Source organism: Lycorma delicatula, chromosome 2 (assembly GCF_047948215.1).
Source record: "Lycorma delicatula isolate Av1 chromosome 2, ASM4794821v1, whole genome shotgun sequence".
In the NCBI taxonomy this organism is placed as follows: Eukaryota; Metazoa; Arthropoda; class Insecta; order Hemiptera; family Fulgoridae; genus Lycorma; species Lycorma delicatula.
Genome location: NC_134456.1, coordinates 24,309,347 through 24,541,502, shown reverse-complemented (window position 1 = coordinate 24,541,502; position 232,156 = coordinate 24,309,347). Strand labels below are relative to the sequence as shown.

The 232,156-nt window shown below is 31.0% G+C and overlaps 6 protein-coding genes and 1 long non-coding RNA gene across 15 annotated transcripts; 4 read left to right on the top strand and 3 right to left on the bottom strand.

Annotated features, from left to right (window-relative positions):
- The first annotated feature begins 19,049 nt into the window (after nucleotides 1-19,049).
- LOC142320568 (cytochrome P450 9e2-like) lies at nucleotides 19,050-54,807 on the top strand. The gene is made up of 8 exons (XM_075358499.1): nucleotides 19,050-19,266; nucleotides 24,213-24,404; nucleotides 27,743-27,875; nucleotides 33,570-33,763; nucleotides 39,643-39,773; nucleotides 40,403-40,609; nucleotides 51,665-51,910; nucleotides 54,573-54,807. The coding sequence occupies exons 1-8, from the start codon at nucleotides 19,217-19,219 to the stop codon at nucleotides 54,746-54,748; spliced, it is 1,329 nt and encodes a 442-aa protein (XP_075214614.1). The 5' UTR covers nucleotides 19,050-19,216; the 3' UTR covers nucleotides 54,749-54,807.
- LOC142320569 (uncharacterized) lies at nucleotides 46,377-65,221 on the bottom strand. The gene is made up of 3 exons (XR_012755435.1): nucleotides 65,086-65,221; nucleotides 61,211-61,317; nucleotides 46,377-46,690 (listed from the first exon to the last, which is right to left on the bottom strand). It is a non-coding gene; the product is annotated as an uncharacterized LOC142320569 (long non-coding RNA).
- On the top strand, nucleotides 64,495-100,633 carry LOC142320567 (cytochrome P450 6k1-like). Of its 2 annotated transcripts, XM_075358497.1 has the most exons (10): nucleotides 64,496-64,804; nucleotides 72,558-72,756; nucleotides 78,290-78,512; nucleotides 81,741-81,932; nucleotides 86,888-87,020; nucleotides 91,148-91,341; nucleotides 95,107-95,237; nucleotides 95,857-96,063; nucleotides 99,264-99,509; nucleotides 99,830-100,633. In XM_075358497.1, exons 3-10 carry the CDS (start codon nucleotides 78,295-78,297, stop codon nucleotides 100,003-100,005), a joined length of 1,497 nt encoding a protein of 498 aa, XP_075214612.1. In that variant the 5' UTR covers nucleotides 64,496-64,804; nucleotides 72,558-72,756; nucleotides 78,290-78,294; the 3' UTR covers nucleotides 100,006-100,633. The 2 variants fall into 2 exon arrangements, with proteins under 2 accessions (XP_075214613.1, XP_075214612.1); XM_075358498.1 differs by lacking the exon at nucleotides 72,558-72,756 and having other exon boundaries at nucleotides 64,495-64,804.
- Nucleotides 100,634-107,055: 6,422 nt separating this feature from the next.
- LOC142319850 (cytochrome P450 9e2-like) lies at nucleotides 107,056-147,131 on the top strand. Its single transcript, XM_075357523.1, has 10 exons — nucleotides 107,056-107,187; nucleotides 112,069-112,291; nucleotides 115,104-115,295; nucleotides 126,244-126,376; nucleotides 130,876-131,069; nucleotides 137,544-137,548; nucleotides 138,819-138,935; nucleotides 141,070-141,276; nucleotides 144,897-145,142; nucleotides 146,951-147,131. The coding sequence occupies exons 2-10, from the start codon at nucleotides 112,074-112,076 to the stop codon at nucleotides 147,118-147,120; spliced, it is 1,482 nt and encodes a 493-aa protein (XP_075213638.1). The 5' UTR covers nucleotides 107,056-107,187; nucleotides 112,069-112,073; the 3' UTR covers nucleotides 147,121-147,131.
- A 3,706-nt stretch (nucleotides 147,132-150,837) lies between these two features.
- Nucleotides 150,838-187,956, top strand: LOC142320565 (cytochrome P450 9e2-like). 5 transcript variants are annotated; one of them, XM_075358494.1, is made up of 9 exons: nucleotides 150,838-151,035; nucleotides 154,488-154,617; nucleotides 159,440-159,631; nucleotides 171,154-171,286; nucleotides 172,981-173,174; nucleotides 176,930-177,060; nucleotides 183,059-183,265; nucleotides 185,497-185,742; nucleotides 187,480-187,956. In XM_075358494.1, the coding sequence occupies exons 2-9, from the start codon at nucleotides 154,568-154,570 to the stop codon at nucleotides 187,647-187,649; spliced, it is 1,323 nt and encodes a 440-aa protein (XP_075214609.1). In that variant the 5' UTR covers nucleotides 150,838-151,035; nucleotides 154,488-154,567; the 3' UTR covers nucleotides 187,650-187,956. The 5 variants fall into 5 exon arrangements, with proteins under 5 accessions (XP_075214609.1, XP_075214606.1, XP_075214608.1 ...); XM_075358491.1 differs by having other exon boundaries at nucleotides 154,395-154,617; XM_075358493.1 differs by lacking the exon at nucleotides 150,838-151,035 and adding an exon at nucleotides 151,053-151,147 and having other exon boundaries at nucleotides 154,395-154,617.
- On the bottom strand, nucleotides 174,710-193,068 carry LOC142320566 (uncharacterized). Of its 3 annotated transcripts, XR_012755434.1 has the most exons (3): nucleotides 191,422-193,068; nucleotides 188,230-188,359; nucleotides 174,710-175,301 (listed from the first exon to the last, which is right to left on the bottom strand). XR_012755434.1 is itself a non-coding variant. In XM_075358495.1 (2 exons), exons 1-2 carry the CDS (start codon nucleotides 191,625-191,627, stop codon nucleotides 175,181-175,183), a joined length of 327 nt encoding a protein of 108 aa, XP_075214610.1. In that variant the 5' UTR covers nucleotides 191,628-193,068; the 3' UTR covers nucleotides 174,710-175,180. The 3 variants fall into 3 exon arrangements, 2 of the variants coding, with proteins under 2 accessions (XP_075214610.1, XP_075214611.1); XM_075358495.1 differs by lacking the exon at nucleotides 188,230-188,359; XM_075358496.1 differs by lacking the exon at nucleotides 174,710-175,301 and having other exon boundaries at nucleotides 188,061-188,359.
- Nucleotides 193,069-196,717: 3,649 nt separating this feature from the next.
- Nucleotides 196,718-230,938, bottom strand: D2hgdh (D-2-hydroxyglutaric acid dehydrogenase). Of its 2 annotated transcripts, XM_075358487.1 has the most exons (8): nucleotides 230,708-230,935; nucleotides 229,766-230,037; nucleotides 228,036-228,233; nucleotides 219,160-219,353; nucleotides 218,144-218,312; nucleotides 210,665-210,951; nucleotides 202,786-202,954; nucleotides 196,718-197,272 (listed from the first exon to the last, which is right to left on the bottom strand). In XM_075358487.1, exons 2-8 carry the CDS (start codon nucleotides 230,031-230,033, stop codon nucleotides 197,013-197,015), a joined length of 1,545 nt encoding a protein of 514 aa, XP_075214602.1. In that variant the 5' UTR covers nucleotides 230,034-230,037; nucleotides 230,708-230,935; the 3' UTR covers nucleotides 196,718-197,012. The 2 variants fall into 2 exon arrangements, with proteins under 2 accessions (XP_075214602.1, XP_075214603.1); XM_075358488.1 differs by lacking the exon at nucleotides 228,036-228,233 and having other exon boundaries at nucleotides 230,708-230,938.
- Nucleotides 230,939-232,156: the final 1,218 nt, after the last annotated feature.

Below are 232,156 nucleotides of genomic sequence, written 5' to 3'. Positions count from 1 at the left end.
CTCGATACCTGGTGTGTTAAACCCAGCAGCTACACCAGCTGCCAACCGAACAAGCGTAATTTGTTCTATGTAAGTTGCAGTAACGACTCGTAAAATTAGTAGACGGGCTGCTCCAAAAAATGTTTTTCTTGGCTTTTTCAAGGCCATGGCTAAAGTTTTCTGTAAAATAAAAGAACCGAAAAAAAAATTAATCAAATAGAATAGCCGGAAGCAGGATAATAATCTATTTCTACACTTTATTACATTCAAGACTATAGCACACGGTTTTTAAGCTCAATACACGCGGAGTAAAAAACCTACCTTCCACCAGCACGCCAGGGTCGGCATTGCGGGAGCGACAGTGCTCTCTCTCCCTCTCAGACTCGCGTGCCTTCCTGTGTACGCATTCGCACAACAGCCAAACACCACGCCGCTGGAACTGTGAAGCGCACAGTTCCATACAAAGATTTTTGTACCTTTTTTTATAAACTGGGGGATGGCTACTGACATTAAGCTTGAATATGTATTGTACAAGTATAAAGAAATAATTAAAGAAAAAAAGGACTCATTATATTAAATTTTACCGATAATATCAAGTGGAAGTAGGGGGTGCTGCAGTTCCACAGTGCCTTTACGCGAGCCGCCACTGATAAGTTGTGAAATTACATTAGTTACTGCCGACCGTCGCCGCTAGTATTGCCACACCCGCGCGAATAAAATAAATGCGCTTTAGTTAGAATCACTGAATTAAATAAACTAAAAAATATTATATTTAAATAAAATAATAAATATTTTGTTGTGTGTGTATGTATGTGTAAGTCGTGCATCAGAAACAACCCACACTTCCCGGAACGCGGCTATATCCGCATGACGGTAAAGTCCTACAATGTTGTCAGTTTTTTATTTTATTTATTTATTTTTTTCAGATGAAAAGAAATTTATAATTTGATATAAAAATAATTTTAAAGATTAATTTTTTCCCCTATTTTCATTTTACATGAAAAAATATAAAAATTGCTCTCGGATAAAAAATCAACAAACATTTTTTCACCTACTTAATTAACGATGAAAAATAAAATTAATTAATACATACAAAATTTTCAAAACTGAAAATATTTAATATTCAGACCTATTTCATGCAAACATTTTTGAAAACTGTAAATGTATGTAAGAGGGAGAAGCAAAATAAGGTTATTCAACGGGAAATCGCTTTTAAAGGTTTAGTATTCTCTAAAATATCAGGTTCTGAATATTTATTACTAAATTTCAGGTATTATAAATTAATATTTTCTTTTATAGGAAAAGGGAAATTATTCATTTAAGGTAATCTACAATTAAGATAATAGAAAACGATTTATTCACAAGCACTTGTGGGTGAAAAGAGATTTTTTTTAAATGCGATACTATCAGTAGTTCTGCCCCACTCAAGCTGGAAATGAAAAATCTCATGAGGCAATTTTTTTAAACCATTCAAAAGTTTTTTTTAAATTTCTAATTACAGGATGTTATAACACAGGAAACAGATAGATAAAAAAGTAAATGACATTGACGTGGAATAAAAATATTTTAATAATAATTATTTTAAAATAAAATAAAACAAAAACAATGCTGTCAATAAAAAATTATTTCCTTTAACACAATTTAAAAAATGCATTACAGCATGAAAAAATATTTTCGCAAATAACGTTTAAATAATAATTTCTAACAATATGAAAAAATAAAATAATACACTTAATCTAAATTTTCTCGTTTACTTTAAAAATAATGTAAAAAATGCATTACAATTTAAAAAAAAAAATTATTTCCCAAAAATAGCTTTTTATTAAACAATTTAAAAGAAAAAAAAAACAGAAAATAATTTACAATCAATCAAAAGCCATTTTCCTTTTCTAAAAAAATATACAACGATAATCCCATACGACTTTTTTAAAATTAGTCATAGAATTATCACCATAGAATATAACAGAAAAACCAGTAAAAGCTAGGTTAGACACTATTCAGTGTGTAATCTACATTAATAAAAATGAAATAATAACTTAAAACGTACTAACCAGTACGTTACTGGTACTCTTTCATTATAGTTTGTGTACAGTAAATTGTAAATAAATTCTAATAAATGTCATTAGTGATAAAAATTAGTTTTGTTATCTAATATATTAAATGAAAAATTCTTTATTTTTTTCAATTTTAATAATTGTTGACATCCTATGTTATCGATTGACGGAGAATACATAAAATTAATAAAATGTAATTTTCTTTTTGCCGTGGTAGTCCATGAGCAGCAAACAATTAATTGCATGCGGTTACCTAAAGTTGTTAAAGTTTTAATTCTACTAAATAAACTTTAGCCCACATAAAAATGATGTTTTGTCAAGTAGATGCTTCTAATAATAAAGTCGGGGACGTTGCAGAGCTTCTGCCTAAATAAAATCAGCCTACGTATTTTTCTTACAAAATATACCACGATCAATATGTTAGAAAAGAAAAAAATGGCACTACAACATAAATAATTTTGTTTAACAACAGATGCACAATATTGTAGTGCTATATCTCAGTTGTTATAAAAGAAAGGATAAAATAATTTTAATTTAAAACTCATGATACTGCAAAATATTTAGTCTGTAGAAACCCAGGTCAAACAGTAATAAGTAATGTCCAAATGAAAATATAACTAGAGAACATTGAGAGATTCAACTCTATTGATTCTCTTAAAATATTAACTAATATGCATCCATGTACAATTTCCATTACTATATCGGATTTATATTCATCACATTTACAAAATACCAGGAACTGTTAAATTTACACTCTGTGTATAATAAAGTGGTAGCTACCATTTTTGCGAAGGGGTATACGCTGTTCGATTATAGAAGATGAAAGAGACGATTTGAGTAGACAGTTGATAGTCGCTTACCCGAGATGGTATTTGGAGAATAAGCTGGTAGTTGCGACGATAATAAGGAACAAGCTAGACAGGACTCCGAACATGATAAAAAAAGTACGAGACAAGTAATATGAAGTGAGTGATGTCGCCCCAGTCGGCCGATATTACATAAACTTGATAGTCAAACAGCCAAAAAATAATTTACTGCATTCACCAATAAAGTACGAATTAAATGACAATGGATGGAAGGGCGAAACTGGCTTTCAATCGTTGTCGACGTCGTTCATTATCAAAGCCGTGAAGAGATGCAGAAGAAAGATCCAAATGCCAGATAGTTGTATAGGAGCCATTATGTGCCGATCGGCGTGAACGTTTTGAACTATTCGAAATCCTTAAAATGAGTATAATTTAAAAAAAGGAGTGTAAGTAAGTCCGTATAGATGTTTCAATAACTGTGGAGGGACTAAATAACTGTATACAAATTATAGCAATAATTAAAAAAATCTCCGACTGAAGTTAACTCAAATTAAGATGTATTTCGAGCCTTAAAGTACATTAATTTATTAAACTTGCGTCATTCCATAATTCAGAAATCACAATTATGAGAATACTAGCTCCCCGTCGCAGCTTCGCCCGCGCTATACGGTTATTTGTGTTTCCCGTAGCGGTCAATCTTTTTATTTTATATTTATTAGTCAAGTAACCTAAGGTAGGTACAGCCAATCAGACACACAGTGACGGTGACTGTGGTTGAGACACAACGCCGTATCCTTCGCACCCCTTAAAAAAATTGGAATTTAAAAAAAACCAAAAAGTGGGTTTTAAATATTTGTCTGAAGCGTATTTACAAGCCCAAACCTACTGAATATCTCGTTTACTATAGTCGGGATTGGGAAAATTTACAATAATTTTTTTAAATGTTTTTTACCTTTCTTCATCCTCTTTAAGGTCGAATTTCAAAAATCTAGAAATTGGTTTATTGACAAGAAGATTATACTCACCTAAAAACAGGTTGACTTCTTCATTTTTTACAGAAATTAAAAAAATTACAGGGTTTCAAAAATAATTAAAAATCAATTTTAATCCTTGAAACTCGGAATGAAACACAAAAAATTTAGAAACTGGTTTAATCAATCAGTTCAACCCAGCTCACACAGTGATACACATTCATAGTTCACAATATTCATTAAAGTTTGTACTTTAACCGGCAAACCTCCACTACTACATACTTTTTTTCGAGATAAAATATATCCAAAAACCTTCTCAGGTATGCCAAGAAACATGTATAAAAATCTATTAGAGAAAGATCGAGTCGTTTTTTTTGTTTATCCCAAAAAAACCCTCTTCCTCTTTACATAATAGTTTAGATAAATATAAAATTATTTTATTCTTATATACAATGCATATGAATAACAAAATTATAAGAATTAACAATAGCAGAGAATATCATTTAGTTTCTTTTTTTTTTTTTTTTTGTTTTGTTTTATAATGCATGAAATCCATAAAAATACAATCAAATTTAGAAAATATAAAATTAATTGAAAACCCGTTAAAAATAGTAAACACACTTAAATAGTAATTAATAGTAAATTCGTTTAAGTTTAGTTAGTATTACCTACATATATTCTGCAACTGCTATCAAATAAAAATAAGTCAACTCGGGAAGTTTTATGAAATAAGGTTTTACTGAAATTAACCGTAATTTATTAGTCAAATAAAAATATCTATTATTAATCAACAACTTTTGAAGTTTTTTAACTTCTGATAAAATTTATCTTTACCAGTTTTAAGAGGCTGGCGCATAACACACAAGATTTAGATAACCCCCAATAATATTTTCCAAAGTTTGTTAGATTTATAATTTCAGTTAAATATTTCTTATATCCATAGTAAACGGTATCCGAATTAAGCCAATCTAGGTTTTCTCATATTTTCGGAAAATTGCATTTTATAAGAACACTAAGTGCATTTTCAATAAAAAAATTCTATAAAAAATGTTTAATAGACAAGGAATTTATCTGTCGTTTAAGTACACGAACACATAATTTATTCATATTTTTTAAGTCCAGGATAAGATTTGTTTTCAAAATTAAAACATCACTTTTCTGATACAGAAATTCATTTACTAACTGCTTTTCACAGACTGTACACTTGATTATTATTATTATTATGGTAACTTGAATTCCAAGCTAGAGAAATACCAGTAAATGAAATCATTTATTATCCCAAAAGAACTGAAACCTCAAATCTGAATAATTTTTGTAACGTTTAGATTACTGCTACGGCATTCACACCTCATAAATACGAATAAGATTATGTTTCTGAGCAATAGTCAAATAAAAATAATATAGTGGGCTTAAATATCATAAGAAGTTAGAATAGGCCAAACCTACCAATACATTTCATTCGATTTTTTCAGGTAAAAAACCATAAGAAATCACTAATTCTGCCCCTTAATTAAAATTTCAGTACGACCTCATTTCACCGAGATGGCTGAAATTCGAGTGAAATTTTTCATTACAGTCCAGGCGGATCTGTTTTGGGTTGGACTTTCTCTATATAAACGCTAATTTTTGTTTTAATGACTCCAGAATATTATCAGAAATGATTATTTCGTTATGCGCCAGTTGAAAAAGGTGTGCTTAGAATTTTATTAAACAAATGTAAAAAAATTTACTAAAGTATCCATTTTTTTCTCCTATTTCCCTAGATAACACAACAACTGTTCATTTTAGAGAAAATATATAGAGAGAAAAAAGTTTCGTTATTTAATTTTACACACAATATCAGCGGTTGCAAATCGAAAAATACGTTATTAATCCAAAAATAGCAATAACTGTCAAAAAATGTTAAAGAACTAGATTTTTGGGGAATTATTTTCGAGTATTTATAGTATACGAAGGACTTTCAGATTTTTAATATAATAAAGCAGCAAGCCAAATTATAAAAAAATCGGTTGATAGTTTTTGCACAACAGTTTTGCAAGCACATTAAAAAAACGCAACTTTTTCCAAATTGTGTAGAGCCTGAAATAAAATCTCTAGATACTTGAAACTTTAATCACATATTAAAGTGAATTCAAACTTTCAAATGCAATTTGAAAAATTGAAATCGGTTGATTAGTTAATCGGTTAATTTAAATCGGTCCTAGGAAATTTTCAAACATATTTGCAATTTTGTTCAAAATTGCAAAAATTAAGCGTACCTTTTTCAACTGGCGCAATCATTTCTGATGATATTTCGGAGGTATTAAAGTAAAAATTAGCGATCATATAGAAAAATTCCAAACATGTCCATTTTAAAAGAGATAACTGCCTGTTCTATAAGTCGTAACTCGCCAACGAGCCGGCCTCCGTGGCGCGAGTGGTAGCGTTTCGAACTTTCACCCGGAGGTCCTGAGTTCGAATCCCGGTCAGTCGTGGAATTTTTTCACACCCGCTACAAAGTACTCATCTCATCCTCTGCGATAATTGCTTAACTGCAGACCTGGAGGTTAAAAAAAATATTCGCAAACGAAGATATTTTAGACATATGAGGCATTCCGAAGCCAATGTGATTTCAATTTTTTTTTTTAATTTGGCATTTTCTAATGTTTAGGATATAAAAATATAAACTGTTTTCAGAGGTTAAAATGATTAAATCCTTAGTTACAAATATTGGTAACTAGGGGACATACTTAGTCTGCCAGCTGAGCATTTCAGAAAATGTTTCAGTAGCCAAGTTGATTAACTCCATTGCTGAATAAATGATGTTTTGTTCTTTAAATATTTTGTTTGTGAAGTATAAGTCTGTTTTGAGTATTTGTGTTTTGTGTGTTTGATTGTTATAAACTAATATAATAATCTACAATATACTATATTTCTGCTTAATTATTTTCTGTAAAAAAGGCAGAATGTCGAATCCTAATAGTGACAGTAAATGTAGTTCAGTTTCTGTTAATAATGACACCGATTTACTCTATGTGTTGTCATCAGACACAGACTGTTATCCAGAAACAACCGATAATTTGCAAAAAAATGTAAATATGACAGACCAACTTTGTATAACAAACCAACCAACTATTAACAGTGCAGACGTACAACATGCCGTCCCAAATTAGACTGGAAGCTCCTCATCACCAACGCTACCAGAGAGCGAAACTAAGAGGTCGTAAACACACTATAAATCCTGAAAAGTGATTCAGATCTCAACAATTCAAAAAAAATTCTATCAGGTCAAGAATATAAAACCAGATCGGGCACGTTTGTCAGTGCTAAGAATTTTTATGACAATTTGTCATAAAAAAGCAGTCGTGAACAGAAAATGGAGAATTGGTAATCTGATTAAAAATGAAATGGATCTGGCTGGAAAAAATAACCCATTGATGACAAAAAGGTTGCAACCAAAAAATTTCTATAAAAGACAGGAAGGCTGCATACACATCATTTGTTAATCTTAAAGATCAGTCATATCAAAGGTTATTCCTTCGTGGATGTATAAAATTAAGTAGGATAAAAAGGCGTCGCCCAACTGATGCATCAAAAGCTCCTAGAAGTCACAGTTTGTTTTTCATACAAGTGCCTAATCAGGATGTTTAGGTGTGTAAAATATATTTCCGAAAAACGTTTCAAGTATCTTATGGTCGAATCTACAACTGTTGTGTAGAAAACGACGTTAGTCTTGTGATTGATGGCACAAATCAGTTTACTCCCTGCAATAAAGAAAATATAAGTAATGTTATAAATCTTATAAAATCATTTCCGGCTTATACGAGTCATTACACACGACTTAATAACCCCGATAAGAAATATTTAAATTCCGATTTGACAATAAAGAAAACATATGAAATGTACGTAATAAGGTGCAATGAAAAAATATGGTGCAGTGAAAATAATGATGCTGATAAAGTAAAATGTATTACCGTGTTTTTTCAACAAAATTTAATTTACATTTTAAACCACCGCGCAAAGATACGTGCCAACTTTGTGATAGTTTACAAACTAGACTTTTGCAAGCAGATTTAAATGAAAAGGAAATTATTAGACGCGATAAAGAACTGCACCTGATAGGAGCTAAGAAATATCGAGGATCTATGGCTGAAGATAAAAAAATTTTCTCCGATGATTATTATGTTTACTTTTTACTTACAAAAAGCGTTATCATTCCCAAAATTATCTACTTCTACTGCATGAGAATTTGATATGTGTATAATTTTGGCTGCCATGCATTTAAAAATGATGAAGCTTTTATGTTTGACCTGAAACTGAAGGCTCAAAAGGATCGCAAGAAATTTAAGCTTGTTTAAAGCGACACATAATTCTTCATTTAGAATATGCGAAACATATTGTTACTTATGCAGACTACTTCACAGGACAAAATTGCAATATCAAGACCGTACTAAACATGATGAAGTCGATACAAAGTGATGAAATTAAGGCTGAAATTATGGATTTAAAACTTTTGGTGCCTGGACACAATTACCTTTCCAACTACTACGACTTAAAAAAACTACCAACATTTTTGAACCTTCAAATTGGTACAACATAATTTTAGACTGCAAAAGAAATAAAAAATTTTGTGTCACCCAAATGAACCATAAAGATTTTCTTTCAACTAAAACATTGGAAGAAGAACATTGAACAGAAAATGGAAAATCGGTAAACTGATTAAAAATGAAATGGATCAGGCTGGGAAAAATGACCCATTGAAGATAAAATTTAAAACTACAATGTCTGAAGATATACCATTCCAGATCATTAATATAGAAAAAAAAGCAAGTTGGATGTCTGGTAAAGCTGGAAAACATTCCTCAAGACTTACTATATCCTAAAAGAATACCTATAACCAAAGTTGAAAAACGGGACATGATGGATTTACTTAAACACATTCCTCCTCTAAACCATACATATTTCAAGGAGCTGACAATAATTGAAAGAGGTGAAATTCAAAATAACTGTGATCTGATGATAATAGCTTCAGTTACACCGATTCTTAGAATATACCTTAAAACATTATTTTAATATTACTTTAAAAAAAAAAACATTCTTTACATACTATTTTGTTATTAATAATAATGCTAACAACATAATAAAGCTAAAATTGTTTAACTTGATCAATAATTTTTTTTTTTAATATATATTTTTATTAATAAAAATATGTTAATATAATTGATTTTTTAATGATTTTTACTTTCTTGTACAAAATAAAGGAAGTATTGTGATCGCGAAAAATTTCGGTTTTTAGATTTCAACGGAAATATTCATTTTGTACATCCCTGAATCCATTTTGACTAGTTCCGGCGTGACGTCTGTACGTACGTATGTATCTCGCATAACTCAAAAACGATTAGCCGTATGATGTTCAAATTTTGGATTTAGGACTGTTATAACATCTAGTTGTGCACCTTCCTTTTTGATTGCAATCGACTGAACCAAAAGTGTCCAAAAAAGCCCAAAATCCAAAACATTTGAATTTTGGACTTTTACTTAACTGCAGTAATAAGCCCTCATTGAGAGCTTTTCAACGATATATCATAAGTGATACTTATTTTCATTGGTCCTAGAATTATAGCCAAATGAAAGTTTAATTAATGAAATATTTGGATCTCAGAAGGGGAAGGCACATCTGTTCGAATCGGATTTTATCTCCTTTTTTTAACTTTTTTTAAAAATTTAAATATATTTATTAATAATTATTAACCTGTGATTGTAAAGAAAATTTTACAATAAATAATAATAATTTTAAAAAATATTAAAAAATATCAGAGGTTATTAATGAAATAAAATGTTATGTGCTTTTTATTTTTAAAAAATGTGTATAAGTAATTTAATAGGCGTACAAGGAAGTTATGCGGTGCCCACATCAGATATTTTATTATTGTTTTTCAGTTGATAGTTTGATTAAATCCACAAAATGTCGCTTTTTATTTTTTTTGTTTTAGTTACCACTACTACTTAGGTATTGTCACCATAAAGTAAATTCAGCAGTTTTTAACCATAGTATACATTTAAAAAAAAATTTTAAGATTATATGAATTTTCTGTGAGAATCCAAATTTAACCCTTAATTCCTAAGTTTTAATGAGATTATAGTTAATCATGTTGGCTTCTTAATGCCGCATATATTTATACGTGCTATGTTTATTCCAAATTTGCGCGGCAGTCTTACGAGAGATGATTCATAGCAAAAAATAAGAAAAAAGGTGATATAAATATACGTCAGAAAGCTGTTCGTTGCGAGTTTCGGTCGCGAAACTTTTAGCCCTGCTTTCTTATCTTTCTGTGAAATTAAACCGTACCAAAATTCTTGGGGTACAAATCAAGGGTTAAACTTGGTGCTTCCTTTTGGTTTTTGATCTAAGAAATAGAATAAAAGTGGTCTAAACCTCTATCTCACTTTATTTAATTAAAGAATTTAAGAAAAACAGGGTAAAACACGAACACGTTTTGACGGAAAATACACTTTTTTAGGTTTGAAATAAAATACTTAGTTAATTTATCAATAAACAAATAAAGGTCTAACTAACTTTGTGTAGAGAATTTAATTCTGAGAAAAGTGATATAAATAACTTATATTAAAATTAAACACAAATTTGAGAAGTTCAACTTTAATGAGAGACAAAACGCACAAACTGGATCGGAAAAGTGATTAACAGATGCGATTAATAAGTATATAATACCCATTTAACAAAGTTATTTTAAACACCAAACAAAAAATACCACCCCAATCTTTTATCTTTTACCCCAGATTTCTCGAAAACTACTAAAAAAGCAATTCTGGGACCTACCTTTTTTCTTTTTTAAGTTTTTCTGGTTAGATTTTATATAAAACCTCTAAATTTACCCTATAATTTAGATCACAAGAATTATAGTCTGGCTTAATTTTACCAAACGCGCAGAAATCAGAGCGAAATATTTCGCCAGCCGACACTTGCTAACGAAGCGTTTCCGAACCTCTGTTTATATGGACTTTCTTCTTTATTTTCACCAGTAGAACACTTCCTAAAAGTTTATTGCATTCTTCGTGAATCATTCCGTTTATACAGTTGTTTCCTTGTAAAAGTAACAGCTCATGCAATTACATGTACAAAATCTCTGGTGACTTGATTGGGAGCCAATATTCTGAAAGACATTCCATTTAACCTAACCAAAACATGATGATAAGCACAATTATTTTCTGCATATATAAAATTACATTCTGCAATCACAAGTCAACTCCATTAAGAAAAACACTTCATTTTTTATGTAATCAGAATCACAAAAAGACACCATCTTTCAGTTGTATATTGTGTATATGAATTATCATATATTATTTGTACCTAGTTATTCACAGTATCCAGATTGTATACGTGTTTATTTTTTTAGAAAAAAGGTACTTTTGGGACAGCACATATATGTGACAATCATGGTAAACAAAAAAATATAAATACTCATTTCTGCGCCTTACATCAACCAGTTCAGGCTTAGTTATACAGTTTTTCAGTCAAAGATCAACATTTTCACAAAAGTATTACAGATTATATAACGATTCATTGCAACAGAAAAAAGTATTTTAACAGCTGCCAGAGGGGTAGGTGTTACATGCATCAAAAATTCTGTATCAGTGGATGTGTTTGAATAAAGTTGTGTTAATAATCAATGTAATTATACATCTTTTTATTAAAAAAAAGGGCCATAATTTGTTAATTATTATCAAACAGTTAAACAACTTCATAAAGTATTAATAATGCTTTAATAATTGTTGATCTATTGTTTACTAGTCCATTTATAAAAGTGGATATTTTTAATTGTATGTTTACTATTCAATGTATGTGCCAGACGGGCTTGCATTCTCTCACTGTCAATTTTACATGCGTTCACAAATCTGACAGTGCCCTTCAATAGAAGGACATATTTTAATTTTTATTTTTATTTAAAATAATGGTTCACCAGCTCTAGTTAAATTTAGTAACTTTTCAAAAGTAGACAGATATTTTAGAGAATTTATCTGAAATTCCAAATAGTGTATGTGTTTTATAATATGATCACAGATAGTTTATACAAATAAAATTCTTCTTTTCCTTTCACAAGTAAATTAAAATTTATTTATCATTGCAGTTTACTTTTATATAATGAATTCTTACTCAATTACTGCAGATCAGTATTAAATTTTAGATCTCAGATAAGTTTCGTTACTCAACATTAAAATATATACCAGCATTTTTACTTCAAAAAATTATATAATGATAAACAGAATAGTTTATCAATGGAAATTAAATTAATTATGATATCAATTTTCTGAAAATGTGTGTGTGTGTGTGTGTGTGTGTATTTGTATTTGTAACTGAATGTTAATAATACTCTATTGCTATCAACAAGAACATAGAGTGAAAAACTGCTGTGATCATAAAAGAAAAGTTGAATTCCAATTATGAGTTCAGCATTTTCACTAAAATTAAATTTTATTCAGAAGAGAGAATTAAGAAATTTTAATTTACAATTTGTTATTTTTGGAATACAGTATTTTGTTGTGTACCATGTATCAAGAATTTAATTTTGGATCTTAGACTAATCAAATGTATTAAAAAAAAGGAATATTTTATTAATTTTATCTCTCTCATTGAAATAAATATTTAGAATAATGTTATTAAAAATAAAAGTTAAGCACATGCACACCCATTTATTGAGCCTGCATTATCAAATTTATGGCTAAATTTTAAGTTAAATTTTATATATCAGGAGAATAGTAACTTTTTTTATCATTATTATTTATTTTTATCTTAATCTTAGATGTGTGTAAAATGATAGAGGGTGACTCTCAGTACTTTGAATCGTATCACCAATATTTTACATAAATAGTAGGTAATATTTATTAATGAGTGATAACAATTCCGTGAAACATTAAAGATAAATTTTAACTATCAGAAATGTTGTACAACATGATTTTTTACTCTAATTATACCAGTAAGAGCAAACATATAAATAAAACAAGGGTGAGGTCTTGAAAATCAGTTTCGTAGATTAGATAACTCAGCCGAACATTTATTCAAACAATAATATTTTTTATGATTACATGTATACATATTGCTTTCTGAAGAAAATTTGTTTTTTATCATTTTTTATTAATAAATATTCAATTAAATAAATTTTTTTTTTTTCGATTATTTAATTTGTGACACATGTGTTATACAAAACACACTACACAGAATATATAACACACGTATATCAGTGAACAGAATTAAATTCGAAGATAACAAAATATATTGGTTTAACGATGTTATAAAATGTTATTGGTTCATAACGATGTTATGAAAAACAACATCAGTTATTATTACAAACATAAAAAATAGATAAATTTATTACAGTAGATAATGCCACATTATTGTATAAATTTGATAGATTTCAGATTTTTATTTTTTTAAAGCAAATGATGTAGTGAAAAAACTGAAAATACTCTCAAGTTAGAATAATGTGAAGCATTCTAAACATTTTATTGATATTAAAGATAATTATACATAATTTCAAAAATCTTTCTATAACAATGCGTTCTAAATCCATTTCATGAAATCAGATTACTGTTAAACATGGTGAGAAGATTTTATCTGATAGAATCCATTGTGCATACTGCTGTTATTAAGAGCTTGTTAATTTTATTTTAATGAAAGATTACTTTAACAGATATAGATTTTTTTTACCATAATGCATTTTTATCACAGGGTTATATGAATTAAAAAAGTATTTTAACATGGAAGAAGTGGATTCTGTTTTAACTTGATCTAATAAAATAATAGATAAAAACAGCTATAATGACTAGGATGTACTGTACAGTTCATTAGCTGATTGTCTACTCTACAATTGAAATGTAGAAGCTAACATATTTATTTATAAAGGTGTTAAATAAACTAACATTTGCTTACTTAGCAAATGATAAACTGATTTTATCATTTCTGTCTATTGTTACTTTTTAGAATGACATATTAACAAATTGTTGTTAATTTAGCATGTTGCAGACAAACAAGCTTCAAAGGCAGCTAACTATTTTTAAAATCAATACTTTTTTCATATTCTTTATATTTACGTTTTAAAAATGAACCTTTAGGTCAATCTATATTTTTCAGCAATATTAACTTTAATTACAATGATTCATTATTTAATTTAAACATCTGTAAATACTGATTGTATTGTCAACGAACAACATAAGTAGGTACAATTAGGCTTTTATGCTTCCAAAAGTATTACAAGGACAACAGTTATATTGTCAGTACACAAACATTACAAAAATTGTCATTTAACCAATCAGAGGTTCAGAAGTAAAATAATTGAATCATTCAATGATTTTTTGAAATTTGATTATTCAGATTTGATGTTAATACAGTGTTTAATTATCACAGTTAACAACTGCAATAAAATATTACTAAAATTACAATTATAAAATGTTAATTAATCAAGGGTGGTCGCTAGTGCTCCCTCTGGCAAGTATGACATAGGACAGAGAGGTGGTTTGCCTCTATAATCTTTAAATTAGGGTTTTTCGACATATTCCGTACCTTCGAATTTATTTTATTAAAAAAATAAGAATGATTTTGATATATGAATTGTGTTTAAGAATCCTGAATGAAAATGTAATCTTATGCGCAAGAGAAGTAGTCCAACCGAGATCAGCTGATCAGTCAGGAACAACAACAAATTTTCATCAAATTTTAGCATGCATATCTAAATTTCAATGAAACTGATGTAGTAGTTTGGAGATTTATGAGTCTCAAAATTTTAAATATGTACATAAAATACATCCTGAATTTATTTTCAAAATAAGTAATCATTTTATTTTTTTACAAAAAAGATTATTTGTATCGTCGGTTAAATGTTCATTCAATAATTTGCCTGCTACATAGAGTTTCTTTTTTATTTCAATATAAAATATTTTTATTAAATCTACATGAAACTTTATGTACAATTCCAACTTCAACTCGATGCAAAAAATGAAATCAAAACATATCCCGAAAAGTATTTTTCATGATTTATGAAAAATAACACCTTCTCAAAGTAAAACTCATCTTTGAATTTATTTTCAAAATTAGTGATCATTCTGGTTTTTACAAAAAAGATTATTTAGAAACATTTTTGGACTTATGGTCTGCACTACATTAACTCTATGGACAAGACCATCTTCAACTCTATACAAAAAAAGAAATCAAAACACATTCTGTCAAGCTAAAACTTTCATTCGATCATTTTTCTATTACATGAAGTTCTTTTATATTTCAATATAAACATTTTTTTTCTACATACAACTTTACACCGTGTATGCCTAAATATATTTATGCTGATCTAATATTTTTTCCAAACCTATTATATACTAGATCTCAACGAAGAGATTTGATGAACAAAATTTACCACAATTTTAAATATTATTCTTAATTGTGTTTCGTATCTTACTGAATTCATCCTGTAGAATTAGAATTTTTTTTTCGGCAGACCGGTTAAGTATGATCAAAGTCCCGTGTGTTTTCGATTGAAAATAAATTGAGTAACGATGTGGGTTACTTGGTCGATTCTTTCAATATGGATCCCAGTTTAATTCGAGACATATTTTTATCCTACAACGAATTATACAGAATGAATTCAGTAAGATATGAAACACAATTTTTAATTTTTTTACAAATTTTCTAAAATGTGATACTATTGTTATACACTGTTGTGTTGTGTGATGATACTGTTGTTGGTCATAGAAATATGTATCAGGCAAAATACATGCATCATTAATAAAGATAAAATATAGACATATACATACTCGTACATATTTATTAAATTACAGAATAAAGTATTACATTGCCGTCATAATCTTTGCAGTTGACAAATAACAAATAGCGGCGATAATTAATCAGATTAATTAGATTTAATTAATCAAATAGAGATTTTTTTACGGAATATGTTTGTGAATATGTTGGTTGGAATATATTTGTTTGATTTCACTTTTGTTAAATAGTAATGCTGTAACTATTACTTCACGTAAGTTAGTAAAAAATGAATGTACAATCGTAGTGTCCATAAATATCGATAATGTAAACAAGGTTATATGTTACACTTGAATTAATTTTTCAAAAATTCATATGAAGTCGATTTCCTGCTTCTTGTTAGACCTATTAGAAAACAAATAATAAACCTTTCATCTATCAAACGTACTGCCTACGAGTTTACAAAGCTGCCGTACAGTCTTCCGTTCTGTCTTTTGTTTTGTCCAGAAGCCGTCCACGCATCTTCTTCCATTACATATTCTCTAATAAACCCGGCTCTCCTAAAACAATTTTTGATGGCTTTTTAACCTTAGATCTTCTTACACATCATTCCATGTCAATACTAATATTTGCTAAGTATCAAGATTGACAATTGTCTCAAGTCTGACAAAATTCTACAAAGAATTTCTAGCGGTAATATTTCTCAAGAATTATAACTATTCCTTGGTTGCAAAGCTGTAAAACGTCCATTGTATAAATAAATTGTAATACACTAATGATCAATATAGCAATTGTGGTAAAAAGCGACGTGTGAAATAGAATAAAATTCATTAGCTCTACTCAAAAACCTTTTGAAACTTTTGAAAACCTTTTGAAAAACACAACTAAGAAAATTTTACGATACGAGATAAAACAAAGAATTAAGGTTAAAAAAACACAGCAGGGTAAGGAAAAAGTAAATTAGACAAATCAAGAAGTAATTTCGTAGTGTAACTTGAATAAATAGGATTTTGTTTCATTTTCATAAGATTATTGTGCTTTTGACAAATCACTGAATAAAATGTAAAAAGACGCATACACTAAAGCATGAGAAGTGATACGCATGTGTGAATGAACTAATAGCGTACTATTTAAGGTCAAGCGGCAATACAAGTACTTTTAACTTGCATCTGATAGTGCTGTACTGTTCAGTAAGCAATAACATTTTTTATGCCCTTTTTATAATCTTTGTATTTTTATTTTTGTATGAATTTTTATATTTAAATATTTTTTTTTTTTATTTAATTATTTATTTAAATTTAAATAAATAATTTTTATTTAATTATTTACTCAGTATGCAATTTAAAAAAAATGTTTAATAATAGTGGAAAAAATATTTTAAATAGTTAACGAAATATTTCTAGGCTATTGTACATCCGGTTGAAGCTTGACTAAATCAATACAATATCCGCTATTAAAGTAAATGGAAATTACTACTGTATGTATTACTTTATTATTACTATTAATATATATTTATATATATAAAATATACATATAAAATAAATTTTATATAGGTATATATATATATATATATATATATATATATATATATATATATATATATATATATATATATATATATTTAATTAATAAGTAATTTTATAATGCTCCCTTTTGAGTTCTTTTTCGGAATCCGACATCCACTTTTTTTCAATTTTTTTTGTTTTAGTAGATGATCTATAATCTTTTAAGAAGCAATAAACAAAAATTAAGTCAGAGAAATAACTCAAAATAACTGGTGAAGAGTTAAGGCATTCGTTTTTATTTCTTCCGACTATGTCGGACTGTGTATGTTATGTCACTGAATAGAATGACTCCATACACTTTTGCTTCAATTGTTAGAGATTGCAAGAAAGAAAAATATTGTACACTTTAAGATATTGTAAATTTCACAGCCAAAATTTTATGTACAACTTATTGTTTATAATTTTTATTGTTAACGTTAATTAGACGAGATTAGCGAGCGTCGATTATGTTTAGTTAGAGTATGTTGATTCCGTGTACTGACGAATCATACGTATATCAACATACATTACATTTTGTATAAATATAAGTTTTGTTTTTTTCAACAAAAACATTTTCTGTGTATTTATCATTTTACCTCTATTCTCCAAGATATTCTTAATTAAGCATTCAAAAACAAGGTATTTTACAAGTACTAAGCCAAAAAAAAAATTAATTGGCTGACGGATTCCAAAAAAAGTACCTCCTTTTATTTCAAAAACAAAATATTTTAAATTGAAACATATGTGATCCTAAAGAAAAGATACGTTTTTGAAAATAAATTAAAAGTAATTTTCTGAATTTAATTACTGAGCAATTATTTCCAAAATCGGACTAAGAATTGGAGGAGATATTCAAAACTGTAACACTGCAAATTTAGCATTTAGTCATTTGAAGTTACACATATATGTTATACTTTAAGTAAAGCTTGGAGAACCCGAATAAATTGTAAGATTTGGTGAAAAAAACTGCACTGATAGGGATGACAAATAAACATCAGATAACATGAAATAATATCTATAATAATTCTTATTATGTGTTACACTTGAATTAATTTTTCAAAAATTCATATGAAGTCGATTTTCTGCTTCTTGTTAGACCTATTAGAAAACAATTAATAAACCTTTCATCTCTCAAACGTACTGCCTACGAGTTTACAAATCTGCAGATTTAAATAATCTGTCATTTTACTTTGAATTCGTTTTTTTTAACAACCAGTAATATCAAAAAATTTGTTAATTCTTTTGCTATTTTCTAAATGTTTGTCTATTAACAAGAATTTCTTAAATAACAGTTTTCAAAAAACATAACTACAAATAATTTAAGAAAAAATTTAACTCAAGACATCTTGGAAGTTAAATGACAAAAAAATATTGCGTACATCAAAAGATGACCGGGAGTTTTAGGATGTTTGTCACCAATAACTGACTGATAGAGGGGGAAATCTGTGAGGAATGAAGAAGATTAATGGTCAACAGCAAAACTGAATGTATTTTGAAAAATAGATGGTACATATGATTTAGGGAAAGTTTAACACTCATGCAAAATCAGTAGTAAATGGTACATACTGAATGCTACTAATATAATTTATTTTCTGGAATTTGTTCATGCCAATTTTTTTCATAATATATTATTTTATAATAAAACTTTTGCAAGCGTCATGTTGTTTGCTTTACCAATTTTTTTACTCGACAAATTTTTTGATAGCTAGATGATATATAACAAAAAATTCCCAAAGAGATTCTACTTTTAGTGGTGAGAAACATTTAGAAATTTTGGTTGTTTTCAGGTAGCACTTGAAACTTTAAGCTTCAGACTGATATTGAACTTTATAACTGTACAAACAAAAATAAAATCTTGCGGTTGCATCTTGTTTTAATCAGTCAAAAAAGTTTAAATTGTGACCAACTTTTTCAATTCTAACTGAAATTTTTTTTATATTTTGTAGGTATTATGACTGGATTTTGGGAGTTGAAAATTTATGACTTGTATTTTCTTGGCCTACCAGCAATTCTTTTCATTCTTATTTACATATATTTAGACAGAACATACAGTTACTGGACAAGAAGAGGAGTCCCACAAGTAAATCCTACATCATACATTTATGGAAATGTCAAAGACATGTTTTATGGGAAAGAATTTGGTGGATTTGGCTACCAACAAATTTACAAGTAAGTATTTATAATAAACTGAAGAAAAGAATTTTTAAATACTTTTAATAATATTTTTATTCTCAGTTCTCTTAAATACTTTATTTCTTTTTTAATTTGTGTGCTACTTTGAAATAAAATGCTGTTGTTTCATGAATATTAGTAATTTTCAAAAGAAGAACGTTTCAAAAAATAATATCTCAATCACCAGTTCTAAAGAAAATTCAAGTACTTTTTAAATAAAAAGTACTTTATAAGCTTTATATTTACTTTGTAAGCTTTTTATTTAAAAAGCTTTTAAAATAGTCTTCTTCATCAGTATAAAATGTACTACACCAGCCATTACATATAGTTTATTAAAATTAATGACCTAAGATTATTCATCACTTTCTGAAACATGTGACTAGCTTATCATTATTACTGTCATATAACTTAATCAATAAGGATTTGTAAAATCAGTTTTGATAATAATTCCGAAGTACTGATTTCAGAAACTGCCATGTCAATTTTTAAACCAAATCTTACGATGCATCTCCATCCTGTCTTGGTGTTTTTTGAGTATACTAGCTGTTTCAGAAGTCTTGAATCTTGCATCCTCATGATATGTACAAAGAATCCTAGTCTCCTCTTATGCACGGTATCATTGATGGGTTCTAACTTTTTGAACATGACTTTGTTGAGCAATCCACCACTACCCATCTTTCTGGTATTTTTATTGATACAGGTTCTTCCAATTCTTCTATCGACTTTTTGGAGTCTGTCTCTCTCTGATTGTTTTGATCAGTTGGAAGAAGAGTGTTTCTGCTGTATAAATGGCTTTTGGTTTTATAACTGTTGAAGTGTCTTACTTCTTTATTTATTGTAAGTGTACCAGGTTAATTTTTGAGCTTTAGCTAGTTTCTTATAATTTGGATGGAGGTTTTTCATTTAGGTTGTTTGTTATTATTTCTCCGACGTATTTATATTAGGTTACTATTTTGAATTTATTTCTGTTTAGTTTACTTCTTTTAATCGTGTTGGTTTTTGGAGCATAATTTCTGTTTTTTAAATGATATTTTGAAGCTAATTTTATTTGCAATTTTTTGAAGTTCTAATATCTGTGATTTAGCTTCATCAATGTTGTTTTCTAGCAGTGCCAAGTTGTCGGCGAAACCAAGACAGTCTGTTTTGATTTTTCAGCCTATTTTTACTTTTGGGGGTATTTTTTGAGCCATTCCCTCATTTCCATTTCTAGAGTGCAGTTGAATAATAGCAGTGAGAGCCCATTACTTTGGTTCAGTCCTATTTTGATCTCAAATAGTTGTGAGAGCTCACCTCTGAATTTACCTTCGACTTAGTGTTTGTGAGAGTCATGTTTATTAATTTGGTATATAGTCCGAGTGTCTTATAATTTTTAGTAAGTATTCTCTGTGGATGCAGTCACAAGCTTTCTTGAAGTCAACAAATGTTATCACCATGTACGTGTTTTTTTCCTGTTGTAATCCATTATTAGTTTGAGATTCATGATTTGGTCTGGACAGCTCCTCCAGGGTCTGAAACCTCCCTGGTATTTTCCTAGTTCTTTCTCAAGTTGTAAACCAATCCTGTTGAGGAAATTTAATAGTTTTCTTTTTAATAAACACAGCAACAACTCATCAATTTATTAATATAGGTTAGTCAAGTTCAATGTGTGCGTGCATCTTCTGAAGCTTGGCAAATGTCTAGACAATAATCTAATTCTTGTCAGGTATTAGGAACATCTGCAGCATTATTAGACCAACAGCTTCAACAATTCTCTGTTCATCCAAATCTCAAACCTTTCTTTGGTACATGCAACTTTTAATAAATCCCCAAGCAAAAAAGGCCAAATGAATATCTGAAGATCTAGGTGATCCTGCAGTTGGACCTCCTCGCCCTATCCAACATCCAGGGAAAGCTGTTATTTAAGAACATAGTAACATCTCAATGAAAGTATGGTGGAGCACCATTTTTTTGGAAACTGAAGCCTGCAGGAATATGAGGAACAGCAAAGTTCTCTAGCATGTTGGGGTATGTGTGTTCTGTCACTGCACTCCATAAAAAAAATGAACTGATGATGCCATTTTTGTTCAGTTCTAACCAGACATTGACTTTCAGTGTGTCCTTTCATTTTTTTTTTTTTTTACTTCATAGGAATTTATTAGCTGTGTACAGTTTCTATCTTCTCTGAAACCAGCTTCTTCCTCTCTCAGAATCATTTCTACTATATTTTTAAGTCTTTGTGTTATAATTCTTGAGAATATTTTGTATCCAGATGGTAACAGGTTTATTCCTCTATAGATTTTACATTCACTTCTTTCTCCTTTTTTAAAGATGACTAGAGTGATAGTCACTCTTCATTCATCTGGGATAACCTTCCTTTCCCAGCATATATTTATTAAATCCATTTGCATATAATAAATATATATCTCTGCTTCATGTCACTAGAGGCATATTTTAGTAACTCTAACGTAATTCCATCATGTCCACCAGCCTTTACTGTTTTTGCTATCCTTTAAAGCCTTCTGCAATTCATATCCAGCCTGTCCACTTCTCTGCATACTACATTATCTCTCTTCTCTTCATTCTGTTCATTGATCATCCACAGTTGTTGAAAATATTCTAAGAATTTTCCTAGTTCTACAGCTTCTATTTTCATAAAATCCCTCTCCTTGCTATTTAAGCATTTCATTACTTTATATGCTATATTTTGTCGCCCTTGAATGGCATTTTTCAGTCTTGTTATAAAAGAGTCCCATTTCTTATTTTGTTGTTCCTGGCAAATCTTCTTAGTGATGTTTCTTTGTCTGTTATATTCTTCTCTGTTTTCTTCATCTTTTGTCATGAGCCACCTCATATATGTTTATTTTTTCTTCTTAATGGCTTCTTGCATTTCTTCATTCCAAAAATTAATCTTTTTCTTTGCTGATCACTTCTGACATCCAAGGGCTTCATATGCTTCTCTATTTAATATTCCCTTTATGTTATTCCATTCTTCGTTAATATCATAACTTAATATAATTCTATTGTTATGAATGCATGATCTATTATTTTAGAGCAGTTTTACTGACTTTTCTTCAAGGAGGTGGATCTTGTATTGTAAGTCTATATTCTTCTTCTGTTGAATCTTAACCCAGTGCGCTTTGATATTAATTTCTGCTTTTAAAAGGTAGTGATCTGTGTAAAATACTTCAGCTCCATTAAGAACTCTAATAACTCTTAACAGTTCTACCTTCTGATTTGCAATTAAGTAGTCTATTACAGATTCTTGACCTCTAGCTTCCCATGTTATTTTATGGATTCTCTTGTGCTTAAAGTATAAATTCATTATTCTCATATTATTAAACTCTGCAAAGTCCCTTTTCCACTATGATTCACACTTCCCTCACCATTCGAACCAACTACCCCTTCCAATGGTATATTTCCTACATGAGCATTGAGAACTCCTATTGTTACACAGACCTTTTTATTACAATGATCCAATGTGTCCAGCAGCTTTTCATAAAATATATCTGCTTCATCTGTCTTCCCTTGTTCCAGAGCATATGCACATACAAAGGATATATATCCTCTCTGCATTCTGCATCTTAGTAATATAATCCTGTCATTTATTCATTTATTTGAATGCATTTGTTTTTCGACTTCTTATTAATCATTATTGCCACTCCTGATTTAGCCCTTACATTTTATAGAACTCCACTATAAATTAATGTATAATTATCATAGTCATTACTACCTACCTACCTTCTACCTCTCTTTCTACCTACTACCTCTTTTTTCTTTCCATTTTTAATACTCTATCTATTCTGTTTTCTGGTAGAGCTATATCCAATAAATCAATTGTCTTGGGAGAGTAAATTGTAAATCAATAGTCTTGGGAAAGGCAGTTTTTACCACGGTGGGTATTTTATCTCCCCAGTTCCCTCCAACTTTACTCTTTCAAAGCCGGCAAGAGTTCCCGATTCTCACAGGACGCATCCAATAGGGGTAACTGCCAACTCCCTACATGGGAGAAAATAGAATTGATATAGAATTTAAATAGAAAAAAAAGAAAAAGAAATTATATAGAAAATAGAATTTTCTATTTGCATATAGAATTGATAGAATAATTCCATGTGATGTGATCAATTGTACATAGAATATAAATTAATTCTTTCTCAATTAATTTATTCATATCTTTACTCTTTCTCACTTTTTGATGCAGGACTTGTCTTACAGATTATGGTCTAATGGCTTCCTGCTTGACCAAATTAAGTAAGGTACTGCTTGAGTGTATTAAGTTTACTATTATTAATAATATTAAGTTAATAAATTATTATTTTTATAAAAAAGAAATTTACAAAACAGTACTTAAAGAAATCAATTAATTTTCCAGTACTTAGTATAGAGACATAGATTATATTTTCATCACTGATAATTATTTTTAATTCTATACTTTTAGTTTTTTTAATTGTTTTCCTTTATCTATATATGTCCATGAATTCTGTTGGGGTAGAAATCTGCATAAAAGTGCTAAACATAGAGGAAAATAAAAAATAAATTTAAAATCAGTTCATCTATCTTGTATAATAAATAATAATTAGTATATAGTAAAAAATATGTTTATTTATAAGTAATTATATTCTTCTGCTAGGAAGTAATTTGCTAGACTATTTACATTCAAATATGTATAGAAAAAATGCTTTCAAAATGTACACTCACAGGTTAAATGTTGCAGAAAAAATGAAATACATGTCACACCTTAGATCAATATTTATAAAAAGTTGTCATAACTTTCAGACATCATCTATAAGCATAAATGACTAATACGTAAAACTTATCCACATATGTTAATTACATGACATTTTAACTTCCAATAATAATTAAATAGTGTAGTAACGATGCATGCACTTAAGTAGCAATCCACCATAATTTTTTTTTTTTTTAACAAAGATCATTAATTATGTTACATTTATTGCATTAATTTTTAGTGAGTTGAGAGGTCATCCAGTTGGTGGATTTTATGAATTTATAAATCCAGTACTTATGATACGCGATCCTGACCTAATACAAACTGTCCTGGTTGAAAAGTTTAAGTATTTTCATGACAATAAATTTTGTTATGAGTTAGATAAACTTGATGATAGTGTAGCAGCTCATCCGTTTTTCACATCAGGATCCAGGTAAGTTTTAAATTATATAAAAATATTAAAGTATAAATTTTATTAATTCAGCTTCCTATAACAAAGCAATAATATTCATTTGGAAAAGGGCAAAATGATAAACTGCTCCTCTTATAAAATTACAATCATCAATTAAATTAAGAACATTGCAGGGAACACACCTAAGAATATCAAGGATGTCACATATTGATAGGTTTTTGCCAGAAGCAAACTAAAGATTAGATCAGGCTGTCCTTACATTTATTAAATCCTGATTTCTTTCACTTAAATTCCCTGAAATTTACCTGTGAGTAGATACTGTAAATGTGAACAAGTGTGGATGAAGAATAAAGATCCCTTTTAACCTTGCCTCTATTAATTACTAAATATTTTAGGTAAAAAACATACATTAAATAAAATTAATATGTATGTATATTATGTATCATAACAGTGATGGATGTAGGTGAACTAATTTGAAATGAAAGTCATTACTAAAACTGGTATGACCATTTTCAAGGTGACAAGCATGCTATACTAAGGAATGTAATGAGGGAAGAGGTTTCTCACTAAGCCAAACATAGTCCTTCTGGCATATTGATGTCATGACACTATGGCTATGTAGTATTATGTATTGACATCAGAAAAATATTTTTGAAGTCACATTAAAATAAAAATTCCGTTTTTAGATACATGCAATTATTTTGTTTCTAGAAGATCTTTTAATGATTGTGGTATGGCCCCCCCTCATCTGCTGTGTTACACAAACACTGAATTTACTGATACCTTAATTAAGTACCTAGAAACCTCTTTAAAATAGATTATTGATGAGGTTTTTTCTTCCTTTTTTTAAATATTTTTATTTGTTTTAGCTTCAGATATTAGATTCATAAATTTTCACTGTCCAAAACTGTTGAAATTGTGCTTTATATGTATTATGAATAAAATTTATATATTGTGGTTAATGTCTTTGCATATACATCTATCTCTAAAAGATAACTGTCACCAGTTGATGCTGTTTCAGAATCAACTGTTTGTCCTTTGTATATGTTTGTAAGCCTGTGCGAAGTCTTCACATTTTATGGTACTTGCTTTCTTTGGTATTGGAACCATTACACATCTCTCACAATCTTCAGGAATTTTTCCTGTTTCATATGCCTCAATCAAATTATAAAGGGCTAATCTTATTAAAACTAAAGCCATCGTTCTTTGTGTGAATAGGTAGCAGACATTAACTCATATTTTATTTGATTGATTTTTTTCAATGTTGTCAGTTGAATAAGTGCACACATCAGACAATGGAAATGCTGAAAAGCATAACATGTCTGAAAAGTTGCATGTATATGAAGTTTTTTCACACAGTCAAATCATTCCAATTACCAGGTGTTTGTTGAGTGGAGTAATAAGAGGGATTTCTGTAAAACCTCTAACCATAGAGGTAATCATAAGAGGTAAAGACCTCTTCTTTCTGTAAAGTAATCATCCAATATTTAAGCAATATTGTTGTAGTTTTTCAAAAGTGTGTTAGGAAAAACAAAAAGAGATCAGGTAAGTACTTCTCTAATAGGAGAAGACCTAGGATTCAAAGCACTACTTAAGAGAACTGAATAGGACAGATTTATGGAGATTTGACACTTACCTAGAGTGTTAGTTTAAAGAGTAATAAAAGAATTTTTTAATTTAAATGTAATAGAAAGAAGATTGAGAGGAAGACTAGAAAAAAGACGGTTAGATTTTTTAAAGACCTGAAAAACAGAACGGGGGTGGAAATTATTTCTGATTAGTAGGTATTTGAGTGAAAACAGAGTTAAGGAGAACTCCATGATTTACAGACATTCTAAGAATGACGATGAAAAAAACAAATTAAAAAGGATGAATAATAGAAGAGAGATGTTAAAGTAGTGATAACATGAGGAACTTAAGAACATACATTTAGAAATTTTGTTATATTTGTAAAAAAAAAAAATTCATATAAATTTGTATGGAATGCAGTACTGTATACCTACAAAAATAGACTAAAGGAAATTCTGAAAATCAAAAAATAGAACTTTGGAATTTAGTTTTACAAAACAATGATGAAAACTGAAAGAGCTGAAAAAGGTAAAATGTTTTCAAAATTTCTTATAGGAAAAGATTTTTTTCTGAGTAAACACTATCATTAATATTTCTGAATGGAGTATGACAATCTAAATTACAACATTAAAAAAATGAAGAAATTATGGAAATCTGTTCATGTAAAAAGTGGAAATGAATTTTTTAATTTTATATTCAAAACTTCAGAATAAAACAACTAAAATAGGTCTCAAAATTGAAGCTGTGCCAATAATTTTCCCAAGATTCACCAACTTCGAAGTGACCCAATACAACACAGCTGTAAAGGGGTAAAAATCAATCAAACTATCATGAACCTTCAATCAAAATAAGTGAACCGTCAAACCCAAATCAGTGTGGCACAGAAATTAATTTTTCATTAAACAAATTTTTATTGGTGAAATTACAGTAAAAAAAATTATAGATTTCTTTCAGTTAAAATAATATATTAACTATATTTGTTTTAAAAAACTATTCTTTTTTTTTAGTTTCTGTTTTCTTCAATATGTTGAAAGTATATTTTAAACCTTTATCTTTATGATTTTATATGAGTTAAAACAAAATCAACTAATAAATTTATAGTGAAAAATAAATGTGTCTAAACAAATATTCATCATGTGCAAAATCAGCTGATTTTCAAAGTTGAGTTCTAAGGTTCAAATCCTTGTAAAGGTAGTTGCTTTTATGTAGATTTGAATGTTAACTGTGGATAGAGGTGTTCTTTGGTGGTTGGGTTTCAATTAATCACACATCTCAAGAGTGGTCGACCTGAGTCTGTTCAAGACTACATGTTTACTGGTAGATTTACACTTACACTGCACAACATCTGCAGCTACATCAGGCAAAGGTGATAACAGTAGTAATCCAGTAGTGGTGATAACAGTTGCTAATCTGTACACACGCACATACACAGAGAGAGAAAGAGAGAGAGAGAGAGAGATAGAGAGAGAAAGACCTGGCAGTAGCTTGAAAACTGGTTGGAGAAAACAAGCAAACAGGTATAACAAGTGTTTCCTAGTTGAGTTTTTAATCCCATCCTTTTAGCATAATTTATCCATTTCTCAAAATTGGAATTGTTTTCATAGTAACTATCATTTCACAGAAGTTTGTCCATAAATTATTTTGACAGAGGGAAGGGCATGAGGATAGGGACAATTAAATAAAAAATGATGTGTTAGGAAGAAATAAAAATGTATGGAATCTATAAAATAATATTAATAAAATGTAAGAAATAAGATAATAACAATTTACTACTGTATAATGTATTTCAGATGGAAGGAAGTAAGATCAATTACTAATGCAGGATTCACACCAAACAAATTAAGAAATTTGGAAGATATTGTTCAGTCAGTATACAAAGATGTATCCAAATATTTAGAAAAAAAAAATATGGAAAATATAGAGGTAAAAATTAATATTACCTCACATAACATTATTGTAACAATTCTTTAAATTCATCAAATAGATATTGATGAAATTTAAAAAAATTCACATTTTTTTTTATTTTTGAAGTACACAAAAACTATCCTTTAATGGTTAAATTTCTTTAATTTTTTTCAAAATATTTTCAGTTGCTCTTGCAGTGCCATTTCTAATGATTTGTGCTGCTGGCTGATGTTTCTGATTATCACAAGCATGTGATGGTTGTCTATTTTAGTTTTTTATAGTAGATTCTTATGTATTTTTTAGCGCTGAATCTTTTCGGAGTACATTTTTTGTTCCAGGTTCTAATGAAGCTCTTTTTGGCCAGTCTTTCTTATCTAATGATTTTCTCTGCCTCATTCACACAAAAATCAATGAATCTTTGTGTATCCTCCTTGCTGCCCTAAGACAATCAATATTATTTTGAGATCATCGCATGTAATCCACTTATGACTGTCGAATTTAATTTTATTGAGAACTAATTCCAAATTATAGTAACCCTCTTTTAAATGGTTCTACTTGTTATGAGCCAATTTCGTGAATGTCTCGTAATTCGAGGCAAAATAACACAACATAACACCAAACATGTTGATCGCAACAATGAAATTTAGTCTTAGTTCCCATAGTGAACTCAGCATACGCTTTAAATAAACCCCTGACTTAGGTTAATGACGGACTCCGGTTTGGTCTACCAGGGAGAGGAGAACTGATCGCCTACTCCCACTCAGCTCCATCGCAGAGTCCCGCGTGACATTCACCACAATAAACCGTAGTCGAGATGCCGCTACACCTCACGGCTGCATGGCATCCCATGCCCATCGGCAGTACAGTCACCGTTCGGCCGACAGCTTAACAATTTAACAATTGACATCTCTTATCTGACTAACCATGGTTCGCTGCCAAAGCGCCTACCTTCGGCCAATCAACTGTCCAGGCAGACCGTAGCCACCCAGGTGCCTACTCTACTACCTACTAGATCCCTTCAGCCGTCCTGCGCAGAACGAGGAAGCGAAGGAAGCCAGCAACGATTACCCAGTCTCTGCGAGTCCTCGAGTTGACCCGCAGATCTAAGAAGGAGTTAACTCTCTCAAGTTCCCTTACAACTCTGGTACGCTCAGCTTCGTACCGGGAACAGACATATAGGACATGGTCCACAGTGTCATCGACCCGACAGTTCAGACACAAGCCGGAGTCAACCAACCTAAACCTAGCCAAACTATCTCTAAAGGCACCAGGTCCCGAAAGAAATTTAATAATGTGCCGATTGGGGGAAACCCAGCTAATCGCTCGCAACTCTCTAACATTGGGAAAAATACCATGCGTATATCGACCAGCAGAAGAATCGTTCCACCTAGCTTGCCAAGAATCAAAACCTTGGTCTTCAATATCACGCATACGCCCTGATGTAAAAAGGCCTCCCTTTTTAGAAATATACCGCTGGCTACGTTCCGTAGCCGAAATGTCCAGGGATTTTATGCCAGCGATCACAGTTACTGCCTCTCGCGAGACAGTCCAGTAGCCGCTGACAACAGCTAACAGTAGAAGATGCTGGGCTCGCAAAAGAATGTCCCTATAACATTGGAATTGTAAACGATGAGCCCCGACTGGCGCAGCGTACAACATTATGGCCTCACAGACACCTTTGTAAAGAATGCGCATGGTAAGATAGTTGAACCCCCAATCGGGATGAATGACTCTACGGACACCGAAAAAAACATCGATGGCCTTCTTCGCTACAAACTGAAGGTGCTCCTTGAAGAGAAGTATCTCATCAAGGATAACACCCAGATATTTCTGAACGATGACATACCTAATCGGAAGGCCGTCTATCACAACCCGTGGATGACGGGTTGCAGCCAGACCACATTTCAAGGACATCATAGTGGTTTTCTTCGCACTGAAAACCATCTTATGCTGAAGATTCCACAACCTTAGCACCTTACATGCCTCCGTCGCTCTGACCTCGAACTCGGCACGCGAATTGCCCTAGACCAGCAACACCCCATCATCGGCATAAGCCACGATGCGACAGCCACTGGGCATCGGCAATCGCATGAGAAAATCGAACTCAACGAGACCCAGACGAGTGGACCTAGAACACTGCCCTGTGGATAACCTTTAGACAGGGTCTTTCCTACTTCCGAACTGCCGTCACAAAGGACAACAGTTCTGTTGCTGAATTAACTCGAGAGAGTTCTAATCTCATTTATTGTGCAACCACGCTGCTGCAATTGAAACAAGGCAGAGGGCCACCACAAGTTGTTGAAAGCCCTGGATATATCAAAAAAGAGAGTACATACTTGCACTCACTGGCAGAAGCCAAATCCATAACCCTAAGAAGCGCGTCCTCTGTGCCATTGACAGGGCGGAAACCAAACTGGTCGTCCATCACCATGTGATTAGAAGTTAGCCTGCTGTTAATGCAGAGGTATAAAACCTTCCTAAAAACCTTACCAACTTACTACAGACAAGAGCATCAGAGGACAATAAGAGGAACTGACAGGGATCCTTGTCACCATCCTTGAAGAGCAATTTCAAAACACCACGTTTCCAACATGCTGGGAAGTGCCCAGCGAACAGCAACCTATTGAAAACCCTAGTCAATGGACCAAGAATTACAGGCAGGGTGCAAACAAGGAGTTCCACTGTGATACCATCATATCCTGGGGCTTTTTCCTAGCCAGGCTACAAATTACTTGGCAGACTTCCACCTCAGTAATTTCTGAAGACACAGTCTCAGAGCAAAAACTCTTTTAAAAGGACATCACGATTCCCCCCCCCCCCCCCCTTAGGACACTTCCCTAATGAACCAGATTGTTTAGTTCAGACTGTGACTAAAGCTCTGGTGCACAGCTATCATCAGGTCCGTACTCCTCAATGTTATCTTCATTTAAAATACTTGTAGAACTGTCTATTTCAGGTAAATTTTCTGGTAAAATTGACACTGATACGTCTGAACCATGAGGAATCAGGTATAAAGCATATGGCAAATTTGGATAGATGATTATTTTTTTATTCTTCTAACTGAGACCATGAACACCAGTCAAACAAGAGTAACAATCATTAGTGTGATTTCATGGCTCTCACCACACCATTGGAACTCCAAATCTGAAAGGTTCTTGTTCACCCTTTAACCATCGTCTAAATATTCTTCAACACATGTGAAGCAAGCATAGTGGGGTTGCCCCAACAAAACTTGTTATATTTCTTTTTTGCTTTTCAACCATTAACTCACAACAAATGTAACAAAAAGAATCTCCAGAAGTTTTGCAACTTCTTAAAGCCATTTTAAAAATGAAAAGTTTGCTTTATGGCCTGAAAATATATTTTCCATTGACAAAAACGCATTTGATTACGGAAAACGGGAAAAACTCTATTTATGCACCCTGATGGTTGAAACAGCACTGATAATAATTGCACAGTGCATGAGTAGAGCAGATAGTTGCCAATAAACATGTTACATCTCTTTAAGTCTTGTCACAACCTGTCGGCCAAGCTGTCAACTCCGTGTATTCACTGAGCAATGGAGAACCAACTCTCCCAGCGTCTCGGCATCTTCAACCCAAACCCCCCCCTGCCATCATCTTCAGACCACTCAACTGTTTAGCTGTAAAAATGCATAGAAAAAGCCAAAAAACTGAATATATTATATTATTTTTTTATAAAATAGATGTTTTATGTCTATTTTATAGTATCACATTTTTGCAAATTTTCAACTTTTTACAAATTTTGAAATGTGCAATTTGTGAAAAATCCTGACATGATGGAAAAATATAAAGGTTATTTTCAGATTCAGAGCTAAAAAATACATTGAAATCAAATATCAAAAGTTAAAAAACAATCCACAGCTCAATTTTTTTTTAGGCTTGTGTTATGAGTAGTGGTTTCTGTTGTTAATGGTCAATTGTGTCTGTTCATTTGGTATAATATTGTTGTGTCTTCATTTCAATGTTTGAGCATGGTAATATCTGATTCGATTTTGTGTATGTATATTAGATTTTTATATCTAGATTTTTATCAGTGTAAATGGATATTTGATTTATGTTTTAGAGATGTTGACATATGTTTATGTTGCTATAGAGCAATTTTAAGTTTTCATTATATTTTTTTTTGAAGTTGCATCCCAGTCATTCTGGGCAGTTTAGAACACTATGTACTTGAAGCAGTCCGGTTACATTTTTGTGGGATATTTGATTTGGTGTTGTGTTCTGTGCACAATTATTTCTTTTATTTGTTTCCTAAAGGACGCATTGTATTCAAATTATTAAATTATTAAGCTATTTTCTTTGAGGTTTTGTTTACGTAAATTGATATAGTCTAGTTTTTGTTTTATTAAAAAAACAGACAACAGCTTTTATTACATCTGATTTATTGCAGACTTATCCTTCTGAATCAATACTCAGGTTTTACTAGCATATACAATGAAGAAGGTATAGCCAGTGTTTTAACTTCAATTCTTCTCTGTGCCACTTTAATTAGCCTGTGCCACATATTTTATTATATTCAGTTCTTTAATGTTACTGTCACCTGAAAAAATTACATTTTTTAAAATGTAACATGGATATGAGAACTGCATGTTTATGCAGTGGGAAATGGTTGATAATTAATGTTTGTTATGATGGGTTTTGAATATATCTTCAAACAAACATTTGACATCTACTACTTCATATTTATTTTTAGATACTTTGAAGTCAAGATAGTCATGTGTTTTTTTAACTGAATTCTGAAATGAAATTTAAAAATATTAATATTTTTTTTTATTTTACTAAGTATCTGCGTAGTATATATAAAATAAATCATCTAATACAGTTTTTGGCCATTTTTTAAAATTAAATCAATGAATTATTATCAATAACTATTTGGTGATTATTATTGTAATGATGAGTTTTAGCCTGTCTAGAGGATTACTTTGGCTAAATACATCTCAAAATATCATTGTTTATAAAAATAACCAGTTATATTTCAATATAAATGGAAAATTTTGTCTGTTTGTATCATCACCATGCAAAAACCAACTGACTGATCCTTTCAAATTTGTAGAATACCTTCTTGTTATCCAAACGAAAGTTTTAAACTATAGATTGAGGCCCTAGCCCCATTGAGGGTGATGTTGTAAATTACAGATATGCATTAAAGAAAAAAAAATGAATCTATTTAATCCATTATTATATTTCTGTTACAATGACAACTGAGATAGGTTGTGGAGTTTTCCTCATCAAGTGTCTGTGTACTTTAGTTGCCAAAGTTACTACTATTATGTCTTTTACAATTTAGTTTCTTTTTCAGTTTTCTATAAAGCTTGAAATCCTTAATTGTTATTTATCAGTATTATTCTCACAATCATGAGGGTAATAAACAATATGACAGTTCAGGGGATGAGCCCCCAGCCAGATGAGAATGGCAAGCAAAGTAAGCTCTGTGGCGCTGTGACCTCTGGAGTCCCCAGGGTTGGCCACAGAACTCGCCTGGGTCAAGCTAACCTCAGGGATCCAGGGAATGGAGCACATGAGCTAGATGATCGGGTGAGCGAAGCAAGCCCCAAACCAGCTAGTATTATTATATTTTATAAAATCTATCTGTATTCTTTTCTATTTATGAATATAAATGAAATAGTTAAATATAGATATGAATCGTTTCTTGCCTATTTAAATAATTTTTATTAAATTATCTGTTTAGGTTCATGAATTATCAGGTAAGTTCATGTGTGAAGTAGTAGCAAACTGGGGTTGGGGCATCCGTGCAAATGCTTTTTCTGAAAACTCTGAAATTAAAAATATTTTTGATAAACTGAATTTTTTATCTTCTGCTTCAAAGCGTTTATATAATCTTAGGATTCTTTGGCCAAGATTAGGTAACTTATTAAACAGAAGGTAAGCTGGAATTTTATTACTTTTTGACAATTTTTATTTTACCAAATAGTTGACTTAAATTAATGATTTAAAAAAAAAATTAATAAGATTATTTACCATAAATATTACCTAACTAATATTACCTAAGTTATGCAATTCATTTTTGAAAAAATTTTCTAGCTAATTTAATAATTTGAAGCTATATTTTTATTTATTTATTTTGCTTGATGATGATATCCAACAGGACATGCTTGATGAAGCTTGTCGGTAGGATATAGAAATCAAATTTTGTAGTGTATAAAAAATGCCATACTTGACCGAGATTTGAACCTGGGACCACCGGATAAAAGGACAAGGTGCTACCTACCACATTACCATGGAGATAAGCATTTACTTTTTATTTTTTTCATTTCATCTATTTGTAACTCTATGCTTATCTATAATAAAATAATCCCTTTTTATTGAAAAACAATAACCAAAATTATGAATTCTTTTTAAAACATATGAATGTTACAAAATATCAACCAAAAATGTTCAGTTAGCCAGCTCCAGCTATTTCTTCATCAGTATATTAAAAAACCATGTATCATAATAAATTTTAATGTTATTTATTAGAAAATTTTTTTTTATTAAATATAAAATTACTTGTTTTGATTTTATTTAAATCTTTTAATTTTATTTTATGAAGCCAAGATGCTCAACAAAATAAAATAACCAAAATATTTAATACTAGTATTTTAACATCACAATTTTGAAAAGTAAGTTCCACATTTTGAAAATGTGGAAGCTCATGCATCAAAGGGCTTCACTAAAATTGATTTTAAATAAATTTAAATTAATTTTTTTTATGTGTTCCGGCTTTAAAATCAAACTGGAACATACGGGTACCAGTACAGAAATTTGTAGCGTAACGAAACGTTCTATATCGTCCTACCTTAATAACTCCGTGACTATTAGTCTCAGAGACGTAAATGCGGCTTCATTTTATAACTTATATGGTCAGCTCACCGATAAGACTTTTGAGTTTGCGTCACTGGAGAGCAGGTAGGCTGGGAGGGGGCACCAGCCAGATCGGCCAAAACTGGCGCTCTCGCTCATTTCTATTCAGTGTAGCTCATGACTTAGAAGTGATAGCGCAGTGATTCCTGTGTTTGTGTTTAGAGTTTGTCGAGATAGATCGATTTAAGTAATAATATGTGTATTTTGGACAATATTTATGTGCAAAAAATTATGGTAAAAATGTAAAAAAGTGTAAAAATTTAATATGCCAGCCTTAGCCTGCGAAAAAGCCAGCCGGAAATATAAATTACTTATACCATTGGAAAAGGGTGGTTAATTTTTTTTTCCCAATAAATACTAAAGACTAAGGCCATCAAAAAATTAAGATTTTTACATTTTAAATTGAATGAGTAATATTCAAGATAGATTTTTTTTTGTAAATTAAACATTTTTTTGTTACCACAGACCATTGGAGTGGGGTGGGCAAAAAAAATTATACTAGTTTGAAGCCCTATTAATGTAGAATATAATAGATACAAAAAAACTCCTACTAACTCCCTTTTCTGATGAAATATATAGCTTAAAAATAAAAATATATGGTCATTTTTTGGGAAGGGAATGAATATTAAATAAAGCCTTTTACCATCTTGATAAAAAAAAGTTATAACTTTTGTAAAAAATATTTTTTGCTAATTGCCCCAATAAAAATTAGAAATTTTATTTCGGCCAAAAGACCCCCATCCCTTTTTCCAGTTTTTGTAACAGTTTAATATATTCTTTCCCTCCAAAGGTTTGAAGGGAATTGATCAACAGGATCCAGAGTCATAAGACCAATTGTAGACCAACATACTTGTAATACATATGCACAAACATCCACATGATAAAATAAAATTTCTGGATTTGGGAGTATTGAATAAATTTTTTATTACACAGATAATTTACAATTTATTTAAATCTATTTTTTTTTGTTAATTTTCTTTAATGTCTCCTTAAGGCACAATACTTAAAAAAGACCAATTTCTTTAGATTTTTTTCTTAACAATCTGTAAACTTCCCTGTTACAGCTATAGCTACTACAGCAGCATATAAGGCTACTGTCGCGAAAGTAAAAATTTTACATATGCAAGGTAATTTTTATGAAGGTGAGGATTACAAGGCTATTTTTAAGTATGTAATTAAGTTAAAGATACTACTAAATTGTTTGTCTAACAATAATATTTTTTTTCATTTCAAGAGTTTTCTACTTGTGTGGTATTTAATGTGTCATAATTATCCAAAGTTTTCTTTGAATTTTACAAAAGTACAATATATAACCTGAAAATAAATTATTATATACTTACTCTTTGATAGTTTCCTACATTTATTGTGACAGAATGGTTCAAATTTATTTGAACTATTTTGTTAATATTTTCACAATTATCTATTCTAAATGATATGTGTTTGTTAAAGTTGCATCCCTACACATGTATATATTAAGTCATAATTGTTGAAAAGTCATTTCCAAACAAATTCAGCTGTTTTAAAAAAAAACAAATACCCCATGCCAGGCTTAATAGGGAGGCTTCCAAATCAGCTGATTTGGAAGTCGAGAGTTACAGCGTTCAAGTCCTAGTAAAGCCAGATATTTTTACATGGATTTGAATACTAGAGCGTGGATACCGGTGTTCTTTGGTGGTTGGGTTTCAATTAACCACACATCTCAGGAATGGTCGAACTGAGAATGTACAAGACTAACACTTCATTTACACTCATACATCATATCTCACTCATATCTCATCTTACACTCATATCCTCACTCATGCTCTGAAGAATTATCTAAACGGTAGTTACCGGAGCTAAACAGGAAAAAGAAAGAAAGAAAGGCTTAATAGAGAAAGTGCAGAGAAAAATTGTTTCCTGTTGCCATTACCAATAAACCAATGCATTATTGAACATCAGAATGCCTAGCACACCAAAATTCAGATGTACAAAAAATTCAATCTGTAAAAAACTGTATAAAGCTGTATGGCTGTGTAGCAAATGTCTTTACTCTCAAAGAAACCATCTCTGACTGGTTCCTCTTGAACCTCAGTTGCTATGTATATTAGAAAACCATTAGAAAGATTAGGGAGGGAAAATAAAACAGTAAAAAAGTGATATGAATGGATAAAAAAGAGATATTCTTACAAGCATGTAAGTATTTTAAGTTATAATGTCAACAGGTTGCTCTCTAGGAAGGACTCTTAAAAACATCAATTTGCAGGCTATAACATCATTTGCTATGAATAGCAAACTATGTTCAAGCCACAATACCAGCTGTTTTGAAGTCAGTGCAATTAGTAAAAAACTTGCTGGTCAGGACTCGCATCGCTCGTGCGACCGTCTTGGCAGGGAGCTCTGCTCCGTGGACCCTCGACGCGTTTGTATCCTCACGTTTATAAGAATATTAAATATTTTACAGAAATATTTTAAGAAAAGAAATATTAGTGTGTAGAGAATATTTTTCTGAACATTTTGGTTTTTATATTTAAAGTAGGCTTAAGGAGTGAGTAGATACAGAATTTAATAATTTTTAATAGAAATATAACGTTTACGCTAGCTATATTAATAACAGGGAGTTGGCTTGGGGACACCAACTTCTTTGTTTAGTCTTATGTGTTTGTATGAAGTTGAGTTAGTTGCCTGCCCAGCTACTGTTATTGGCGCAAAGCGGACCACGTATGCGCCGCCCAGATGCGCACCAATGATTCTCTCCCACTAAATAAAGAATCCTTTTTTTGCTTCTAAATATTAACTAATAATCCTTTTCTTTTATTAATGAAATAAAATAAATAAAATTAGTAAATAATAAAAAGCAAATAAAAATACAAATATAAAATATAAATAAAAACCTACGCTTAAAATAAATTAAATAATCTGTAAATTAATTGACAATAGACTGCTTCTAGCGGGAGAGAGTCGCCGACCGCAGCCACCCGGCACACCAACAAGGGTCCGCTCTGCGCCAATAGCAGCTAAAATAAAAATGTGAGCACATACGACAAACATGCACAAACTAACAAACCCATGCACTATCCTTTTTTTTTTGAGAAAGAAGACTAGACAAAAAAAGACGGTCCTATTGCCCGTCGCGACAACATTTCATGGTTTTGTTTCATTATACATGATTTTGTTAAATGTTTTTGTCTTTTTGTCAACTGTAACTAAGTAATGTTCACGGATTTAGCGTACTAACGACAACAAAACGTTCACAACGAAAAGCTTCATTTTTAGCTGTTTCTTGAGTTGTGATTTTTTAACACAGCTCTAACCCCATTGTCTTCCTTTTTTATCCCCAAACAAATATAATTTTAAATAAATCATTCGCTTAAAGAAGTATAAATCGTTCGAACGAATGAATCGTTCGAGAAGTATAGATGGTTCGAACGAATGACTCGTTCGTGCGCTACGCGCAGCTGCTCGACGCACACGTGATTCGCTCTGCGCCAGTAGCCGCTAAAATGAAACTGTGAGCACATACATCAAACAAATAAACCCACGCACCATACTTTTTTATGTTTTAATAAAAACTTTCTTGTTCTCAAATATATATTTGCTCATTTTGTACTTTGAAAACTCTCAAATTATTGGAGCAGTGATTTTTTTTCATCAAAGTAATAAAATTAATAAGCATAACTTTTCCTATTTTTAAGTAAGCCCAACGGAGGAAAAGCCCCCCCCTCACATCTTTAACAGTCTAAAATGTGTGCCTAAAGATCATAATTATTTTCCTACGTTAAAATTAAAAAAAGAAGAAATTTGTAAGGTGAATTTTATTTGGATTAGTCATACTGGCTATAACCATATAGTATGTATATATATATATATATATATATACATATATACATTATATACCACTGTATCAAATAAATAACTTTAAAAACAAATATTTAAATCCATCAGAATCAGTTCAAATAAAAAGTAACATCACTCACTCACTTTTCTCTGTAGCGCTTTCAGAGTATTATTTCATCATCAGTAGACAAATTTTATAAATTATACACAATTATAAATTAAAATATATAGCTAAAATTTTAGAAAAATCATTAGTATTATATTCTAGTGTCATGGATAAAACTTCTTATACCAACAATGGTTACAGATAGGTGAGTTACCTTCATTTGAATTACATCTGGTGAACTTAAATACATGTTTATAAAATATAATATATATACAGCTTTCTATGTTTTATTAGTCTGTTTATCGTAGTAGACTAATAATCAGATAGACAGTAACATTTTTATTTAAAATTTTAAAAACTGTTTGAATTATTTCTTTAAAATTTATCATTATTTTAATTGTGAAAAACATATGCACTGAAAATATGTTATGATGATATATATTTTTTTTATTTTTTAATTACAACACAAAATGTCTTACCTAAAACTCTTGCTAGACAGTCACAAAACACCAGGAAAATCTTACATTACAAAATAAATTTGTTTTTAATCACTTTAATCATACGGAAAAGTTGATTTTTAATTAACCTTTTAAATATATATACAAATACGTGAAAAAAGTAAATGAATTTATTCATACCTAATGAAATATATGCAGTACTTAAATGATAAAAATAGTTTAACATTCAGGAACTTGTAAATTGTCTTTCTTTCTTTCATTTCCTGTTTAGCCTCCGGAACCCCCGTAAGGTATTACTTCAGAGGATGAATGAGGATGATATGTATGAATGTAAATGAAGTGTAGTCTTGCACAGTCTCAGGTCAACCAAATCTGTGATGTATGGTTAATTGAAACCCAACTACCAATGAACACCAGTACCCACAATCTAGTATTCAAATTTGTAAAAAGTAACTGAAATTGTGAAATTGTTACTCATTTTTAATTTAAAATTTTAACTAATTTTAAATTGTTTGGTTTTATAGGTTAATCTCAAAAGATTTAATCAATTGCTTGGAACATGTAACAGAACAAGCCATGAAGAATTCTGACAAAAATTCATTTCTTCACACTATGATGAGTAAAAGTGAAAAATACAAAGGTGGTGCTGGAAAAGGTAATTTAAATAACAAAATAATAATAGCATCTAAACAAACTTAGGTTGAATTTGTGTATCCACTAATACTACATTATGTAGAATATATCTTTCAAATTAATATTAAAAAAAATAATGTTTGGTAAGATTGTATATTATTACACGTAGAAATATAAACTGAACATTTAAATAAAAGAGCTCATTCAAAAGATGTTTAATATTACAGTGTAACTCTTAATCAGTAAGATAAAATAAGTTTTAAAAGCTTTTACAATCGCCTGATCGGTGACAAAAAAACCTGAAAAATTATTTTAAGTAAAACCTCAACTCTTAACTTTTAATCTCCTAATTTTTAAACTTTATTTTTGAATATTTATAGTTTTTGATGTAAAAATAAAATTATTATAACTGACACAACTAAAGAAAAATGCAACCACAACAAATATTTTCCTCTTTTAGAAAAAAATTCCAGATTTAAGTTCCAGTTAATAGCAGCACACCTGTTTGTAGCTTCTTAAATTTTGTAGTAATAAAATCACTGGATTGGAAAATCTGATGAATAAATTCAAATCTTTAATCTAGAATTTATTAAATTAGCTACCATTTAAATATCAATATTGTAAAGACAGTAAAACTAATTTGATTTTCAGATTTCAAAGTAAGTGAGATCACAGGATATATGGCAACTTATTATATTGATGGATATGAAGCAACAGCTATGCTATTAGACTTTGTTTTATATCAGTTGGCACTATTCTCAGATGTACAACATAAACTTAGAGATGAAATACTGAACACAAAAGATACCACAGTTGATACAGTCAGTAAGATGGAGTACATGGACATGGTTATATCAGGTGATTTCATGAGCTAAGTTTACATCCTGTTAAGACTACATTTCCTTAAAAACCATACATAATATTCACTCATTTTGTAGATCTCATAAAGTAACAGAAGATATAATTTTACATACAATCTATTAATTCTTATATGTTATCATTCTTATTTTTATTTTTAACCATTACAGTTTAATTCAGACACTGATAAGCAGTTGATGGATACGATCATGTGTTTTGTTTGCTCGTTCTAGTGCATGCCTTCACTTTTATGTTCTGTTAGTACTGTGTGTCCCTAACTACAAATAGCTACATTACAAAAAAATTACTATTATTTATTTTGTAATTATCATTGATATCTTTACCAGCTAAATATATCGTGTGTTACATGTAAAGTGGTATTTCTCAACAAAAATGAAGCGATTAAGTGTAGTGAATGCAAGAATTCCTTCTATGCTTCATGTACCAGGCTTGAAACTACAGAAAAATTCAATAGGAAAAATATCAAAACTAAATCAGTGTGTACATGTGATAGGTGTGTTATTTTACCTGAAGGTCAATTCAGTAATCTGCATTCAGGTTTTAATAAAAGTTTGATTTCACTTTCCAATTTGCTTGAAGAACTTACTTCTTTATTTAATAGAAAACTCAAAGATTTCTCTGCCCAAATTGAAGTAATAAACAAAACCACTGAAGAAACAAAACTGCAAGTAATAAATTATCCATTGAAAATAATAAAGTTGCTAAAAAATGAAATGAGTTGAAAGAAAAGAATATAAAATTAACCCAAGACTTGTCACTATTTCAACATGAATTACATTGCCTACAGCAACAAACGAGAATAAATAACATCAAAATATCCTGCATTCCATAAACTAAGGGCAAGGACTTACACAACATTTTGGGATATGTTGCTCATGCCATTCAAATAGAGTTGAAACATGAAGAATTGTCTGCTATACACAGAAGCCAAATCCTAAGAATTCGAGTTCTGTTATCATCAACTTTGTCTCTAGAAGAGTTAAAATACATATGGACCTTGGCTGCAAAGAAGAAAACTGATTAAAAACAACAGAAATCAGCCCAGAACTGAAGGATAATGTTTATATTAACGAACATCTATCTCCTTATTACAAAAGTGTTTTAGGAGCAGTGAGGGATGTCAAGGTGTAGAATAAACTGGCAATTGTATGGGTGCAAGACAAAAATATCTTAATTAGAAATCAGCTCAGAACTGAAGGATTATATTTATATTAATCAATATCTATCTCCTTATTATAAAACTGTTTTAGGAACAGTGAGGGATCTCAAGGTGTAGAATAAACTGGCATTTGTATGGTGGTGAGAAGAGAAGATCTTAATTAGGCAGTCAGTATCAGCTCCTGTGAGAAGAATAGTTAAAAAAAAAATATCTGCAGGTTTTTGTTGGTTAATGTAAGCATTGGATTGTATGTACAGTATTTTTAGTGTTATTAGTCATAATTGTTTGGACTGGGTGTTTTCCGTAATAACTTCATGTACTCCTTATCTAAACCCCTAGGTTAGCTAATGCCTTATCACAATTATTTAAAATTATAAAGTGTAACTTGTAGTGACAGTAGTGATGGTGTAACAGTTTTAATATTTGTTATTATTAATATAATATTTTCAATTTTACTATTATAACAATAGGTGCTTCATGAATATGATGCAGGCATCTGTGCAAGTTATTACTTGATTTCATATATTAGATTATTTTATTTTGCTTTCTTTCTTTTTTCTTTTATTGTTATGATTCTTATAAACAATTTTGATAATGAAATTGCCTATGAAATTTATGATACGAGGGTTATTTTTTTCAAGGTCCGATCGGTCGCGAAATAAAAACCCGCGCAAAAATCGGATGAACCTTTGCGCATATGTGTTGCGCAGCGTCTCAAGTATGGCCTTCAATCACGCCGCGTCACTTCTTTAGTTCTGAACACGCAGCTAGCATGTAAACATGTCTACAACAATAGCATCTCCCGCCAAGTGTGAAGTGCGTGCGGTAATTCGATTTCTTCAGGCTGAGGGGTGTAATGCAGCTGAAATTCATCGACGAATAAGTAATGTCTGAAGAAACAAAAGAACAATCCAAACAGTGGATGCATTCTCATTCTCCCAGTTAACCAAAGAAGTTCAAGCGAACCTTCTCGAACAGAAAGTGTATGGCTACCGTGTTCTGGGACCGGAATGGAGTTCTCTTGGTGGAATTCATAGAACGTGGCACGATCATCACTGCAGCCTCATACTGCGTGACTCTTCAATGTCTACGAAGGGCAATTCGGAATAAGCGGAGAGGAATGTTGTCATCAGGCATTGTCTTTCTCCACGACAATGCTCGGCCGCACTGAAGCTGTAACAAAGAAGCTCCTACAGCGTTTTCGTTGGGAAGTGTTTGATCACCCACCATACAGCCCGGACTTCCTTAACAGTTCTATAAGAAATCGTGATAAACTGTACAAAACTCTCCTCAAACAACCTTTCAATACCCATTTAAAATTTAAATATAAAACATACAGAAATCTTTTAGACGAACGAATTGAAAAATGTAAACACGACTATTATATAAAATTACAATTATTATAATTATTAGTAAAATTTTACAACCTAGACGAAACTGTATAACGAAGTGGGACTATACAAACAAACTATCAAAAATTAAAAAAATAACGGGTGGAGCTGTGTCGGGACGCACGGCTGTTGGTTTAACGTGAAACGTTAGAGACCTTGAATAAAGTTCCTCCAAGCTATAGACCGACTAACTTATCTGTTGAGTTAAATGGGAGACCCACCATCAAATTTTTTTGAACATAACTGAAAGTCTCCGATGGAAAATTTTAGTTCCTTCATTTGGCCAACTCTAGTGATAAATTGGTGGTTCTGTATATCAGCAAATCACTTTTAGTGTATTGGACTGAAATAAAAACGAGACATTGACTGGGTAATAAATTTAATTTTAACATAAAATAGACACTAAACAGTACGTGATATTTATTTCGACTAATATTCGGCGACAGTTTTGTTCAGCATAGGTCTGTGTTATGAGAAGCAAGAGACATAAGACAGAATAAGCAGCAGTAGAGGTGCTCGCGTCGGCGTCGTTCACTGAGTGCGCCGTGCCAGTTTTGCGACGCTCCCGAAACAGTCTCGCTTGCTCGGCACCGGATATTAGAGTACCTGTGTGCGGACCATAACTACCCCTTTCCAATGATATGCGTAATTTATATTTCCCGCTACCTTTTGCGCGGGCTGAGGGTGACATATTGAATTTTTATATTTTTTTAGATGTTTATTTTAATTTTTTACATCGTTTTTTTCTGTTTCCAACAATTGAAAACGAAATTATCAATATAATTACTCTTCTCAAAAATAATTCAGCTCCTGATATTGATGGTTTTAAAAACACAGTTAAAAAAAATCTCTCCATATACAGCTAAGCTACTAAAGAATTATTAAATAAATGTTTTGCCGTAGGATGTTTTCCAAATAAATTTAAAATTACTAATATTATCCCAGTCTTCAAGTCAATAGATCGTTTTATTCCCACAAATTACCTTCCAATAAACTTATTAAACGGTTTATCTAAAGTTATAGAAAAAATTGTAAAATCACAAATGACAAAATATTTAAGTAAACTTAACATAATTCATGCAAATCAATGTGGATTTCAACCAAAGAAAAGCATCCACGATGCGATAAATTACTTTATTGACTCCATATTAAATAACTTTAAGCGTAATAAAAAAACTATAATAGTTTTTTTAGATCTGATGAAAGCCTTTGGCACTGTGTCGCAATCAAAACTGCTTCAAAAATTACTATGGGATATGTGACTTACCTCATAAATTATTCAAGTTACCTAAAAAACAGATTGCAAATACTTACAATCAACAAAAATAATAAAGCACTTGACTGAATATGGTCTACCACAGGGATCAATCTTATCCCCTATATTTTTCTTATTGTCATAAATAACTAACTAAAACTAAAAATCTGTAATATAAATATCTTTTGCTGATGACACTCAGTGACATTGATTTTCACAAGCTCCTCATGTGATGAGGTAATAAGATCAGCTGAAGAAAATCTTACGGGTGTCAAAGCTTGTTTTGACGAAATCTATCTACTAACCTTAAATATTAAAAAAGCGTGTTTATGACGTTTTCTACAAATCACGGTAGTCAGCCTCCTAACGTAAATAATTTAACCATGCATTCAACAAACTGTAAAAGACTAAATTTTAATGCGTGTTTGTACCACAAACTAAAAAGAGTAAATAAAATAAAATATCTTGATATGTGGATAGACTCTCACCTTAAATGAAACGCTCACATTAACAATATGTGCAAAAGAATTAAACACTAAATCCTTAAATTTCACCAAATTAGTAAAATTAAAAATAACAGTATCGCTAGACTTGTATATTTTGCATATGCCCAATCATATTGCAGTATGGAATATGTTCATTAGGTGGGAAAAGAAATGTGTCTTTAATAAAGCATTTGTGCTTCAGAAACACTTAATAAAAGAAGCCTTAAATAGGCCCAGACTTTACCCTACAGCTGACCTACTCCAGCAATGAAATGTGTTAACAATGAAACAGCTCTTCATCAAAATCATTGTTTTATATACTAACAGAAATATAAACCTCTTTAATACCAGTGATTCATCATATAATCTGAGGCCACCTAGTATCATCTTTATAATACTCTGAAATGACTATTAGAATGCAGAAGATACTTCATGTACATTTGTGCTAAACTAATAAATCTTATTCCTGCTAAATTTATGAATAGCAGAGTGAAAAAAAACTCCTTAAAGAAATAGATGAGTGGATAATAATAAATAATTCCTATGAATCACTATTCTAAACATGTTTCTGCCACCCTATCTAAATGAAACATAATTAGTTAATTTTCTAATCCAATCTTAATAATATTTTGTTTTTTATATAATATCCTATAATGAAGCTAATCCGAACTAAAGAAGGCAGACTTATTACGAGTAAATTTATAATTATAATTACAGTCATAATATTAATACTAAGATTATTTAGCATTATTTTGTATTATTTTACATTATTACAAAACAGTGTTAACAATATTCATTTTCTTCAATTTATACAGTATTCTAAGCATAAAAGTGCACAGCAATATAAAAATTATTTAAATCATCTTCATATTCTTATATTTTCTTGACATTACTAAATTTACAATGTTGAATTTTAATGCAAGGGTGCAGGTGTTCATTTGTTATATTAGTATTACATTCAATTTTTTTGTAATTTTTCAAAGATAAGTTTAAATTTTACTGATTTTCATCTTTAACAATTAAGTTTTTGAACTTTATTTATTTATGTAGGAAATTTTAGTTACTAATTACTATTTATTTTAAAAAATAGTTTTAATTTTTATATTCACTTTTTAGAAATATTTTATAAAGTAGTTCATACCTGCGCACAGGTTATTTTTTCAGGTATAATGTTTCCTAATTATACATTGTAATCCTTTCTTGAGTCATATTTTATACAAGGGAAATAAAGGTTTATTCATTCACTCATTCAATTATTTTACAAACTAATATGCCTCATTAAAATCTTTACAAAATTAAGAATAAATCTTTTTTTCATAAAATTTGATAATGAACCCAACACTTCAAGTGTTCTATTCATTGTCAAAATTTATGAAAAAATGTTATTCTTAATTCTGTAAAAATTTTAATGGAATTAACTAATATCATTTAGTTAGTTATGTTGCTCTATATTTTATTTAACTATTTGTACATGAATTAAGTTTCATTTTCTTTCAGCAAATTGTTTTAAATTATAAATAAATTGATTCATTGTGTCACTGTTATGGAAATGTTATTAATATTTCATTGCAGTCTACAATTAATAAACAAAATGAATTTAGTCATAAAAATGACGAGTCAAATATTTAAATAACAAAATATTTTCCTGTTTTTATGGAAGAATTAGTTTCGGAATTTTACTACATCTTCAGTTCCTTCTTTTAGGTAGATTTGATAAGTCCATGGAATGAAAACATCTCGGCTTTCACCTGAAGGTCCCGGGTTTGAATCCTAAAGATGAAAGGCAAGAGTACAATTATTGATTAGTTCTTAGAATGAATACTTTGAAGTATAATTGATTAATAATATATTTGTTAGATAACAATATCATTAATAAAATGAATTATATAGACATAAATAACTTGCTGAACATATTGAAACTGCTGCCCTGTTTATATTACGTAATATAAATCATCAACTTTCCAAATATTTGTGAAGACACTTACCTGTTGATAGCACTTTCACTGTTTAAAACCAGCAGTTTTCTCTGACCACAGTCAAATTATCAACAGACATTTGATGATAATTGATTATAGTTTTAATAATTTATTGTTGTTTTTCCCCAAATGAAAAACTTTTTTTAGTCCTTTGATCACCTTTGCCTTGATTTCTAATACAAAATACACTAAAGTCAGTTTAATAATTAAACTGACAATCAAGAATGCAAAGAGGAGGAAATGGCAAGAACTATTCAGATTTAGACGAAGAACCTTGGAACCAGGCATATCGACTGGTCATGAAACTTTTGGTAGATGTTTACCAATTTTGAAGGAAGAACATGCTAGAATAGAGCAGGAAAGGCGGTTCCCATGCAACGAACGAGAGTTGTAAGGTCCCACCAACTTCGAGCAACGATGGTACATGTTGCCTGAGTTGACTTTAACCATGGTCGACTGCACAACACCTGCAGTCCTGGCCCTGACGGAATACCAGCTGCAATACTTAATGGTCTCCTACTAAACCTGCGTGAGATATGGTTGACGTTGCCAATCAAGGGCTACAAGAAGGAATTTTTCCGGCTTGCTGGAAAGATGCCAGACTGGTTTTCCTTCCGAAGCCGATTGTTGGTGGCCGAATTAATATCTACCGGTCACCATACCTTCTAAACAACATGGGTAAGTCCAATGAGCGCATGCTGGCCATGCGGCTTTTGATGAAATTAACGCTGGCTCCGGACTACATAGGAACCAGTTCGGTTTTTGGAAGAGGCGGTCGACCATTCAAACCCTCCTAAAGGTCACATCTTGGGCGAACGGCATGAGGAGGGGCACTTGGAGAATGAGACGACTGCCAATGCTAATTTAAGTAGATGTCTGCAGTGCTTTTGGCTCCATCCCATGCGACGCCATTCCTGACGCTCTGCGACGGAAAGGAGTCAGTTCCAATTTCCTATTTATTACAACAGATTTGGGATTATTTTCTAGAGAGATGGGTCTCTGTTGATACACAGCAAGGAAACCTATGCTTTCGGATGTCAGGGGATACCGCAGGACTCTGTACTTGCCCCCTCCTCTGGGACGTAGTGTTCGATGGAATTCTCAGTCTTCACCTTCCGAAGCAGTCGGAGGTGATTGCTTATGCTGATGACTTGGCTATCCTCGTTGGTGGTAAGACCGAGTAGGACCTCCAGGACCGGGACAAGAAGGCCCTTACTAGTATAGAGAGATGGTTGACAGTTCACGGACTATGTTTACCACCATAAAAGGGTGAATACATCGTTCTAGCCGGTTGGAGGAAGGTGGGCCAGATAGACCTACGTATCGGAGAATATCTGATCCCGTCCAAAGCCACTGTCTGATATCTCGGGGTGAACGACTATTGATCGGTCGTGTAGATTCAGAGACCACAAACAGCATCACGGTCTGCGAGCGGGCAGAGAACACACTTGCTACCCTAAAACGACTCCTCTCGAGCCAGATGACATCTCGAACGTCGAAACGGAGGGTCATCATGTCTACCATTACATCCATCATTTTGTATGCTGCTCCGGTTTGGGGCTCAACATTACAGAATAAGACTTAGGTAGACTTCCGAGACTGCGCAGACGATCGCTGCTGGGAATCATTGCAGCATATAGGACCACATCATATGATGTTACCTGCGTGATATCTGTTGTTCCATCAATTGATCTACTGGTTAAGGAGAGGACGGACAGGTATGCTGGAATATCGGCTGACTTGGTTCAGCCGATATAAATATATGATCTATAATGTCTGGCAACATAGGTGGCTGGCTGGGGAGACGGTACCCTGGATGAGGATCCTTACACCGGACCTGCGACTGTGGTGTTTAAGAAAGTTTGGTGATCTCGACTACCACATTACACAAATGTTCACAGTCCATGGAAACCTATCTAAACCATATTGGGAGGCATGACAATCCGAACTGTACATTCTGTACAGAACACGACACTGTTAAACAGACCTTGTTTCAATGCCCTGACTGGGAGGAACATAGGGTTCGTGCAGGGATTCCCAGCTTGACGCCTGCATCCTTACTGATTCACATAATTGCTTCTACCGCTCGTTGGGATGCGTTCATTATTTTTTCACGGATGGTGCGTTGAGCTAAGGATGATGAGAAGCAGAGAAGGGGCTTCTAGCGAGGGGGGGGGCATTGGACAGTCTCAAATGTGAGGACTGGTACGCCTTGGTACAGCTCCGATGATCAGTTGGGGACTCTGTACATGACGTATACCGCTATGACAGTTTCCTGTTGTGATGAAGATCTTCAGAACCCATCAACCACTAGATGAAGTTATGGCCAGAGTCCCGGTGGGGAATCCTCTTGGGGACCCTGTCATTTGAGGCATAAGACACAGACAAGACCAAGACCTGGCCTTTGGTGTGGGAATAGAAGTTGCAGAGGCTTTTTTTTTAGAGATGGAGGAACCCCATTTACGGGCGCATAAGCAGTGTCGGGCTTGGTTACAGGTTCCGCAGAATGTTATTAAGTGCATATGTATACCTGCGCACTACCGACCAAACCTCCACCCCTGGCAACCCTCCCTTCCTAGAACAGCTAGTAGGGCGGGGAGATTAACGCCTCCACACACAAAATTGGTTACTACAAGGAAACATCAAAGCCACATCATCACGCGCATCACAAAAATAGCACATCACAAAAGAATATCAAACACAGTTCCAACCAACCATAAACACTCCCATGGCACATGAGACCTCTGCAAATACACACACCACCTGCCCACACACATGGGTACAGACCCTGCTAACTCACAGACTCAGACATCGCAAGAACTCAAGTGGAGAGAAACACCAAGCATGAAGGGCACTCTCAAAAGAATGTCCATCCACCACACATGCACTCCCATGCACACACCTAGCAAAATATGCACTCAACTAAACTCATACTTACCCATAACAGCCATCAGTCGTTATTTCAGTGATAAGGGCAACATGCTCAGGCACCAGGAACGGAGTGTGTATGGCCTCAACACACCAAGGAGACCCCCGCACACTCGCAGTTGCCCTCCAAGCACTCAACCGCAGACCTGTCCAGTTCAGCACCCCCGACATCTTCTTCTCTGCCTGAAATCCTCCCATAGACAGAGGTTGTCTGTTACCTTCCTAGCATATCTATCTACTGCAGTCCCACCCTTCCTCTCCCATCATTAATATTCGCTGAGTGTGTTCCAGCTGGAACATATTTCCATAGCCCAGGGTATCTAATAACTCCTCTTCCCTGAAAGAGGGTTAGAGGCTAGCACAATAAAAAAGACCCAACCTGCCTTGCTGGACGTACAGCTGGTGGGCGGGAAGGCCCGTTAAGTTAAAGGACACTCCCCTGGGCTGAGTTATACTTAGCTGTGGGTCCGGCTCAGGGGAGGGGAAAAAAGAAAACAAAAAAATTTTAAATTAAAACAGCTACAATATAGTATTGAAAATTCAAAAAAATTATCTTCAAATTTTGATTTCAAACCATGAAATTCACAATTCTTGTCATTAAATATTATACAGAAGTTGCTTTTACTTTTTTATTCAAAATTCTACAAAATACTTTATGGTTTGGCACTACTTGTGCTAAAAACAGCTGTTTTTAATTTTTACAAATTCATAACAATTTTCTAGTACGTTACATTTATAATAATAAAAATTGTTTTTTTTTTTTTACTTTTAATGGAGTGAGAATTCTCAGAATTAAATTCTGTACAAGTTCTGATAATAAAATTTACATATTTATTAATCATTTAACAAAGTTACTGTATTTCAAACCTAAAGAAACATGTTTTTCATCACCCCATTTATTTGTTTTACATTGGATATCATAATAATTACAAGAGATATAGTTCTGAGACCTGTTTTATTTGATTTCTCAGGTAAAAGAAAAGAAATCATTAAGTTTTCCTGTTATATAACACCTTAAAAAATTCAGCATTACTTCATTTAACTGGGGGAACTGAAATCCAGGCAATATTTTTTGCTACCCGTAACTAACTCAATAACAGGGTGTTTTCAGGCATATGTTTGTATTGAACTTTTTTACTAATATCAAGCTCTAGAACCAGCTCCCATATTATTTCCCTTTTCTCCTGAATCTCCCGGTATATATTAATTTATTTATATTTATATTATTATATGTTATTTTGATTATTAAATAAATGTCATTAGTAAATATTGAAGAATTAGCAATTAAAAACTGACCAATTTAATGAAAAATTATCGTAATAGAATAATAATAATTACATTAAATCATTATGAAACGCTACAAATTAATGTTTATAAAAATAAAAATACAAGTACATGTAAATCAAAAACTTTGCTGTATTATTGCAAACAAACTCACCCAAAAACAAAAAATAGCTTAAAACAATTAAAAAAAACTCCAAGTTTGATTCTGAAGTTAAACTTAAGAGTCTAAATTGTAACTAATTTTTTTTTTTGTGAACAACTTTTGAATTTATTTAAATAGATGGTTAAGAAAGCTTTTTGCACCATGAAGATAATAATTATTCAGGATAACAGTTCCATTTATATGTTGTACATTGTTTTATCAAATATGGCTATTTATATTTTTAATTTACCCCTTCTAAATCGACAATGTTGGACTTATTAAGGTCTCCAAAACAAAGTGAATGTAGTAAATCCCTAAAATTCATTAAACATATGCCTTTTAAACAACTTACATAAATATATTACCAGTTTTTGTCAGATATTAATAATATTTGAAAAATAAATGTGATTACAGAAGTAGGAAGATATATTTCAACTATATCTTTCCTGGGAAGAGTTTGTACAGAGAAAATAACTCTAGGATCAACAGATATTGAACGAGGAACTGCAATTATAATTCCAGCATACGCAATTCATCATGATCCTGAATACTACCCAGATCCAGACAATTTTAATCCAGAAAACTTTTCTGAGGAAAACAAAGAGAAAAGGCATAAATTTACATTTATGCCATTTGGTCAAGGGAATCGAAGTTGCTTAGGTAAGAATTTATATTAGGTTAATATATTTATTTATTAACTCCATCAACTACACACTTCCTTTTTCCTGTTTAGCCTCCGGGAATTACCAACAGGTATTACTTCAGAGGATGAATGTGGATGATATGTTTGAGTGTAAGTGAAGTAATTATTTCAATTTACACTGCAGACTGTGTTGGCATTTCATTTTCTTTCACATTACATGAGGCATTTTTCAAATACAACTATAAAATTGGATGGGGGTTAGGAATTAACTGCATTTGAACAGGGCCTTAAAGAAAATAAACAGGCTTGAATGCTTACCCCCCACCACTCAATGATATGATAGTAATGGTAATCTTTCAGCTGACAATCATTCAGTTATATAAGAAATTAACTGAGTTCATTCATATTTCTGTTGAGACCATTGTCTGATTAATGTGTTTGATTAATAGATAACTAGACAGCAATATTTTTTTCAATTCTTATCATATTTTAATAAATCAAAGCATTTTAGTTGTACAGTTTAACAAGATTAGAAGCTACAATACAACCACATATTTTAGTACTTTAAAGTTGTTTTTCCAATTCTAAACAAAATTAAAATTAATGCATCAACGAAAACATTGGTAATTTTCAAAGAAACCTGTATGATAAAAATAAATACAGATGATTCGGTTGTAAAGATTAATGGTATGATTTTAATGTATAAAAAGGAAGGCCAAAACCAAGATATGATACTCCAATGTATTTCAGAACCAGCAATGTAGTCAGATTTGAATCGATGTGCCTTCCCCTTGTAACATCAAAATATTTCATTAATTAAAATATTATTTGGCTATAACTCTGAAACCAATGAAAATAAGTAACATTTATGAAATATCGTTGAAAAGCTCTCAATGAGGGCTTATTATGCAGTTAAGAAAAAGTCCAACATCCACATTTTTTGGATTTTGGGCTTTTTTGGACACTTTTGGTCCAGTCGATTGCAACAAAAGGGGAAGTGCATGACTAGATGTTACAACAGTCCTAAATCCAAAATTTCAACACTCTATGGCTAATCATTTTTGAGTTATGTGAGGATACATATATACGTACAAACATCATGCAAAAACTAGTCAAAATGGATTCAGGGATGGTCAGAAACTTTCGGGATACTTCCATTGAAATCTGGAACCCGAGATTTTTCACAATCACAATACTTCCTTTATTTTGTACAAGGAAGTAAAAATAGTGGAGGCTACATAAATATGGTGCACAAAAATCTACATAAACCATTAAATAATGTTTGGAAGATACACAAGAATTAGCAAAAATATAATTTTTTAGAAGTACAGATAAACCTAATTCTGAGTGAATCGTCCATTACTCTCTCCATACAAAATTTGGGCTTGTAAATTGTTCTCCACAATTCTGCAAGTCTTGAGACTACATGATGTACTAACATTGTAAAGTCTTCTTCACTATCAGCAAGTAATAGCTTTAAGGTGGCCTGCCTACCTGCTGGCATAATAAGATTCAGTAAGAGACAATGTGCCCATCTCAAAAAGGAGAAACAAAGGCTGGAGACCAACAGGTTATAAATGTGATATTAAAAAAGTATGTTACAAAGTAATAACTCTTTATTAAGTGCATGCAAATAAATAATTCTAAACCACTTCACAATACAACTGTTGCTTAATGCTTACATAATTCAACTTCTTTTTCTCTTCTCTAACAAATATTTAATAAATTAAGTTAAATTTCTTATGAAGCTGTTAATATTGTGAATAGACTAATCCAAATTGAATTATAAAAATCACATAAGAAATAACATTTTTAAATAAGTAATTACTTAAGCAAATAAGAAAACATCAATCACTTCCATGATGTCACTGTTTAAGCATTTAGATCCATGTAACTCTAATACTCCTAAAAATAAACACACTTCAATCCTAAACTTTCATTTAAGAAAAGAAACCATTACTGAAAATATAACAGAATTAAAAGTGAACAGTAAATAGTAGCATAAAATTATTGTGACATAATCAACTAGCAGCCTTTTTTAATTAGATTTCATGAGAAAGTACCTATTGTAATGGGTACCATGATTCAACTTCCGGAAAATTTTGACTTATCTTCGCATTTCATATTCCCCAGACCCCAAAACCACCATCAGCTCAAAAGTTTATTTATACATTTATAAATAAATATATACATATTTCACTTTCTTCTGGACAAGTGTCCAGAGTGTCATAAGTTTGCGCCAATCACTTTCAAATTTATACATAAAATATATCCCAAAATCTCGGTCGAGTTCTTTAACGGCAAAAATCGGCCCATGGGGGTGGAAATGGGGTGACTTTTTCGAAAAAACAAAATATCGCTATAACTTTCTTATTAAGTAAAATATCGAATTCGTTTAAAGTTCTTACTATTCTCTGGATAAGGGCCTAAAACTTATGTAAGTAAAGTTTTTTGATATCGACAACTTTTGGCCCAGGGGGTGGAAAAAGGGTGTTTCGAAGACAAAAAAATCATATATTTGGATAAGGGTATTTACATATTTATGATAAAAGATAGCACAGATAAATTTATTCATGAATAATAGTAACTGTTTCTATTTGTAAATAGTGATAGAAATATATAACTGCTACCAAGGTAAACCAGCTAACAATGAATACCTATACATTTTTTCCGTTACAGGTATGAGACATGTATTGACAACAATAAAGCTTTTTTTGTGCTACCTGCTCAAAGAATATGAAATATTACCAGCGAAAGGTAAAGCAGCAGAGCCACTAAAGCCAAAGAAGGAAATTTTAGGCATATTCTACCCAGCATCTACACCAGTTGTTTATTTTAAGAAGCTGAATAATTAGATATTCTTCACTTGCACTAGGTAACAAATGTACTTGTTCATTTTGTTTATAATTGCAATATGAAACAAAAAACAAAACAAAAAAATCTTTTAAAAATTTTAATGTTTAAAAAATATAAGTTTTAAATTTGACATAAAAGCATTTGTAATTTATTTGTAATCTTATAATTTGTATACACTTTGGAAAATTTTCTGTGGAAGTAAGATAATACCTTTCTGTTGAAGAAACCCAACAAAAATATATTTTTAGAAATCACAAAATATGTAGCTCAGTATAGACAATTTTATTTACAAAATTTTCTATTAGTAGATGTACAGCTTACATCTAAATTAATAAACCATAAATGTATTACTGCTAGATTTAATTTACCACTGTAATGAATACAACACTTTGTATGAGTTGGTACTTTGGTATTAATATTATATTCTTTGCACTTTATGTGAAATCTCATACTAAATTTCAAGTTTTATTCCAAGATGTGAATCACGTTAACGAAATTTCATGTTTCTGAGATATGTATAATCATTGCAGGGAGCCAAGAAACCAATAAGAACTTTTTCTCAAGTCTCCAAGAATGGGTATTTTATTTTAAGGGTTAAAATAAGGCTGAAGTTAAAATTTGAACAAGGTCTTCATTTAGAATAGCCAGCTTTTGGTGGAAGTAACAATATGAATATGATGAGTCTACTATTAAAAATTATGTGACAATCTTTAAACACTGTATTCAAAAGGAATAGTATACATATATATATTTAGTACATACATTTACTAACAAATGTTCCAAACAAATTTTTGTGGACTCGCTTTTCTTTGGTTTATCTTCCTCTCATTTTATAGAAATGAAGCAAAGATAAGCAAATGATATGTATCTAAAAGCCAAGTAACTGAAACTGTATGAAATTATATGAAAATCTTATAATTTATTTTAATTAAATTATTTTAACTATGATCATATACTTAGCAGAGAAATTATTAAATTTGACTGACCTGGGATCTCAATAAACAGCATTAATTTCTTTGCAGTAACAAATATTAGAGGATAACAAATTTTGCTCTTGCTGACATTTTAAGGTAAAAATTATTAAAAAAAAAATAAATTAAAAACATTCATTGAGGCATCATTAAGATAATGAAGTAGAATTGTTTTGTGTGCTTCAGTAACTAAGTAAATATGCTAGCAGATTGTAGGTTGAATAGAAGGTACAAACAGGATCTGAATGAACAGTATTTCCTGCATATCGGGCATGTAGAACTAACTTCTAAAGAACTAAAGCTTCTTATTCAGTTAGTCCTATATTTGCTACAGAGGTCCGGAAGGTTAAAAAAAAATTATAATTATGAATTGATCAAAATGAAGAAAGTATTTAACTGGAAGACCTGCCACCCTATCTTTTTATAGATAAGTCATTACTGTTGTTGAAGTACAAGGTGAACAGAAATTATTCAGCACATTTAGGGGTTAATAAAAAATGAACAAACCAATGTGGCGCACATAGTTTATTTCAAAAATTATTGTAGTTGCTCTTCATTGATGACCTTGAATGAACACCCCCCGACGCGATGTGACGACAGGAGGATCGTCAATTGCGCAATGGCTACCGTGCAGGAGAAAGCAATGTACGTACTATAGTTTTATGAAAGCGATGTTTTATTACTGTTCACAGACGTTTCGCTTAGAGCATTGATTCCCAAACTGAGCGCCGCGGCCTCTTCACAAGATCGCCGCGAAATATTGTAAAAGCTTCACAACTAATTGAACCAAGATATTTATAATTATTAATTTAATGTTAATAAAGTAAAAAATTAATGAAGATACACGAGCTTTATTTATTTTTATCTCTTACTTACGAATAGGTAGGACGCTATGGAAAAATGTTAATTGAAAAAGGGCACCGCGACTCAGAAAAGTTAGGGAACCACTGGCTTAGAGTACGGATACGGCTGTGAGCCTCCTAATAAAGACTGTTAAACTTGATATTGGCAGTTTAATAATACAGAAAGTGTAGAACATATAAAAGGTACTGGCAGACCTCTCGTCTCCGAGGACGATTTGCATCGAGTAAGAGAAACTTTTCTGAGAAGCCCGGCTAAATCGAATCGACATGCGAGTTTAGAACTCGGAATACCGCAATCGACAATAGTGAACGTTCTACCCACGTCCCTAAAACTTCAGGCAGACAAAATTCATCGGTGCATACAACTGAAGTTGACGACGATAAACCACGCCGTTACAATTTTTCCGTGGACATTCTTGATAAAGTGAACGAAGATCTTCCATATTTCCGGTCACGTTAACCGTCTTAATTTTTGGATTTGGAGTAGTGAGAACAATCATGCCGTTCGACAAACACAATGTGATAGCCCGAAAATTAACGTTTGGTATGCGTTGACTACTTATGAAGTGATCGGACCGTTCTTCTTCGTCGAGCCAACAATTACTAGCACTAGTTATCTAGACATGTTATAGGAGATTGCAGTACCAACTGAACATCGGAAACCTAATGATTATTCCACCAAGATGGTGAACCACCACAATGGGACATGTTAAGGACTACCTACATTCACAATTTTCTCAACGTTGGATTGCCCGTGATGAACCAATCCCTGGTCACCTCAACCCCCTGACGGTACGCCACTCGATTTCATTCTTTGGGGATTTGTCAATGACAGAGTCAGCGCAACAAAGGTTGTCAACATTAATGAACTTAAAGAAAGAAATGAAGGTGTAATTAATAGAATACCTCCAGATATTTGTCGTAATGCCTGGCGTGAAATTGAAATCGTTTAGGCATTTTACGCGCAACAAAAGGTGCTTTTGTGGAACTTGTTTGAAGTTAATAATTGTTATAAACAAAATTGTTTGAAATTCCCCCTTTTCGACAATAAAACATGCATGTAAGTTCATTACTTTGTAATTTTTTTATTAAATATAAAATGCTCTGAATAATTTATGATCACTCTATTTATTTAATCGGGTAGTCACCCTTAATACGTTAACTGCCATTCATGAATTGTTATTCCTTATATTTTTGTTGCATGGCATACCATGTAACAAAAATATAAGCAATAAATGCAAAAATTTTTTAAATAAACAATTGTGCATTTTTTATATAAAAAAAATTTTTCTAATTTATTAGGAAATAATACAACTTGGAATTTAAAGAACTGTTTATTAATTAACTTCAAAGATTATAGTTTGATTTTCAAAATTATGTTAATACAATATATCAAATGAAATGTAGTGACACAAAGAAAAATTTACTTAAATAACTTTAGAAAAATCTACTTGTAGTGACAGTAAAATTTACTATTGTTTACTTGTGAATGTTCTTAAAACAGTCTTTGCAAAGATACGGCTACTGAAGGCATTTTTCACAGAAGGTTGTGACTTTTTCAAGTTTTTGGCTGACTTACGACCTTCTGTACTTACAGCTCTTTGATAACAAACTTTGCAGTCTTTCCTGCTCACCTTTTATTTTTTCCTTCGCCAACAAAGTTTGGTGATTCAGCAAGATCAAGGTAGTGGTGGCCAGTTTCTCACATGGGATCCATAACTTCTCTTGTAAGGCTAGCAGTAAATACACTATTTTTTCCCTGAATGTGATAATAGAATAAACATTTTTTCTTCTAGTATGAGCAGTAGCTCCTTCAGCTTCCTTATATGCCACCCAAGCATTCACTATTACTGTTCCAAGGAGCAGTTCCTCAGCTGCCTTGTGGTACCAGCACATTGATTTCCTGACTGCAGTACTGTAGGAAGATTTTCTCAGATAAATAAATTCCCAATTTGGCTTTTTTATATTCATTCACTACTAAAGGTTTTAGTGTAGGATCACCCTGTCTTTTTTTTCCCCAGTGTCCACAAAATCTACAGGATTTTTAGTAGACATGAGCTTTACTTCTCTTATCAAACCATTTTGTGTACACTATCCCATTAGGGTATTCAAACAGTTCATTTCTCCTGCTTTTACAGACTGACCTGAAGGAATGGTCTTTTTATGAAGCAGCCACATATGGTTGCTAGTTACTCTACCAAGATATGTATTTTGAGCCAAAAGCATGTTACCTAGAGCTAAAAATGTGTAAAAATTGTCAATATGCAGAACATGGCTGTGTCTAAATAGTTAACCATTAGATTCATTACAATTGACATCAGTAACATCCAACCTTCATCAGTGCCTGTTCCCTTCCCCATGTACTCTTTTACTTTCAAAGTATAACCTGTGGTATCACAGATCTTGAAGATCTTTTACATATTTTCTGTGGGAGGTATTGCTTGAAGATTAGACTACCTCTGAAGGGAATCATGCTCTTGTCTACAACCAGATACTCACCAGGAGTTTTCTTCATTTTAAAACATTGGTTGAGATGGGAAATAAGTGGCAAAATCTTAGCCAAACTGCATTCGTGATCAATATTTTCATTGTTATTTAAGTGCCAGAACTGTAATAGCAACTGAATCTACTCCTGCTCATTACTCAGGGCACCACCAAATTTCTGTATAAGATGTTTTTTGACCAATAATCATTCAGCCTGGGCATTGGGACTAAGCCCATATACAAAATAAAACCTACAAAGTTTTTCATGTCTTCAGCATTTGTTACCCACCATTTTCAAAGTCTGCTACTGCAGTTTAATCTGATTTTTGCCACTACTTGGGCTGCATTTCTGTTTGTTTCATCAGCCATTAGTTGAAGTCAATATCAAGGTAGGCATAAAAATAATCAACTGGTTTTGCAATCCTTGGTAAATTAAAATTAAATGATGAGTTACCATTAAATCCAAAATTCTTTTGGTTGTCCTTAAAAATTTGTCCATTTTCATTCTTGCCTTCTTGGATTTATTCAACTTCTTGTATCTTTCACTTAAATTAATATCTACAACATTACTTTCTACATCATCCATATGCACATTATAATTCAAATCTTCATTCACAATTCTATTTTCAGCCACACACTCATAATTCATAACTTCTCACTCGCATTCATAATTTCATACATATCTTCTTCATTCACCTCCATATTATCAGCAAACATACCTTCACCATCACTGGCTGACATTGATTCATCACTAGGAGCAAAATCAAGATTGTCAGTATCATCAGCATCGCTGTCAATGTTGCTGTACCACCCATCACCACTCACACTCGCATTCCATCGGTCAGATTCACTAGAAATGGGTAATTCTAAAAACCTTTGTATTTCACTATCATCTAGGTTGTCATCATTCATTGTTAAACAAGCACAAAACCCAGTAAGGAAAATTAGAAACAAAATAGAGACGGTGTGACCAAGTGTAACACTGGCCGCTGTACAGAATGCTTGGCGATAGCTGTGGTGGGAAACAGTTGTAATAATGACTGCATCATGCAACCAGCGCATGACATGGAGTAACCACCCCTACTCCAAAAGAGTAGGAGGAGGGGAAGTAAATGTGGGAAACAGGTGAAACAATGAAGTATAGATGTCAATCGATCGGATCAGTGGTAAATCTTAAAATCAAATGTGTATTAAAAAATATTTTTGGCAACTTGATTGGTCAAAAATTACTCCCACTAATTAAATTTTGAATTTTTTCAAAATTATTTATTTTTGTAAATTTTTGAATTTTTTTTTTTTGTAAATCATCTAACTAACCATTACAAACTCACCTAACACAAAATCACACCAAAACAATCCTGGAAAAAAGTTGACAATATAGAGTGTATTGCAAAATCAGGCATAGTAATTAACGTGTTAATCTGTGGAATGCCGGTTGTAATACACCTAATAAAAAATTTTGACTTTAAAGTTTTTTTGAAACTTTGATTTTAAGTTGTAAATAATTGGAGAGAAAATTTAATAGAATGTTAATCAACTGAGAAAAAGTCTCTGTCAGTAAAAGAGTGTTAATTAGAGTAGACTTAAGAGTTATTTGGGAAAGGGTCCCTGACAATGAATCTAACCATAAACTGAATTTATAAACAGTACTCAATCTAATAATGTATTTTTAAATAACGTAATATGTACTGCAGTAACAAAATCAAAGGAAATAAACATACAAAAGCGTAAAGCAGTATTAACATGCTGTTTAAATTTTTAAATATGCACTATTTTTAAGTACATCTTTTATCATAGCAACACTCTTTAAAAGAGATCTCTATCTCAAAATTTAAATTTTCTTTGAAGAATTACGTAATCCTAGGCAAGAAGAGCAACATTATGAATGAAAATCTCAGTATCTAAAACCAAAAGGTTTGAATGAAATGAATCAAGTCATCATTATGAAAGTGCTAAGTAATAAGTAAAACTTTAAAATTGATTAATATATGAGTATACATATTCTATTTAATTCCTCATTGCCTTATAAGAATTTTTTTTGTTTAAGAAAGATTAATGAAATACTAATGCATTCAGATAATTATTATTAGCTTTTTCAGTACTGAATATAAATTTGCATGTCAATCTTAATTGCTAGTCATACCTGAAAATTTAATTGATGAACAACAAATGGGTTTCTGTAAACTCATTTATCTACGGACACAATGCTGATAAAATACTTGGTAAGTATCATGTGAAGAATGAATTTTTCTGAAAAAAATTAAATAAAATTAAAAAAATTATATAATCTAAGAAACAAGGTGATAAGAAAGGATTGTAGTATAATGTGTAATTTCATTCTCATATCTTCCATGATCACACCAAATTTTAGTCTGTATTTTGCATTTCTTTCTTTAATCTTTCCTTCAGTCATAATTTTCACCATTCTTGCACATCATAAGACGAAAGAATTCCAGACATATAGAAAGACATATAGAGAATTCTAAAAGTTAACAGAACTCCTTTTACCTAATCTTGATTCAACATTTCTGTTACCTTTGATTTATTCATTTAATTCTCAACATCTTTTATTTCTTTACTGAACAAGGTTGTGTACATAATATAACACACATAAGGAAACAATTAATTTTGTTGCTTTGTACTTCAGTTTTTCTTATTACTGTAAAGCATCTAAAATATGCTTTACACCATTTTCAATTTACTTTAATCATTTTTTCACTGACATAGTTGTTTTTGTCACTTTGACAACACCTAATGTTATTGTTAACAGTTTTTTAAGATATAAAAAAAAATTCATTATTCATTGACATAGGTTTACTGCTACAAAAATAGAAGAAAAACGTAGTATTGTCTACACATTCAGACAATCAAGGGAGGCACCTGACCTGTATATTGATGAAAAATAAAATAAAAATATAAGATAAAAATAAAAAGGTGCATGATATAGTCATGTCCAGTGCTCTGTAAGAGATTTTTATTCACTCAATGTCATACCTGAAGGATATTGAAAACAAAGATTAATAATAGCAGATAGTAATAATAATTTATATTTTTAAATTACTAGATGTGATATTGATGTCTCTGAAAATCTACTAAAAGCTACTACGAAAAAAATGTAATCAATCGTCTGACATCTTGCAGATAAAATTTTCTAAATTCAGGTATTTTTTTTTTTTTGTCTTCAGTCATTTGACTGGTTTGATGCAGCTCTCCAACATTCCCTATCTAGTGCTAGTCGTTTCATTTCAGTATACCCTCTACATCCTACATCCCTAACAATTTGTTTTACATATTCCAAACGTGGCCTGCCTACACAATTTTTTCCTTCTACCTGTTCTTCCAATATTAAAGCGACTATTCCAGGATGCCTTAGTATGTGGCCTATAAGTCTGTCTCTTCTTTTAACTATATTTTTCCAAATGCTTCTTTCTTCATCTATTTGCCGCAATACCTCTTCATTTGTCACTTTATCCACCCATCTGATTTTTAGCATTCTCCTATAGCACCACATTTCAAAAGCTTCTAATCTTTTCTTCTCAGATACTCAGATTGTCCAAGTTTCACTTCCATATAAAGCGACACTCCAAACATACACTTTCAAAAATCTTTTCCTGACATTTAAATTAATTTTTGATGTAAACAAATTATATTTTTTTACTGAAGGCTCGTTTAGCTTGTGCTATTCGGCATTTTATATCGCTCCTGCTTCGTCCATCTTTAGTAATTCTACTTCCCAAATAACAAAATTCTTCTACCTCCATAATCTTTTCTCTTCCTATTTTCACATTCAGTGGTCCATCTTTGTTATTTCTACTACATTTCATTACTTTTGTTTTGTTCTTGTTTATTTTCATGCGATAGTTCTTGCGTAGGACTTCATCTATGCCGTTCATTGTTTCTTCTAAATCCTTTTTACTCTCGGCTAGGATTACTATATCATCAGCAAATCGTAGCATCTTTATCTTTTCACCTTGTACTGTTACTCCGAATCTAAATTGTTCTTTAATATCATTAACTGCTAGTTCCATGTAAAGATTAAAAAGTAACGGAGATATGGAACATCCTTGTCAGACTCCCTTTCTTATTACGGCTTCAGGTATTTAATATGTTATAAATAACAAGTCACAAATTAATGAACTTTGTCAGTAATTGTTAATGCAACTATCCTTATCTTTGGTGTCTTTCTTGGCAATATCTTGTTTGCTGATTTCGTGAGCTTTTATTTCGCATGTCGAATGATTGTGAAATCATTTTGATGTTATTCATACAATGAGCCATGCATTTTTGGAGTGATAATAATTAAAAGGGAATTTTATCATCACATTTTTTTAGTATAAAGTAATATGGTAAGTAGTTTTTATCACTAATTTATCTCATAAGTTTGATACTTTTCACCATGACAATTCGTAGAGTAGAATTTTAGACAAATTAGATTAATGTTTGCGGTCTTGAAGGTGTCAGAAAAAAGACCCTCAAATCTCATTGGACTTGTGGCGTACAACCAACTCTTGCCAATATCCTGTGAACACTGTATTTGTGAAAACCATGAATTGAACAAATTACTTTATAGCTTTCAATTGTCTTTATTACACCAATAATGTTAAGTGCAATAATGTGAATATTTTATTTCTTATAGGGCAATCGCGAAAGTTTTTGTAGTAAAGAACTGAAAATTTATTTTAAAAATAAAAAGCAAAAAATTCCTGATATTTAATTCTATTAGAAATACTTGATAACAATAATAAAAATGTTTTTAACCATCATATTTTTATGAGCTACAGAAACTAATCAAAACCCTTATTTTTTATGATGTTGATTAAGTATTGTACGTAAATAATTACGGGCATCAACCCATACACCAAGACAAAACATAAATATATTTGACTAATATATATACGACTCTATATATATATATATATATATATATATATATATATATATATATGTAGTCGTTTGTGTGTAAAAGGAACAGCTCATTCAATTACTAGCATGACAATCACCTGGTGACTCATTTGGTAGCCAATACTCTGAAATAGTTGTCATTTTTTTAACCTTCCTAAACCTGTAAAAATCAATCCTTACCTCCTTTAGGAAAGGTATTGTTTTTTATGTAATCACACACTAAAAAGGCGACGTTTAGTTATAAATGAATATAATATATTTGTACCTCTATGTATTATACAGTTTTTTTATTTTTTAAGAAAAAATCAAGTTCTCTAACAGCACACATATTGACAAACACGGCTACTGCAAAAAAATAACTAAATTATATATTTGTGCGCCGTAAGTCAACCAGTCCAGGCACAGGTATACATTTTTTTGGCCAAAATACAATTTTTGTCACAAAAGTATTTTAAATTATATGATCTACACAATGCAAAACAAAAAAGTATTTTAACAATGGCGGGAGGGATAGGTTAGTGTATTAATGACTGCGGAGCAGTGGACGACGTATTTCAAGGAAGTTCTATTAGTAAATAAATTAACTTATAATACAATTCGTTTTTAAAAAACTGTTCTATATTTACCAACTTCTTAAATTAAAATTTAACAGTTGACTGCATAACAAAGTATTAATAATGTTTGAATCATTTTTGTTTTATATAAGTAGTCCGTTTATTGAAACGGATGTTTTTAGTTAGACGATTTACTATTCAATAAACGTGCCAGACGCGTTGCGTTCTTTCATTGTCAATCCCATTTGTACTCACAAATCTGACAGCTGCCTTCAAAAGAAGTACGTATTAATTTGAATATTTATTAAAATTGGTTAGGTGGTTCACCAGGTCACAGTTAAATTTAGTAGCCCAACACATTAAAAACAGACGTTGATAAGTATTTTAGCGAATTTATCAAAATTTTCATTTTTGCATGTGTTGTCATGATTGTTAAGAACATAAATTAATCGTAATATCATCGTAGATAGTTTATACAAATAATTTTTTTTTTATTTTCCTTACATATGTAAATTAAAATGTATTTATCATTTCAGTTTATTTTTATGTAATGAATACTTACTCAATTACTGCGATCAGTATTTAATTTTAGAACTCAAATGAGTTTTGTTACACAACATTAGAATATATACTAGCACTTATACTTCAAAAAATTATAAAACCAATACACAGAATAATTGATCAATGTAGTGAAATTAATTATTACATCAACCTTTCAATAATGTGTTTGTGTGTGTGTGTGTGTGTGTGTGTGTGTGTGTGTGTGTGTGTGTGTATGTGTGTGTTTGAATTTGTATTGCAACGTAAATAATATTATAATCCTCTCCATATTAACATTAAAAAGTGTGAAATACTGCTGTAAATGTAATGGATTAATTTCAATCATGGCTTTGGCATTTTTCACTAAAATTAGAGAGAGTTTTAATCAGAAGAGAGAATTAAGACATTTTGATTTACAGTTTGTTATTTTTTGAGTACAATATTTTGTTGTGTCTTGTGTCAAGAATTTAATTTTGGATCTTAGATTATTAATCATATTTATTTTGTAAGAATATTATATTTTATTTGTTTTATCTCTCATTAAATTAATGTTTAGAATATAAGTTGTGTTATTAAAAATTTATTATTGAGTTGGTATTAAAATTTATGGATTTATTTTACGTCAAATTTTACACATTGAGAGAAAGGTAATTTATTTTTGTCATTGTTATTTATTTTTTATCATAATTTTAGAAATACATAAAATGACGGAGGGATCTCAAAATTTTAATCCAAATCACCAAAATTTTACATGAATAGGGAGTATTATTAGCAGGTAATTAACAGGTGTTTTTTTATTAATAGATCGTGTTATTTATCAATAAACAATAACAATTCCGTGAAATATAAAATGAATTATTAAAGATAAATTTTAACAAGCAGCAATCATGTATGGCATGACCTTTAATAATAATAACTGTACCAATAAAACAATGGCGAGTCCTTCAAAATTAATTTCAGAGAATAGATAACTCAGTTGAACTTTTATTCTAGCAATAATATTTTTGATGATTAAATGTATTCATATAGCCATTCTGGAAAAAAAAATTCATACAAATTTTTACTAATAAATATTTAATTAAATAAATATATATTTATTGTAATTATTTATATTAATTAGGTAAATTTATTTTTTTTTAAAAATCATATCATTTTATTTATATTAATTTTGTTTATATTAAATTGATAGATTTCACTTTTGTATTATCAAAATTTTAACATGTTTTTAGGAGGTGAGGAGATTTTATCTTCCAGAATCCTTGGTGCATATCCTGCTATTATTACAGTTAGCAATGTTACCATGTTTTTTGATTTGAGATGAATCCTGGTTCAGGTATTAATTTGTTGACCACGACGCTTTTTCCACAGGGTTATATGAATTACAAAATACAAAAGAAAAAAATACGTATTTAAACATGGAGAGATTGGATGCTGTTTTAACTTGATCTAATAAAATAATACATTAAAAACAGCTATAAAGAACCAGAAATTCTAACTAGCACCTATTGACAGTATATTAGCCGGTTGTAAACTCTACAACTGAACTGTAGAGGCTAATATATTTATTTACAATGGTATTAAATAAATTAATATTTGCTAATTGCCTCTAAACTGACAATCAGTTCTGTCTTTCTTTTTCCTGTTTAGCCAAGGCAAGATAAACCAAATGAGATGCAAATTAATAAACTCCAAACAAAGGCGGCTTATTATTCTTAAAATCAATACTTTTTTCATATTCTTTGTTTTCTTTTGAATAATGAATCTTTAAGACAATCTACACATTTCAGTAATAGTAAATTTAATTATAATGATTCATTATTTTATTTAAAAGTATGTAAATACCGAGTTGTATTATCAGTAAACAACTTATATATGTGCGATTCGGTTTTTATTGTTCCAAAAGTTTTACAAGGACAACAGGTATATTGTCAGTTTTCAAGCGTAACAAAAACGTGTCATTTACGCAATCACAGATTCAGAAGTAAAATTATTAAATCATTCTCAAATGATATTTTAACAGTGATTAATTATCAATAAAACACAATTAAAAATTATAATTACAATAAAATTTTACTGAAATTACAATTTTAAATCGTTAATTAATCATTTAATCATATTTAAAACATCTGCAGTTATAATATGGAATGAAATATCAAATTGAAATAAATCGTTTTAACTAAATTAAATTTAAACTAAATATACCCAAAATTTTAATTGGAAAATAGTCACTTCATAAATTTAAAAGAAAAATATTTTATTTTTAATTTGTTTCATTTGGGAAGACATGTTTTTAGAATTTTGTAGAAATGTTTTTTTTAATTATTAAAGGTGAACAATTAAAAATAGTGATTCTTTGGATAATCTTAAATAGCGACGAAAAATAATAAATTTTAACGTAAATACGCACTTATAAATTTATACTTGTACACCAACCGAAGATTACATTTCTCTTAATTATGCGTCATCGCCGATTTTTTTTTTTTTTTTTAATTAGCCTACGAAACTTTAAATATGTACTAGTGTTGTTTTATATTATACAAATATGAAACACGTACCATAAATTGACAAAATTCAGAAATATATGTACTCATACGTAACTAAAATAGTATTATTATTTATTTTAATCGTACATAACTAAATTATTAACTTACAAAATACAGTAATTATTACGTTGCTGTAGTAATTTTAGCACCTGACAATAAAACTGACACAACGCAACGGTAATTACGTAAAAGAAAAAAAGTAAATTCTTAAAGAGTATGTTGGAGTCCCTTTTTAAATAATTGTATTTAAGCTAGGAAGGATAACAAAGTTCAGTTTCGTCAATTTTGCTAGGCGGATGATTTTCAGAAGAAATCATAGGTCATTATTATTTATCCAGTTGTCAGCTTCTGTACATCACTTTTTTTTTATGTGATAGAAAACAATTTTTTCTAATTTCTAGAACCGAAGAACCCAATCATCAGTAACAAAAACAAATATTTCTCAAGCAAATTCTTTTGTTTTTCCCACAATATTAAAACGAGCATCTTCATCACGAACAAGTTATCGTTTTCTTTTGCAGTTTTTAAATAAAATCTCTGTTTTTGTTTGTTCTTCTAACTTTATATAATAAAGCTAGGAACTTGGACGCAGTATTATTTTGCCTTATTTTTGGCAACTTATTAAATCGTTCTAAAGTATCCCCAGTTTCTTCAGTTTGAATTATATCGTTTCTTTCGAGATTTCCATATTTTTCATTACAGTTCTGAGTATATCATTACAATATTAAAAAAATTATATTGTAATAAACTATTAATGATCAACATATTATCTATGTTAAAAGGTAAGTCAGTGCGTAACAAAATAAAATTCAATCTGTTTATACAAGATCCATTTATAACGCTCACAAAAAACATAATTTAAAAAAAAACAATTACGGAACGAAATACGGCACACAATGTAGGTTAAAACCCCAATAGAGTAAAGAAATATTAAATTTATTTTCGCCAATTAAAAATTCAAATTTCGTGGTGCAAACTGAATAAATATGATGTTTGTTTAATTTCATTGAATCCATGTGTAGTTTTGAAAAATCAAAGATGTACGTAATACAAAAAAAAGGATGTTCCAAACAAACGCCTACCTAGGCAAGAGAATTGTTATACTCTGTTCAATCTTTGAAGGAGATATCGCATAAAGACACTGCAGCCGACAGAACGCTGTAGGAACAGTATGCCTAAAAATTATTTCATATTAAACTTACAATTTTTTTGTAATTCTTCACAAAGTATTATACTCACTTTACACTTAATTTATGAATTAATTTAATTTTAATTATTATAACACTAATTACTTTTATAATTAATCTAATGATGTATTTAATTATAATTATTTATTTAATTTATACTTAATTTTAACTACACTTTTTAATTCCTCACAAAATTTTTAATATAATAAACCAACAAAAACAATAACTACCATATAATTAAAAATAATTTAATAGGTAAAATATATAACTTGAACCTATAACCTTACCACTTCGAAACGTTAAGAAAATGTCTTACCTTATTCTCTGACAGCGACCGACAAACACTGGATTCCCTCCGTTATATCCGATTCTTCATCACTTTCGTAAGTTGGCGTTGACGACGAATCATCTCTAACAATAATTATTAGTTCATCAACCACAACATCGAGAAAATTATCTAAATCCCACATTTTCTTTTCTTCTTCTGTAACACGCTTCACGCAATGTTTTCACTTATTAGTTAGTATCTCATCATGCCTTTTCAAGCAGGATTTTAACGTCTTTCATTTCATATGTATTATTATTTCGGGCTACTTAGCCTTTTATTTGGTTCTACAATAACTCAATTGAATTAAGGTTACAGTGAAAAAGGGGAAGCCTGAATACCGTACGACTTTCGTTTCAGCCAAATCTTTGATTAAAAATTTATTAAATATGTTACGATTATGTTTTACATGTTCAAGGAGTTTTGCTTTTAAACTGATTTCTCCAAGTAGACATCTTTTGATTGCAGCCATAAAACAATTTCTTGTTTCCCCCATAAACTATTTGAAACGTTTTCCAGTTTTAAACTATGGTACGGGAAGCATTGTCCATTACAACAATACTATTTTCGGGTAATAACGATAATACATTTTCAAATGACTTCCTAAAGATATCTCCATTCATATCATCATGGTAGTCTCCAGATTTTTTGGATTAAAAAACGAGTAACCCCCCTCTAAAAATCCATTCTCATTGCCAATATGTACCACAATTAATCGCTTCCCTTTATTTTTTGGAGGTTGCAAGCGCCTGCTTAATCCTAACTGAAATGCTGTTTTTACCGATGTAATTATCGTATCACACCAAATTCTTGAAGTGGTGAGGCCTTCATTTACCTACGTCTAATCCAAATAAAATATATTTCTACCCGTTTTTCTATAATTTGCTATTTTTTTTTTAAATAATTATGCCAAATTACGATCTCTTCTCGATCAACAATTACACTTGTTTTTATTTCATTTAATAAATTTAAAATCCAAAGACAACAGCAATTTGTATAAACTAATGCGTCCAATTTTTGGTAAACTCTTGTCACAGTTTATCACACAGCCAGCAATTATTTTAAGGTTGGTATTTAATTTTAAAAAAATAAATTATGTGCAATCAATCTGACATTTTTGTCAAATTCATCCCTCTACCTAGCACAGGTTTTCCACGTTTTCTATTTTTAGCAGGAGTTTTTACCTTTCTTTCCTATTTATTTCAGTCCGTAATCTATTAATACTACTAACCGACACACCAGTTAATTCAGAAGTAAGTTTCACTACCTCCTTTTTAACCAACGTATTTTTTCTCCAGCAGTTAATTGAATACGTTTAAAACTATATATTTTATTTTTTTTACCACTTCGCAAATATTCGCTTTTCTGTGTTTATTAAAAGATGTTCCTCAATTATCAGCCATATCGGTAAACTATTCGAATTCACATATATACAGACTAATCACACTATCAAATCTCACAGTCAGATCAGTAATAACCGCACAGTAAATGAATCGCACAATAAGCCAAAAATACACACGCAGTCACGCGTACCAAAAAAATTACTGAAACACAGAACTACAATTAAAATAAAATTAAAAATATCCAGTATGGAATAAGAGAATTTATACTGTTATTTGAAGTCAGTGATAAACAACGATATTTTGCTTATAAACATCCGGTAGTTTTACAACAGCTCGGCGCGTAGAATAGTGGGCTATATATATACGTACTACCACACTCAAACTTTGTTTATTTCATATCTCCCCTCTAAGAATGAACACATAATACGCACTGAACTGTTGTAATGGAAAATGCTCCCCCGTACCATAGTGTAAAACTGGAAAATATTCCAAACAGTTTATGGAGGAAAAAAGAAATTACTTGATGGCTGCAATCAAAAGATGACTTGGAGAAAACAGTTTAAAAGCAAAACTCCTGAAACATGTAAAACACAATCGTGATATATTTAATAAATTTTTAATCGATGATTTGGCAGAAACGAAACATTATACGGTGTTAAGTCTTCCCCCTTATCACTGTAACCTTAATCCAACTGAGTTATTGTAGAACCAAGTAAAAATGTTGCCCGAAATAATAATGCATAAACGGTGGAGACATTCATAATGACAGGACGTTAAGTTGACATAATTTTAAACTGTGACGACCACTGTTACATTATATTACATTACATTACATAAAAAAATTTGCATAACAAAGGAGTTTTAGTTTTAATAAGATTATAACACAAAAAAAATTATTCCTGATAATGGAATTTTATTCTGAAACGCTTGAACGCATATATAAAAGAATTGTTGGTAAGTGGGTTTTATAATTATTAATTATAAAATTAAAGAGGTTAAAATCCTGCTTGAAAAAGGCGTGAACGAGTTATTAACTAATAAGTGGAAACAGTGCGTGAAGCATGTTACAGAAGAAGAAAAGAAATTGTGGGATTTGTGCAATTTTCTTAACGTTTCGAAGTGGTAAGGTTATATAGGATCAAGTTATATATTTTACCTATTAAATTATTTTTAATATGGTAGTTATTGTTTGGGATATTATTGTTTTGTAGGTTTTATTATATTAAAAATTCTGTGAAGAATTAAAAAGTTATAAGTTAAATTAAAATTAAGTATAATATAAATATAAATGAAATAAATAATAATTAAATACATAATTAGATAAATTATAATAATTATATTAAATAAATTAATTAAATTAAATGTAAACTGAGTATAAGATTTTGTGAGAATTACAAAAAATTGTAAGTTTAGTGTGAAATATTTTTTAGGCATACTGTTCCACATCGCTCTGTCATCTGTGGTGTGTTTATACGATATCTCCTTCTTAGAATGAACAGAGAGTACATAGTGTGCTGTATATACACGCACTACCACATTCGCAAGTTTGTTTTTTTTCTTATCTCCTTCTATGAATGAACAGATAACACGTATGTAATTAGTCTAACAGCCTATTCCTGCTAACCCACCGGGTTGGTCTAGTGGTTAACGCGTCTTCCCAAATCAGCTGATTTGGGAGTCGAGAGTTACAGCGTTCAAGTACTAGTAAAGCCAGTTATTTTTAAACGGATTTGAATACTAGATCGTGGATACCGGTATTCTTTGGTGGGTTGGGTTTCAATTAACCACACATCTCAGGAATGGTCGAACTGAGAATGTACAAGACTACACTTCATTTACACTCATACATATCATCCTCATTCATCCTCTGAAGAATTATCTAAACGGTAGTTACCGGAGGCTAAACAGGAAAAAAAAAGCCTATTCCTGCTGAAAGTCAAGCGGTAATACTTTAACTTGCATCCACTGATCTCTATATAAGTGATCTTGATATATATATATAGAGATCAGTGTTGCAATCTGATAGCTGTACTGTAAATATAACAGTATCTTTTTATCTTTTAATAGTGTTTTTGTTTTATTTGTTTGTTCTGCAGTTTTTGTTTAAGTGTTTAAATATTTAACCAGCATACAGTCAAAAGAAATCAGTTTTTAGCAGAATCAAAGATATCTTTCAAATAGTTGCCGGAATATTTTGGCTATTCTACATCCGATCGGGCTTTGGTAAATCGATACATTATCTTACATTACATTAAACAACGACCACTGAGTTATTTTATTACTACTATTAATACGGTATATATACTTTCTTCTTTTAATTTATAAATAATTTTATACTAGCTTTTATTTCAAAAACGTAACAATTTAATTTGCAAATATATTATTTGTGTAGAATAAATTATGTTTTGGAAAATAAATGAAATACATTGTATTTTCTGAATTAAATTACTGTGAAATTATTTCCAAAACTGAACTGAGAGCTGAAGGAGACATTCAAAATAATAAATTATAAATTAGCATTTAATCATTTCAAGTCACTGATAAATTTGGATACTTTAAGTAAATCTTTAAGAAGCAGAATTATGTGTAAGATTTTTTTTGAGTTCTCCTTTACTTATCCTTCCCTGGAGCCGGACCCGCAATTAAGCATTTACACAGCTCCAGAGGGTGCCATCGCTTCAAACTATCTCGGTAAGAATTAGGGTTTCCCCCACGTAACCGGGACCCGGTCTATTAATTAGAGGGTTCCTCATCAGAGGCATGGTGTGCCATGCCTCTAATGAGGAACCCCAAAACGGATCCCCCACCCGGGACTACGGTCTTACTTTACCCCCCCAGTTGTAAAGTCCCAAGGAGTCCCCGCCCAATCCTTATTACACAATACGATAATTACACAAGAAACTTTCAATATCAGAGCTCATTTCATCAATACATCTTTGTACAGTGTTCATACTCAAATTCTTCTGAGTATGTCAAATGGAGATTTGTGCAGAACAGTTTTTAAAACCTCTTCAACAGCGGGTAAAATTAACTGTTCTCCAATGGTGTGCGGTTTTCCAGATTTCGCTATAAGTAATGAAATATTGTACGATGCCCGCAGCCATCATCGTTACTTTCAGACGTTGAAGCGAACATACTGTGCACGGTAGGTCTCTTTTCATATTTTTCCTTCAATATTTGAAAATATTTCAAATCTTTACCTATTTTATCAGGATGACACCTTCTTAGATGATCTTCGAGCTTCGATGGTTTCATAGAGTCATTGCTCAAACCTTTGCTGCACAAAAGGTATATAGGCAATCGCTTATGATGCCTTTGATTGCCTTTGATGCAAGAAATCCAAATTTTAAATAATCAACGCTGTACAGTCGACATTTCTTCTTAGATTCAGCCATGTTTTGTATCAGTTACCTACCGGTAAATAAAAAAAAAACCCTTTGTTTTAGTAATCTCAAGGCGGTCTTACTTAACAGGATATGACTATTTTAACAGAATAGGATTAATTAATTATTGCACTGAAATAAAGTACCAGCGGCAAACTGACTCTAATTATTAAAAGCAATAAATCGGTAAGATCCATAATAAAGTTTTATGAAAATGGCTGAACCGATTTTAATGTAATGTAAAACATTTTTTTCATTAATTATATTTTGATATATTTCTGTAAATTCTATAGAAAATACTTTTAAATAACCAATATTTTGATATCACAACTCTGCGATTTTAATCATTTATTTATTACTTTGATGCACGTTACGAGTATGTAAAGACAGGTACAATTTATGAAAATATACAACGTGTTACAGAATAAGGGTTACAACCGGGAAATGGTATGTTCAGGATCAGTTTTTAAGTCGATTCCAATAGTTTTTTTTTTATATATCTGAACAAAAATTTAGACCAAAAATTAATATATCCTTAAATGGAGACAGTAAAAAGTGGTCACATTACAATATTGTGATGTCGCGTAGGTAGCGTAGCCCCCGCGGCTTTGACCGCGCCGCGCGCGACGTTTCAATATTGTGATTTGACCATTTTTTACTGATTTTTTATTAATTTTTGGTCTAAATTTTTTTTCAGATATATAAAAACAAACTATTAGAATCGACTTAAAAACTGATCCTGAACATAACATTTCCCGGTTGTAACCTTTATTCTGTAACACTTTGTATAAATGTATATAATTATTAGTGAACCACCACACAGTCGGGTAAAAAAAATATTACTAATAAAGTAGGGACAAAAAGTTCAACCTTTCTCGGCTTTCTGTTTTTTTAGGGAAGTCTTTAATAATGGCTCTGTTCAGTATTTAATTTTTAATACGTATCTACTACACGCAAACATTACAAATATACCTATTACAACATAAATATATCTTTATCGCAGGTGAGTTGGAAGAGATTTCTTTTAGAAATAAGCCTCGCCTTTTGTACCTACGTATTTTTTGTAATTTATGCATTTTTTGTTTACTGACGTGTACAATAAATTGTCAAATAAATAAATAAACAATAAATAAAATAAAAGTAAGTATAACAAAAAAAGCAGGTAAGTACTTACTACTTTTTCCGACACTGGCAAACGCTAACATCTATTCACTTTACTTTTCTTTTCGAAATTCCGGAAACAAATGAGTAACGTTTATCCTTGGCAATCGTATTTATATTAGTGAAGAATCAAACAAGTTCATGCAAGATTGCTAGCACACTCACCACAAGTCGTATTTCGTCCCTTTGCACGTCTGAACAACCGTTGCGGACGGCGGCGGCGGCGCTTTGCAAGTCTCGACACGTTCGTTGTACTGAATATGGAATATGCAAGTTTTTACAAGTAACAGTCGCTGAGCTTCTCAAAACATTATCTGCCTAGATTGATACGCAAAGTCAAGCCAACATTTTAGTTCTTCACTATCGAAACCAGATGAATTTTTGTGGACCCCCGCTTACGAATTGTGAACCCCCATTTTTTTTGTCACGCCAACGTAGACCCCCGTCGAGTCTCCCGTGGACCCCTGGGGGTCCACCTGGACCACTTTGGGAATCAATGCACTACAGGATTCCTATCCGATGCGAATTCTCCCGAACCTTAGCAGTTCTTCAGCCAGCAGAGGCGGAACTGCCATCTTTGTCTCTCCCTACCACGATCTCAGGGAGAGGACATCTACTGTAACCGAGTCCCAAACGATCTTCCGCATGTCACAAACAAGTTCCTCCTCCGTAGTAAGGGCGTCAACGTCCTTTATCAACAAATGGACCCGCCGAACGCCCCCCCTACCAGCCGTGAGCGTGGTATCCTCCACTTTATCCATGATTTTTTGCCGTAACTTAGCAGCCTACTCCCCCGTGTCATGACTCTTATGTGGAGGTCCTCTCCTGACTCCTACGTGCCGAAAGAATGTTCGCCTCTCCCGGCGACACAATATCCGACAGAACCATTGGCCCCACCCAAGGCATCTCTTCCAATAACTTTGAGGTGTTCCAATATTCTGCACCCTGTGCCAGATCATCCACCCATGCCAACCCCTCAGTACCACTGACATCCTCAAGTACTTCAGTGGATGTAAACACATCTTTACACCACCTCTGGAGGACCAGTCAAGGCAGATCACCATCATCTACCCCACCATCAAGAGCCTTCCACACCTCTAAGCGAGTCCTAGACCCTAAATTGACTCCACTCACCATGCCAATACCACATGTAAGATTTGGTAAACTGTTACTAAACTGCTGAAGATGACAACATAAACAACATCAGATTACATAAAGTCATTATCATCATACGGGTAAGTGTAACAATTATATTATAATTTCAACAACTTTTCATGTCCTCCATAAAATAAATGATAAATATTTTAAGAAAAAAAATTAACTCGACATCTTTTTACACTCTTAACAGCAAAAAAAAAAATTTGCAACAGGCAAAAAATGGCAGGGAGGTATAAAGGATTTGTGACAAAGAAACCAACTGATAAGGGGGAAATCTGTGAGGAAGAGAGGGTGGGGTCAACAGCAAAACCATAATTCTTTGAAAAACAGAAATAACATATGTTTTTAAAGAAAGTTTAACAGTCATGTACGGTCAGTAAAATGGTACATGCTGACATGCTACCCAAATAATATAATATTTGTATTTTCTGAAATTATGTCATATCAGTTTTTTTCATTATATACACTTCTTACAGTTTTTTAATCAAAATTTTGCAAGGATCATGTTGTTTGCTTCACTATTTTGTTTCCTCATCACATTTTATGATAATGAGATGATATATAACCGAAACCTTTTCAAATAGATTCTTCTTCTATTGGTGAAAAACTTTTGGAAATATTGTATTCTTTTCAGGCAGGATTTAGACAGTTTAAATCTTAAACTGGCAGTATACATTTTATACCATATAAACAAAAATGAAATCTATCAGTTGCAGATAAATAAAATCTTTTTTAGTTGGTCATTAAATTTTAATGTGACTAAATTTTTTTTAATTTTACTTTAAAAAAAAATAATTTTTAAATATTTTGTAGATATTATAATGGATATTGGGAATGGAGAATGTACAACTTGTATTTGTTACAAAATAGGAAACCCTTAATAACCAATCATTCAAAAACATTTTATTTTATAAATTTTATAAAATTTATAAAAATATTAAAATTTAATAAATTTATTTAAATTTATATTTTAATATTTTATATTTTCTAAATGTTGAACTGGTAACGTAATTTTCCATTTATCAGTTCTCCAAAAAGCTGATAAAATTCAGTCAAATGTTTTTAAAAAAATATATATCTCAATACATCTTGGAAGTTACACTTTGAACAACTAGAAAAATCTTGGAAAATTAAAAGAAAGTAGGTAGGAACAAAGGATTTGTGTCACCTAACATGAGAAGATCTGCGAGCGAGAAATAAAAGGTCAGTTGTCAAAATCAAAGCCTCAAATTACCAACAAATGAACTATGATGACAAGTGTATATACGTAAATTTTAATAACACAGCTAAAAGCGCTTTAATATGGTAGCCAAGCGCTTAACACAGGCTAAGCACTTTAATATGGTGGACAGGTACTTGCTGGAATTCAGCGACCTAGGCGTGGCAGTGAATTGCTTTCTAGATGAAGTAAATTTCAATTATGGATGTCATACAAATATTTTTAGTTGTTGACGGGGTGTGCCTACCCATTTTAGTAAATATATGACAAGTGAGCAGTTGGGATACGTAAGCCGGTGGTGTATGGCACTGTGCTTAGTCCACTCACACTGTTAGGTAAGCACTAGAAGCTATTTAGGAACTGGTCAGTAAACTGTTTCAAGTCTCAGTAGCCGTTTGTGGCACGTACATTCACTCTTATTCTTTAGGGCAACCGAATGGGGTAGTGGCAGGAGAAATGCCAAGCAAACAAAAAAAAAACACAGCTAAAAGGTGATATAATGATATCATACATAATAATTTTATTTTCTAATTAGGTTAGTACATATTTTTTCAGGATATATTTCACTTTTTTTTCAACTGTTCAAAATTTTGCAATAGTTACCAATCTGTTCTTTTCTCTGCATGTTTTGTAATAGTATAACCTAAAGCATTCCCAGATCCATTTTTTTTATTGATGAAAATAATTTGGATATATTGATTACAATGTTAAAAGGAATGCTTCAGACAGGCAGTTTCAGTATCAGATTAGTATTGCATTTTATATAAATTTACCAGCAAAGATGAAATCATTATCTTCTTGAATGAAATCATTAGCCATTTTTTTTTTTTAACTAATTATTAAATTATGGTATGTTACTTTTATCAGTCTCCTATTTTTTAAAAATAAAATAAATATATTTTTGTAGGCATTATGACTGGATATTGGAACTGGAGTTTGTATGACTTGTATTTACTTGGCCTACCCGCAATTCTTTTCATTCTTATTTACATATATTTAGAGAAGACATATAGTTACTGGATAAGAAGAGGAGTTCCACAAGTAAATCCTACATCATACATTTATGGAAATATCAAAGACATGTTTTATGGGAAAGAATTTGGTGGGTTCGTCTACCAAAAAATTTACAAGTAAGTATTTAATAAAGATTAAATATACTTGCAAGTTAATAAACTGAAGAAAAGGATTTTTAAAGCATACGCTTTTAATAATATTTTTACTCTCAGTTCTATTAAATATCTACTTTTGTTTTATTTATGTGCTTTTTATAAAATGCTATTGTTTCATGAATTTTAGTCATTTTCAAGGGACAAAGAAAGAATGTTTCCAACAGTAAAATTGTCACTAGTTTTAAAGAAAATACAAGTAGTTTTTAAGAACCTTTCAAAATAGTCACCTTGATCAGTATAAATTTTACACACCAGCCATTGAATGAATGACCTAAGATTAATCATCACTTTATCAGACTTAGGAGATAGCTTGTCGTTATCATTGTCATATGACTTAACCATTGAGTATTTGTAAAATCAATTCTGTTAATAATTCCAGAGTATTAATTTCAGAAACTGCCATAAAAATTGTTAAAACAAATCTTACTTTAGTTTTTATTTCGTATAAGAAAGGTTAATTTTATAAGTTGTGAAAGAAGTAAAATTGCATTTACTAGCAGTAGAAAAATATATTATTTGACTACTGCAGGAGAAAGTTAGATGTACATCAATTTATATTTATTAAGTTATTCAAATAATAACACTATCACTTATTTAATCACTTATCAGGAGGTCTAATACTTCTGAGTAAGAAATAAGATTAAATAATTTAATTTATAATTTATATTCTCTATTTAATACTGTTCAACATTCCTCTGCCCCATAGCATCATATGCAATGGTTTCATTACAATTTTCTGTTTAAGTTTTCCATGACTTCATTCTTAATGTTTCAAACTTGTTGAATCACATCCCTAAACAATTTTATCTCTCAAATTCAGGAATTAGCTTTTCCTTTATCAATATAACTTCAGGCCAGCTATCATAAGTTCTTATAATATTTCTTATTGTGTAAAACATACACTACTACTAAAAACATACACTTTTCAACTTCTGTTAAATTTTTAGAATAGAACTAGCACTCTACAACATTCATCAACTGATTCAACCCAACAATTATAAAAATCATTTATGAAAGTACTCTATTATTTTTATAAAAAAGAAATTTACAAAATAGTACTTAAAAGAAATTAATTATTTTTCCACTATTTACGTAGTATAGAGAAGTACGTTATATTTCCACCACTGATAAATATTTTAAATTCTATATTTTTAGTTTTTTTTAATTGTTTATACAGTTAATATATATACAAGGTCTTTCAATAAAGTAATGAGGTTGGTTCAGAAAAACTTTTTATTTACAATCCAGTTATACGTGGATCAAGTTATCTTTGATAGCTGGTCTCATGTAGGCAACTCTTTTCTGCAGTCTTTCAAGAATTTCTTGGTAAACATTGATTTACAGTCTGTTCCGTAGGCAAAAACTCCTTATAGACAATGCCATTACTATCAAAGAAACAAATTAGCATGGTTTTTATTTGATTATTTGATTCACTGCACCTTGACAATACACCTTGTCATCATACTGCACTCTCAATTAATGAGTATTTAGCAAATAAAAACATTCCTGTAGTTCCTCAACCACCTTATTCACCTGACTTAAGTCTCTGCAACTTTTTCCTGTTCCTGACTTTGAAAAACACCTCAAAGGACACCATTACTGAACAGTAGAATACATTTTAAAAAATGTAACTGACCACCTGAAAGATATTCCAGTTTTTGAGTTCCAACACTACTATGAAGAGTGGGATAACTGTCTGAAGCGTTGCATGGCTTCCTAAGGGAACTATTTCAAAAGTGATGGAGTATAATTGGATTGTAAATAAAATGTTTCTCTAAACTAATCTCAATACTTTATTGACAGACCTCGTATGTTCATGAATTCTGTTGGAGTAGAGCTCTTCATGAAACTGCTAAACATAAAGAAAAATAAAAAATAAATTTAAAATCAGTTCATCTATAATAAATAATAATCAGTATATAGTAATAATTTTTTTTTATTTTTAACTAATTATTTTCTTCTGCTAGGATGTAATTTGCTAGGCTATTTATACTTCAATAAGTACAGAAAATATGCATTCAACAAGATCAAAATTTACTCTTGCAGACAAAATATTAAGAAAAATTTAAATACATCTCGTACCTTACATCAATATTGATATACAATTGTCATAACTTTCAGACATCATCTACAAGCATAAATGATTAATAAATAAAACTTTACATGTGTTAATTACAACATGATGTTTTTAACCTCCAGTAATAATTAAATGTGTAGTAAGGCTACATGCACTTAAGAGCAATAAACCATTATCTGTGTTTTTAGGTAGATTTCATAAGAAAGCTATCTATTGTAATGGATATGATGATTCAATGTCTGGAAAATCTCAACATATCTTCACGTTTTACATCCCCCAGAACCCAAAACCACCATCAGATCAAAAGTATATACATTTATATATATATATATATATATACATATATTTACATTTATACATATATTATTACATTATTACATTATATTACATTATTATTACATTACATTATTTACATTTATACATATATTTATATATATACATTTATATATATATATATATGTTTCACTTTCACCCAGACACGATAAGTGTTATAATTTTGCCCCAATCATTTTCAAATTTATATATAAAATATAATGACCCAAAATCTCGGTCAAGTTCGTTAATTGGCAAAACTGGACCATGGGACTGGAAATGAGGGGGCTTTTTCAACAAAAAAAAATATCACTATAACTTTCTTATTAAGTAAAATATCGAATTAGTTTAACGTTCCTACTATTCTTTCGATAAGAGTCTAGAACATATCTAAGTAAAGTTTTTTGATCTGGCCCCAAGGGATGGAAAAAATGTGGTTTTAAAAAATACAAAAATTATATCTCCCTAAATAGGCACAATATCAAATCAATTAGTCCTCCAAATATTACCTAAAACTTTTGTCTGAAACAATTTTTGATATGACCAACCCATATGGCAAGGGATGACCAAAATATTGCTGGAATTGTAAGAAGATGGGGCTTGTCGAATGCTAAACTTTTTTTTCACATGCAACCATTGTCATATTGAGTACATTCTCAGTTTTTCTTAACTTTAAGGTGGAAATATTTTTTATTCTCTACTTACCGCCGGTGAAATCTACCTTCTCCTTCCGACATGCCTAAAGGGATTTTTTTAACTTATATCATTAATTATATTATGTTTATTGCGTTAATTTTTAGTGAGTTGAGAAGTCATCCAATTGGCGGATTTTATGAATTTATAAATCCAGTACTTATGGTTCGTGATCCTGAGCTAATACAAACTGTTCTAGTTGAAAAGTTTAAGTATTTTCAAGATAATAAATTCCGTTATGAGTTAAATAATCCTGATGATTGTGCAGCAACTCATCCATTTTACACATCAGGATCCAAGTAAGTTTTAAATTATATAAAAATATTAAAGTATAAATTTGATTAATTCAGCTCTGTATAATAAAACAATAATATTCATTTTGTAAAGGGCAAAGTAATAAACTGGTCCTCTTATAAAATACAATCATTCATTAATTAAGAACACTGCATGGAAATACAACCTAAGAATTTCAAGGATGTAACATATTGATAGGTCTTTGCCAGAAGCAAAGTAAAGATTAGACCACACTGTCCTTACATTGATTCCTTTCATTTAAATTCCCTGAAATTTACCTTTGAGTATATATTGTAAATATGAACAAGATAACAAACATGTTATCCTAAGGAACATTAATGAGTGAAGAGGAAACTCGGAACATTACTACTAATCCCAAAACCGAAGAAGAATGATCCGATTCCGGCCTATTGACCGATACGTCTTCTACCCACGGTGGGGAAACTTTACGAAAGACTGATTGCGAATAGAATTTGGAGCAAAGTTAACGCCACTGTTGCCGGCCCAATACGGTTTCATAAACGTAAAATCGACGGTTGATGCTTTGAGAACGGTGGTGACATGGGCGAATTCATGCAGGGCGGGCACCTGGAGGACAAGAAAGATTCCCATGATAGTCCTCCTGGATGTCCGCAATGCCTTTAATAGTCTATTATGGATGGTGGTGGCTAATGAGTTGGCAGACAGAATGATTAGTGTTATTTAAGAGCAGTGATATGTGACTTCCTACATGCACATGAACTACTCACCACAACAGAGGATGGTGAAATTAGATTCTGAACGCAACTTGGGGTGCCTCAAGGGCACTGCTCCTTTGGGACCTTACATTTGATTGGATTTTGAAGTGGGGTTCCCGGAGGGGGTCTTTTTGATTGGTTATGCGAACAACATAGCACTGCTAGTGTCAGGACATGAAGAAGAAGACGTTGAATACAGAGCAAATAGAGCGATTAAACAGGTGAGCAGATGGCTCCAATCCAAAGGGCTTGAACCCAAGAAAACTCAGCTTCTCACGAGGGTAGGGAAATGTAAAATCAGACCCACACACATCAGAGTGGACGGTTATCAGGTGACAATGATGCCATGCATTAAATATCTGGAGATTTGGTTCCAACAATCAGGAAAATGTAATAAACACCTTGAGATGGTCACGTGTAAGGCAAAGAAAACCATAAACTCTTTAGGACGCTTAATGGGAAACACATGGGGGCCAAAGGCCACGAAAGAAGACTGATCCTCCAGAAGACTGAATTCTTACAATTCCAGCAGTGACGTCCATCATTTTGTATGCCACTCCGGCTTTGTTTTCGGCTTTTAACATTATAAAGAACAAAATTAAACTAAACTCCCTACAACGAAGAATGAATTTGAAAATTTTATCATCTTATAGAACTGTTTCTACAGCCACTGTAGGGGTACCACATATTCACCTCCAGACCCGGAGAAGAAAGCAAGTTTATGAAGGCATGAACAAGGAAGAGGTTACCGGATTGTTATATCAAGAATGGCAGGAAGAGTGGAACACGACCCGTACACATTCCTGGACGCGAAGGTTGATCCCCAGATTAAGACCATTGCTGGAGAGGAAACATGGGGAGATGGGGAGGTGGGATACTACATCTCTCAGTTACTCTCCGGCATGGGGAATTCAGTGACTACCTAAATAGGTTTAGAAAGAGAGAATTCGCTAAGTGTGTCTGTTGCTGAAGTGAAGACTTCCCACAACACACGATATTTGAATGTGTCAAATGGAAAGAACACAAAGAGAGAGAGCTCAAGTTTTGGATGTCACTCCATATATAAAGATACAATAGTAGCATTTATGCTTAAAGGTCAACAACAATGGAGGATAGATGAGACTAGTCACCGAGATCCGAAAAACTAAAGAGACAGATTGTAAGGATGGATCAGAGACTTTAATCTCAAGATAGAACAAAAAAAAAAATATATAAAAAAAGAGAGAAAATACAAAGACTCGGCCGCTGGGTGATGCCCAGGAACGACATAGTCGGGCCGGGTTCCCCCCGTCTGGCGGTTTGAGGCAGGCATAGAGATAAATAACATAAATTGTTCAGACCGAGTTCTGGCGATGGGGAGGGACCAGGGAACGACATAGTCGGGCCCAGTTCACCTCTCTCCAGTGTTTTGAGACAGGCGAATCAAAGAATCACAAGATCCAAACTGGCAAGCTGACCTGCCATGCCAGACATATTGTCAGTAGGCGGGAAGGCTCGTTTGAGTTAAAGGACACTCTCCTAGGCTGAGCTAAACTTGATTGCAAATCCAGCCCAGGAGAGCACAGGAAAAAAGATACAAGCAATTATTATGCTACTAGAAGATCTTTTATGGTTACTATATGACCCCCCCCTCATCAGGTATGTTGCACAAAGCACTGTTTTTACTGATGCCTACATTAAGTACCCAGAAACCGCATTAAAATAGATTATTGATCAGTGTTTTTTTGCTTTTTTATATTTTTATCTATTTTAGCTTGTGATATTACTTCATAAATTTTCACTGTTCAAGACTGTTGAAATTGTGCTTTATATGTATTATAGATAAAATTTACATGTTGTGGTTAATGTATGTACGTTTATCTCTAAAAGATAACACTGATAAACATAATTTCTGTCTCCTAACATGTGATACATGATTTTAATCTGTGTTTTGATGCTGAAAACAAATATGAACTTAGAATCTTTCTATCACCCACCATTTTTGAAAAAATTTTAAATATTAATTAAAGGATTTTTTTCATTTTTCAACATATAGTTAGCATTTTAAGCTCCTATATTGTATTTTGTTAGCTCATTTTTTATTGTTTAACTTTGTTAACATAATTTGTAAGCTATAAATAAACAATACTATACAAAGAATTAAATCATATCATAGTCAAATACTATGACATTATATCTAACACTGAAGAGTGAGCCTTCATGGACTAGATTAATCAAATCTGTTCAGGTCAAAACATGTAGCTGAAAATACAGCTGTGTTGTTTGTATTAAGCACTGGTTTTAGCAATGAATTAATTTTGTTCAGTCTTATTGCTGTCTTACGTTTGTTAACAGTGCAGTGTCATAACGCCTCGAAATTGTGTAAATGATCAAATGATGCGAATGCCTTTTGTTATGTATGTGGTAAGTTTACAGTAAAATCAATTAGAAAAAACATTACATCTTTAATTAAAAAATCATATCATTTGTACTCTCAGTATAAAATTGGTAATCAGGATAAAATGTGTCTCCTCATATAGTATGCATCAATTGTTCTGTATATTTAAGAGGATGATGGAAAAGTACATGGAAGGCTTTGCCATTTGGTGTACCTATGGTTTGGTGCGAACCAAAGGATCATGTAACCGATTGTTACTTTTGATTAACTAGTGTTTCTGGAATTTCTAAAAAATCTAAACGTTTTGTAAAATATCCTTCATCGCAATCTGCAATCAGGTCTGTACCTCACAGTGAAATTATTCCAGTTCCTGAGCCACCTGTGAATGTATGTTTCGAAAGCAGCAATGAAGTTACAGGCAGTACTGAAGAAGACAACAATAACTTTGATTTTGAATTATTTTCCAATAAACCACATCTTGTATCACAAAGTGAATTAAATGACTTGGTTAGGGATTTAAATTTATCAAAAAATCAAGCAGAGCTGTTAGGATCAAGACTGCAAGGTTGGAATTTACTTCAAAAAAATACAAAAATTTCACTTTCAAAGCTGACAAAAAGAACTTTCTCAGTACTTTATTGATGAAAATAATTTGGTTTATTGCATGAATATTGATGAGCTTATGTCGCACTTATGACAAATTCATAAACCTGAGGACTGGCGTCTTTTCATAGATTCGTCCAAGTATAGTTTAAAAGTGGTGCTACTACACAACAGTAACAAATATCCTTCAATAAAAATTGTTTATATTATTAATTTGAAAGAGACATACGATGTGATGAAAAACGTAGTTGAAAAAATAAATTATAAAAAACAGGTGGAACATATATGGTGATTTGAAAGTTATAGCTATTTTGTTAGGAATACACTTAAGCTATATATTAAGTACATGTGTTTTCTTTACTAAAGGACAGCCAAGCTAAGGATAAACATTATGTTACCAAATAGTGGAAGAAACAAGACAACTTAATTCCAAATGGGAAAAATATTATTCATGAGCCCTTAGTTGAACCCCAAAAAAATATTTTTACCTCATCCATTCATTAGTCCAAACTAGGACTAATGAAAAATTTTGTAAAAGCAATGAAGAAGCATAGTCCCCGATTTTTGTACATCAGGCAGAAATTTCCGAATGTAAGTGAAGGAAAAATTAAATAAAGAATATTTGTTGGTCCTCAAATAAGAGTCAAAGATGAAGTATTTAACTCGATGTTAAATAATGTAGAAAATGCACAGCTTGGGCTTCATTTAAAGATGTTTGCAAAATTTTTCTCAGCAAACAAAAATCCAACAATTACCACGATATTTTTAATCAACTTCTTACCTCATACAGAGCTATGGGATGTAATATGTCTGAAAATACATTTCCTCCACTCACATCCACTTACATTGCACTTCATCTGCTGCTATGTCAGGTCTGGCAAACCAGTAGTGGAGATTGCAGTTGCTAATCTGTACACACACACCCAGACCTGGCAGCAGCTGGAAAACTGTTGGAGAAAACAAAAAACAAGTCCAAGTGTTTCCTAGTTGAGTTTTTAATCCCATTCTTATAGTATAATTTATTCATGTCTTCAAAATTGGCATTGTTTTCATAGTAACTATCATTTCACAGAAGTTTCTCCATAAATGATTTTGACAAAGAGGGAACGGCATGAGGATAGGGACAGTTAAATAAAAACTGATGTGTTAGGAAAAAATAGAAATGTAAGGAATCTATAAAATAGAATTAATAAAACGTAAGAAATAAGATAATAACAATTTCCTACTGTACAATGTATTTCAGATGGAAGGAAGTAAGATCAATTACTAATGCAGGATTCACACCAAACAAATTAAGAAATTTGGAAGATATTGTTCAATCAGTATACAAAGATGCATCCAAATACTTAGAAAAAAATAATATGGAAAATATAGAGGTAAAAAGTAATAGCATAGTTAACATTAATGTAACAATTCTTTAAATTCATTAAGCTGATCTTGAAATTAAAAATCCACATTTTTTTAGTTTTTTTTATGTATACAAAAATCCACATTAACCTTCAATTTAGGGTATTGAGAAATATTTTTTTTTTTAAATTACATAATATTATCTAATACTAAGTACAAAATTCTTAATTCAACTATATACATTAAAAATGATAAATCATCTGTTAAATGGTTAAATTTCTTTAATTTTTTTTCAGAATATTTTCAGTTGTTCTTGCAGTCACCTCTAACAACTGTGCTGGCTGATGTTATTGATTATGAGCAGTGGTTGCTACTGTTAATGGTCAATTTTGTCTGTTCATTTGGTATACCATTGTTGTGTATTTATTTCAATGTTTGAGTATGGTAATATTTGATCCTTTTTTGTGTATGTATACTTAGATTTTTATGTCTAGATTTTAATCAGTGTAAATGGATATCTGATTTATGGCTTTTTAGATGGTTGACATTTGTTAAAGTTGCTATAGAGCAATTTTAAGTTTCCATTATATCTTTTTTGAAGTTGCATCCCATTCTGGGCAGTTAAGAACAACGTATGTTTTAAACAGGCCAGTTTCATTTTTGTGGATATTTGATTTAATGATTGTGTTCTGTGTACAATTATTTCTATTACTAGTTTGCTAAAGGACATATTGTATTAAAATTATTAAATTATTGAGCTATTTTCTTTGAGTTTTTTTATGTATACTTTTTGTTTTATTAACAAAATAAATAATAATAATAACAGCTTTTATTACATCTGATTTATTACAGACTTATCTTTCTGAATCAACACACTGGTTTTACTACCATATACAATGAAGAAGACATAGCCAAAGTTTTATAAACTTTAATTCTTCTCTCCCTCCTTGTTTTATTTTTGAAATCTTAAGAATAATTTCATCTTTCGTTCTAGATTTGCTCTAAACACATCACATCAAAAACCTATGAACTGTGAAACACAATCTATGTATAAAACAGTGCTATCACTGATTATATTTCCAACTAAATAGTGTGCTTTAAAGTCACTCATTGTACTTTAATTCATGCTAAATGTTTTCAGTTTTTAACTATTAAACATCTACTTTAATTTAAAAATTGCTGATCACAGCAATTTTTATAAAATATCATATTACCATCACTATGAAACAAAATTCAATTTATAATCAGTAACTTGTACTCCAGTACCCGCTTCACTCTTAGGTTACATTCAAAACAGACGTTAAATATTATATGAGCAATGAATGCTACAACTGTCTAACTCCATCCTTAATAAAAATACTGAATTCAAATTGTTACCTACTTACGTAAATGCCAATTTCAAAAATGCAAATTTTTTTGGTTATTTTTAAAGAGTTATCACACAGACTATTTACAATTATAACAAGAAAACCTTTTAGATTCATTATTACTTACCATATTCCTCTTGTTAATATTATCTAAGTGTATAAAACTGAGTTGAGTTTCCTATTAAATTCTCTTAACTAATTACTTTTTTTTTTTTGTCTTCAGTCATTTGATTGGTTTGATGCAGCTCTCCAAGATTCCCTATCTAGTGCTAGTCGTTTCATTTCAATATACCCTCTACATCCTACATCCCTAACAATTTGTTTTACATATTCCAAACGTGGCCTGCCAACACAATTTTTTCCTTCTACCTGTCCTTCCAATATTAAAGCGACTATTCCAGGATGCCTTAGTATGTGGCCTATAAGTCTGTCTCTTCTTTTAACTATATTTTTCCAAATACTTCTTTCTTCATCTATTTGCCGCAATACCTTTTCATTTGTCACTTTATCCACCCATCTGATTTTTAACATTCTCCTATAGCACCACATTTCAAAAGCTTCTAATCTTTTCTTCTCAGATACTCCGATTGCCCAAGTTTCACTTCCATATAAAGCGACACTCCAAACATACACTTTCAAAAATCTTTTCCTGACATTTAAATTAATTTTTGATGTAAACAAATTATATTTCTTACTGAAGGCTCGTTTAGCTTGTGCTATTCATCATTTTATATCGCTCTTGCTTCGTCCATCTTTAGTAATTCTACTTCCCAAATAACAAAATTCTTCTACCTCCATAATCTTTTCTCCTCCTATTTTCACATTCAGTTATCTTTGTTATTTCTACTACATTTCATTACTTTTGTTTTGTTCTTGTTTATTTTCATGCGATAGTTCTTGCGTAGGACTTCATCTATGCCGTTCATTGTTTCTTCTAAATCCTTTTTACTCTCGGCTAGAATTACTATATCATCAGCAAATCGTAGCATCTTTATCTTTTCACCTTGTACTGTTACTCCGAATCTAAATTGTTCTTTAACATCATTAACTGCTAGTTCCATGTAAAGATTAAAACGTAACGGAGATAGGGAACATCCTTGTCGGACTCCCTTTCTTATTACGCCTTCAGGTATTTAATATGTTATAAATAACAAGTCACAAATTAATGAACTTGAAATACTCCACTCTCCTCCCTATCTTCTTGTTCATCATGAAACCTACTCCTGCCTGCCCATTATTTGATGCTGAATTAATTACTCTAAAGTCACCTGACCAAAAGTCGCCTTCCTCTTGCCACCAAACCTCACTAATTCCTACTATATCCACATTCATCCCATCCATTTCCCTTTTTAAATTTTCTCCCCTACCAACCTTTTTTAAGCTTCTAACATTCCACGCTCCGACTCGCAGAATGTTATTTTTCAATCTTCTGGTGACCCCTTCCTTAGTAGTCCCCACCCGGAGATCCAAACGGGGGACTATTTTACCCCCGGAATATTTTACCAAGGAAGGCGCCTCCATTATTGTTATGTGAAAATGCAGAGAGCCACATTTTCTTGGAAAAAAAAAACATCTGTAGTTTTCCATTGCTTTCAGCTGCGCAGTACTCAGAGGACTGAGCGATGTTGATATGGCCGTTTAAGTCATTGTGACTCACGCCCCTAACAACTACTGAAAGAGCTGCTGCCCTCTTTCAGGAATCATTCCTTAGTCTGGCTCTCAACAGATACCTCTCCGATATGGTTGCACCTTCGGTCCAGCTACTCTGTATCCCTGAGCACTCAAGCCCCCTCACCAACGGCAAGGTCTCATGATTCATAGAGGAGGAACTAATTATTATATAGCCAATTCTATTACTGGTTTAAATAAAATAACTGTTTTATAAAATTAAAAATATATCTACATATACAAATTTTTTTTAGATTATTTCATAAACATGAAATCACATTCAAGTTCATATTGTATACAGCATGGCAAAATGTGATAATAATTTAGTTATTAAACAATCAATTAAAAAGTAATGAAACTCTTTCTTTCCAAAAAAGTTTGTTACTTTTAAAAGATAATTATTGGCACCTTTTCCATGAAGATTCCAGTTCCAATGTTGCCAACAACAGCCATGTAAAAAATTAGGAATTTCTAAAGTTCGTAAAAAATAAATTTTCAATGTAAACATATTTATTCATTTAATATGGAGATTTTTATCAATTTTTTTGAGTCTGAAAATATCAATCAAATCATTAAAAAAATTTATTTACTTAATTAATCATTATATTTCTTTCACCATGGCAACTGAGATAGATTGTGGAGTTCTCCTCATCAAAGGTCTGTGTACTTTATTTACGAAAGTTACTACTATTCTGTCTTTTGTAATTTAGTTTCTTTTTCAGGTTTCTAAAAAACTGAAAACCACAATTGTTATTTATCTATATTATTCTCACAACCATTAGGTTAATGAGCATTGCAAGGATTCAGGGGATGAGCCCTCTAGCCAGACATGAATGGCAAGCAAAATGAGCTTTGCAGCCCTGGATACAGCCTAGTGACCCCTGGAGGCCTCCAGGTCAGCTGCAGGACTTGCCTTGGTCAACCTCACCCTAGGGATCCACGGGTTGGAGTCCATGGGCTAGATGATCAGGCAAGTGAAGCAAGCCCCAAACCAGCTAGTATTATTATATTTTTATAAAATCTATCAGTATTCTTTTCTATTTATGAGTATAACTGAAATGTTTAATTACAGAGAATTTTTTTTGTCTATTTAAATAATTTTTATTAAATTATCTGTTTAGGTTCATGAATTGTCAGCTAAAATCATGTGTGAAGTAGTAGCAAACTGGGGTTGGGGCATCCGTGCAAATGCTTTTTCTGAAAACTCTGTAATTAAAAATATTTTTGATAAATTGGATTTTTTAACTTCTGCTTCAAAGCATTCATATAATCTTTGGGTTCTTTGGCCAAGATTAGGTAACTTATTAAACACAAGGTAAGTTGGAATTTTATGTTTTTAAGAAGATAATTAATATGATTTTTTTTTTTGTCTTCAGTCATTTGACTGGTTTGATGCAGCTCTCCAAGATTCCAAGACTCTCCAAAATAATATGATTAATTTACCATAAATATTACCTAGCTATTCTTGTCAAGTTATGCAATTCATTTTTGAAGAATCCCTTGATGATATCCCACAGGACATATTTGATGAAGCTTGTCTGTGGGATACGGAAATGGAATTTTGTAGCGTATGAAAAATGCCATGCCCAACCAGGATTTGAACTTGGGACCACTAAATGAAAGGCCAATACGATACCAAACCGCTCTTGAGATCGGCATTTATTTTTTATTTTTTCATTTCATCTATTGTATATTTATAACAAAATAATCCCTTTTTATTGAAAAACAATAACCAGAATTATAGCTTCTTTTTACAATGTATGATGTGTTACAAAATATCAATCAAAAAAGTTCAATTAGCCAACTCCAGTTATTGCTTCATCAGTGATATATTAAAAAACCATGTATCGTAATAAATTTTAATGTTATTTATTTATTTTTTTATTAAATATAAAATTACTTGTTTACCAAGGAAGGCGCCTCCATTAGCTGAATCTTTTAATTTTAATTTCTGAAGCCAAGATGCTCAACAAAATAAAACAATAACCAAAGTTTTTAATACTAGTATTTTATCATCACGATTTCAAAAAATAAGTTTATGACTTTTGGAAAATTTGGAAGCTCATGCAATAGAGGTCTTTTTTTAATGATTAAAATATTGACTAAAATGGATTTTAAATAAATTAAAATCAAAATTATATTTGTTTTCTTTTTTTTAATTTGGGAGCTCTCCCGTCAGGGGAAACAATATATTATTTTGGTGACTTTATTTAACAAAATACTTTTTGAGCATTAAACATTTGAGCATTTTTTTCTAAATAAACAAACCTGCAAATTTCTAGAAAAGGAATAAAAATTTTGACTAATTTTTTTTAGTAAATACTAAAGGGCTAACAAAAAATTAAGATTTTTACACTTTAAATGCAATGGGTAATTTGCAAGATGAATTTAAATTAAATTTTTTTTAACTAAATTTTTTTTTGTTACCACAGACCATCGGACTGAGGTGGGCAAAAAAATTTTTATAATGGTTTGAAGGGCTATTGATGTAAAAAATATAGATTCAAAAAATTTCCATTGACTCCTTTTCTAAAGCAATATACAGGTAAAAAAACTAATTAAATTGTGTGCCAGCATTAAAAAAAAAAGAAGTTTTTATTGTATTTTGTTAAATAATTTTTACTATAAAAGGTTGGAAAGATGAAAACTACATAATTTTTATGATTGGATTATTTAGCCAGAAGTGACTACATATAAAGTTACTAAATCCGAAATAATGTTCAATAATTTCTCCAACTATTTTTCCTTTTTTTGTTGGCACTGGAATGCATTTTTACACTTGAAGAGTGTAAGCAAAGTTTTCGTAGGTAATCCTTGAGAACTCAGAATAATTTTTTTAAGTATACCATTAGCAATATACCACCATCCAGATCATCACTTGTATTTTTTAAACATTTCTTCAGTGGATAGTCCCCTCCTTTCCATGGCCAAATTTATACAATCAACCCATATCTTCCTAGGTCTTCCTCTCTTTCTATGCTAAGTTGGAATCCATATCCAAAATAACTTACGAATTCATTCAGCAGATATTCTTTGCAAGTGACCAAACTAAGATAATTGTGTCATACTTGAATTCGACCTCATAATCACTTTATGGCACAAATTATCCTACCTCAATATATGCGCTCCATTATAGTTAATCAATACACTCTATTCCAAAATATCAACTCCATAGAGTAGATTCTTTGACTAATTTTAGATGACCAAGTTCAGAGTTCTGAGCCATATGTGGACATTATTCTCAATAAGCCCATCAAACAAGCAAATCTTTATTTCCAGAGATATGTTTTCATTCCAAACATCAGAGTTTCAAATTCTTCTCTTCCCACATTATTTAAGATACTCTGTTCATTTGAAGTTAAAGCAATGCCATGATATTTGTAATCTTTAAATAATCTAACTGGACATTTACTTAAAACATAAATATAATTTTAGGTAAATCGTTCGTACATCAGTAACGTTAAATTATTGGAACGGTCGACTTGAGACTGTACAAGACTACACTTCATTTACATTCATACATATTATCCTCATTCATCCTCTGAAGTAACACCTTACAGTGGTTCCGGAGGTTAAACAGAAAAAGAAATATAAATCGTCCATATAAAGAAGTATAATAAATCGTATGAACAAATGAATCGTTCGTATGCTGCGCGCAGTTGCTCATGTGTCCGGCGCACTACGTGATCCACTCTGCGCCAATAGCATCTAAGATAAAAATATGAGTATATACATCAAACAAACGCACTCACCATCATTTTTTATATACGGTGACTAGTGTCATTATTAAATTTCTTATACCTACCACGGTTATAAACAGGTGAGTGTGTTCTTACCTTTTATTTGAACAGCATCTGGTGGATTTAAATATTTGTTTTTAAAATAACACATATATAGCTTAATATGAGTTTTGTTAGACCTATATATTTCAGTAGTTAAATAATCAGGTAGACAGTAACATTTTAAAATTTGTTTAAATTGTTTCGTTAAAATTTATAATTATTTTAACTGTCAATAAAATATGCACTGAAAATATATTATAATAATACATTTTTTTAAATGTTTTAATTACAACACAAAAGAGGCTTGCCTCAAACTATTGTTGTACATGTCACAAAAAACCACGAAAATCTTATATTGCAAAACAAAATTGTTTTTAATCATTTTAATCAGACGGAAAAGTTGGTATCTTTTAAATATGTGAAAAAAGTAAAAGAATTTATTTATACCTAATGAAATATATGCGGTAGCTAAATGATAAAAATAGTCCATCGTTCAGGAATTTATGAAATTGTCTTTCTTTCTTTCATTTCCTGTTTAGCCTCCGGAACCACCATAAGGTATTACTTCAGAGCATAAATGAGGATGATATGTATGAATGTAAATGAAGTGTTCTTGTGTAGTCAGGTCAACCAAACGTGAGATGTGCGGTTAATTGAAACCCAACCACCAAAGAACACCGGTATCCACGATCTAGTATTCAAATCCGTATAAATTTAACTGAAATTGTATGTTTTTAATTTCAATCTGAACTATTTGGTTTCCTATGTCACCTATTCTATTTATTACAACGGTTACCCTCAATTTAATTACAGAATTATTTTTTGCAAGATATTTTCAAATTTTATTTAGTTTAATTCTTGCCACATAGAATTATGCCATTTGGCTACCTAGGAAAATCGAGACAATAAAAATTTCTATTAATTAAATGATATCTCTAGAAAAAGTTCCCGATTTTTATCAATGAAATATTAAAAAAACATTCCTATTTTTTAAGCTTCACTTGCAGGAAACTATCTGTAATTACTTGATTTGTGAAATTCAGACTTAAGTTTTAATTACACAAATACAGATGTTAAAAATACTGATTAAGCTATAATGCATACTTAGTAATTAATAATTATTTTATTGATGGAATTATTTGAACAGATTTTTCCTTTAATCATTATCAGTCAGGTCAATCCCATGGTTCTTTGGTTCTTTTAAGCAAAGTTTTAAGCAAACACTGACATGTACGTACATACATTAGCTTGAACAATTTGATTTAATATAAAAATTCATGAATTATTTATTTTTATAGGTTATTCTCAAAAGACTTAAATAATTGCTTGGAACATATAACTGAACAAGCCATGAAGAATTCTGACAGAAATTCATTTCTTCACACTATGCTAAGTAAAAGTGAAAAATACAAAGGTGGTGCTGGTAAAGGTAATTTAAATAAGAAATAATAATAGCATATCGAAACGAACTTATGTTGAATTTATGTATCCACTAAGCTATATTATGTAGAATATATCTTTAAAATCAATATAGAAAAATCATATTTTGCTTGGATTGTATATTATTATGCATGGAAATATAAGCTGAACATTGCAATAAAGAGCTCTTTCAAAAGATGTTTAATATTACAGTGCGTCTCACAATCAATAAGATAAAAAGTTTTAAGAGCTTTTACAATTGCCAGATTGTTGACAAAAAAAAAATCTGAAAAACTACTTTAATATTAAGTAAAAGCTCATCTATTCACTTTTAATCTCCTAATTCTTAAACTTATTTTTATAGTTTTTGATGTAAAAATAAAATTATTATAATTGACTCAACTAAAGAAAAATTATAGACACAGAAAATACTTTCCTGTTTTACTCATAGATAAAATTCCAAATTTAAGTTCCAGTTAATAATAGTACACCGCCTGTAGCTTCATAAAGTTTGTAGTAATAAAATCATCAGATTGCAAAATCTGATGAATAAACTCAAATCTTTAAATTACCTATGATTTAAATTTCAATATTGTATATATGAACAGTAAAACTCATTTCATTTTCAGATTTCAAAGTAAGTGAGATCACAGGATACTTGGCGACTTATTATATTGATGGATATGAAGCAACAGCTCTGCTATTACATTTTGTTTTATATCAGTTGGCACTATTCTCAGATGTGCAACAAAAACTTAGAGATGAAATACTGAACACAAAAGATACCACAGTTGATACAGTCAGTAAGATGGAGTACATGGACATGGTTATATCAGGTGATTTCTTGAGCTAAGTTTACATCCTGTTAAGACTACATTTCCTTAAAAACCATACATAATATTCACTCATTTTATAGATCTCATAAAGTAACAGAAGATATAATTTTACATACAACCTATTAATTCTTATATGTTATCATTCTTATTTTTATTTTTAACCATTACAGTTTAATTCAGACACTGATAAGCAGTTGATGGAAACGATCATGTGTTTTGTTTGCTCGTTCTAGTGCATGCCTTCACTTTTATGTTCTGTTAGTACTATGTGTCCCTAACTACAAATAGCTGCATTACAATAAAATTACTATTATTTATTTTGTAATTATCATTGATATCTTTACCAGCTAAATATATCGTGTGTTACATGTAAAGTGGTATTTCTCAACAAAAATGAAGCGATTAAGTGTAGTGAATGCAAGAATTCCTTCTATGCTTCATGTACCAGGCTTGAAACTACAGAAAAATTCAATAGGAAAAATATCACAACTAAATCAGTGTGTACATGTGATAGGTGTGTTATTTTACCTGAAGGTCAATTCAGTAATCTGCATTCAGGTTTTAATAAAAGTTTGATTTCACTTTCCAATTTGCTTGAAGAACTTACTTCTTTATTTAATAGAAAACTCAAAGATTTCTCTGCCCAGATTGAAGTAATAAACAAAACCAATGAAGAAACAAAACTGCAAGTAATAAATTATCCATTGAAAATAATAAAGTTGCTAAAAAATGAAATGAGTTGAAAGAAAAGAATATAAAATTAACCCAAGACTTGTCACAATTTCAACATGAATTTCATTGCCTACAGCAACAAACGAGAATAAATAACATCAAAATATCCTGCATTCCATAAACTAAGGGCAAGGACTTACACAACATTTTGGGATATGTTGCTCATGCCATTCAAATAGAGTTGAAACATGAAGAATTGTCTGCTATACACAGAAGCCAAATCCTAAGAATTCGAGTTCTGTTATCATCAACTTTGTCTCTAGAAGTGTTAAAATACATATGGACCTTGGCTGCAAAGAAGAAAACTGATTAAAAACAACAGAAATCAGCCCAGAACTGAAGGATAATGTTTATATTAACATCTATCTCCTTATTACAAAACTGTTTTAGGAGCAGTGAGGGATGTCAAGGTGTAGAATAAACTGGCAATTGTATGGGTGCAAGACAAAAATATCTTAATTAGAAATCAGCTCAGAACTGATTTTTTTTTCTTATTTTTATTTTTATTTTATGTCTCATTAAAATTTTTACAAAATTAAGAAGAGATTTTTTTCATAAAATTTGATTATAAACAGAACACTATTATTGTGTAATAAAGTATTCTATCAATATCAAAATTTATCAAAAAATGTTATTTGTAATTTTTAAAAATTGTAATAGAAATAATTGATATCATTTAGATAGATACAATGCTCTATATTTTACTTGATTATTTGTACATCAATTAATAAGTTTTATTTTCTTTCAGTAAATTGTTTTAATTTATAAATATTTGATCCATTGTGTGGCTGTTGTGGATAAAAACAGTTAAAAACAAAGTTTAAATTTGAAATTAAATTTAGTTAAAATTTTAACTACTTTTTTGTGAATGATTTTTGAATTTACTTAAATAGATAAAACATATTTTTGCACTATAATAGTCAACATAAAATTTGGAACTGAAAAGGGAGTAGGTGTTCTATATAGTATTTTATAAACTGAATCTAAATATGTATTCCGAAAGAAACCGTCATGTAACATTCTTAAGTTACAACCTCTTAAATTTATTTATTCCATCATTCATAGAACAAACATTAAAAATAAGTTAGTACGTCTGTATGTTTGCTTACTCACATCTGATTTATATTGTGTTGCATGCTGTAGACTTATATTTGATACATAACCATCACATGTTGTCATTTCATGTCAAGCCAGATATGTATAGACATGTCGTGAGTCAAGTAATGAGTAATTCAATGTGATAAAATTTTCTTCAGTATGAGTTCAGTTCTTGGTATGACTTGCTGTGTTCTTTAGTTGTAGTGGTTTTGTCATACATATTATAAAGACATGCCATATCTTAATAGATAAGATAAGAAATGCCATAAATTTAGTGAAAGATTTTTGACAGAACAACTTTTGGTATTATTTTATTAAACATCAAGATTTGTTAAGGTGTGTTTGTGTTTATGCTTGTGTGTGTGGGTGTATGTGGTGTTTGTATTTTATGCTGTTTTACTGCACTCCATAGTGAAACAATTTTATGAAGTAATTAAGTATTTACAAATTAAAATTTAATTATTTTTATAATTAAGTAAGTATTTCTGTAATATTTCAATTTACTTTCGTTCATTAAAACATTCTGAATAAAAATCAAGCTTGTAAAAATTCTCCAAATATTTTTTGTTACACTTGAAGAAAATTCATTACGAAATGTCAATGAAAACCAGTACTGAATCTGCTAAAAACTGCTTACAAACATTATTTTGACTGTCCCTTGGGGGCTCAAGATAAATCCTGGGCTCCACATATAGCATACATCAAATACTATGTTAAACTAACCCAGTAGTTAAAAGAAAAAGAAGAGCATTTGCCTTTTGGTGTACCTATGATTTGGCAAGAGCGTACTAACCATTATGACGACAGCTATTTTTACTTAATAAATGTTACTATTTCAATTCAGACAATAAAAGCAGTATAGCATACCCAAATGTTTATTCAGCTATGAGACCAATAATGATGTTGATTTACAGATTCTGATTGCTCCAACTTCTTGGAAAGAAATTTCTGATTTCCAGAAGGCTCAACCGATGAATCCTCAACTTCAATAGATATTAATTACATTCCAGAAAAATCAAATACTGAACCTCACCTCATCACGTAAGCAGAACTGAGTGACCTAATTCATTCATAAACACACATCCTAATTCACCTACTTTTATCTCAGTCTCAAATTATTTTTTTTTTTTTGTTGACCTGTGTAATTATTCAAAATAACAGTTATGGCTATTATCAAATATGGCTATTTATATTTTTAATTCACCTTTTAAATCCACAGTGTTAGACTTATTAAGATCTCCAAAAGAAAGTGAAAGTAGAAAATCCCTGTAATTCATTAAACAGATGTCTTTTAAACAGCTTACTTACATAGACATACTACCAATTTTTGTCAAATAGTAATAATATTTAATAAATAAATATGATTACAGAAGTAGGAAGATATATTTCAACTATATCTTTCCTGGGAAGAGTTTGTACAGAGAAAATAACTCTAGGGTCAACAGATATTGAACGAGGAACTGCAATTGTAATTCCATCATACGCAATTCATCATGATCCTGAGTACTACCCAGATCCAGACAATTTTAATCCAGAAAACTTTTCTGAGGAAAACAAAAAGAAAAGGCATAAATTTACATTTATGCCATTTGGTCAAGGGAATCGGAGTTGCTTAGGTAAGAAATTATATTAGTTTTAGGGTAGTATATTTATTTATTTACTCTATTAATTGCATGCTTACCGATTATAACATGCAATGATAGCATAGTTAGATTTCTCTTTCACCAATATTTTAATATGAAACATTTGTTTAAATGCGCTATTCTTTTTAACAGATTTCTATTTATCTGTCTTTCATATGATAGAAGATAGTACAAATAAATTTATTCATGAATAATAGTAAATTGTTCTATTTGTAAGTAGTGATAGAAATATATAACTGCTACCAAAGTGAAACCAGCTAACAGTGAATAACTATACATTTTTTCCATTGCAGGTATGAGACATGCACTGACAACAATAAAGCTTCTTTTGTGCTACCTGCTCAAAGAATATGAAATATTACCAGCAAAAGGTAAAGCAGCAGAGCCACTAAAGCCAAAGAAGGAAGTTTTAGGAATATTCTATCCAACATCTACACCAGTTGTTTGTTTTAAAAAGCTGAATAATTAGATATTCTTCACATTGCACTAGATAACAAATGTACTTGTTCATTTTGTTTATAATTCCATTATGAAACCAAAACCAAAAAAAAAAAATCTTATAAAAATTATAATGTTTACAAAATATAGGTTTTATAATTTACATAAAAGCATTTGTAATTTATTTGTAATCTTATAATTTGTATATATTTTGGCAAATTTTCTGTGGAAGTAAGACACTAGCTTTCTGTTGAAAAAACAAAAATACTTTTTTAAAACAGCACAAAATCTGTAGCACAGTACAGACAATTAAGAGATCTACAAATTATCTCATATAATAATCCAAATAATCATATAATAATCCAATAAATGGATTACTACTAATTTTAATTTGTCACTGTAGAGAATACTACACTTTATATGAGCTGGTAGTTTGGTAATAATATTAAATTCTTTGCACTTAATTTCAAGTTTCCTATTCCAAGATGTGTGTCATGTTAATAAGATTTCATGTTTCTGAGATAAATATCATTGCATGGAGCCAATAAATAAATAATTACTTTATCATAAGTCTCTCAGAATAAGTATTTTATTTTAAGGATTACAATAAGCTGAAATTTAAAATTTGAACAAGGTCTGTGCTTAGAATATCCTGTTTTTAGAGAAAATAACAGTATCAATAAAATGTGTTTACTATTAAAAATGATGATACTCTTTAACCTTAAAACACTATATTCAAGAACAGTAGTTGAAAAACAAAACTTGTTTTAAAAAAAAAAACATTTTACCAAAACAGGAGTAGATTTAGTGTTTCACCTCATTAATAATTGTTGATAAAGTACATCATAAATGTAAACAGGAGTCCTGATTTAGTATGTCTGACAACTCTTCCTATATATTTCTATGACAACTCTTCCCCTCTTAGGGAAGAGTCTTCATATAGACTCTTAGACCGTTAGACTGTAATATTAACTTAAAGTTTTAATACATGAGTATATTGGGCTCTTTATACTGTTTCGGAGAGTATAAGCAGTAATCGCTGTATATTTTAACTGTCTTAAACAAAAATTAAAGATTCCAGTACTTTCTATTCTTCGTAAATAAAAGGTCACTTATCTGTTCAAAAGTCATAAGATTGTCAATATTCCATGTGGTGGCATGTTATATGGATCTGAAGACTGCTGACAGCAAGAAACAAGAAGGACATGATCTCTTTGAGGATATTAGCTAAGCTTTAGGTAGGAAGACCTATCATCAAATCCAGTCTTTTCCAAGATGCAGCAAATACTCACTTATTCTAACTCTAAAATTTTTTACAAATACATTTATAGATTATATACCATCTGAAGAGTAATGTAACTAAATGAAGCAGGGTAATTATGAATTACAACTCAAAGCACTTTAATAAATTTATATGGCAAGATCTGTATAAGTTGCAAAATTTACAAATGAATGTAACAATAAATCGTGTTGTCAGTATCAAAAGTAATATTAATAAGTAGTAAACAAAAGTTTTTCATAATAATATTGTTCTCCCAAGAAAATTTCATTTGGGACTATGGTATGCACTCAAAGATTTTGCTGCCTGTAGTTCATATTGTAACATTTATAACTATTTCAAATAGTATTTTTAAACGATAAGAAAAAAACAGTTACATATCTGCTGGTATAATAGTAAATATAGTTATATATTTCGTTATACATAAATTTACTGACAAATGTTCCAAACAAGTTTTTGTAGTCTCACTTTCTTCAGTTTATCTTCCTCCCATTTTTAGGAATGAGGCAAAAATAAGCAGATGATATGTGTTTATAAGTCAAGTAACTGAAACTATGAAATTATATGAAAATCTCAAAAATTTATTTAAGTGAATAAATTATTGTAGCTACTATCATTTTCTTAGCAGAGAAAACACTACATATGACTAACTTTTGATATCTCAATAAACAGCATTAATTCTTTTGAAATAACAAATATTGAACAAAATTAATTGAGTAAAATTAACAGATTTTGAATTATGATCTTGCTGTCATTTTATGGTAAAGATTTTAAAAAAATAAAATTAAAAAATTTACATTTAATCAACATTAAAGAAATTTCATTTCAACTAATTTTTCCAGCTGCTGCCAGACCTGGGTGTGTGTGTGTGTATATATCTGTGTATGTGTGTGTGCGTGTGCGTGCATAGTGCGCGCGGGTGTGTGTGTGTGTGTAACCCCAGGTGTAACCCAACAATTATTTCCACCAAGACAGTGAACCACCATACTGGAACATGTTACGGACTACCTACATTAACAATTTTCTCAACATTCAATTGCCCGTGATGAACTAATTCCTGGTCACCTCAATCCCCTGACATTACGCTACTTGACTTCTTTCTTTGGGGGTTTGCCAAAGAGCACAACAAATGTTGAACGCAGAAAGGTTGTCATGATTAATGAACTAAAAGAAATGAAGATGTAATTAATAGAATACCTCCAGATATTCTTCGTAATGAATATTCGTAATAATCTCCGGCGTGAAATTGAAATCATCTAGACATTTTACACGCCACAAAGTGCTTTTGTGGAACATGTTTGAAGTTAGTAAGTGTTGTAAGCAAAACTGTTTGAAATGCCCCCTGCTCAACAATAAAACATGCATTCTAGTATGTTTCTCGTACAAGGAAATATTGTATTCGCGAAAAATTTCGGTTTTCAGATTTCAACGGAAATATCCAATTTGACCATCCCTGAATCCATTTTGACTAGTTTCGACGTGGCGTACATTAAGTACTCTTGCAAACATCTAGTTGTGCACCTCCCCTCTTGATTGCATCGACTTGACCAAAAATGTCCAAAAAACCCAAAATCAAAAGATTTGGATTTTGGACTTTTTCTTAACTGCAGTAATAAGCTCTCATTAAGTGCTTTCAACTATATATCATAAGTGGTACTTAATTTCATTGGTTCCGGAGTTATAACCAAATCAAATTTTAATTAATGAAATATTTGGATCTTACAAGGGGAAGACACGTCACTTCGAATCTGACTTTCTTTAATTTTAATATATTGATTAATTAATAATTATTAACATCTAATTGTAAAAAATTGTTATATTAAATAATAATTCAATAATAAAAATATGAAAAAACTCATAACTTATTAGTGAAATATAATTAATTTTATGTACTTTTCATTTTAAAAAAAAATGTATATGTAATTTAATAGGCGTACAAGAAAGTCATGTGGTGTCCACATAAAAGTTTTTTAATTAACACCTAAAATGCGCTGAATAATTTACGATCACTCTTTATAATTAATCGTGTAGTCACCCTTAATTTGTGGAACACCGGTTGCGATACATCTAACAAAAAAAACTCTTATTTTAAAAATCAAGTGAAAAAAATCTTTGTCAGTAAAATAAGTAGAATAGGCTTAAGTGATATTTGGGAAAGGGTAACTCAAGGTAAATCCAACAAACAATAAACTGAATTTACAAACAGTATTCAATGTAATGTATTTTTAAATAACATAATATGTACTGCAGTAACAAAATCAAAGGAAATAAAGATACAAAAGCGTAAAGCAGTAGTAATACTGCTGTGAGCAGTATTTTGATAGACATGGACTTTAACATACTGTTTAAATTTTTAAATATTTACAATTTTTAAGTACATCTTTTATCATCATAATACTCTTTAAAAAACATTTCTGTCTTCAAAATTTAAATTTTCCTTGAAGAATTACACTATCCTAGACAATACGAAACCCTCAGCATTTAAAAGCAAAAGGTTTCGATGAAATTATCATTAGGAAGGTGTTTTTAAAATTTATTAATATTTGAGTATACATATTCTATTTAATTCTTCATCGCCTTAGAAGAAATCTCTTTGTTTAAGAAAGAATAATGAAATGCTAATGCATTCAGGTAATTATTATTAGCCTTTTCAGTAATGAATTTAAATTTGCATGTCAATCTTAACTGTTAGTCATACCTTAAAATTTAACTGATGAACAACAAATGGGTTTCTGAGAACTCATTTATCTATTGGACATGGGCTGATAAAATACTTTATAATAATTATGTGAAGAATGAATTTTTCTAAAAATAATAAATATATAAGAAAGTATGTAATCCAAGAAACAAGTAGATAAGAAAGTATTGTAATATAATAAATAACAATAATAATAAGTGTTGTTTTTTACAAATTTCTTCAAATCTTCAATGATCACAAATTTTAGTCTGCATTTTGCATTTCATTCTTTAATCTTTCCTTCAGTCATAATTTTCATCATTCTTGCATATCATGGGACAAAAGAATTCCAAAACAAACATAAGAAAATTCTAGAAGTCGGTTGAACTCCTGTTATCTATTCTTGATTCAACATTTCTGTTACCTTTGATTTTAATCAGTTAATTCTTAATATTTTTTATTCCTTTGCTGAAAAAGGTTGCATATATAACATAGCTATAAGTTTCCCATGGAAATCAATAATTAATTATGTTGCTTTGTACTACTGTCTTTTGCAGTTTCTCTTGTGACTGTAAAACTTCTGAAATATGCTTTACATTATTTTCAATTTACTTGTAATCATTTTCTTCATTGATATAGTTGCTTTCTTCATTTTGGCATCACCTAATGTTATTTTTAACAGTTTTTTTAAGATATAAGAAAAGTGTCATTATTCTTTGATGTAGGTTTATTACTGCATAAATAAAAAGAAAAAATAGACAAAGAAAAATCTGGTATTGTCTACAAATTTAGACAAACAAGGGAGGCAAATGACCAGTATACTGGTGAAAGATAGCATCAAAAGGTACATGATATAGTCATGCCCAGTGCTCTTTAAAGGAATTTTATTCATTTATCAATATCATCCCTGAAGGCTATTGATAACTAAGATTAATAATAGCAGATACTAATAATTTACATTTTTAAATTGCTAAATATGATGATGCCGCTGAAAATAACTGAAATCTACTATGAATCAAAATGTAAATCTTAGTTTCACTGAGGCTGAGCGGAAGTCATAGACTTCTTGCAGTCTACTTTTAAATGGCCTGGTCCGCCGCAGTTCCAGCAGACTTAAACCACCGGGTTGGTCTAGTGGTGAAAGCGTCTTTCCAAATCAGCTGATTTGGAAGTCAAGAGTTTTAGCGTTCAAGTCCTAGTAAAGTCAGTTATTTTTATACGGATTTGAATACTAGGTTGTGGATACCGGTGTTCTTTGGTGATTGGGTTTCAGTTAACCACACATCTCAGGAATGGTCGAACTGAGACCGTACAAGACTACACTTCATTTACACTCGTACATATTATCCTCATTCATCCTCTGAAGTAATATCTGAACGGTAATTACAGAAGGCTAAACAGGAAAAAAAAAGTTGTGTTAATAAAGATCTATTTAGTTGATATTAAAATGTATGGATGAATTTTATGTCAAATTTTACACATTGAGAAAGTGGTAGTTTTTTCATTGTTATATATTTTTTATCTTTATTTTAATTTTTTTAACTTTAATGTTTTAGCAACAACCAACCAAGTTAAATAAAATATAACAAATAAAGATAATAACAATAAATAAATCATATAGAATTATATCCTTAATAGTATAACGCTCTCAACATCCCACTATGAAACCCGTATCGCATGTTCGCGGCGCGACGAGGATACTGAGAAACTAACAAATACAAATCTTTACATAAATACAATTTATTACTCTAAGTATATAGGAAATAAGAAATAATAATAATAATAAACGAAACAATAAACAACAAACAATAATAGTAATAACAATAATAATAATAGTGAATAAATTACATACAAAATACTATTAAAAGTTAGGACAGTATTTTTTTTAAAGGTAGTTAAATCATAAATACCGAAATACAGTCCAATTGACTAAAGACAATATAAGGGCCGCTAATATTAATACCTTTAACACCTACTATTGCATAAAACACAAGATAAGTTTAAACAATTCTAAGGTTCATACAATTTCATTCACTGCAAATACCTTTCCTGTTTACAATAAATCTACCCAACAATTTATTAATTAGTTTAATACTGTCACTTTCCACTATTGATCCCTGCTATTTTTCATTTTTCATCAATAAAAAATTCCTGCATTCATCCATTGTCCACACTGGAATGCTTTGACACTTCACTCGTCGCCCCTACACGCTAACTGATAACGTCGTATCACAACCGCGTCGAACAGGCGTCGCCGAGTTATTCGCTTCATTCTAACTTTCCCACTGGTCCGAGTAGTATTTATATACCCTGAACTGCAGAACCGCCTCATTCCTTAACTGTTGAAGCGTGAAAATTATCGTCGGCCCCTTTACATTTTCCCATAAATTTCTATTCTGGTCCGGTAACCCTTCTCGTCGAACAACAGCTGTTAGGGTGTGACATTGACAATATTACAAAGAACGATTGATAAACGGACCTGTTGGCCTGAGAAAAGGATCCCTTTAGCTACCCTCCAGATTCCTTTCGTGATTATTCTCTCATACTTTCTTCTTAATTGGTAGGAATCCGTTACCCAGATCCGTTATACTGGTCTTCTTACAATATATTATGGTTCAGAATAAAGATTCATTTATTTATTCACTTCTTTGATTTTTTTAAGAAAAAAGAATTTCTCCAACAACATAGGTTACTGCAAAAAATAACTGAAATATATATTTATGCGCCTAAGTCAATCAGTCCAGTAAAAGGTATACATTTTTTGCCCAAAATACAAATTTTGTCACAAAAGTATTTTAGATTATATGGTCTTATACAACGCAAAAAAAAGGTTTCTAACAATGACGGGAGTGATAGATTACTTGTACTAATAACTGTGTAGCAGAAGAAGCATTTCAATGAAGTTCTATTTTAATAAATTAACTTAAAACATTTCGTTATTAAAAAAAAGTTTTAAACTTCTTAAATTATTATTAAACAGTTAAATAACTACATTATAAAGTTGTAATAATGCTTGAATAATTTTTTTTTTTATATAGATAGTCTTTATTAAACCGGATGTTTTTAGTTAGACGGTTTACTATTCAATTCACGTGCCAGACGTGTTGCGTTCTTTCATTGTCAGTCCCGTATGTGCTCAGAAATTTGACAGTAGTGTTCAATAGAACTACATATTAAATTGAATATTTATTAAAATCGGTTAGGTTGTTCGCCAGCCCACAGTAAAATTTAGTAACATTAAAAACAGACAAAGACAGGTATTTTAAGAATTTATCTAAAATTTCCAATAGTGCATGTGTTGTAAATGTTAGTTAAAAATCCCTAAATCACTTAAAATATCATCATACATAGTTTATATAAATAACATTCTATTTTCCTTTCGCATGTAAATCAGAATGTATTATGATTTCAGTTAACTTTGATATAATGAATAGTTCTTCTTTTTCTTTCTTCTTTCCTGTTTAGCCTCCGGTAACTACCGTTCAGATAATAATTCAGAGGATGATAGTCTCAGGTCAACCATTCCTGAGATCTGTGGTTAATTGAAAACCCAACCACCAAAGAACACCGTTATCCATGATCTAGTATTCAAATCCGTGTAAAAATAACTGGCTTTATAGGACTTGAACGCTGGAATTCTCGACTTCCAAATCAATTGATTTGGTAAAACACGTTCACGACTAGACCAACCCAGAGGGTTTATATAATGAATAGTTACTCAGATATTTCTGATATCATATCTAAATTTAGATTTCAGATAAGTTTTATTTCTCAACAATAGAGTGTTTACTAGCATTTTAACTTCAAATTTTGTAGTGCACTATGTGTTAATAATTTAATTTTGTAATTTAGATTATTAATCATACTTATTTTGAATGAATATTATATTTTATTCGTTTTATCTCTCTCATTAAAATAAATTTTCTAACTTCTTAAATTATTATTAAACAGTTAAATAACTGCATTATAAAGTTGCGTAAGTTGTAAGTTGTGTTAATAAAAATTTATTATTGAGTTGGTATTAAAATTTATGGATGTATTTTATGTCAAATTTTATGCATTGAGAGAACGGTAGTTTATTTTTTATTTAAACTTTAGAAATGTACAAAATGAGAGAAGAAGAATCGCACCATCTGAATCCAAATTACCAAAATTTTACATGAGTTAGTGTTATTTATCAATAAACAATAACAAGTCTATGGAATATAAAACTAATTATTAAAGATAAATTTTATCTAGCAGCAATCTTAATCACTAACTGCATCAATAAGTAAACGTAATAAAACAAGGGTGAGCCTTTAAATACCTTTAACACTAATTGTATCAGTAAGTAAACATATCAATAACACAAGGGTAAGCCCTTGAAAATCAATTTCATGCATTAGATAACTCAGCTGAACTTTTACTCTAGCAAAAATATTTTTGATTATTAAATGTATATACACACATTGGCTTTCTGAAAAATAGTTTGTTTGATATAAATTTTTACTAATAAATATTTAATTAAATAAATATATATACTATAATTATTTATATAAATTAGGTAAATTTATTTATTTTTAAATACTGTCATTATTTTATTTATATTAATTTCATTTATACTAAATTGATAGATTTCATTTCTCTATCATCAAAATTTAACATGTTTTTAGGAGGTGAGGAGATTTATCTTCCAGAATCCTTGGTACATACTCTGCTATTATTACAAGTAGCAATGTTACCCTTTTTTTAATTTGAGACGAATCTTGGTCCAGTTGACCATTTGTTGACCGTGACACTTTTTTCCACAGGGTTATATGAATTACAAAATACAAAAGAAAAAAATAAGTATTTAAACATGGAGAGATTGGATGCTGTTTTAACTTGATCTGATAAAATAATACATTAAAAGCAGCTATTATGAAGCAGAAATTATAACTGGGATATTACTGTGCAGTATATTAATCAGTTGTATACTATACAACTGAACTGCAGAGGCTAACACATTTACTTACACTGTTGTTAAACAAATTAACATTTGCTAATTGCCTATCAGTTCTGTCTATTATGACTTTATGAAATGATATATTTAACAATTTTTTTTTCATGTATTCAGTAAGAAGTAGAATGCAGATGGCAAGCTAAACCAAATGAGATACAGATTAATAAACTCCAAACAAAAGCAGATAATTATTTTTAAAATCAATTCTTTTTTCATATTATTTGTTTTCTTTTGAATAATGAATCTTTAAGACAATCTACACATTTCAGTAATATTAAATTTAATTATAATGATTCATTACTTTATTTAAAAGTATGTAAATACTGAGTTGTATTGTCAGTAAACAATTTATGTATGTGCGATTACGTTTTTATTGTTCCAAAAGTTTTACAAGGATAACAGGTATATTATAAGTATACAACCATTATAAAAATTAAAAGTAATTTCTCATTTTTAAAAGTAAAATCATTGAATCATTCTCAAATTTTATCTTAACACAATGTTTAATTATCAGTTAATTACAATTATTATAAAATATTACTTAAATTGTTTTGCACACTATTAACATGAGCAAGTTATCATTTTGTTTTGCAGTTGTTAAATAACAACTCTGTTTTTTGTTTGTTCTGCTAACTTTATTAAGTGGACAATAGTATTATTTTGCGTTATTTTCCATAACTTATCAAAAAAAAAAGATAATTTAAAAAAAATGTTACTGAATGAAATACGGCACAGAATTTAGTTAAAACCCCACTAGAGTAAGAAATCATTATGTTTATCTATGCAAATTAAAAATTTTATTTCCTACTGCCGACTGAATAACCATCTTGTTTGTTTAATTTCATTGAATCATATGTAGTTTTGATAAATCACAGATTTACGTAATCATTAAAGAAATGTCCAAACAAAATGCCTACCCTAGGCATGACGTATATATGTATGTAACTGGTCTACAACATATTACTACTGAAGGTCAAGAGATAATACTTTAATTTGCAATCTAATAATGCAGTGTTGTTAAGACAACAGCATCTTTTTTACCTTTTAATAGCATTTTTCCATTTATCTGTTTATACCTTAGTTTTTAGTTATAACAGAATCAAAATATCTTTCAAATAATTACCAGAATATTTTTAGGTTATTCAACATCCGATCAGGCCTTGATACAAATAGATAACATTATTTATCCAACAATAAACGATGACTACTGACTTTATTTTATTATTTATTTTTAAAAAGTAACATTAGGCAACAAAAATAATAAGTATTTTGTTTCCTCACTAAGATGAGCTGATTTGGACTGTTTATTGGGTAAGCAAAAAGAATATCATTTACAAAAACTGTTTTTACCTCCTGTTTTATTGATATACTGTTCGTAACATAGTAATGTGGTCTTCAGTACAGGAAATAACATTGTAAAAAAGTAAATTTACTTAAAAGTTTATAAAATGTTTAAATTTTTAAAAAACTTAGTTTACGTAGTTAAAGAAAAGAAAATCAATTCTTAAGTAGTTAATATTGTTATTAAAATTTTTTATCATTACTGTTTTTATTAATTGTTTTTACGTTTCCGAACGCTTCCTTTTAGCTTGCCACTTGTGCTCTTGAACTGGAACATCCTTTGCCAATATCAAACAGTAATCTGCAAGCATAGACACGTACCATTTGCCCGTATACCTCTTCTCCATGGCGGCAATGTTTTGATGAAATCTTTCACCATGTTCGTCACTTACTTTTCCATAGCTGTCAGGGAAGAAATCCAAATGCGAATGGAGGAAATGAATTTTTAAAGACATATTGCATCCTAACTTATGGTACTTCTCCAAAGGGTGCTTTATATTTTCAACATAGTTTTCAGCTCTTTTGTTACCTAAAAACCCCCTTAACTACTTTCTCAAAAACCTCCCAAGCCACTTTCTCATTGATTTTAAGTACATTTTTAAAGTTTTCACCTTTTATCAGCTTCTGATTCAAGGGCCAACAAATGCCTTCTTTGTTGGCCCTCTTTGGCATCACTTAGGTGAAGAAATTTTCCTCTTAAGATATTTAAACCCCTCACCATCTTTATCCATTGCCTTTCCATTCTTTATCAAACCTAATTTGATGAGTAAAGGAGGCAGTATGATTTTACTTTTGTTAACGAGAGGATTGTTTATAACATTTTTTCTCCAGGGAATAATCTGTTGTTTGGCCAGGCTTTTACTTTGCAGTGAGACTTCCTAGCATGTCTATTCCAGTCACATAAAAACTACAGCTATAATTTTCAAATATCCACAGACATGCCGCTTATGTTCTTCATACTTCATAGCATCCAAAAGTAATTTCATGTTGTCATATGTTTTCTTCATATCCACAGCAATGACCCAAAGGAATAGAGGGCAGAGTGTTGCCATTATAAAGCAAAACAGCTTTTAAGCTCAATTTTGATGCATCTATGAATAGCCTCTACTCTTCAGGTTTATACCCTACATTCAAAGCTTTCATCAAACCAATCACATCACAGCATGCAACAGGACTGTTTTTCTTTTTAAAATAAGGCATCAAACCCTTTTGTCGATCTCAGTAAAAACTAACTTTAAATCAGGTAACAAAAGATTCTACTGCTTAAGCCTAGATCCTGAGAGCTCAGCTTTGTCTTTGGGTAGGATAATATCTCAAATCAGATAGCTTAACTAACCCTGTGAAAGTCTGTGTGGCCCACTCAAATCATTTTGTGGATCTTGTAACCCAGTAGACTCACTTACTATGTCTCTTTAATTGTCTTCGCCACCATCGAGCAATTAGGTTTGTAAAAATCTTTTCAGGATATATTTCCCTGTATTTTCAGTTCTTCATTCAAAACTTCTACAATTACACTTACTTGACATTTTCTTCTTTTCTCAGCACATTTTGTAATAGTAAAACCTAAAGCACTCCCAGATACATTTTGTTTATTGGGGAAAATCATTTGGATATATTGGTTATAATGTTTACAGAACACTTCAGACAGGCAGTTTCAATACCAGATTGTTCCAGCATTTTAAATAATTTTACCAACAAAGATGAATTCATTATATTAACCTGTTTTTTTTGTTTTTTTTTACTAGTTATTAAATTATACTATGTTACTTTTATCACTCTGCTAGAAAAATATTTTTTTTTTAATATATTTTTATAGGCATTATGACTGGATTATGGGACTGGAGAATGTATGACTTGTATTTGCTTGGCCTACCAGCAATTCTTTTCATTCTTATATACTTATATTTAGACAGGACATATAGCTACTGGACAAGAAGAGGGGTTCCACAAATAAATCCTACATCATACATTTATGGGAATGTCAAAGACATGTTTTATGGGAAAGAATTTGGTGGGTTTGGCTACCAAAAAATTTACAAGTAAGTAAATATTTAATAATAAAGTAATTAATAAAATGAAGAAAAGAATTTTTAAAGTAAATACTTTTAATAATATTTTACTCTTGGTCCTCTTAATTACTTAATTTTATTGTTTAATTTATGTGCTTTTTTTAGATAAAATGCTGTTGTTTCATGGGCATTAGTAATTTTCAGAGGACAAAGAAAGGATTTTTCAAACAGTATTGTTGTTATAACACCAGTTTTAAAGGAAATACTATTACTTTTTAGAACAATATCCTTGATCAGCAAAAATATACCTCATCAGCCAATATATCTAGTTTATTAGAATGAATGACCTAAGTTTAATCATCACTTTCTCAGACTTGTGATTGCTTTTCATTATCATTGTCATATGACTTAATCAATAAACATATTTATGTAAAATCAGTTCTGATAATAATTCCAGGGTTACTGATTTTTAGAAACTGTTTTCAGAAACCACCAGGTCTATTTTTATTCCAAATCTTATCTTACATATCAGTTAAGTTTTTATTTCATATAAAAAAAGAGTTAATCTTTTAAGTTTTGAAAGTAATAGAATTAGATTTACTTACACTAGGCAAATACATTATTTGACCGTTACGGAAAAATTCAGAATTTAACAAGTTCTATTAAGTACATTAAGTCATTCTAATAATAATAGCTTCACTTATTTAATTACTCATCTGATGATCTAGTATTTTTAAGTATCAAATATGTTGAACCATAGAATTTTGTGATTAGGCAAGAGTTTTATAGAAGAGAGATTAAATAATTTTAAATATAATGTTAATATTTCATGAATAAATTTTCCACCTACTTCTTGAAAACATTTAGCTGCTCTTAAATTAATTACATATATTGTCTGTTTCCAGCCAAGTTCATTTTTAATTTATTATATTATTTCTGTTCTCCTTTCTTTTTTGTAGCTTTCTTTTCTGCAAAATGTTTTTTGTAATACTTCCTTCATAAAATTAAAATAGAATATTTATTCATGTTACAGAATATGATATACTAATTCATCATTAAAATATATACTTCTTCACAGTTAATTATCAGAAAATACATCTATCATTATGAGATTGGCAGACCAAAATATAAGTAACACTGAGCACTGTGGAAAAATATTTTTACTGGCACTGACAGTTTTAAAGCATGATTACTGTTAATATTACATTAGAAATAATTTCTCATAGTAGATATTTATTACTTCTTGCTTTTCTTCTTCCCTTTTCCAGAATTCTGCATCATGGATGTCTGAAAAATGGATTATAGATGGCGCCACCTAATTCTATCTTTTCTCCATCCTACCTTTCCATGTCTAAACTCTTAATTTTAACAACCTTAAATTTATTGAGCCACCTTCTGCTTGGTATGTTCTCATATATTGTCAGTTTAACATTTACATTCCTATTTTTTCTTCCTACATTCTCTTAACATTATAAATCTGTTCTGTTTCTTAATTTAAATTATGATTTAATTGAACCTAAGGTGAAATAATAATTAAAACATACTTTCATTTGTATAGGCAGCAAGAATTGTAGTAGGAAGTTAAAAAAGTAAAGTTACAAAAGTAACTTTAGGGATGTAGGAACCTTAGGTGAGTTGATGTGCCCTCCACTCCTTAAATTCTGTTTCTCCATTTATAAACCTTTTAGACAAACTCTTTAACATACCTAAGCACTAATCAGACCCTTTCTTCATAAATTCTGCACACGCTGATCCGAATCATAGCAAAGTTCCTAATCTTATCTTGCTCACTAAAAAATTCTATTTTCTTTAAATTCCGTCACATATATCACTTACTGTTATTAACTAACAAATCCCCTACATTCATGTTCATCAATAAATTGCTTCCTATCTTTCCAAGAAAAAAAATTAAATACTTCTTTCATTGATCCTTCTCGATAACTTGCCTCATGCATGCAGTTTTGAATGATGTCTACTGCCTGTAATGTCCCTTGCTTCACAGCCTACTTGTACTTGCTTCATAGACAATTCCTTTCAGAACTTAGAGAACAGGCCTTTTGATATTCATTACATCCAGTAGTCCTCATTTTGTTTACTTAGGAGTTCTATCATCAGACCAGTTATGTTTCTAATCTCTTCAATAGTCCACCTTGGGCTAAACTAGCTCCACAAGGGAAAGTCATACTTTTCCTTCTTTCGACTTTTCATTCCACTCCCTAGAAATAATATTATTAAAAAAATGAATGAGGAAAAACAATCCATTTGAAAATACAGCTGTAGTTTTACATTGCTTTCAGCTATTCAAAATAGGTAATTCATAGGTTTCCATATCATTAATTCAGTAGAATTATTATTGAAGATTTGCTTCACAAGTTTCTTTTTTTTCAGAACGCATCACATTTATTTGAGATTTTCTTTCAATTCAATTAAAGCCTCCATTTGTTTAACACAAAAACTTTGAATTTCCACTGGAAACCTCTGGATGAAAGGCCAATGCGCTACCACTCTGCCATAGAGATTGGCACATCGTTTTAATTATATAATATTATAAATTATTATTATAATTATATTTTTTTTTAATATTATTAAACTATTATATAAGTGTAATATAAATGATCAACTAGTAAAATTTCTCCACATAAATTAATTAAAGCATGTGTAACCTGTATTACTAATTAAATACTAATAGGGAAATTACTAATACTAACTGGGATTAAATTCTAATTTAATAGTAATAGGAAATGTGCATTCTAGGAATAATCTGTCATTACTTGTTATATATATTTTTTTTTTTTTAAATGAAGATCATTAATTACACTATTTTTATTTTGTTAATTTTTAGTGAGTTAAAAGGTCATCCTATTGGTGGATTTTATGAATTTATAAATCCAGTACTTATGGTTCGCGATCCTGATCTAATACAAACCATCTTGGTTGAAAAGTTTAAGTGTTTTCAAGATAATAAATTTCATTATGAAATAAGTAATCCTGATGACATTTCAAGATATCATCCATTTCTGCAAACAGGATCCAAGTAAGTTTTAAATTATTATAAAAATATCACAGTATAAATTTTTCTTAATCTGTCTATCTACAACTAAACTTCAGTTCAGGATCTATTATATTAGGAATATGTTGAAAATACCACTAGCTTGTAAAATGTCCAAGGATATCTCACAGAGGAAGACCTTTTCTTGTAGCAAAGGTCTGATTGAATTAATCTTAAAATAATTTTTCTTACTCTTTTAAGCTCAGTTTCAGTTCTCTTATGATTGCTGTATTTTATCTGTAGTTGTAATTGCTAACAGTGAGAATATGGATTCTTAAAGAACAAGCATTCATTTAACCTTAAATGTATTAGATGACAAATATTATAAATATGAAGATGCATTAACCAAAATTAATGTAATTCACTGAATTAATTTCCTGTTATGAGATGTAAGTCACAACCAAAATCACTGTCTATTTCCAAGGTAACAAGCATCTCTTGTTAGATTACTAAGGAAAAGCCCTTAAGCTCTCTTGAAAGCCCGATGGGGAGTCTTACTCTAAGATTTTGGGAGTTAGTGTCCAGCCTACAGGTCTAACCTCTGAAGCTTTTTCCCATTACACATTTAGCTGCAGAACGTTTTACACCACACACACACTACCCATATTACAACATTTATCTTTACACAACATCTTATAATGTCTATTCTTACACTTACAATCAGTGGTATTGCAAAACCTCACGAAACACAACTTTAAGCAACGGTGGAAACTATCATGCCAGTGTGTCTTCTTACACTTAGTCAGTATTATTGCAAAATCACACAAAATGCAACTTTAACACATGGCGGAAACTATCGTGCCGATGTGTGAATGTAGTTGAGTTGGAGTATTCATTGTGCTTACACATGTCTATTTTCGCTCTCCGTTGGTAAAGCTTCTGGATGTGTTTTTTCAGTATTTTTTTAATGGTTTCATAATGAGGTTTTATTGTCTACAAAGTTTAATGAGTTTTGGTCAACGGATTGTGCCATAATTTGAGTTTTTCAAAGGATTGTGTTTTTCCCCTATACTACTATATATAAAAATGTAAGTCTTTATACAAGTGTTTGCCAGACTGTTACATCATATGCTGAATTGAATGAAGTAAACAAAAACTTAGAAAAGTTTCAATAATTTTTCATACGAAGTGAGTCATACGAAGTCCTTAAGTCAGTTTAGTAGGGAGGATCCTTTTTTCCTCTTTTCTCCCAAACCCTTCATCATAGACCCAAACCTCCCTGGATCTTTACAATCTGGGTCCTTTTTGACCCACTGACCCTCCCAAAATTGGGGCCCAGTTTTGGGTAACAGGCAATTTTAACTGTAAGGCTGTTATGCTGGGTAGTAATTATACAAATAGATAAGGCGAGATCTTGACCTATCTGTTACTTTCTATGGGATTATACTGAGTTATTGATGCTACCCCTACCTATATAGCCAGGGGTCATTCTTCGGTGCTGGATCTAACGATTCTAAATGCTTGTTGGGACCATGAATGGTGCTTCTGGAAAGTGCTTGATGAAGAGACTGCCAGCAACCGACCATCTGGCCACATACTTGGAAATAAGAGATGCCAAGTTTTTGACAGTAGATTGGGAGCTACCACCTAGGCTTTCACAGAGACAAGATTACAAAGGTGGTGAAGAACGTTTTCGAGAGGATAGCCAATGATGATAGACTCATCCCGGTCTCGCTACAAGAGATCATTTGTCGGGAGATAGCACTAATTCCAGTGTCTGGCAGGAAGTTTAGATTTGCATATTGGTGGTCTACAAAAATCACAGATATGTGCCATGTTCTTCAGGGTATTAGACCAAAATGCAAAGACTTAGACCAAATGGAGGGGCCGCATACGAGTAGGCAGTGCAGTGTTATCTAGTAAATTGAAGAGCATTGAACTATGAGATAAAGTGTATTAAGAAGGAATGCTGGAGAAAGATATGTAAAGATTTGCATAATGACCCATGGGGGCAGACATATCAAATAGTGACCAAACGCTTAGAGAGGCGTCTTCCCGTCCTCACGGAGGAGCGGACAATTGGGTAGATTAATAGGCTGTCTCCATGTCCAGAACATGAAGTTCAGGAGTAACAGAATGTGATTGATAGAAAGCGATTCACAATTGATGAGGTTTCGGTGGCTACACTGAAGTTAAGGGCCCAGGCCCGGATGGGATCCCTACTGCCGTTCTTAAGGGCTTGCTCGGTAAGGTACCTTGGGAGGTTACGGACGTTGTTAATTATGGCTTGGAGAACAGGACCTTCCAAGGTGTTGGAAGGAAGCTCGCCTGGTTTTTCTCCCGTAAATCGGGAGGGAGAATGCGCCTTTGGAGTTGAGACCAATGTCTTACTAATATTATAACTTAATATTAATTCGGTGGAGAGGATGCTCGCATCCCGACTGATAGAGGAATTAAAGGACGGTGCCGGCATTCACAACAGCCAATTTGGGTTTTGGCGAGGCAGATCTATAGTACAGGCAGTTATGAAGGTGGTTAATTGGGCCTCATCAATCCGTGGAGGGACATGTAGGGCTAGACGTATTTCTGCTCTTAAACTTTTAGACATAAAAACACATTTGGATCCCTAAATGGGACATAGTGATGACGGCTCTACGGGATAAAGGGATTAGTCAGTATCTGCTGAGACAAATTCAAGATTATCTCCATGAAACGTAGATATCGGTTAACACACAGACTGGGCAGTACAGGTTTCAAACTTTTGGTGGCGTACCGCAGGGTCAGTTTTGGGGCCCTTGCTGTGAGTGATAACGTTTGACGCGATATTACAGCTTCCCTTACCTGTAGTTTCGAGACTATAGCATACGCGGATGACCTCGCAGTACTTGTTAATGGCAAAACAGAATAAGAACTTGAAGAGAGGAGTAACGCCGCTTATGATAAATGATTCGATGATTAATCATGGTCTACAGCTCGCGCCTGAGAAGTGTAAATACGCGGTTTTGGCAGGAAAATGGCGTAAACGGCCTCAAAACTTTAGATTGGGTGGGTAATTGCTACAAGACAAGAACACTATCAAGTATCCAGGTGTTAGAATAGATCAAGCCTGTCGCTTTAGCGACCATGTTATTGACTGCAGCGAAAAGGCTAAAAAGACGTACAAGGTCTGTTAATGATGTCATAGACTGCTCCGGCAGTTGGCTAAAAGAAAACTGATAATATCGGCCGTTATTTCAACAATGTTGTAAGCTGTCCCTGTTTGGGCCCCAGCAATCAATATCCAGAAAAACCTCAATAGGCTTAGACGGGTATACCGAATGACGTTGCTAGGACGTTTCTGCTTACAGAACAGTATCCTATGATTCTGCGTGTGTTATAGTAGCAGTTCCACAAGTGGATTTACTTATTTATGAACGTAGACATGTGTATGAGGAAATAAATAAATCTGAGGTTAAGCAGACAATACCTTCGACAATTGAAGAGAAAGATGGCGGACAGGGGTCAGCTCCGCCTGGATGAGAGCTTGATCTCAGACCTGGATGCATGGTACAATAATGGGCACAGGGAGGTTAATTATCAATTAAAACAAATGTTGACAGGGAATGGTAATTTCCAGGCGTATTTGCACCGGATTGGATAACGTGGTGCTCCCCAGTGCATGTATTGCGAACAGAGCATACACTATTTTATTTTCCGGAGTGGAATGAACAGCGCAGGCTGACAGACAGGCATTGGAGGGTTATTGCCGGAAGATGTTTTAGAGTTCACGCTTTCCTCGATTGATAACTGGAGATGTATGAAAGAGTTCGCGGTTATCGTTGTACGCAGTAAGAACGCAGAAGGAAGGTACAGGGGTTTTTAAATAGAGGGTCGTCGGCGACGTTCTTAGTGATTAGGGAAGGGTGGATAGCCGCGGTCGTGAGAGCCGGCATGCCTAGGAGTGTCGGTTACAATGAGCGGCCGGGAACTCCATGGGTCCGTTAGGAGATTCAGACAGGTACTATCAAAGTCATAAACAGCCGTAACTAAAGTCCTGAAAACAGGTGAAGAGCTAACCGGAGAGCGAAGGGTTGATGGACAGCCCTCTGCGGAGCCATCGTTCGTCTGCGCTCGGTTTTTTTTTCTGGGCGAAAAACGCTTTAGCGTTATCATCGCCCGAACACGATTTGTTTTAAAAACTATGTCAAAAAAAAACTAAATTCATAATTAACAAATAGTACTAGCAATTTGTCATCAAAATAGGCTGTATTTGAAAATCCTTACCTACCGATTGATCTTTTGTCCATGCGTTAGGAGTGATGAGGGAAGCTTAACTCCAGATTTGTAACATCCCCCTCCCATAGATTTTTTCTCTGAATCTATGCATTTTAGAGAAAAGTTTTACAAACAAAAAATGTAGAAGACATTCTCCTCTACAATTAATGTCTTTGAAGTTATGCCGTATTTTGAAATTTAAATAATAGGTGGCGCTGAAGTTGTAAAAACGTGTTTTTTCGGTTTTTTCACCGAAAAAAATTTTTTTCGTCTGTATTGAATTTGGAAAAGTTGTTAATCTCAAAAAAACAGACAACTTTTATTCAAACAATTTTCTTGTACGACTTAGCATTCCAGAGTTATAGTGGTACAATGGCAACGCAGCGGTCCTATTGTTACTGTAGCCGGGGAGATGGGCATTGTTCAGTGACCAGACCGGTTTCGAACATGTGCCCAATAAGAAGCGTTTATTTTTCAGTACGTATGCGAGTTTTGGAGAGTATAGACGTATAATCTTTACTCTGGTAAAAGTGTGTTTTATTTGTAAAAATCGTGTTGTGGATGATAAGCGTACCCCGGGTACGAAAGCTCGGTGCTCATTAATAAAAGCATGCACAAATAGACGTGATTTTTTAAATGAACCCCGTTGCTTCGAAATGAAAGTATTCCAATCGACGTTCACGCCAAATGTTCCGAGTTATGTCCATGATCGTTCTGCTGCCGTTGCCGGCAAAAGAAAATTAGCAGAAAACTTGAAAAGATAAAAGTTATTCTTTTAATCATTGCAGTAACATTATTGGAGAAATTTTAATTTTATTATTGCCTTCAATGAAAAAAATTTACAATATTCTCGCCGGGCGGTTAGGAATATGTCTTAGTATGTATAAAACATATTTTGGTATACAGAAAAAAAATTGAATGTCCTTGCGTTTTATAATATTTTTCTAAAATCGAGATTTTTTTGTAATAATTTTTTAATGAAAAATTGCACATACAATTATAATTTCAATTTATTTCAATGTCGTAATTTTTTTATTCGGAACCATTTATACACATGTAAATTACGAATATATTAATTTTGAAGACTGACAACATCTTACGAATAAAAGCATTTTGATAATTATATTCCAACAAATTAAGACTTTACTTACACCGTAAATTACCCTAATTATTGTGATTCGTAGTGTCAAATAACTGCAAAGATGAAATACAAAAATGTTTTAAGTTTAGGTCATATTTCTGATTACATTTAAAAATTACGTTTCACAAAATGTATATTTAATAATTATTTAGAAAAGCTCATGTATAATTAATTTTTGACAAAATAACGCCATGTCATTTGTTATTCAAGAGTTTGAATTAATGTAATGTTCGTAAACTTATTATCAACATTATTCATCATTAACAAGCAGATAAAATAATTGTTAAGAAAATTTGTCTTCGTATTATATTTTATAATTTCGTAAAAATGGTGAAAAATTTTAAAAAAATAGTAATATTTGTGGAGAAAATAATTTTTTAAAAACTATAAATATTGTGCTCTAAAAAACATTGTTATCTACATCAATTTTTTTTTTATTTTGAAAAATGACATATGACATTTACATTTTATGCAACAAAATTATCAAACTCTTATGAGTATTATTCTACTGTCAAATACATTTCTACATGTAACATCAAGATCAACCAGCAACAGCAATGAAAAAGCGCAAGAAAGTGACGCAGAATAGACCGGAAGTTCATCTACCGAAGACGTCAGAAGTGAATCCCCGGACTACGAATCAATGAGAAAAAGGCTACGTCGCAAATGAACTAATTGAAGGTTTCTTCACTGCGGCCACGCGGTCCCCCCAACCCCTTCTCAGGCACACGTGTGTCTGAAGGTTAATAATTACGTGGAGTGAATAATTACTGTTTACTTCTTTCCACAAAAATCGCCGCCCCAAAACCGCGATCGCGAATAGGTACCACCATTTGTAAGTTCCCTATTACCTTCCTTTCCTTTCAAGAAAGAAGAAAGAGGGAACGAGCCCAGCAGTCGCAAGCCCAGCAGCCACCTGCCCAGCAGCCACTGACAGCACAGAAGAACAAAGAAACCTGCACTTTCCACCGTTCAGCCCTTCGGGGCTTCGGGAATTACAAGGTTAATGGTATGTAACTTCGGTTACTACCAATTCTTGGAAAGTGCAGGCCAAAGAAGAACGAAGAGGTCTTCGGGAGAAGAAGAGGGAGAAGATGAAGAAGAAGGAAGACCAACCACTCGCCTCAACATCACGGACTGGAGTCCGGAACAGAGTCCAGCAGAGATGCGTCCTGAAGGGCAGCCATACCAGAAGCGGATGAAGAGCTTCTACACAACCTCTCCTATTTCAAAACTTACAATAAGACAAAATAACCCAGCAATTGCGACTCCTCCGGAAAAGGGGACGCATTGCTCCCTCCTTACAGGTAGTGCCCCGTTGTGGCGTATTCCTGCTAGCCTATTAAAGAGTTAGCACCGAAAGTACTTCAGTGGACGGTCTGAAGGGGAATTACGTCGGGAGGACAGGCTTTATAAGCCTAGCCTTCCGCGGTCGGCCCATGAAATGGGTTCGATAACGCTGGTTCAACAACGGATTGGAATGCAATTAAATCCGTCTTAAATTCACTATAATAATAATATTGAAAAATATATATATAATAAAAATTGAAAAATTAGATCCGAGATTAAAAATAACCTTTTAAAAAAAACAAGCCCGATTAGAATGATCCAGCAGCAAGGGACTCTGTCCAGGTTCTGCGATAAAGTAGGGAGTAATAGACTCCTGCCAACTTTGCATTCCATTCCATTCCAACTAATTGAACGTGAACATCAACATTTGAACCTCACAATCGCTTTCAAAATTGTAATTTCGTCTAACGGCCTACGACATATACACGACACTGCCACTGTAATACCTGCGTTATAATATAGTTTTATATAGAATTTAATAAGAGATCTCAATTTCTGAAATCAGATATATTATTATATTCATTTCTTTCAGTTTAGCTTATAAAATTGAATTATTGTCTTCAAAATTTTGTGCCACATTCGTTGAAGCTATTGTAAAGCAGACAACTTTGTACAATTTCTATTGCATTTAATGTTTTTTTTTATTCGTCATGTTCATCATATTTATTGTATCATAATTTATTGATAGAGAAGCTTAAAAAAATTCTAATACGTTGAATGTTTTTTTCGTATCCTATATTAAATTCCTTCATTTTTAATCGTATATACTTATTAACTAAATAATAATTAAATCCAATTGATGTCTTTTTTTATTTTTTGTATTAATTATATGATATTTCTTATTGGTTCATTATATATTATTCAAGTTTACTATGTTTTCATACTTAAAACAAAATGCATTACGGAAATACAGAACATGGAATAAACAAATTTTCAAAGAAACATTTAATGTCTTTATTGATTAATATATCGAATTATGGTAATTGTAAAAAAAGTTTTAACTAATAATATTTAAATTAATTTATTAATTTAAAATACATAACATATGAATATTTTGAATATTATTAAAAATTTCACTATTAATATTCACTACTATTCTTCACTAACTATTCACTATTATTCTTCATAATTATTTATTTTTTATTAAAAATTGTGTTAAAAAAATAATATTAACAGGCTTAATTGTTAATCAACTTGTATAATTATCTCATACCATTCATGTCCAACGCATCAATAGTTATCGTATTTATACCTCTATATAATCTTAATAGTATAACATACTCACACTTTCACAAGCTGCAGCTCCAAAAAGGTAAGTCGTACGAGAAAATTGTTTAAATAAAAGTTGTCTGTTTTTTTGAGATTAACAACTTTTCCAAATGCAATACAGACGAAAAGAATTTTTTCCGGTGAAAAACCCGAAAAACACGTTTTTACAACTTCAGCGCCACCTAGTATTTCAATTTCAAATTATACGGCATAACTTCAAAGACATTAATTGTAGAGGAGAATGTCCTCTACAATTTTTTGTTTGAAAAACTTTTCTCTAAAATGCATAGATTCAGAGAAAATCGCATTTCAAAAACTTTGAGTTTTTCAAAAATCTATGGGAAGGGGTATGTTACAAATCTGGAGTTAAGCTTCCCTCATCACCCCTAACATATGGAAAAAAATCAATCGATAGGTAAGGATTTTCAAATAAAGATACAAGTTGACTGTACTAAAAACATGTAATGTGAACACAAAACAATAGTATAAAAAAATTTTTTAAATAAAAAAACTTAAAGGAGAAATTAAAAACAAAATCAAAAAAAATAAAGAAAATAAAGGCAAAACAAAGACTTAAACTAAATATGTTAAAACACAAAAACATACAACTACTAAAAAAATATTAAAAAATGTATAAAATATTAGCACCCCAAAGAAATAAAAACACCCGGTCTAAAACTTCTTTATTACTCCCAGGATTTGACGAAAGTTCCCGGGCAATTTAAACTTAACGCAAAGCCGTATATCGCATGCATTTCACAAGAAGTGGCGCACAATCAAGCGGCAGCTGCATCGCATGCATACCGGTGCGCGTTTACTGCTGACATCAGATACCCGTGAGTAGCTCTCGTATGCCTATTCGCAATCGGCAGTGGACGACTTCCTCAGGACGAATTTTCCTGTTAGAGTCCCATGGCAACAAACCTTTAATGTGCCGGAGTTTGGTATCCACCGTAGCTGTCCAGTTATCTTGTCACTTTACGCGAAGAGTGAGTTTCACACAGTTAAAGTCGGATGCAGTAACACGGGAATTTTAATCTTTAGCAGCAGAATCTGCACGTTCATTACCCGGAATCCCCACGTGGCTAGGAATCCAACAGAAAATCACTTGTATGTTGCGATGGTTCAACTCTGCGATTGCACTGTAAATGTCGGTAACATTAGGATATGTGGAATAGATTTTCTAAGGCTTGGAGAACACTACACGAAGTCGCTACAAATAAGGACACGACGATATTTAGGATTAATGATATTCAAAGCCTTATTTATAGCGTACAGTTCAGCAGTAGACACTCGTAATACCAGGCAGACCAAACATATAGGTTCGGCCATTAACAATAAACGCGCAGCCAACGGTATCGTTTTGTATCGACCCACCTGTACATACCACTGCGTCCGGGTTTGCCTTAAAAAGAAAATAGGTGGTGTTGATTCTTTATTGTATTTCGGGAAGTCATACAGTATGTCCAATTACATGTCACTTTTTACAATATGTCCAATTATGTAGTAGTGGTGTAAGGAATAATTAGGTATGCACTACACTTGTACTCACCATCATCATCAACTACTTGAAATACCTACTAAAAAATGTATAACTCAAAATTATTTGCATGTTACTCGTAACAAGAGATTGGTATATGAAACTTCCATTTGCTTGTAAAGTACACAACCCTTATACATTATTATTTTAACAAAGAATATAAAACTAAAACAATTGTTCATTTCAATGTAAGAATGTCTCCCTTTTAACTACCAAAACTGATTGAAACAGCAATCATTACCTCAGTTGTATAGACCACTTAATTGCACACCTCAGAGTGCTAGATTATATATTCTCATTACATAACTAAAAAAGAAAGCCTTAAAGAATCTACATTTAAATAATTTCAAGCCATGAATCAAGTAGAGTAGGAACAATGCCAGTAATTATCCATATTACACAATATGTTACAATGTATTTAGATAATTAGTAAATCAGTTTTAAGATATTAGTAGCAAAATAAATTATTTTGTTAATTATATTTTAAATATGTATAATAATGAATATTTTTTTACTTCGTTGTACAATGTAATCGCGAAACATTTCAGATTTCAATGGAAATATCCATTTTGACCATCCCTGAATCCATTTTGACTATTTTTGATGTGACGTCTATATATGTATCTCGCGTAACTCAAAATTTATTTGTCGTAGAATGTTGAAATTTTTGATTTAAGACTGTTGTAACATCTAGTTGTGCACCTGCCCTTCTTTTGACTGCAATCAACTTGACCAAAAAAGCCCAAAACCCAAAAAATTTTTGAAAGCTTTTCAACGATATATCATAAGTTGCAGCTAAATAAAATTTTAATAAATGAAATATTTTGATCTTACAAGGGGAAGGGGCACATTGGTTCAAATTCGGTTTCAACTCCTTCATGTGTTGCTTTTATTAATAATTATCAACCTTGAATTGTAAAAAAAGTTTTAGAATAAATAATAAACAAATGAAAAAAATCTGATGATTAGAGAAATAAAACTTTAGGTACTTTTTAATTTAAAAAAAAAAAAAATACGTATATGTAATTTAATAGGCATACAAGGAAGTTATGTGGAATCCACATCAGATTGTTTAAGAAAGAGCAGGCATCAACATTGGTCATTAACCTGTTGAAAATTGGTAGCATATGAGAATATGCCATTCCTGACCGGTATTTAATTCAGATTAAAGTACAACAATGTATTCTTTGTATGTATATTGTAGATTAATTTTATTACTATAACGAACAGATATTCAATGTTTTAAAATGTTACTCTTGTTTTCAACTCTTGTTACTCAGGAGTTAAAAAAAATTATTTTGGACAAAATAATATCCTCAGTAAGCTACTACAACTTGAAAGAGAAACCTTATCTGTGTATTCAATAAAGTAATTGAAATTAAAAAAAAGTTTGTAAAATGTAAAAAAAAAACAATCTATTCTTATACAATATATTTCAGATGGAAGGAAATTAGATCATTTGTTAACGCAGGATTCACACCAAACAAATTAAGGAATTTGGAAGAAATTGTTAAATCAGTATATAAGGACTTATCCATATATTTAGATAAAAGAAATATGGAAAATATAGAGGTATAATTTAACACATTTTTTTAAGTTTAACAGTTTTATAGTTCATTTGAGTTCAACTGGTAATTATAATTGCCAATTAATTCAATCACACTAACCTATAAATTATATAACTGTTTAATTTTTGAATTTCAATGAACAATTTCATATATTCCTTTAAAATTATCTAGTACATTCAAAACATGGTTATCCTTGATGAAAAAAATCAGATAGATTTTTTTCATCAGATCATATCCAAAGATTATATGAATGCATAACATAACACTCTGCATAACATAAAAAAAACTCTGTATAATATAAATAGGACTCGTTATGTAACTATACCATAACACTCTATAGTGTTTCACGAAGAAACAAAGAATTTCAGGGCGAGTTCTACCAATGAGAATGAAAAAAGTTCGTTAACGAGTTACGGCTGGCGAAAGATTTCGCCACGATTCCTGGACAGAGTTAAATAAAGGCATACTAAAATTACAGGAACCCAAATTATGGGGTAAGCTTTTATGGTGGGGTTTCTTATGGTGGTTTTTTACCTGACAAATTGAATAAAATAGGTTTAGGAACCGTATCTGCAGTAGTTTTTCAAAAAACTGGGCTAGAAATTTTGGTGAAAATCCCGTTTTTTATGTTTTATGTATAATAACGGTTACCTGGGTAATAATAAATAAAATTTTTAAACAAAACTAGTGGAAAATTTAATTTTGAACAAAATGAGAAATTCAAAAAAAAAGTTAAAGAATGGATTTTATAAACATCAAAATATCCGAAACATGGCTGAAAAAAAAAAACAATTTTTAAACAGAAAGAATAATACTTTTAACATCCGAATATCTGGAAATAAACTCATTTAACAAAATGAAAATAGTAAAAACATTAAGAACTTAACTATTACAATTATTCAAAATGTCCACTGTTAACACAGCACCACTCTACTCGTTTTAAAATTCCTTGGGTGGCTCTTTTCATGCAATCTGGATTATTTCGTAAAATTTCAAATGCATTGAAAATATTGCCATCAATTCTTCTCTTGTGGTTACCTTTTCAACTTATACTATCGATTTCATACGTCCCTACACATAATACTCCATTGGCGTCAGATTAGCTGATCTAGGAGGCCAATTATTTTGTTCCTGCCCAATTCAGTTTTCCTAAATGTTAAATAATTTCTAACTTGTCAAAAAATAATGCCCCAACTAGTCAAAAAATCATTTCTTGTCTCGTTATTAGTGGAATGTCTTCTAAAAGCTGTGGCAGGTTATCATTTTTTTAAATTAAATATTCGTTTCCCGTAAGACGACCTTCAAAAATAAATTGTCCATCAATCCACATCAAACTAACAGAAAGACTGTGTTGAAAACTGCTTTCTGCTGGTGACATGTGGATTTTCAAAATCCCATTTATGTGTATTTCGCATGTTATTAACTCAATATCTTGTAAATTTTGCCTCATCAGCAAAAAAAAAATATAAGTTACTTTATGACGGTTTTCTTGAAGCCGCGTCAAAAATTTAGACGCAATGCGCAATCGCCTGGCAAAAAATCTTGATAGTGATACGGACAGAGATTTTTTTTGTTAAGTATTCACCGTAATGTACTGTGCGGCAAACCACTGCGATTTGAAATTCGTCTACCACTAAGCCCTGGGCTGCGTTGAACTTGCTGTATTACGTTCTCCTCGTAAGCGACACGACGTTGTTCTTGTCTTTCAACAGAATAAGAACGTGTAGGAAAAGAACCAGTTGTACGTAAACATTGGAAAGCTGAAGCGAAGGTTTTGCGATTTGGAAATCTTTCTTGATATTGTATTTTTGCAGCCGACGAGTTACCATTGCAATAACCGTAAATAAAAATTATGTCAGCATATTCCTCATTTGAAAACTGGAATAGCATTTTGATAACGCGGTACACAAATACTTTAACTTCACACTCACAGCACAAATCATTACAACTTTTACAAATGAACAAAACTATTCACATTCTGTAAACAAATTGTGATTGTTAATACTGCCAAATTATGTAATAAAAAAAAAAACATTTATTTTACCAATTTTTTTTTCTTTTCAACATTTGTGGATAAAGTAATTAAAGGGGTGTTTTATGTTACTTCTTACTTCTATTTTGTTTATTTTATTTTTGTTAAATGATCTTATTTATAGTTATTCTCGGATGTTATAAGTATTATTATTCTTTGTTTAAAAATTAATGTATTTTTCAGCCATGTTTTTGATATTTCGATGTTAATAAACTTTATGTTTTGTAACTTCTCTTTATTTTGTGGTTGACTTTATTTATATCACTTTGTTCAAAGTTAAATTATCTACTGGTTTCGTTTAAAAATTCTACGTATTTACAGGTGATTCAAAGAAACGGGAAATTTAAAAAATTAAATAACGTTAATGCAAATTTTTTTTTAGAAAATGAATTTTATTTCATGTAATTGTACAAATGTTGCCATTTTAGTATACATACATTTTAGTTTATTTTTTAAAGATGACATCTTCCAGGTGACCTCCTCTTCTACGTAAACACTCACGAAGTCTCTTCGTTAAATTGTTCATGGTTTGACGTAACATCTCAACTGGAATTTCCGCAATTGCTTCTCGGATCTTTGCCTTCAGTTCTTCCGTTGTAGCAGGTCTACTGTGGGAACACTTTGCTTTTAAGGTGACCCCACAAAAAGTAATCGCAAGCTGAGAGATCAGGCGATCTGGGAGGCCATGTAATGTCACCATTTCGTGAAATGACACGTTGTCCAAACAATCGGCGTACAGCTGCCATCGATATTCGTGCAGTATGTGACGTTGCTCCGTCTTGTTGAAACCAGGCTGTGTTAAGAATTGGTGGAAATCTTTTTGTTGTTCCACAACAAAGGTCTCAAGCATGGCTACGTAACGAGCCGACGTCAATGTAATCGCAAGACCGTTGTCATCCTCAAAAAAATAAAGGCCTATAATAACACCGTAAGATGACACCGTTGCACACCACACTTTCTGGCTGTGCAACGGACGCTGGTGTAGCTGGGTAGGATTTTCTTTTGCCCAGTATCTGAAATTTTGTTTGTTAACAAATCCATTGAGGTGGAAATGCGCTTCGTCTGACATCCACACTTCGTGAACAAACTCTTCGTTATCATTTGTGTGTGTGTGTGTGTGTGTGTGTGTGTGTGTGTGTGTGTGTGTGTGTGTGTGTGTGTGTGTGTGGGTGTGTGTGTGTGTGTGTGTGTGTGTGTGTGTGTGTGTGTGTGTGTGTATACATATATATATATAATAAACCTATTACCATATAGTGTGTCCTTGAAAAATGTCAGATCACATCCAAAGCCTTTATGAATTGTGAAAAAGCCTTTATGAATAGTATCAAAAACTTATTTAAGGTTTGTAAAGGCAAAGTAGGATTTTTCATTAAGCTCTCTTCTCTTCTTAACTTTCTTAAGTTGAAAAGCTTTTTTATAAAATATATTAAATTATTTTTAAGTTATTTTTATTATTATTGTCATTAATGTATATCTCTATATAGGTGTAACATATTAAGTTTATGTAAATTGTATAATAATTAGTAAACATGAAATTACAGTCATTGATTAGCAAAAGGTGATAAAACTTAAAAATTATTGAACAATTTACTTTCAAATTAATGGAATTTTTCCAAAGACCCTTTAGCTCTTTTTTCAACAGAATATCCAGTAATACTGATACTTCAAAAAGATTAAAGCATTTAAAAAAGATTTAATATTGAAAAAAAATTTTTTAAATTGAAGGAGCTCCAGAAGTAGATCAAATAATATCATTCAATCTATAAGGTGTTTGTTGAATGTGTTGCTTTTAACAAGTTTTAACAAGTTTGTAAATTTCATATTGATAAAATTTACAAACTCAGTATAGATGATATGTAAAACCTGCATGGTGTGGGTTTGCCTTTTTGTGTGTGTCCAGTGTGATTACAGATTTGATTATGTTGTTTCTTGTGACTGTACGTTAATGTATATTCAGTCTGATCAATATAGTATTTAGTCTGAAAATTTCAGTTTAATTTGTGAGCACAAATTAACCTAGGAGTGTACCTGGGTTTTGTTTATTAGTGTGCATTTTGTTAGCATTCCCTACGATTTTCCGTATTTTGTTTGTTGTTTTGAAAGCAACGCAATTCTCTTTTCTAAAAAGATTGGCAATTTTGTATTACTTAAATTAATCTATCTAGTTTTTATTTTCTGTCTGAAGGTGTATTTTTGAATTTGTTTTACAATAAATAAAAAATTAGTTATTGTCAGCAGCTTACATAATTTATCTATTATAAATTATCATAATTTATTTTATTACTGTAGTAATAAGTCCAGCCTAGAAGGACAGTTTAGGTAAATCATTATATTAAAATAGTGTGTTCATAAAAAAAATTGTATTTGGTCAGTTTGCAAGTACAGTTGAAACAGCCAAATAGTTGAAAAATATATTTCTGTAAATGTATTTCTTATATATTTAAATAATTTTAATTGAATTATCTTTTTAGGTTCATGAACTGACAAAAAAATTAATGTGTGAAATAGTAGCAAACTGGGGTTGGGGCATCTATGCAAATGCTTTTTCAGAAAATTCGGTAATTAAAAGTATTTTTGATAAACTACAATTTATAAATATTGCTTCACAGTATTTATTTAACCTTTGTGTTCTTTGGCCAAGATTAGGGAACATAATAAACATAAGGTAAGCTGCATCAATTTTATTATTTTTCATTTTGCAAAATTTTTACTACAAAATAGATGACTAAAATTAACGCAAATATTATTTGTTTATATGCTTGATGATATATATTAAAATGTACAATTTTAATACTATTTAAACCAGTGACTTGAAGTTATTTCAGTCAATGCATTATTAATATGTTTGATCTACATATTCAAATATATATCACATAGATAATGTATAAACTAAAATAAGAATAGAAAAGGTAGATATAGGTTTATTTAAATTTATGATTAAAATAAGATATCTTAGTTTGTGTTAAATAAATTTTTGTGATACTAAATAGACTATCATATTTTAACCAACTATTTATTAAATAGTTATTTTAGTTTATTCTTATTTGGCCTAGGGAATAAGTGTTTGTAGTAAGCAAGTAACAAGAACAGATATTCCTGATATTACAAACAGGGTAATATAATGCATGAAAAAGTTAAAAGTAAAGAATTCATTACGGCTTTATGGAGTTAGAAATAATGGTTATTTAATCATAAATGTATACAGCGTGCATATACAGAGTATATAAAAATAGTTTTGTCATGTATTCCTACATATATAATAGTAGAAGAAAGATTTATTCACTGATTTTTTTTTTAAATTGAAATTTATTCTTTAGAATGGATTGAACTATTTTTAATGATGACTTTTTAATCATATTTTGTAAGAAATAAATAAATATTCAAATTTTCTGTTTGTAAATTTTGAAATGGTAGCAACCTTTTTTCATTTCAAGATAGCTCAAAAACAACTAGTGTTAAGAAGTAATTGTTTTATTAGAATTTTAAACATTTTGCTGCGAAAAAAAATTATACCTAGTTTTTTTTAAAGCAGACTTTACACACCCAAATTATAATGTAAAATATTAATTGAGTCTTAGCTCAAAATTATAAAATAATTTATGTCAGTTTTATTTTCTCCATTATGTGATAAATTAGTCAATATATTTCAAACACATTTTATCTCCTCCAGAATTTATCTCCTGTGTTTACAGGAATTTTTTTTTTTCTTGTACTTGTGTTAGGAACATACTACCAAAATATTGAATAACCTTTTTAAGCACTCTGTATAAGAGAAAGAGAGAAAAATTTAGTAAAGAAAAAGGATAACTATGGACAAAGTATAAGGTGAAAGTAAAATACACATATTGGTATTCATAATTTGTCTTTGATGAAAATATTCCTTTGCTAGCAGGGTTACTATACTTTTATAAGCTCACCATTATATTTAAAAATTGTTTTTAATAGTAGCAAAAATTTTAAAGTGCTTTTTGGAATACTTTTTGAAAAATCAATAGTTTAGATAAATTTTGATAATTTAATAATATGCATTTAAAAACAACTTAAGTGTGATTATAAATATATTAGTCTCATAAATAAATATTTTATTAAGATCATAGTAATATAACAGTACATTGTATATAGATGACTTCAGGTACGGTGGGAACATTTGCTATTCCACTGATGTAAAGAAATTACTCTACCATTTACCTGGAAGGAAATAAGGTAGACTATGGAAAAACCTTACCAAAGCAACATTAGTTTACAAAGTTATAAATCAGAGAGAGGGAAGTTACATATTACAGTTCTTAATATTTCATTTAAAAAATTACTCTATGAAATAATAATTGTACAATTAGTATAAGAGCAGGACCCGAAGGGCAATGTGCGTGCTCATCACCCTTGACATGAGAAATGCATTCAACTGCATTTTTCACGTCACAATAATGAGGTCGCTAGTTGAGTGCAGAACGCTGCTGTACCTCTGACAGATAATCAAGTCATATCTAACTGAGTGTAGACTTGTTTGCTGACTGGAAGATGGAACAACAAGTGAGCGTAATCTATACTGAGGAATACCGCAGGAACCGGTCCTCAGACCGCCTATCTAGGTGTTGTCTTATAACAGGGTCTTCTGCTGGGGGTGACACTGGTGGGTTACGCAGATGACCTCACTTTGGCGGTGGAGGTTAACACAATTCGCGAGGCTGCCGTTAAGATATGCGATGCTTATCAAGCCTTCAAAGATTGGATGGCGAGGGTGAGCCTCACACTTGCCCCTAAAACAGAGATGTTGGCAATTTCTTTTGCCATGAGACTCCCGAAGCTGAGACTCACCTTGGAGGGAAGACGGATCAAAGCCAAACCTCCAATTAAATACCTCGGGGGTCTTGGTAGACACGAGGCTCCAGTTTGGAACACAGGCCATCAAGGTGGCTGCCAAAGTGTAGAAGACGATGAGGTTGGTTGCCGATCTCCTACCCAACTGTGGTGGCCCGACCCAGTTGCGGAGGAGACTGCTGGCAGGAGTTGCATATACCACGATGTTGTTCGGGGCTGAATTATGGGGGAGCGTTACTAAGTACGTGAAATATTTAGGACAACTTGAGGCTTCACACAGGAGATGCTGTTTACGGATAATTTGCGCTTATCACACAGTTTCTAAGGAGGTGGCCGAGGTCTTGGCTAGCCTTTTACCTATAGACCTGCTGATTGAGCAAAAGAAGACTCCAGGCACTGGGATCTCTATCTCCTGCTAATAAGAGAAGTTCTGCTGATATAGAAGAGGAGTTCTTAGGAATCTGGCAAACCAGGTGAGATGATGGGGTGAAAGGGGTGGTGGACACACCGCATTGTCAAAGATATTAAAAGCTAGTACCGAAGGACTCATGGCTCGCTGGGTTATTCTTTAAAGCAGTTCCTGGCGGGCCATGGAGGCTTTAGAGCTTACTTGTACAGATTCTGTTTGGACCATTCATACCCTTGTTCCATGTGTGCTGAGGAGGAACCCGTCTATATGTTTATTTTAGTTGTACACGATTTGAGAATGAATGCTAAAAAATGCTGGAAGCCTTGGGCGCAGTGGTCATGTATAATCAGGAAGACACTCAGAGAATTATGATGAGAGGACCCCTTGAATGGAAGACAATAGAGGACTATGTAAGTGAATGACAGATTACATGCCTCGGAGGAAGCTTGACAGAGAATTCGACGCTGGAGAGTGCCGGGCTGGACAGGCCCGCGGCTGAGCACTTATAGGGCTCCCCCGACCGTGTGAGGTCGTCTTTGCGCAATGAGGTCGTAGACACTCCGCATACCGACAACTGATGGCTGTATACTTCCCCTGTCAGAGGTAATGCTCCAAGAGCGTTTCCAGAAACAAATAAAATCAGTACACAATAAAATAAAAATGTTAAAGTAATTATATTAATTATCACTGGTCAACACGAATTTGTCTCACGAGTACCAATAGGTGTACTTAATGCAGTTTTATATCAGGTTTTCTAATATGTATTTGGAATTTCTCCATCACCCACAGTTTTTTTTGTTATTTTAATTTTTTTAAATATTTTAAAACCTTTTTTGTCCAATTGTCCATTGTCAATAAAAGCTCATAGAGCATTGTAAATATAATGGAACCAAATGAGCTAACTCAAAGGGTAGCGTTGCTACTGTTGTGCAGGTACAGACGTGTACAGACATGTACTGTCGTGATCTAGTGTAGCACACATTCATCAGAACGATGTCAGTTGTGAGATAGTAGTGAACCAGTAAACACATCATTGTGAGTGCTTTGTGTGTCTGAATTATAGTGTATTACATATTTACAACTTTATTTCTTTTAATTAGTCGTTAGTTACAAAATGCCTAGAGTTTGTTTAAATCATCCTAACAATTGTTGTGATGTATATGGGAAAGTGACGCTCAAGACCCAAAGGCGAAACCTTACCCATTAGTAAAAAAGTATTATAAACTTTATTTTGGATGTAAACTCTTGGACCAAACAAGGGCCTGGGCCCCACATATCTAACGTTTATCGTGTTCTGGGCATCTCATGCATGGAAAAATGGTACATGTCAAATGCCATTTGCTATTCCTATGATTTGGATGGAACCTAAATATCACTCATCTGACTGTTATTTCTCCTTAACAGACATTAAAGGGATTACGTCAAAATCAAAATATACAGTTGTGTATATTTTGTAATCTGCAATGAGACCAATTCCACGTTGCAAAGAATTGCCCATACCAAAGCCACCAAAACATGTGACAGATGAAGAGAGCTCAGTCTGATGTAAGTAAGGAAGAAAAAGAAACAGATTCTGGTGATACAACTTTTGAACAAAGCAATTCATCTGAGCCTCATTTACTGACTCAAGAAAATCTTAACGATCTCATACGAGATTTAAAGTTATCCAAAAAAACAGTCTGAAATGCTTGCTTCCCGGCTAAAAGTATGGAATCTTCAAAAGAATACAAAGTTATGTACTTATCGTAATTATCATTCTGAATTTAAAAACTATTTTTGTGAAGAAATTGCTTAGTGTTTTATAATTACATTTCTTCTCTTATGGAGACACTTTGTAATGAACATAACCCAACAGAATGGCGCTTGTTCATTGATTCCTGTAAAGTTAGTTTAAAAGCTGTGCTTCTGCATAATAGCAATAAATTCCCATCAGTGCCTGTGGCTCACTCTACTAGTATGAAAAAACATATGAAAACTTTAAATTTATATTGGAAAAGCTTCAATATGCAGTGTATGAATGGAATATTTGTGGTGATTTGAAGATAATAGCTCTTATTCTTGGTCTGCAGTTTGGTTACACAAAGTACTGATGTTCTTGTGAGAATGGGATAGTTGGGACAGAAAAAACCATTTCATTAGAAAAAATGGCCTAAACACGAATCACTCATTCCTAAACAGAAAAATGTGAAATATTACCCATTGTGTAAACCTAAAAATGTGCATCTACCTCTGTTATATATCAAACTAGGATTAATGAAGCATTTCGTCAAGGCCGTGGACAATACTCCTGGTTTCATGTACTTGAAACAAAAGTTTCCCAAAAATTAGTGATACAGAAATTAAAGAAGTAATATTTGTGGGTCCACAAATACGATCGATCACTAATGCATGATGAAAAGTTTGAGAACTATTGAATCCACTGGAGAAAGCCGCTTCGTAAACATTCAAAAATGTTACTCAGAGTTTTTTGGGAAATCGAAAGGCGGAAGATTATCGTGATACTGTCAACGATGTTATAACAATTTATAAAAATTTGGATTGTAATATGTCCTTATAAGTACATTTTCTGCAATCGCACCTAGATTACTTCTCGGAAAATCTTGCCGCAATGAGTGATGAGCTCGGGGAACACTTTCATCAAGAGAGTTTAGCTATGGTAAACAAGTATCAAGGCAAATGGAAAAATAATGTGCTGGCCGATTATTGTTGGACCATCAAGAGGGAAACTCCACAGGTGAAATATAGCAGAAAATCGTAATTTCTTACTTTCTAGGTGAGCCAAATATTTGAATATTGTATAGTTAAGAATGCAGAAACATGTCTCTCGGGAACCTTGCATGATGGGGAAAAACCGATATCATATTCGAATTCAGGAGAAAAAATGCTATCAGAATCACATATTTTTCTTCCTGATACAAAAATTCTTTTTTGTTCCCCAGTGTTATTTGCTAAATATTTGCATACATATTTAAGAGTACCCATTAAAAAAGCATGCAAAAAAGTTCAATTTATATCACACATTATTTAAAAATTCATACACTGAATACTCTTCCTGTAAAATGAAATCTTTTAATTCAATTTTAAATAGATCGATCAAAAAATCTTTTATATCATAAGATAAGATGTTATGTACATGAAAATAGTCATGTTGTTTGGCTTGATACAAATGGATTATTTTTATAGCAAACATAGATATGTCAGAATTTTTAATTTACTAAAAATCAGTTGATATGAATAATTCTTACTGGAATTAAACGAAAGTTTAAGAATCCAATTTTGTATCTTCAAAACTCATTCCGGCTTTTTTCTAGTAACTCTAAGGTAATATTATATTTTAAGCAGAAATGTACTACCTCATATATATATATATATATATATATATTATGACAAAACCGGTATAACGGACCTGAGTAACTGATTCCTGCCAATTGTACTAAGAAGTAGTAGAAAACCTAATGGAATTAATCCAGAAAGGGACTAAAAGGAATCCTTTTTTTAAGGCTAACAGGTCCGTTTAACAATCGTTCTTTGTAATACTACCCAAGGACACACTTACTACAGATGTTCCATGAAAAGAAATACCGGACCAGGGTTGGAATTTATGAGAAAATCTCTGACGTCATTCTCATGCTTCAACTGGGGTCTGGTTCTGCAAGTAAAGAGAATAGGAGTATAAATACTACAGGGAAGACGAGTTGATACCCGTTTTTAAGAAGCGAGGAGTAATTATGCGAGTCAGTGAAGAAGCGAGATTGGGCGTGTTTGTATAACGTGTGAAGTGATGTCACAAGCATACCGTGAGGACATAGGAGACCGCAGGAGGTTGTTCGGTGAGTGAGTGTAGGCAATTAGTAAAGGGGATAAAGTATTGAACTCATTCATAAATTGTTGGGTAGTTTTATTTGTGAACAGGAAAGGTATTTGCAGTGTAAAAGAACTTTAGACCAGTCTTATGTTCGCAGTAATACAATACCAACTGTTAGAGGTGTAAATATTAGCAGTCATGATAATGTTTTTTGTCAATGGGACTAAACTCTGGTTTTTACAGTGTAACTACCTGCAAATAAATCCTGACCTTACTTTAAATGCTATTTTATATGTAATCATTGCTTATTACTACTATTGACAGGCGTTGTCATTATTGTTTGTTGTTGTCGATTATAATTATTATTATCATCTTTATTACTACTGATTTGTCTTATTTTATTTATGTTCTACATATTATTGAAATAATAAATTGTAATTATATAAATATTCTCAAACTGTTAATCTCTCAATATCCTGATCCAACCGCGAACATGCGACTATATATATATATATATATATATATATATATATATATATACATTCCCTCTAAGATATTATTCTAATAGATTATCATTATACACCCGTTTTTCATTAAGAATACCTTTTGAATCAATTACTTTTATTTATTTATTTTTTAAGTGTGATCAATAGGAAAAAAAAATTAAGAAATTTCACAAATATCTTGAAGTGAAATTATATTTTATATTCCTCTGGTAATCCATGCATTTTTCTTCTTGTAAATAAATTTAACTTCTTTACTAAAGAGCGATCTAAAAAGAGTGCCTCTTTTTAATATTTTGAAATGTATTAAAAAACTTATCAAAGTTTTATCAATCATTACAGATTTGATTTTACGCCTACTGACATTACTGTTAACTTTTAAAAGTAAAAAAGATCACAAAATTGTCAATTGTGATTTGAGAACTGCACTTCCTTGTAAATACAGTAGTCATAAGAATTTCTTTCAAATTCCTACATCTATATTTGTTACTAGCAGCCTCAGCTGTGGGTGAAAGCTTTTCTTGCTTGCTAGAGATAGTGTCATAGATGCCTCTCCATTTATTACCAGAATATTCAAAATTTATTCTGATTGTAATACTGATTTTAATGATTACATCATTAAAAATAAGCTATCAATATCACAATAAGAGATAACTATAAAGTAATGTATCAATAGGAGAGTGACAGAAGATATCTATCAATATGAGAAAGACAGAAAGAAAGAGTGAGTAAAAGAACATATTCACAGTAGATGAAGTACAACTAGTACTAAAATAATAAACATAGATACTCATGTGAAATGAGATACTCATTGTGAAATTATCAACTTATTTATAAAGCATTTCCTAATCTACTATTTTTATAAGTTTTTCTCAAAAGATTTAAACACATCTTTGGAATATGTAACTGAACAAGCCATGAAGAATCCTGACAAAAATTCATTTCTTTACACAATACTACATAAAAGTGAAAAATACAAAGATGATACAGGAAAAGGTAAGTTAAATAACAAAATAATACTAGCATACGAAAGTATGCTATTATTATTCACATTATACCTAACTTACATTGTATTTACAAGCTTATTAAACGTGTAAAATTACATAGGACGATGTTCATCATAAATTTTCAACTACTTGTAGAAATAATCATGTTTGATTTTATCGTATAATTATACATAGAAGAATATCACTGAATATTAAAACAAAAAACTCTTTCAAAAAATTATTAATGATACAGTTCTGAGGAATTGTCTTCATCGACAAGATAAAATATCTTTCAGTTTTCAGAATCCCACATCGTTGACAAAAATAAGCTGAAAAGTTATTAATTTAAAATTAAGCAAAATCTTCATCTCTTAGTTTTAACTTCATGATTTTTAAAGTTTATTTGGTAATGTATTTTTGAGAGATTAATGGTTGTTATTGCTGTAAAATAAAATTATTATATCATTTTGTGACTGCAGGAAATTTAACTTTCTTTTTTATACATCTACAATGTTTTTAAAACATTCTGCAAAATAATTAATCAAGGCCAGATATAGTTTTATTTTAAGAGTAAATTTTCCAGATTTTATGCACCAGTTTTTTTTTTATTTTGGATCATAGTTACTTACCACAAGTTATAAGTCCAGCTACAGTTTGTTAAACGATTTTGTTCATTCTCAGGATGACTGATCCTGAGATAACATTGTCAATGAACCTGAAAGTTTGAAGTACAATGGTTACATAACATTACAAATCTAATTAATTATTTGCTTCTTTAACCAGTTTTTGAACTTGGTGCTGCAATATAGGTTTGCTCACAGCTGTAATAATATAAAAATCCTACACATTGAATAAGCTGATATACGCTACAGAAGCTTACACCAACCAATTTTCACAGATCAATCAATCATTTTTACCATGCACATTTTGTGAAATATCAGCAAAAGTTAGCTTTTCAGTCTCAGTGGTTGACAAAAAGTTACATTCCACACTAAAGCATAGATGGTATCATGTATTACCATGGAAGTCAATATAAAACAGTTTCTATGAATAGGTTATCTTTAGAGATGTGTTCAAGATTCATCCGATTAATATTGAATACATCACCATGCTCATGTCATCTGTTGATGCTTCATTGTCTAGAATAATTGCTTAAATAACTGCTCTGTAATAATGCATACACAACTTGATAGCACATTGCATTCTCCTTGATTTTTATATGTTAATCAAAGATTCAAACTAGCCCACGCATTTGATAGTAAGCTAATTAGTTTTCTATATTCTTAAAGTCAGTTTAGGATTATGCCTGAATGATATATCTAAGTGATACTTTTTTTACTCTTCTATTGGTTTTATTAATTCATCAGTTTGTGTACTCCCTTAATAACCATTTTCTGTGTTCAGTTTCTTTACATGCCACCATTTCTAAAATTTGTGTTACATGACTTTATGCCTATTTGTTCAACTTTGCTTCAAAATTAAGATTTTTTAATTTATCATGCGGTATATTTATATGTATTGTACTGTTTTAGTTTTCAGATGAAAATACCTCTCCAGTTGAGCACACATAACTAAATTAATTAATTTTTAAATCCTCTTTTTCACTATTAGAATGAGTAAAATTTTCACTATTCTTAAACATAAAATTTGAATTCAGCCTAGGTTTTTTCTTATATAAGAATTATTTTTTGGCACTAAGCAGATCTGTCTCTACTTCTGTTTCCACTTAATCAATCATTCTATATTATCAATAATAAAATCTTTCTTTATTTGTTCATCATTGTTATTCATACAAATAAGAGGCCTCTTTTGCATCCTAGATCTTATCTAGAATGTTATTACAATTATTTTAAATCTTATTGTGTGATTCATTATCAATCATTAATTCATTATTATTCAAATAAAAAGTGTGTGAATCACACTTTGAATTTGAATAATAATGAATTAATTACAAGCATGACCATAATAAAATTTATATTTTTCTGCTTCAATAAAATTACAAATAGAAAGTGAATTATCATGTAACTAAGTCCAGCAGCTTCATATTGCTTGTAATAAAATCACTGGATTGTAAAGGTTTAATAAATAAATTTAAATCTGCCATTTAAATTTCAGTATTCCATCTAAAGATTTCTCTTTTTCAGATATCACAGTGAAGGAGGCTACTGGACATATGGCGACATATTATATAGATGGATATGACACAACAGCTCTGCTGTTAAACTTTGTTTTGTATCAGTTGGCACTATTTTCAGATGTACAACAAAAACTAAGAGATGAAATACTGAATACAACAGATATCACAGTTGATGCTGTTAACAAGATGGAGTACATGGAAATGGTCATATCAGGTGATTTCTTGACAACTGTAAAATTAAGAATAATTTTACAATATAATCTCACACATTACTCTGCTACAATTATAGGGCTTCCCTTCAACTTTCACAAAATTTTAGACAATAGTAAGAGGGGGCCACTTCACAAAATAGATTTTTTCAATTATGCACTTAATGCTGTAAGTCTTTTTGCATTACTATATTCAACTTCAGAATAAAGAATTTTGGTTTTTGAACACTTATCTGTTTATTGTGAACTGTATTTCAGATGAACTATAAAAATTATATCCACTACAAATAATATTTTGTTATATTAGGATCATTAACATAAAAAAAAAATGACAAATTAAATTGAACTTAATCTTGCTAGATTAAAACAAAAAAAAAAACAGTATTCAAAACATGTATACAAAAATAAAATAGCAGGTAGTAGACATACAAAAGTAAAACAAAACAACACTAAGAAGTTGTTTTTTACATTAATCCAATAAACAGACTAAAAACAACAAATAAATTGAGCATAAAAATCTATCATTTAACAAATTTAATCTGTTGACCATTTATCATATTTATTAATTGAATGTGATTCTACATGTGAGCGAAATCACCATGTCACCAATTATTTTAAAGCCCTGTAGAGCAAATGTGTCACATTCTGACAAATTGTAATGAAGTTTTTGAAAGATACAGCCTCATAGAATAGTAGGATGCATTTAGCCTGCTTTTATTTTTTACAATGCTCATTAATTTAAAAATTTACTTCTTCGTAATAAATTTTTTTTTTAAATATAATTTTAGACGTAACCTATTAATTCTTGCATATTACAATTATCATTAATTTGATTTTTAATCATTAAATTTAATTATTTTATATAGAACTTTCTTTATGATTTTGTAAAATGAAAAATTCTCTGTCGTAAATCTTTCCAATGAAAGAAATATTTATTATTTTTTGGATGGAAATAATTAATGTCATTAACTTGCAATGCATTAAATTATATTACTCAACATTTTATTTTATTTTTATATTAATTAGAACATCATTAAATTTAAGGTATATTTCATTCAAATTTTAATAATAATAATTTTAGAAATTATTATTTTTATTCCAATAATAAAGTGAAAACATACATATACTAATTTTCAGAGTTCATCATTTTTCCACAAGTGTGCCGCAGACCTTCTTTAACAATTATTTCTGCCATATGTTGTTTAAAAAGCAATTTTAGCAAATAATGTGTCATTTTTTTCACATAAAATGCTTAACACTTTATCTAATTAATCATAATTCAATGAACCAATATTTATGGAACTATTAATGATTAAAAGATGTAAAAGGTAATTTTGAAATTTTTTAAAATAAAATGTTCACACCTATTTACTTTGTAGAAGTTACCATTGGACAAATGTACACCATATTTCATTAATGAATCTTATAAATTCTTATCAGAGAATAGCAGACAGAAAATGAAGCGACACTCCTTTGTCAACAAATGTTTTTGTTTATTTTGATGATCTGAATCAGCTTTCCTGATTTAGGGACTTAATCAAAAGAGATGTTTGCACCTTGTTATAAATATTCAAGGAAAACACAAGGAATATTATTACTGTAATGATTCATTCCTCATTTTCAGAAATACATCCCTCATCACTTCATTTATAAATAATGTTTAATTAAAAAAATGACATACAATGTTATGAAATTAAAATTAAATTTTAAATATAGTAATTAGGTAAATACACATATATATATAATTAGGTATATATATACATATATATGTATAAGGTATTTGTATATTAAAGTATTTTCTTCCTTGTATTTTATTACTTAGGTGGTTTATTAATTTGAATTATAAAAGGTATTCATAATAAAATGTTTAACAGTATATATATATATATATAATGTATAACAAGAACAACATAGCGGGCCTGAGTAACAGATTCCTACCAATTATTATGAAAGTAATAATTAATATAATAATTGGAAAAATCCAGAAAGGGACAAAAAGAAAAATCCTTAAAGTATAGGTCCATTTAACAATCATCCTTTGTTACATTGCCCGCTAACACACAATGAACACCAGTTGTATGGTGAGAAGAGACCAGGTTTGGAATTCAAGGGAACAAAAGCCTCGGTCAACTGTTCTCACGCTTTGACTTGGGTCCAGTCCGACAGGTAAAGAGGCTAGCATTATAAACAGTCAGGATAAGACAGCTAAAGGGGGAGTTCTATTAGAACTGGTCTGCGAGGTGTTACGGTGTTGGTCCTGCAAGGACAGTTCTGTGAGTAGTTCAGCGAGGAGGCTGCGAATTGTGTGGAATTGTATGGGGTCGGCAGAGTTCTACGAACCGGTCTACCAAGACGTACAACAACGGTCCAGTGTGGAGAGTCACAGGTGTGAGTCTGCAAGGCAAGTGTGCAAGACATCAGTCCAGCGATGAGAGTATCCAGTTTGATACAATTAAGGTGACGTCACGAGTAATTCAAGTAACCAAGAAATACTATCAGTGAGTTACAGTAAAACTGTAAGTGTGTAATGAAAGAAACAATTCAACAGACTTCATTCATAAAGTAGACAACAAAAGGGATTTGCAAGTGAATTTTATAAGATTATTTGTTAATATAAGACTAGTGGTAAAAAGGGTTAACATTAGCACTATCTTTTGTTAATGGGTCTAGTTTTATGTTTGTCTACCTGTAGTAAATTCCAAACTATTATTTATTTTGAACTCTTCCTTGAGTGTAATCTTTATTTACTTATTTACTATCTATCACTATTTGGTGTGTAATATTTTTATTGTTATTCTTAGTTGATAATGTATGTATTTTGCTCTGTTTTTATGTCATACTTACTGTTTTGATTACGCATTATGTCATCAACTTTGTTGTTTGGTTTGTTATTGACATGTAATATTATTATCGTTCACTACTATTATACTAATTATCATTGTGGTTGTAATTACTATAATAATATTTGTGTTCATTAATTGTGTTATTATTGTCACTTATTATCATTATTGTATTTATCACCATTGTTATTATTGTTAATCTATCTGTTGTAATTATTAACATTTTAAACCAATAAACTGTAATCATATAAAAATTGTAAATTGTCAACAACCTCTCAATATCCTGATCAAGCCACATGGAACAATGCGACAATATACATACATACATATATATATATATATATATATATAGGTACCAATGTTTGATAATAAATTTTGCAATGTGAAAAATACTATGCCTGACCAATTTCAAACCAAAAACCTCTGGATGAAAGACCAAGATACTACCACTCCACCACGAAGATCAGCAAATATAAATAATAATAAACAAATTATATATATATATAAATATAAATTAATTATATATATATATATATATATAATTATTGTAAACGTCATCCAGAGAAGAAAATAGAGAATAAGTCATAATTTTATTTACCATATCTCATCATGATCACTACCCAAAAATATCATTTTGTGAGCAAAATCAGCCTCAGTGTGGAGAAAACAGAAAATAACATTTTTATTCATTACGTGTTTTAACTAGTTTCTTTATGCAGATTTATTTTACATATTTATCTTTATAATAAATTGTAATAATGTTTAATAAATAATATTGATTGCAGAGGTAGGAAGGTATATTTCAGCAGCATTTTATCTGGGGAGAACTTGTACAGAAAAAGTAACTCTAGGCTCAACAGAAATTGAACCAGGAACTTCAATCTTAATCCCGATATATGCACTTCATCATGATCCTGACTATTTCCCAAACCCAGACAATTTTAATCCAGAAAACTTCTCTGAGGAAAACAAAAATAAAAGGCATAAATTTGCATATTTGCCATTTGGTCAAGGGCCTCGGATTTGCTTAGGTAAGGAAGTATAAAAGTATCTTTATTAGTTTATACACCGCAAGAGCTGCAGGCTGACTCCCAATTAAAGCTATCATCCTCTACTTTTTTTATGATTAAGAAATGAACTTGGCTAAGCATGAGAAAAGTGACAATCCTGATCAGGATTCAAACCCACACCTTTGAATGAAAGACAGACACTCCACTTCAGTTTAGAGTTTGACATTTAGTCCAGATGATATGATTGTAAATTAGTCAGATCACAAAAGTTAGCATTTGCTCAAAAAATATTGTCACATTTACACTCAGCCCAAAAATGTCACTCTAGAGGTGGAATGATATTAAACAAAGAAAACAAGGTTTAATTTAATTTCAAAATAAATATAAAATGAAAACAAAAGTTAAATATGTTATAAGTTATTTCTGCAGGGAATATGTATTCTGTGTGAATAATATGCAGGGAGATGTAAAGAGGGGGTCCCAAATATGAATATAAGAAAATTAATTTGACAAATAATCATTTAAAATTTGTTTTTAAATAAATGTAAATCTCTTTTTAGAAAAGCCACAGAAAGCCTGGGTTTCTTATCAAACTATTGTGTTATTTTGTTATCTCTAAAGATTTTACAAAATAATTTCACAAATTACACAAGTTTATAATGCCAGTTGCAATAAATTAATTTGGCAAGTTTCATTAAAATATTTTTTCCTCATCTGTAATCTTGTTCAAGCAGATATATTATAATCAACATAATGGGTTAAATAATGGACAAAATTTGAAATAACAGGTTATTCCAGTTTTCAATAAAATCCTTAGAGAGAATAATATAAAATATATCTTTAATAATCTGCAGGCAAAATTTAATTCATATAATTTCATAGTAATAACATCACTATGAAATAGCACATCCCTGCCTGAATGTGATGAAACAAAAAAATTTCTATTTCACTCTCATCTATAAAAAAGACTGCACAATTATGTTAATGAAAATCCATATTTTCTTTTAAATTTCATTCAGAATCAAGTAGCTATGCATAGAAGAATGCAACTTTGTAGGTAGCTCTAAATATCATTACACACAGACGATACATAAAATACAACATGCCCCTAATTTAGAACACTGTTCTATTAATTAAGAAATTTTCTCTAAGTAGATTAGATTTTTTAAATTTTATTTAATATTATAACATTTGGAAAAAAATTAAATGTTGATATAAACAAAATTTGTTTTATACAGTTGAAAAGTTTTTAAAAATGACTAAATGCACTTTATATTACAAAGATAGACGGAAATTTACTTGTGCCTGAGCTAGCTTTCATTCTATGTTAACTTGATCAGAAGTTTCTAATTAAAAAATCTCTGAAGAAACTTAATACAGAACAAAAGCTAGCTTAGGTGGGCATGGGAAAGAGGGTCATTTTATTAAAAAAATTAAAGGATATGAGGTATTGTTGGATAGAGAAAATATATTAAAGATTGGAGAATCTAAATTGAAGAATTCTATACTTCAGAGGTCTGTAATGGTTTGACCAGAAATCCAAAATAAGGGGTTTACTGATAAGAAGTTACAAATTTCATCCAGAAAAAGATATTTTATCTTTTCTAGATAATTTCATAAGGTTTATTTATCTAGAAAATATCTCCTTTAGGCATCATTATATGGATTATGTGTAGTACTTCCATGTTACATGAATATGTTCTTTTCATGTCTAATTTAATCTATTTGTGAAATTGCAGTGAATGTCCCAACTAGATAGATGTTCCTGAATTATATTTAAAACTGAACCTTTTAAAAAGTAATAAAATTAAATATTCTTTTCATTACAGGTATGAAGCACTCTCTAACAACAATAAAACTTGTGTTGTGCTATCTGCTTAAAGAATATGAAATACTTCCAGCAAAAGATATAGCAGCAGAGCCACTAAAGCCAATGAATTTAATAATCATGTTTGTACCACAATCTACACCAGTTCTACGTTTTAAGAAGCTGAATTAACATTCTACAATTTTGTGTACAGTTGTATTAATAAATAACAATAAATATTTTATAAAAACAAAAATGATAATGTTAATAAAATAAAATTTTGAATATTCAAAATCAGGATATTTTATTTGTAATGCTATCACTTACATAAATCATTGGCAAACTATCTGCATGAATTATTATTAGATTAAAAAATAATTATTAGAGTACAGTACACTATAATTGGACTAAAATTAATATTTTGTTTAACAGTCATTATTTACCACTATACTTTATGTAATTAGATACGTTGATATTAATATTACATTCTTTGCATTTCATGAGCAGTCATCATATTTAGATTTTAAGCTTTTATATCACACTGTATCTGAGGTACAACAGTGGTTCAATCACTGCTAATCAGCTAGCTATTCATGAAATTACTCTACATAGTTCCATGACCCAGATTCAAATCCAATCAAAAATTATCATTGCACTCATTGGAGTTTGACAGATCTGATACCAATGCATTACACTGTTAAAAACTGACAACTCATGGCCAGAAGAACCAACAACTTATAAACAGATCTATCTATCCTTCAAGTACAATTGTTTCTCAACAGAAGCTTTGTACACTGTGGTAATGCTTTTATTTTAAAAGCAGTCTACCATATAAGTAATAGTTCAAACAAATCACAACACAATAAAATACATAACAGTACAAATTACTTTTTCTTTTTTTTGTTTGATGAATTAATTCATCAAAAGAAGTTTTTGAAGCCAGTACATGGTAATTTTGAAATGAAATTTTTATTTGCAGACATTATCTTTGCAGACGTGTAGAAGGATGTAGTAGAAATGTTATATAAGTGATTTCTGCAAATGAAGATTGTAACAACTATTTAGTTTATTTTGCCAAAGTATTGGTCTTTATTTATCAATCACTTGTAGTTTCAGGTTACTTTAAAGTGATTCAAGATATTTGTATTTTTTTTTAGTTTTTTTGCCATGTTTAGTTTGAAAGTGTACTGCTACAATAAAATACTAAAAATATGACTTTAATCCGTTTACCTCTTGTTAATAAAACCTATTTCTCAATTTTTACCCAAGGTACAATACATTAGTCCCAAGGTACACAAGCATAATGTACTATCGCTCGTGTTTTATGCTCCAAATTTTAAAAAATATTTGTAGTTGGGTATTTGTAAAAAACTACATCCCATGATGTAAAAAAAAGTTGAAAAACCACAAGAAGCATCAAAACTGATATTTCACATTACGGTGGAGCATAAAAAATAGGCATGGAAAAGTGGTCCAAGGTACAACAGTCTCCCTTACAGTTTAACAAAATTAGAAACTACTATACAACCACACACTTTAACTGTAAGCAAATTTAAAAGCTGCAGGTGTATTTAGCAGGGAAAATGTTGCATGAATGAAAACAGTAACAATTTTAGAACCAAGTTTTATGGGCAAATAAAATTAAAGATTCAGCTGTAAATATTGATGGTGTGATTTTAATGAGTAAACAAGATAGGACAGAACCAAGATGATTTCATTTATTGTAAAAACACACTAGTGCTTATTTAAACTTTTGTAGGGCTAATTAAAAAAATTTGGTGATGACGCATCATTTAAAAGAAATGTAGTTTTCGGTTGGTGCACTTATAAATACGCATTTGTATTAACATGAAATTTAAGAATGATTCAGTGATTTTACTTATGAAAATGAGGAAATGACTGGTAATTTTTATAATGGTTGTCTACTGATAATATATCTGTTAACCTCGTTAAACGTTTTGAACAATAAAAAACTAATCGCACATACTTAAGTTGTTTACTGGCAATACAACTCAGTATTTGCATAATTTTAAATAAAATAATCAATCATTATAATTAAAGTTAGTATTACTGAAATGCCGCCCTCTTTGGCGCGAGTAGTAGCGTCTCGGCCTTTCACCCGGTGGTCCCGGGTTCGAATCCTGATCAGGCAGGGCATTTTCACACAAGCTAAAAATCATTCATCTCATCTTTTGAAGTAATACTTAACTTGGACCCGGATGTTAAATAAAAAAACGAAAAACGTATTACTGAAATGTGTAGATTGTCTTAAAGATTCGTTAATTCAAAATGAAAACAAAGAATATGAAAAAAGTATTGATTTTAAAAATAATTATCTGCTTTTGTTTGTAGTTTATTAATTTGTATCTCATTTGGTTTAGCTTGTCATCCGCATTCTACTTCTTACTGAATACGTACAAAAGATTGTTAAATATGTCATTTCAAAAAGTCATAGTAGACAGAACTGATAGTTTACAGGCACTTACCAAATGTTAATTTATTTAACACCAGCGTAATTAAATAAGTTGCCTCTGCAGTTCAGTTGTAGAGTATACAACCGACTAATATACTACACAGTAAGATCCCAGTTGTAATATCTGGTTCATAACAGCTGTTTTTAATGAATTATTTTATTAGATCAAGTTAAAACAGTATCCGGTCTCTCCATGTTTAAATACTTCTTTTTTCTTTTGTATTTTGTAATTCATATAATGCTATGAAAAAATGCATTGTGGTCAACAAATTAATGCCTGGATCAGGATTTGTTTCAAATTAAAAAAAGGGTAACATTGCTATTTGTAATAATAGCAGAGTATGTACCAAGGATTCTTTAAGATAAAATGCCCTCACTTCTTAAACACGTGTTAAAATTTTGATAATACAGAAGTGAAATCTATCAATTTAGTATTAACAAAGTTAATATGAATAAAATAATATGACTTTTTTTTTTTTAATAAATTTACCTAATTTATATAAATAAATAGTACAATAAATATATATTTATTTAATTAAATATTTATTAGTAAAAATTTATATGAAACAATTTTTTCTTTTCAGAAAGGCAATATGTATACATATTTGCAATATGTACACATTAATCATTAAAAATATTATTGCTAGAATAATATTTTCAGCTGAGTTACCTGTTCTATGAAATTGAGGGCTCACCCTTGTTTTATTATGTTTCCATATTAGTACAATTAGTGTTAAAGGTCATGCTATACAAGATTGCTGCTAGTTAAAATTTATCTTTAATAATTGATTTTATATTTCATGAATTATTGTTTGCTGATAAATTAAAACACTGTATTCCAAAACTGATATATGTGTTAAATTCCCTTTTATAATTTAAAATAAAACCCTGGGTCTTTTCTGTTTTCCCCTCACAATGGGTTTTTTTATTGTATATTAATTATAATCCATATTTTAAGTATAATCTTACCAAACTTTAACCTACGCTCGATTCACTCGCTAATCAAGGTGTTTTTTTTTTTTATTAAATATAAATTATAAAATCTATATAATATAAATATAATTTCTTCTGAAATTATAAATATAATCTATTAACTGTCAAGACGACAGTTCATTAAACCATTATTCAACAAGCAACAAGGCGTTGTCTTCATTCATCACCTATTAACATACAGTCCAACCTCGCTCTAAAATCTACCACTAACCAAACTTTTTTTTTGTTTAACCCAGGAGCCACCGTTAGGTATTACTTCAGAGGATGAGATGAATTATTTGCAGCGTGCGAGAAAATGCCATACCTGACCGGGATTCGAACCTGGGATCTCCGGATGAAAGGCCGAGACGTTTCCATTCACGCCACGGAGGCGGCTAAAAATAAAACCAACTTAACATACCCTCGGCCTCGCTTGCTAACCTTCACTCGCTAGTCAAGGTTAGCAAGCGTAGGTTAAGTTTGGTTGACCCACCGGGTTGGTCTAGTGGTGAACGCGTCTTCCCAAATCAGCTGATTTGGAAGTCGAGAGTTCCAGCGTTCAAGTCCCTAGTAAAGCCTGCTATTTTTACACGGAGTTGAATACTAGATCGTGGATACCGGTGTTCTTTGGTGGTTGGGTTTCAATTAACCACACATCTCAGGTATGGTCAAACTGAAAATGTACAAGACTACACTTCATTCACACTCATACATATCATCCTCTGAAATATTATCTAAACGGTAGTTACCGGAGGCTAAACAGGAAAAAGAAAGGTTAAGTTTGGTTAGATTACAATTTATAATTGTAAGCAATAATGCTTATAATAAAGAGCTTTTCTAAATATAAGTTTTCTTTAAAAAAAACATTGTGGGGAAACAGAAAAGACCCAAAAAACTTTTTTGTTCTATTTTTGTTAACCCAATCATTATATTTTTATATTTTAACTGTTTCAATTTTTTTTTTTTGGTTCTCATTCATCTTTTTTTGGTAAAGATTGCGATAAATTTGATTCCGAAACACATTGGTTCTGAAACCAATGTGTTAGGAAGTTATTATTAAATTGTACATTATTATTATTTGTACAATAAATGGGAAACTGACACATCGCGACGCTAATTAGCTAAAAGAAGAATAGTAAATTCTAATAGATTTTATTGGAATCTGTTTTTAAATAATTGCGTTTAAGCTAGACACGGTAATAAATTTCGGTTTCGTCAATGTTGTAAGACGGATGATTTTCAGAGGCAATCACAAGTCATTATTATTTATCCAGTTGTCTGTTCACCACTCATTTTTTATGTATTAGAATACAATTTTTTCTCATTTCTTGCATCGATGAACCCAATCATCAGAGACAAAAAAAAATTGTTTTTTTTTTCTCAAGTAAATTCACTGATTTTTTAACACACTATTAACACGAGCATCTTCATCACGAAAAAGCTATAGTTTTGTTTTGCAGTAGTTAAGTAACAACTTTGTTTTTGTTTGTTCTTTTAATTTGAAATAATAACGGCTAGAAATTGGACAACAGTATTATTCTGTCTTATTTTCGGCAACTTATAAAAAAATATTATTTAATAAAAAAAAATATGTTACTGATCGAAATACGACACAGAATTTAAATTAAAACCCCAGTAGGGTAAGAAATTATTCTATTTTTTTATGTAAATTAAAAATTCAATTTCATAGTGCCAGTTGAATAAAAAACTTGTTCGTTTAACTTTATTGAATCGTGTTTAGTTTTGATGTAACACATGTAAGTAATCATTTAAAAAATGTCTAAACAAAACGCCTACCCTAGGCATGAGAAGTGATATGAATATACATTCATATATACTGGTCTAATAGCCTGTTACTATGAAGGTCAGGCGGTAATACTTGCAATCTAACAGTGCTCTACTGTCAGTGTAGAAGTATTTTTTATCTTTTATAAGTGTTTTTACTTATTTGTTTATACCGCAGATTTTGTTTAAATATTTAACCAGTGAATACTTGAAATCAGTTTATAGCAGGATAAAAATATCTTTCAAATAGTTACCCGAGTATTTTTAGGCTATTCTACAACCGATAGGGCTTTGATAAATCTATAAGTTATTTGATTTTACGATAAACGACGACTACTGTATGTATTATTTTATTATTACTATTAATACAATTTTTTTTTTTTTAATTAAAAAGTAATTTTATAATAGCTTTTGTTAAAAAACATAATTTAATTAAAAAATATATTATCTCCATAGAAGAAATTTTTTTTTAAATTCATGAAATACCTTGGATTTCCTGAATTAAATTACCATTAAAATTATTTCCAAAATTTAACTGAGAGCTGAAGTAGACATGCAAAACAATAAATTATAAATTTAGTAATTAATCATTTCAAGTTCCAGATGTATTTTGATGCTTTAGGTAAATCTTGAAGGAGGGAATTATGTGTAAGATTTGGTAAACTGTAATTAAACTGCTGGAGATGACAATGTAAACATCAGATTACATGGTCATTATCATCGTAATTATAAGAATTTTTTATGATTTCAACAACTTTTCATGTTCTCCAAAAAATAAATGATAAAAATTTTAAGAAAAAATTAACTCAAGACATCTTGTAAGTTTTACTCTTAATAACAAAAAAAAATTTCACCAGGCAAAAATTTCAGTGACAGTAAAGTATACAGGATTTGTGAGACAAAAAACCAACTGATAAGGGAGAAATCTGTGAGGAAGAACGAGAGAGATCAACATTAAAACTAAATATCCTTTGAAAAACATATGTTTTTAAAGAAAGTTTAACAATCATGTACGGTCAGTAAAATGGTACATATTGACATACTATCAATATAATTGTTCTATTTTCTAAAATTATGTCAAATCAATTTTTTTATTATATACACTTTTTGCAGTTTTTTCAATCAAAATTTTGCAAGAGTCATGTTGTTTGCTTCGCTATTTTGTTTCCTCATTGCATTTTATGATAATGAAATGTATAATCAGAAAGTTTTCAAATAGATTCTTCTTCTACTCGTGAAAAAGTTTTGGAAATACTGGTTTGTTTTCAGGCAGGATTCAGGCAGATTGAGTCACAGACTGACAGTGTACTTTTTATAACCATATAAATAAAAATAAAATCTTTCTTATGCATCTTCTTTTAGTTGGTCATTAAATTTTATTGTGACTAAATTTTTTAATTCTACTTCTAAAAAAATCCTTTTAAAATATTTTGTATATGTTATAACTGAATATTGGGACTGATGAATGTACGACTTGTATTTCTTACAAAATGGGAAACCCTTAACCAATCATACAAAAACATTTTATAATTCTTTTAATATTTTCTAAATGTTGGAACTGGTAACATAATTTTTCATTTATCAGTTCTCCAAAAAGCAGATAAAATTCAAATATTTTAAGAAAAAATAATTTCAATACATCTGAACAACTAGAAAAATTTTGGAAAGAGCAAAAGAAAGTAGGGAGGAACAAGGGATTTGTGTCATCAATTAGCATCTAACATGATTTTTTGGAATGAAAAGGTCAGTGGTCAAAATCAAAGACTCATACTGCCGATAAATGAATTATTGCATGTGTATGTAAGGAAATTTTAACAACACAGTAAAAAGGTCAATAATACTTACGTAATGATATCGTATATAATAATTTTATTTTCTAATTAAGGTTTGTACGATTTTGTTCTGGATATACTTTCACTGTGCTTTCAGCTGTTCATTCAAAATTTTGCTGTAGTTATGCTTAGTTGACATTTTCTTCTTTCTCAGCACATTTTGTAATAGTAAAATCTAAAGCATTCCCAGATACATTTTGTTTATTGCTGAAAATAATTTGAATATATTGGTTGGTTATAATGCTTACAGCAACACTTCAGATAGGCAGTTTCAATATCAGATTGTCACTGCATTTTATACAATTTTACCAACCAAGATGAAATCATATTAACCTTTTTTTTAACTAGTTATTAAATTATAGTATGTTACTTAATCAGTCTGCTAGAAAAAAATATTTCTGTAGGTATTATGACTGGATTTTGGGACTGGAGAATGTATGACTTGTATTTGCTTGGCCTACCAGCAATTCTTTTCATTCTTATATACGTATATTTAGACAGGACATACAGTTACTGGACAAGAAGAGAAGTCCCACAAGTAAATCCTACATCATACATTTATGGAAATGTCAAAGACATGTTTTATGGAAAAGAATTTGGTGGGTTTGGCTACCAAAAAATTTACAAGTAAGTAAATATTTAATAATAAAGTAATAGTTTTACAGTTTTATTTGTATAAGTATCAAATACGTTGAATCAGCAAATTTTGTATTAGCATTAATTATGGCAACAGTTTTATATAAATATTATGTTAATATTTCATGAATAAATTTTCCACCTACTTCTTGAAGACAGTTAGCTACTCTTAAATGAATTACATATATTGTCTGATTCCAGTCAAGTTCATTTTTAATTGTTTTATTTTCATTCTCCTTTCTTTTTCGTAGCTTTCCTTTATATAAAATGTTTTTTATACTTCCTTCATAAGATGAAAATATAATATTTATTCATGTTACAGAATATGATACACTAATTTATCATTAAAATATATATTTCTACACAGTTAATTTATATATTATAGTTTATCAGAAATCTGTTTACTATTATCTGTTTACTGTTATCTGTTACTGTTTACTGTTATTAAATCTGTTTACTGTTATCTGTTTACTATTATGACAATTACAGGCCAAAGTATATGTAGCACTGAGCAATGTTTAAAAAATGTTTTTTACTGCCACTGACAGTTTTACAGTATAATTACTGTTGATATCACTGTAATAATAATCATTCATTAGTAGATATTTATTACTTTTTATTTTTCTTCTTCCCTTGTCTAGAATTCTGGGTCATGGATGTCTGAAAAATGGATTATAGATTGTGCCACCTAATTCTATCTTTTCTCCATCTTGCCTTTCCATGTCTAAACTGTTAAACTTTAACATCCTTAAATTTATCAAGCTGCCTTATCTTCCCATTTAATACCAGTTTAACATTTCCATTCCTGGTTTTTCTTCCTACATTCTCTAAACATGATAATTTATTATTGCATCCCCACAGTTAATTATATTTCAGTTTTACTTTTTTCTAACTTCCTACAATTGTTGCTGCTTATTCAAATGAAAATATGTTTTAATTATTACTTCACCATAGGTTCAATTAAATTATAAGTTAAATTATTAAACCCACTTGGTTGATCTAGTGGTGAACGCGTCTGCAAATCAGCTGATTTTGAAGTCGAGAGTTCTGAGGTTCAAATCATAGTAAAGGCAGTTATTTTTATACAGATTTGAATACTGGATCGTGGATACGGTGTCCTTTGGTGGGTGGGTTTCAATTAACCACACATCTCAGGAATGGTCAACCGGAGACTGTACAAGACTACACTTCATTTACACTCATACATATCACCCTCCGAAATAATACCTTACATGGTTCCAGAGGTTAAACAGAAAAAGAAAGAAGTTAAATTATTAGGTTCAATAATTATTCTCCATTCTTCTGTACCTCATCATCTCTTACAATACTGCACTACAAAAATTTACTTCAGTTATCAAGGATTATCTTTTTATTACTTTTTTCAAATCTCATGGTTCCACTCCAGAAAACAAGTGCTTTATATATTCTCTACTTAGTACCTTTCAATATTCCTCTATCCCATATCATCATATTCAATGTTTTCATTACATTTTTTCGTTTATTAGTTTTTCTGTGACTTCGTTCTTCTTAATGTTCTCAAACTTACTGAATCACAACCGTAAATATTTCTACCGTTCAAATCCAGGTATTGGTTCTCTTCCGCCATTAATAAATTTTCAGGCCAGTATTAATTCTTTTAAGCTTTCTTATCTTGTAACTTAAATCATCATTATTTAACAACTATATATCTATTACGTTTGTATTAGATGGGCATTCGTGAAGAATGTCACCAAAATTTCCATAATTCTGCATTCTTGTTAGTACTTCAATAAAAATGTCCAAAATAACCTCGCTGTGGTCTCAAATTACAAAAAAAGCATTTTATTTCCAACTTTAATGTACACCATGTAATCATTGCAAATATCCCTGAAAGCAGCAATGAAGACTAGATGAATAACCAGCCAGTGTTACCAACTCTCCTAATATGACTTGTAGATATTATCCATGATTTTTTTCCAAATCAATCAACATTCACTTCTTTCTCAGTTTCTATAACAATTATATTAGTGAAAATATGATTTATTCTCTGTTGCTTCTTTCCATTTTAAATCCAGCTGACCCTGCCTTTTATTTGTGTACAATATTCCTCTGCACAAGATTCTTAAGAATACTTGGACACAATATCCCAGTAAAAAGACTATCAACCTTATACAGTTCCTTATTCATGATTGAGTTAATACATCCCTTAGGTTGATACTTCCTCCATTCCTTAAATTCTGTTTTGCCATTTATAAACCTTTCAGACAAATTTTTAACATACCTAACAACTAATCAGATCCTTTCTTCACAAGTTTTGCACACACTGTTCCATATCATAGCAAAATTCCTAATCTTGTCTTGTTCACTAAAAAATTCAATTTCCTGTAAATTCCATCACACATATTACTTACTGTTATCACCTAGCTAAATTAATTAACTAACCCTCTCCATTTATTGCCTTCTATCTTTCAAAAAAAAAATTAAATACTTATTTTACTGCCCCTTCTTAATAGTTTGCTCCATATATGCAATTTTGAATGATGTCTACTGCCTGTAATGTCCTTCACTGCTTCACAGCCTTCTTGTACTTGCTTCATAGACAATTCTTTTCAGAACTTAAGAGACCAGACCTCTTGATATTCATTACATCCAGTTATCCTCTTTGGTCTTTTTGTTTAATCAGGAGTTCTATCATCAGACCGGTTATGTTTCTAATCTCTTCAAAAGTCCACCTTGGGCTAAACTTGGGCCACCAGAGGAAGTCATACTTTTCCTTCTTTCCACTTTTCATTCCATTCCCTAGAAATAATATTGATCAAAAAAGGAAAGGAATGAGGAAAAACAATTCCTTAGAAAATACAGCTGTAGTTTTACATTGCTTTCAGCTATTCAAAATAGGTACTTCATAGACTTCCACATCGGTAATTCCTTAGACTTACTTCTGAAGACTTGTTTCAGAATGCATTAAATTTGTGACATTTTCTTTTAACTCAATTAAAGCCTTCATCTGTTTAACAGAAAAACATTAAATTTCTATAATTCAAAATTTCTTCATTTTCATGCTTTATATCCTACCAAATATGTCCATCTCCATATACATTATTAGATAGTTTAGTAAGATGGTTTACATGTTGATGAGGAGCCATTTCATAACAAACTCCTAATCTACTGGCCAGGTATTTTTATATCAATGTTTTTCTAGCTTTGGGTAGTGCAATGTGTAACTTACATTATTGCCTGTTGGATCACTGGATAAATTCAATTTTTCTCTGACCAATCATGACTGACAGGCATTCTACTATCCAACAACCAGATAAGCACTTTGTAGGAGCTACAGACACCCTCAGAAACAATTATTTTTAAATTAATAAAAAGCATAAAAATGCTTTTCTAGTTTATCAGTGATTTTATGCTTTCACCATAATTACAATTTTGAAACTGAAGTGTACAGCAGTTATATAAAAATCTAAAAAGTCCTTTTAATGCTCTAAATTTATATTAAGTATTTCAGTTTGATGGAACTGCTATGATAAAAGATTATGGCAAGATGTAGTAGATACTGAATAACTATAATATAATATATCTTTATGTAGTGCTTTCTATATAAGCAACTTAATAAATACTGCATAGAGAATAATAGAAAAAAATTGATACATATTTAATAATTTATTAATAAATCATATTATTAATCTATTATTAATTATTTAATAATTAATTTATTTATATCTTTAGCTCATGCTCACTCTATGCATAGTTTTTCTTACTCAAGATCTGATTAGTTTTTGATCCAATGACCTTGACCATAAGTTCTGTCTCGCACACTAATTCTATACCAGTTGTATGTAACTGTTGTAATTGTATGTATGTATGTTTCATAGATTATCATACATTAGAGTATGATATTCACTATCTGTTACGATTGTTAAGTGTAACTTATTCATGTAAATGGATGAATATTATTAGCATTCCCTACTATGCATTAATGATGACTCGACCCAAAATTGTACAAATTATTCAAGAAAGTAAATTATTATTTTAATTTTAAAAAAGATTTTACAAAATGGTTTTACAAATAAATATTTGAAATATACTATTATATAAATATTTACTTTTACATGGAAATATGCTTCCAAGATAGAAATTATAGTTTCAGAAAATACAAGAAACACTAACAGAAAAAAGTCAGAAAAAATAATAACAGATCACATCACACATTAAGAAACATTTATAAAAGACTGTTAACATTTTCAGACTTTCACTCAAAATAAATTAATCACGAAAATGAAAATATAAGTACATACTTCATACTTACACTATCAGACTGTTTTTGCTAGATAAATTAATTCACCGCATATGCCACATGCTTGTAGCATGTGGCATATGTCTGATGGTTCCCATGCTTGTATATAGGAATATGAAAATGAAAATTTTGTAGTACAAAAAATGCTATCCAGACCAGGATTCAAACCAGCAACCTCTGGATGAAAGGCCAATGTGCTACCACTCCGCCATGGATATCGGCACATCCTTTTAATTATATAATATTATAAATTATTATCATATTTTATTAATATTATTAAATTATTATTTAACTGTAATATAAATGACCACCTACTAGTAAAATTTCTCCTCATGAATTAATTAAAGTATGATATTTTTAACCTGTATTACTAATTAAATACTATTAAGGACTAATAGTAACTGGGATTAAATTCGAATTTAATAGTAACAGGATATGTGCATTCTAGTAATAATCTATCATTACTTGTTATAACTATCCTTTTTTTTAAATAAAGATCATTAATTATACTATTTTTATTTTGTTAATTTTTAGTGAGTTAAAAGGTCATCCTATTGGTGGATTTTATGAATTTATAAATCCAGTACTGATGGTTCGCGATCCTGATCTAATACAAACCATCTTGGTTGAAAAGTTTAAGTATTTTCAAGATAATAAATTCCGTTATGAAGTAAATAATCCTGATGACAGTTCAAGATATCATCCGTTTCTGCTAACAGGATCTAAGTAAGTTTTAAATTATCATAAAAATAACACAATATAAATTTTCTTAGTTTGTCTTCAATATGTGGGAAATGGTAAAATGCATCCTCTAACTAACAATTTATTATATTAGGAATATGTTGAAAATACCAGTTGCTTGTAGAATGTGCAAGGATAACTCACAGAAGAAGGCCTTTTCTTATAGCAAAGATCTGATTGAATAAATCTTAAAATAATTTTTCTTACTCTTTTAAACTCAGTTTCAATTCTCTGAAGATCCCTGGATTTTACCAGTAATTGGAATTGCTAACAGTGAGAATATGGATTCATAAAAATAACATTCATTTAACCTTAAATGTGTTAGATGACAAATATTAAGATGCATTAATCAATATTAATATAATTATATGAATTAATTTCCTAACATGAAATATAAGTCACTACCAAAATCACTGTCCATTTCCAAGGAAACAAGCATCTCTTGTCAGTATACTTAGGAAAAGTGTGCCCCTTTCGTTAACCTCTCTTGAAAGCCCTCAATGGGGAGTCTAACTCTAAGACTTTCGGGATTGGTGTCCCCCACAGCCATAGTCTGCATTTTTCCCCAATACACATTGAACTGCAGAACGTTTTACATAGTACACAGACACACTATACCAAAACCTCTACACAAATTATAACATATACCTTTACACAGCAACACAACAACATATTATAATCTCTTCTTACACTTACACTCAGTGATGTTACGACACCTTATGAAATGCAACTGTAACTCAAGATGGAAGCAGCTCTACATAGTGAGTCTCAAATGATGTCCTCTGGGTATCTGGGTGAACCCAGCTGTATGAAGCTCCTAGCTCCAGTACCCACACACTCTGCTGGAGTAGTCCATTATATGGAGTAGTCGCCAGTACTTGTGGAAACCATATGTCAGTCCAAATAAATATTCCTTCAGCGGTTGTTGGTCCATTTAAAAAACATACAAACCCGGGAGTTATAAGAGACTTCACTGACTTTGTCAGCTAACTATATACAGAAAGATGGAATGATATTGGAGCCCCATAAGACACTGAATTTCACCAAAGTTCTTTTGCTGTAACTTGGCTGATGCAGAGTTACCTGAAATTGCAAAAAGTTGTCACTACAGCCAGTCATGTCGTGTAAAGAATTATGAGAAAGGAGAATAGTGTTGATGTACCAAACATCTTCGCTAATTCTTTCAAGTTTTTTCAAGTCTGACCATTCCTGATAGAATAAGAATTGTTTACCTTTCTATCTGTGTGCAACCATATATACCTAACCCCAGACGCTGCTTCCAATGTCAGGGTTTTGGACACAACAAAGATGGTTTCACAACCAAGATGGTTGTGATGGTCACGAAGATGGTTTCACGTGCTGAAAAAAAAAAATGTATAAATTGTAAAAGTCTACACTCAGCAAGGTCTCAAGAAGCCCCATTTATAAAGAAAAATTTTATTTTGAAGATCTGTACTGAACAGAAACTGTGTCCATTCTTGTGGCTCATCGAGAATATAGAAAATTCCTCAGCATGAGGAATACTGTACAACCTAGTGTTAGTTCTGTTCAGGTGCTCTCTAGCAATATACAAAAAGAGTACAAATGCAAATTTTACAAAGAATTGACCAAAGTTTTAGCTTTATCAGATGAAGTTTGTTTTAACAGACCAAGTTTCATTATCAGATGAAGCTTCATCAGACCAAGTAAAGTCCTTCATGGCTGCAACTACAGCATTGAACATTGTCAAGAAGATAACTTCTGCTAGAAAGATCGATAGTGGTTTACCTAAAATTATTTCAGTACACAATCACATAAAGTTCTTGCTGCACTGAACATGCAGCAAGTTACCAAGATTCCTCTGATGGGATCTATTAAAACTTCATTGCCTGGTACAGTAACTCCATCCTCTCAGGCTTACAAATCCCCATCACCATTTCAAGGTCTCTATAGAATGGTGGCGGATGAAGTGCTCAAAGAAACAAAGCACTTCATAAAGGTTATAAAATCCAAAAAGAAAAACCGGATAATAACATATTTGACAAGTAATCTGCACGAAGAAGTTATAACAATAAAATTCTTATGGGTACAAATATTATTTAGTGGAATGTTTGTGGTTTCATCAAAATCCTTTAATACTGTGTCTATGCAGGAAACTCACCTTCGTCCTCAGATGATATCTTTTCACGGTTACATCTGTGAAAAATGCGACCATCAAAGTGAGGGCAGAGGACGTGAAAGTGTGGCTGTTTTCCTAACAAAAGTCGTATTAGCCACGCGCATTCCGCTGCTACAAACTACAGTCTTGGCGCCTTTTAAAATTAATATCTGCAACTTACATCTTCCGCCACATTCCGATATCAGTAAGGAAGATCTGTCCAAGTCCGTTTTCACAAATTCCTTTATCCTGCCTAATAACTGGCAATTTCAACGGCCATCACTATTCATGTGGTACATCATCATGTTCTTCCCGAGGCACTATAGTTGAACAACTGACATAGAACTTAGATCTCTGCTTATTGAACGATGGGTCGTTCTCGTTTATGTCATCATCATCAGGTACATTTTACTGAATCGATCTGTCCTTGTGTTCAGTATCGTACTCCCACGTCTTTCCTAGCGCGTTTCCAAAAACTTCTTTGGAAGCGATCCTAGTACACTGTTGTTATCTTAGTCGGTAATAGTGATTTGCTTCAGAGTTAGCCACGCAGATGGGGTTCAGAAAACGGAATGGATTGATACAAGGATTTTTTTGGCCAATACAAGAATGGTAGCGCAATCCACCAACTTGTCTAGTTTACACACCCAATAATCGATAACGCAAATGAATTTATCTAACTTCTAGAAAGCCAAGGTGGCCTACTGTTTCTTGATATGACGAATACTGTACGATTGCAATATGGGATCGTCGCAGGGCTTTATATAATTTCAATCGAAGACGTACAACAGAGATTCTCTAGGCCTCCACAATGCGAGGGTTGTATGCTTTCGAGTGCTTCGGTGTGCTAAACGGAAATGCTAAACTTCTGGTCTCTTTTCACGAACAGAGATTGCGTTGCATAAGTCTTTTTCAGTGCTATTTTTAAGCTGGTAGTCGAGTGTGTACCTTCCCAGATTCACAACCTTACTGTCTGAGAACTGTTACAACGGTTTTACGCCCTTACTGTTTAGAAGATTCATACTCTATCAGCGAGGATTCAGGGGATTTGGTGCACGATTTGTTCGAGCAACCGCCTCATCGCAGCGAAAAGAGTGGCAACGTCTCCTGGTCGCAAGTCCCTGTTACGAGCAAAGGGGCCTTTACCCTTAGTCCTGCCCGCGCTCTTTTAGCGGTTACAGCGAGGGCCGTAATCTGCAACTGTGTGTTGATCTTTAATTTCACACATTTGATCCAGTAGCGGCGAAGAGGTTCAATGAGTGACAAGCGAATACAGAAGGTCTCCAGCTGCCCATGGCTCGCTGCGGGTAGTCGTCACCCTTGTGAGCTTGTGCCCAACATCTTAGTAGAAAAAATACAGCGAGCATTTTGTATTCTTATACCGTTAGGTCAGGACATGTTAGTGAGGTAGGTAAAAAGCCTAGCCGGAGCCTTATCCTTCGACCTCCTCGAACACTGGACTGACAACGATAGTTCAGAGGTAGATATAGGGGTGACCACCCGGGAGGGTATGAACCCACTTATTGAAGAGTTTTTGCAAGCCGGGGGCAGGCCAGGCAGCTCTGCTCCTTTGGCCCGTGATGTTTTGGCAGAACTGGGTGGCTTGTCTTCCTATTTAGCACACCCCAAGTGTACTAGTGCTACCTCGAAAAGATTATTGCCCCGACTCGAATTCTTCCGAGCGGCTTTTACAGCTCTCGTCGAGGGATTCGAAAATCTTGCCTCACGGCCTGAAGTAACTGTAGCTGAGAAACCGGACCGGCCCCAATGCAACCGCGTAGGTATGCTGAGGTGGTCAGGGGCAGACATGGAACCAGCCAGTCCTCTAAGAAACCTGAGGTTGCGTTTGTTAATAGAGCGGAGGGATCCACTGTGTCCAGCAGTCACCTGAAGAAAGACCTCCAAGTTGCCCTTCGGGGTGACCGGAAAGGTCTTAAAATTACGAACATTAAAGAGACCGGCAAGGGATTAGTTGTGGTAGCGGATGATACGGAGACCATTCAGGCAATTAGAGGTTCCGCAGCGGTTAAGCGATTGAATGAGAAAATAGACCCGAAAAGAACGCGTAAGCCTCGTATTATAGTCTATGATATTGACCGTAACCTGACCGACGAAGATGTCTTGTCCCTCATTAGGGAGCAGAACACTGATTGAAGCCGCCTTCCGGTAGGACTGCAGTTGTTATTTAAAACAGGTAGGCATGATACCCAGAAATATCACGGAGTCTTCGAGGTAGGTTCTGGTCTCTTTCAAAAATTTACGTCTGCGGGCAGACTGTTTATCAATTTAGGTTCTTGCCGAGTAAAAGAGTAGGTGGAAGGCCAAAATTTTTCAATTGCTGCAGATATGGTCACAGGGCTAAATTTTGTAAGTTTACTTTGGTGTGTGCCCATTGTGGCGAAGAGAGCCACAAGCGTGACGATTGTTCGCATAGGTCCGATGCTCCGGCCTGTGCTAACTGTAAAAGGTTGCACAAAAACCATGAGCACCCAGTTGTTAGTAAGGAATGTGGCTGTTACGTAAGGACCGTTACGCTATACTTTAATTCCCTAGATGGTTAGGTTCGGTCAACTAAATACCCAGGTTGCTTATGTAGTCCAGGTTGAGTTAGATGAAATTGTAGAGAGACAGAGCCTCTATGCTGTCCTTCTGCAGCACCCATATGTAATTAGGGGTGATCTGCCAGGCTTTCACAGCTGGAAAACGTTTTGTGTAGGGCATACCTGTATGTTTGCGATTCTGAGCGAAAAGTCGCTTGATAGAGTCTTTATACGGTAAGTTTCTGAGGGGCATCATGTTGTGGTCGGACTTCGCGGACAGAACCTTACAGTTGTTGTCTCATATTTCCAATACAATCCCACTGAGGAACACCTAGCGAGATGGGATAGGATCCTTCGTATTGTGGGCAATGGTCCAACCCTTATTGGTGCCGATGTTAATGTGAAGTCGCTTTTCTGGCACAGTGGAATCACTGATCATGGCAGTGGCTTAATTGACATTTTCATCGCGCAGCACAATTTTGAGGTCTTTAATGTTGCAGACCAGTTGGCCAATTACGTCGGTACGGTTAACAAACAAAGGGCCTTTTCAGGTACAAATATTGACATCACCATTGATAGGGACATCCCAGGCAGGGTCCTTGACTGGTCTGTGGTTGACGATTTTTCTAGCGATCATCGGTTGATACTTTTTGAAATAGCGGATGAGCTGCATGATGGTCATGAGGGACACTTTCATGTTTACCGGGGGAGCTTCCTGCATAGGAGGGCGGACTGGCCGAAATTCTCCTCTTTGTTGGAGTCCAGACTGGAGACTTTTTCTCGAGACCTAGACGGCTTTCCAATAGATGTCCTGGCACAAAATTTCACCTCTGCGGTGGTGGCGGCGGCTGAAGCCGCCATTCCTAGACGCACTGGCCGGGGACGTATACCTGGTTGTAGTCTCGGAATCTGACAGTAATGAAGCAGTCTGTGAACCGACTCAGAAGGGCTGCGCAAAGAGAGGGTGATCCCGTTCGGCGTGCGACACTAACTGCAGATTACCGCAGAGCGAGCGCTAGGTACTTTCATAACATTGGGTCCTCCAAGCGTAATTCCTGGCGCTTCTGTAGGTCTGCAGAGGGAGTTTAATCGAAGTACTCGATCGTGGTAGGATCCCGGGTGGCTAGGGTTCCGGTTTAAGCATTGGATTGGTTGGAGATAGGCGCATTGGATTGGTTGGAGATAGGCGCATTGGCATCGGGCCACGGTTATATTGTATTGTTTGCGATTCGCTTTGGGACTTCCGCTGGTTGGGTGGCCGCGCCGCTGGGGTATGTTAACTACCACCGGCGGCTTCTCTCCGCCGGTGGCGGTCGTGATCGTGACTTGGTAATGCCACGCGAGACACCATTTTGGAACCGGGTTGGGGTGCGGGGTTTGTCCCCGGCTCCTGCGCGGACCGGAATTTGGTTGCGTTCCCCTTGTTAGGTGACCTAAATTGGTCGAGTTAATTGGGTGTAGGTCTGAATTTCTATGTTGCATAAGACATAATTTTGATTGGTATGAGTGTAGCACTGATTTAATTTTAAACTCGTTCGTTTTCTGAGGCATTCACAGTCACGAACGGTGCTGTCAAATCTTGACTAGGCGCGGGGTTCGCGCTTCCGCGGTTTCGCTCAGTTGTTCTGAGGGAATCACGTTAGGTTGGATGTAAAGATGTCTGTTTAAGGCCTATATGAAGGCGAAATTTGGTTTGTATTTTATTAATGCAAATGTTTGCTGAGGCATTTACATCGGTGGCATCCCGACCGAGGCCTGGCTGATGACTGTCAGATGTAATCAATTAGAGGGTATACAGACGACCTCCCGTAAAGCCCTTCAAGGCTTAGAACGAAGAGAGTGGTGTGGCGACCGGTAACGTCACAAGGTGGGTGTCTTCCCCCTACGGGATTGGGATGTACTAAACGGAAGTCATGGCTGAATTACGAGGCATATCTCTAAGTAAAGAGCGCTGGGAAATTTCTCTCTTTAAGATTGGCGAACCTGTGTTGATCATGACAACGCCAGTAATATTCACACTACATTATTGTCTGTGAGTTGCGTTGTAGTACCTTTAATTACATGCGAGTTATTACGTTATAAAACGAATAGGAAAATCGATTTTGCCGCCGACTGTGAAATAAGTGGTGTCATACATTTTTTAAGCCATCAAAACGTTAAGCCGGCTGAAATTCTGAGGCAGTTAATTGCTGTGTACGGTAATAATGTAATGAACGAAAGAATGGTGTGAAGGATTTAGAAATAACAGAATTAATGTGCACGATGAAGAACGTTCAGGAAGGCCCTCGATAATCACAGAGGACTTGAAACGCGTCGATGATGAAATCAGTAAAGATCGTCGCTCAAAGGTTTCCGACCTGGCCCTTCTTTTTCCTAATATTTCAAGAGCCATGTTATTTTTTCGCATTGTTCATGACCGTTTAGGCTTCAGAAAGTTTTGTACTCGTTGGGTGCCGCGCGTCTTAACAGAACGTCACAAAAAAAATCCGAATGGGATCTGCTTTGGAATTTTTGATGCGCTACACAGAAAAGGGTGATGAGTTCCTTAATTCAGTTGTTACCGGCGATGAAACACGGATTTCGTATTACACGCCAAAGAGAAAACGGCAGTCAAGTGAATGGCGTCATCCTCAATTACCAACCAGACCATCAAAAGTCAAGCCACAGCCATTTGGTCGTAAACTGATGGCCACAGTCCTTTGGGATCGGTTTGACATACTGCCAATTGATTTCATGCCACGTGAAACGAATATAAATGCACTTTAAATTCCGTTAAGTTATATAAATATAACTTTAATTAAATTCCGGCGCGAGATTCAAAATTGGCGACGTGGGTAGCTGACCGACGGCGTCGTCCTGCTGCACGGTAATGCACGTCCACATGTTGCGGGTCCAATATGTGATTTACTGACAACATTTAGATGGAAAATTTATTTTCACCTACTATATAATTCGGACTTTGCTCCTTCTCATTACTATTTATTTGGGAAATTGAAAGAATTTTTGAGTGGTAAGCAATTCGTGGGTAACGATGAACTGAAAAATGCTGTTAATCAGTGGCTAAATGGACCGGCGGCAGAAGAATACGATGTAGGTATATTGAAGCTGGTGTATCGTTACGATAAACGTCTTAATTTATGTGGCGATTATATAGAGAAGTAACATAAGGTATGCAGTTAAAAGAGAAATAAATACTATTTATAAACTTTTTAGAATAAATTTTTTTTACAACGAAACGGTCTTTACTTTAGAGATAATCTTTTGTATATCGATACCACTTCTTAGACAAGTCCATCATCGGTTGTGTAGAGAAAATTTCGGACCATGTCGATCGGAACAATCTTCACTGTCGATTGGCCTGAAAAGCAACAGCATCCTGTCACCGCCCCAATTATGTGGGCAACACTTCTGGAAACTAAGTCAGCTCACTTACATCGTCATACTGTCCTGAGTTTATGAGGTACAAGTTGAAGATAGAAATTATCCCGTTTGTTATAGAAGACACACGAAATGAATTAGATATTCCCTTTCCTTTTGATGAGCTAAGATGTGCCTTGAATAATTTCTATGATGAAGCCTCCCCCCGGAAATGATAATATCAGGCTCAGTATGTTACCTCAACTCCCGGATACTGCGTTACATCTTTTGCCCATCTATAATAAAATACTCTTTAACCAGGTTTTTCCAGTTTCTTGTTAGAAAATTTAGTAATTCCCATACTGAAACCTAGTAAAGATAAATCGTGCCCTTCAAGTTATCTTCCTACTGACCAGTACCCCGTGCAAGATGATAGAACGAATGGAAAATGGTGGTATCGTTTTGTGTGGTACCTTGAGGAACGTCCTATTACACCCGAACAGTACAGTTTTCGCCAAGGTAGATTATCTGTCGATCATGTAGTTGCCTTGGAATCTGACATTCTAAACGCCTTCCTACTCTGCCAACGCCTCGCTGATGTATTTTTGGATATGCAAAAGGCATACGACACGACTTGAGGAGAGAATTCTTAAAAACACTACATGAATGGGGTATGCAAGGCAATATCCTTGCATTTATCAGGGGTTTCCTAAGTAGTCGGTCCTTCCGAATTCGAGTTTGAACGACAGTATCCGAAAATGTTACACTGGAAAACGGAATACCACAGTGAAGTGTTTCTTGTTTGCCGTTGCCATAAGTACTACAACAAACTGTTACAAGTTGCCTACTACAACAAATTGTTTAATGTTATCTTAAAGTGTTGTGAAACCTTTTTTGTGTTCGTTATTCGTAGATGTTTTTTCAATTTACGTTGCATCTACAACTTCAGCTACTGCCGAGAGACTGCTCTAAAACACAATAATCCATTTAGAATCATGCTACAAAACGACGGATTCACGTTTTCATCGGAGAAAACGAGATGCATTTGCTTTTCATGCTTCAGAGAACATGTTGATCCTCAATTGTTTTTACACGGTGAACCAGTTAAACCACGCTGAAACTTCAAGCGTGCTACAAGAATTTAGAATTAGTTCTGTCTAAACTGAAATATTGCGATCATGAATGTTTAATATGTGGTGACCTAAACTAAGGCTTCTTCGGCAGGTACAACTAAGGCTTCTTGTGCGAACGGTACAACCAGGACAAGAAAGAACATTGCACCAGAAAAGAATGGCCATGTAACGTATTATTAGAACCTGGTAGCAAAAATGTAATACGGATAAGTCTGGTTGATCCACAGAAAGTCCTCTATCTTCTCTTCACATCAAACTGAAATTGATGAAACGATTTGTAAAGGCTCTTTCCGAAGGAGAGTGTTTTAAATACAAATGCCATAAGTTTTCTCAACTGTCAGAGCCAAAGTGAAAGAAGGCATTTTCACTGGTCCAGATATTCATAAACTTTTTAAAGTGAAATCTTTCAAACGAAAATGGAGGACATCGAAAAAGAAGCATGGAAAGCATTTAAAGAAGTCTTAAAGAAATTTCTTGGGAACAATAAGGTCCCAAATTTTAAGTGTATAGTGGAAAACATGCTAATGAAATTCCAAGACTTAGGTTGTCCGATGAGCTTTAAGGTACATTTACTGCATTCTCATATTGATTACTTCCCCAAAAATTTTGGTGCTGTAAGTGAAGAACAAGGTAAAAGATTTCACCAAGATAATAAAGGAAATGGACAAGATAATAAAGGAAATGGAACGCAGATATCAGGGAAGGTGGAATCTGAACATGATTGCAGACTACTGTTAGTGCATCAATAGAGACAATCTGCAAGCTTACTACAACAGAAAATGTGGCCTGAGAAGCACTGAAAGGAAAAGAAAAAGGCAGTACAAGTCTTCATAGAGGTAAAAAAATGTGCAAATATTTTAAGTCCTATTACTTTTTTTAAATAAAAGTTTTCCATGAAGAATACATATACAATATGCCATTTTTCCATTTTCTTTTTTTAGTATTGTGATAAATTCTTACATGATAGAAAAAAAATGGTGGCTATATTTGAAACCAGCACAAAAAATAATATAAAAATTAGTTATCAGATCACAAACAACTTTCAAATTCTTTAATTTTATTGACCTGTATAATTTATGTAGAAAATGTTGTAGGCAAAAACAATTTAGGAGAAAGAGCTACATTGATCTTTTTAACTAAATAAAGATTTTAATTGTGTGAATTTTGAACTTCTAAAAAACTATTTAAAAAATAAAAACCAGAAGCAGCTGGTTTTCTTTTAACTAGGTGAACTCTATCTTGCTTACATCATATCTACAAGAAAGAAAATGATGGATAGAGAAAAGACAAGAGATAAAGGAGTTGTTAGAAATTATCAGTCCTACCTTTTCAAAGAATTAGCTGGAGTTCACAAAGTTTAATACTACATGTACCTTTAGTTTTAATACATGTTAATAAGCTACCACTGGTGATTAAATAGTGTCGAGTGACATTTTATTCAAATGATGCAACACTTTTACTATCCAGTGCTAATCCAATTACATTAGAAATATTGTTAATATATCATTATATTAATAGATTAATAATTCTTGTATTAATAATACAAGAAAATAATATTAATGATATAATAAGTAATATTTAGTTCTCTTATGAATCTCTTTGTCTTGCAATTCCTGAATTATGTTAGTATAGTCTGTAGAAATGAGGTAACTTTTACCATACTTATTTATTATTCTTGGTAGATGAAAGAGAGGGGTTCACATATGGAAATGAACATTAGTTTTAACTCTATAATGCTTCTTAAAATAATACTAAAAAGTAATTTTTTTTTAATTTTAATAATTAAATTTTCTAGTTATTTTTTTACATAGTTGATGGCAATGAGTACATCATATGAAACCCTAATCTAATTACTATCTACACATACATCTTCTATCAGTTTTAAATAATATATTTTCATTTTATAAAGTAAATAGCTCCTTAAAAAGTAAAATCTACATACTCTTAAAGATAAAAATTATCTCTTAAAAATATTTTATATTATGTTTTTTTTTTTAGTTATTTATAAAATTATTACTATTACAATAATATTTAACTGCTATTTTGAGGTCATCTTTAATGTTTGTAAAAACGTTATTAACTATATTGTATATTATGTAACTAGTATAACTATATTAAGTATATTGTAGATTAATTTGTTACTATAGCTAAAAATTATTCAATGTTTTAGCTTTTGTTACTCAGAAATTTTTAAAAATTGTTATGGACAAAATAGTATCCTCACTAGGTTGTTACAACTTGAAACAGAAAGCTTACTATTATTAAACAACATATTATTTAATAAAGTAATTGAAATTGGAAGAAATCTATAAAACGTAAAACAAAAACGATATATTTCAGATGGAAGGAAATAAGATCAAAGGTTAATGCAGGCTTCACACCAAATAAATTAAGGAATTTGGAAGATATTGTTAAATCAATATATAAGGACTTATCCAAATATTTAGAAAAAAGAAATATGGAAAATATAGAGGTATAATTTAACACATTTTTTTTAAGTTTAATAGTTCATTTGAGTTCATTTGGTAAAATTAATTGCCAATTAATTCAATCACACTAACCTATAAATTATATATATATTTATATAAATTATATATATATATATATATAATTTATAGGTTATATACATAATTGTTTTATTGTTTAAGTTCAGTGAACAATTTCATATATTGCTTTAAAATTATCTAGTTCATTCAAAACATTGTTATCCTTGAAATATGTCAGATCACATCCATAGCCTAGTGAAATATGCTCATTATCAATGACTACCTTTTATAGTTGGGTATTTCGCTTAAAAGTTCATTCACTGTCTTTGACTTTAGATTAAAAACTGCTGTCTGCAGATCATTTCTGTTTTTATCAATTATTACTTTATCATAGAACAAGGAATTTGATATATATTCAGCCATCTGTACACCAGTGTATCTTCTCCTTCTACCCCCTATGAACCCAGGCATAGATATCAAAATGTGTGAAGACATGGTGCAACCCTTCTGTATCATCTTGTCAGTAAGAATGCCTGCAGTTGTTTATTATCTGCTTAAAAGATTATAAATTCATTATTGCTCACTATACTCCTCTCTCAACTGTATTAAAAGCTTTCTTAAATTTTGTAAAAGCAAGATAGGATTTTTCATTAAGCTCTCTTCTCTTCTTAACTTTCTGAAGTTGAAAAGCTTTTTTATAAAATATATTAAATTATTTATAAGTTCTTTTTTAGTATTATTATATATCTCTATATAGGTGTAACATATTAAGCTGTGTAACTTGTATAACAATTAATAAATATGAAATTACAGTCACTGATTAGCAAAACGTGATAAAACTTAAAATTTATTTAACAGTTTATTTTCAAATTAATGGAACTTTTCCAAAGACCCTTTAGCTTGTTTTTCAAGAGAATATCCAGTAATACTGTTGCTAACCCATTTAAAAAGACTTAAGGATATTATTTGATCTACTTATGGTGCCATAAGTAGATCAAATAATATCATTCAATATACAAGGTGTTTGTTGAATATGTAGCTTTTATCAAGTTTTTGCATATTTGTAAATTTCATATTGATGAAATATGAAATGAAAATAAATATCACTTATGACATACTGTTGAAAAGCTCTAATGAGAGCTTATTATTGCAGTTAGGAAAAATTCCAAAATCCACATTTTTTTTGGATTTTGGGCTTTTTTGGACACTTTTGATACAGTCAATTGCTATCAAAAGGGGAGATGCACAACTAGATGTTACAACAGTCCTAAATCCAAAACTTCAACATCCAACAGATAATCATTTTTGAGTTATGTACGTACATAAGTACAGACATCACACCAAAACAAGTCAAAATGGATACTGGGATGGACAAAATGAATATTTCTGTTTTAATCTGAAAACCAAAATTTTTCGCGATCACAATTCTTCCTTTACTTTACAAGGACGTAATAAAGAATTGTCAGCAGCTTAAATAATTTATCATTATAATTTTATTATTACTGTAGTAGTAAGTACTGCCTAGGACAGTTTAGGTAAATCACTATATTAAAATAGTGTTCATAAAAAAAAATTGTAATGCTCAATTGGCAGATACAGTTGAAACAGCCAAATAGTTGAATAATAGAAAATGTGTTTCTTATGTATTTAAATTATTTTAACTGAATTATCATCTATTTAGGTACATGAAGTGTCAGAAAAATTAATGTGTGAAATAGTAGCAAACTGGGGTTGGGGCATCTACGCAAATTCTTTTTCTGAAAATTCAGTAATTAAAAGTATTTTTGATAAACTACAATTTATAAATATTGCTTCACAGTATTTATTTAACCTTTGGATTCTTTGGCCAAAATTAGGTAACATAATAAACAAGAGGTAAGCTGCATATTTTATTTTTTCATTTTGTATAATTTTTAGTAGCAAATAGATCACTAAAATTAATGCATGTATTTATTATCTACTTATATTCTTGACCATATAAATTTTAATATTATTTAAACCAATGACTCAAATTGATTTCAGTCAATGCATTGTTCGATCTACATTTATATGGATGTGTGTGTGTGTGTGTGTGTGTGTGTGTGTGTGTGTGTGTGTGTGTGTGTGTGTGTGTGTGTGTGTGTGTGTGTGTGTGTGTGTGTGTGTGTGTGTGTGTGTGTGTGTGTGTGTGTGTGTGTGTGTGTGTGTGTGTGTGTGTGTGTGTGTGTGTGTGTGTGTGTGTGTGTGTGTGTGTGTGTGTGTGTGTGTGTGTGTGATCATAACATAATAGTACATTATACATAGGTCACTTCAGGAATGGGTACACCATTTACCATTCCATTAATGATGCAAAGAAATTACTCTACCATCTGAAAGAAAAAAGGTAGAATATGGAAAAACCTTTATCAGAACAGCGTTAGAAGTACAAAGTTATAAATCAGAGAGAAGGAAGTTGTTATGGATCATATTTCATTTAAAAAAGTAATCTATGAAATAATAATGACACAATTATTCTAGGATAATAAATAAAATCAGTACACAATAAAACACAAATTTTAAAGTAATTATGTTAAGGTATGCATGACCATCCTATGCCTATAGTGTTAATTTGGCAATATTTACGTTTCTTTTTCTCCTGAATAGTTAGACTGATTTCCTTGAAATTTTTACCACTGAATAAATTGTTTTATACCCACTCCCTACCAAATTTACTAAGTTTGGAGAAATATTTACAGAATTAAATTTTTTTGTTAAAATTTCTAAAAATTATAATTTATAAGTGAAAAACAATTTTTAACCTTTTTTTAATGAAGATATATTCATGATTTTGGTACTAGACAAGTAAAATAGCCACTATAAAGTCCTGTAAAAATTTCAGCTACTTACCTCTACTAGCTTTTGAAAAAAAGGAACGTAGGTGAAAAAAAATCACATTTCTGGTAAACACAGTTTAAAAGTAAATAAAGCACTTACTTGGTTAAAAACATCCTGGGCAAGTTTTTCTATGATTACATCATTCCCATAAGGCTTATCCTCTACCAAGTTTTGGAAACCCTTACTATTCCCATCTCCCAGATACTCAACAAACATTACAGTTTTTCTATACTCCTGAAAATATCAATGGCCTCGACAACCTCTAAGCCTCCACTTATCCCTTGATTATTTTTGGTGCAGTTATGTTCCTGTGCATTCTGAAATACACATTCCTGACAGTATCTGTTCAATACACTAAAATCAAGAATTTTACTAGTATCAAAACTAGTTACACTAACAAATACATTGAGTGAAGTGTGACCTATTTTCTGCCACAAGCCGTCATGAGCCATGCTTAGATTTCTCAAGTTTTCAAGGCTTTGCATAAACCAATCAGAAACACTGTCCTTGTATATTGATACTGACATAAATGTTTCTGATTCAGAGGTCGCCCAGACTTTCAGAATACATTTTTGACTTGGTGGAACATAACTGTGAAAGGTTGTTGGGACTGTTATGATTACCTGATAACAAGAACTGAGTTATTATTCAGTCTTTTAAACATCTTTATTAGAGCAGAAAATAAATGTTATATTTTTAATAATATATTTGCAGTAATTGTGCATTTCAGAAGGTGTAACAATTTGATTGTTGAATGTCCTTTGAAGGCTTGCTTTAGTCAGAGTTCTTTTTACAGTTCCACCAATACCATCACATGATTCTTTTCCATGGTATGAGCCAAAAAAATGCCATTCAGCTGTGATTTCAAAATCTTCTTGATGGTAGCACAAATTTATGAAATATTTTTTGTTTTTATACTGGGCTGATGAGGAGCTATCAGAAAAATAAAAAAATTGTTTAACTTGTGATAAAGTGTTTTTACTTTATAACTTGCTTTTGGAAGCAGAAGAATGATGTAGTATTGTGCTTCAAGTACTTACTAATGACACAGTAGCTTTGGCTTTGTAATTATCCTTCTTTTTTAAAATATAAGAGAAATGGATGTACTGTGGGATAAGTTTTTCACCAGTGAAATGACTGGACTTCATCCTGTAACACAAAAGGAAGATTTTTAGAGAAGGCTCCCATTATAATACATCAACAAGTTTTCCTTTTTAATGTTGAGGGAATTGGCTTGTTTCTTTGCAACAAAATGATGCCTTTTTAAATTATTTAAATTTTCAGTAAGTTTATCTAAGTACTCTTGAAATGAAAGAATTTGAGTTAACAGAAACCCACTGTTTGAAGATAATTTAAGAATCAAAATAATCCCAGCTCTCTTGCAGTAATCTGAGCCTAGACATTTTTCACACTGACAGCATGCAGGTTTCATTTTCTATATCACATACCATGGTTGAAAGTTGAATTTTATAATCAAATTTCATTTCTAGAGCAGATAGTTGTTATCAAAATAAATCAAGTTTACATAGTCATTTTCACAATATTTACAACTAATAGATGTTTTTAAAAACTTATCAATAAATTAACATCAAATATGTAATATCCACCGCATGAGAACTACTAGGCCTATTTACACCTGGTGGCAGCTGATTCGGTGTAAGATACATCTTTTACAGGAACACTTTTTTTGATGTACTGGTCTCTAAAGTTACGTATTTTATAAGCCTTTCATATTTCGCCATTATGTACAAACACTTGTTATACAAAACTTCACGATACACAACAGCAATTTCACTAATTACAAACTTGCCACATAAAGAAAAGAAAACAAAACAGAAATTTTCAACATAACCTTTTAGTAATACAATGTATTAGTAAATAAACAAATAGCAACAGGTGTCATATATTGCTACCAACATTTAAAACAAAATTATGGTATAAAAAATAAAAGTACGGTACCAAACCTCTTGCAGTATTATGTAGAAAAATATCATTAAAATTTTGAGCTTGAAACAAACCGATTTCTGATCTAATAAACAAAACTTTATAAAAATATTTATATCTTCCGTACTTTTTATCATAAGAGCAAAATATTTACATGGAATTGTACAGAAATAAACGTATAATCACGTGGCGTAAAATTAAAAATAGCCAATGCTGATGACCTGATACAAGTAAATTATTTTTTAATAGTAAAGACATTACTCTAAAAAAAAGGCAAAAAGAGATCACTTCTAAAATACAGTTGTACAATTTTTCAAGTGGTTTGAATGACTGTAATCCACACAAAATTACTTCATATTATTTTACAAATACATTTAATTTTCAACAACCTCCTGATATACCAAATTACAAAATCCTCAATTATTATTCTTTGTTTTCCTTTTATACTTGTTTAGCTATAGTTCAGAACTATTCTCTCTTATAAATTCAGTAGTTCAAAGAATTTCTTTTAATTTCCTAGATCTATATTTGCTTGCTTGCTGTGAGATAAAGTGTCATAGATGCCTCTACTTACTACCACAATGTTGAAAATTTATTCTGATAGAGTACATCATTAACAGGAAGCTATCATATCACGATGAGAGATAACTGTAAAATAATGTCAGTAGGAGAGTGATGGAAGAAATCTATCAATATGAGAAAGAAAGAGTAAATAAAAAAACATATCCACAGTAAATGAACTACAATCAGTACTAAAATAAAAAGCATAGATACTCAGTAATTTGTGAAATTAACTTATTTATAAAATATTTTCTAATCTATTATTTTTATAGGGTTTTCTCAAAAGATTTAAACACATCTTTGGAATATGTAACTGAACAAGCTATGAAGAATCCTGACAAAAATTCATTTCTTTACACAATACTACATAAAAGTGAAAAATACAAAGATAATACGGGGAAAGGTAACTTAAATAACAAAATAATAGCATACTCTCACCTAAATTACATTGTATTTACATTCTCACCATATGTGTAAAATTACATAGTTAAATGTTCGTCATAAGTAGTTGTAGAAATTATCATGTTTGATTTTATTATATAATTATGCATAGAAGAATATTACAACAAAAAACTGAAAAAATTATTAATGATACTGTTCTGAGGAATTGTCTTCATCGATAAGATAAAATATCTTTCAACTTTCAGAATCCCATATTGTTGACCAAAAATAAGCTGAAAAATTATTTTAAAATTAAGCAAAATCTTCATCTGTTAGTTTTAACTTCAAGGCTTTTAATTTTATTTTAATATATTTTTGAGAGATTAATAATTGTTATTGATATAAAATAAAATTATAATTTAATTTTGTGACTGCTAGAAATATGTTAATTTTTTTTTGTACATCTACATTGTTTTTAAAACATTTAAAAAAATAATTAATCAGGTCCAGATCTAGAGTTTTATTTAAAGAGTAAATTTTCCAAATTTTAAGCACCAATTTTTTTTTTAATTTTGGATCATAGTTACTAACCACAGTCATATGCCCAGCTACAGTTTGTTAAACAGTCTTGTTCATTCTCAGCATGACTGATCCTGAGATAATATTGTTAATGAACCCCAAAGTTTGAAGTACAATGGTAACATAAAATTACAAATTCAATTAAATATTTGTCCCTTTAACCAACATTTTTTGATCTTGATGTTGCAATATAGGTTTCTTCACAGCTGTAATACCGTAGGATATCTTGTACTCATGCATACCATATCTGCCATGTAAGTAACCTCTCATGCCCACGCATACGTTTGTATTTTAATACTCTTCCAAATTAAATTTTAATTTCAATTACTGAAATTAATCCTGTCAATTGGTCTAAACGTTACAGCTGTGTTAAACATTATCTGACTTATTGCATTATAATGTGTAATATTACTACAATTTTATTTTACATGGAAGTTTATGATACCAGGAAAGGAAAAATTTTAATTTTTCCTGATAGACAAACTATCAATTTGTCTTACACAATGCCTTTTTTTTCAATAATAATAATAATAATATTATAGGTAATAAACTACAACCATATTCTTGTGTACTGTGATTCTGTACATTATCAAAATCATACATTACACACCCAAAATTGAGGATATTCATATGTCAACCTCTTTTCTCAACAACCACACTAGACTAGTCAGGTTCTACTGGGTTCCTTTCTAAAATAAAATTCCTAGACATTGAATAAACTGAAATACGCTGCAGAAACCTGCACCAACCAATTTTCACAATCATTTTACCATGCACACTTTGTGAAATATCAGCCAACATTAGCTTTTCTGTCTCAGTGATTGAAAATAAGTTACATTATACACTAAAGCGTATGATTGTAATGTGTATTACCATGGAAGTCAATATAAAACAAGTTCCCATGAAGAGATTATCTTTGGGGGATGTGTTTAGGATTCATCATGTTAACATGTGAATACATCATGTTCATATCATCTGTTGATGCTTCATTATCTAGAATAATTGCTTAAATACCTGCTCTGCAATGCTGCACACAAACCTTGATTGCACATTGCATTCTCCTTGATTTTTATACGTTAATTAAAGATTCAAACTAGCCCACAGAATTGACAGTAAGGTAAGTAGTTTTCTATAATTTAGAATTATACCTGAATTTTAATATATTGGCTGTTTTTTTTTCTGGTTACACTGTTTGCATTCTTTCATGGACTACTCGCACTTTATATAAACTCTATTACCTGATTTATTTTAATATGTGTTTGTCCTTATTTCTATACTCGTGATATGATTACTTTTTTAGAAATTTAATTTTCTGAATGATACTTTTTTACAATTTTATTGGTTTTATTAATCCTTCAGTTTGCTTACTCCCTTAGTAACCATTATTTGTGTCTATAGTTTCTCACTTGCTGCCATTTCTAAAATTTGTATTATATAACTTTATGACTATTGTTTGTCGTTTGTTCAGCTTTGCTTCCAAATTAATATTTTTTAAATTTATTATTTGGAATATTTATAAGTATTGTACTGTTTGCCTCCTCTATGAATCATGAGACCTTGCCGTTGGTGAGGGGGCTTGAGTGCTCAGGGATACAGAGTAGCTGGACCGAAGGTGCAACCATATCGGAGAGGTATCTGTTGAGAGCCAGACTAAGGAATGATTCCTGAAAGAGGGCAGCAGCTCTTTCAGTAGTTGTTAGGGGCGTAAGTCACAATGACTTAAACGGCCATATCAACATCACTCAGTCCTCTGAGTACTGCGCAGCTGAAAGCAATGGAAAACTACAGCTGTTTTTTTTTCCAAGAAAATGTGGCTCTGCATTTTCAAAAGTAATAATGGAGGCGCCTTCCTTGGTAAAATATTCCGGAGGTAAAATAGTCCCCCGTTCGGATCTCCGGGTGGGGACTACTAAGGAAGGGGTCACCAGAAAAGTAAAAAATAACATTCTACGAGTCGGAGCGTGGAATGTTAGAAGCTTAAAAAAGGTTGGTAGGCTAGAGAATTTAAAAAGGGAAATGGATAGGGTAAACGTGGATATAGTAGGAATTAGTGAGGTTCGGTGGGAAGAGGAAGGCGACTTTTGGTCGGGTGACTTTAGAGTAATTAACTCAGCGTCAAATAATGGGCAGGCAGGAGTAGGTTTCGTGATGAACAAGAAAATAGGGAGGAGAGTGGAGTATTTCAAGACGCATAGCGATAGAGTCATTGTAATAAGGATAAATTCAAAACCTAAACCGACAACGATTGTTAACGTCTATATTCCTACAAGCGCCCATGATGATGATGAGGTAGAATGTGTATACGAAGAGATTGATGAAGCAATTAAACACGTAAAAGGAGATGAAAATTTAATAATAGTTGGAGATTGGAATGCAAGCATTGGAAAAGGCAAGGAAGGAAATATAGTGGGTGAATACGGGCTGGGCAAAAGGAATGAAAGAGGGGACCGACTTATAGAGTTTTGCGCGAAGTATAATTTAGTAATTGCCAACACCCAATTTAAAAATCATAATAGAAGAATATACACTTGGAAAAAGCCAGGCGATACTGCAAGGTATCAGATAGATTATATCATGGTTAAGCAAAGATTTAGAAATCAACTCGTGGACTGCAAAACTTACCCTGGAGCAGACATTGATAGCGACCATAATTTGGTGATAATGAAATGTAGATTGGGGTTTAAAAACCTGAAGAAAAGGTGTCAGATGAATCGGTGGAATTTAGAGAAGCTTGAGGAAGAGGAGGTAAAGAAGATTTTTGAGGAGGACATCGCAAGAGGTCTGAGTAAAAAAGATAAGATAGAAAATGTAGAAGAAGAATGGGAGAATATTAAAAAGGAAATTCTTAAATCAGCAGAAGCAAACTTAGGCGGAATAAAGAGAACTGGTAGAAAACCTTGGGTTTCAGACGATATATTGCAGCTGATGGATGAACGTAGAAAATATAAGAATGCTAGTGATGAAGAAAGTAAAAGGAACTATCGGCAATTAAGAAATGCTATAAACAGGAAGTGTAAACTGGCGAAAGAAGAGTGGATTAAAGAAAAGTGTTCAGAAGTGGAAAGAGAAATGAACATTGGTAAAATAGACGGAGCATACAGGAAAGTTAAGGAAAATTTTGGGGTACATAAATTAAAATCTAATAATGTGTTAAACAAAGATGGTACACCTATATATAATACGAAAGGTAAAGTCGATAGATGGGTGGAATATATTGAAGAGTTATACGGAGGAAATGAATTAGAAAATGGTTTTATAGAGGAAGAAGAGGAAGTTGAGGAGGATGAAATGGGAGAAACAATACTGAGATCTGAATTTAAGAGAGCATTAAAAGATTTAAATGGCAGAAAGGCTCCTGGAATAGACGGAATACCTGTAGAATTACTGCGCAGTGCAGGGGAGGAGGCGATTGATAGATTATACAAACTGGTATGTAATATTTATGAAAAAGGGGAATTTCCGTCAGACTTCAAAAAAAGTGTTATAGTAATGATACCAAAGAAATCAGGGGCAGATAAATGTGAAGAATACAGAACAATTAGTTTAACTAGTCATGCATCAAAAATCTTAACTAGAATTCTATACAGAAGAATTGAGAGGAGAGTGGAGGAAGTGTTAGGAGAAGACCAATTTGGTTTCAGGAAAAGTATAGGGACAAGGGAAGCAATCTTATGCCTCAGATTAATAGTAGAAGGAAGATTAAAGAAAAACAAACCAACATACTTGGCGTTTATAGACCTAGAAAAGGCATTCGATAACGTAGACTGGAATAAAATGTTCAGCATTTTAAAAAAATTAGGGTTCAAATACAGAGATAGAAGAACAATTGCTAACATGTACAGGAACCAAACAGCAACAGTAGCAATTGAAGAACATAAGAAAGAAGCCATAATAAGAAAGGGAGTCCGACAAGGATGTTCTCTATCTCCGTTACTTTTTAATCTTTACATGGAACTAGCAGTTAATGATGTTAAAGAACAATTTAGATTCGGAGTAACAGTACAAGGTGAAAAGATAAAGATGCTACGATTTGCTGATGATATAGTAATTCTAGCCGAGAACAAAAAGGATTTAGAAGAAACAATGAACGGCATAGATGAAGTCCTACGCAAGAACTATCGCGTGAAAATAAACAAGAACAAAACAAAAGTAATGAAATGTAGGAGAAATAACAAAGATGGACCACTGAATGTGAAAATAGGAGGAGAAAAGATTATGGAGGTAGAAGAATTTTGTTATTTGGGAAGTAGAATTACTAAAGATGGACGAAGCAGGAGCGATATAAAATGCCGAATAGCACAAGCTAAACGAGCCTTCAGTAAGAAATATAAGTTGTTTACATCAAAAATTAATTTAAATGTCAGGAAAAGATTTTTGAAAGTGTATGTTTGGAGTGTCGCTTTATATGGAAGTGAAACTTGGACAATCGGAGTATCTGAGAAGAAAAGGTTAGAAGCTTTTGAAATGTGGTGCTATAGGAGAATGTTAAAAATCAGATGGGTGGATAAAGTGACAAATGAGGAGGTATTGCGGCAAATAGATGAAGAAAGAAGCATTTGGAAAAATATAGTTAAAAGAAGAGACAGACTTATAGGCCACATACTAAGGCATCCTGGAATAGTCGCTTTAATTTTGGAAGGACAGGTAGAAGGGAAAAATTGTGTAGGCAGGCCACGTTTGGAATATGTAAAACAAATTGTTAGGGATGTAGGATGTAGAGGGTATACTGAAATGAAACGACTAGCACTAGATAGGGAATCTTGGAGAGCTGCATCAAACCAGTCAAATGACTGAAGACAAAAAAAAAAAAAAAAAAAAAAAAAAAAATTGTACTGTTTGAGTTTTCAGATAAAAAGACCTTTCTAATTGTGCATTCACAAAAGTAAATCGTTTTCTAAATCCACTATTTCACTATTAGAATGAGTAAAATATTCATTGTTAAAAATAAAATTGTAACTCTGCCTTGGTTTTATCCCATATAAAAATTAGTTTTGGGCACTAAGCAGATCCAACTCTACTTCTGTCTTCATTCCAATTAATCAATCATTCTATCTTAGCAATAATAAAATCTTTCTTTTATTCATTCATCAGTATTATTCATGCAGAAAATGATCTCTTTTGCATAGATCTTACCCAGTATGTTATTTTAATTATTCTAAATTCTTATTGTCTTACACCTTTTATTTAGATAATAATTAATTAATTACAAGCATGAATCATATTAAGATTTATATTTTTCTGCATCAGATAAAATTACAGATAGAAAATGACTTATTGTGCAACTCCAGCACCTTCATACTGCTTATAACATAATCACTGAACTGAAAAGGTTTAATTAATAAATAAAAAGTTTTAATTTTGGAATTCATTATAGTACATTTAATTATTTATTATATTGCCATTAAAATTCAATATTCCATCTAAAGAGTTTTCTTTTTCAGACTTCACAGTGAAGGAGGCCACTGGATATATGGCGGCATATTACATAGATGGATATGAAACAACAGCTATATTGTTAAACTTTGTTTTGTATCAGTTGGCACTATTTTCAGATGTACAACAAAAACTAAGAGATGAAATATTGAATACAACAGATATCACAGTTGATGCTGTTAACAAGATGGAGTACATGGAAATGGTTATATCAGGTGATTTCTTGACAACTGTAAGGCTGTTAAGAATAATTTTACAATATAATCTCACACATTACTCTGCTACAATTATAGGGCTTCCCTTCAACTTTCACAAAATTTTAGATAATGGTGGAAGGGGGGCCACTTCACAAAACAGATCTTTTTAATTCTGCACTTAATGCAGCAAGTTTTTTTGCATTACTACATTCAACTTCATAATAAAGAATTTTAGTTTTATTGAACACTTATCTGTTTATTGCGCAACTATGTTTCGGATGAACTACTAAAAAAATCATCTCCTAAAAATAATCTTTGGTTATATTAGGATCATTAACATTAAAAAAAAATAAATAAATGACAAATTAAATTGAACCTAATCTTGCTAAAAATTAAAACAGAAAAAAGAACATGTAAAAAATGTACACAAAAAAATAAGATAGCAGGTAGTAAATATAGATAAGTAAAACAAAACAAAACTAATAGGTTATACTTAAATCCAATAAACAGATGTGTCACATTCCAACGATTGTAATAAGTTTTCTAAAGTTGCAGCCTCACAGAATAGGATTCCTTAAGCCTGTTTTTTTTCACAATGCTCAATCAATTAAAAATCTAATTTTTCATACTACAATAAAAAAAAAATTATGTAATTTTAGATGTAATCTCGTACTAACTCTTGCATATTACTATTATTTTTATTTTATTTCATTTAATTTTTTTATATAGAACTTTAAGATTTTGATAAAATTACAAATATTTTGTCATAAATTTTGCCAATGAAAGAAATTTTTTTTTTTTTTTGAATAAAAATAACTGATGCCATTTACTAGCAATCAGTTAAATTGTGTTACTCTAAATTTTATTTTATGATTTTTATATTAATTAAAATATCATTTCCACTGCCAAATTATTAAATTAAATATATAATTTCATTATGCCATGTAATGCAGAGGTATATTTAATTCAAATTTTAATAATAATTATTATTAGTAAAGTAAGTGAAACCATGCACTTAATTTTCAGATTTCATTATTTTTCAATAAGTGTGCCATAGATCTTCTTTAACAATTTCTGCCATACTATATTTATTTGTCCAGCAATTTTAACCAATGTCATTTTTTCACATAAATGCTTAACACTTTACCTAATTAATCATAATTCAATGACCTAATATTTATGAAGCTATTAATGATTAAATGATGTAAAGGCCATTTTGAATTTTTTGAAAGTAAAATTTTCCGTCCTATTTATTCTGTCCCAAGTTTTCTGTTGAATAAATGTACACCATATTTCATTAATGAATGTTATAAATTCTTATCAGAGAATAGCAGACAGACAAAAATGAAGCAAGACATGTTTGTAAACAATTTTTTTTGTTTATTTTGATCCCTTGAATCAGCTCCTCTGGTTAAGGGACTGAATTAGAGGAGATGTTTGCACCTTGTGTTAAATATTCAAGGAAAATACAAATAATATCATTACATCAATGATTCATTCCTTGTTTTCTGATATTCATCCCTCATCACTTCTTTTATAAAAGATGCTTAATTTTAAAAAATGACAATGTTATGAAATTAAAATTAAATACTTACCAGTTAGGTAAATACATACATATATATTAAAGAGATATTCTCTTACTTGATTCTCACCTATCACATATGTACCATAAATTATTCTAATCTATCACAGGTGGTTTATTGATTTGAATTATAATTTATATTCGTAATAACATGTTTAACAGTATACACACACATATATATATATATATATATATATACAACAGGCTTACAACCACTTACAAGTACCAACGTTTGAATGAATTTTTTAGTGGCAAAAAATGCGATGCTTAAACCTAGGAACTCTAGATGAAAGACCAAGATGGTATCACTCCACCATGGTGATCAGCAAATATAAATAATACAAAATAAATAATAATTACATTATATTTATTATTATTATAAATTATGTAATATTAATATTATACTAATAATTAAAAACGTCCTCCAGAGAAGAAAATAGAGAATAAGTCACTATAATTTTATTTTCTGAATTGATTACCACATTTCATGATGATCACTATCAAAATATGTTATTTTATGAGCAAAATCAGCCTTAGAGTGGTGAAAACAAATAATACAGTAATATTGTTATTCATTACATGTTTTAACAAGTTTCTTTATGTAGATATATTTTACATTTTTATCTAAATAATTGTAATAATGTTTAATATAATATATTTATTGCAGAAATAGGAAGGTATATTTCAGTTGTATCTTATCTGGGCAGAACTTGTACAGAGAAAGTAACTTTAGGCTCAACAGAAATTGAACCAGGAACTTCCATCTTAATTCCAGTATATGCCCTTCATCATGATCCTGAATATTTTCCAAACTCAGAAAATTTTAATCCAGAAAACTTCTCTGAGGAAAACAAAAAGAAAAGGCATAAATTTGCCTATTTACCATTTGGTCAAGGGCCTCGGATTTGCTTAGGTAAGGAAGTATGAAAGTATATTTATTAGTTTATTCACCCCAGGCTGACCCCCAGTTACTGCTATCTTCCTCTACTACTTTATGATTAAGAAATGAACTTAAGCAAAAGAAAAGTGACAATCATGATCAAGATTCAAACCAAAGCCCTAAACATCAGATATTGACATGTAGTGCAGATGACATGATTATAAATCAGTCATACCTCATGACATTTCTTATGTACACCCAAATGAACTATGAAATTATTTTTAATACAGAACAAATTCAATTGTCACATTTACGCTTAGTTCAAGAATGTCACTCTAGAACTGGAATGATATTTGATATTAAACAAAGAATAATATATTAATATATATATATATATATATATATATATATATATATCTGCAGGAACTATATAATCTGCAGAGAGATACAAGTTGGGGATCCCAAATATGAATTTAAAAAATGAATTTGACAAAATAATCATTAAAAATGTGTGTATTTAAATAAATATAAATCTATTTTTAGAAAAACCATGGAAATCCTAGGTTTGTGACTAATTTTTATTTTGACCAGTTTTTATTTTTTGTTTGATTGATGGTTAGCCTCAGTATTTCTTATCAAACTACTGTATTGTTTTGTTTGTTACTTCTAAACAGTTGATACATTTTTTTTTTCACAAATTACACAAGTTTATAAGTTATTAACAGTTACAATAAGTTAATTTGGAAAGTTTCATTAAAACATTTTTTCTCATACATAATCTTGTACAAGCAGATAAACAATTACAAATCAAGATAATGAAATAAATAATGAACAAAATTTGAAACAACAAATTACTGCAGTTTTCAACAAAATTCAAAGAGAGTGCAAATTTATTATATATTTTTAATAATTTACAGACAAAATTTAATTCATATACAGTTAATTCATATAATATCATAGCAATAACAATCACTATGAAATAAATAGTACATCATCACCCGCCTGAATGTGATGAAACAAAAAAATCTCTATTTCTCTGTCATTTACAAAAAAAGACTGCACAATTATGTTAATGAAAATTCACACTTTCTCTTAAACTTCCTTTAGAACCAAGCAGCTGTGCATAGAACAATACAATTTAGTAGGGAGCTCTAATTATCACTACACACAAATGAAACTATAAAATACAAAATATCTATCAACAAAGAAATTTTCTCAAAGTAGATTTTTAAATTTTATTTAAAATTTAAAAAAAAAATTGAAATGATGGTAATATCATTTGTTTTATACAACTGTAAAGTTTTAAAAATGACTAAGTTCACTTTTCGAAGATAGAAAAAAAGATTTACTTGTCCCTGAGCTAGCTTTCACTCTATGTTTAGCTTCATCAGAAGTTTCTAATTAACAAATCTCTGAAGAAACTTAATATAAAACAAAAGCTAGCTTAGGTGGTACATGGGAAAGAGAGCCATTTTAAAAAAAATGAAAGGCTAAGGGGTAATGGATAGAGAAGATAGATAGATTGAAGACTGGAGAAGCTAGATTGAAGAATTTTGTACTTCAAGGTCTGCAATGGTATTACCAAAAGAAGAGTTTTACCAATTTGAAGTAACAAATTTCATCCAGAAAAAGATTTATCTATACCTTCAAATTCATAAGGTCTATTAATCTAGAAATTATGTCGTTCATTATCATATATGATATTCTGAAATTCTATTTAAAACTGGAAATTTAAAAAAGTAATAAAATTATATATTTTTTTCATTACAGGTATGAAGCACTCTCTGACAACAATAAAACTTGTGTTGTGCTATTTACTTAAAGAATACGAAATACTTCCAGGAAAAGATACAGCAGCAGGCCCACTAAAGCCAATGAATGTAATAATCTTGTTTGTACCCCAATCTACACCAGTTGTACGTTTTAAGAAGCTGAATTAGATACTCTACAACTGTGTTAAAAGATAAATGTGCAAGTTCATTTTGTGTATAGTTATATTAATAAATAACAGTATTTTATAATAACAAAAGTGAAAACTAATAAAATAAAATATTAAATATGCAAAATCAAGATGTTTTATTTGTAATGCTATCATTTATGTAAATTATTGGCAAACAATCTGCATAAATGAGTTATTATTAGATTAAGAAGTAATTATTAGAGTACAACATATTATAATAAAATTAGTATTTTTTTAATACTACTTACAAAATTTGGTGGTCATAATAAACTGTTTCTAACTTTTAATCAGACTTCAATTTTTATCCTGATGAATCATATGGTAATCCTTATTAATACAGGTAATTTTTACTTATAAATTATATCAACATGAAGGGATACCAAAAGGATAATTGGGGTGGCTGATTCTGCAATTTTGATGTTTTTAGTTAAAAAATATATTAAATTATAAGAAATAAATGTTGAAATGTCTAAAAAAAATTTGTTTGATTCAAAAATAGATCTGTAAAAATTCCTCAAGGAAATTTTTCCTGTTTTTAATTGTGATTTTTCTAATTTTACCTTGGAGATGGAGACAGCAAAGCTTTGGATCTGTGGTTGAAGCAACTCTATATGGCACTGAAAGAATACAAAAATTAGAATGTATGACCACATTCAAAAGAGGATGGGGTGCTGGCTGAGGAAATACATTCTGAAAATAAAAATGTCAAACTGTCAGAAGAGAAAAAAATTACAGGTAAAGGTAGATTTTCAAAGAAATAAACAACTTATAGTCATATAATAGTTATGCTATCAGGAAAAATCTGTCTAGTGCAGATCAGATGAAGCAGGCTATTTGGGCAATATACTTTCACTGTACATCAACCGACAAAAACCCAGCACATAACCTCTGCCCTTCTGGGGATCAAACTTGCTGTAAATGTAGAAAAGCTGAAATACAAGAAAAGCCATTTTCACGCAAAAACCCCATACCTCAGGCAGTAGCTACATTAATCAAATCAGTATTCAAAGGTTTGGCAAATCTAGAGCTGTTAGTAAAATATTTGCATGAACTGACACAAAATCCTAACAACACGTTTAACTATATCGTGTTGATGCATATCACTAAACGGGGTTTGTTTGACTGACATCTCTCTCATTTGGAAAGTATGTTTCAGTTATAAGTTTTAATGATGTAAATCCTTGGCGAGTATTACAAAAATTTGGTTTGAATCCAGGAGCAAAAACAAGTGTTGAAGGAACTTGACAACAGACATCTTTTAGATGCAAAAGGGGAAGCACATAAATAAAAGAAAACTACTGCAATGAAGAGGAGGGCGCAGATAATCCATCATATGGAGCACAACTGTTTTAGCAATATGATGAGTTATAAAACGCACATTTTTTTAAAATCAATTTTCCGAAAGTTGTGTTTTTTAGTACAAATGTTCCTTTTTCTCAGGATTGGTTCAAGATAGATGTCTGAAATTTTGACTGTAGTTTTCTAGAGTAGAGATACATCTACTGAATTTTTTTCAGCACAAAATCCTTTCAGAAGTTACGTTATTAGAACTTAGAACAGACAAAATTTGTAATCCTTAAGGGAACGTTAACAAAAAATTTTTTTCCAGACAGATTTTCTCATTATGTGTCTGAAAAAAATTCAGCAGCATTAGAAAAGACCCAAAAGGACATATGCAAAAATTCAAGGTTTTAGACTAATAGAGAGCTGAGAACAAGGAACATGAATATAGCAAATTTAACACGGGGAAGATACAAGGTATCATGTGACCTTAAAACAATATAGGAATTATTCACACCTACCAGGTTGGTCTAGTGGTTAACGCGTCTTCCTAAATCAGCTGATTTGGAAGTCGAAAGTTACAGCGTTCAAGTCCTAGTAAAGCCAGATATTTTTACACGGATTTGAATACTAGATCGTGGATACCGGTGTTCTTTGGTGGTTGGGTTTCAATTAACCACACATCTCAGGAACGGTCGAACTGAGAATGTACAAGACTACACTTCATTTACACTCATACATATCATCCTCATTCATCCTCTGAAGAATTATCTAAACGGTAGTTACCGGAGGCTAAACAGGAAAAAGAAAGAAGGAATTATTCACACCAGTTCAGTGGTGCTTGAGTTTACAACAGATGAACAAACAAACTCAATGTCTTTGTATACAATGCCGTAGGCAAAGACAAAACAACAGCAACCAAAATGATAGATTACTATTTCTATAACTGAAAAGTCTTGTCTGGTTAGAAGCATGGAAGGGTAGAGCAAAAATTGGATTGTATAAAACCAAAAAAAAAAATTCTTTGATAATTCACTCTAATTTATATGTAATGACACTGGTGTACAAGAGTTTTATTATATACATAATTATGGCTTATTTGTATGCATTTGTTATGCTGAATCCAAACATAAAATACAAATTTTTCCCGAGGGCTTCATTTTCTGTAACTGTCATTCATAAAAAAATTAAGATTGTTAAAAGCGATTTACTTTCTTTATTATACACTGTCAAAGATTTTTTGTAAGTCAATATTTATATTAATAATGACATATGAATATCTGAAGATATTTATAAGTGGCTCAGAGTAAAATAATTTTGAGGAGTGACTGATATGTTATTACTTCATAGAATTACTCCAAATCATTCCTTCTAGAAGAAATAAATTTATCACAATAATATGATTTAATAGCCTTTATTAGTGATGCATAATTTAAATAGTCATCTTAATCATTATTGTTACTGTAGAATAATCCAGACCAGAGAATCAGTTTCATTCTGGCTTTCATGTAAATATCAATGCAAGTTTTGTCTTTTGTTTTATTCCTACTTATTCTGTTATAGACATGTATTGTTCTTGTTACACTTTTCACATATTGTTTTTTGTGTATTGTTAGTAATCTATATAAAAATGTCTTAGAATTGTATAAATCACGTAACAATTTTTGCTGTATGGTAAATTTTTGAAATCTCTTAAGAAGAAATATTACTGTTTTGATTAAAAAATCATATGAATTCTATTGAGTGTAAAATAAGAGATCAGGATAAGTCTTGGACTTATATCTGCTGTAATTCCTGTGTAACTTAACTAAGCAGCTGGCTACATGGGATGCTATGATATACCTTTTGTTATTCCTTTGATATAGAGAGTACCTAAGGAACAATCAATAGATTATTTTTTTATAACAAAATTGAAAGGCTTGTTTTTGTATTACTAAATTCAAGAAATCTGTTGCATATTCTGGTCTTCCTTCAGCCATAAGACCTGCTCCATACAGTTAAGAGTTACCCAATCCTGTTGTGCCAAAAACAGGAAGTTTAAAAGGAAGTGTTGATAATGAAGAAGGCTACGGTGATTTAGAAAGTAATTAAGAAAAAGTGGATCCAGATTTCCAAGGTGAGAGCACTGAACCTCACAAAATCACCCAACCAGAAATTAATGATTTGGTTTGTGATCTTAATTTGTCTAAAATGTAATCAGAGTTAGTTGCTCTCAGGTTAAAAAGATGGAACTTCCTTGAAGTGGAACTAAAATATGTTTTTTTCTGTGTTGGACATCAAACTCTGATTTTAATGGAATTTTTTAACAGTGAATCCAGAGAAACTTTTCATAGAAGAATTTTCCAATTGATTGTATGTGCTCCAACACCAAATTTGGGCTTGCAAAAACTTCCCTCATGTATTCGTTTACTCCCGCACATTTAAAGTAGATACAGCTATCAAGTGTAATTAGGAGCCCTCGAGCCACCTACCTTTGCACAGGATGATTTTGGTTTGACACCCTTGTTTCTAACACAGACATCGATCGTCCTTGACAGGCAAATGCAGTCATATTGAATACTGCATTTACCATTTGAAGATGCACATACCAGAATTCATGGAGAATTTTCTTCTGTTGCAGTAATTCAACATCAGTTGGTTTACCTGGTACAATACATATTAATTGTAAAAGCGACATTTTTGAAACTGAAAGGAATAGAATGTTAACCGCTAACTTACTAATGAAAAACTGAATTCAATGGAAAGAACAATCTGATAATGGCAACCTTTGCCCCAGTAGATGACCATGAATGCACTATTCTATTCAGTAAACAGTGAACTGAAATTAATAGTATTTATTTTAATCATTTTAATTAAAATACACAGCAGTATTTTTTTAATACATTGTCACAAATATAAGTACACAAACTGTAATTTCAACTTAATTTTAAACTTTTGAGAAATGGGAGAAGCATCACTGCATAAGACCTGTGATATTTATTTACTCTTAACATAATTAACATTACTTTTGTAAATAACATCTGTGATCGGCTATATTTACAAGTTATTTTTCGTTCTACAAAATTTAATTTTGGTTTAAAGTTTTATTTATTTATATTTTTGCTAATCATCTCGATTTTTTCATTGTAGATTTTATATGATATATCCCAAAAATCATACATATATCTATAGGAAACCAATAGAAATGTTTTTAAAAACTATATTTAATTGATAAACTAATTATTTTTAAGCAATTACTGCATTCATATTAATTATAATAATAACAACCACTTAAATAAATAATTTAACTATTCAATCATAATATGTAATCATGAATGATGGAAGCAGTATATTTAAGGTTAGCATCAGTTAAGGTTGTTAGCATACGGTTTATATTAGTTGCAGAATTTTTTTTTCTAGCATCAATCATTTAATATTAGAAGAACTAAATCAATACAAAAATTCCCTGGCATGTCTAATGATAAATTACTGACAGAATTATAAACTTTCACAAACAGATAATGCTGATAAAATTCCTGTTGTACGATCCATACCATAGAAATTAATAAGAAAGAAAAGAAATAAGTAGTAATTAGGACAGGAAGTGATTGAAAACGAATATGCACAGTTGTGTTATATGTAACTGGGTAGCAAAAAATTGACCCTTTACATCATTTTCAAGAGGAAAATTCTTCCTAAAACAGACATTAAATGTTTGATAAGATGGAGATGGATAGGATGGGTTTCAGGTTATCAAGAATTAGGTAGTGTGGAAAATGTTCTTTGATTTTAGACTGTAAAGAGAAATAATCTTCAAAGAAGGATCCAGAACATAGATATGGAACACCTGTTACAGTATGAATTGCCCAGAAATAATTGTGTCCTCTATTTTTAACTGACATCTTCCCCAAATGATCAATATTAATCACAAACTACAGTATGAATTGCCCAGAAATAATTGTGTCCTCTATTTTTAACTGACATCTTCCCCAAATGATCAATATTAATCACAAACTATCGAAATATAAATTAAAAACTTATGAGCACAATTTACAAAAAATAAATGTATGGGTGAATATTTTATGTTATTAACCATTAATTATGCCATCATTATATATGATATCATTATCATTATTTATACCATAACTATGCATAATCATTATTTATGCTATCATTAATTAATTCCATTATTTATGGCATTAATATCATAATACACAATTCTAATATAGGTTAGATGGCGTAGATGGTTTAAACAAAATATTAATGTAGATTCAGCAACAACAATGTATTCATATCACCCAAACCTATACATAAAAGAAGTAATAAATAATATTTAAGTAGTAGAACTATTTAATAAGTCAATATTGTACATGGACTATTAATTATTTATTATTTTGTATAACAATTAAGCAACAGAAATTAACATAACAGCGTATAAGTTAATTTTAAAAAAATTTTAATTATTTATTTCGTTTTACCATGATGGTTATTAATATTAGGGATATAAATTAAGAAATTAAGTTTTGATAAAACTTAATTATCTTAAAGACATTAAAAATTGTAAGATGATATAAGTCAAAGAACCAAGAGGTTCATATACTAAATTAGTATTTACAAAATATAAGAAGGAAAGACATAGGAGCATGACAACATAAAACAGATGACTGTTTTTAAGGTAATTTTGAATATTTATAGTGAAAATATTTTAACTGGTAATTCTATTTATTACAATATTCTTATAGTCTACTTTATTACATTTTAACCAGTTATGGCTGTCATATGGGCATTAGCTAATAATACAGGCCAAAGATATATAATGAAACTAAACCCAGCATTGAGTAACTTGTATTGTTATATGCGAGTACCAGCTTTATAGCTCCATCACTTGTATTTTCATCCTTACTTCTTAACCATAATTTCTAGGATGCTACTTCATGATGTTTCAAATGTTCCAAAACCATCAGTTTAGTAAGGATGTTGTATGGTTTTTACCTAGAATTTATTTTTTGTAATTAAATTGGGCGATTATTCTGTAGTTCCTGAATTAAATAATATAAATAGAGGTGGGCGCAGAGCCTGTTTAAAATGTTAATAATGTTCTTACTAATATTATTGGAAATTGATCTTTCATTTCATGATTTTTTTTAAAATACATGTTTGTAAAAAGGGGAACACCATCTTTGTAAATATTTTATATTAATGACAGAATATATTCAATCATGTTTAAATAACTTCCCTTAATCTGCTGTTGCTCCATGCTGAGTAAAATGTTATTAAATTTAAATTGAGTAAAAATTTTGTTTTGTATAATTTTTTAATAAGATACTGAAAAGTCTATACAGCGAGATATTTGTTGACAATAGTTCAATATTATCAAACTTAATTTTATATTAATCACATGCCTACATTTTTGTAACTGAAAAGGACCACTCCTTGATCCACAGACTTGTGTACTCCTTGCCTCAAGAACAAATTATATTATGATTTTTTGCTCGTCTCCAAAATCAGAAAACTTTTGAAAATAATTAGAAAATTCTATTTGTAAACTGAAGATACTAGAAGGCCTGGCACAGCAGGAATTTCCACTCTTAATACCCCCAGAAAACTTTTAGTTCTTGAACACAGAATGTGTTTTGAAAAAAAAAGGAATATATATAAGGGATAGATATTTAAATTCTATTAAATAAATCAGCTGGTACAAAATACTGAGATGACATATTTTGCCTTAATTTTTCATAACAGTACTCTCACAGGATGCTGCATCCTCAGTCATGATTGAGATAATTCCATTATTGCATAATAAAAATATAAATATAAAAATACTAAACAAAATGATAATTGCATATTAATTTACACTAGTGCTGCTACCTGCTGTTGCAGTTTTTATAAGAACGACTCCTTTAATCAGTGTTGATAGTTTATCAAATTGAAATTTTGTTTATAATATTTTTCTAATATTATAAATATTAATAATATTTTATAATAAATATTAATAATGTAATATTTGTCTAAATACATATGATAATTGCACAATAAATCACAATTCAGAAGACATTAATGAAAATTATTTGTGCTCATTTTTATAATAATGTTGAATGGGCATGCAAAAAATTAAGCATTCTTTTAATTTATATAATTTAAAAATTAATCAATTCATCAAAATACAGTATTTAAATAATACTGTTTCTCAAATTTAAATAAATTAGTTGGAAGATTATTTATATGTTTCAGTAATCATTAAAAATCGCAACAGAAGCATAAGGCCCCTTCTTATAAACAAAAGTAGCCTATAACAGTTTGTAAATTACAAAAAATAAATATTTATGACAGGAAATAAATAAAAAAGTAAACACAAGAAAACACCTAAATGACTATTAAAAAATGCTAATAAACTTTGTTCAGGTGATCATAGCTTCTTCTAAGAATAAAATCTATTGTATTCTACTAGTAACTTCTTAACTCAAATTCTTCTGGTATATAAATAATAATTTTGTAGATTAAATTCCATCATTACATAATAAAAATTAGTTGTAACCTTATAAGAAAATAATTTACAAAAAAATAATGGCTGTAAAAGTTTTGATATTTGGTACTTAAACCTCATTCTATTTAATAACAATTATAAAGTAACAAGTTTTTTCATACCAGCCGTGTAAGTTCTTTAATTTCATCAACACTACTGCATTTTTAATTACATTGATAAATATCTTCAGGATAATTGCCCAGTGGCTTCAGTATTTATTATATAATTTGGTACAATTTATTACAGTAACTTACAGTTAATGAAGATGTAACCTTTAGTTCTTAATATGTGCACAAAATTTGTTTTTTTGCTGCATTATAATTAAAAATTAACTGTCAAATGATCATTACCAAATGACCATTGTCTGTAAAATATGATGCATGTTGAAACTAAATAAAACAAGATTTATTTATTAAATAAATATGAAAATATTTAGCTCCGTTCAAATTCGAATGGTCTGCTCCTTTATTCCTTGGTATATATCTATTTTATTAAAACTAGAAACTTTTGTTAATAGGTGTAGACATTTGGATTTATAAAAATGACATTTGTACATCTCCAGTTAATATTAGAATAATACCTTAATTTAAAATTGTCACAAGTACTGCAAGCGGCAAAAGTATTTTATTACCAGCTTTAGACTTAATACCACCTTCAACAATTTTGTTAAAGATTAAATATTTTTGATTACACATGACATCCACAAAATTAAAACTAATATTCTAGATATTAAAAATAAATATTCAGTTGGTTGTGATTAAATTCCTTTCTCCACGTGGAAGATGTAAATTTAATTGTCTTAAAAGACTTCCATTATTACTCTCCACAAAAAAGTACATTTTTATTAAATTATAGGCCTTATCATTACCTAAATTTTCTTAATTATTGGAAAAATTATCCAAATCAGACTTAAAATTTTCTTATAACAGCATAATTCATTAACCCATATTCTGCATGGTTTTAGGAAAAGGTTTTATGCAAACAACTTTTTCTCAATTTTTAAAATATATTTTAAATAACATAGAAAACAAAAAAAAAATCATTCCTTTTTCCTGCAATCTCAATGACATATTGCAATGAAAAATTGTTCAGGAAAAATTGGTAACAAATTATTTTTAAGTTTAAAAACACTTTACTTACAAATATTGTCAGCAATTTTAAAATAAACTATTTAAGTAATTATATCAGCCTTGCGCTAAGATTAGAATTTAGAATCAAAAAAATTGCATTTTTAATATGAAATTATTTTTTTTTATCTTTTTAAATATTGTTACAGTACCTTTTTCCAAAGGCAACTTTTTATTCCAAATAAGAATATCATATGAAAAAAGTATCACAATCAATTATATTAAAAACCATAAAAACTCTACAAATCTATTCTAATATTGTTACATACTTCCTTTAGTAAACTCCACCAAAATAACATGAAAATCTTTATAATACCTAAAGTAACATGTTATTTCTTCATTCAATTCTAAATAACATGAATCCTCAAATCATGACAATTGAGACAGAAATAATGTACAACATTAACAATAAAAATAATTCTTAATTTTTCTTTTAATGTAATGGTAGTACTTTGTAAGGGTTAAGAATACCAGATGGATCAAAAAGATTTTTTAGCTTTTTCATTAAACTGATAGCTTCTGGAGTTTTTGAATAATGCAAAAATTCAGTTTTTTTTAATCCAATTCCATGCTCAGCACTAATACTTCCTTTTTTTTCTGATACCCATTTAAAAACAAAAGGTTCAATGACATTATTTACCAAATCTTGATCATATTCCTCTGCTGCAATATTCACGTGCAAATTTCCATCACCTGTAATAAGTAATTTATATTACATTTTATGTTTTTGGTCACCTACTTAAAGATATTTTTTTTAAATCAGTAAGGGTAAACTCCATTCTTACTAAAACATTGTGATTTACATTTCAAATGTATAAGAATAAAATAAATTATCAGAATAAACAAAACCAGAGAGCTAAACTTCTACATTTGAATACGACAATACTAATATCTTATCTTCTTATGATAAATAAAACATTAAAAAATATCTCTTAAAATATTATTCTTATTTATTTATTACATGATATTTATGGCTTATATTTAAATATTAGCAGGTCTGAACACAGTTTCACGCAAGCAGGACCATCTGTCTACTATTTACAAAGCCACTGCAGTTATCGTTTTGATTCAGTAGTCATTTGCCTTCCGGTGAATGCAGATCGCAATTTTCCGTGACAATCATTTCTCCCGCTATCTCCTGCCAGTTGTGAAGTATATGCCATGATTCAATTTTTGTGTGCAAAAGGATCTTCAGCTGCTGAAATTCATTGGGAGTTGTTTCTAGTGTATGGACCTACAGTAATGAGTGAAGGAAAGGTTAGACAATGGTGTCAAGACTTTAAAAGTGGCCACACAAATGTGCATGATGAAGAGCAGAATGGCTGGCCTAGTATTCAGACCGACAAAATCGTTGAACAAGTGAACTGAAAACTGTGATGTGATCGGCGACTGACAAATTAGTGCTCTGGCTGATGAATTTGCACGTGTTGGACATACCTTTATCTACAAGATTGTCACAGAAATCCTCAGATATCACAAATTGGGTGCAAGTTGGGTACCAAAAGTGCTCACCGACCAACACAATGATCAAAGAGTGTGCAGTAGATGAGTGTTTTTGGACCACTATTGACAAAATGGAGATGATTTGTTTTCCCACATTGTTATGGGTGACAAGACGTGGATATCGTACACCAACGTAGAATTGAAACAACAGTCAATACAGAGCACCATTCAATTTCCCCAAAACCGAAAAACTTAAAGCAATCTCCATACTCAAGTTGTAAAATGTTGGCTGCCATTTTTTGGAATGGAAAGGACATCATTTTGATTGATGACATGGAACATGGATCAACAATTACAGCTAACGTGTACTGCAAAATGCTCACCAAACTGAGACATGCAATCCAAAATCAACGACGCAGGAAACTGTTGTCTGGCATAATTCTCCTTCACCACAACACGTGTCCTCACACCTCTGCCTAAACCAAGAAGAAGATTCAAGATTTTCATTGGAAACTTTTTGACCATCCTCCATGTAGTCCTGACCTTGCACCTAGCAACTACTGCCACTTCTTGCATTTGAAAAAGTGGTTTGGTGTACAATAATTAGAAAACGACTCAATACTGCCGTTATCTACTGGTTCAATTCTCAAGTGGCTAACTTCTGTGCAGATGGGTTAAAGAAACTGGAGCACCATTACGAAAAGTGCTTACAACTGAATGGCGATTATATGGAAAAGTGAAGTAGATATGTAGTAAACAAAAACTATAAGTAAAAACCTGTTCTCATGAGTTAAATTTTTTTAATGACCAAACAGCCCTTACTTTATGAATATGCCTTGTATTATTTTTAGAAACATTCCATATATTTTGATTCATTTTTTTTTTATAGTGTGCAAAGATCTGACTGAAATTTTTGTGACAAACTACAAAATTTATAAAAATGTACTATTTCACTAAGTGTTTATTGTTTTTTCTTCTCCCCTATTTTTAGTACTACTCCAGAGATCTCAGCTTTGTCAGAGCATATGAAAGTTTATACAGAAACAAAGATTAAAAATGTTTATATAAAAATGTTAAAATATAGAAAGAATATTTAGTATCTCAGTTACTGATAAAAAAATAAATTCAGGTAGTCCAAACTACAACGTGGCGCACAAAATGAACCAATATTTGGTTTTGTTAAAAAATATTTATTTGAATCCCAATACAGAAAAGTAAAATACAATGTGTTTACTGTGTAGCTGGAGATTATGTTCTGCTTATCACACATTCAATATGACCACCACCATGTCTAGCAACTTATTCAACAAGAACTCCTATGTTGTTAATAACACAATGACACATAATCTTGGTTATCTGATTGCACACCTCAATGATCAGTATTTGCAGTTCCATCACTGTATGAAGATGTTTAACGAAAATCTTTTCCTTTAGAAATCCCCAAAGAAAATAATCATATGGATTCAAACCAGGACTATTTGCGGGCCAGTTCCGCCCACATGCAAAACGATTACAAAATCGGTATGAAATGACATTTGCATTAAACATTTCATGCAGAAAATTTAAAACAACATTAGCTATGTGTGGTATGGCTCACCCCTGCATGAACCTGAACATGATGCATCTTTTCATCAAGCACATGTGGACTTTTAGAAGCCCAAAAACACACATTTTGTTTATTAACAACCCCTTCTTTCTTTCTTTTTCCTGTTTAGCCTCCGGTAACTACCGTTTAGATAATTCTTCAGAGGACGAATGAGGATGATATGTATGAGGGTAAATGAAGTGTAGTCTTGTACATTCTCAGTTCGACCATTCCTGAGATGTGTGGTTAATTGAAACCCAACCACCAAAGAACACCGGTATTCACGATCTAGTATTCAAATCTTTATCAAAAGCCAGTTGAATTATTTCTGTTTTCAGCAGTTGTTTTAAGGCTACCTGGTTAGTGACCTTTCACAACACTTCTGGTTTCAAAAAAGTGTTCACACCTTACAAATGCTCACACTTACATATGCTTTTGTCACAGGGAGAATTCTACAACAGACTAGCATATAATTTCTTTGTATGACAATCACAATTTTGTTTCTGCAAACCCTGTGCGCTTCAATTTGTGGTAATCCCATGTATGGATGTTATTCATAACAGCTCGAGACTGCAACAGTGTAACACAGCTGCTTCCTGGCAGAGAGCATGCAAACTAAAACTTGATTGTTGTCATTTCCAAATTATACATAAAACACTATTAAGTTCTCTAAAATAAAAATTTTATTTGTTTTAGAAACCTCAGAGTTCTTTTTCAGAAACCCAGTACAGTATCTAAACTGTCCATCTATTTGAGTATTATGTTAATTGAATTGTTTGTTCACACTGGTGTTGTGCCATTTCCTGGAATATTTTATTAAATTCTACACAAAATCATAGTATACAAAATAATCAGGCAGCAAATTTTTTTCTGTAAATAGTATATACAGTGACGTAACAAAAAACAGAAGTTAAAAAAATGAAAATATTTCATGAAGTTATATTATGAATAATGCATAAGGTTACTGGAAAATTATTCTAAACTATAACAAATTTTTTTTCTTAAATTTTGATCCATTTCTTTTAATTCACTATCATTTTAAAAAAGATTCAAACCGTTGTTAGTAACCTATTGCAGTAGTATTTTCTCAAATTTTGTTATAAATTCAAGCAGCGACTCAGCATTGTTACCTTATCACTTGACACAAAGCGGTCAGTTAACTGGATTCGACCAGAATGTCTTCCATTGCCATATCACAAATATACATACATATCACATTTACAGAAATAATATAATTCTTATGATTATTCATTGTTTAATAAATGAAATTGGGCCGGTAAGTATATTGTAACAATTTTTTATATTTTTTTGCTTATTATATGATATGCTTAAACATTGTTTATTATCTATTATTGTTTATCTATTGTCTATTACATATATTTAACATGTATTTTTTTTTTTAACAAAATTCTAAATTAATAACAAATTTTTAAAAAGTCTTACTTTTTTTGATATCAGTATTGTTTTGTTAAAAACAGTTTTATTTATATACAGAAATGTTTGTTTTTTGAGCGGTAGAAATGATATCTGTGACAATCTTACCATACAGTTTACAATTCCATTATACTTTATCACTGCATTTTGTTAGATTATTCTTCTTTTTTTTTTTGAATTACTGACTGTTATCTTACGGATTTATTATTAAAATTTATTGCCATATTTTTTATTTTTTAATAAAACTAGTATTTATAACTTTCACAAATCAAAGATCCATGATATAATATTGCACTTACTACTTTGTAAGTATAACCCTCAATTTTTATCGTTAATCGATTTTACAATCAAATTTACTTCTATTTTTTTTTTATTCCTTTTTTAATAAAACTAGTATAATCTCTTGTAAACTAATACTTTTTTTTTTTTTAAAGAAGTGATGGGAATTAAAAATATTGTTCAATCTTCAGTACTTTCATTTACATAAGAGCATTTACTATTAAAACAAGCTCTAGTATATTTTCTTTTAAATTTTATTATTTCAAGTATATTATAAAGTTTTTGTGCGCTACCAAGTATTATCAAGTACTGCTATCTAACGGCAAGATTCATTAAGTCACGTTAAAAAAATAAATAAAATGAGATATTCGAATCCCGTGGTTCATCAAATGGAAAAAAAACATTTTCTAACAAAATTTGAGGTGTTTTTTGAAAGTATTCTTTATTACAAATCTAATTGAACTGAAATATAATGTGTTTATGGTTATTTGTTTATTTTTTCCCCATTTTCATTTCACTTTTAGGTTAGGTCATGTTTAGAACTGTAAACGTAGTTCGCTGACTTCGCCATCTGCAGACTCTTACCGACAAAGTTCTAACGAACTCTGTGATTTTAGTAAAAGTTTTAAGTGATAGTGGATTAACAGAAGAGAACCTAAATTTTTAATAACTTTTTTATTTTATGTTCATACCAAAACCACACTAATGTGATTGTATGTGTGTGTATGTGTATGTGTATGTGTATGTGTATGTGTATGTGTATGTGTATGTGTATGTGTATGTGTATATGTGTATATGTGTATGTGTATGTGTATGTGTGTGTGTGTGTGTGTGTATATGTGTATGTATATATATATATATATATATATATATATATATATATATATATATATATATATATATATATATATATATATATATATATGTGTGTGTGTGTGTGTGTGTGTGTGTGTGTGTGTGTGTGGGTGTGTGCTGTGTGCATGCATGTTTTGTGTGTGTGCATGCATGTTTTGTGTGTGTGCGTGCATGTTTTGTGTGTGTGCATGCATGTTTTGTGTGTGTGCATGCATGTTTTTGTGTGTGTGCATGCATGTGTGTGCACGAGCAGATGCTTAGTTATTAACTAATCAAAAAGTTAATAACTAAGTAATCGCAGGTATTAAATGAAACCTATGTAGCAATGTAGATGAAAACCAATGAAACTGACTAGTGTAGATGTAATAGAACAAAAGTTAATTATGTACTACAATTCCTCAGCTCAAAAAATTTTAAAATGAGGGAAATCAAATACATGAAGAGTAAATTTTATTAGAATTATTCAGACTGCCACAATATTATTGTAATTGTAACTAGCCATAGTTTTTATACTACCTGTAACATAGAGTATAAAAATTATTTAATTTTTGTCCAAAATTCTACTTCTTAAGATATACTATTTTTAAAAATGCAATATATAATACTTCACCTATATGTCCATAACCAGTTACAACAGTAGCTGATGTATCCTTAAGTTCATTCTGTAAAAGTGGAACTATTTCGTAAAAATGTTGCACAGGGAGTGAGACATCATATTTATACACTGCACCTGTATGCAATAAGGCCTCTGCTATTCTTTCTCTTAACTGCCAAATATTCTAGAAACATTCAATTTAAATACTGCATTAATACCCTGAACTCTTTATATATGTAATAATTTGTCATTTAAACTCCTCTGTAATTCAAAAAGGGATCTAAAGATCTTAATAAACAAATTATTATAAACAAATCTGTCAGCAATTTTTAAAAGGACAAATTTCAGTACAGAGGGAACTATGAAGCTAGGGAATTAGTTTACACACTTTAGAAAGAAAATAATCCTTACGTATAATAAATTTTAAGTTTTCTGAAATTTTTATTTTCAGTAATCATTTTAAATTTAAAATCTTGTCATAATAGAACAACATAGATTAGCTGACTAAAAATCTTACTATTTTTATTCCAAAATTGATTATAAAGATTTAATTAACCAGAGGTAGATCAAAAAATAAGTTACACCCTTGCCATGTTCAAACTGAAAGGGATATATTAATGTCTTGTAGTGACAGCACTGGTTGTGTTGTTGTCTTCACGCTCCCCCAGCAGCAATTCTGTATGACATTCAGTACATGTGTAGTATCGTCAATATGGCATGTCTGATTTTTGTGGGCAAAAAATTACAATTGCTGGGAAATTCATCGCCAAATTGTTGAGGTATTTGGTGAGAATACAATGTCAAGCCCCATGACCACAAAATTGTGCCAAATATTCAGAAATGTAAGAACAGATGTGAATGACGAACTGTGTGCTGGGCATCCTTCAACTGCAAACACGATGGGTAATCCCAAACGTGTAAATGAAATGATCTTGAGTAACTGGCACATTAAAATTAGGGAGATTGCAAGTGAACTTAACATCAGTTGTGGGAGTGTGTTTGCGATTATTCACGATCAGCTTGGTTACCATACAATGTGCCACATCTGTTGAACGACAACCACAACACCAACGTTTTGCATCTGCTTTTTCTTTTCTTCAACATTATTCCAGGTCTGGTCCACAGTCTTTGAAACAAATTATCATAGGGGATGAAAGTTGGATGCTTCATTACACTCCTGAGACTAAATGAGCATTACATGAATGGAGACACAAAAATTCCCCACAGCCAAAAAAAGTGAAAACATCTCCACATGTTCAAAAGGTTATGCTGTCAGTCTTTTTCAATTCTGAGGGAGTTGTTTAGAATGAATTTATGCCCTGAGGAACAGCAATCAATGCATAATTTTACTGTGAGACTTTAAAAAAATTGCATAAAGCCATTAAAGATCGAAGATCCAGAAGATTGAGTGATTGGATAATTTTTCTTTATGATAACGCTATTCCTCACTCAGCTCATGTGACAAAGGAGTTACTGCAAAAATTCAAGTGGGAAGTGTGATCTCATCTGCCTTACAGCCCTGACCTAGCACCCTGTGACTACCACCTGTTCCTGGTCCTCTCAAGTGAGACCTGAGAGGCGAGTGTTTCGCTAATGATAATGAAATGAAGGTTCTTAAATGGTTGAAAGAAATTGGATGAAATTTTTATGAGTGGAATTGGAAAACTTGTCACAGAGTAAGAAAAGTTTTTAGAAAAACTTTGTGATTATGTCAAAAAATAGATAAAGATTGTAGGTTTTTGTTCAATAAAAAAAAAAATTGTCTTATAAATATGCGTTTGATTCATAGAAGGGTGTAACTTACTTTCTGATCGTCGCTCATAGTTATCAAACCTTCACCAAAATTTGATATAAAATCAGATCAGCAGCTAACAAATGACTTAATTATTAAATTACCTATTTTACTTAGAAAATTTTATAACAGTTCTGGATATAATATTGGCAATTATACTGCATTTATTTTGGTTAAATCAGAGTTAGAATTACACTTTTAAATTTCTATGAAGTTTACTAATCAGACCTATCTTGAAATAAATTTAAACAATATAAATGTGTATGATTTTCACTACAATCAATACTCAGGCCATACATTATAAACAAAATGTTAAATTAATATCTTAGAAGAAACACGTTGACCACAGGAAGATTTTTCATTCTTTCCACAGATACAAATTTTTTGTATCAGATAATTTTATCGAACCAGCTCTGTGGATTTGGCTAAATAAAAAAAATCAATTTAGTGATAAAAAATAGAGAAGTTAACACAAAAAAACACAGTGAACCATACTGTAATTATATTAAAAAAAAAAAAAAAAAACATTGATCGGCAAGTTATAACAGCCTAATTATGATAAACTGCTGAAAAAATTAAATTTAGTTCAAGCAATTACAAAATTAACGAAGCTTGATTCAAACAATCAATATTTTCTCCTTTACATAAAAATTATTTAATAAAAAAAAAGTGAAAAATAATATTTTTTAAGTGTTAAAAATATTTATTTGAAACTATTTATTTAAAGTTAGCCAAGTATTATAATGAGGATTAATCTTCACTACTCTCACAAGGAATTTTACAGTACAAAAGGATTCCTACGTTCCAAAATGGTATATCAGAATCAGCCAAATAGTTAATTAATTCTCTCCTTGTTTCAACTACCACCCTTTCCCTACCCTTTATCCCTTCATCCTTAGAAAATACCATGGGAATTGTCACCCTTTATCCTGACTATCTGTGTTATCTTCTAGTAGCAAGCACTACAACTGCTTATTTATTAGAGTTTTAGTAAGTGGAAAATCTTTATGTGGGGCTTATACAGAAGCTTTACAAACAAGTGGCTAGGATGTCAGGCCTCCTACTTCCCTTAAAATCTACCTAACAGGAATCTGCCTTAAACTGCATTGATAATACAAAATTTATTACTGTAACTATTAAAAACAGTAATTTACAATCATCATAAATTAAGATTTTTTGTTCATACATATTTCTTTTATCATTATACATGGTTTCTATACATTAGATAAACTAATAATAAAATCAAATAAAACTCAGTAAATAATATTTACTAACCCTACTGCCCACTGTGGAGGGACATTTTTGTCATACAACAGATTAGTTTTAGCAAACTGATAATGAAATGTATGGGACTTGACAGTACTATTACGTCATTTTGGTGGGCATACTTCTACACATTTTAATACCTTTAATCCTAATCAACAATCAACTACATAACAGAAACTCATCGGTGTGTATTAAGTCCATAAAATACTAATATCGCCGTAACATTGAATTAATGTTTGCAAACACTATAAAAAGATAAACTTTAAAAAATAAAATATTTAGATCTAGTTCACCGGATCCAAGGTTTTGTTATATTGTATTATAATACAGATATTTATTATATCTGATGACATATTTTTTAATGGTAATTTACACCTGAACTAATGAAATTAATTTTATCATAAAATAATAAAAAAATGAATTGCTCTCATGAAGTGCAAATACAAAAGTAAACAGTACAAATTATGTTTAAGTAATTGACATAAAAAAAACTTGGCAGTAATAACACAAAATGAAAGCATCTTATTGCAATGATTCTTATGTTTGTAAACTTATAACCTGCTAGTAATTCCAACCACAAAGTGGCTAATTAATTCAACATAAAATCTACTGGTGGCATTATTGAAACTAAATACTCAAATATCTGCCTTCCACTTAATTGGCGTACTATGACTGACTGAACCTGATTGGTTTTAAATTACTAATTAATGTAAATATCTGTAAACCCCAGATTATAAAAATTACTTGTAAAATAAAATGTCAGATCAGCCACCAAACATATTATAAAAAAAAGATGATCTTAATTGTAAAACAGCTCATGATACAGAAAGTCTGTCAACTTTCTATAACAAAAATGTTCAAATGAATGAGTGAAAATAAACAGAGTATATTTTACTGTTACAATACTAAGCTTAGATTAAAAACTAATTACTATGTTGAGTACTGTATACCTTTCTAAGCTTCATTCTTTTATTATATGTTGACATGTTTCAGAATCAATCCATTGTCAAAACTTATTGTACTGGTACTTTAAAATTTCTGTTAATCTTTATATAACATTTATTCAACACCCCTCCATTTATTTGACGTCATGCCTTATCTGGCCTTCTTCGTGTTTGTTTGTTATTAATGGTTATATTTATCTTTTAATTTTATTTATCTATTTCCTGTTTTCAATAAACTGAGTTTCTTGAAAAGGACATCTGCTTAATTGTTGATCCGTTCATTTAGATCATTTATTATTACTTTTTAATTTAAAGATTTCTAATTTATTGATAACACAGCTAATATAAGTTTAAATGAAGATGAATATCAATTGATGAATAAAGGACTAAAACATAGTATAAAAAATTTTAACATCGACAAAAATGTTGAACAAAACATTATAGATACAGAGAATTCAATAGTAATGATGCCAATAGAAGAACAGATGCATGCAAGAAATTTAGCAGCAGAATTAATAAAAAAGTCAATTAAAAAAGTAACCAACAAAAATAAAATATATGTACAAAAAAGACAAAAATACAGAAAAAATAATATAAAAAAAAAACTAAAAGAAAATAATGCACAATTACACAAGCAGATAAAGGAAATGCAGTAGTTATCATTAAAAAAGAAGATTATATAAATAAAACAGAAAATTTTATAATTATAACACAAAAGAAAGATAAAATCAAAATATATCAGAGAGAAATTAAAGAAATTAAAAATAAGTCTTAAAATGTAATTAAAGAAAATGATAACAAGGATATAAACATGAATCAGAGTATACTAATTACGAAAACACAGGTTAAAATCCACAAAGAGAATTTATCGATAAGCCCTAAAATAAGTTACATGAATGACCAATGTATAAATTAGCAAACTATTTATCAAATATACAGGGTCCAGCATATAAACATGACGATTTTTGAGGGGTAATAATTAAACTGTGTTTCATACTACTAAAACATTTAATATATCAAATTAAGATCAATTTTTGCAATTTATAGTGAAATACGTGCATAGATTTTTTTTTATTTGAATATTATGTCATCCAAATGTTTTCCATTACTCCTCACACACTCACTTAAGCTCATTCTAAAATTTGACATTGCTCGCTCAATCATCACTTGTGGAACTGCTTCAATTTCTCGTTGAATGGACTCCTTGAATTCTGCAATTGACTGTGGTCGACTACTGAAGACTTTATGTTTGAGATACCACCACAGAAAAAAATCACAAACAGCCAGATCAGGTGAACGCGCTGGCCAAGGAATGTTGCCAAATCGGGAAATCAAACGTCCAGGAAAGGTTTCTCGCAGAACATCCATTGTGATTCTCGACGTATGGGCGGTGGCACCATCCTGTTGAAACCAAATTTCATGTCCTTGAAGGTCATTCAGTTTCGGTCACAGAAATTCATTCAACATGTTTACGTATTGATGAGATGTTACTGTTACTCTGTGATTTAACTCCTCAAAAAAAGATGGGCCAATTATGCTGAACTTTGAAGCCGCACACCACACTGTAACATATTGACTGTGAAGTGGTTTTTCAAGATTTGAAAAATGAATTATGCAAAGCTCAATAATGGTAATTTTGTTTACTCCAAATCCTGACAGATGAAAATTTGCCTCATTACTTAAAAGAATAATGGCATCCTGGTGGACATTTTCGAGGATGACCTCACAAGCTGCTTTGCGAGACGCCCAATCATTTGTATTAAGTTGCTGCACTAACATCATATTATACAGATAGAATTTCAGGTCGGTATGCAGAATTTGTCATACACTTCGATCAGAAATGGCTAGCGCAGCAGCATGTCTCACTGCTGAACATCATGGCGACCGCGTAACAGCTAACCTTACAGCATTAATGTTTTCAGGCGTTCTCACAGTCAGTTTTTGTCCTGTTGGTTTCATTTTTAAAGCAGATGATGTGTTCCTAAAATTCTTCACCCACAACAATATCGTATTCCTACTAAGAACAGATGCGTGTCGATTTGAATTGAAATGTCTGCAAAATAAACGCTGTGTTACAATAACCGAGTCATTATTTTTAAAATTTGCTTCAATCACAAACGCACATTGTTCACGCGACCATGACATACTGGCTACTGAAATAGCATGAATAGACCTGTCGATGTACAACACTCCCGCCTTCTCATTGACAGTGGTGCCAACATAACAATTACTACAAAATCGTCAGATTTATATGCCGGACCCTGTATTAAAAGACAGGAGAATATTGAAAAACCAATATATAGTAAAAAAATTCAATCAAAGTAGCAGAAAAATTTTAAAATCTAAACAGAAGACTGCAGAATTGTATCATTTGACATAGAAAATTTATATCCATCTATACCATTAAACGATTTTAGAAAAGAACCTAAATGAGGGAAAGATAAATAATAACTTTAAAATAGAAATTATTAAAACTTTACAAACAATTCTTCAAGAAAACCAACTTAAATTTAATAATAAAATATATAAAACGAAGGATGAATTAGACATGGGTAACCTACTATCAGCAAAACTAAGCGAAAGAATATGAAAGAAGAGAATATACCAAATATCATGAAACATACAGTTGTTTAGAATATATTAGGGGTACAACAATGACACTATATTAGTGATTAAAAAAGAAATAAATAATAATGAAGAAAACATTCTGGAAGAAATGAACAAATTTCACCATAACATTAAATACACGATGGAAAAAGAGAAAGATGAAACTATTAATTTTTTTAGATCTAACAATAAAAAGAAATAATCTAAATTTTGAAATATAGAGAAAAGAAATTTATACAGATAACATCATAGTCTACTATTCAAATCACTCAATGGAGCATGAATTAACAGCTTTTAGATGAATGATAAACTACAAAAATTACCATTAAAGAAACCAGAATTTAAAAAAAAATTAAACATAATTTTTCAAATAGCAGAAAATAACAGGTACAAAAAAGAAATTATCAGAAAAATGAATAAAAATAGAAATAAAAGAAATGAAATTAAAACAGTAAACAATAAAGAAACCTTTAAATGGAGTACATTAACATTTACCAGGAAAGAAATTTACCCAATCATACAATTCTTTAATACATATAATATAAAAATGGCTATAAATGCAATTAATACACTAAAAAATATTTTTAATAGTAATGCAGAAGAAAAAGATATTTAGAATAGAAATGGTATAAACAAAATAAAATGTAAATGCAATGCAACATACATTGAACAAGCGGAAAGAATAAAATTAAGATATAACAAGCACATGCGATCCTTTAAAAATCAAAAACAAGAATCTAATTATGCAACACTTTAATAAAAGGACATACCCAATAAAAATGGAAAAATCAATGAAATTAAATCACAATTGTATTAGAGGAAGAATGAATATTTTAGAAAATTTAGAAATAAATTAAAAAGTAGCAGTAAAACAATCATAAATAAACAGATGAACAATCAAGCAATGTACTTTTCAAGAACCTCAATTTATTGAAAACAGGAAGTAGATAAAATAAATTAAAAAATAAGTATAACTATTAATAACAAATAAACAAGAAGAAGGCCAGATAAGGAAAGACATCAAATAAAGGGAGGGGAGTTGACTAAATGCTACATAAAGATTAACAGAAATTTAAAAATACCAGTACAATAAGTTTTAACAATGGAGTGGTTCCAAAACGCATCAACATATAATTAAAAGAATGAATCTACGAAAGCTAACAGTACTCAACATAGAAATTATAGTGTTCTTAGCAGAAAATACAATATATTAATTATCTTAATATTAACAATTAAAAAATAATCCAAACAAGAATTCAATAATTTCCACTTAAGATTTATGTACCTGCATTTTTGATGGTTCATTAGTTACAATGCCATCAATAACAATACCACGTGTCATTGCTTTATCTAAGAAAACGTTGAGTTTTTCTTCATCATGATTAACATCTGACCCAGATGTCTCTATAAGAACGTAAAAGGGAAATTCATCAATTGGAGATTTGATGCCCAAGTACTTATTAACAGCATCCAAAGAAGGAGCATCTATCAACTCACAAGATGATAAAGTCTCTGATAGCTGTTCTTTTGCTAGCTTAAGAGTACTAAGAACTGACTCAAAATCCTCAACACCTGTTAAAACATAAATAACATAATTTCACAATTAAAAAAAAATCATGAAACTTTTTAATAAATTCATAGATGTAGACAGACATATTTTTAAATCACCAATCTACAGTCTGCCTTTTGTATTATATATACTGAGTATCTGAAAAAGAAGTCCACAGTTTTAAATTAAATTAATTACATTTAGGATTACAAATGTAAGTGTTATGTGTTTTATTATATTAAAGTACCTGCTGCTATTCTTTGGCCCAGGTGGTTGAGTGACAGGATTTTTTTCTTGGTGTATAATGTTTTTTTATGAAACCCCAAAAAAAGAAATTGATAGGCGACAAATCAGGTCTTCATAGGGGCCAAGCAATGGTAGCTTCTCTGCCTATCCAGCCTTTCTGAGAACATATGGTTGAACAAAATTCGCACAATTCCTGAATGAAGTGGGAGGACTCCATTCTGTTGAAAAATTGGGCCTTCATATTTTCAATTTGCAGAACTACAAAGTTCTCCAATGTAATAGTCTGCTCATGAAAAAAACGACCCAAAATTTTGATTATGCATGGATACCCCACTAGAAATTTACTTTTTGACACCTGTGAACAAATTTCACAAATTCATGTGAATTTCTGAGCCCCATACTCAATAATTATGTCAATTTACAACACCGTGAACATGAAATATTGCTTCATCAGAAGATGAAGCAACATTTTATTTTCTAACAAAATGCGCTGCAGGTAGTTTTCTTCAGCTGAATTGAAGTCTAACATAGCTGTTACAAATTCAATTCTTTGTAGCTTACTATTAATTTAATTTAATGGAGTAGCTGCAGTTTATTAGAACAAAGTTTCAACTGCTTGCAAATGACATCATGGACAGTGGTTTTAGGAATGTGTAGTTAGCAACTAACATCATGAACTGAACATTTTGGACTTCGTTGGAAATACAGCTGAATTCTTTCTGTTTTTTAACCCTTTTTTAGGCCTACCTGGTGACTGTCTTTTCAAAACACTTCCAATTTCAAAAAACTTTTCACAGCACTTACATATGCTTTTATCACTCTGAGAATTTTTACAATAGACTCTCTACGTACATTACATATATACTACATACATTTTATATCATTCTTTGTATGACAGTCACTGATATTGTTTCTGCAAAACAGTTCACACACTGTGCTTTCTCTTGTCATGAACCATCGTTCTGAGCCCCAAATTCATAACAGCTAGCTCTGTGCAACAATCTAATACAGCTATCTGATAGAGAATGTGTAAACTACAACTTAATTGCTGTTTTAAGATTACACATAAAACACTATTGAGATCTGTAAAGTAAAACTACATTCATTCTTGAAATCCCATAGTTTTTTTTTCGGATATCCAGTATATTTAAATTAATAGGAACTATTTTAAATATCAAAGAAAAAATGTTATAGAATGTTAAACTGTGTAATAAGTTTAACTTTCATTTTATTTCTTGCATAAGAAGATTTAAAATGTTTTATTTTTAACTGTACATAAATATGTACTATGTAACATATTTACTTTTAAAAAATCCACTTTTTAATATGAAGTAAAATTAAATGAATATAATACCAATAAAATTTAAAACATTAAATAACTATTTTTACATGGGACAGTACACAGTTCAATCTTTCAAACCAAGCAGAGTGCTTCATCAGTAGAGGATGGCACTTTGATGATTTTATTGCATTCTAACACAAACGTACTTCCTAAAAAAACATCATCCAGTAGGCTAAATTCAATATCTTCTACTAGGGTTATTAATTATGAAATTACTTTTTTTTTATAAATGTTAAATTCTCACTAAAGCTGAAATTTTAAGGATTCTTTTTTAATTTGTACAGGAATTTACAAATTGGTTCACCAGAAGGTGAGCCATTATAAATTTTTTTCCATATAACCAATGTGAAAAGTTTTTTAAATGAAAAATGATATTGTCTGCATAAAAGGTTTGATAATATTTTTCACTTTTTATCATTAACATGGCTTATAATTGGAATGAGTTATACCATAATGATACTTAGCCATTTCTACTTAGCAGTCTCTATCCTGTTTTATTTCTTTAAATAAGTTTATTTACATATATAACTAATTTCTACTTAAGAAAATTACATGCTAGCCTGTCTGAAATTTATAATTGCCAGTTAATTAACAAGCATTTATGTAATAGTATTAATATTTATAACATGCAATACAGTGTTTATAAAAATGTAGACCACTGGTTTTTTAATTGGATAAATTAATGAATAAAAGTAAATTATCTTAAAGTAAACAGTACAGTATATTACATTATTTATTTGCATGTATTAAGTAGATGTCAACACATACTGTTTGTTCAAAAACATATATGACCTTATATTTTTTCCCCAGAAAAATATTTGGATTTTCATCAACAAAACTCGGAATGGTACATCGGTAAACCATAATATAGATTGTGACTTTTTGTAACCATGTAAAGTGAATCTTCTCATATCCAGTTTGTGAGACTGTATATTATATGCTTGTTACAATTTTGGTTTGTGCACAATGACAAAACAAGTTTTGCCAAAGGTTTGGTGAAACCCAAAATGAGGCAATTTGTAAGATTCACCAGGCTTACAGAAATAATAATACGGGGTTACACAAATTAAAGAATAATAAAAACAGTTGAAAAATGCCTTAACTTCAGTTAACAGACTGTTTTTTTTTTTTTTTTTTTTTTTACTTTGGAGTAATGCATCATTAGCACACCAGACGGAAGCTATTAAAAAGTAATATTCTCAAGGGTTCTCCTTTGTCTTCAAGAAACAGTTCAGTGCTTTGAAATCATCCAACTGCATCCAAGTGTATCACCCAAGTGCATCAAAACAATTCTCCCTCCCATTCTTCATGGCTGATCAAGTTTTTCCTAGCCAAGTACAGAATTTACCAGGCTCTTTACACTCTAAACATTGCTCCTTATGATTTCTAGCATTCCCCAAACTGAAAATACACTGTAAGGATTCCAATTTGAGAGCCAAGAAGCCACAAAGAACATAACAGCAGAGCTGATAGTCAACTCAAAAAGAGATTCCAGAAGTGTTTCTGGCAATGGAAGAACCACTTGGTTAAGTGTATGGAATAACTAGGGCTATTTTGAAAATGATTAGAATAGGAAGCCAACAAGTAAGGTATTTTATCCCCAGCCTGTGGTTGGATAGTTTATAAATATCTTGTATTTTAAAATAATACACAATACTGAGAATCGGTGAACTCAGCAAAATTAAAAAAAAATTCTGTATACTTAACATATTATATGAGGTGCTACCCAAAAGTTTGGGGAATTTGAATTTTGCACGCGAACCATTGCTGGTAAGACCTGCTACCACTAGATGTGGCTAACAGTACTCTTTGTAAATCAGTGTTCCAACAGCTGTGATGGTGAGAGGCTGCATTGTTGACTTTTGTGCGGTTGTGTAATGTTGTGTTTTACTACTTCGGCGAAGTTCTAAATGGCAGATTTTAAAGAGCAAAAAACCTGCATCAAATTTTGCTTCATGCATAAAAAAACTGGTATAGAAACCCATTGTGTGCTTGTGGAAGCATTTGATGACAATGCTATGGCTAAAAGTAAAACTTTATTGTGGTACAAACGACTCAAAGATGGACGAACGACAGTCGATGACGATGAGCGTTCAGGAAGACCATCAACAAGCGCAACACTGGAAAACACAGCGAAAGTGCGAGAGGCTGTTGTTGCAGATCATAGACAAACAATCCATGATGTTTGTGCAATCGTACAAATATCATATGAATCCGTGCAACGCATCTTGTCGGACAATTTGAACATGAGACGCATTGCTTCAAAATTTGTACAGAGACTGTTGAATAGCGACCAGAAACAAAATCGCGTAGCTGTCTGTAGTGAATTGAAAAATTCAGCAAGAGATAACCCTAACTTCATCTCCAACATCATAACCGGTGATGAGACATGTGTGTAAGGGTATGACCCAGAAACTAAGCAGCAGTCGTCACAGTGGAAGTCGCCAAGTTTACCGCGGCCAAAAAAAGCACGCCAAGTTCGCAGCAACGTGAAGTCCATGATGATTGTTTTTTTCAGCATCAAAAGCATTATCAATAAGCAATTTGTTCCTCTTGGTCAAACTGTCAATGGGATGTTCTATTGTGAAGTTTGGAAGCGGTTACGTGAAAGCCTTAGGTGCAAACTTCAGATCTGTGGGGTAACAACAGTTGGGTTCTGCACCATGACAACGCGCTCGCACACACATCGCTAGCCATTCAGAATTTCTTGGCTTCCAAAAGACCTTGCCTCATGCAACATTTTTCTCTTTCCAAAAATAGAATTTCAATTGGAAGACCATCATTTTAACACAACTGAGGAGATTCAGGAAGAAATGCAGAACATGCTTCGAACACTTACACCTGCAGACTTCCAGGGATGCATGGAATCATGGGAAAATGCTGGGATCACTGTATCAATGCCCAAGGGGATTACTTTGAAGGAGACAGTGGAAATTATAAGTTATGGTAAGCTATCTTATTTTTATGGTAAAATTCCCCGAACTTTTGGGTAGCACCTCATATAGTATAATTTAAAAATTCATATAATGTTTTTACATAACTGACAAAAAGTAAATTATATAGCTAGCAGTTATTTGTGTTTGTGCTAATAGCATGTTAATAGTGATAATAGCTGATAGTGTTAATAGTTGATTTTTGTTGTAACCAACATGTAGCTAGCAGTTATTTGTGTTTCAATCTCAAAAGTATCATTAAAAAATAGAAAGGCAAAGAGTATTAACTGTATCTAATTTTGGTAAAAGGTATATTCACAATAACTAAACCAAAACTTCTTCAGTCTTTTGTTTGTTATTACACAATTTTAAAACATTTTTAAAGTTCATTTCAGTTTGGAAACTGATCTTCTCCAGTCCCCAAACAAATAATCCTGAGACAATTCTGCTATCTGAATATACCTATATTAGTAACATAAAGATTAATTCAAAATCAATTAAAAATTTAATATATTCTTAACTGAATTTGAATCTTTCTAATCCATAAATCAGTCCACAATTATTAGTGATAGCAATAATCACTCGCCAAATAGATACAATAAATGCATTAGTAAAGAAGTACACCTCATTAACAACATCCACAACCATACAGATCAATAATTCTATATGACATGCCATCACAAAATATAAATAATATGAACCCAAAATTATCCAAAACTTATTTATTTTATTTAAATTTAATTTATTTTAATTAGAATACAAGAATTACAGGAATTAATTTTGTTAACAAGCATGATACAAAATTGGCTATTTGTAGTAGATTTCATTTTCTAAGCATTTTGAACCACTGGTATTAATACAATTGTATCAATAAAGTTCCACTTACCAACAATTTGAAATATATTTCAAAGTACTTTTGGAGTTGCTACTCCATCATAAGGGATTTCTTATAAAACCCTATATAACTAAAACATTTTGGACTAACTAATCTATTACTTTCCTGGTATCATAACTCTAGAGCTATGCTGCAAGAAGGAAAGTATGGTAATCAGTCAAAAAATGGGATGTGGATTTTTTTACATTTCTCAGTGTTTCATGACCACGGAACCTCAAAAAATAAAAAAAGAGGGGTAATATTCATACATATGTACATGTGTTGACATATATGAAGCTTAATAACTTTTAACTGGATAACAACCTTGACAAAATTTTATATACTTGTACATGCAATCTGTTGGTAAAATATTTCCAGGTGGAGGGTCAATTTTTTCAAAAATAACACCTTATATTAAGCTCAATAAATACATGCATACACACTTATCTTACCATTTTTTTTTAAATCTTTTCCAAAAAACAAGAAAATTAGCTTTTTATTTATTGCATACTTTTTAACCAATTTTTTTTTTTGTTTTCCTAGGTATAAAAGTAGTACAAAAAAAATACCATTTTTTTAAAATTTTTCAAAATTTATTTATTTAAAATATTAATATTATTAAAATTTTAAATAATAAACTCAAAAAATAAATTTTAGGTAACTTTTTATCGGTTGTATATTTTTTAGTGGAATTTTTTTTTTCAGTTCTTTCATTTAATGTAGTAAACGTAGAAAAATCAAATAACTTTCTTCAACGGTAATTTTGAAGATTTGGGAACAGAAAAAAATTAAAAAATACTGAATTTTTTAATCTTTAAAACTTTTTTTTGGAGTAATTTAACAAATAAAGATAAATTTCCAGTAAAACATCATCATAAATTACCAGCACCCACAAAAAAAAATTTAGGTAACTAATGTATAATTATTTTTCCACGACATAACAGTAAATAGCCAATGACAGGAAAGTATTACAACTTTGTTTAATTATTTTTCTCTAAGAGATAAGTTTTTTTTCATTTACTACCACATTGGTAAAAACGATCTACCATTTTCCCCTAAAAAAAAGTTCTATTACATTATAATCCTTTTAGTGATTCAAAGCAACACTGTTAGAAATTCTTGATTTTTTTTTATAAGGTGATTATGATAGAATTAGTTTTCAACAATAATCACAGAAGACAAGGATAAATTTTTAAATATATTTTAAAAAAAAGACTTTTATTCAAATAGCACAAAATATTGAATAAATGAATAGTATCCATTATTAAAAAAGTATATTTTTATTACTGTGGAAGGGTTCAATTTTATGCACTAGGAAAGAAAGAACTGGGAAAGTCCTGTAAGTAATTGTAGAATGAATTTACATGAGTATAAACAATACACTGCCAACTGAAATGACGTAAGAGTGAGAGATCACTATGTTCCAGTTCACCCTACTTACTAGTACCCCGTGCCTAGTCCAGTACCCAGTGGATAATGGTGTTCTTTGGTGGATGAGTTTCAATTAACAACACATCTCAGGAATGATGGACCTGAGACTTACAAAACTACACTTAATTTACATTCATACATATCATTCCCAATCATCCTCTGAAGTAATACCTTATGGTGGTTCCGGAGGCTAAACAGAAAAAATAGTTCACCCTACTTAAAAAGGGGAAAACAAACAACATTCACTATTTTTGCAATTCCCTATATAAATTATCCCAAACTTAATAAAGCCAAGAGAAGTTGAGGATGGAAATTAAATAAAGGTTTACCATGACACACAAAATCTTTTCCCACTCCATCACAGTATGTAAATTTGCATATAACTATACCTAAAAATGCTAAGATGATAGATTTTGGTCTAGGTGGACACTGTAACGCAGCTTTTGTAACTATACCTAGTGTTCCTTCAGAACCAATGAACAAGTGTCTTAAATGAAAACCTGTATTATCTTTCTTCAATACATTAAGACAATCTAATACTTCACCATTTGCTAGTACCTATACAAAACATAACACAAAATAAATTTCTAATTCTACTGATAAATTCACAATAACTTGTGTTAAGAAATAAATTAGTTTAACAGTTAATTTAAATAAATTATATGAAGCACAACTAATTCTTTAAAGGAATTTAATTCATCATTTTTATAAACAGAATTTTAATAAATGCATTCAGAACAAACTGAAAACATAATATGCTTAAATAATTTATGAAACAACTAGAACACTTACTTAAATTGCACTTAACATACACTAACATTTTATCTGAATAAATTCTTTACACTTCTTTGTTTCCATTAGAAAAATAATCTACAATGACTATCAATAAAATTTTATACACACACTCACTTATATAAACAGTAATCTCAGAAGCAATATACCATCATGAAAAATCTATTAAATATCTAATGAATTCAAATCTGATAGACAGTACGTCTCTAATCAAAAATAATGAAATTATCAAAGTTAAGCTATTGCTCTTTTTGTTATTCATCAATACGCATCCAACTATTCAGTTTTGAGACATCTAAGAGACTAAGATGTCCTTCCATAACACTCAAACAGAAGTTTCAGAAGATTAATATCCAAGCTTCATAACCACCAAGAAAAGCTAGAAAACAGAATATTATCTTATACCTGAATATAAGCTGCTAATCAACATAAAAAAAAGACAATGAATTCTATAAACTAACAGTACAACTATTAACACTATTCTAACTCAATCCCAAACAATTACATTCAACATTAAAATGTAACATAGCTCAAAATCGAAACTCTTGCTTTATTTATAAATCTTTCTGTTTTAATTTCACTATTTTTAAACAGAGTAACTGAAAATTCATACCACTTCAACACCAAGAACATTTCCCTGCAGACTACCATAACGGAGAAACCGCAACCCACCAGCATTGGTTGAAATATTTCCTCCAATTTGACAGCTACCTTTTGCTCCCAGATCTAAAGGCATCATAAGATTATGTTTCTCCAGTTCTTGGTCTAATGTTTCCAGAACACAACCAGCTTCACATACTAATGTACCTAAAATAAAAATCCTAAAATACTTAAGTTAAGTACCTAAATTGAAATAAAATTAGAGTTTAATTTAACTGAATTCATTATTATATATATATATATATATATATATAAATTTATATATATACATAATTTAAATATATTCATTATTATTAGTATATTTCATTAAAAATATAGTTTATATTTAAATTGTAGAAAATAGTTATCAACAATAAACTGACAAGCCTAAACAGAGTATGATGTCGTTAATCGAAACTGAACTTTAAGCTTCATTTACTGACATAATGGTACTACATTTATAAAAAATAATTACACCTAAGAATCAGAAATATATCAAAATACAACTGATATGTAGTATTTACATTACATAGAACTAATTTTAAAAGAAACTTGTTCATAATCTTTTGGAATGATTTAGATGCCCCTTCCTTCACCAAAAGCTTAAGGAAATGTTAATTTAAATGCTCTGTAACTAAATTTAATACCTCCTTTTTTTTTGTTAAAACTTTCCTGGATCATCCTCATCATTTTACAGTTTCAATATTTTTCTTAAGTTTCCTTTTTCCCAAATTATATTCAACATTTACCTTAACAGCAATAACTTTGTTGATTTTGTGAGCTGGTATCTCATGCACTGCAAAGTTTTATTCTTTACATAACAACAGGCGCTTCACCCAGTTACAATTACTGATAATATAGTGTTTTGAAGTTTATGCCAGTGGTGAATCAAATATTATTAGAATGTTATAAAGAATGGTATTTATTCATCACGTCTTTTGTAGCATGTGATTACTTCATATGAACTTAACATACCCCATCCAATGCCATCTCCCAATGGGTGAGATTTTGACCGATGTATAATATATGACATAGAATACATAAGGGTGTTTTTTTTTCTTTTGATCAAAGAACCAAAATATGTGGCATTATCATCTGAGAATCAAACAGAAATGGAAAAGAGAAAAACAAAGTTTCATTTTATTTTTTTTTTAAAATGTAACTGAAAAAATTAATAGAGTAAAGTTGCAAAGGGACTTCTCAAAAAATATCTAACAAGTTGGGGCACTCATCTAAAATACTAGTAATTTAAAAAAAAAAAAATGTAAAATAAAAATCGAAAATAGGAGAATTGTTTGAGAGAGTAAAGGATTCCCACTAAAACACAAAAACAAGGTTAACAGACAAATAACACAGAAAAAACCTACAAACAACCAGCCATTTATGGTGTAACTAATACAACTTAAACCACTGATTTTTAAAAAACCAAAAATAATGTAAGAATCATCTTTTAATATGAAATGATAAATCCAAATTAAAAAGGTTAATAAAAGGTTAAACGCACCCATGTGCCTTAAATAAACAAAGATTCTATTCATCACATTAGGTCATCAACAAGCAATTAGACAAGTAGAAGAGAGGTTAAGTTTGTTAGCTATCCTTACAGAAACAGTTTGCAGATGAGAAGCAGATGTTGAAGAAAAAAATGACAGAACAGTAGGTACTAATAACAGAACTGAATACTAATAACCTCCTCATGTCTACCATCTCAGATTGACAAATCTCAGGTTAACACAATCCTTTTTATATAATCTGTTTCCAACTACAAAAATGATAATCAGTCTGTCAGTTTTGATTAATGAGCTTCTTTGACATATTCATGAAGTATATATTCATGACATGAAGTATTCATTCTTTGCTATTCACAATATGGTAACCCATGATATGTTTAAATAGAGATTTCAAAATCAAATAATAGGTTTTCAAATATATCTAAGAAAAGATATGAATACCAAACATAATTTAGAATTTTGGATTTTGAATCAATCTCAGAGCGTTTACACCATTTCACAATTACCTTCTCATATTGTTATGGTCCCAGATTTTATGAATTCAGACACCATAATTCTTTTACAGTCTCATGATTTTTTCAGTTTGACAGTGTCTGTTTGAACTTTCCTTTGATAAGCACATTTATGCAACCCTCTCAAGACTTCTGACATCAATGTTTCACTGTCCTCCCATTTATAATATTATGACCACAAACATGACATAGTCACAGATGGATCTGGCAACACTGGGCGCTTCCAATTGCAAAAATAATTAGTATCTTTTTAACTAGTCAACTCTTTCTTTTTATTCTTTTAACTATTAGCAGTCTTTTTATTAATCAAAATTTTAAGATCTGTTCCGACTCACAAACAATTAGAATTTCTAGTTTTCATATTTCTAAAGTTATTTTTCATATGGCCATATTATAAGTTCTTATTTTGCTTCATTTGTGGGACTCTGTGTACAATATACAGAAAAAAAATAAAAAAGTGACCAATTCATATAATGGCTATAACAACATACAAATAATGTTCATTATAAAAAAAAACTTAAATATCTAATACTGCCCAGTTTATATTTTTTAAATTCTTTAATTCCTCAAAAAAAGGACTATAACTTTTCACTCTCAAAAAGAACCAGAATTATTATAATACTTTGGGATTAACAATAATAAAATGTCTAGCTCGTCATCTTTCCATGCCAGAGAGAGAATTATGTTGCTTGGCTTGCTCATTTTTTTTATATCATTTAAAAAAATTAATTAAAAGACAATTAACTTTTTTGGAAAAAATATAAAAACGCTCACTTGAAAAAGGTGTTTAATGAAACAGCACTTGAACAATGTTTTTGATTAAACTTCCAGAAGACTTGTTCAATCCCAGAAGATCTGTTCAGTAATAGTCTTTTGATATATATATATATATATATATATATATATATATATATATATATACATTATCATTATAATTATGCTTGTTTTAGCTTAAATAAAGATAAAACATAATGTAGACAGAAAAGATAAAACATTTCATATACACTTTTGTTTCTGCAACTGAAACAGGGCAGAGGGCGACCATAAGTTGTTAAATGCCCCGGATATGTCCAGAAAAATCCCTAATACATACTTACATGGACTGGAGGAAGCTATATCAATCATCTTTATTACGGCATCCTCAGTGTTCTTACCTGGTCAGAAACCATACTCGTTGTCCATTAGCAAATGATCAGTGGCCAACCTAACATTAATGCACAAATATAGGACCTTCTCAAAAAACTTGCCAATCACAGGCAAGAGTGTTAGTGGATGGTAAAAACTAACAACAGGATCTTTGTCGCCACCTTTGAACAACAACACCAAGTCTCCACACTTCCAACATGCCGGAAAGTGGCAAGCAAAGAGCAACCTATTATACGTTCTAGTTAGAGGATTAAAGACCACTGGAAGCGCTTGGACAAAGAGCTCCACTGTTTTACAATCATATCCAGGGGCCATGTGCTGTGCCATGCTACAGATCACCTGGCGCACCTCCGCCTCAGTGATCTCAGAAGATTGTATGTAGGTGTCGAAAACTGCAAACTTCTCACCTGACACCCTGGTGGTATGAAACCTCACCCACCATAGTGTCATCCGAGAGCAAATCATTCAGAAAAATACTAAAGACACAGTCCTTATCAATTAATACACCCTCATGTGTTGACAAAGCTGACAGGAGGATATCTTTCCTGCGCTTATGTCCAAGGGTCTATACATAACAGCCCAAGGGTCTCTATTCCCTTGCTCCTGAACAAAGGAGCGCCAGGAATTATGCTTGGAGGGCCTAATGCTATGAAAGTACCTAGCTCCGCTCTGCAGTAATCTGCAGTTAGGGCTGCACACCGATCGGGGTCACCCTCTCGTTGCACACCCTTCTGAGTTGGTTCACAGATTGCTTCATTGCTGTCAGATTCCAAGACCACCAACCAGATATATGTTCCCAGTCAGTGCCTCTACGAATGGGAGCTTTAGCCTCCGCCACCACTGCAAAAGTAAAATTTTCTGCCAGGAAATCTAATGGCAGGCCATCAAGGTCTCGAGAAAAAATCTACAGTCTGGACTCCAACAAAGAGGAAAATTTCAGCCAATATGCCTTTCTATGCAGGAAGCAGCCCCCTGTGAACAGGAAAGTGTCCCTCATGACCATCATGCAGCTCATCCACTATTTCAAATATTATCAACCAATGATCACTAGAACAGTCGTCGACCACAAGGACCGTACCAGGGATGTCCCTACCAACAGTAATGTCAATATTTGTACCAGAAAAGGCCCGTCGTCCGTTAAATGTACCGACATAAGTGGCAACTGGTCTGCAACATTAAAGACCTCAAAATTGTGCTGCGCAATGAAACTGTCAATTAGGCCACTGTCATGATCAGTGATCCCACTGTGCCAGAAAACTTGACTTCCCATTAACATTGGCACCAATAAGAATTGGACACTGCCCACAATACAAAGGATCCTATCCCATCTAGCTAGGTGTCCCTCAGCGGAATCCCTGTATTGGAAATATGAACTAACAACTGTGTAAGGTTCTATCTGCAAATAGCAAGTCTGTCCACAATATGATGCGCATCAGAAACCTCCATCCAAAACGGTAGTCCAGATAGTGTCCGTATAAAGACACTATCAAGCGACTTCCTGCACAGAATAGCAGACATACAGGTATGTCCTACGCAAAACATTTTCCAGCTACAAAAGCCTGGCAGATCACCCCTAATTACATTTGGATGCTGCAGAAGGACAACATCAAGGCTCCGTCTCTCTGCAATCTCACCTAACTCAACCTGGACTACATAAGCACCCTGGGAATTTAGTTGACCAAGCCTAAACATCTAAGGAATTAAAGTACAGCGCAATTACATTAGGCCCTTACATTACAGCCACACTCCTTACTAACAACTGGGTGCTCATGATTCTTGTGTAACCTCTTTCAGTTAGCACAGGCAGGAGCCTCCAACCTATGCGAACAATCATTATGTTTGTGGCCCTCCTCACCACAATGGGCATACACCAAGGCAAGCATACAAAATTTAGCTCTGTGACCATATCTGCAGCATTTTACAAAAAAAAAAAGACCCACCACACATAACAACTGAAGCAAGAAAACATGAAAACCATATCAAAGTAAACTGTATAGGATTTGCAGATGACTACCGTTTCTAGCCAATAGCATCACAGAAGCTAGAATCCAAGTAACTTCATTGAAACAACTAGCAGGAAAAACAGGCCCAAGAATATCATATGAAAAGACTAGAATAATAACCATAAATCCCCTTGTATTGAACCACGTAATCATAAACATACACAAAGTCGAGCTAGTTGAACAGTTTAAACATTTAGTAGAAAATATCATACATGACCTCAAAGAAAAACTAAATGGGAAAGAAAGAACACAAAAGCTCAGTTATACACAAAATATCACCAAAACAACATATAACAAAAGATACATCTCAGTAGATACCAAACTCAAACATTACAAAACTGTAATCAGACCTGTAATATTATATGGAAGCGAAACACTCTTCAAACTAAGATCCAACATTTCCTATTCAGCAGAGATGCAAAGAATAGAAAGAAGAATTTTAAGAACATGCATAAATAAAAGATGACTTACTGATGGGGGAGAATGGAGACTCATACCAAACCAAGAGATATATAAAGACGTAGAACCAGCTCTAGACTACTTTAGAAAGAAAATAAACTCCTTCTTTGGGCATATAATAAGAACAGAACCGAACAGGCTCGTCAGGAAACTGGTCGAGAAATACTGGAAAATGTCCAAAACACTGAGCTGGACCACTGAAATTAAACAAGATATGCAAGAACTAGAAATCACAATAGAAGATTTACGAAACAAAACTGACAATATAAAAATACTAAAAGAAGCAAACTCCAGATTTAAAAATTAAAGAAAAGAAAATAACAAAGGGGATTTATTCAGAAGAACTGAAAAACGCAAGATCTGACTGAATGAAGAAGTATTGGGAAGCAATCAAGAAGAAAAAGAAAAGACGAACCAGAGTTGACTAAAGTGGTCCACTGTGACCTCAAAATCCTTAAAAAAAAAAAAAAAGGAATTATTTATCAAAAAAATGACATTTGAGAAAAACAAAACAACTGTTTAATATACTTAAGAAAAGGTAGCAATGAACATGTTCATTGCTTATTTAGATCATCTTTGGTGTAGAAAGTTGGGCAGATGACACTTCAGAAGGACACAGAACTACATGTATAGTATTAAGGACAATTTTTAAACATGCTGGTGGGGATGGGGATTTATAACAAATCCATACCTGATGTGGAAGGCTGGAACTCCAAATGGAAATTATCAAAATCAAATGAATCATAATAATTTTATGAATGCTGCAGCTTACGTCATATTATTTAATGAAATTCAACACAAGGGTTCAACCAGTTAAAAAAAAAAAAAAAACACTAATAACTAATTTGGAAAAGGATGAAATGATTGAATAATGGCTACACAAAATGAAAATCAATTTTCAAATAAAATTTTGATATTTTTCATAATAAAGTACAAGCGATATAAAAAAGATTACCATTTGGCAGTTTTATATGGAAATACAAAAACAATCTATTTTCAGTCTTGTTTCCAAATATCCAGATTTAAACCCAATAGCAATTTTATGGCAATAATTTACAATAAAAAATTAGACAGCCCAATGAAATGTAAATAATATCCAAACACTATGAAAATTTGTTAAAAAAAATTTGATATAATTATCTAAGTAAATAAATAAATCATTCATTCATTCTGATCAGTTACATAATAATACATTAAACACATAATGTCATTAAAAGATTAATTATAGATATAAAAATATAAATTATAAGATAAAAAAATGTGATTAAAGTTTACGTTAATTACTCACTATAGATAAGTATAAATCAGAAGACACTATTAAGAATTGTTTTGAGCACATAATTATGCAAATGTTGAATGCGATGCAGAAAAATCAGGATTTTTATTTTTTTTATTAGTATTATTTAAAAACTCATCAACAGAATAATATTATTTCTATAAAACAAACCTTCTTACTGCATTTAAAATAAATCAGTGGGAAGAATTTTCAAACGGTTCAGTAATTTATTAAAGCAGAAACATAATAAAGCACTTTCTAATTAGCCAAAGTATTGTGATGAGTTATATGAAAACAGTTCTGTTGTCTGATGGATACTGTTATTTTTTAAAATAAGAGGTATTTTTTTTTTTAGCAAATATGCACATTCGTAAATACGTATAAACACAAGGATAACAAATTTAATTTTCTAAATATCGGTCTACAGATTCATCTCTTATTATTATTCCAGATAATGATCTGACAGCCTATTTTTGTATCTCTAAAATTTAATCTGACATTTACAGAAAGAGAATGACATACTTCAGACAGGAATATACATAAGCATAATAAATGACAACTTAAGCATAATAATGATGACAACTTAGTATTTTTAATGAGGTGCTTCAAAGTAAAGCAGTACAGTTCAATTTTATTATAAATGTAATCAATTTCATCATCCCATAAGTACTTATCATCTAATAAAACACTAGAAATCTCACTTGATGGGCAATAGAATTACTGTCATAATCATTAATGGGTATTCTGTTCCATGATCAGCAACATTTCTTGAGAAGCACAATGCTACAGTAAATATTTACTTAAATATCTACTTAAATATTTGTGTTGTTGCTGAATGATTAAGAAAACTATATGTTGTGATACGTAATATTTTTTCCATTATAGATGTATTTACAAATATTTGCTAGTTGTTCAAATCTGATCCTGTATACAGAGTGTTGGTTAACCAGCTGTTTCATCAAAAGTCAAGTGATGCAGCGATTCTCTATAAAGTTGTGCAGATGATGGTACCATTGTACACGTATTCAATGTTTTCAATTTTGAGTACTCTGAAGAATCTTTTACAGTAGGAATATATTCTCCAATAAATTTTCAAAATTTGTAATATATAAGGGAGGTGATATTTTCTTTCTGATTATCTTTGAAGGCAGAGTGAAGAAAAACAAAGCTTTGTAAAAAATTATTTCCTTATATTTAAGAAATATAAGGTTGGCATATACAACAGTACAATAAAAATAAGAGCTGTGATTTGAGTAGAAAAATAAGAAAGGCAAACTCCAAAAAAAAAGGAATAAAAAAATACAAAGGAGTGACAAGAAGCGTTAGGTACTGGGCAAATTGGACATACATTACAGACAGAGTCTATTCTGTAGGAATATCTTCCTATGATAAGCTAACTACAGGGAGAGCCGCTACATAAATTTTACAATCAGTTTCTTGAGATTGCAAAACATCATCATCACAGGTTCTTGAGAGGAACTCCCTCCAAGTCTTCAGGTTTAGCTATTCCAGGCTTGGGTAGGTAATTTCTGGCAATTTTTAAAGAACTGGATGGATTAAGTTAAATTTCTGGCAGTCACAAGTCTTAAAACTGAGGTGCCCGGGGGGACACACCTACTCCCCTCTTCAACAAAGAAATAATACATTAACTGAATTCATATTCCGCAGCAAACACAAAGACTATATCCAAATACCACACCACTGAACTAGAACCATCAAAATCATTTTCAGGGTTTCTAATTTAAATGATCACCATTTAGCTGCATGATCACCATTTAAATAACAATGAGTTAGCTATAAATATCTGGTATATAAAAATATATAGAATTTTGATGAAAATCTCATAAATATCTTCCAGGTGAACATTTCAGGCATTTACAAAGTAATAAATATTTACCCATTATGAATATATTACATAATATAATAATTTTGTTTTATTTTACCTGATAGTTCATTAATGTTAATTATTTTATTCATCAATGACATGGACAAAACTATTTCATCAAAAACAGGTACACTTCCTCCAACTAGTCCGGTGTTTCCCCCTTGAGGACATACAGCGAGTTTTTCTTTATTACAAAATTTTAAAATATTAGATATTTCTTCTGTAGTTTTTGGTTTTAAAACAATTCTACTGTATCCTAAGAAAAAAAAAATACATTAAACTGAAAGAATGCATACCAAAATAAAGGTAAAGAAAGACATCAAACAACTTTTTATTTATTTGACTTTAATGATGTTTATTGTTAAACAAGATATGCTTGTGCATACAGTCTCAGTCTCTCCCCCCCTGCACGCGCGCGTGTGTGGGTGTGTGTTAATGAAATGGCTGAATTTTGTTTCTACCAGACTTTTTTGACTTCCTAATTCAATATTTTCCACCTATAGATTTTCCCCTTCTTGGCTTGGTATACCTACATCAGCTCAATTAAACATTCAGGCAGAGCATGCTGGAACACAGTGGCATTAACTGAATCACAATAATTAGATTACACCAGCCACTACCAATCATATGAAAACAAAATCAGTCTCGGTCTTACAAGTGTAACTGTACTAGTCGATTCATAAATTTTACTTAAATTTATAAAATAGTTTTGATATATCTTTTGTTACTGGCAGCAGGTCATTTTAATACTTTTTTCACAATATAATTTCATAAATAATAGTCCATAATTAATGTTCTTTCCAAAATATTTTTAATCTTTTTCTCTTCTTTTATGAACTCTTAGTATCTCATTACTTCACTGTGTGAAGACAGCTGCTCTTAAGTGATTGTTTCATTAGATTCTATTAAAAAATATTTCAACATGGTAAAAGAACTGACAGCTTATAAAGAGATAAATGCTGAATTAATCAGGTCAGTTGAAAAGACATAAAAATAATCATTTATTAAAGGTCTGCAGGCTAACAAACAATGTAGAAATGTCAATGTTAAATTCTACAATTAAGGACTTTGGGTAATTATAGTTATATGTCTCAGTGAATGGTAATGAACAACAATATGTTGTTCAAATTCAATTCAATGCATTTGTAGAGGCAATGGAAGCATTGAGACATTCATTAATTGGGATAGATAGAACTAAACGTTGAATAAGGGTTTGTCATCAATAATTCAAAGAAAGGATATGGATAATGTTTCCAATAAATTTGAGAACTTAACATTGATAAGACCCTTCCCCAAAACAATAATAATTTTAAGGACAACCGGAGGATAACACAATGCTTATTAATAAATTATAATTACCAATTAATTAGTAGGTTTAATTTAAATAAGGTTTAGTAGCTTTTACATAGGTTACTTTATTCTGCAAGTAAATTGTCACTTACAATTCTGAACTTGCCAGTGAATGTATTTAGCTTTTTTTCAAAATAACCTACACAATACAATACATATTTACAACTTATTAATTTGGAAAAAAATCCCATTTTCATCATTACAATAATACACAACATGCAATTTTAGTGAAGTTTGAACGGAATAATAAGACAAAATTAAAAAGTACTTAATATAATTATTAAAAAAAAAAAACAATAAAGTAGATAATAACTTGTAAGCTTAATGGGTTAGAAAAAGTATAAATAACTGACATGGCAATATTAGAAAATATGTTAAATATTTTTATTATTCAATACCTTTTTCTTACAGAAATAATAAATTAAAAAATAAACATACCACAAACCATTTTAATCCAGTCTGTATTATATGGTTGCACATCATTAGGATCAGTTAAAACTCTATCACTTCCTAAAAGATCCTTAAAAAACTTAACATGATTATCATTTAACTCAGTATAGTTTCCTCTTTTTATATGCGGATACCTATCTTTGGTCAACACAAACTGTTTCTGATGCGATATATAACCTGTATGTAAACAACGAATATTTTCATGTTTACGCAGTCCGTTTAACAAGAACTGAGTAACTGATAGAATTTTTTTCATTTTTCTGGAACAAAAATAGTTAGATAATGAAATGAATCTACGCACATAATAAAGTCATAAATAATAAACAAGGGCAACGACAACCAATAGAGTAAAATAAGTTTACAGATAAAGAGTTTCCGTAAAATTTAAATTATCTGCAACTTAAACAGCAGATTTTAATCAAACCCCAAAAAACTTCATAATTCCATACACATATATGAAGCAGAAAATTAATAGTTTAATTTGTAATAGGTACTCTTAAAAATGATTTACTGAAAACAGTACCTTTGAGAATGTTTTCAAAGTTTTATAAGAATGATGATATTTTGTACAAGCTTAACTTTGTTTAGTTACTGAGAATTCTAACATTAGCAACAGTGTTGTAATTTTTTTAAATGGAAACTGCCCATAAACTTTATCTCGGATGAATAAAAAACGAACTGGAATCATTGTAAATGCTCAGTTACTGTGTTAATTATTGACGTTATTTTAGGCTAAAGTTCACTTTAAGAGAAAATATGATAAGCCATTTTACAAATCATAATTATTCAGTTAACCTAACTTCTAAAAATACATGTAATAAGACACAAAATGATTGGACATGATACATAGCGTTAACATTACTTTAAAGTAATTATGGTAATTATAAGATAATCAATACCAACTTTTCAATATAGTTGCACCACACTCACCATAAAAATATTTTAAGGTTATCTTAATGAGCCTTGTTAACAATTCGTGTAGTAATAACGCATACGTTACACCTCAATTAAATTCCATTATAACTAAAAATACCTTAATTTCAAAATTAAAGTAAACTTTTAGTACACTGTCAATATCGCAACAAATTTGAATAGGTTCCCGACTGGACTCCGTATTATATTATGAAACAAAATATTGACCTTTGTCGTTCTAGCATCATAGTAGAGGGGGAAACAGCTGATAAAGTTGTTTATTACAATATCTGTGTCGCTAACTAAGTAAACATTACAACCGCCGACAATAATATTTCTTAAGATAATCTGTTATGAAATAATTGAACTCATGAATTCAAAACATATGCAAAGTACAATCTGTGAAAGTTATGTAACAAAAATTATTTTTAGTAAGGCTTGTTTCACACATCTACAGCGTCCGGGAGTGCGGCGCCGTTTACACGATATACCGTGTGAACGCACTCATCCATACATGGACGGTCGTACACCTAAAGAAAGGTGCCTTTCAGGGACGTTTAGTCCTAAAATACTATCTTATTTTTTAATTGGAGATGGTGCATTTGGTCTTCATAAACACCTAATTCGATCGTATGGAGGCTATAGCTAAACAGTAAAACAAAGAATTTTTTATTTACCGTCTATATAGAGCTCACAGATATCTGGAATGTGCGTTCAGCATAGTCAGCAGTAATGGAGAACCTTTCTTGAGTTTATAAATTTGGAACCCAATTTTTCTGTAGACATTATCAAAGCTTGTGTGGTCTTGTATAATTTTTTCCGGGAAGGATATGGTTATGGGAAGAGGATGCACTAACTAATGTACCGTGCGGGGAAACTGCAGCTAATGTGAGAAACATCTTTTGTAATTAAAAACATTTTTTTTAAATATATAAACATTTATGATTGTCCATACCAATTCCTGTGTGCCAAAAAAAAATTATTCATATTATATCATTCATTTCTACATAGTTTAAAAAATAAAACGAATACAACTTAAAATTGTCCATTTCATCAAATTCCAGTTCCTCAAATTTACTACGGAGCAGTAAAAACACTTCTTGGAAAGAAGTGTTTTTACTTTCTTGATCTACATCCTATCTTTACACAATGATAATGGCTTGTCCCATAAAACTGCCCTTTCTTGAACAACCATATTAAATAATCCATCTTTAGAACAGAACTTATTTTATGTACACCAGGCATTATTTTATGATAATTTAGTTACTACTGAAAACACTTAATAAACTGTCAATATTTTAGAAAAATGCACAATATTGTACAACGCACATGGAGCAAATATATATAGCATGTGTGAAAGCAGCACGACGAAAATCTTCCTTGGCACCGTTTTGACGGTCACGATGCCATGGGCGGTCCTCGGGAGAGACGACGACAACAATATTATCGTCTATCGTCTAAACGGTG

Coding starts and splice junctions, on each gene's coding strand:
- LOC142320568 (XM_075358499.1), top strand. CDS start 19,217: ATGTTTTATGGGAAAGAATTTGGTGGATTTGGCTACCAACAAATTTAC. Junction 27,876..33,569: donor AAAATATGGAAAATATAGAG/GTAAAAATTAAT, acceptor TTATCTGTTTAG/GTTCATGAATTATCAGGTAA. Junction 40,610..51,664: donor CATGGACATGGTTATATCAG/GTGATTTCATGA, acceptor ATGTGATTACAG/AAGTAGGAAGATATATTTCA.
- LOC142320567 (XM_075358498.1), top strand. CDS start 78,295: ATGACTGGATATTGGAACTGGAGTTTGTATGACTTGTATTTACTTGGC. Junction 91,342..95,106: donor GGTAACTTATTAAACACAAG/GTAAGTTGGAAT, acceptor TTATTTTTATAG/GTTATTCTCAAAAGACTTAA. Junction 95,238..95,856: donor CAAAGGTGGTGCTGGTAAAG/GTAATTTAAATA, acceptor TTTCATTTTCAG/ATTTCAAAGTAAGTGAGATC.
- LOC142319850 (XM_075357523.1), top strand. CDS start 112,074: ATGACTGGATTATGGGACTGGAGAATGTATGACTTGTATTTGCTTGGC. Junction 115,296..126,243: donor TTTCTGCAAACAGGATCCAA/GTAAGTTTTAAA, acceptor AATATATTTCAG/ATGGAAGGAAATTAGATCAT. Junction 126,377..130,875: donor GAAATATGGAAAATATAGAG/GTATAATTTAAC, acceptor TTATCTTTTTAG/GTTCATGAACTGACAAAAAA.
- LOC142320565 (XM_075358489.1), top strand. Junction 154,618..159,439: donor GGCTACCAAAAAATTTACAA/GTAAGTAAATAT, acceptor GTTAATTTTTAG/TGAGTTAAAAGGTCATCCTA. Junction 173,175..176,929: donor GGTAACATAATAAACAAGAG/GTAAGCTGCATA, acceptor TTATTTTTATAG/GGTTTTCTCAAAAGATTTAA.
- LOC142320566 (XM_075358495.1), bottom strand. CDS start 191,627: ATGTCGCTTTTACAATTAATATGTATTGTACCAGGTAAACCAACTGAT. Junction 175,302..191,421: donor CAAAATCATCCTGTGCAAAG/GTAGGTGGCTCG, acceptor TTTGTGTTACAG/GATGAAGTCCAGTCATTTCA.
- D2hgdh (XM_075358487.1), bottom strand. CDS start 230,033: ATGAAAAAAATTCTATCAGTTACTCAGTTCTTGTTAAACGGACTGCGT. Junction 228,234..229,765: donor CTGGATTAAAATGGTTTGTG/GTATGTTTATTT, acceptor TTTTTTTCTTAG/GATACAGTAGAATTGTTTTA. Junction 219,354..228,035: donor TAACATTAATGAACTATCAG/GTAAAATAAAAC, acceptor TTTTTATTTTAG/GTACATTAGTATGTGAAGCT.